Source organism: Marmota flaviventris, chromosome 10 (assembly GCF_047511675.1).
Source record: "Marmota flaviventris isolate mMarFla1 chromosome 10, mMarFla1.hap1, whole genome shotgun sequence".
In the NCBI taxonomy this organism is placed as follows: domain Eukaryota; kingdom Metazoa; phylum Chordata; class Mammalia; order Rodentia; family Sciuridae; genus Marmota; species Marmota flaviventris.
Window position 1 is genome coordinate 79,845,205 of NC_092507.1, and position 288,358 is coordinate 80,133,562.

The 288,358-nt window shown below is 39.4% G+C and overlaps 4 protein-coding genes across 5 annotated transcripts; all 4 read right to left on the reverse strand.

Moving 5' to 3' along the window:
• Positions 1–206: 206 nt before the first annotated feature.
• On the reverse strand, positions 207–10,880 carry Dnttip2 (deoxynucleotidyltransferase terminal interacting protein 2). The gene is made up of 7 exons (XM_027935214.2): positions 10,764–10,880; positions 8,127–9,730; positions 6,559–6,697; positions 4,697–4,792; positions 2,994–3,158; positions 1,379–1,488; positions 207–453 (listed from the first exon to the last, which is right to left on the reverse strand). Exons 1-7 carry the CDS (start codon positions 10,833–10,835, stop codon positions 360–362), a joined length of 2,280 nt encoding a protein of 759 aa, XP_027791015.2. The 5' UTR covers positions 10,836–10,880; the 3' UTR covers positions 207–359.
• A 2,619-nt stretch (positions 10,881–13,499) lies between these two features.
• Gclm (glutamate-cysteine ligase modifier subunit) lies at positions 13,500–35,614 on the reverse strand. Of its 2 annotated transcripts, XM_071618069.1 has the most exons (8): positions 35,083–35,614; positions 30,897–30,962; positions 26,859–26,943; positions 23,766–23,825; positions 22,553–22,755; positions 21,158–21,272; positions 16,867–16,933; positions 13,500–14,095 (listed from the first exon to the last, which is right to left on the reverse strand). In XM_071618069.1, the coding sequence occupies exons 1-8, from the start codon at positions 35,206–35,208 to the stop codon at positions 14,059–14,061; spliced, it is 759 nt and encodes a 252-aa protein (XP_071474170.1). In that variant the 5' UTR covers positions 35,209–35,614; the 3' UTR covers positions 13,500–14,058. The 2 variants fall into 2 exon arrangements, with proteins under 2 accessions (XP_071474170.1, XP_027790960.1); XM_027935159.2 differs by having other exon boundaries at positions 13,500–16,933; positions 35,083–35,610.
• On the reverse strand, positions 35,530–192,894 carry Abca4 (ATP binding cassette subfamily A member 4). Its single transcript, XM_071618614.1, has 50 exons — positions 192,823–192,894; positions 185,559–185,652; positions 184,202–184,343; positions 181,714–181,853; positions 179,883–180,010; positions 171,762–171,959; positions 158,848–158,937; positions 156,081–156,321; positions 154,898–155,037; positions 154,169–154,285; positions 146,187–146,384; positions 141,756–141,961; positions 141,147–141,323; positions 139,071–139,293; positions 135,644–135,865; positions 132,327–132,531; positions 128,751–128,816; positions 119,737–119,826; positions 117,828–118,002; positions 115,815–115,946; positions 114,650–114,789; positions 113,986–114,123; positions 112,699–112,892; positions 111,071–111,155; positions 108,126–108,331; positions 107,724–107,772; positions 102,861–103,102; positions 102,154–102,278; positions 101,615–101,713; positions 100,524–100,710; positions 97,877–97,971; positions 96,394–96,426; positions 94,778–94,883; positions 94,602–94,676; positions 94,172–94,341; positions 92,177–92,354; positions 87,979–88,094; positions 86,838–86,985; positions 83,884–84,007; positions 83,378–83,507; positions 80,182–80,302; positions 79,660–79,722; positions 79,079–79,185; positions 77,840–77,981; positions 74,414–74,548; positions 73,161–73,264; positions 72,992–73,084; positions 71,195–71,444; positions 69,576–69,665; positions 35,530–35,922 (listed from the first exon to the last, which is right to left on the reverse strand). Exons 1-50 carry the CDS (start codon positions 192,886–192,888, stop codon positions 35,530–35,532), a joined length of 7,188 nt encoding a protein of 2,395 aa, XP_071474715.1. The 5' UTR covers positions 192,889–192,894.
• Positions 192,895–216,649: 23,755 nt separating this feature from the next.
• LOC114092604 (rho GTPase-activating protein 29-like) lies at positions 216,650–273,378 on the reverse strand. Its single transcript, XM_071618615.1, is given in 23 exon segments — positions 216,650–217,515; positions 219,971–220,079; positions 220,210–220,421; positions 220,424–220,536; positions 221,902–222,134; positions 226,221–226,358; positions 226,626–226,814; positions 226,949–227,091; positions 228,466–228,564; positions 230,499–230,638; positions 231,172–231,329; positions 244,820–244,957; positions 245,841–246,029; positions 246,216–246,296; positions 246,453–246,563; positions 247,147–247,211; positions 248,379–248,516; positions 248,896–248,944; positions 251,893–251,965; positions 252,304–252,400; positions 257,554–257,688; positions 273,175–273,264; positions 273,267–273,378. Coding segments are annotated over 23 exon segments (3,678 nt in total).
• Between the last annotated feature and the right edge of the window lie 14,980 nt (positions 273,379–288,358).

Below are 288,358 nucleotides of genomic sequence, written 5' to 3' on the forward strand. Positions count from 1 at the left end.
ATCTTTGATCTCTTTAAAGTTTTTGAACATATTAGCAAACTTTGTACTTTCTAAATATCTGTAATTTTCTTTAAATAACCAAGCACTGGAAACTTAATAAAAATGTTAATTATCTTAAAATGGATGAGGTTCTTTTCCCCTTCAGCAGTCTAAGCCTGGATGGATCTTTTGTAGCCATACCTATTTTTATTTCAAGGGACATGTGATGGATTCTCTGTTAACCAACTTTATTTCCAAACAAAAATCCCTAAATAGAGCCAGTCTATATAAATATGATGGTTACATGATGGTGTTAGTTTTTAAAACACATTTAACAAATAAAGAGGTGACATAAAAGATTGTGGTACGGTTGGTGAGTCTTAATTGCGGAATTTCTTCTTCTTACGGAACTTTTTTCCTGCTGCATTTGCTGCTTTTTCAGCCATGATCTCTGAGTACTTCCTTCGGTTATATCTGGAAAGAAAAAACAAACCCAGGTTTTCTAAAGAATAACACATCAGATATTAATAGTTAATATAACATTATGTAAGGGGTTTTAAATCTCAAGATTTTTTGCACTTTTCCTATTTATCAGTAAGTTGCCATCACATGTCAGGAGCCACACTGAGAACTAAGGATAGAGCAGCGGACAGACAGCTATAGCCTCTGCCCTCACACAACTTGCTAAAGACCCATGACAATGTTAAACACAGGACATAAATGGAGATAAAAATGCAAAAAGGACAAGTAAAACAAAAGTTTACACTTATCTGAAAAAACAAATATGACTGGTACATATTTCCTAGAACTTTAGAAAACATACTAATGGTTTTCAAAGTATGATCTGAAGACCCCTTCAACAGATCCATTCAGTAAAGACTATTTTTTACAAGAATACTAAGGCAGTAATTGTCCTTTGCCCTCATTCTCTCCTGAGTATACAGTAGAGTTTCCTAGATGCTACATGATGTGTGGTATATGCAGAAACAGATGTGAGGCTCTGTCTTTTTTGTTTTGAGTACCAGGGATCAAACCCAGGAGGGCACTTAACCACTGAGCCACATCCCCAGTCCTTTTTTATTTTTTTATTTTGAGACAGGGTCTAAGTTACTTAGGGCCTTGCTAAGTTGCTGAGTCTGGCCTTGAACTTGTGATCCTCCTACCTCAGCCTCCCAAGTCCCTGGGGTTATAGGGATATGATTGTCTTTAATTATGCCAGATATTAAAGAGATTTGCACTAAATTGCTTTTGTTATTTTCATGAAAGTATATACTCATGTTTATATATGAAGGTTATTTTAAATGAGTTAATATTTTATAATTAACTGAAATTTTATAGATTTCTGCATATTTTAAAGAAATGCATAGATATTACAAGATGAAATATAAAAATTCATTACCTTCTGAATTCAGAATCAGCCAGCAGTTCTTCCACAATAGTTCTTTTCCTTTGCTTCTTGGGAATTCGTGAATGGTAGAAATCAGCTGGATTGTCAACAATGGTTCCAACCTATGAACAATTGAATGAAATAAGTCATACAAAACCTGATTAAGTCATACAGTGCCTAAATGCCACTGTTTATTCCATATTTCAGTGTAGTTTGAACAAAGTATATTTACAAAAAGGAGTGTAAATCACGAGCTTATCTTATAACAGTATTAAAGTTTATCTTGACATTTTTTTAAGCTAAAATAAATCACCTATGAGCACAGTGATGTTACTAATGACAGAGTATATAGTAGATCCAAAATTTCTTTTATATACATAGTACTAAACAGTACAGTTAAATTCACAATGAATAACAAAAAGAGAAAAGTAGAAGTTAATAAACTGTTCGTTTTCCAATTCAAATACAAGTTCTATATACAGACCTACCTGATCTCCTAGACTATCATAAATACTGCCTTAGTAACTGCTCTGCATTTGTTCATTCAACTGACTAAAATTACAGAATGCCTACTGTGTGCCAGGCACTGTGATAGGTTGAGGAAACAAAAACAAACATCTAGTCCTTAGCAAGGTTCCAGTTTTAAAGAATATCAAAACAGAAAACTGAAGAATTAAAGCATAACATAATAGACACTGAACCAAATATTATAGAAGCTTTGAACACTGAGTGACAAATTCTGACCAAAAGGAAGAAAAGAAGACAAAGGGATGTCATTTTAGCTTGGATTTGTATAGGTAGAATTAAATACTGGTATGTACACATTCTGAGAAAGGGACTGAGTAGCTGAGCTTGTGTGAGCTTAAGAGGGTTATGACAAAAAGAAGAGTTGGTGAACTGGTTTGGGTGCAGATTATAAAGAACCAAATAAAAGGGTCACAAAAACTTCTTAGCAGAGTTCTAAAATGAACAAAAATTTTTTTTGTTGTACTGGGGAAGGAACCCAGGAGTGCTCTACCATTGAGCTACATCCCCAACCCTTTTTACTTTGACTCAAGGTCTTGCTAAGTTGCACAGGCTGGCTTTGAACTTGCAATTCTTCTGCTTCAGCCTACCAAGTTGCTGGGATTACAGGTATGTGCCAAGCTTAAAGAATACATGTATAACTGGCTACATTTGGAAGATGGATTGTAAGACAGAGCAAAACTTGGGAGACCAAAGACTATTATATAATCCTGATGAGTGACAAAAAGTAATCAAGAATGAAAACTTCAAGGATAAATCAATTGGAGTTTCATCTGAGAATGCTTTGAAAACCAAATTTTTAATGATTTTTCAGAATTTGCTGGGGGAATTTGCTCCGTCATGCATGGTCTCTTGCTCTTAAGCTAGAATTCTTTATACACTTATGTTAACCCTTAAATTTATTAAGTTCCATTTAGAAAGTTAACCTGGAAATCCACCTATCATATTTAACAACGTCTCTCTACCTGGGAACCCAATACAAGATGGTTGTTATCTGAATTATGTTTAGGACATTATCTGGCCTAAGCAGATATGGTCCAAATGTCAGATATACACATTATAAACATTCTATGGACTATACCAGTATTCTGTTTGTTCATACCTGGAAATACTTAGGGAAGCCATCTCTATCATTTTTCTTGTAGAATCTTTTTGGGTCCATGCTTGCTCTCATCTTCAGTGCTCTGAGATCATTTTTCAGTTCATCTGTCAATTCTGGAGCTTTCATACCAAACCAGCCATCACCTGCTGTTTTTTGTCGCTCTTTCTAAAGTTGAAATTTCAAAAATAAACATTATAACTTTAAATAAAACTATGAGTATGTTCATTTCCCCTAAAATTTTACAAACAGAAAACTTTGTGAATAGAAAAGTTTCTTTATAGAAAGCATTCATCTCCAGAATCACCTTTATAAAAGGAATTAAGTAAAATCAGAAAAAAGAGACTTTTTATATATTTATTTTTTTTAGGAAATCAGGCATTGCATTACCTGAGTCAGAAATGAATCCTCCTTAAAATCTATTTTTTATCTCAGCAAGTAACTGATGACTTGCTGGGAGAATCACACACCTTCAATTTTTTTTTTGTTGTTTTAAAGATAGAGAGAGAGAGAGAGGTTTTTAATATTTATTTATTTTTTTTAGTTTTTGGTGAACACAACATTGTTATTTTATTTTTATGTGGTGCTGAGGATCGAACCCAGCGCCCTGTGCATGCCAGGCGAGTGCGATACCGCTTGAGCCACATCCCCAGCACCCACACCTTCAATTTTTATTTAAAATAATCCTTGTAAGTGACAATACATAAAAACATTTTCATGTCTGGAGCTTATGTGTAAATGTTAATCCTTCCCCACTTTTTTGGGGAAATACAGGGGATTATACCCAGGGTCAAGCACTGAGCTAGATCCCCAGCACTTTTTATTTTCAGACAGAGTCTCACTAAGTTGCTCAGGCTAGCCTCAAACTTGGAATTTTCCTCTCAGCCTCCCAAATAGCTGGATTAAAGGCAGATGCCATCATAACAAAATGTTAACATCAGTGTCTCAGAGAGCCACTCACTGCAAACTAGTCCAGAAATTTGTATGATTTCTAAAATAAAAGAAAAATTCTATTCTTTTGAAAATTCCTAGTAATTAATCAGTTTTGTTTCATTCATACAACAAATATTCATATGGTGCCTATAATCTGTCAAGGTACCCCATATTAGTGACATTACTGGTGTCCCATCCTCAAAGTTCCCTAGGGAACTTTTATGCTTATTAGTTTCCTTTAAAAGTGCAACAGAGAGCTTCTAGCCTTTGGTAAAACATTATCTAAAAACTAGGAGAAGCTGAGTGCACTGGCACACGTCTGTAATCCTAGTGACTCGAGAGGCTGAGGCAGGAGGATCTCAAGCTCAAATTCAGCCTCAGCAACTTAGCGAGACCCTGTCACTAATAAAATATGGAAAAGGGCTGTGGCTTGGTGATTATTAAGTACCCTTGGGTTCAAACCTTGGTATCCCCCACCGCCACCCTCAAAAGCTAATAGATATAGACAGTGAACCTATATGTTGGCTACTACTGTCCTTAAGGTATATTTTTAAAAAGCTATATCTGTGTATACCACTGTAGCTGCAGAGATATTGTAAATTAATATTAAATGTGTCTATGAAATGTTATTTTATGGCCCTCAGATATCAAAATAATTTAAAATATATATATATACACATACACACCTAGGTTTAACTTTAATTGTACAAACATGTTATATAATCTGAAGGTACAAACACACAAGCATTCTAAGTTAAAGTCACTGTACTTACCCTGCGTTTTTTCTGAAGTTGACGTTTTGATTCACTATATGGTGGGACACCATAGTTTTTTTCAAAATCAGGTGTAATGATGGCTTTCTGCAGAAGCTATAAAAATACAAAATTGTATTTTCACATAATTTTGCAACATTTTGAACTTATATTTTAAAATTTTGTGCCATCAAATTTGTTAATCTGTTCCTAAAAATCTGTATTTTTTGTTACTTGCTTAGGATAATTAAAATATTATCATAAAACAATGTAATTAAAAAGGAGCTACAGGGTAGTTAGTATGTTTCTCAGTGTAAGAAAGTAAAAGTGATCCTTAGCCCTCAAATTTTTTTTACAGGAATATAGCTCAAGCATTAATTTGGCAATGCCATTTGAAATTACTGATTCAGAAATTACTAATAGTCAATTACCTAATTTGGGTCCAGGCTTACAATTTTGGGCTGGTACGGTAGCATTCTAGGCTTTTCCATCATTCAGAAAGAAATTACAACAATTACTTAACAGCTAAGAGCTTGATATATGTTAAAGCCTATAATAGGGTCTAGGACAGTAGTTCTCAAATGGAGAAACTGGCAATGTTACATTTTTGGTAGTAAAGGGAAAGAGAATGCTACTAGCATCTAGTGGGTAGAAGTCAGAGATGTGGCTAACAATCCTACAATACACAATAGATCATCCCACAACAAAGAATCATGCAGCTCAAAACAGCAACAGTGCTGAGATTAAGAAACCTTGCTTACAAATGTATGGAAGATGATATGTCATGAGCTTTGTAATGTTTTGAACAACCAATAAAAAAAAAAAAAGAAAACTTGCTTAAACAACTCAGATCTGTACTGGGTGTTACAGATGCACAGAGGTAAAAATAAGGACTGGGGGAATCCAAGTATGTTTCCCATGGCTGTGAACTCTGTATTGGTTTGGAAAGAGCAGAAAATTTCAGTAGTCTTCAATGGCAAAAACAAAGCATTTTGAAGGCTCTGAGAAACCTCTGAAAGACTTAACCAAGAGAATACTTAAGCAGATTTGTGATTTTACAAAAAGAAATCTAAAAGTTTTCAGGATGACTTAAAGAACAAAAAGAAAGCGAGACCAATAAGGAGATTGCTAGAGTATCTCAGGTGAGAAATAAAGGTCTGTACTACTTGTTGATGGGCTCAAAAAGAAGGAAGGCACCACTGCAAGGGCCTGGTGATTAAATGCAAAAGGGAAAGAGACTTTGGTGTTATTAATCAGCACACAGAATACAAAAGGAGAAGCTAGTTTAGGCCAGGAAGAGAAAGAGAAGAATTAGTGAAGTCAAGTGCCTGAGTGCATTGAAATGAACAGATACCTACACTCAAAAGTCTGAAGTTAAAAGAAGCATCAAGGCTAGAAAATACAGATTTAGAAGAAAGCAGTGCAAGTTGTTGGCCAAAGCTAAAGGTTTAGGTAAGATTATCTTAATAATAATTCCTTCTAAAATTGTATGTCTAATCTTTGTTTGTAAATAAGCATTCCCCCTACCCCCAGCCCAAGGTGAGGGCAGCAGGCTAGGACAGTAGTTCTCAAATGGAGAAACTGGCAATTTTTAACATTTTTCCAAACAGTTAAGAAATAAAAATATAACAAGAAACAAAACACTCTGGGATTGTAACTGGTGGATGCAAGAAAAGAAATACTGATCTTAAATTTACTTTTCAAGCATCACCTTTTATAGGTGGGATTTTGTCTTAAAAAGAAATGACTCTTCTAGCGAGATGGGAAAATAGAACTGATTAGGCCAAAGTGGTTTTACCATGGGAAAATTGGTCTTTTACCAAGAACTAAGCATTTCTAGAAATGACACTTCTAAAACAAGGCAGACATTTCAAATAATTTACCTCATTTTTCTTCTTCTCCTTGATCTGTGTTAGGGTTCTCTTGTTAGACTGTAGTTTGTCTGCGTTGATATTAATATACACACCACCCAACTGCTTGATACTCAGACCAGGATCTATGCTGCTACTTGTCAATTTCAGACTGAAAGAGAAATGATCACTTAAAGATGAAGTAATTACATTTTAAATCTAGTACATCCAATTTTAGGATGAACAATTAAAAATGCTTTTTGGGAACACATCCAAACTTATTCCCCAAATTTTTAAAAAAAGTATTAGGCCATCAGTAGAGTGCAGCAGTATTGAAAGTTCAGGGCTAGCCCCAGCAACTTAGTGAGAACGTCTCAAAATATAAAGAGGCTGGGAATGTAGATCAGCTGTAAAGTGCCTCTGGGTTCGATCTCCTGTATGGAAGTGGGAGGAAAAAGGATTAGGCTATATAATATGCCAATATATTTCATAGAGATTAGATAAGGAAGAATTACAGAAAAAGGAGGAGGAAATATTCCTACCAATTCAACTTAACTTCATATAAAGGCAAAGAGTTAGTTAATAAATGTACATATTGAGAAAAGGCCTTCTACTCTGAACTTCCAAGTTATAAAAACCTAGAATTCTTCCCTCAGTAACTAAAGATATCTGGTACTGAGTATGAAATGGTAATAAACATCTATTTCACAAGAGCTTTTTAAAAGTTAAATGTCATGCCTCAAACCTACCAATTAGAATCTTCTGCATCTTGTCTGGGCTATATTTATATGAAGAGGATTTCTACTTTATATGATCAGAGGGTTCTTATAGGTAAGTACACTTGGACTTAAAGTCATTTTCTTTCCTGATTATTCATATAAAATGAGTGTTCAAAACATAATCAGTCTGTGCTGTAAAGTGAAGTCATTCTATTGCAGTATCTTGGCAGCAATTCTCAACCCCGAATGTATATCAGAACTAATATGGGGGAAGACTGTGGTTTTTTAAAAAAACTAAACATGCCTAAGCCTGATGTCATTGCCTGACTTGGTTGGTTTATAGCAAAGCCTATGCATCTGTTAATATACACAGCCCTAGAAGGCTGCTGGCATTTCTAGTGGATAACACTACCACCAGCCTATGATCAGGAAAAAAAATAAGTTTAAAACAGGAATATAGAAACTAAAGAAATAACCCCAAACATTAGACCCTTTTAGTGGATAATGGATGGGACTAGAGATGATTATTTTTCTCATACTTTTCTATATTTTTCAATTTCTTTACAATGGACATGTAAGGAGAAAAAAAGTAACTTTTTTTCCTCCCCTTTATATTGCTCACAAAATAAAATCACAGAAAAATCTTAACAGATGAGTTCTAATATATCATCAAAAGGAACACTTAGTCACTGAGAGAAGTATGTCTGTCAAAGGTACTCACAAAGATGAGAGAAATGCTAGATAGAAAAGCACTTCCATAATGAACTAAAGGCAGTAATTTTCTCAATTCCATGTTTTCTAATATTGCATATTTCTATGGTAAATTAATCATCTGACAAATACATCAACATCTACTTTTAAAACATAAGGGTAAAAACTTACAGTTTAGATTTTGTGTTATTCAGTAAGTCGTCTTCATCACTACACTCATCATCTTCATTTCTGTCATTATCTGATAGTTCTTCACTGTTTTCATCATCTTCCTCCCCCTCCTCTTTTTCTTCTTCAATGGAAACTTCACTTGCTTTGTCTTCCTCTTCCAAATAAAATTTTTTCTCAGCACTCAATCCAGGAGTTGTATCAATTACAAACAGTGCATTTTTGCATGATGTATTTCCAGAGTCTTCACTTAACGACTCATTTTGGCCACTATTTTCAACAAAACACAGAGTGTCCTCTTCACTTTCACAGTTTTCAGACTGCTGGCTTTCATCACTGCTAAGAACTAATAAAACAGAATCACTCACCTCCTGAGAAGTGTTGAGTTCAGACTTGCAGAGTTTGGTATCACATTCTAGGTTTTCACTCATTTTGCTGTTGTCTTCACTGACATCTATTCTAGCAGACTCTTCATTATCATCACTGAACTTTGTTATGTCACTTGTTTTTATGGTACTATTTATCTCTTCACTCCATCTGTTCACTTCCACAACTGCAAATGTTTTTGCTAATGATTTCATTATAGTCTCACAGTTCAGATCTGATTGTTCTGATGTGGTTTTCTTTTGGGGAGTCGAAAGTTTCTGGGTCACTAATGGTTGAAGACTCCTCTCCTGAAGTTCAGAAGGACTCAGCTGAGAACCTTTCCCATTAATTTCTTTTCCCTCATCTATTATTTCATTGTCCTCTTCAAGAGAGATTGTTTCTCTAAGAGATGCAACATTGGTCTGTTTTTCCTCACTTACATTAAGATGTTGATGTTTTTGCACTGTTAGTACTTTGTCTGAATTTCTGTGGAATGGATCATCATTAAAGTCATTATAAATTTCATTATTACAGAAATTTGGTTTATTTGTCTGAGAAGGAAATCCTGCTGGTAACTGAGAATCCTGAATGGTATCTGCATCCTTTGAATTCACAGGCGTATCTATGATTCGGTTTTCATTTCCTGGTACAATCTTTGTATCTTTCTTCTCAGTTTCTAGCTTTAATTTCCTATACACATTTCTGGTTTTTCTCTTAGGTGTAATTTCAGAGATTGAACTGTAGGAACACGACTCAGTATCAGCTTTAGTTTCTGCATTTGATTGTTGGCTTATATCTCTTACTTCAGATTTAGCCTTACTTCTGATTCTTCTTGCTACTTCTGTGGAAGTAACAACTCTAGAAACACCTGAAGCATGAGATTCTGCTTCAGAGACAACCTCTTCAGTAAGAGGCTCATTTATTGGAGTTATTATCTGCCTTTTCCTAATAGGAGTCACTGGGGTGAGTGGAATTATGATCTGCCTTCTCCTAGTTATTCTTAGAATAGGCTCCTGGACCTCAGACACAGATGAATAATTTGACTCTTCTTCAGAGTTCTCTTCATCAGTAGATGGTTTAGTTATCTTTGCTTGTGAGTCTGCAGCTCCGCTCTTCCTCTTTTTGCTTTTAGGAGTTCTAGGGACTGAATTTTTTTCCCCAGCAGTTTGCAGTGATTCAATAATACTTTGGCCATCAGATCCACATTCCTTCCTGTTTTCTGGAATCCCTTCAGCACAACTCTGCAACCCAAAGAAAATAAGTTATAATTTAGGCAGGGTTGGGACAAGGGCAAAGCAAATAAGGCACTTCCTTGCAGGAGCAAAATTTAGGAGGGCACTATAAAAACCCAATAGGCAGCTGGGGCTGTAGCTTAGTGGTAAAGCGATTGACTCACATGTGTGCGATCCTCAACACCACATAAAAATAAAGAAAGATACTGTGTGTTCATATCCAACTTAAAAAAAAAAAAATATATATATATATATATATATATATATATTTAAAAAACACCCAGTAGGCAAAATTTCACAAAAAGCAAAACCCATGATTTAAAAAAAAAAAAGCTAAATGCTAGATCTGACCCTTTATTTGCCTTATGTGCCTCACCTGGACCTGGATCTGACTTTGCAAAGAAAAAAAAATAGCTGAATAAAGAAAAAATTTTCTCCAAAGAAAAATAAGCATTTCGATCCATACATAAGGGACGAGAGGAAGTACTCTCAGCAAAGAGGTATTTAGGTACACACTAGTGAACTAGTCGCTGCCCTTGCTTTGACAGACTGAAGAGAATTGCCGCTCAGTTCCCTTCGCTGCAGGAAACGAAGAATGTGGCAGGCGAGAGCCACCAGGCGGCGCCACCACAACCTCTACACGTCATTGGAGTTGGGTGATGGGCCACTGCCAGCCTCCCCTGGTGAAAAGGATGTCCTTTTCTCCAGTCCCACTAAATGATTTTTGCGCACCGTGACTGAAATTAGTCTTCCTTGATACAGTGGCGTTAACAATCTTAAAAGGTTTAATCTCTGTGTCTGCATGAAGTCGCTGAACAACACAAGGGAAGTTAACTAACCTTTTCCTTAACTACTAAAACTGCCTTAAAAGACCGTGGTGAGGACTAACCAGTTCACATGACAGGGCAGGAGCAGAGCCTTGGTTTACCGCAGCACTGTGAAAGCTCGTGCCTTCTCCAGCGGCCCTTCGCGCCGCCCCACCTGCCTAAGCGCTACTCTGTGGAGCGGAGAGGAGAAACAGAGGAGACTTGGGATCTCCTACCTTCTGCTGGGAACTTTCAGGCGATGTATCTTGGATCCTGGCCCGGGAACGTGCAGACCGGGTGACCACCATTTTCCCGGCTCCCCGGCATCCACCGCGGCTTCCCTCCGCCCTGCGGCCCGGAAACGCGTCAGAGAAGTGCCTCATTTGTTTTCCCAGATGATCCCGGAACTCGCGAGATCTCTTACTTGGCCTTTGCCCCGGGCTCTGGCCGGGCTTTGGCCGGGTTCTGGCCATGTTGGGATTTCCAAGCTCGGGTTTTAGTGTTCTCTTTACGCCCCTGGAAGACAGATCAGCCTTTTGCTGGCTCTCCCCGAGGACGCGACATCTGCAATGACAAGAGGGCCTTTGTCTCCCTTTTTACAGGAACGAGTTGGAAGATCGCATCATTTACCTAATTTTCCATTCGTTCAGTAATTACAAAGGTCTTTATGTCGCCAAGAGTGTGGCCAAAGGAAGATGTTTGCCTTATTTGTACTTTTTTTTCAGTAATGTACTTATGTGTTGTGATGTTAATTATAAATAAAGACATGGCTGGGACGAGGATATCCCAGAAACTGGGAGACTAGTTAGGAAGCTATATAAAAAGTGATGTGGTGCTTCAGGATTGGGAATAAGCAGAAAAGAATATGAAAGAAATTGTAAAGGAGAGGGATAAAAGTTTTTGTTTGTCTTTCTTTTAATATTAAGGGTAGAGAACTAGAATTATGTTAGAGATGGTACAAAGGGATTGAGGAAGTAAACGGGAGTTATTGTTGTAGGGGAGAAAAAATGCTTTATTAAAATCTATTCTCCGTGGTCCACTTCTTTATAATAGAAAACCACGGTTTCCTTAAAAGTCACAGCACACACATTTCAGTGAATAATATATTGCCTCCCAGCTAAATTGCTCCCTTTCCGCCTCCCTTGAAGACAAGTATGCTAACCGAGTTTTGGTCAATATAAATTAAATATCTAGTTCTTTAGGGTCCGTTTTAGAGGAGAACCTTCCTGACTTCTTAAATACTTTTTTTTTTTTTTTTTTTTTTTAAATTCCTGCAGAGTTGTGTTCACTAGTTTTTATCTAGCAGCAATTCCGTGCCCCGAGGACACAGCAAGGCTTCAGAGTTACTCTAAGAGTGAAAATGAAAAATCATGAGTTCCTGACAATTTGAGCCACCACATCAGCTCTCTCAACAGCTCTGGATTTCTTTCACGTGAAACAATTTGTCAATGTTCTGATTAATTTTTTATTGGAAGGCTTTGCAGCCAGTTTTAATTTTCTTCTTTCCTATAATTCCATACACATAAAATGAAATTTCCAAGGAAATCCATATTTTCACCAGCAAGAGTATATATCCTGGGGCTGGGATTGTGGCTCAGTGGTAGGGTGCTTGCTTTAACGTGTGAGGCACTGGGTTCCATTCTCAGCACTGCATATAGATAAACAAAAAAAGTCCACTGACAACTAAAAGAAAATTTTTAAAAAGAGTACATATCCTGGAATTTAATGGAATACTGTCTTCAAGATGCTAAGGAAAAATATCTGGGAATTTAGAATTTTACAATGTCAAATGACTATTGATGATTGAGTAAAAATAAAGACGTTTTCAGACAAACAGGATCTACAGAGTTTACTGCCCAAAGACCTTTGGTGAAAGAATTGCCAAGAACATTTTTAAAAAGTGAACTTGGAGGAATAGAATACAAGAATCAACAGTGAGCAAAGAAATGGGGAGAAGAGCTGAATCATAAGCTATACTTATCATAAAACCATCTTAATATCAATCAACAGACACACCAAAATCATCTGTCACTTTACACATTTAGTTATTGCTAAGGAACCACTTTTGGGGCAGTGCAACTATATACAGTCATATTCTGATGTATTTAGGGGAGTTGGGCAACTTTTAGTCTCTAATCAAATATGACCTTCCCAACATTACCTACTCTTGTCCCAACAGGAGCAGTTCCCTTTCTGGTAATAAGCTTTTGAAGGTGTTCTCATTGAATTTGTGTTTACATATAAACTGCTTCATTATTCAGTAGAAGTATATTTAAAAACTAGGCAAACAGAGGCCTCTGCCCACAATGTCCACATCACACTATCTCCTCTGACCTACTCTAAAGCTAAGTTCTTTTTTTTTTTTTTTTAAAGAGAGAGTGAGAGAGAGAGAGAATTTTTTAATATTTATTTTTCAGTATTTGGCAGACACAACATCTTTGTTTGTATGTGGTGCTGAGGATCGAACCCGGGCCGCACGCATGCCAGGCGAGCGCGCCACCGCTTGAGCCACATCCCAGCCCCTAAAGCTAAGTTCTTTAGGAACATATTTCTGTACCTTATTTTGCAACCTAGCCTCACTTCATTCCACATGTCCCCCAATCCTTTTCACCACTTCTGTCATTAATCAATGCAGCCTTTTATTGCTTTTATTTATATACAGATCTCCTCCACTTGCCGGCGAATATACTGTATATACTCCTGGAAGAAAAAGGGTTGTCTTGGGGCTGGGGTTGTGGCTCAGTGGTACAGTGCTTGCCTCACATGTGTGTAGCACTGGGTTCAATTCTCAGCACCGCATATAAATAAATGAATAAAATAAAGGTCTGCCAACACTAAAAAATATTTTTAAAAAAGGGGTGTTCTTTTCATCTGTGTCTACCTGTAGCACCTTGCACAGTGCTTAGCACATAGAAGGCACTCAACAATCTATTGAATGAATGAAGCATGAATAGCTTTATATGACTTAGATATTAAAAATTACTCAATTTATTTTCAAATCATACTCAATTTAAATCCAAATAGTTCAAAATCAGTATACTGCCCCAAGATGCTCCAACTATTGAAACAACTCAATTTAAAAATATACAACTCACATTTTATTTTAGTTAAATTCATAATATAGGCAAAAGTAAAAATTATTATAAATATTTAGCTAACAGTGCTTTATATCTTGCTTTTATAGTACACTACAACAGACACATAAGAAAAAGAATTATCTAATTAAAACATTTTCCTAAGTATATCTCTAAAACCATAAAAATATTAATGTAAATCATGTTACATATATTTTAAAAATTAAACTGACATATCCCATCACCAAGTTTATGGGGAAAAGACAGGTACATGTGTTGGTACATTTGAAAGTTAACGATGAAAAAATAGGTTCAGAATCATAAGTTGATGTATTTGAGTATGCATACACAAAGAACACAAATGGTTTAAATTATTAAAATAGCTGCACATTTCTCAAAATGCACATTTGGCAGCAAGATGAATTGTTCACCAATATACAATACATATATCAGGTGCTTACATCCCCAAAGATTGAAGATACTGGGTGGAAAACCTAGAAAGAAAATGTTATAGAAAGAAAAAATGGGTCTTAGACCTATTATTACTGAAAACTGATACCCTTAGTTACTACTTACTAGTTCTGGTATAGAAAAGTTTGAATCATTCATGCAAAGTAGATAATAACTTTTTATTTTCCATTTTACACACAGTTGTCTAAGTCATTTTTGAGAACTGAAAAATTATTAGCTATTATTTATGATTCAAGTTTTAGCACTGACCACCCGTAAATGAATATTAATGTACTAGCACAATGTGGTTTTCAGAATTTATACCACATAAACAGATTTTATAAGACACTTAGGTCCTTCTGGTGTTTATGATTTCTTGGATGGGAATTTAATGTAGTATTATGGAGCAAATTCCAAGTTACAGTACATTATGTTAATTCAAGGCTCCAGGGTATTTTGGAAATGTAATAACAAGCTACAGTTTCTTTTGTACTTACTGGGAAAAAAACATATAAACTCTTTCTACCTTGGGTCACACGATTCACATCTCCCCTGAAAACATATCTGTTATGTACACTATTCCTAACTTAGCTTTCGGTTTTAAGTAGTTATTTGGTAGTATCATCACTTTTCATTTTATGGCTTTTAAAAGAGTAAAAATCTCTTTTAAAAAGGCACAGTGGCATGTGCCTGTATTCTCAGGGATTTGGGAAGCTGAGGCAGGAGGATTTTAAGTTTGAGGCCAGCCTCATCAACTTAGCAAGACCCTGTCTCAAAAAATAAAAAGGGGTGGGATATAGCTCAGGGTTTTTTTGTTGTTGTTGTTTGTTTGTTTTAAGGTTATTCAGCAACAAAAATTCAGAGTACAGAGTGAAACAACTCATTAAAAAATTCCATACATGATCCCCTTCACAAAATGAATCTACAATCTTGCTTCTTGGGGCGTAGGGCAGAGAAGAAAAAAGCTCCTGATGAAGCTTGGATATTATCAACAATGTTGTTCTTTTTTCCCTCCATTTTCAAAATAACCCTTTACACAATCCATTTTTATAAGTTATGGGTTTTAAAAAATGATAAATGTGTGATATTCAAGTTCCCCTTTAAAATACCTCAGCCAGCTTACTACACAAATTTAAAATAAAATGACCACTTAAAGATTTACACTATACGAAAAATGTATATTTTCAAATTAAGAAGTTAACTATATACTAATAATATTATACAATTAATATAAAAGCTAAAAGTCTTTAAGAAGTTCAAAGTCTAAACAAGTTTTAGCAGGTAAATCAGTTGATTTCATGTTATGATTCTAATGATTAATTTTTCTAACCAGAAAACCACAAAACCTTACTTAGGAAAAGATTCTATTGTTGAACATGGAACCATACTTCATTTCCCTAAGTTCAGAAAATTTGAGATGTAGAAAATTTCAAAGAATTTTTCAAACTATTTGGTTTACTGATATAAGTATATGGAATTAAGGAGAGCTATAGTATATATCAAAGGTAACAGCTTATTTAATTTGTAATTTTTTTGATTCTTAAACTCATGAGGAATTACACTAAATTACCATATAATCTTGATTATATTGTTCTGCTTTAAATTAATTAAATCTAGGCTGGGAGAGTGACTCAGTGGTAGATCATGTGCTCAGCATGTAAGGCCCTGGGTTCAATTCTCAACACCAAAATATCATAAAATAAAATAGTTAAGATCACATCTCAAACCAAGTTGTCTGAACAGACAATATTGGCCCTGAATTAAAGAATTTTTAAAAAGCATTTTCTGGCTTTAGTCCCTCCTAGTCCATTACTAATGGGGAATACATATCACACATTTTATTCAACTGAATCTTAATCCTTAGCTCTGTGCACCCCTCCACTCTCCAGAGCCTGTAGGGCCCAGCATGTGGTAAGTGTAATACTTAATGAATATTCTTGAATGAGGAGCAATATACCAAGGATGGATTAAGAATTACAAAGAATCTGGAGATAGTGAATGCTTTTACAAAGCTCCCAAACAATATTTTCAGTTTCTAGTTTCCTTTTCAGGTTTACTTTGGTTTGCCCTTTTAAATAATAGGAAGAGAAAATATGGCACAAGAATATACGGTTAAATCTCATAGCTAAACTACAAGCAAGAACACATAAATTTTTTTTTTAAGTTTCCATTCATATACTGAAGAATGAATTTTATTTACACCACTGGTAAATTCCAACTGCTCCAATTAATCTGACATATAATTATTTTACTAATGACAGGAAAAAAATATCTTCCAGTATTTTCATTTTAACAATTATAATAAAACTGCTTAGTTATACTATAGAGTAATAGGCAATTAATGATTTTTTTGGGAAATAAAAAATATGTATATACATTACCCTGATGTCTAGGCCAAAATATATCTAACAACAAATTTTCTTGATTTTTATTACTCATAAAAATAAAGGAAAAATATATTGCAAGTATTTTCTTTCTAGACAATTTCAATTAGAAAATAATAGTTTAATGAAAACAATACAGTGGTTCATGTGACTGGACTGATGGAGGCAAGAGAAGTAATCAAAAGTTGATAGACAACATTCTGTCAAATACAGCTAAAGAATATGTGCCTAAATGACACTATTTATAGGCAACAGATTGATTTTTATACATCTCAATTTTATCTTATATTCAAGGAAAACACAGGTAAATAATGACCCTAAGTTGTAGTTAAGAACCCCTTCTTTTGGCTTGCAAAATGTAGCCTTTGGACTTAATAATTCCTCTACTTTTCACAATGACAGAGTATCGCAGCAGCCACAGTGGTACCCACTCATGTGCTTGAATGTCAGGGATGCTTTCCTGAAGAGCTTCTTGGAAACTTGCTTCAGAGAGCAGTTCTAAAACAACAAACAAAACCCCAAAAAGTTAAATTTGAAGTCAGAAAACACATAACTATGTAGGTAAGCATTTAAACACAACAAAAGAAACATCCAAACTTAACTTATTCTTTCATGTGTGCTATGAATCTGAACCAGAATATTAAAAATAGCCAGGCAGTTCTTTTAAAAGTACCCATCTCTGTATCATAATTTCCGATGTGTAGAGTCTGGATGTTTTGTTTTATTTTTTAATATTTCCGGGGAATTCTAATGTACAGAGAACATACAAAAAAGTGAAAAGAAAAAAAAAAAAAGAGAAAGGTCACTCATAACCCTGCTAGCTGGAAATGATATACCATTTCTATTACCTTCAATTTCCTCACAACTTTTTTTCTGTGTACATATGTATTGGAAATTAAAAATGATTTACAGTGTAAGTGGAAAAATCATTTAAAAATCTTTGCCAAAGCTGGTCATGGTGGCACATGCTTGTAATCCCAGCAGCTCTGAAGGCTGAGGCAGGAGGATCACAAGTTCAAAGCCAGCCTCAGCAATGGTGTGGCACTAAGCAACTCAGTGAGACCCTGGCTCTAAATAAAATACAAAATAGGGCTGGGGATGTGGCCCAGTGGTTGAATACCTTGAGTTCAATCCTCGGTACCAAAAAAAAAAAAAAAAAAAATCTTTGCCAATAGTCATTTAATTTGCATTTTATTAATAAACTTATTATTTTCTTTTTCTTCTGGTTCTGGGGAACTCAGGGGCACTCCACCACCGAGCCACATCCCCAGGCCTATTTTGTATTTTATTTAGAGACAGAGTGTCTCACTGAGTTGCTTAGCGCCTTACTCTTGCTGGCTTTGAAACTGTGATCCTCCTGCCTCAGCTTCTGGAATTACAGGCATGCGCCACCACATCTGGCTCTAGGAACTTATTATTTTCATTTCAAGCTTATATCTAAACCCTCTACTATCTCATCCCATTCCTCTCCTAACTACCTGTCTTCCAGCCACACTAATTTCCTTGCTGTATCCTGAAAGCCTCAAGCACATTCACAAACTGGGGTCTCTGAGTCAGCTATTCCTCTTTCCAGAACACTTCTTATCTTAATAGAGGCCTCCCTGACTGTCCCATGTAAAAAACCACCTCAACTTAGACACTCTTTTTCTTCTTCAGCCAACTTTTCTTTAGAGCATATACCCCTACTTATAATTTTAATACTTATTTTCTTGTCTGTATCCTTCCATTAGAATAAGAATTCCATGAAGACTAGAATTTGTCTTAGTATTACATACCTATAGTACCTAAAACAGTGCTGAGTACATAGTAGGTGCTCAAATGTCTGTTGAATACAGATGGAAAGATCACAGGGGTCAGAAGCAACCATATAGATAAAGATGAAGTGACTATCTACACTGTATGATTTGGGAGTGCTAACAGATCCAACTACCCCAAATGAACTGCTGTTGACACTTCATATATAGTAAACTCTATATATAATAGTAAACTCTAAGTAAATGTTAGTATAATAGTAAATTCTAAGTAAATGTTAGCTATTTTCATGTTGTGGGCACTTTTCTGAGTATCTTCCATGTTTGAGCTCATTTAATCCATATAACCCTATGTGTTAGATACTATTATCTCCCTTTTGGGGGGGAAACTGAAACAGTGAGAGGTCACAGTTAGTAAGTAGTTTCCATTAATAAAATATAAATGTCTCCTGGGAAAAGTAACAATAATATGGAATTATGTATCAGATGTCTAATAAGAGAAGGACCCTGAGGGAATGAGGCATAACATAGATTTAATGGCAATGGGTGAAGTGGTAAAGCAAATAAAAGGGGGAAAGTTCCAAAGTCAGGATCACCTGCTTCACAATTTTACCCTAACTGTGGTTAAACTATTACTATAACTTTTAGGGTACAGGGTAGTGAAAAATAAACCCATCCCGAGGAATAAGGGTAATTTTAGAACACAGGTAGACTTCAGGGAACTTAAAAAACAGAATTGTATTTCAGATGGCAAACAGAGTTCAGTGTTTTATGATTTGGTTACTTAGAAAATCTGACACAAAATTAGAGAACTCTGCTACTCACTAACTGAACTATATACTTTCAAAATTAATTCAACTACATTAACTCTTTACAAGTAGTAAACAGAACAAATCAAGTGAAGAACTGCTTCAATATAGATCAGAAAGTCTAAAGATTCATTAATGGTATATGCAGGAACACCCTATAAATTTTAAGCAGATTTGGAATAAAAAAGATAACCATGTATCAAATTTTATCAGTAACACAAGAACATAAAAAAGATTAAATTAAATCTATCTCATGATGTATTTTGCCATACTAATGACAAATTAGCACACAACATTTAGTACATGAAGGGTGTATAGGTTAATCATCAGCTGTTGGCAACAACAACTATGATCAGTAACCCTTGAAAGCAAGGATCTAACAATGTATAGAAAGTTAAAGTTTAAATGGCTTATATTTCAGAATAAAGCAACACAACAATTCTTTGTTACTTTTCATCAAAGTGACTTTTTAAAAAAGATGTATTTGGGCTGTGGCTGTGGCTCATTGGTAGAGCGCTCACCTGGCACGTGGGAGGCACTAGGTTTGATCCTCAGCATCACATAAAAAAATAAAATAAAATAAAGGTATTGTAGGTGGCTACAACTAAAAAAATACATTAAAAAAAGAATGTATTTAACTTGTTTGTGAAAGTTTTATTGGAGTGAGCAGGCAAAGTCACTACAGTTACTCTGATATCATTTAAATGAAACAGATAACAAAGTAAAGTTTCAGACTGAAATACTACAATAATGATGTTTCAAATCAGAGATAGCAGTGTTTCAAAACAGGATAACAGACAAATTCTCCAATTTCATCTAGAACCTAGGTCCAGGTTCAAACTTCACCCTATGCCAGGTGAGTGACCTTGGCTACTTTCTTAAAACTTTGAGACTCTATGTACTCATCAATAAAATGTCTTGTTTTAGCTATGGTGAAGATTATAGATAATCTTTCTGAGGCACTTAGTATGATGCCTGGCAATCAAGGAACAGTAACTATTAAAACTCTTTTGATGAAACAGTCAAAAAATAAGAATGGGGCAGAATGTCTTAATAGGCTATCCACAAACATTCTAAAAGTGAACAATCAACCTACAATATTATCTTTTTAGACGTGGAAGTAAAGTTAAATGTTTTTCTAAGGGATCATCTGTGAAATATAATTTCGTCTAATACATAAATATATCTTTTTGTGGTGCTGGGGATTAACTCATGTATGCTAGACAAGTGCTATACTCCCAGTCCCTTCCTTCAATTTTTTTTGAACTAGAATCCCTGTAAAAATGTCACAGAGATTTACAACTTTCACAAATCATTAATTTGTAACCAAACATTTCTCACCTATACCAAAAATACTTGTTACAACTTCTATGTGAGATTTATCTTTGCAAGTTATGTTGAACATTCTCTTCCCAGTCTTTCTAGTTATCTTGTAAAATGTTGATAGAAAATTATTCTATAGGGGATATCGGTCAATAGTAGAGTACTTGCCTAGCATAGGTAAGACCCTGGCTTCAATCCTCAGTACCATACATAAACATACACACAAAATTATTCTTTGGAAGGTAGACAGGTCATTCTAATTAAATAATGTTTCTGATTAACACCAAACATATATGTCTTGGCAGTGATGATTAATAAAATATCTGATCAATTACCTATTCCAAGATACTACATTTTAAATTAAATTGTATCTGCCTCTTTTTCTAGAGAATTATATTAATTAAATGGCTCTCTGGTCCAATCTTTGCTGTACTAGACAAGACTTATATACTTTACTATTTAGAATGCCTTAAAAGATCTTTTCTTTGTAGTTTAATATTTATAAACCTCAATAAATCAGATGTTCAGGAAATGATCCCTTCACTTTTTCCCCCATTGGTATAAAAAAAAATAAAAGCATGTATGTTTTGAACTAACCATTAAGACTAGTTCCAGATAATATTTATCTAGAACTTTTATCATTGTACACATTTAAAATTAAATATTAACAAAATGCCTTTTTTTTAAAGCAGTGCTAGGGCCTAGGCCTAACCCCATGGGCCTGACACATGCTAGGCAAGTACTCTATCACTAAGCTACACCTCCAGCCCAACAACAAAGCGCCTTTGTAAGACAAAAGATAATGATCAATCTCTATAGATCAAAATTGTCAGTCTTACCTTTTGGATCATTATGAGTCAATAACTGTATGTCAAACTGTTTAGCAAATGCAGTTAAATCAGGTGGCATCACGCAGCAAGAAGCAAGATTAACTTGGTTACTATTTGGTTTTACCTAAAAGTGAAAATAAAATCATATCTTTACTAAATAAAATAATACAGAAAGTAGAACACAATAAGCAATAAAGGGGGCTGGGGTTGTGGCTTATCGGTAGAGCGCTCGTCTAGCATATGCGAGGCCCTGGGTTCAATCCTTAGCACCACATAAAAATAAATCAATAAAATAAAGGTATTTAAAAAAATAAGCAATAAAAGGGTTTAATTATAGAGTATAGGGAAAATCACATTTCACAGTGCTTAAAGTTTGTAAAATACTTTTACATGAATATCCTTATTCATATGTGCTTTTCCAAACCATGTCAGTGATAATAGGGAAAGGAAAAATAGCTCTAGGAGGAAAAAGCCAAAATAGAACTACACTATTAAAAAAATCTCTGCTAGAATCATTTAGTAATGTGATACATCTGCTTCGGAGACAAACATGATTTTAAGTTTGTCTCAACAACAGAAAAAATATGTCTTAAAGGTAGAGAATCAAATACAAGTAAATACATTTAATGTCAAAATATAAAATGTGGCTATTAATCAGCACATTTTGAAAGAGAAGAATTAGATAACTTCCAATAACTTCCCTGGTTAATTTCTATATAGATTCTGGATCATCCAAGACTCTCCAGAAGATTCTTGACCATGTCTAGCTACTAAATCTAAAGGAGAAGGTACAATAATTTATCCAGGGTTTTTCTGCCCACAAGAAACTGAAAGTTCTGAAAGAAGGCTGAATATTTGAATAGAGAATAAGAGAAATAGAGAAAATTATAAAAGAGTAAAAGGTTAAACAGTAACTTCCCTCACAATTTTGCAGGTAATTAGATGAAAGAGTAGGGATGATTAATTATTGACATATCAAGCTGTATAAACAGAGTCCTATACATCTTTAAGTAATAGTCAGCAAAATATTTGTTACATATAATATTCCCTTACTTAGGAAATTAGAGCCACAATCTCTCATTATATCTAAAGAAAAATGTAACATTTTCATCACATATGTAAAACTGAAAGAAACAGCATAATCAGCTTGCAATTAAAGCTTCAACACATATTTTCTAGTGTTTCTATCACTCGTTTTAAAAAGAATATTTAGTTCAAGTTGACATATATTCTAAAAACCCCAAACCCTCAAGGCTTTAGATAAAGCCTGCCTCAAAGCTCCCATACTTGGAGTAGGTACCATTTAGTAAGTGTGCATTATGTGCCTTGTGCTTAAAAGTAAGCAGCAAAGGCTAGAAACAGTAGATTCCTCCCCAGAGTGCACAGGATTTGGCCATCCTTTACCTGTGCCCACTGATAGAGCTGCTCCAACTGTGTTTTATCTAGATCCGAGGTACCTATAGCAACAATCTTCTTGCTTTGAACTAAGTTTTCTAATTCCTCCCAATAAGGCTGTAAATGCTCCAAGGAAAGATTAACTCCATCTTCAATAGGAGGTGACGCAATGATCACAGAATCCAGTTGTGCAACTCCAAGGACTGAACAGGCTGATGGGAAGAAAAACACAAAAAGGATCAATGTCTGCTACATAATAAAAACAAGAATTATTAATGTGCTCAAAATATCCCACTGAATTCTATTCATATCATTCACTAATTTTCCATATAACAGATTACTTCAGTTTACCTGTCATTTAGAATATTTCCATCTTCTGTATGCCATCTCTTTGTGGCATACCAGTGGGTTTCTCTGACCTGCTTTCTTTCTAGGGAGCTCAAAGCTACTATAGGCTCCTCTTTCTGGAGAACAGGCTTCCCTTTTGTTTTTCAGGCCCCAAGACTTTTTGGCGGTTTCCTTATCTTATCTTCATACAATTTTCTTCTCTAATTCTACCTGTTTACTAGTATCTCATATGGATGATCATAAGAATTATGACCTTATTCTGTGACTAGTAGTCACAGCAAGAATCAGCCTGAAACTGAAAACTAAGACTACCTTTACAAAGGTAGATAATTTCTTAATTTATATAAAAAGAACTTAAGAGCTTATTTTAAATGACTATATTCACTCTACACTTATATGAAAAGGCCAATTATTTAACTTTGCAACATATATAAATGCTGAAAGAATGCTTTTAAAGTATTTAATAACTGTAATACTATAATCATTTAACCAAGTGCCAAAAATAGACATAAGATACTTATTTTTAGTTGTTGTCTTTGATTTTAATATTTATAGTATAAAAGAGCTAATAACATGATTAAGGAGAATGTCTATACCTAAGCAACATTTATTAGTCAACATTTAATAATCAATAGTCAATAATTAGCTAATTAAGTCAGAATTAGCTATATCTTTTACAGTTTTCTTCTATATCAAAACATGAATATATATAAGTCAATATAATTCTATAGAGGCCTTAAGAAATTATCACTTTAAAAGGTAAAATTACAATTTGCACATGTCCTTTCTTCAGTCTAGATTTGAATCCAAGTTATAACTAATAAAACTAAAGTAATTTAAAGTTCACTATTAAGAAAGTTAAATTTTTGCTTACCCATGTCAATTGCATTCCTAGTTGATGATGAAGAATTTGATCCTACAATGAACAGTTTTGCTGAGTAAAAAAAACCAACAAACTGATTATTATATTTAGGTGTACGTCTTACTATGTAGTATTAACATGACAGATAATCCTTAATAATTTTTCGTTTCCTAGTCACATAATTTTATAGTTTTTAAGACATAAAAGTTTATATCCACTGTAACTTTTTAATTATATACTTAGTTGTGAAAAACTTATTGAAATTAAAAGCAATTATTAGAAGGCAGGTCAGACACAGGAGCTTATATTACTTAAAATATATATTTTTATGAATTAAAAATACAGCATATTACATCCAATAAACTATAATCTATAAAAAGACTAAATTAAAGCTGTTAAAATGACAAAATTGAAGGGAAAAATTCACAATTCTACCTTATCAATAGAATCCTTTTCATTTTCAGATACTACCAGCAGCTTTGGTCATATGAAGATATATTTTTTTCTACTTCTGTTGGTTTTCCTTTAGGTAATATTTTGAATAAATTTCTATGCATATTTAGTTATTTAAAAATTTTTATAATAGTAATATGCTTACTCTAGAAATGAAAACAATCTATAAAACTAGAAAGACCAAAGATAGCCAAGAATCTCATTACTCAAAGCAATTACTATTTATATTTTTGTGTACTCTGTGTTTAATGTACAATTTTAGATACTCGATTTTTATACATGAACATTATCTATAATTCTGATAGGGTATAGTTCATTAAATGAGTTCCTGCTTATTGAACATTTAGGTGAGTAATATTCCTGTAGTAGTTCCAGCTTTCTGTTATCACATAAAATACTAAAACAACCATCTTTGAACTCTTTGTTCAACTTTAATTTTTTAAAAATATTTTTAAAAAGTATTATTTTGGTTGTGAAGGGACTCAATATCCCTATTTATTTATTTTTATGTGGTGCTGAGGATCAAACCCAGTGTTTCACATGTGAGAGGCAAGCGCTCTATCACTGAGCTTCAGCCCCAGCCTCTTCGTTCCACTTTATACTGAATCATTTCCCAAGAATGAATTGTTAGAAATGTGATTCAGTCAAAAGATCTGATGTTTCCTGTTGAGTCTTATTCTATTTTACTTACTTTCTACTATAGAAAAGATGTGGCCCAGTTTACCAGAACACCAACACTGAAGAGTTTCTCCCCTAATAATATAGGATTCTCAACATGCAAAGTCTATGCAAATATTCCAAAATCTGAAAAACTGAAATCTGACACACTTTTGGTCTCAAGCATTTTGGATACTAGATCCCATAATTACACTCTATGAAAATCCTCTCCATCACTCTCCCTTGATTCATGAAATGGCCTCCTGTTTTTGAAAGATGAGGCATTTTTAGAGAGGTAGAAAGAAGAAAGTTCCTCATATGGGGAGGATTTTGATATCTATCAAATATTTCATGCCCTATAGGAACTGAGGACAACCTGTAAAAAATCCAAAATAAATCTACATCATGAATTATAATTAACGACACAAAGTATGATGTTTTTACTTCTATTCCTACACAAATAGCAATGTTAAATTAACAGAAAGAAATGGATTTTGGAGTTGGGCATACCTGAATGAACTCCTGGTTTAACCATTTACTCTATAACAACTTTCTTTTCTTTACATTCTTTTTTAAAAAGTAGGATCTTGATATGTTGCCCAGGCTGGTCTCAAACTCTTGGGTTCAAATAATCTTCCTGTCTCAGCCTTCCAAGTAGCTGGGACTGTAGGTACAACCCTCTATATCCAGTTGTATAATAACTTTCAAGTTATTCAATTTATTGACTATCTAGTACAATGAGAATAATAGATCTAACTTGTAGGTTTGATTTGATAATTATATAAGAAAATACAGCACTTAAGTGACAATTACAGTGCCTGGTATAAATCAAGACTCAATAAATAGTAGTCAGTATTATTAGAATCAAAAGACAATGCTCTATCTCATCATACGTGTGGATCTTAATAATAATAATACTTAGCAATGACCACAATAACATGGTAATTAAAAACAGATATATAGCATGCATTTTGTAGCAAGCACTATGCTATGTACTTTCTTAGTTATTTCATCCAATGTATACAGAAGCCTGTGAAATAACTGCATCGTTATTTTATGGATGAGGAAACTGAAGCTCAGATTAAATACTTTGTTAGACCACGATTATACTGGACAGTAATCTACAAACCCAAGAATCTCAATCTGGACTAGCTCGCTCAAGCTTTTTTTTTTTTTTTTAGAGAGAGAGAGAGAATTTTTTAATATTTATTTTTTAGTTTTTGGTGGACACAACATCTTTGTTTGTATGTGGTGCTAAGGATCGAACCTGGGCCGCACGCATTCCAGGCGAGCGTGCTACCGCTTGAGCCACATCCCCAGCCCCAAGCTCAAGCTTTTAATGACTATAAGCTAAGGACAGAACAGTACATTTAAATTTCTGGGATGTATTAGTCACTACAAATGTTGAATGGATATGTGTTTTCTTGTTGCCCAGACTTCTTTATACACTTTCTGGTGAAGTCAGTCATTATTTACTATCGTCCCCCAGGAAGGGAGGGTTTATGCTTTGGGTAGACACTGCTCCTAAGCCTTCCCTTTATCCTTTCCATTTCTTCCACCCTAATCTTTTTACTGATCTGAACACAGGTAAATTACATAAGAACATCATGAAGAACAGGAAGTCAAACTTATACTCTTGACTCCACTGAAGTAACCAGCACTGACTTCCAATAACTCCTTCTTAAGAGTTGACATTAAAGCTGGGAATAATCCCAGCAGCTGGGGAATAAAAAAGGGCTGGGGATGTGACTCAGTGGTTAACGCCCCTGGGTTAAATTCCTGGTACACCACCCCACCACCACCCCTGCCAAAAAAAAAAAAAAAGTTGACATTAACATTATGTTTAAAAAGGAATTTTTATATTTTCCACACTTAGTGATGAAAGTGCTCATGACCCACAGTAAAGGAAGGCTTATTCCCATACCTAACAAAAGCTTACTATCCCTTCCTTCCATTATATAATAAATTGAATTGTAAAGTTGTAAAGAACTTTACCAGAAACTTTCATTTCTTCTCTTTCATCAGGATTTATCTTTTCTACTGCATGAGATACAGTACACTCCAAGACATCTGGAAACTCCTAAAATGAACACAATATTTATAATGAATATAAAATTAGTGTTTCTGATTAATCATAAATTTTCCTATTGTTCATTAAACCCTTTAGAAGATAACCAGTAAGACAACAGGATTTTATTGGTGCGTTAAAATTACACATAATAGTGGGATTCATTTGTTACATACACACCTAATATAACAAGAACTTCCCATTTCTCTCCCCTATTTCCTCTCCCTAGTCTTCTTTCTCTACTCTGCTGGTTTCCCTTCTATTATCATGAGATTTCCCCAACTTTTCCCCTCCCTTTTCTCTTGAGTTACATGTGAGGGAAAACGTATAACCCTGCACTTTCTGAATTTGGCTTACTTCGTTTAATATGATGCTCTCAAGTTCCATCCATTTTCCTGTAAAAGACAAAATTTCATTCTTGTTTATGGCTGACTAAAACTACTTTTTTGGGGGTGGGGTATTGGGTATTGAACTCAGGGGCACTCCACCATTGAGTCACATCCCCAGCCCTATTTTGTATTTTATTTAGAGACAGGGTTTCACTGAGTTGCTTAACACATTGCTTTTGCTGAGGCTGGCTTTGAACTCGCAATCTTCCTGCCTCAGTTTCCCGAGCAGCATGGATTACAGGCATGTGCCACTGCACCCAGCTTACGTTTTTATATGTACATTTTCTTTATCCATTCATCCACTGACAGTTACCTTAGGTAATTGGTTCCATAATTTGGCTACTGTGAACTGGGCTGCTATAAACATGGTTATGCTATAACAGTACAGTATAGTGACTTTAATTCTTTAGGATAAACATTGAGAAATGGAATAGCCCTCTCAAGCATTTGTTATTACTGATATTTTTGATGGCTGCTATTCTAACTGGAGTAAGATAAAAATCTCAGTGTAGTTTTGATTTGCATTTCCCTAATTGCTAAGAATGTTGAACACTTTCTTAAACTGGTTGGCCATTTTTATTTTTCCTTTGAGAAGGAAAAATTTCACTTGCCTATTTATTGGTTGAATCTATGTGTATCTATGTTAAGTTTTTTTGAGTTCTTTATATCTTCTGGATATTAATCCTTTGTCAAAAGAGAAACTAGCAAAAATTTTCTCACATTTTATACATTCTCTCTTCATATTCTTGGTGCCTTTCCTGTGCAGAAGAGCTTTTTAATGTGATGTCATCAATTTATTAATTCTTGTTATTATTCCTTGAGCTTTAGGAGTCCCATTGAGGAAGTCACTGCTTATACTTTTATGTTGCAATGTTGATCCTACATTTTCTTACAGCAGTTGCAAAGTTTCTGGTCTAATTCACAGGCTTTTGATCCATTTTATATGGACTTTTGTGCAGGGTTGAGAGGGATCTAGTTTCATCAACGATTTTCCCAGCACCATTTGTTAAAAAGGCTGTTTTTTTCTCCAACGTACGGTTTTTAGTGCCTTTCTCAAGGATCAGTACCTTTGTGGGTTTGTCTCTGTGTCTTCTATTCCTTTCCACTGGCTTAGGTGTCTGTGTGTCAGTACAATGCAGTTTTTGTTACCAACCTTTGTAGTATAATTTGAAGTCAAGTATTGTGATGCCTCCGACATTTTTTTTTTGGCTCAGAATGGCTTAAGACAATAGGATTGTTTACTTGAGGTCTACATGGGCTTCTCAAAGGTTGTAGAGCCTGGACATAAAGATAAAATGCTATGTGTATGTGTGTATGTTTTCTGGAGAAAAGTATCTCATTTTCATTCAGTATTTAGAAGAATGCATGACCAAAACTTCTTTCTAAAAAAATAATCAAGCAGGAGAGGAGTACATGAGGAGTTAACAACCACTAGATATAATACATAAATTTTACTTAAAAAGAAACCAATGAGCTGGGCATGGTGGAGCACGCCTGTAATCTCAGAGGCATGGGAGGCTCAGGCAGGAGGACTGCAAGTTCAAAGCCAGCTTCAGCAAAAAAGCAAGGTGCCTCTGAGCTACCTGGCAAGACCATGTCTCTAAATAAAATACAAAAAAAAAAAAAAAAATTGGGTTGGGGATGTGGCTCAGTGATCAAGTGGCCCTGAGTTTAATCCCCAGTAGCTAAAAAAAGAAAAAAGAAACAAATGAAAAATCAACAATTCTTCTGAATATTATGTTAAAAACTTTACATGTTTTTAACAAAATGTTAAAAACTTTCTACAATCACAAACTTTAAAAAAACTTTTCTTAAAAAATTTTAATGTCATTCAAGTTAAACCTGTGAGGAATGTAGGTGATTTTTGAAAGTATTTTTTAGAGTAGTTTTAGATTCACAGAAATACTGAGCAGAAGATACAAAGATTTCTCATTTACCTCCTGCATCCACACATGTATTGCCTTCCCCATTATCAACATCCCCATCAGATGGTACATTTATTACACTTGATAAGCTTACACTGACACATCAAACGGGTTCACTCTTAGTATTAAGCATTCCATGGATTTGGGCAAATGTACAACAACAATGTATCCACCATTATGAGATTACTGCCATAAAAACCCTTTGTACTAAAGAAAAAAAATCTTCTGTGCTCCACTTATTCATCCCTCCCTTCCTTGTGAGCCCAGCAACCACTGATCTTCATACTATCTCCATGGTTTTGCTTTTTCTAGAACATTAAATAGGCGAGATTACACAGTATGTGGCCTTTTCACATTTGACTTTTTTTCACTTGGTTAATATGCATTTAAGATTCTTCCATGTCTTTTTGTGGCTTGACAGCAAAGAAACAATATTCTATTGTCTGGATATACCAAACTTTATGTACATCTACTGAAGGATGTTTGGTTGCTTCTAAATTTAGCAATTATGAATAAAGCTGCCATACATATATCTGTATGCAGAAATTTTCATGGACAAAAACTTTCAACTCCTTATGACAGACACCAAAGAGCAAAACTGCTGTATCACATGACAATAGTATGTTTAGTCTTGTAATCACAAACATTTTTTAAATAATTTTTTCCTTGACTGCAATTTTTTTTTTAAAAAGCATGGCCCATTCTAATGCATTAAAACGAATAATTTGTAAGGATAATGATAAAAATGTTAGTACATATCAGTAAGAAACATTCATTTACCAAACAAGATTTAACAAAACAGTGAGGCCTTTCCCATGATTGAAAAACACATTACAAAACCTAGTACATACCAAGAGTCCAGTTACAAGCCATGCATACATACGGTAAATGGTCATTTCAGAGAAGCAGAAATCAAAGACATTAATCAATATCTGCATAGTAGCTATAGGGTTATAAATCTGCACTATGCACAAGGGAACAAGTGTTTCCAGCACATGTCCTCTTTCACACTTTTAAAATGGTCTGGATTTAGGATGGTTACAGACAGGTACTTTTTTTTTTTTTAATATTTATTTTTTTTTTAGTTTTCGGCGGACACAACATCTTTGTTTGTATGTGGTGCTGAGGATCGAACCCGGGCCGCACGCATGCCAGGCGAGCGCACTACCGCTTGAGCCACATCCCCAGCCCCACAGACAGGTACTTTTTACATTAACATTTACAATAATAATCACATACTGACATTTAATGAAATATTGTTCCTTATTGTTTCACGATAGAAATTATTTCTAGGGACTATATCATTGAAGTGGATATCAGATATTCTAAGTAATCTACCAATCAAAGCTGCCTGATAATCATTCATCTACTAGACCAATATCAATAGGAACAAAGCACTGCTGGTGAGGAAACTAGTGGGAATTAAGCATGAGAATCCCATCATCTTGTCTAGGTTGAAGAGTTGCCTACAGAGTTCAGATTATGCTTAATTCAACTGAATCAGATTGCCATCTCAGCAACTCAGCCACAAAGGGTTTGATGGCTCATTGACTTTTTGACTTCTCTCCCCAAACTTAGGAAGTTAACTTCCTGCTTACTTCATTCACTTCCCTTTTGACCTGCAGGATTTCTGCAGTCACTTTCCACTTACCCTGACCAAATCTGGGCTGATTTGGGAACTCCACTCATTCAAGGTCTTTTGGATACAATCTCGAAGCTGCAAAAGGAATGCATTTTTAAACTGTTAATCAATCTCTATTCACTCCCCTTACATCTATAAACAAGAATGCATAGTTTGGTAAATTAAGCAGGGGAAAAAAAAAAGACATCAATAGGATTTATCATACAAACCCTTAATTCTATAGGTTTTTGTTTCCTTCAACAGATAAATTCAGACCTGTTTTTATTCTACTCTTAATTCTCAAACATTCTTAACCCAAAGCATTAGTCTAATTATTTTTACACTGTTTATGTACCAATAAAACTTTAAACTTACACACATTCATAAAGAAACAAAAAATGATTTCAAGAATAAGGTTATAAATAGAGGAACTTGGATTTAAGCCAGAGACACTAAAATTCTTATTAACCATTATGCTACATTCCTTGAAGACAAGCAACAGAATAAGTGTGGCCAGAGGAACTCCTACATCAGAATCCCTGTGGTGTTTATTAAAGACTCAAACTCTCGCTCAATCCTAGACCTGATGAACACTCTCCAAGTACAGCCAGGATTTCCATTTTAACAGGCATTCCAACTAATTACTATGTACCCTGAAGTCTGAGAATCAGAGGACAGCTGTACCTTAAAAAAGTCAACGTGCATAATAATGATAGTCCATGAGTCATTTCCTAACACCTCAGTACACATCTAACTTGTTTTCAATGTTTTTTTTTTTGGATAAACATTATTTATCCAATATGCTATCCACAAGAGCATGCTGTAAATTCATTAAGGAGTTTATTCCATTTATGTCTCTTATGTCAATGTGTTTCAAACTTACTTGACAGTAGCCCAAAGTAAGGTGTATATTCACTTAATGAGTGAAAGAAGACTTAGCTTCATATGAAGGAACAAAAAATTCACAAAACAATATTTATGGTCACTACATGCCAGTACTCTAGCGGCTTTTAGTCTTTTAATCAGAAAAAAATATGATGTTCTATGACTCACTAAACTAACACCAGCAGTTTGAAATCACCATCTTAAAAGATAACAAAGGTTACAGTACTTTACCTTCTTTAGGCAATCAACAAAAAAAGAAATGAGCAATGAGAGCAAGTCCCTGAACTGCAAAAGCACTTTCTGAACAGGGACAATAGAGAGTAAACTTCTAAACAATAATTGCTTATGATGAAAACTGACACAAGCACTTTACCACTTCTTAATATTAATAATCACAAGGGAAAACTGGTTATTAATTTAAGGGTATACAACCACTTATGTTAGGATTTACAACCCACAACAATAATTTATATGCTATCCATAATAACTTACTTAAATTTAAGTTACCAGGTCTATATCTTTAGGCAAAATTTATTTCTAACAAAATTGAGATCAGTAGATAAAAATTAGTATAATCTTTCCAGATAAATCAGTAACTGATGAGGAAGCAGGACTGATAAAGTCAACAATTTTATCAGGACTGCTTTGGTTCAAATTGTGGGAGAAGTCTAAGAAATTTTTCTTTGGAAGAATGATTCATTTACATACAAGACTTTCCTGATTAATTCTTCAATTCAGAAAGATAAGTATATTTTCAGAGTATTTACCCCTTTTCTGAAACCATCTCTTTAATTAATCTTGGTTTCTGCAAAGTTCAGGATAAACTGTAGCAAAGTCTAAAGTTATATAAGGAATTCATTGACTATATCACAAACTGAATGATTTTTAATCTTGTAAGTTACATGCTATCTATAGTGACTGAATATTAACCTTATACCTTTTTGTTTACTGCTTTCTTCATCATCACATATACAGTATCACTAAAGATAAATATGATCACAATGTAGTCTATATTAGATCTGGAATGGCTTAAGAATTTTAAAAATACCACAATTAAATTGATCAAATACTCAACAACAAAAAAAAGACAACACAATCTTATAAAGATTTATTTAAAAACAATATTTGAACCTAGTTTCAATATTCAGCACTGTCATAAATAAATAATTTTTAAATATTTGATTTCATAAAACACTAGTGAAACACAAAAATATGTGAAAAGATCAAAGAATCAAAAAAGCATTAGAACTTGAAAAGATCTTTTAAGAATTGAACACTCAACCAGCCCGGTGGTACATGCCTGTAATCCCAGAGGCTAGGGAGACTAAGACAGGAGGATCAAAGCCAACCTCTGCAAAAGTGAGGCACTAAGCAACTCAGTGAGACCCTGTCTCTAAATAAAATACAACAAAAATAGGGATGGGGATGTGGCTCAGTGGTTGAATGCTCCTGAGTTCAATCCCTGGTATTCCCCCCACCCCCCCAAAAAAGAACTGAATACTACCAGATGTATAAATTTTCAATAATGATTTTTTTTTCACTTTCTTTAATCTCTTCAATGAGGTTGAGCTGTTTCAAGTGGAACATCCCAATTTGGAGCTCTCTATGTAAAATTCTTTACATAGAAATAAAACATGCCTATCCTATTCTAATTAAACTGTTATAGTTTCCCTACAATATGCTGCTATTTCTTCAAGTTTTCCTCAAATATCCTAGGGTCTTTAGTTTTGTCCTACTCTGACAAGGCACCCTAAACAAAAAACTACAGACCAGAATTAATCTTCTGAACAATGTTTTTCAGAAAACGGCGTGCATCAGCGCACACTGTCCCAGTGTAATTCAGTGGTGGAGCCCTTGCATAGCATGTGTGAGACCCTGAGTTCCATTCCCAGCATTGTGTTAAAAAAAAATTAAAAACAGGATAGAAAAAAATTGAGATGGCTCAGTATACAAAGGTTAACATCTTTTTGTGAGATCTCTGTTTCAGATATATTGATACACACATATAAATATAAAATTATGAATGCATGAGTAAAATACATTTCTTACTATTTGGAGTAAACAACTTTGAAAGCCACTACTCTACGATGTGTTACAATGAGAGAAAATCTCACCCAATATTGTCAAAATACATGCAGAACTTTCAACTACATTGGTCATCAGTGCTGAAAGAAATTAAGGCTTTATGTACCAAATATAGAAATACTTATCTTTCAGAGAAAGAGTCAAAGTGGGTGGTTTAAACAAAGCTGGAACCCAAACACAGAATAGGGTAGGAATTCTGGTGCATATTAAAGTGACAACCAAGAGTTCTCACCTCCTGAAGGGTGCTGGTTCCCCACACACACCAACTGCTACTTCCCGTATGGTCTGTGGACAACAGCTCTCATATAAACATAGCTAAAACTGACTCTGAACAGCTGATAACGTCATAACCTGACAGTTTAGGCTACCGGTTCTTTTAATCAAGATTCTCGTTCTGATGGAACCAGGTTATTTGGAGCATTTTCATATATAATCTCTTAATTCTCACAACAACCTCATGAGGAAGGTAGCACCCAACTTCAAAACTACTTTCTAAAAGTCACACAGCTCCTAAAGTAATTGTTTATTATTCTTACGTTTAACCAACACATCATAATCGCACATATCCATTGGGAATTTTTCAAGTACTAAAATTATTCCGTGCCTCCAATTACCTGTGCAGTGAATGGATGACTACTCACTGGCTCAGGAACAATCAGCAACAAAGGGGTAACAAGTGCATACTTCCAGATTAACATCTGCCACCTCCAACTAACTGGTGATCAGTCTTCGGGAAAATAAAATGCGGCCGATAAACTTCCAGTAAGAAAAAAAGACATATCTACGCCCAAACCAAATTTGAGGGTTTCGTCATTTGCTTCACAGCAATAATATCAACATGACCAAAGTTAAGCGCATTGTGAATACTATCATTTACCAAAGGTTAATCTTTGGAATATTCCTTTCGAAAGGAAAGGATGGGGAAGGGAGCAAGAGATGGAGAGAGGCACCCAGCCACGTTCTGGCGCTCCCCGACTCCCCTGCCAGGGAGAGGGATCCAGTGCGTCTCAGAGTTCTGCTATCCGCCGTGACAGAGGCTGCACTCTGTGCAGTTGCACCTGCTGAGTTTTTAGGACGCTCGGTCCCAGGCGGCAGGTCCGGATGCGAGGTTGCACAGACCCCGGCCGCAGTCTGCCGCCCCGCCCCACCCGCCCCTCAGCGCCCAGGCGCGCCCTCCCGCACCTGCCCTGGCCCGCGGCCTGCCCCAGAACCTGGGTCTGCGCGGACGCTGCTCGCCGGCCCTCACCTCCTCGCTGTGCGTGGAAGGGCACTTCTTCCGCAGGCGGCCCCAGTTCAGCAGGTTCCCGGTCTGCAGGTGCAGGGTGCGGGCCCGCGCCAGGAGCGCCCCGGCCGCGCGGCTGTCGGTGCCCATGGAAGCGGCTGCCCGAGGAGCCAGGAGGTGACGGGGCGGGCGGGAAGGCGGCTATCTCGTAGGACGCGGTTCCCGAGGCCGCAGGGACGAGCGCGAGGCTTTTGACCCGCGTGGCGGGAGCCCGATGTGCGCTCCGGCTGGAGGAGGCCGGACGGCGGCGGAGCGGCGGCCCGGGAGGGAGGCGCTGAGGCTGCGGCTCCGGCTGCTGCGTCTCTGGCGTCTGCCGCCGCCGGCGGAGAGTTGACTCTAAACTGTGGAAGCTGTTTCCTGGAAGACAATGACTAAGCAGAAATCGTGGCGGAGAAAAGTGCTTCGTAACCGTTACTCGTCCCACGGCGGAGAGGGGCGGGGCGCGAACGGCTGCGGGACTCTGACCCCCGGGTGACTGGCCCCAGGCCTGCGGCGGGCGTGGCGGCGGGGCGGGCGGGCGGGCGCGCGGGCCCAGCTGCTGGCGGCACAGCGCGCGGCAGGGCTCCCTCTGGCGGCTTGAGGACTGTGCTCCCGACGTAGCCCGCGCCCTCTGCGGTCTACCGCTCGCCGGCGCGCTCCTCCACCAATGGAAGCCGCGCTGTTGGGTTCCTCACACGCCCCTTTAAAAGGACAGACAGATGAAGGGACCGTCCGCCCAGGCTTTGAAACAGCAGCTGGTTTTGGCTTTGGCGGGCAGGTTTTAATGCACAAGTGCCCTTTCTCTACTTTACCATCTTTAAGAACCTTCCCCCAAAATGCCAATTTTTCTTCATTACTTAAACGTCTGTTAACTTACCCTGGTATGGTGTGAAGTCAAAGAATAAGACTTACTCTTTGCCCTTGCAAAGCTTAAGTTGCCGAGATGAGGCCTAAGCATATTGTTACCAATATGTCCCCAATGCTGAAGTAACACCAGAGAAGCACGCTGAGGCAAGTTTGAGTGGAAAGTTGAAGCTTTATTAAAGGACAGCAGAAAAGACTTCTCCCTGGAGGAAGAAGGGGACCCAAGAGGTGGAATCCATGGAAGGGGGCGGTCTTCCCTCTTTTATAGCTAAGGTCTACATTCAGCTTTCCCGCATTCCTGTCGCATTCCTGTCCTTTGTTCTGTTATCTTGAAGTGAGGGATGTAGGCGGGAAGGCCCAAAGGGTGGGGGACAGGTGGGCTGAAGGAGTAATCTGGGCAGGAAGGGCTTTTGGATTCGCATTTCCTGGTTTGCTGGAAGCTGCTTCATTAACATTTCCTTGGGATGGGCTCCATCATCTTCTTACTCAATATCAGACCTGATTTACCTACTTAACCTATCTTTAAATCTGGCTTCAATATGATACATTAAATAGTATTATAAGAAGATCATAGGACAGTTAGTTTCTAGATGTGTTCACATTAAACGCAAATGGCTGAGTTGAGAGAAGGCTTTATCATTCATCCTGGTAGAGATGGTTGGGATGTGATTCTTTACTCCCGTTTTCATGTGATAAACTTGATATAACATCCGTTTCAAAATTTATTTAGCTTTCCTCAAGAAATCTTCAGTTGTTGGGGGAATCGGATATATTAAATGGCAAAATGAGATTGTCATGAGAACAAAATCTACTGAAAAGAGATGACCTCGACTTGGTAATTAGATAAGACTTAGGGCAGAGATGAAGAAGATGATATTCTAGAAGGTTAGCAATTTGAGCCTGATGTTGAGCAAATATTTGTTGGCCATATCAACAGAGGTAAGAGTTCATTGATGAGAAGGGTAATGCTAGAAGCAAGAACAAATATGGGCTTCTTTAGTGAATATAAGCATTTGATTCTTAGGCTGAATTTGCTGTGCTATCACATCTTGACTTTTTTAGTCTAGTACTTGGCTCATAACAAACATTCAGTAAGTGAGAACTCCTAATACTAATACCTCTATGTTTTCCCCTTACAGGTCAGTTCTCACAAGGTTGGTAAATTCATAACATGATTTCACAGCAAGCATCATATGAACTTTCTTGTGGTTCACAGCAATTCATTTAAGTAACTTGTTGAAAATCTCAGCTAACAGTAGATATAGGTCCTTCAACTTTAAACTCTTTACCCTTCCATATTACAAGTAATTTAAATTCTTGAATGTGTTTGTGCATGATTTATATGCTTTGAATGCCTGAACAGCTTTAATTTACCCATATTATACTTAATGATAGCCTTGCCATAACACCACGATTTTGGGGTGAGGAAGATTAGTTTATTCTGAGGATAAAATCAGGGAATAGAAATCAGAGGAACATCATTATATAGTTATTTTGAATGAGTCCTTTTTCTCCTGTCTAGGAAACAGGAGTAATGTTTAAAACACTTCCATCTTTGGGAATCATATAAATTTTGTGTTTAGGTATGTAAGGAAAAGAAGTAATGAAGGAAATAAAGAGAGAAGAGGCGGCTCAACAGTACCACAGGTTTATTGGGGACAAGTAATGGAGGGGCACCCAGTGGAGACTGAGACCCATCTTCTGCTTACAGCCTGGGGTAGTTATAGGGGCTTGAATGGAGTAGGGAGATTTTTGAGGTTAGGCCACTGCTAGCAGATTGTCAGGGAAGGTCCTTGTGGTTATCACCTCTATTCTTTGAGGTGATCACTGTTCCATGTTGAACCAGGTGTTTTCAGTATTTCAGTCCCAGATAACAATTTCCTTTCTTTGCATAATGATGGAGTATTGTCAGGGCTCACATTAGGCTGAAACAGTGACCACGAGGTGACTCTTATTCTAAGATGGAGGATATGTTTCAAAACGGCATTGCCTGTGTCAAGTCCTTCCTAATAAGATGCTTTAATTTTTTTTTTTTTTTGCAAATGCTATGTAATCATTGACCACTTTTTTTTTTTTAATTCTCCTTGACACATTATCTGCTACTACTCTTTATTCTCTCCTTTGAAAGAATTCTTGCTTTTCCTGGAATACACTCTACCAGCGTCCCAAAGTATTTGATCATAGAACACTTCTGAAATCCTGGTGTACTGTTAGAAGCCCAACAGGTTGTCAGGGAAGGGTCCTTGTTCTTTCATCTTTCTCTTAATAGTATTTCTCCTATGGTGCCTCTAGAAATTTGTATCTCCTATGCTTTTAGTTGTGAATAAATGTCTTCCTTAAAGATTCACCTAATACTAGATGATGAAAGAAATTACCATCAAATGCATTTGAAATTTGCTAATACTTGCTAATTCTGTACAGTTATGTTTAATATCTGACTAGTGTTAAATCAACTTTGGGATTTCTTTAAATTGTCTAATGTTGGTTTGAGGCAGAGAAATTTAAAACCAAGTCTAATCTGTCAGTACACAATAGAATGTGGAGAATTGGGTTCCATTTGACTGTCCCCAAATATGGTTTCATCTCAACATGCACACAGACTGAAGACAGAAAACATATTTGCCATTAAATGAAGAATTACCATCCTTCTTTTAGAGAAAACCTGAGGCTGCTGGGAAATCATGAGCCCAGAGTCCTAATAAGGCTGAAATAGTGAACGATAGAAGGACCTCTGGTAAGCCACGAACTTTCCTCGGTGTTGAAGTCTCACTTGTGGAGTGAAGGAACTAGAATGGGTGGTACTATCTCCCTATGGCTGGCTCATCTGCCAAAAAGAAGGACGTTTCTGAATAATTGGCAACTGAGAAAATGAAGTTGTTGAAGGTTTTATTATCATAAGAGTTGAAATTCAAAAATAAAATATAGTATAATATTTAGAGATACTATTTGTTTCTATTAGACGATATTGAGTTGAGATAGTCATATTTGCCTATTAATACTATTTCTGATGTTGAATCATCAAATGCAATTTGTTTAGTAGGAATTGAAGACTGGTAGCTGCCTATGCACCTGTGGGTTATCTTGGTTTTGAGGCAGGGGGATTATAAATCTACTTTTTAAGCTGATCTTTCAGGGGTTTCCTATGCTCACTATACTTTGAGAACCATTTTTTTGTTTGTTTGTTTGTTTTCTTTTTTGGTATCGGTGATTGAACTCAGGGGCACTTAACCACTGAGCCACATTCCAAGCCCTATTTTGTATTTTATTTAGAGACAGGGTCTCACTGAGTTGCTTAGCACCTCACTTTTGCTGAGACTGGCTTTGAATTCTTGATCCCCCTGCCTCAGCCTCCCAAGCTGCAGGGATTACAGGCATGCACCACCACATCCGTTTTGAGAATCATTGATTTTATATGTATATTTTCTCTGACATCTGACCTCAAAGACTCGATTTGTTAAGGGCCCCAATTATCCTGCCCAACATTTCTTCCTTAAAAAAAAAAAAATACACACACACACACACACACACACACATAGCACACCTGTAATCCCAGCTCTTCAGGAGGCTGAGGAGGGAGAATTGAGTTCAAGGCAGGCAGCCTGGGCAATTTAGTGAGACCCCATTAAAAAAAAAAAAAAAACTAAGCCAGGCCTGGTGGCAAGTGCCAGTAGTCCCAGTTTCTTGGGAGCCTGAGGATGGAAGATTGTTTGAACCCACAAGTTTAAGACCAGCCTGGGTAATAATATGGTGAGACCCTGACTCAAACCAAAACAACCCCCAAAACATTTTTTATTATAAATATGTAATTTTATTGCAGCACTTGTGGAATATGCAGAAACATAGAAAGAAGAAAAATCATCTCTACTACTCAGAGATAACTACTTTATCAAAATACATATTGTGGGATTGGGGTTGTCGTTCAGTGCTTGCCTGACAAATGTGAGGCACTGGGTTCGATCCTCAAAACCACATAAAATATAAAGTAAGGGCTGGGGATATAGCTCAGTTGGTAGAGTGCTTGCCTTGAATGCTGGGTTCAATCCCCAGCACTAAAAAAAAAAAGTATGTGTATACTTATAATAATATATATAATATTATTTAATATATATAATAAGATAAAAAAGTAAACAGATTAAATTCACCTTTAAAAAGTATATATTGTTACATGACTATTACTCATAGTGTCATAATAATTGCATATCTTCTTAACATCATAGCAGACATTTCCTCATATTATTAAAAACCTTTTAAGCATTAATAACATTTTTTTGAGACAGGAACTCATTCAATTGCCCAGACTGACCCTGGACTTTTGATCCTCCTGCCTCAGTCTTCCAAGCGGTGTGTGCCACCACACCAGGCTTTGTATTATAAACATTTTTAAACCGGCATTTTTCTTATGGCTATTCATCATAGAAAAATTAAATATACACAGAAACAGAAAGAAAATAAAATCCATAATCCACCATCCAAAATAAGATGTATATCTTTGTCTAAACTTTCTTTCTTTCTTTCTTTCTTTCCTTCCTTCCTTCCTTCTTTCTTTCCTTCCTTCCTTCTTTCTTTCCTTCCTTCCTTCTTTCTTTCCTTCCTTCCTTCCTTCCTTCCTTTCTTCCTTCCTTCCTTCCTTCCTTCCTTCCTTCCTTTCTTTCTTAAAATAAGGCCTGGCATGTGCTAGCAAGCACTCTGTTACTGAGCTAGCCCTCTAATCCCTGTTGTTGTTTAATCTATATTCTATCTATAATTGTCTTTATTTCCTTTAGTTCTTTTATTTATTTATTTATATATAACAGCGGAATATATTACAACTCTTATTACACATATAGAGCACAATTTTTCATATCTCAGTTGTATATACAGTATATTCACACAGTTCGTGTCTTCATACATGTACTTTGGATAATAATGATTATCATATTCCACCATCATTAATTACTCCATGCCCCCTCCCTTCCTTCAGTTCTTATTAGATTAAAATTAGGGGGTTAAATTGGCAATGCCTAGAGAATGGGGCTTGGACTTTGCCCTCAACCGCAGCAGTTCTGTCCTGGTGTATTTTGTTTGTTTGCACATCTTCATAATATTTAGTTTGGACAAAGGATTCGTCCGTCAAAACTTGTTTAAAAATCCTTGGCTTAAATAAATTATAACATTCTTTTCCTCTTATTAGCCCAGGAACCACAGTTCCTCATTTGTTAATAAGAAAGAAGTTTTGCTGGCCTCCTGAAAAGAATCATTACATACTAGGAAAATTTCTACCTCCTTAGTTTCCTTGAAATTTAATCATAGATCCAGCTGTTTCTCTGCAATGTCTTGACATGTAGAATTCAGTTTGTTTGTATTTCTATTTCTTCCTAAGTTTGTTCAGTTCATGCTGAGATTTGCTAGCTGATCATAAAACAGCTCTGTAGTGATGTCATCTTGGAGATTAGATGGTTGTACTATGAGGTTGGAGTCGGGTCCAAACTTGCCTTTTGGGAGTTTAGTGGAGAAAGGAGCACTGGCAGGTTTCATTTGAACATTCACCATTTAAAAACTGTTTGTTAAGAACAAATTAGGATGCATCTAAAATTTAGTGCATTTGAGCATAAAGAAGAAAAAAAGTATTAAGTACCCATTATGTATAATGGGCTGTGCTAGGGACAGATCTGGGAGAAAAACAAAGACTACACTGTCCTCTCTAAGGGAGTTTGGATCAGAAGTCTAAGAAATAATTAAATTAGCCTAACATTTAGAGGTTCATAAATGTTTGTTTCCTACTGAAAATAAAGAGAACTTATGAGCCATTTTGACCTTGCTGGAAATAAATTTAGTCAGACTTGCTGTTTGTGACCTGAATCTGGATTCTTTGTGGTTTATATATTAATGGTGCATTAGATAGAAGGCCAACAATAAATTCTGTAATAACTGTTACCTAGTTATGTTAGGTAACTTTTTAAATGAAGCAAACTGGCCAAAGAAAGGACACACTTTTGTCTACATACTTTGCAAGTGCTGTTCTCTTAATCTAGAACACTTTTCTTCCTGTCAGTGTATTCCCCTTTTCTGTGGTTAACCAATTTTTTTTTTTCTTCCATACTGGGGGTCAAACCCCAGGGCCTCCCACATGCTAGGCAAGTGCTCTACCAGTGAGCTACATCTAAAGTTACTTCCCTACCTTTTAAGTTTTGAGATAGGGTCTTGCTAAGTTGCCCAGACTGGCCTTGCCCTTGTGATTCCCCTGCCTCAGCCTCCCTAGTAGCTGGGTTTACAAGCATGTGTCATGGAGACCAGCTGGTTAACTGATTTTTAAAGTCCCTGTTTAGAGTGTGAATTTTTTGGAAAACACTTTTAAATCTGGGTTATACATCCCTCTTTTGTGTTTTCCTAAAACATCTTGCCATTAAATGAAGAATTACCATCCTTCTTTTAGAGAGAACCTGAGTCTGCTGGGAAATCATGAGCCCAGTCCTAATAAGGCTGAAATAGTGAACAACAGAAGGACCTCGGGTAAGCCATGAACTTTCCTTGGTGTTGAAGTCTCATTTGTGGAGTGAAGGAACTAGAATGGGTGGTACTATCTCCCTATGGCTGGAGCATAGGAAGCACTTTTACTTTACTGTATCGATCTATTCATTATGGCTGGAGAGAGCTGTGATATGAGGTGGGAGGCAGAGATTTGGGGAGAGACACAGACCCAGGGATGAGGGCCTGGGAGAAGAAAAAGCCCTGCTTTCTGAAGCTGGAGGCTGAGTACTGGGAGCTCAATGTTCTCATACAAGGAGCTGATGTCACAGCTGGACAGTCTGGTTGTGTCAGGACAACCTGGAATATATCTTGTTCTGAATCTGGAACTAGTCACCCAGATGACTTCAATTTTATGAGCAATATTATGTATTTTTTTTTAGTAAAAGCCTATTAAAAACAAAAACACAACTTGTCTCTTGATGCCAAAGATTGAAAAAGTTAAACTCTCAGTGTCATTTGAACAGTGGAATTTCCAGAGCACAAGGAAACAATGACTTCTTTTTGAAAGGATTTTGAGTCTACAGAGCTGTTGAAAAGGAAGCTTGCATGAGCCACCCAGTTTGGAATGCCCCAGGTGTGTGGAAGAAGTGGACTGACCACTTCCCACCTGTCGTGCGGCTGTCTCATCCTTAGAGCGGGGATCAGACTTTTATGAGAGCTGCTAAAATTCACAGGTGCCTCAGTAGCACTTATTTATACATGCCCACATGGACTTTACAGATCAGATATGTTGTAGCAGGGCAGTCATGAAGTCCATGCTTAGTCTTGTTCTGCTTTCTGAATATACCAAATTCCTTCCTGGCCCATAGGTTCTTTGCCTCTTTCCTTCCCTTGGGCCCCTTCAAATCCTCTCCCTCTCCCATTGAGCCTTCCCAAGTAACTCTGCTGCTCACTAATCACCCAGTTTGGGGAAATGTCAAGACATTCGTAATTTGTACTGAAGTGGTCAAGGTAGGACTATATGATGCCTCTGACATCAGCTTGTGAGGCCCTTCACCTGCTTCTGCCAATTTCCTGAGCTTGCCATACTTCATCTCACTTAATTTCTCTAAGCCATCAGTTTCCAAAATGTAAAAGAAGACTTGAGTAGAACCCCTGTGGTAAGGGGTGAGGCATTTACCAGAGAAATGGATGTAGCTGCTGGGCATAGTGCCTGACACACACCAGCCCTCCTAGGCCAGTTCTGCATAACAGAGTTTCAGAAGTCACCCTTTGCCCCTGGGTCTCATGGTGTTCCCCTTGTGATGCTGGCATTGGATGTGGCCTTGTTATACAATGAAGTTAGTAATCTAGTGTGTATGTCCTTCCATAATGGGGAGGATCCCTGCTGGGATACAGAATAGAATGTGCTAGAGCAGTTTAATCACGAACTTATTTATTAACCAAAGCAGGGAAAGTTTGGCCGAGACCCTAACTGGCATTTGGGCCCTTGGTCTTTATTTACCTTATTGCCTGCTTCCTCTTGGTCCTGTAGGTTTTTCTTAATGCAAGAAATGAAGCCAACCAAACATAATGATGAGGGCTGGCAGGGGTGGCTGGGGACCATCCTCCTCATTCCAGGTGTCATCCATTATCACATGTCCTAACAGCGCTCCTAGGTTCTTGGTACTGACTCCTCCTCCTTGGCCCCAGGAAGGCTGCAGGGATTTTTCATGAGATTAAAAAATTAACTATTCTGGCCAGGTGCAGTGGTGCACGCCTGTAATCACAGCGGCTTGGGAGGCTGAGGCAGGAGGATTTCGAGTTCAAAGCTAGCCTCAGCAAAAGTGAGGTGCTAAGCAACTCAATGAGACCTTGTCTCTAAATAAAATACAAAAGAGGGCTGGGGATGTGGCTCAGTGGCTGAGTGCCCCTGAATTCAATCCCTGGTACCCCCTTCCCAAAATGAACTATTCCAAAGGTTTCACTATAAGGAAACCAAAACTGATTAGGGCAGAGAAGTGGCATCTCAGTCAATACCTTGAATTTGGGCTGCCTGGTCTCTGAGCTTTACTGTCAGAGATGAAAGAAACAGCAATGTGAGCTGTGGGGATTCTTGGGCTTGTGTCTGCCACTGTGGTCAGAGATGGGCCAGTCTTTGCATGGGAATTTTTATTTTTACAATTGAGTTCTCAATTGTTCAAGCAAAAGTAACTGAACTATGAGGTGGTGGGTGGAGTGACATGAAAAAACCTGAATTCTGGGCTATGGGATCAGGATTTAGTCTTGATATAAGCCCAGTGACAATAGGGCATGGGAAAATTCTTTTGAAAACATAAGCCCCTTTGCTCTGGGCCAGGCATTCCCAGACTAAGAGTTGCTAACATTTGCTAGCCACTCACTGTGTACTAGGCAGGCCCTGTGCTGTGTTTGAAGCATTTTTTAACTTAGTCTCATAACAGCCCTTCAGGGTGGGTATTCTATTCCCACTCTACAGACTCAAAACTGAGATGCTGAGAGCTTGGTAACTGGCCCAAAGTCAAATAACTAGAAATCGGCAAAATTGGAACTTGAACCCAGGTCTGACTGATGTCAAGGTCTGTCCGTGTAGAATAGAGGAGAAAAGTCATCATGCTCCTCTTCTCCCCACTCAGTGAAATCATTGAAAACAGTTGTGTTCCATTTGCCATCATAGCATAGTTGACTGCCTTCCAACTCCAGTATCTGAGGAAGCAGCATGGATTTGCTTAGGAAGAATCTGAGAGGCAGGCTCCAGGTTGGGGACACAGCCCAGCAACATGGAATTGATTATGGCCTGATCTTCGTAGAAATAAGATACAAAAACAATACCTGTACTGTGGCAAATGGGGGTGGGGAAGCAAGCGTCCTCATCAATGGAAATGTACCTGCTCAGTCTCAATTTGCCTGTTTGTAGAAACCAACAACTGTAAAGGCCTTTGTTGAGACTTCTGCCCTGTGACCCAGAGGGAGAAAGTTTGTTTTGGGCAGGAATGTTTGGGTTGGGCTGTATCCAGGGCTGAGGTCAAGGTTGGGTACAACCCAGCCTATGTGCTTTTCAGATTGGTTGGCTTTTCTTTTACCTGCCCCCTCTCAGGGTTCTAGCCAGCATCTAACCTAACCCTTTAAAGGCTCCGGTAACATCCAGGCCTGCGAGATGGCAGAATGTGCTCAAAGTTGCAGTTTGGCATAGAGTGGGAGCTAGAACTGCAGTCCCCTGGTGCATTTCCTGTGCCTGCCAGGCCTTGTAACCCCTACTTGTTTCTGGCAAATTGACACATTGAGAGCTTTGGGTGAGGGAATCTGCATTCTCAGTGTCTTCTGCTGGCACTTTACTATTTTTGTGTTGAAGTTTCCAGGAAGAGAAATTTTAGAAGGTGTGGCTATTTTTTGCATTTTTGCCACCTTTTGTTCCCTGGGAACTGTGTGGCGCTTGTGGGTGAGCAAGTGAGAGTGCAGCCCATGGATGCTCTGTGCCTGACCTGATAAGGGTGCCTGAAGGGGTCAGCCAGACCAGCAGGTTACTCATTCAGCCAGTGTTAAGCTTTTTTTCCCAGAACTAGAGGCAACTGTGGTAAATACTACAGCTCTTGTGAACAAGAAGAGCCAACAGTCTGGTGGGGACACTGACACACAGTCAAGCAACTGTTCTACAGTGAGGCTTCTTCAGCTGGCCTCAGGGTGTTCTAGAAGCAGTGCTGATGGTATCTAACCCAGGGGTGCTCAGGGAGGATTCTACAGGGAATAGTTAGGCAGCTGGAAACCAAAAAATATGCTGTGGGACAGGTGTAGGTTGAGAAGCCCCAGATTAGAGAGCTCATCACACCTAGTTTAGTGCCTGGAGCAAGAGCTGGAAGAGGGGCACAGGATGGAGGGGAAAGCAGAGCCAGGTCATGTGTGTCTCAATGAAGACTCGGACATTTTCATGAGAGCAGCAGGGCCAGAGAGAGCAGGGCCTTGGTCCTATCTCTTTCTTTCAATCTAAGCATGTGAGAGACAAACTGAATCCAAAGTGAATCCACAAAGTCACAAAGTCTTTCTAAGAGCTCTGGGACCATGACCTCTAGGCCAGAGATAATAGCTAACCTTGGACCTTCACAGTGAACACCAAACCAGCTTTTGACCTCCTGCATGATTCAGTTTCAGAAACTGGAGCAAGGGAAGCTCTGGGGCATCCTTCTGCTCTGTACTTTATTCCCTGCCATAGGTTTGGACAGGAAGTAACTAGCCATGCTGTAGAGAAGGGTTCAGACCTTGAAAGCTAGTGCCATATCTTGTGTAGCTTTTAGTTTTTCTAAACAGGACTATCTTCTTCTAAGTTTTTATTATGAAAGTAATAAAAATTATTTAAAAGTTAAACAGCCCAGAAGTACATACAATAGAAAGAATTTCCTGCCTCCTCTCATAATCTCACTTTCCCTCCCACAAAACATTATCTTTTCAGATTCTAAAAGATATGTATATGTATACATTTCCTGTAGTACTGTCCTTCACCCAAGTAAAAATAGGCCCTCAGGATTCTCAAAATGTCCCCCAGTTTTTCCTGGAAGTCCCTAAGATGGTGCGTTAAGTGTCCACATGTCTATGTGTTGGATGTAGCTCCGCGTAGTGACTTCTCTGATTCTCTTCCCCCATCGTGTTCCCACTCCTGTGTTTCTGAGGTTCACAGAGCTTGGAGGAGTTCATGGAGGTCAAACACTAACACCATGCCCCAGGTGCTGTCTCCAGCTATCTTCTCCTCTCCAGGCTCTGGTAGGCAGAGTGAGATGTTGGGTTTCAGGCAGAAGTGGGGAGAGGGCCTCTCTTCATTGTGTGTGAGTAACCTTTGCCATCTGAGTCCCTCAGGCTGCTCTACTTAGATCCCGAGTCTCAGGGGGTCTCTACTGAATCTCCTTTCAGCTTCTGATAGATTGTCTCATCTGAAAAGCCCAATAGGATTATTTTGAAAGCTTCTGGATTATAATAGAAACCAAACAAATTGGTGTTCCTCCTATTCCTATTGTGTGCTTTAAGCCTTCTCTGCTTACAGTAGGAGGTTTCAGAGTCACAGCTTTTGCAACATGATTATTGAAGCAAGGGGCAGTCAGAATTCATAAGCTAAAATGGCAGTTTGAGAAGAAGAAGGACTCAACTTACCCTTCTGCATACACTCTCTGAGAGGAGCCAACCAGGTGCACCAGCGTTCTTCATGTGGCTGTGAAGACAAAGGGCAGCCCAGCTGGCTGAGTGTCTCTGTGTGTGTGTGAATACATTGATTTTCTGAAACTCATCTCAGCTACTTGCTGTCTGTAAGCTCATTCATATCTTTGATTGGGGTCTCTGATTGGGGTTTTCACGTGGAGGGCACTTGGGAAGGGTGAGGGTATGGCAGGAGGCCCCTGACCTTTGGTTCTGGTCTTGATGGTAGCAGTATCAATGTTCTAGGAGACATCCTAGGCGCGTACACCACATGAGCAGTAACTAGGGGTTTTTTGTTGTCATTTTTGCTTATACTAGCTAGAAATTCTTTATCATAAGACTGAGAAATAGCCATGTCTTCTGGGTAAAGATGCAAACCAGGTATCACAGGTATGATGGGCTGGAAAGAAAACGTGTTGGAAAGAATATGGGAGCTAGTGGAGACAGATATGGGTAAATCTCAATTCTGCCCTTTATCAGTTATATGATCTTGAATCTCTCTGAGCCCCAATGTAATCCTTTTAATTAGAATTAGGATATTGATGTCTAGAATAAATTGACATGAAATGCATTTCATCTGTGTGAACACTCCTGACATGTCTGTTCTTATTTTTGAAAAAGTAGGTGTATGATGGGCAAACATACCACTTTGATAACTAATTAAAGATTTGTTTTATTTAAAACCAATGTGTAGATCTTAATGTTCTCTGGTAATTTCAGGTTTCTTCATCCCAGCTCTAAATGGTTGACGACAACATTCACCAGTTGGGCATGAAGGTGCTTGGCCAGTTAACACTCAGCCAACCACTTAGCTCTTCCTTTCAAGAAGCTGTAATTATGCCATTGCTATATTTCTTTAGAATGGTACCCTTGATATCCATCTCTTCACACTTTCATCAAAACATTGAGAGCTGATTCCACTGACCATGGTGATTATATACCTGTAATCCCAGCACCTTGGGAGCCTAAGGCAGTATGATTACAAGTTTAAGGTCAGCCCTCAGCAACTGAGGGTCAACTTAATGAGACCCTGTCTCAAAAGTAAAAAAAGACATAATTTTTAAACAAAAGATTGGGGTTAACTGTGGTTGTAATTCAGTGGTAAAGCTGGGTTAAATCCTGAGTACCAAAAAAAAAAAAAAAAAAAATGGAAAAAACGTTGATTCTGAGAAACTTCTTTTTAATTATAAATATTTTTGATACCTGTGTTGAAACTTATCCTGCAACTAATGATATCATATTGGTATTTCTTAAATATTTTAGGCATCAACTACATACTCACAATGACATTAGATAACACACCAAAACTATGTTTAAATGTTCATGGCCTAGAAACTGACAGGTAGCTTGACATAGAAGGACCAAATGTAGGAATTAAATCATCTCCTATGGCTATTTACAGCATCTGAATATGAATATTTTCCCATTTTCTTCTCTAGATCTTCTGGTAACTACTGGATAGTCAACAGGCGTAATCTCAGCAAGTACCAGTCAGGATCCAGCTGGTGAAGGGGCAATCCTTTTAAGAATAAAAATTAAAAAATCAGAGAAGTAGTCAAGAAACAAATGGCCCCATCAGAGCAGCTGGTGAAGAGATGGCTCTGGATCTGAGGTGTTAACATATTGGTTAGAAGCTGAAAGGGAGTTCCAACCCATCCATGGGGAGGCCTCTTGCTCATTTTAGACCTGCTTATCTGAGTGTAGGAAGCCAGAAATACACTCAAAACATCCTTCTTGCCCAACTCTGAGATTGTAGAACGTGAAACAAAATGTCACTCTCTCTAGCATTGCCTGAATCAAGGAAAGATGAAACCTGCTGTGGAAGAGGCATGGTAAGAGGAGACAGGTGCTGGATACCCAAAGGGCTGAGACCTGGGGTGGATTTAGGTATGAGCAACAGGTAGGATAAGCATCACCAACCTTCTGTGCTATCAGCCAGCTCCAGTTGGCCTGAGTTTCTTAGCATTCTCAGAACCACTGGGTTGTAAGAAGGAAGTTTCTGCAAAAATCTAGCTTAATGGATTAGGCAGTTTTAAAAAATGAGTGTCAAGCTCTTAGTTAGAATGTCATTATTGTAGCCAACATAAAATAATAATCAATGTATTCTTCACCGTTGGCTGCAGGAAACAGGGCTACAATAATGAGTGGGTTCAGCCCTCTGAGGTGACATAATTGGCATTTCAATTAAATAGCTTCATGGACTATACCCAAATCCTCCCTGGGCTTCTGTTAACCAAGTGGGCACCGGTTCTGTCCTGCCAGGAGCTCCTGCAGCCCTAACTAAACTAGACAGGGATCTGATCCAAGCTCTATCCCCCAGTAGAGCCTGTGTCCTTCAGAACTTCAAGACCTTCAGTGGCTCTAGGGCCCCAAAGCTTACATTCATAATCCATACCATTCATTGCCCCTGCCTTTTGGGCTATACAATGCCCAAAGCCAAACAGTTTAGGACCACTCATTCATGGCCTCCCAAGGGCATCTCTTATTAGCAGACTCACTGTCAGAGTCAACTATGAGCCTTGAAGCCCCTGGGCAACAGAGGGTTACAGGATTATCAAAGGATTAGGGTGCTTTGCTGAGTGAGCACATGTGGGATACTTTCTGCCAGAGAGATTTTTCTGAAACAGATCTGATCCTTCTGCCCCTTTAGGGCTTCATATCTCCTACATCTGGGTTTGGAAAAGTGTTGCCCAGCCCTCCCCTCATCATACTCATGGTGGGGGGATACTAAAATGCAAATTCCTGAGTTCACTCCCTGACCTACTGAAACCAAATTTCTGCATTTAGGGTTTAGAAACCTAAAATTATAACAAACTCCCCCAGTGATTCTTAATGCTTACTAAAGTTTAAGAATCAAAGTACACCACAGGATACACCACAGCCTGCTTAGCCTGGAGTACAAGGCCTACCAGGATATGGCTCTGTCACTATCTTGTCTTCTTCCCTGGAAGAACCTACTTAGCCCAAGTGATTGTGGTCAGCAGGCTGAGTTACTCCATGCTGTATAGAATAGCAGTGCCCAGTCTGGAATCACTCCATTTTATAAAGCAGCAGTTTACCCTGAGTTACTCTGTTTTGAGTACAAGTACCAAGGCAGAGTGACTTGGTAACCTCTCTGGACAAATTGGTAACCACCAGCTGTTGGATATCCAGAATTTTCTGAAAAGAATAACCCTCAGCTGCACAGCACAATCATAAGGCATGAACTAATGAGCAAATTAATTGTGCTAATAAAAAATGACCATCTGTGAACTTAGTGAATTAAATCGGAGGCACACAGATGCATGGGCATCTCAAACACATACTAGGGAAACCAGGCCTGTGAGTTTATCAGACACACCAAACCATCAACTGATGCAACCCCCTCAATTGGAACACATAATAAGAAGGGCACCTAAGGCAGTGGTACATTGGCACACACTGTCCCCTTATCACAGTGAATGCTACAAACTTTCAACTCTTTAAAAAAAATAATTATTTGTTCTAATTAGGTCTATATGACAGAAGAAAGCATTTTGATTCATTGTACACAATTGAAGCACAACTTTTCATTTCTTTGGCTGTACCTGATGTAGTGTTATACCATACATGCAGTCTTACATGTACCTAGAGTAATGATGTCCATCACATTCCACCATCTTTCCTCTATCTATGTTCCCTCCCCTCTCTTTCCTCCCCTTTGCCCAATCACAGTTCCTCCATTTTTCCCATGCCCCCCCATTATGGATTGGCATCCAGTTATCAGAACATTTGGCTTTTGGTTTTTTGGGATTGGCTTACTGTGCTTAGCGTGATATTCTGCAATTCCATCCATTTATCTGCAAATGCCATGATTTTATTGTCTTTCAACACTGAGTAATATTTCATTGTGTATATATGCCACAGTTTCTATCAATTCATCTATTGAAGGGCATCTAGGTTGGTTATACAGTTTAGTTATTGTGAATTGAGCTGCTATAAACATTGATGTGGCTGTGTCCCTGTAGTATGCTGATTTTAAGTCCTTTGGGTATAGACTGAGGAGTGGGATAGCTGGGTCAAATGGTGGTTCCACTCCAAGAAATACTCCCAACTTTTTCCTGGGACTTTAGCTCAGCTCCATCTCCTTGCTTGTGTGGCCTACTTGAAATCTGCCTGCTGTGGGGACTTTCCCCTGAACAGCTCTGCATCCTGAGTCCTTAGGGCCCATTCTTAATTTTATCTGACCACGGGCAGTGATTCTTTTGCATTTTTTTTCAATTGCCTCATAATATTTGTTTATTTATTTATTTGCAGTTGGTTTGTTTGAATGAAGAGATACTACAAATGGTTTATATAATTTCATTTTCTTTTAGGTAGGCCTTTCCTCCCCCTACCTATGCCTTCTAAAAAACTGGGTCATATATCCTACAGAGTTTTCCACAGTTTAAAATTAGCTGACTCTTTTGCATTTTTATTTGCTCTCTGCCTTTTCTTGTGGTGCAAGCTCTTGAAGCCCTATGGTCACTGTTAGCTCTTTCTTAGCTTTTCAGTAAATTATATATCATTGTGTAAAGTTGATGTCTGAGTTGAGTGTCATAGATACTAGTAATTATACTGAAATGGAATAAAAGAACCTGTGATTGCCCTGCTCATGGATACCAAGTGAACCATGAGTATTTGGTGAACTAATAGCATTGAACATGATGTAGCATGTGAATTTATTTTTAGTCAATAAATTCTAACATTGTGGAAAGATACAAATGTGTTCTGTCTGTTTTAATGGTGAAGCTCACTCACAACACTGATGCACCTTTCAGAACTTGCCAGGTTGTCTCTGTCTCTCACTCCCATGCCACTCCTTGCTTAGAACACTCTCCTACTATATTACTCCTTTCTTCCCTCTCCCTTGCTATTCTTTTGTTCAAAAATTAGCTTAGTCACGTCTCCTTTGGGTTAGGCATGCCTCCTCAACTTGCCTCTTAGTGGTACAAACACTGAATCATGACTCTGGGTATTTGTCTTTCTCCACTGGACTGTAAGCCCCACAGAACAGGAACCATGTCTTGTGCTTGGTTCCCTAGTGCATGCTGTGCTTCTTGGCCCTCAGTTGGGGCTCAGAGACAGTAGGAAATAAAGTTCTTAAGTTAAAGATAGCAGAACTTTGAGTGCAGTTGATTTGAGTATGTGTCCTTAACAAAACCTGAATGAGAGTGCTCTTAAATTCTGACCTCAGAACAGGGATTACTAAAGAAGAATGAATCTGGGCTATGAGATTAACCATGTACATTTTAATGGAGATTAAATTAGGTGTAATAAATGGGACAAATTACAAATAGAGGTATAATCACAGGGTGGTCCTTTTCTAACTTCAAAAGCACACTGTGGGGAAAGGTGCTGGGGTCGGACTGAGGGGAATTTGGATGTGTGAGCTGCAGCTGGAAGTGGGGGCTGAAATAAAGAAAGTTATCTTGCCCCAGAACCTCCAAGGAAAGAGGAAGCAGGGGCCTGAGTCAGCACTGGCAGGTCAACCAAGGGTCAGTGCTGCCAAGATCGAGTAACCACAACAAGTCCTACAGGCAGTGATTGGAGTTGTGGCCACAAACGGCACCATCACTGAGGGTCAGGAGCCAGAAAAAACTGAGCCGAGCTGGGCTTTGTGGCTCAGGCCTGTAATCCTAGCGTCTTGGGAGGCAGAGGAAGGAGAATAGCAAGTTCAAAGCTAGCCTCAGAAACTTAGTGAGGCACTGTCTCAAAATAAAAAATAAAAGGGGCTGGAGATGTGGCTCAGTGGTTAAGCACCCCTGGGTTCAACAACAGCAGCAACCCAACAAAAACCAAAACTTGGCTGAGAGTGGTGAAGAATTTGGAAAGGCAGGGCTGGCACTGCTCTCCAGGAGATCTTCAGCCAGCTTGGAAGTCCTTGTCTAGGACTGTCCACTAAAAGGTAGCTGTGACTGAGGGATCCATAGCAACATAAATATGGGAGTGTGGCTGTCTGGGCCTGGGGCCCAGGACCCCGTTGATAAAATTCTTACCAACCTCCTTTGTGACTGTGATTGACAAAGGCCTCCTGTGGTTTTAAAGAAGACTACCACCCCTCTTTCTTCTCTTACTAACCATAAATGGCCCCTTCTTTAACTTTTGCTTTCTCAAAATGAAGTTAGAAGATGAAATGGTGGGCATGTGAGTTGGCATATTTGAAACTTTATCTAAAAGCTAGGAATCTTTTTCTGATGGAAGAACAGTGTCCCTAAATGCCCAACTCCTTTACTTTTACAGGCCTTTCAACCTTAACCAAACAAGAAGCCAGTGTCTGGCCTCCCTGTATGAACTGAGTTTGCTCCCAGAGGTCCAGGGAGTATCAGCGCCAGAGGGTTTATTCCCATGCCTCAGGCCTCATGTTTCTTTAGCTTTCTAAAGTTCTTCGTTTTATTTTTCCAGCTTGGTTTCTATCTGCCATTCTTTTCACCTCCAAAGATTAAACAAAACACATTTATTCATTGGACTTGTCATGGAACCCTGCTGGTGTGGTGAATGGTGAAGGCAATTGCCCTGTTCCTGCAGCCTCTGTCCTGAGTGCTGGGTGCTGCAGGGGGCAGGGGCGTCTCTGCTGGGGAGGTATGCACCTGCTTCCATGGAGGGGAACCCTAGCGGGCCACACCAGGGCTCTGTGCAGGTGGCTTCAGCATTATTTCAACCTTATTATCCCTCCTGCCCTGTGATCCCAAGGTTTGTTTTTCACTAGTGCAGTAATCACTGCCCAAGAGATGCCATTCCCTCCTTCTAGCTCTTTGGCTGTAAGTGTAGAAACACTGTGCCTTTGAGTAAAGAGTCTGACAAGTGTACACATGCAGCTCTGGCTTTTGTTCCATTCCTTTCTGCTTCTCTGGCTGCCCTTCTTCATTAAAAGGGAGTGAGGTGTGAACACGGGCTGAAGACAGGACTGGGCCATTAGGATTTGAGCCTGATCCTGGCTCTGGCATTGAGTTTCCCTCTTCCCCTAGGCTAGTTCCTGAAACACTCACTTTTTTATTGGCTCTACGAGTAGCTCAGGTTGTTTCTTGAGAACATGTTCAATATTGTCAAAAACACTAAATCTTTAAAATACCTTCTCAATGGTACAGCTGCATCCTTTGATGAATTCCAAATTCATTTCTGTCCCTCTCTGGTTTTGTAAGTTCCAGGGTTCAGGTATCCCAGTTAACCTCTACCCAAAGAGTTTCAAGTATCTGGACAACTTTTCATGGAAAAAAAAAGGAATATCAGTTATAGACATTCATTCATTATAGCTGTTTAAAAAATTCACAAGCAAATCCAAGTAGAATGTGGTTTTGAAAGCCAAGGCCCATTGCCAAAGGAAGATTGTGTGAGTGAGTTCCTGTTGTTGGTCATGTGCTGTGTTATGCAACATCTGATCCTTGATCCCTGGATGTTAGCCAGTGAGTAGCTGGTTAGATTTTGGGTCTAAAATGCCCTGGGAACTGTTTGTAACCTTGGTGGGAACCAGATGATTCTATGGAGTTATAATTCTGCTTTGTAAATAGTCATTTGTCCTGATCCATCTGACATAATCCAGCTGTTTTTCAGGTCTGGTAATCTTGCTTTCTGTGTCTCCTAGAGAAAGTATCCTGAATGGGTCAGTAAGGAGCCCATCCCAAGCTTGCAGGAAGGATTCCTGGTCCTCCTAACATCTGTATATCTAACAAGGTGTTTCCTATGCAAGGTTCCAGCTTGCTCTTTTGAGGAAATTTAACATACTAGACAGCTTAATGAAAAGAAAGACCATAGATAATTAAATTAATAAAATTTAATTGAGCCGAAAAAATTTCATGAATCAGTTAGCACTGAGGACCAAAAGCACTTCAGATAGCTCCACTCCACAATGTGGGCAGAGAATATTTACAGCCAGAAAGCAGAAGGGACACATAGGAATAGCCTGATTGGTTACAGTTAGCATTTGCCTAATTTGGACATGTTTTGTAAGTTTGCAGTCTCTGATTGGTGAAAAAGCTTGGCTGTTATGATTAGTGGAGACTCAGATACCTATTTCAAGAACCTGCTCTCAAATTAGGTTGCAGCAAGGTTGGGTTACAGCTTGCTACATATGAAGGCAGCTTTAGTCCATTTAATAACTCTCCCCTTTTGTTCAGGCTCTCAATCTTGAGAGATTGATCAAGACCCTGGGCACTGATACCACTTTCTATCACCATGATAATGGACTTATTTGTTCTCAGTGTGGCATACACAATTCACAATGGGTGACTCTTCATCTTTTTGTTATTCTAACCATAAGAAGATCATTTGATGAATAAAGGAAGCCTGTATATGAATATTTAAAAATTTCCAGAGTTTATGACACATGAGGGAGACTATTATGATGACTATCAGGGGGCAATACCAAGACACTGCATATTCCCCAACTATTAAGGAAGTACATTTCTTAATAGGAGTCTCCATGAATCAAACTAGTCAAATCAAACCATTCAAAGTTCAGGCAATAAAGATAGTTTAATGGACTTGAGTCTTATTGATCATAGCCTTTGGAACATGATAGCAATTGAGGACTATTCACTGGAAAGTTGCCTGATTTAAAAAGATATCCTTTTTTTTTTTTTCTATTTATCTTGGTAACACAAGTTGTAGCACCCTGGAGTCCCAGTAAATATAAACATAAAGATTTGGACACTTTGGAATAGCCAGGCTTATCCACCATTCAAGATGCCTGCAAACCAACTGGTGGCTACTCCCATGAACACATCTTGTGTTCCTTTATCCTTGGAAACTTCCTCAATGTATTTAGTGGTAGTGTTTAGAGAAGTGGCAGTATACTTTTTAAAAAAGTATAAGTAAAAAAGTCAGACACCTTTTAAATTAAGATTTCTGGAGCAGTAAAATCAGGGGAAAAATATGTACAGTACTCAGTTTCATTCAGCTTCTAACATGAGCATAGAGAGATCTAGAGTTGCAATATATCTTTCATTAAGAATTTTTGTTAAACATGAATGTTTTCCTCCATATTTCAGACAGTGGATTCTACTTTTCTGAACTCCTAGGAGACATGCTTGGCAAAAAATCCAAGATATCTCCCTAAAAGTTAGCTTCAAATTATACACAACCACCACCCACTACAACCAAGAGTGAGCCCCCCAGCAACCCCAGTGGAACATTTTCCAGGGAAGGAAACTAACTCATCTTCATCTATTTCAAGGTTGGTACTAATTTTGGTTATTCACAGCTTGGGCTTCTGATTTTGGAAGGAAGAGTCATGTATCATATATGACATTTCACTCAATGACAGACTACATATATGATAGTAGTCCCATAAGATTATAACTGGAGTTGAGAAAAAATCATACCATCTAGTGACATCATTGTGGCACAATGCATTACATGTTTGTGGTGATGTTGGCATAAATAATCCTGATGTACTGCCCATCATATAAAAGCATAGCAATACAATTATGTATAGATACAATACTTAATACTGATAATAAATTACTATATTATTCATTAATATATTTAGTATACAATACTTCTTATTTGTATTTATTTTTTATGGTGCTGGGGATCAGACTCAGGGCTTCTACCTCTGAGATACCTCCCCAGTCCCTTTATTGTGATTTTAGAGTGTTCTCTTTATTCTTTTAAACAGACTTTACTGTAAAACAGTATGTTCTGTTATACCTGCAGCAGCCTCATACATCTCGCATTTACTGTCTTGTGATTGCATCATTCTCTCTTATGCTTGATATAATCTACTGTTGTTTTATTCCATGACCCCTAAACATACAAAATCCTTTGCCAATATTACCAATAAAAGGCCAAATCAAGTGAGGGACCTGGAAATAAAATTAAAAGTGAGTAAGTACTATGAAAGTGGGAAATCAGTCATAGTTATTGTGTGCCAGTCAGTTATGTCCTGTTCCATCATCTTGAAGAACAACAACAAAGTGACAAATGCTTCATTGCAGGTATTGAGACTGCAATATGGTTTGTCTGGAATGTCCTCCCAAAGCTCATGCATTGAAGGTTTGGCCCCCAGTGAAGCAGTACTCAGAGGTGGGACCTTGGGGAAATGGTTTGGTCCTGAGGGCTTTGACCTCAACAATGGATTAATCCATTGATGGATTCATAGCTTCATGGGTTCTTAGGAGGTGGAAATTTAAGGAGGTGGAAATTTAAGGAGGTGGGGCCTAGTTGAAGGAAGTAGGTCACTTATAGCCAGCTTCTCTCTTCCCCTCTCTCTGCTTCCTGCTGCCATGAGGTGAGCAGCTTTGCTCTGCCTTCCCTTCTGTCATGATGTTCAGCCACACCACAGGTTTAGAAACAATGGAGCCAGTTGACCATGGACTGAAATCCCTGAAATCATGAGGCATAATAAGTATTTCCTCCTGTAAGTTGTTTTTCTCAGGTATTTTGTCACAGTGACAGAAAACTGACAAGCACAGAGACTCACAAAAATTCAAAAGGACCTATATCACTTACGAAGAAACTTCTCAGAACTGGATTAAAGACCAGACACAGACACATATCTCTTTCAGTACCACAATGATCATGGCCAGAACAAAATATTTATTTGCAATGTTGAAAGAAAGGCTGAATCTAACTATGCTGTTGAATTTACTCTTATCTCTGGGTGGCTTAAGTGATTTTTAAAAATCATTATTCATTACATAATGTGAAAGTGAACAATGAATCTTGAAGTGCGGATGTGGAGGCAGCTGAGGAATTTTTGAAACTCTGGATAAGCTAATTATAGAGAAAATTACTTTTCAGAGTAAATCTTTAAGGTCTAGTAAGAAATTTACTTTTTGTAGTCCCTTTATAACATACTGTAAGGGTACATAACTACATAGAGTGCAAAGAAACCTAAGTAAATGATCTTCAATGACATTTTACAGATAATTAATTGTAACTGCATAGGTAGTCTCCATGTCTTGAATACATGATCCCAGAAGCACAAGACAGCTTTTGCAAGCATCACTCTTTGGAGCAATTGGTATATTCATTGGAAAGGTCAGAGTACTCTTTCCAGTAAATGTAGAAAAGCAAATAGCAATTGTGTCTGGAATACCAAGGATGTGAATGATGAATGGGTGATAGAAGAAATCAGGAGAGAGATTAAGAAATTCTTAGAATCAAATGAGAATAGTGTCACAACATACCAGAATCTCTGGGACACTATGAAAGAAAGTTTGTAGTTATGAGTGCCTACACAAGGAAATCAGAAAGATCCCAAATCAACATTACTGGAATTGTTTCCTGATTCAGAGGCATTAGTCCCCAAAACAACAATTACTCTAGTGTCTTGCTAAAACATAACCTTTGCTAAAGCCAACCACAGATTATGGTCCCATGGATTCTCTAGTAAGGAGAGGGAAAGGGTTAGGACAGAAAGAAACAAGAAAGAAGAGGAGAAGAAGTGAGAAGAGAAGGAGGTGAAGGAGGAGGAGGAGGTTAAATAGATAATCATAGGGAAGTTGACTTGGATCAGTCCTAGGGAGTTCATTTAAATTGCATATCCTACTAGTTTCCACACTAAGATTCTGCATAAAAATGTACCAGAGCTATCCATGATATTCAGGTTCAGATTTATAGGCATGAGCTTCCGATTAATATGCCAATTAATATATCCTAGAGGTGCTGGTATGTTGTATCACTATTCTCACTAATGGTGATTTGCAATGGTAATAGGATAGCAGAAGGCAGTATCTACTTGGAGCCTGTTGTTGATAGAGTTACTGCTAGAAGAAACCCCTTATATTTATAATATGCAAAAAATCATGGAAAAAGTATAGCTACCTTCTGTATAATATGGAGCTCGAGTGAAAGCAAAAGCATGGCAGTTTGAGCTGACTTCAATTGGGGAAGTTTCCTTTTCTAGTAACTCATTTTGGGTTATAACACTGCCCTGTCTGGTATTTTGGAATAAGACCTGTCAGCAAATAGTATAAACCCAGGACTATTCAATGGAATCTCTTATAAATTAACACAAGGGGCAACTGTTCCTGAAACTACACTCACACAATAATAGCCTTCATCATCATGAGGCAGAGGTAGTACAAAGGTGGAGTTGAGCTGCAATGTGCATGGAGATTAGAGGGAGACAGGAGGAGAGTTCCATGAATTGCCAATTGCTAAAAAATGCTCAGTTTTGATTTAATAGACTTTCTACAGAATGCAAGGACTTGTAAATAAACTTAGTTTCCTAAGACTAGCTCAGATGGAACCTCTATTTGCTGCTGCTGCTGCTGCTTTTAAATAATTAGGACATTCTTTAGCTACTGGATCTAACAGTAAGTTATAATATGTGATGGACCTATGCTTTCCCCATACTCTTGGGTAAGAGCTCCTACTGCCTGACTGCATGTTCATGAACAAATGAGTAAAAGGTTTAGCATAATTTGGAAGTTCTAAATCTAGGCTCTATTGTAAGGCCAGTTTTACTTGGTTAAAAGCATGCCACGACTGTTTTCCCAAAGTGAAGCCTCTGGTATTGTAATTCTAGTGACCTCATACACTAGTGAGGACATTGAGAAAAAATTTAGGACCCAGGATCTGTAGTATCTTGCAAGTCCAAAAAGTCTTCTTAATTGCCTTTTGGTTGTAGGCCAGGAAAAACTTCTAATAGTTTTATTCTCTCTGGTGAAAGGAAATCTTTTCAACAGTCAGATCATGTCCTAAAGAGCAGATTTTTTTTTCCCTTGAAAATTGTAGTTTTCCACTGAAACCATGTTGCTTTTATGTGCCAGTTGTAATGGAATTTGTTTCGGACCACTCCTTATGGGAGAACATAGCAACCGATCATCTGCCTACTGAATTTGGGGAGGATTCAGAAGGGCTGCAGGGCTGCTAGTCCTCATGCAATGCCTGAGACAAATAAGAAAGGGCTTCAGCAAACCCTGTAGCATTACAGTCCAGGTTCACTGTTGACATTTCAGGACAGGCAGACAAAAACTGACTGTCTTTTCAACTAGAATACTAAAGAAAGCTAAATAAAGGTCTATGAACTATGAACCATTTTGAATCAACAGGCACATTGGACAATAAAGTATTTGGGTTTAGACCCATAGGAAACCTCAGTATCATAATTTTATTAATTATCAGAATTTCAACTTCACCCTTTTGGTTTTTCAACTTGTAGGACTGGAGTTCTATCGGGATGGGTACACAGATTTGTAAGTCCTTGTTTAGTTAAGTCCTTTACAATCAGTGAGAGTCCTTGGATTGCATTAGGGGTTAGTGGATATCAGGGCAATTTAGGCAAAGTTTTTGAATAATCAATTTGAACTCTAAATAGATGGAGGTTCCTTCTTTAACTTTTCCTATATCAGTCAAAGAAGAGGTCCATAAACATTCAGGTATTTTTGAAAGGTCAGGGATATTGTGGGCTTGAATTTCCATATAATTAATTTCTGCCAGTAGAGAGTATAACATTTCTGGTTCAGGGGAATGAAAACACTGTGATTATTTCTCTGAAGAGAATTTTATGTGCCTTTTAGTTTGTAAGTCTTGCCCTAGCAAGTTTACTGGAGCAGTATCACAAGGTAAAAGGTGTGTTTTTCTGAAAATGATCTCCATTCCTTTGAAGAGGTTAAGATATAGAAAACTCTTGAACTTGACTTGAAACCCCCCCACCATAGAAATGACCTTTTAGCTCTAAGAAATTTGTTGGCTTTTTAAAATGGGGCTCATGGTAGATAGGGTGGCACAGTACCCATCAGAGTTGTGCAGAATTTCCCATTTACTTTAATTTTAGTTTTTCCATGTTTATTTAAAGGTATTATGGTGAAATTTTTCCTGGAGAAACACTCAGAGCTGTTAATGCTGCTGATCATCTCATGGGCTCCCTCTCGTGGAGAAATAGTCTAGTCCAAAAGGAGGCGGCCCATTGGTGCACTGACGTTAAAGTGGACCATATTTCTTCCATCATCCTGGTTGTTTGCGAGGAGGATAAAAACTTTAAGATAAAGAGTTTCTTGTTCTAGGATCTCTTGGTTGTGGTTTAAAGACAAGAACCTCCCTTTAGTCTTGGCCCCTATATCTGTTACAATAGTAGAGATGGAGGCTTGTTATTCTTTTATTTTTTTCCCCCTGTTCTAGAGTCTTCTCAGAATGCTCAGCTAAGGTTGCAAATCAACGACATATGTGATTTCTGACCCAGGATCTTCACACATTCTAGGTCAGTTTGGTTTTTAACTAGGCTACTAAATTCAGGATGAAGTCCCAGTATAAGGATTATTACACATTTTAAATATGTAAAGTACTTAAATAGTCCCTGGTCATATAGTTAGTGTATTAGCAACCAATATACTGATTAAGAAAACCTTCTCATTACAACATAATGAAAACAATATCTACTGTTTTCTTCCCAAACTTTTTAAGTTTGGCTTCACGGAAGTGGCATTTACTCTTCCCTTTCCTCTTCTGTCCCCTTTCTTTCCTGAACAAATCCATTCCTAAGGCTGTTAGGTGGGGTAGACAGGGTGGGGCTAAGGAGAGCCTCTGTGGTCTTGAGCAGTCTGTAGGAGCCCAGGTGAGGTGAGTAGAAGGTCCATGTAGGAAGGTGGCCTGAGGTGGAAAGTCCCACCCCAGTCAGGGTGAGGAGTATGGTGGTATGGCCTGGAGTGGGGAGGCAGCCCAAGCAGGAGAGGAAACAGAATGGAGTGTCAATGGACATGGGAGAGGACAGGCCAGCCCACTTAGGAGCTGGAACATCACCCACGCAGAAATGATAAAGGGCAGTGATAAAAAGCAAGGAGAGAGGGAGAATTGGGAATGACCTTGTAGTGTGGGAAGCTGTGTCTCAGCAAATGGCAGAATGCAGGATGTGAAGGAGGAGGAAGAGGATTCTGAGGTCTTGAGCCTCTAGGACGGGGAGAAGAGCTATGCCTATAACTGAACAGGAAAATAATTGGTTTAGAATTTCAGAGACTGAGGACAATTGAAATAATGAAGTGTAAAGTTACTTTAGCATTCTGTAGTTCTCAAAGCTCATCATCTCTCTGGTGGTAAACATCACTGGATACTCCAAAAAAGGGTACTCCTCTTCAACATGGAGACTACAAATAAATGGGCTTTTCTGATTCTGCCCTGGTTTTCACCCAAGAACCCAAACTAAAAAATGAACCAACCTTCAGATCTTGCTATTTTGTTTCTATAGAGCTCCCTAGCTGAGGGAACCAGCATGGATATTCAGAGCCAGGTCCCTGACACCTGCTGGTTTAGGGAGGAACTGGTGCTGTGCCTATAAATTATCTTGCATGAAGCAAGGTGGTTGGGAGAGGCAGATAAAATCCTAGGCTGTCATACCTTCCTGCAGGTTGGCTGCCGCCAATTGTTATTGGTAGGGATTATCTTGTACGCTGGGGTGTCAGTCAAGATTGGAGATAAAAAATTAAAGATTCTAACTTGAAAATGGTTCCCATTCTCTGACCTTAGACTTACATCTACGGTCCCAGCTAGAGTTATTTCAAGTCCCAACTATATAACAGAATAAAGGGAACAAGTGGTATTGTGATTTCCTAAAAGGCACCTGAAGCTGTTTTTAGGTCCTTCTAATACATCCCTCTGTTTACTCCCTGGAAGGGTTGACACCCAATGATCTTCAGGCCATATCCAGCCTCCCCTGTTCCTTTATGTACTGTCTGTGACTGCTTCTGGGCCACAGGACCCAAGTTGAGTAGTTTTAAGTAGATACCATATAACCTAAAAAGTTGAAAATTTTCATTACATACGTTCTCTTATGAAAAGCCTGCTGACCCATTCACTAGCATGTTAACACCATGGCCAGGGTTGGCGGCACATGCCTGTAATCCCAGCTACTCAAGTAGGAGGCAGGAGGATCACAAGTTTTGAGATCAGCCTGGGTAATTTAGCGAGACCTTATCTCAAAATAAAATGTAAAAAGGGGCTAGGAATGTAACTAAGAGGTAGAATGCCTCTGGATTCAGTATGGGGGAAAAAAAAGAAAAAAAAAAAGATAGTCAAATCATGAAGACAAAGTCTGGTCTTGTTCACTGCTTCATTACCAGTATATGGAGTTTCTGGGCGCTCTTTGCTCCTCTTCTGCTGTTTCCTCTCCCCTATCCCTTCTCTCTTACTCCTTTGCTTCTCTGGTAGCTATAGGAGGATCAACTCAGTGGTCAGTATCATTCAAGACCAAAGAGACTACCAAGCTGTGCTGGAAACCAAGAACAACTCTGCGACTGAACAGCATGCCTGAAATGTTCTCTGGCCAGGTGCTGTCTCTGCAGAACTCTGTGAACGGAGTGTCCCCTGAAACTCACCACGATATAAGATCATGGGGTTTGACTACAATAGGCTGTGCTCCCTTGTGAAAGCTAACAGTATACAAAATCAATAGGAATACTCTAGTCTGAGCAAAGCTTGCCTCATGGAAGACCCACATTCAAGCCTTGATAAATATGGACACCTGTTCAGAAAGCTGAGCATGTGGCATGGTGAGCTATGGGGAAGACCCCAAGGAGAACACATATTTTGGGGATCCTCATACTATACCATCTCAGTAACTTATAAACCAAGTGAACCAACTACTAAATAATGAACTTCTTAATGACCTGGGATCAAATGTCAACTTCTTGGTTTCCTTGGAGTTCCACACTGGACGATGGTGGTGCAGAGTGGGCTGCCCCATGGCTCTCTCTCCTTTCCTTCCCTCTCCGGTTTTCACATGGGTTTCATGTGGCATGTGCAGACACCAGTCTGCATGATTGAGCTCAGCCTTGCTTCAGAAAGGGCTTGGAAGCAGGCTTTACACCATTTGGACAGAGAATTTCAAAGTTCTGGGGTCAGAGGTCATGTCTCCTGGTACCTGTGAACTCTGCCTGTGAGAGAAGCAGCTGGAAGAGGACCAGATTGGGTCCCGCAGGGAAGGCTGAATGACCAGTCAAGGAATCTAATTTTTCTAGGACTTTGTTTCATTATCAAGTAAAACAATGGAAACAAAACAATTATATGGATCTTAGATTTTGAATGCTGAGGTATTTTCTAGCTCTGTAAGCCTGCTTTTGTGAATCTGAATCTTCTCCTACCCATACTTTCCCAAATCTGATGATCATTTTGGACAAAATATGATAATTATCTTTTTACTTGTAAATATTAGGATTAATGAACTGTTATTCTCAGGACAACTGTTGAGGCCCTAAACCACCATACTGAGGAAACTTGAGCCTCAATCGTCTGGGTTCCTGAAACAGCCGTCCTTTAAGGCTAACACTCTCTGTTACCAGGGGAAATGTTCTCCTTTTCTCCACCATCTCACAATCCTGTTGGGGCAGAACTTCCTTCACAGGGGCTGCACTGCAAGTCCCCAAGCTTTCACAGAGACTCTTTCCTCCAAGCCCCGAGCTTTGCTGCCCCTGTTTTTTCTTCCTGTCTCTTAGGAAAGCTGGAATGACAGGCACACATGAAGCTCTCTGTGAGCTCTTTACTCACACTGAAAGAAGCTTCTCCTTTGATTACAGCTATTGGAAAACTTGAGCTCCCCAAAGAAGAACTGGAAACTTCAAAAATCTGAAAGCAAGTCATATGCCTGAAACATCTTTTATGTGGTATTGTTTTCTGAATTGACTCTCTCTATTTCTTCCCCTCCTTTTTATAAATCTTAATGAACCAAGATGGGGGGAATCTTTCAGTAGGTTAACTCATTTTCAGGGAGATTTAGGCTAACCTGCCAACTTGAATACTCCTCAAAAATAAGCACACTGGGTATAAGCACTACGAAGCCCAGCCACAGGTCCTAGAGGGAAGATTGTCTTGGTAGAGAAGTCAATTTGCTTTCCTCATCCACAGTCTTTTGAATGATTTGATTTAAAACTATCATTTTCTAGCTCCTGGTGAGCTTTTATGTGCCCCATGACCCATTCCCTCTGATACCACTGCATAGGACACACTTGTCTGCATGGTGGGTGTGGCCTGGTGTTGTATGAGGCCTTGACTTCTAAGTTTACAAAGACATGTCAGATTTCATCCAGCCACTGAGCCACTCCTACCTATCCATGCTCTTTTGTTTCCTGTCCTAATTATACCTGTGAGGTAGGCATTCAAATGTGCCGGGCAAACAGATGTGAAATGTGGGTTCAGATAATACCCACTGACAATGGACAGTGTTTACATGCATCACCAGATGGATGTCTTCTTCAAACCCTATAAAGATTTGACATGCAACATGGACACTAGTCCATTCACTTCTACCTGTGTTGCGGAAAGTGCTCCTGTGGCAATAACTCTCATGGAGGTTTATGGCACTATATGGAGCTGCACACTCCCACAGAAAATATCTGAAACCATTCTAGATGGTGCACACCAGGGAGGTCAGTGAATAGGATGATTTGTGATTAGACTGCATTTTATTTCTCCTTGAAAATGAAACTTAACTCACCATCCACACACCACACATACACAGAAGCAGATTCACTTGAAATAAGAGTGATATTGAGGCTAAAGGTATGGCAGGCTGGACTGGGATTCTACTCCCATGGTCTGGATGGAAAGGTTATTCTATTGTTTGGTGGGGTCAGTTTCACCCTCAGGTGTTGCAGGTGAGCTATCCCTCTGGTTTCCTTCTGAAAGAGCCTCCTCCTGAGTTCACTGTGCTCCTTGTATGTTTGTTTGCTGCTGTAGTGGATCAGTTTCTTTTGGATGACCACATGGGCAAAGGCTCCTGCAGTCCCGCGTTCCTTTCAGCCGTAGGGAAGAGCAGTGCTGAAGGATATCAGGCCTGTGGAAGGAGGTTAGATAGACTCTTATCATCGAAGTTTTCTGAAGAGCTGGAGTAGCTGCTTTTAGACATTACAAGTTCTTTGAAGGAAGCCCAGCTAAGGGAACTGTGGTTCTGTCAGATCACTGAGGCTATGGGCCATGTTTGTTTCTTCTTCTGTGAGGTGATTGTTCAGGGTTCCCAGCTCTTAAGATTCAGGGTGTCCATGTTCCTTATGCACACGCACACCCTGGAGTGCATGCAGGTTGCTATCTTAGAGGGAAGCCACATCCTCCTTGCTACCTCCAAAGGATGCTATGGTGTCTTTTGATTTTCTTTTTAGCCCAAGGAAGTAACCATGCCCTTACTGTCTTAAAAGCCAAGAAATCATAAGGCAGGTCAGGCTCAAGTCCAGAATTCCTTTGTCCACTTCCTACAGAGGTGGCTCCTAGGAAACATGAACATTAAATTTGGGGGATGGAGCATAGAGTGGGATTTGAGTTGGGGTTCAGGATATCAGGCTCCAGATCAAACTCAGGAACCAAGTCCATGCCCCTGGAGAAGAGGAGACAAAGTGACCTTTCTAACTGGAGATATTCTGTTTCTATTCATAAATTGTAGGTGGAATTCCTGAACCAATCCCTGCTACAGGTGTGGGAGAGTGTGGGAAGAGGGGCTAGAGGCAGGCCTTCCCAGTCCATTCAAAATGTGGTTTATTCAGTTTTCTGGATTAAAATCACCCATTCTCTTAAGGCAATGGCTACTGTTATTGTATTCAAGGTTCAGCATATGCTTTGAGGTGGTGCAATGAGGCATCAGGTACTTCTAAACAATGAAATTAGTTTCATAAGGAAACAAATGGATAAGATTGAAAGTGAGGCAGGGAAATTGCAACAGTGTGTGAAAATAAGGATCAGAAATTGATCTGAGTTGTTCCTGACTTTAGAAAGCACAGATGACCACATACTTAAAACCCATTTAGGATGTTTTTAAGTTGTCTGATCATCTGTCGCCTACTCATCTATCAAAACAATCCTCACCTATTTTTATAAAATAGATGGTTAAGATAACACAAAACCTAATTCCAAAAGATGTTTTCCAAGACTAAGTCCTCTGACAAACTTTAAAATGGTCTTGATAAGTAGGTCTCTAGACCTTGTGTAGGCCTTGCTCACAGCTGGGGACTGTGAGGCCAACAGCCTGCTGAACTTCCTGAAGCTCAGCTCTCCCATTTGTTCAGAAGCAAGCTGCAAAGCTTTTTTAGAATGCCTTGAGATAAATTACCCTTTTCTGTAGAGTACTTAAAAAAAAAGTATTTTAAAGTGGTGTAATATGAACAAGAATGTAATTAACTCTGTTTCATGACAGGTTTGTTTACATACAAAGGAATTGCTAACCTTTGTAAAGATAGTATGTCATAAATTAGAGATATTGTTTGAATTTAAAAATTTATTATAAAATAATAATAAATAATTTAACAAATATGTCACAGTAGATTTTCTAATATTTGTGAGCCAAAATATAAAAAATATAATTTAAAAATTATGTCTAATAAAGGGGAAAATTTGGAATTAATTGCTGTAGGTTACAGACTATCAGTGCCCCTGGCCTGGCCCAGAGGTGATGTATTGGCCCTTTAAGATGGAGTATGCCAATGGAGGCTGGGGGGGGGGGGAGCAGGGTGGACCCTGGAAGTTCTAGGAAACAATTTTGCTACCCAATTATGTATCTGTGTTATAAAAAGGATTCATAATTTTTTTGTACCTTTATTTTATTTATTGATTTTTATGTGGTGCTGAGGATCGAACCCAGGGCCTCGCCTTGCACATGCTAGATGAGCGCTCTACCGCTGAGTCCCAGCCCCAGCCCCAAAGGATTTATAATTGCAAGCTGATTTCAAAGAATCATTTTGACTAGTGTCAACAGCCACTACAAGATTTATAAGTGAGAAATGGTGACTAGAAATCAGCAAAACTAACCTTCCCTGAATAGGTGTCTTTGCCTGGCATTTTGGCGGGGGGGGTGGGGGGGTGGGGGGGGTGGGGCAACTCCACCTTGCTAAGTGGCCGTGAGACCTCTACTGGTCAAAAGGAAAGGGAAAGGGGCTGGGGTTGTGGCTCAGTGGTAGAGGGCTCACCTTACACGTGCGAGGCCCTGGGTTCGATTCTCAGCACCACATACAAACAAATAAATAAATAAAGGTCCATCAATAACTAATAAAAATATTAAAAAAAAAAAAGGAAAGGGAAACATTCATCACAAGCCCTGTTTTGGAAAGCAGTATCTCAGTCATTCACTAGATTTGTTTTTTCTTGCAATCAAGAAATTGGTTGGGAGGAATGAGAAATCTATGGAAAATTAAGATCTTGCATACTTCTGCTTTTTGGAAAATGCTTTGATTTGATTTGGTTTATTCTTCAGGTAAGTCAGGGGAGAAAGGCTGAGTCAACTCATCCCTTTAAAACCCCAGGCTTAAGTCAAGTCACCTGAGAACTGGCACTTCCATGCTTTCTCTAGCGATCTCTCCGTCTGAGGAATTTGGAGGGCAGGGTGTGCTTCTCACATGGGCACTGTGCCAAGGCAGGTACCTGGACATACCCAAGAGTTATTGCAGGCCAGGATCTACACCTTCTATTGCTTCTTCCTCTTTCATCTTGATACTTTTATAAAGAACAAAGAGCCCCCTTCCAACAACAGACATGGCCCTTGATCTAACTAAATGTGCCCACCATTGAAACAGATGCTGGTTCACTCCCTTCCTTTGAAATTCTAATGCATGACCAGACATAGATATCAAGTATCCTAATAGACAAAATGTTTTCATATTCTGTGCTATCTTCCATGCTTCTTATTTCTAAACAAAAACATGTGTGAAAGTTCTTCTAAAAAAATGCTCTCCCACTGGGGCATGGTGGTGCATGCCTGCAATTCCAGCAGCTGGGGAGGCTGAGGTAGGAGGATTTTCAAAGCCAGTCTCAGCAACTTAGTGATAGTGATACTTTAAGCAGCTTAGTGAAACCCTGTCTCAAAGAATAAAAAGAGCTGGGGATGTGGTACAGGGGTTAAGCACCCTTGGGTTAAATCCCTGGTATAACAACAACAACAATAATATGCTCCCCTATCCAAATGGTTTCCAGATTACAATAGGAACAACAAGACCTTCAGCGTAGAGTGGTGGGGATGTAGCAAGGATATGGTAGGGGCATGGTATGAGTGGAGCTCTTAGCAGGAGGTATGTGTGAGCCTTGGGTCACCTCAGGTACAGTGGGCCAACTGGGCCTGGGAGCCCAGGATCTGCCTCAAGCAGTACCTTGGCTTTTTGGCGGGCTCCAGCAGCTCGAGGATGCAAAGGAAGGTCATGAGGTTCCGTCTGCTGTTTATTAGCGAAGTTCACAAACACCTGGAGTCAAACGACGAGCAAGAGTAAGTAGATGTCTCCAGAAAAACAGCACCCTACACGACCCACCCAGTTAACTCTGTATTTTCCAATTATCATACAGCCCTACTGGGGTGACTGGTGTCCTAACTAGGGGAGGCTGGTACATGCACACAAACCCAGCCACTGGTGCCCTGGACAGAGCTTGCATCTGAGCCAAGCCAAGGAAGTTCCTGTTAGAGGTTTGAAAGGACTTTGGGTTCAGATGTTGGAGTAACCAAGGCAAGGCAATTTCTCAGATAGCACCTTCCTAATCTGTTAAAGAAGGAACTAAGAAAAGGTAGTTGACTTTTTTTCTGATCTTCATTCAGTGTACACAACTCCTGCCTAAGGAATCCAGTTTGGCCTTCACCTGCTCAAGGCTGATAAGAAGGTGCAGGTGAGCAGGTGAGCCAGCTCCTCTTCAAGGAGTAAAGGGTGACTTGCCTGTTTCTACTGTTTTGTTGAACTGTCTTTCAGGGTGTTTAGTAAAGAACAAAAGACATTTAAAAAACACTCAGAAAGAACCCAAATGTCCACTGATGAATGAATAGAAGGATAAGCAAAATGTGGCATTTAAACCCAATGGAATATTATTCAGTCTTAAAAAGGAAGGAAATTCTGACACATGCTACAACATGGATGGGCCATGAGGATATTATGCTTAGTGAAATAGGCCAGTCCCAAAAGGAAAAATTTTGCATGATTCCACTTGTGTGAAGTACACAGAATAGCCAGTTTCTTAGAGACAGAAAGAAGAATGATAGTTGCTAGGAGAAGCAGCAGAGTGGAGGAGGAAGAACAGTACAGTTTAATGGACACAGTTTCAGTTTTGCAAGCTGAAAAGAGTTTTGGAGATGGGTGGTGGTGATGGTAATTAACACTCCTGAACTTTACACTTAGAAATGGTTAAGTGGTAAATTATATATATTTTACACAAACACATATATATTTTTACCACAATAAAGAGTGTGATTACATTATAAAAATACAGATGGAACATGTTTATAAAAACTCACCAAAGTGGGGCTGGGGTTGTGGCTCAGTAGTAGAGTGCTCACCTAGCATGTGTGAAGCACTGGGTTCCATCCTCAGCACCATATTAAAAAATGAATAAATACAATAAAGGTACTATGTCCATCTACAACTAAAAAAAAAACTTTAAAAAAAATCACAAAAATGTACAATTAAAATAGGTGTGTTTTATTGTATGTAAATTACACATCACTAAAGTTGATTTGAAAAAAAAAGCCACCACCACACACAACAAGAAAGAAATAACATGTAAAAGAAGAACGATCTAAAAAAAAAATCAATGACATTGTTTGCTGATGAGTAACATTATTAGAAAACAATTTCTGATTTATCAAGATTTACCCTAATAGAGACAAAAGTGTGTTAAAAATCGGGAATGTCATGCCTGCCTCTTGTGTCAACTGCAGCCCATGTTGGCATTCTGGCCCAGTCTTTGCACAGTCTTCTCTCCTGTGCCTGGTGCCCTGGGGTGGACTTGCCTGATCCAGTGTAGTCTGTGTGACTGAGTACTCCTCGATGAACAGGCTGTCCTTGTGGGAGAGGAGCAGCTGGAAGATCCTGGCCAGGGAGGAGGAAGAGACCTGGAACTGGAGCATGTTGTAATGCCTCTCCCTCTGCACACTGCCAGGGAAGTTCCCCTGGAAGAACTGTTCCACGGGATTCAGGTCAGGAAGCAAGTCATCCTTTGGGGATTTGATTTTCATTGTGACAATGTAGCCATCTCCAAACCTAAGGGATGCACAGTGAAGTACAGGCCTGTCAGTGGGTGGGGGTCAAAGGCAATCACAAAATAAGGAGTAGACTCATCCTGCACACTGGGGTTAGGCCCATACCATTGGCCATCTGTGTGTGTTTAAAACTAGAAGAAAGAAATGTAGTAGTCCTTGGGGAAACCTTTTGGTACCAGTTTTTAAAGGTCTGAATGTGTGTGGTAAAGTGGCAAAGTTGTACTTTCTGAAGTCAAAGGTGGTTGTAGCCCTGTGGAGATCCCAGGCCCGCTGATAAAGACATGTGACCAGTGCATTCTGAATGGGGTGGCAAGGGCTGACTGGCCTTCAGGACACCAGCCAGGGGGAAGCAAAGGCCTGGGAAGATAGCACGCTTTCTCTAAGGAAGTTTCCAGAAACAGGGCCATTGGTGCTTCCTTCCTCCCTTCACCAGGTTGCTGGTTATCTTCACAGGGAGGATGAAGGATGGTCTACCAGAGAGTGTGCTGGTGGTCCTCTGGCATCTGTATATGGTTAGGTCAGGGTGTATGATGTACACTATCACTGTAAGGTCCCTCCTTGACCTAGGGCCATTCTCTATCCATCTTTCAGCTCCAGAGAATTGATGTCCCTCCACATGGGAAAATGCTTTCTCATCTCTTCAATCATCTCCTCAGTCATGGAGAATGAGAGGCAAAGGAGTATGGGGTCATCTCTCAGCAGTTGGGCACAAGGAATTGCTGACACAGATCTGACCTTACATGCTGATGTCCTCACTAATATCCAGCTTGGAGACTGTAATTACTCAAGAAATCAGGGTCAAATATCCATTTGCCAAATGTAGCTCATCTACTAGACCTTTCTCCCTAGACCTTTTCACTGAAATACACTTTCACTGATCCTTAAGATTAAGCACATCCGCATAGGTAAGGTAGATTCTGTGATGTCCCTTTTATCAACTAGCTGATGATTTTAGATTCTGGGCTCTTGATAAGTGTGTTAAATAAAATCCACAACTGTAAACCCACTCTTTCCCAGGTTAGAAGGCATGTCAGAATGCAAGGGAACCTGGCAATATAATGATAATCTTGTTTTAACTGGTTGTTAGTTTCAGCACACAAACTGTAAATAAGGAATTATTTACAACAATTTATGGGTACAGGATAATTCTAATCAAGACTACTGGCATTCTTAGTATCTTATGGTCATTTTTCAAACTTAAAAGCATATAATAGTCTAGAGAAGAAATCTGGTTTCCAAGTTGTTTGGTCTCCTAATCATTCTTATATTGGATGTGGCCTCTCATGATAAAGACCAGAGTGGACCTGTTAGGATAAGTGAGGTGACATTGAATCAGTGTTTTAACCACAAGCAATTAGCCCAATACAGAGGAACTTATCAGCACAATGCTTTCTGCATTTGCCTCGGGGGCACCAGGCCCAGCTACCACTAGCAGGTGGGATGAGAGGCAGCAGGATTCTCCCAAGCATCCATAGAGAACACAGGGCCTGATTCAACCCCACAAAAGGTAGCAAAAAGGAGCCACCCCCCCCACCCCAGCTTGCTTACTTGTACTTGAGGTGCTGAATGGTGCCCAGACACTGAAAGGTGCCCTTCACCATGATGGCCAGCCGGGTACACAGCGCCTCACACTCCTCCATGCTGTGGTACAGGAGAGAGGAGGTGAGGCAGTAGGCAGGGACTCCCACCCACCTTCCCCACCCTGGGCATCTCTTGCCTGTGAGAGGTGAGGACCACGGCTCTCCCTTCTCTGAGGATGCTCACGATGGTGTTCCACAGCATGCGTCGCGCCTGAGGATCCATTCCAGTGGTGGGCTCATCCTGTGGGGTGGGAGAGAGAGCGGGGCATGTGGACTTGGAGTTGGCCTTTTTGGGTCACTGCAGCCTCTGCCAGCTGACTCCCTTTGAGCAGCCTGGCTGAGAAGGATGAGCTGACAGATACTTTCTCAGAGGTTTCCCAGCTCAGCAAGATGGGAGAAGGGCACCTGGGTGCAGCACTTGGAAGGCTGGAGGTGAATCAGAGTAAAGAAACATGATGTACACCTCTAGATTCCTTCAACCTGAGAGTAGGTTACAGTTGATATAGGCAATGGTAGAATTATCTGTTGAGAGCCACAGCCGAGTCAGAATGACGCCTGGCATATTGCCAGAGGGAATGGTTGAAAGGTGATGCCAGCGAACCATTGAGATGATGATTTGAGTTAAGCTGTATATAATTGCTGTGATGCTGGATTGATTGAGTTGTATATGGACCCTGCTCCGGGAGTAGGGAGGCTCCGGGAATCTGCCTTGGAAATCTGCCCGGTGGAAGGAGTGTGTTCCCGAGTAGTGTGTGTGCAGTGCCGGTGAGAATTGGGGAATAAAGTAGTTGCTGTGGCTTTGTGGCGGCTCGGTTATTTGTGCCCAGCCAGACTGCGGCATTATCCTTTAAAAAGGCCAAAATAAACAAAACAAACAAACAAAAAAAACCCCACCAAAATGGACAACACAAAACTACAAGTGTGTAAGGAGAGGAAGATAACCCAGGTAACTCTTTGGCTCCCTCCATGTCCTGTGACCCATGCCCTCATGAACCTCAGACTGCAAGGTCTGGGGCCCTGGGCCTGCTCCAGCTCTGGGGAGAGTCATGGGAGCCTTGGATCCAGATCAACATGTCTGTCCACAGGTATCCCACACAGACCTCCTCATGCTGAAGTAATTTCCAACCAGACACCAACATTCCCCAGAGGGGACAGAACTTCCCCATGGTGAGCTGTGGCCCTGGAGAGACTTCCCAGCAATTCCTAATCAGACCATGCCTGAAAGCTGCAAACCAAACACTGGGCTGATGGCTCAAAAGGAACCATGCAGGGTGCAATCCAGATGAAAACAAATTGCCACAGGACCTGGGACACATTTCCCCGACCAGAGAGATGCTGACTTGCTTGGCTCTTAGGGTTGCCCCCCAACTTCCGGTTGCGATGCCCTCACCAGCAACACCAGTGGTGGGCAGCCGATGAGTGCCATGGCTGTGGAGAGCTTCCGCTTATTGCCCCCACTGTATGTGCCCACCAAACGATCAGCATAGAGAGACAGGCCCAGGCTCTGGATGCTCCAGTTTGCAACCTAAAGAAGAGAATGAAAACCCATCTGGAGAGGAGGAACATGGGCACACGGCAGACCTCCATAGTTCAAAGTTTCCCGTTCGCAGATCCCACCCGTCCAGGATGACAGACCCAGTTAGGGCTACCTGCTGGCTCCTGTCCTCTGGCACATGCTTCAGGAGCAGACAGAGTCTCCTTTCCACTCTGTACCTTTGATACCAGTGTGTCTTGGGCAGCTCAACACTCATCAAGGGAGTGAACTTAGGGAAATGAACTTAGGCCTTACAAAGATAGAGAGACCATTTCTTACCATGTCCTAGACTGTGGCTATTGGAAAAGGAAGAATCCTAAGGTCTCTTTGAGAAGATGGTGGGTCCAAGACCCACTGGTTCCACCCCTCAACAGAGTCACACCTAAAGTTTTGTGCAGTTAATGCATACTTACAGAGCACTCACTATGTCAGGCACTGTGCTAGGCACTAGAGAACAATGGTAAACACAACCATCATGCTGTGCTCACAGATGGGGAGCAAGGACAGACAATAGAAATTAAACAGAATGACAGCAGTGTTTTGAGGGAGTTCTACAGGGAACCATGATAGAGGTATATACACGTGCACATGATAGAGGTATATACACGTGCACATTTGCACAGAGGAAAAAACTAAGAAAGTTGATGGAGATGATCGCACCATGCTCTGCCTTCTGCATTTGTTGTACTCTGCCTGGTATGGATACTTCACTGATTTATCAATTGTCCCTCCTGCTAGACTATAAGCTCCATTTTTGAATTTTCACTTGCAAATAGTTTCAAACTTTTAAAAATGTGTAAAAATAAAAGAAATACAAAGAACATTCATCAGCTCCCCCTCTCTTTCTCATACAAACACACACACACACGCACGCACGCACGCACGCACACACACACACACACACACATACACACACACTTATTTTTCCTGACCTGTTTGAGGATAAGTCATGGACCTTCATTTCTAAGTACTTCCATGCATAATTCCTAAGAGTAGGGATATTCTCTTACACAATTGTAGTTTGGTTATCAAGGTCAGTAAATTAACACTGTCATGATATTTATCTAATCTACTTGTTCATAGTTCAGTTTTATCAACTGTCCCAGTAATGTTCTTCATGTCACCCCACTTCCCCACACCTTGCTTCAGCACATGATGCAGTCTATTGTCTGTAATTCACTCTTTATATCTCTTTAGCCTCCTGTTACAGGAACATTTCCACAGCCTTTCTTTGTCTGTATGTCTTTGATATTTTAAAAGAATATTTTTTAAAAATGGAATGTTCCTTCTTTGGAGTTTGTTTGATATTTCCTCATGATAAGATTCAGATTACACATTTCTAGTAAGGATTCCATATGAGTGAAGTTGTGTCCCTTGGGTATCCTGTTTGGGGCATGAGATGTCCACCTGTCTCTTGTAGATAACATTAATTTTGATCACTCAGTTAATATGTTGCCTAATTTTTCCATTATGAATTGCTCTCCACCCCTTGCAACCAAAAAGCTATCTGTGCAGGTGTTCTTTTAAAACATGTAAATATCCTCTCTCATAAAAAATTCCCCTAGATTTATTATCCATTGGTGATTTTTGTGCAATCTGGTCTTTAATATGGTCATTGCAAAGTCGTTTTCTGACTCCAGAACTTCTTCACACTAATCAGTTGGTGCTCAGCACTTGACTGTAAGCAAGATCCTTCCCTTCTCTTCTATTTATCTAACAGTATCAGACACAAATTCCTACTTTGCCCCCAGTGTTTTACAACCTATCATGATATTTCATTATTTTGATTTTCAGATTATTCCATATTTGTCTGTGGTGGTCCCTTCAGGATGGCTCCTATGTTCTTGTGACATGTCTCTTCATTTTGCTTCCTACTTTTAGCACAATAAGATGTTCCAGCTTTGGCATCAGTTACTTATTTGAAGAGTCGTGGTTCCCTTTAGAAGGGAATATTATAAAGATCAAAATCTTGGCAGAGTACACTCACAGCTATTAGGGTATTCTTCCTTCTTGGCTCTTTCAGAGGACAATAAACACATAACACACCAATATGCACAAGCATATATGTGTGTAAATGTGCACTATACATGAGCCTACCTATATACTTACATAAAAGCATGTAAGTATTTCATGAATTCACAGTGTTAACTCTAACTCCAATCCACCCCCACAGAGCTCCTTCTTGCTTTTCCCCTTTCTGTGTTTGTATTGTTACTTCTTCCATGGTGAGAATGTTGGCTCCAAAAACATCAACACATTTATCCATTTACTTAATCCTATATAACACATCTAAAATGGTTTCAGAATTGCTTTTTCTATGCCACTGTAAAAATCTAAAAAGAACTCAGAACTTGAAGTTCTTTGTCCTCACTGCACCCTGCCCAAGACTGAGAATAGCCGAATACTATGTTCGTCAGTTGTATTAGTTCTTCTCCCACATCTGTATGCTTATGATATTTATTTGAAATAAAATTGGGTTTAATTAGCTTCAGTTTATATGCAGTGCTTTTCCCTTCCATTTATACCTTCTTCTCATTCTTTTGATTTAGTTTTATATGTGAATATGTAGAATATTAACATCTGCCAGAAGCTAAAACTATAGAAAGAGATACCCCCAGAGGATTATTATCCCTTCCCTTCTTCCATCTTAACTCCCTCTTGTTCATCACCAAATCCATTCCCATTTTGTGTTCTATTTGTGAAGGTAAACAGACATTTAAATGATCTTTTATTTATTTTTTTACATAAAAGTAGCATTCTATTAGTTCTCTTTTGCATTTTGATTTTTTCCATTTAACAATATTAGAAATTACTCCCATCATTCACAGAGATCTTCCTTATTCTTTTTTTAAATAGCTGCACAAGATTTGTTGTGTGCATACCATAAATTCATCAACCAGTCTACTTTGCCTAAACATTTAGGTAATATCCAGTATTTTGCATTATAAATGCAATGAATAACCTGTACATATGCATTTTTTTTTTACTGTGGGATGTGTATTTTCAGGGTGAATTTTCAGAAGTATAACTGCTGGGTTGATAGGTAAGTGTACACATCTTTTTTGATATGAATGTAGGAATTTTTTTTTCCTACTTTGTTCAGTGCTCTATCCCTGGCTTCTAGATCATTACTTGGCATCCAATAGACACTATAGAGCATTTGTTGGAATGAATAAATGAATGGATAGTATGCTTTAGTTTCCCATCTCTAAATCAACATACTCCATGAAACAGGCTTATGGTTTGCCAAACTCTTATATGGCCACAACAAACCATTATTACCTTCTCAATTTCTTCTGCTGGTACACCCCGAAGCCGGGCATAAAGGTAGAGGTGTTCTCGGCCCGTGAGCAGGTCATCGACTGCATCAAACTGAGGACAGTAGCCCATATTTTGATGGACTTCAGAAATATTGGTTAAAATACTGCAAGAAGAAACAGCAATTGGTGAGTTTCCTACATAGAGAGAATGACTAGAGATCTGGGCTGGAAAGCTTCTCCCAGGGGGATAAGTAGGCTGACTCTTCTCCTTCCTGCTTTGCTTTAGCAATGCACACCAAATGCACACATTTGGAAATCAAAGCAGGGACCTAGCAAAGAGGCAAACATGTGAGAGGTCATCCGTTGTCCTGTCCCATAGAGGCAGGAAGTCTGTTTAAAATTGCAGAGGGCAGCATTTACCCTCTGGAAGCTGAGGACACAGGCCAGTTTTTCCTTTATACTCTTTGGTGTGGCAAAGCCAAGCATCAGCACACAGTCATTGCAGACCTAGGGCTCCCAAGAGTCCTTTAACAAGTCCCTATCTAGAAACAACCTGGAGAAAGGACACTTCATCATGGTAATTCTGAACTTGGGATCCAGGGGCTCCAGCAGGGTTATGAACATGCTTCAGGGTTCAGTAAATTCCCTGAAACTTTTTGCAAAAATGTGTGGAGAGAGGTCATGGGAGGTGCTGGTGTATTCTTTTGTATTTTTTAGTACCAGGGATTGAACTCAGGGGCACTCGAACACTGAGCCACATCCCCAGCCCTATTTTGTATTTTTATTTTAGATTTTATGAAACATTTTCACTAAGCAACTCACTGAGTTGCTTAGTGCCTTACTTTTGCTGAGGCTGGCTTTGAACTCTTGATCTGTCTCAGCCTCCCAAACTGCTGGGATTATAGGCATGCGCCACCACCCTGCTGGTGTAATCTTTTGTAGGAAGAGGGTGCAGGGTTTATTAGGTGCTCAAAAGTTAATGACCCCAGAGAAATGAAGGATCACTGACTTATTGCTTCCTAGAACTTTCTAAGAACCTGTGCTAATAGCACTCTTAACAATCACAATTCATTTCCATTTTTCAGTGGATCTCTCATGTACTTTTAGGACCATGCTCTCTGGGAGGCCCCTTCCTCTGCAATGATCTTTCTAGGTTACAGAGTCGTCCTGACATAGGGTCTGAAGATCACCTTCCCTATGTTGGATCAGGGATGTGGCCTGTGAGCTACACCCTGAGGCAGAAAGGGGCAGGGGCACTCACCTCTTGCCTGCTATAGTGGCATCGCCTGATGTCACTGTGGTGTCCCCTGTGAGCATCTTGAATGTGGTTGTTTTGCCTGCACCATTCACTCCCAGGAGACCAAAGCACTAGGAGAAAAAATAGAGCTGGCCTTGCACAGCAGAATAAGAGGGCCTGGAATGTCAGGCTCCAGTGTCGGTGTGTGATCTGGGGGAGGCATTTGAGACCTGGACTGCCAGTACAGAGGCTACTAGCCACATGTGGCTACTGACACAAAATACACCTAGTCCCAATGGACATTGGCCCTATGTGTAAAATACTCTGGATTTTAAAGGCTTAGAATGAAAAAATATGCAAAATAGCTCATCGATACTTTATATTAATTTCATGTTGAAATGATAACACTAGACATATTGAGCAAAATTAAAAATATTATTAAATTAGTTTTATATGCTTTTATTTTTTAATGTAATTATTAGAAACTTAAAATTCACATATGTGGCTCTTGTTAAATTCCTATTGGGTATCTCTGCTTCAGAGGGGAGGAGTCTTGCATATACTGATTTTCTGAAGCATTTTCATGTTGGTCTGCAGATACCTACCTCACCAGGTCGGATTCCAACACATAGCCTGTCCACTGCTGGGCTGGAGGAGCCTGAATAAACCTGCAAGATCCAGAGAAGCTGAGGTGAGGACTGAGACAGGGTTAGAGCAGGGAGAGCAAGAGCAAGCAGAGAAAGGTTAGTTTGGGAGAAAACCATCAATGCTCAAAGGTTATGGATTGACTTGGGTGTTCACAGAGCAGCTGTAAGCTCTGAGAATTGTGAAGCTGACCCATGCTGTGCAGAAATGGAATGGAGAAAGATCAGTGATGGTCAGCTGAAGGAGCTCTCACTGAGGTTCTGTATCAATATCCAAGGGGAATAGCAGGGTCAAAGCATGTACCTAGATGCTCTTGGAAGACAAGTTATAACACAGAGATGATGATGATGCCACATATTAGGAAAACAGAGTGCTTGAAGAAGCAGATCACTTGCTCTAGAGAAGGAACATGACAACGTTGTGCCATCTGAGGTCCAACTAGTAGCACCTCCTAAGCAACATGCCTATGCCTTTTTCTTTACCTTGGTGAGTTGATTTAGCCTTAAGATATCAGTTTTATCTCCACCACTAGTAATTCTTTGTCTCTCTTCAGCCACATCATCATCTTCATCAACAATAGGCTCCTTGGGGGGCTCAGCAATCCTAGGGGAAGGAAGAGGACAGGATTGGGCTGGGTGTGTGGAGTCCTTGGCACTGTGGTATTCACCTGACCTTTTCTCCAGTTCCCTCACTTCTGCTTCCCCTGGACTTCCATCCTCTAGGGCTTTTATTCTAAAAAGTGCTCCTAACAGGAGGTAGGCACAGACAGAGAGGTTGAATGTTCACATCCAGAGTCAGCTCCAGGATCCAGTTCATGCTGGACCTTTGGCAGGTCATGGACCTTTCTGAACCTTTCCTCCTCCAACCACAGGATGGAGAGAAGACTCTATCTCATACAGTTTAGTGAAGATTAGCTCAGCACAGTGCCTGGCACAGAGTAAAGACGCAGGACCTAGAAACTTATTACTAAGACATTTTTTCTATGTCAACAACTCAATGAAGCTTAGTTGCTGTCTACCAAGCTTTCTATGTTCTTCCACCCACTATGAAACTCAACCTCTTAAAAACTGCTGTCATCTGGTCATCCCATGCCACCAAACCTTCCATCATTCTCCATCAGCTATAGGCTAAAACCAGATTTCCCAGTTGGAATATCAGAGCCCTGTGCTCAGGCCCCCCAGCCCTTCCCACCTGAACATCTCTTGCACTCACTCTTCTATACTACTGGCGCCTGCCCCTGGTCCCTAGCTCATGCTGACCTTTGCTACCTTTCACATATTCTCTTTCTCCTGCTGTGCTAAAGGAATCCCCCCCATCCTTAAAGGCATAGCTTCTTCTCTGAAATTCTCCCTGACTACCAAGGGCTCTAGTCCCCCCATTTTTTTCGCTCACTGGCTATATCTAGCCCATCACCAAGTTTTGTCTAAAAAACTTCCTGCTATTTATCCAATCAACCTATTTTTCTCCATCTCCTGATGCCACCATTTCTATCCAGGTCACCATGGTTCTTGCCTGAGTACCAATATGGCCTTCTGTCTGGTCCCCCTGCTCTAAGTCCTGGTAAGATCACATCACTTCTCTGATTTAAACACCCCCCAGGGTTGTGTGTTGCCCTCAGGCTTGAGTCCCAAGTCATTAAGATGAGAGGGTATTTCATGACAGATCTGTGCCCCTCCAGATTCATCTCCTGTCCCACTTCACCTTTCACAGCTAATCTGAACTCCTACCATTCCATGCACCATTACTTTCTGGGGCTTCTGTATCTTTGTGTGGGCCCTATCCTTGACAAGAGCACCCTTCCTTTCTCCCCTCCCTGGCTCCTTCTTAATATGGGTGTGGCTGGAAACCAGAGGCTGTGACATGCCTTTTTGGTCCTCCTTAGGATCTAAGGCAGGCAGGACCCACTCAACTGTGCTGTCTTCAAAGTGTGATGGTAATGGCTTATTTGGCTGAATAACCCTCTTCTCCACCCCTTCTCACTCATCACAAAGGCCTTTAAAAGATGTGGCCAAAGGCTGGGCTGGGGCTCAGTGGCAGAGTGCTTGCCTAGCAAGCATGAGGCACTGGGTTCGATCCTTAGCACCACATACAAAAAATAAGCAAATAAAATAAAAGCATGCTGTCCATCTACAACTACAAAAAAAAAAAAAAAAAAAAAAAAAAAAAAAAAAGATGTGGCCAAAGCAGTAGAGAGGTCTTCAAGGGCTGAGGATCCCAAGAACAATTCTTCACACTGTGTCCTGTAAGTAGAACCAATTCCTGATCATGATTTATCAAAAGTGTTTGACCCATTATTTCTTTCAATCCTTATGACCCTGTGAGTAGAACAACAGATTAATTTGCAATGAATCAATTTCCTATGGGTCAAAACCTTAAAAAATACACAAAAGAGCAAGTCCAATGGCCGGGTATGGTGACACCAGTAATCCCAGTGACTTGGGAGGCTGAGGCAGGAGGATGGAGCCAGCCTTAGCTGGCTCAAACCCAGCATCAGCTACTTAGCAAGGCCCTAAGCAACTTAGTGAGATGCTATCTCTAATAAAATATAAAACAGGACTGGATATGTGGTTCAGTGGTTAGGCACCCTTGTACAAAAAATCAATCATCAATCCCTGATACCAAAAAAAAAAAAAAAAAAAAAGGCAAGTCCAAACTTGGAATCTTTATTTACATGTGACTAGAATTAGTCTGAGAGAGGAAATATTAAGAAACAAAACACTGGCCAGGTGTAGTGATACACTCCTGTAATCCTAGCAACTCAGGAGGCTAAGGCAGGAGGATGGTAAGTTTGAGGCCAGCCTCAGCAACATAGTGAGACCTTTCTCAAAATAAAAAAGAAAAGAACTGGGGAGGTAGCTCAATGATCAAGTGTCCCTGGGTTTAATCCCCAGTACAAAAAAAAAAAAAAAAAAAAAAAAAAAAGAGAGAGAGAGAAGAAAAAGAAACAAAACACTGTCAGGAAATTTTGTTAGGGAGGGCCCAGTGACTGCAAAGCCAGTAAAGGTCCGGATTACAGAGGAACCTGGGTTGCTGCTCAAAATGAGGTAGGAGCTGGCAAGGCCTGGGGGAAGAGCCTAGGGAAGATGGGCTGAGCTGGGTTGGGGCCCTGGTCAGTTGACCCAGCCATTGAGAAGTCCTGGTAAAGTTAGAGTTAGCAGCTATTATCCAGCATCCAGGGAGGGAAGGTGAATCATTGCCCCTCACCCTTCACAGGCTCCTGGCTGCACTCATGGGGCACGTAGCCCCTATATTACTCCCCATATTCTCTCTGTCCTATGGTAACCCCACTCAAATTTCTAATTAGCAAAAGGGTATACTTTGTGTTTTCTCAAAATTATTTCCTAGTTCTTTGGATGCTTTTTTAACCATTGTTATTTGCAATGCTATTGTCTAATTTCAAATGAGTATGTGGTAATTAAATGAGAAGATTAAAATAAAGAATTAAAACTAGTGACATCTATTTTAAATAGTTTAAAGTTGAGACTTGGCTTAAATTCTAATATGCCTATTTTAACCCATCTCTTCCTGTGTTATTTAGAATAAGCCGGGCCTTGAGAATGTAAAAAAAATCATCATGGAGTGGGACTCCTGAGGAAAGAAATGACCATATTAGTATGAATTTCAGTCCAAGACACACTGAGCTGCCCGCTGGAACCCCCAGGTGCAGCAAGGGCATACCATCTGGTGAAGAAGAAGTGTTTCTGGACGAGGAGGTTCAAGAGGAAGTACACCACCCCTTCTGCTGCCATGGCAATCAGGTTCTTCCCAATCAGGTCCCACTGGAATGGATTTGGGGAGTGCTCCTCACCTGGAGATTTGAGGCCACTGAACATCAATAGGGTTTGAGTCTGTGTCAGCTGCCCCAGGTACCCCCTAAAAACCTGGCTACAATAGGCCCAACTGGACCAGGCCTCATACAAGGGATTAAATAAGAGCCAAACATGAGTCTCATCTTGGCTTTCAAGTCAAAGAGGGAGAGAGTAAAAACCTGCCCTCTGCCCCTCCTGTGACTCCTGAGCCATGAGAACAGAGGCACCCTAATCCCTCCTGGGTGGCAGAATAAACCCAAGCCAACACAGTGCCTTTCCTCCCCAGCCCAGGGTACAGATATGATTGTATCCTGCAATCCTCTCTGCCTCAATGGATCCAGGACCTGTGTTCCATGGACCTTGAATGCCACCCACCAAACCGGGCATAGACGTCTGTCACAGCCTGACTCAGGGCCAGGTCAATGAGGCCCCGGCCCAGGCAGAAGTGGGGGAAGATAATGAGCAGCTTCCTCAGCATGGCGTTGAACCTGAGTAGCGTCTGAAACAGAAGGACAACTGTTAGATATAAGGGCTGACGCTGCCTACCCTGTCCTGAGCAGGTGGGCCGGGATGCCCTCTCAGGGTGGGAGCAGAGGAGGTCTGCAGGAAAAGGACTTCCAGCTAGACTGGCCACAGGAGGGACTGGTCAGGCAGGATACAGAGGGTTTGATGTAGACATCCTGAAGTACTTACCGGAGGTGCCTCAGGACTAGGCCACGGAAGTAATAATAAATTCGTGACTAATCAATGCCTGGGGCTCCTTGTGTCATTCTTGTGGGTAGGAACTGATACCTAGCCCAGCAGCGTTTTCTGAATATTTATTGTGCTCAGTGCTATGTGGGCACTGGGGCTAACTGTAAAGAACATGCACATTGCTTTCCTTAATTAACCCTCCATGACTCCATGGACTACAGCAATAATCCATGGAGAAGCAGCGGCCCTGATGCTGTCTCTTTGGGCAGCTCTTCTGAAGACTTTCTTTGCCATGGTGTGGGAGTCCTCCAAGATGCCTGTTGCCAGAAGATGCAGCAGCTGCTAGGAGTGTGACTGGGGTCTCCCTCCCTTTCTCTTCTCTTCTCTTCTCTTCTCCTCCTCCCTCCCTCCCCTCTCCCTCTCTCCTCCCTTTCTCTCCTTCTCCCCCTCTCTCTCTCCCTCTCTCTCCTCCCTCTCTTCCTCTGTACTGGGGATTGAATCTAGGGGCATTCTACCACTGAGCTATATCCCCAGACCTTTGTATTTTTTATTTTGAGACGTGTATGGACAGACTGACCTCAAACTTGGGATCTTCCTGCCTCAGATTCCCAAGTGACTAGAATTACATGCTTGTGCCACCAGGCCCAGTGGCATTTGCAATTTCTGACACCTATAGTTCTTAGCAGCAAAGGATGTTCTTTTCCCTTGTGCTCTCTGACAAGATCCCTACCCTTCTTTAGAGAGTCACTCAAGCAGTCCCCTCTCTCTTAGGCCTCCTCTGATTCCTGGGTTAACTATCCTTTCCTCTCTTACCACATTCCTGGGATTATTTCTTTTTTTAATGCACCTACTTTCTCCACTTAAATACCTTGGTTCCCTAAATACCTTGTACAGTGGTTAGCTCATTGTAGGTACTTTATGATTCATTAAATAGGCTAATACTATTCTACTTACTCCAGGCCTGATTCAAGTTGAAAATCCCCCATAAGATGCTTCTAATCCCTGCAGCCCAGCTCTCTGGCCCACTCTGATCTGTAGTCTTTTACATTTCTTGCTCCTTTGATGTTCTCTCGAACACTGTATTATGGACTACCATATATCATGGCTTTTGTCAGTTGCTAACTTTGATGTGCAGCTTGTTTCCTTGCTGGAACAGGAACTCCTGGGCATAGGATGAGTGAGTCACACTTGTTTCCATTCACATATCTGTCACATGGTGTTCACCTAGTAAATGCCTCCCAACTAAGCAATGATAGCAGCTACCCTAAGAGCCTCATGTGGGATACTGGAAATTTCTGTAGCATTTATTGATCAAGTAAGCAGCTTTTATGGGAAGAAGAGTGCTTAGTAAATGGCTAAGTGCTCAATATGTGGCTGAATATGACTGCAGGAGGGAGAATGTTCTGAGTTCCTTTTAGCTTGCTATTTAATTATTCTGAAATAACACACCCTCTTAAGACAGTGGGCTGTGAGCCTGTGGCAAAAACAGCTCTGATGAGCAGCATTTTCATCCACCAGGTATGTAGGCCCTCTTCTAGCTCTGTGTTCTTATCCATGTCCCTCTGGTCTGTGATCTGCCATATTTCTATTATTAATGGCACAGGTGGGTTAATTCCTGGCTCAGTAGCCACAGAAAACCTCACTAGGTCTGGGGGAAAGTGGCTCTTAGGAGGTCATGGGAGGTTAGCTTTGGGCCTCAGCACAGACTTACCCTCTGTTTTCCCAGCAAGGGCACAGTGCAGATATGCTGGCTGGTGCCCACCCCTTGGACTGTGAAGAATTCATGAGGAAAGGAAGGGCTATCAAAGTGCCTGAGGATACAGGGACACCAGCAAACCTGAATGCTCTGAGGACAGCCATGAAAGGACTCAGACAGAGCAAGTGGGAGTGTGGAGTAAAGGCAGCCTTGTAGCTACTGCCACTTCTTTTAGGATTCAGCTGGCCATTTCTTTCTGGAAGGGAAAGTCAGAGGGTATGGACAGGACAAGTGGACTTCGTAGCTCAAAACATTTGAGTCATTCAGGACCATGATTTCCTAATCCTGTCCTAGGGATTAACAGGTGCAGGATAGTACATGGTATATGTTATAATTTGCATAAGAAGTGGGAGAAAGAATATATATATATTTACTTTATGTCTCTAGAACACATTAGAAACTTGAATAAGGTTTCCTCTGGAGAAGGAAACTGGGTGAATCAGAAACAGGGGTAGAAAGGAGATTTTTTCATTATATGTCTTTTGTTCCTTTTACATTTTGAAATCACCTAAATGTGATACCTACCAGAGTCAGTGTGTGTGTGTGTGTGTAGGAAACCTAACAAACCTAACACTCACAGTCCCAGAGGAAACTTTCTTGAAAGGGATATGAAAATCTAAAAAGTCAGGGTCTTAGCAGTCATTTATAGCTTGCAGAATAGGCTTAGAAAATGCAACATTCAGAGCATGCAGATCAGCAAGAAGAAAGGCATGCTGGGAGGGAAAGAAGACAACAATGCTGGTCTAAGCACTGAGCATCTGCACATGCAGTGCTTGCCCATGGCTCTGCTTGGCCATTGCATACTCTCTAGTACGCAATATACTCTTAATCAAACAGTATACTCTTAATCAAATAAAGATGCCAAGAAAGTCACACTCACCCGGTTACTCTCAAATAATTCCAAGATGAAGGTGATGGCACTGCTGTTGATGCCGATGAATAGATTAGCACAAGACAAAGCCACATAGGCTGTGCTGGGGACGTCAAACAGGAAGGATGCTGGGTACATCATGGGAATGACCGCCCATCTGTGTGAAATGGCAATACCATGGGAAGTGTTCCAATTGTCATCCTATCAGCTGTACCTAGATAGGATGTACTCCCCTCATGTGTGAGGTGACACATTTGAATGGCCAGAGTCCCAGGGGGAAAATAAGAGATGCTCCATCCCTAAGTTCTATGCCTCATCTTTAAATGAAGATCATAAGGCCCATCCTGACCATCTCATGGGTCATGTGAGGAGCAAATAACAGTGGCTGTGTGTGTATTTTGTGAAACACAATATACAGGAGGGTTCTTCACCCTGCAGTGCTTCTGGCTCTAGTCTGGATCAGCAAAGCAAAGCTGAAGGTCCCCAGCAGCTCATCATCACAGTTCATAGTTCCCTGGCTTCTGAATTCCCCTTTTCCAAGAGACATGAATGGAAACCATTGCTCTGGTAAGATTTTACTGGCCCACATAGGAAGGGCAGGGATCATTATTTCCATTTTTCAGATAAGGAAACTGGGCCCCACATGGGTGGTTTACTTGTCCATAGTTACACCCACAGAAAGAGGTAGGCCTGGGATATAAAGTTGCATGATGGGCTCTACAACCAGCTGGACTTGAATCTCTGTCACCCTCTAGCCTGACTCAGGAGCAGCTTTCCAGCTGGAGTTTTCTATTATGTGAAAAGAACCCCTGGGCAGTACAGATGGAAGCATAGAGATGGGCAAAGTGGCCATAGATGACTCAGGGTTGTGGAGGAACTGGGGAGTGACCAATTCCCAGACTCCAGACAAGGCCACAGTGGGAGTGGAAGAAGAGTCAGACTATGTGGATCCCTTCCCAATGTCCCTAAATGGACTGGCCTTAGAAATACCTCTATTGGAAAAGTCAGAAACAGAAGCCAGATTCCTGATTAGCAGATGCAGACCCTGCTAGGGACTGGACACTAACCCTGTGCATCTACCACTGCTGGAAGTCCCACCCCACCCCTGGCTTCCCTTTGGTGCCATTAGTTAGGAGCCCAAATGACTTACCCATACAGCATGAGCAGAGCAATAAGGGCAGGAAGATTGCTTGGGGATGTGTAGGCTTTCTTCTGAAACCCCACAAAGATGCCTACCACCAGTCCTGCACTCACTGCATAATTCATCTTGAACAGAGAAGATAGCAAGTCATGAACAACTAGGACCTGTTTCATGGTCTGTACAATGAGGGATGGGACCAGGCTCCTCCAGATCTTAGGGTCTGGGGTTGACTTCATCTGTCTAAACAGTTCCTAGTCTTCCTGCTGTCTCCTTCCCCCAGGGACCTTCAGTCTATATCTATGAGATGAATTAATTGTAACATCCAACTGGATCTCTCACTCTTTCTAATTAGTCATGAAGCCCCACTGATGCTACTTTCTAAGCACATCTCTAGAATTCAGAAAAACTTAAAAAATAGTCATTGATCTCACAAAGCTCAAATAGATGATGACACCCTTTAAAAAAAATGCAGTCCTGAAGCCATTAGGTCAGGCACAGGAAGGTGGGCACTCGTGGTAGGGTTAGGTCTCAAACAGGATGAAAACTAGAGGAGGGTGAGGAGGGCACCCACAGAGGGTTCCAGGGAGAGTGCTTGAGCCCCAAGGGGAAGGAAGGTGTTCTTCCAGGGGGCTGAGCTGGTGTGGAGTATTAGAGCCAGGACTGAAGGAAGAGGAGCTCCACAGAGCAGCAAAAGCAGGGAGAGGGGGTATCCATGCAGGGAGGGGTGGTGGTAGAAATGGGGCACTTACTTGTTACTTACAGGTAATAAACTCTGATAGGTAAATGATTTGGGGTGATAAAAGCCAGTTTCTCACTCTTGGAGAAGGGAGTTATAAATGCAGAGACAGAAAACTAGAATGAGCCTCTGGTGTCGGACTGGAGCTAAAGGTTTTGGTGAGCATAGAGCTTAGTGTACAGAGACTGAGGAATACAGATGTAAGTATGTGGATGGCTGTGGACATATATAACGTATCTTCCCTGGGTCTATCTACTGAGAAGACCTGGTTCCAATGACACTTTAATGGCAGTGAACAAATCTGGCACTCAGATCTTGGTCTCTGAGGGCCACTTTCCCCTGAAATGAACCAGGGCCCTTTGGGGAGATGGTTGGTTCTGGGAAGGGGTGGCCGAAGGACAGGGTAAGCTTGGAGCATCTTGTGGTGCCAGGGAGCAGTGAAGTGCTCAAGGAGGATGTAGACATAGTGAAGAAGGCACAGAGGCCAGCTTGAAGGAGCTTTCCCTGCCACACTTGAGACAATCTTCATATTAAGCTAAGTAATGATGGTATGGAGTTATAATCCATCAATTAACACAGGACCCATGACTACATACAATTATATATAAATAAGTAAATGAACAAATGGAAAGTTTGACAACAAACAGGATATTTTCACATATTCAAAGTACTTCTCAAAATTTTTATCAATTATAAAGAGAAAGAGAATAGTTCTGACAGTGGAGAGTAGTTCTGACAGTAGACACCTTCTTAAGTGAAAAGGTAAACATCCTCAGTAATAGGACAACTTAAACCAGAAGCAAGCTGATAAGATGCAAAAAGAACCCAGCTTCCATTTCATGACACTGCTGCCTGGGACACTCTGCCTCACAGGGAAGGCTCAGGCAAACCCAGATTAAAAGATGTTCTGCAAAAGAAATGGCCTGTAATCTTCAAAAGGACTAAGACCACGAGTATTAAGGAAAAAAGAGAAACTAACTGTACCAGGCTAATGGAGACTAAAGAGACAGGACAACCAAATGCAAGGCAAAATTCTGAGCTAGGTCCTTGTCTAAAAAAGATGTCATTGGTGCAATTGGTAAAACTTGAGTGGGGTCCAAGAAACAGGTGGCAGTGGTGCCCCAGCACTGGTTTCCTGAAGTTGACAGTTGTGCAGTGGTTGAAGGGGGCAAGTCCTCATTTGCAGGAGATAAATACTGAAGATGCTGGGGTGTGTGTGTGTGTGTGTGTGTGTGTGTGTGTGTGTGTGTGTGTGTGTCAGAAAGAGAGAGAGAAGTGGGGGGAGAATCTTGTCAAGGAGTTGCTCCCAAATGACCCAGATAAAAGTTTTACACTGTACTTGATATTTTTACATAAGACTTACATTTCTTTTCAACATTTAAAAGAAAAGGAGATGACACATATAAAAAGATAGGAATTTAAAACACCACAGATGTGCTAAGTGACTGATATAAACAATAATTGTTCATTTGATGATGACCCCCAGGCGTGTTTTTTTTCTTTTTACCACTGGCTAATGAGGGTGATTCTGTTATCTGGCAGTTCAGCCAGGAAACCTGCCTGGATCTGCCCACATGAGAAGTAGGCAAATAATAAAAAAAGAAAAAGCAAATTTTATGCAACTCTTTTTTTTTTTCTGTTTGAATTTTATACAGCTTCTTCTCTCCAGCTTGATCAAACTGCATACAATTCATATTTACTTTTTCCATCATTTGCCTATTTCTTATGTGGGAAGGTGGCTAGATCCAGCCAGGTGGAATCCAGGAAGGCTCTCTGGCCTGGCTGCTGGTAACAGATTTCTGAAATTCAGCACTACAGATTCTGAGATTCAGATTCCAGGCCAGCTTTAAAATTCTAAAGCATCAGGAAGCCTGCCAACACCATACCCAGTGCACTATCTTCTCTCTTCTAACCCTTCAACAGATGGACTAGGGTCTACGTTGTCAGTATGGCTTCCACTCCAGATGGCCACTGTGTCCTTCTAGCTGTATCTTTCTATAGGCCGAGTCCTCTCTCTGTAGACACACACGCATAGGTCAACTCCAAGTGCAAATGGTATTCCTCATCTTTTAAAAGTGAAAATATATATATGTATATCTCAGCACTTTAATAAGTAGCTTCTCAGGGCAGGAGAGCCTGGATCCTTTCATGTTAAAATCTCAGGGCCACTGTAACCTCTGCCCAAAGAGAAGCCTGCAGCTTCTGAGTTCCTATGCGCTTGTGTTTTTTTCACGCAGATGGAAAAGAAAGGAAAGAATTTAAACACTACTGAAAATTTCTAGCTTTGAATGTTAAGTGAGAGCTGCTTAATTAGTTGAGTCAGATTAAAGAAATCATGTCTTCAGGAATCCTAATTTTCAGTATTATTGTCAAAAGCCACAGAGAGGGTCACTTGTACTGTCCTCTACAAGATGCTACTTCTGGCCTCTACCAGTTGATGTGTCATCTGGTGGAGCTCCCAGTGGTCTTAGGATGCTGAGATGAATCAAATGTGTCCTCATATTACTGAGGACACCCAGAAGAGATGAGTTGTTGTTTTCTGTCTCTCCTTTTTTTTGCTGTATTGGGGATTGAACTCGGGACCTTGTACATGCAAAGCAGGTGTTCTACAACTGGGCTACACCCCAGCCCCTGGTTGGTGTCACAATGATCCTTGCTATATTATAACTAGGCCTTTGCTACCAATAAGTTCTGACCATGTGGCCTGTCATAAAGTACCCCATTCTAATTCCTTCCTGTTCCCAGAAACCTTGGTTGTAAGCAATGTGGTAGTCCATTGTTGCTCTGATAATTTTTTCTTATTTTCCCTAAAGTGGTGGCTAATCTGATATAATGAAGGTCTGTCTGGTAACTTTGGGGAAGCAAAATAAAGCTCCTGGGTAGAGTTTCCAGATTTGCAAATAAAGATACCAAATGCTCAATAAGCTTGAATTTCAGATAAATGGCCACTAGTTTTTTTAGTATAAATATGTCCTATGCAATATTTAAAGTGGGATATACTTACACTAAAACTTTACTTATTGTTTGTTTGAAATTCAGATTTAACTGGGCATCCTATATTCATCTGGTGAACCTCTAAGGAAGTTCTACTTTGGAGTTTTTGGGAATGAGGTGGGATTTAAGAAGGAGATTTTGGGTGAAGAACCCCTTGGTCCATTCCCACATCCAAACTATTTTGGGGAAAGCCAGACTCCTGCCTGAAGTGCAGTGACTGGGTCAGAAAACCCCTTAGTGCAGGACACAGAGCCCTCAGTCCACAGTTGTGAATTTGTGATTCACAGCCTTCCTCAGCTCTGGGATCCAGTGCCTTTCTAAGATGATGTCAAGGGACAGTAGCACACAAAGCCATTAGCTGAGCACCTTCCAGCAGCCGGGACAGTGCAAGAACCCCTCCATGTAGTATCTCTTCTGTCAGAGCACACTTGAGTGCCACCTTGGGCCCAAGAAGGTGAGGGAAGGCCTGACACTTACAATGTCCCAGAGGAAGTTGGTCATCCAGTAGGTGATGGCACTCACTCCACTGACAAACTGGAGGTGCTTGGCTTTATTCATCCTTTCCTGAATCAAGTAGAGGACAAAGCTGGCTGGGACAAAGGACATGGCAAAAATCACACAGATGGCAACGACAGCATCCACTGATGTGGTCAGCCTGCAGCAGGACGAGAGATACAGGGAGAGAAAGGTGAGGAAACAGGAGCATAAACAGGAGAAGATGCATGACAGGCACTGGCAGTCCTTACCCAACCCAGGTAATGGCCTCCAGACTCCCAGTCCCCAGCCTGAAGCTTGTCATTCTCCTGAACTGTCTTAATCAGTCTGGGTCAAGGTTAAAGGGATATTTGTAGGCTGCCTTTCTGTTTCATGTGAGCATTTCTAGACAACCCCCCACCATTTTTTTTTTTGAGAGAGAGAGAGAGAGAGAGAGAGAGAATTTTTTAATTTTTTTTTTTTTTTAGTTTTTCGGTGGACACAACATCTTTATTTTTTTAATGTGGTGCTGAGGATCAAACCCAGTGCCACGCACATGCCAGGCCAGCACGCTACCGCTTGAGCCACATCCCCAGCCCAACCCTTCTTTTTATTATGTTTTTTTAAAAAAATTTTTTTTAGTTGTTGATAGACCTTTATTTATTTATACATGGTGCTGAGAATCGAACCCAGTGCCTCACACATGCCAGGCAAGTGTGCTACCGCTGAGCCACAGCCACAGCCCTTTATTATGTTTTAATACTATTTATGGTTATAGAAATCAAAATTTGTATTAATCTTATATACTACAAAACTCTTGTTAGCACAAATAATTTATGTGTATAATCTCTTGAGTTTTTATATGGACAGTTATATGGCTTTTTAACAAAAGAAATAAATTATTGTGTTCAATCACATTTTGGGGAAATGTTCATAATGTAAACAAGGCAAAAGAGAGCAGGCAAGCTATACAGGAGCTAGGCTCTATTCACCCTTTCCTGGACCAAATAGAAGGCATCTGGCTAAGGGGGTGAAACCCAGCCTGAACTTTATGTACAAGCCACAGTCCCTGTGCAGAGCTGTGCCCACCTGCAGAGAGGAGCATCTGTACACAAAGGCACCATGTGCCAAAATCACAACCTGACTGATAACAGCCCTATATACCACATAGAACCATGACCGGATGGGAGCTCAAAAATGCTTACAGGCAATACCTTAAATTAGGTAGGGTTATAGATGATAAGTTCTTAAAACTTTATTATCTAAATTTTATTTAATGAACATATATTATTTTATAATCACAGAAAACTATTCTTTCATAATCTATATTTGAACAGCTTGGCAGGAGGTATGGAAACTTGGGCTGAGTGAGAATTTAACATAGGACAGTTCAGAACCCAGGGAGTGTCCAGAGAAAGGCATCAAGGCCCAAGAATTAGCAGACACTCTGGGCATGTTCAGCAGTACTCAGGGTATACTGGGTAGTTAAATGAACTTCCCAGGAGAAGTGTGCACTAATAAAGACAGTCCCAGAAATTCCTCCTGCACATAGTTCTCAGAAAGAGCAAACAGGGCACAGTGCACAAGGTGGATGTTTTTACCAAGTGAAGCTGTGCCTCAGAGCCTAAGCTTGAACAAGACAGATATGTCGACAGCTCCAAAGTATGACCACCTGAGGGAATTAGCAGAGTCTTGGATGATCATGCCTGGGAGAGGAGAGGTTCACTGAGCCTTCTCAGCCTCTGGCAATCATTTTGCATGCTGGCAAGGAGAACATCTGGGTAGACTGCAGGAGCAACTTGTTATCAAAAGCCCAAAGGGAATGGAGTGAAATACAAGTCTACTTTCCAAATAAATATGGAGGAGAAAGCATGGCCAAGCAGTTTGGTCCATGAAGCATTTACATTGCCATCCAGCCCTGCCCTTCATGATTGTGAAAATCCAAAGAGTGGAGGAGGTGACCAAAAAGTTGTGAGGCTGGGGGCCATGGTGGCTTACACTGTGATCTCAGAGAGCTGCTCCTTTGTGAGGTTCAGTGGCTGGCTTATGACAGTGATTCCATGCTCCTCAGGATTCCTGTCCTTGTGCAGACTGGCCCGCAAGATGGCACTGTGGGCCACATTCAAAAAGCTGACCAGGGCATGCCAGCCTTTGTTGTTAAACCACACCTAGAGGGCAGAGGTGGCATTTGTTAGGCTGTGCCACAACCTGACACCCGAGACTGGCACTAACAAGGGCTGCTTAAAGCAGAATTAGCAACAGGAAAAAGAAAGTGAGGATGAGGCAGGGTTTGGCAGCTGGGAGACATTCCACAAGATTTCAGCAAGAGGAGGGATGGAATTTAATTATGCTGGAAAAACAACAATAAAATAACAGATTCACATCACATGATTTTCTACCTCTATGGCATATTACACAGGTCCAGTACCTTAATGTTGTCTTCAGTTTCAAGATATTTAAGGAAATCAGACATTTCTTTAGAGGCCTCTCTAGTGATAGGACCCTAGATAACCATAAAAAACAAGCAAGAGGGTTCTGTTTTATTTTGTTTGTCTGTGACACTCATGATAATTTCTATTTCAAATCTCCAATCTGTTTACATACCCCGCTCACGTTCATCATCTGGCCAAGTTCACTTAAAAAACCAACAAGATCTTCCCCAGTGATGAGGAGCACTGGGAGTTTTCCTCCAATGGAAATTCCTCCATATCTACAAGGCAACAAGGAATCCTCAGATCCATGCAAGGAACGTCATACCTCCTTGTGACTCTCCCAGCTTCTGTAGGAAAATGTGTACTTCAGGGGGTATTTTCTGGACTAGCAAGCAACACTGCTTCCCTTTTCAAACTAATGTTTTTGTTTCTGTTTTTTTTTTTTTTTTTTTTTTTTTGAGACAGGGTATCACTATGTTGTCGAGGCAGGCCTCTAACTCCCAGGCTCAAGACATCCTCCTGCCTCAGCATCCTGAATGCTCCACTGTGGGCGTGTATCATCACACCCAGTTATAAACCAACTGTTAGCTCTTCCCCATTGCTGCTCCAAGGTGAAGGCTGGATCTCACCCTTGATATAGGGCCCTTCTGAGGTTGGCTTCTGCTATTCTCCAACTTCAGCGCTCCTCAGAGCTTCCCTTGAGGGACATGTTCCAGCCATGCTGAATCTCTTTTAGAGCTCCAAAAGGTCTGGGTCTCCCTTGGGTCTCCCTGCCTTGCTTCCCAGGCTGTTTTCTTTTTCTGAGCATCTGGCCAATTCCAACTCGGCTTTTAACTCTCTCTCTTCCCTCTTTGATGTTTTCCTGACTGTCCTCCACCCCCACGTTTGTCCTTCATGTATTTGTGGTCCCACTGTATGCACTTTATCTAAATGGGGCCAAGCACTGCTGTTCCTGTCTTAATGCCTGTTAGCCCGCCACAACTTCGGCAGCACCCACCAGCCTGCCTCTTGCTAACTTCTTAACTGGGATCCTGGTCTTTGGCTCCATCCTCCATACTGCTCTAGTCTCAAGTGATCAAACTGAATTTGTCACTCTCTGGTTTAAAACTCTTCAATGGGTCAGACACAGTTGCACACACCTGTAATCCCAGAGGCTTGGGAGGCAGAGGCAGGAGGATTGTGAGTTCAAAGCCAGCCTCAGCAATTTAGTGAGGTGCTAAGCAACTCAGTGAGACCCTGTCTCTAATAAAATACAGAATACACCTAAGAATGTGGCTCAGTGGTCGAGTGCCCCTGAGTTCAATCCCTAGTACCTTCTACTCCAAAAAAAAAAAAAAAAAAAAAAGTCTTCAATTCAGGATAAAAGCCAAATTTGACAGAACAAAATAAATTCCCTGGTAAAGCAAAGCAGAGGAGGAAATCCTTATTTCTCAGGATCTAAAATTGCCCCTTCACTCCCACTTTCTGCTTCAGTGGAGGTATTCCAGTTCCCTCTAGTGGCATTTCTAAAAGTTGAATTTCACTTTATAGTCTAGAAGCTACCCAGGAAAGGCAGTCAACATCACCCTTGCACCCATTCCAGAGGCCTAGTCCCTGAGGGAGTGACAGCTCACTCCTAAATACTCCTTGAAGATTCTCCAAGTCTCTGGAACCACATGAGCCTCTAGGATGGTTCAGGAATGGGGTGAATTCTAGGGCTGAACTAGACCCTCTAAGACCTAAAATGAATAGACCAAGGGAAGTTCAGGCTTATAATCTGAGATTGTATTTCTTATAACAGTCTCTTACCTCTGTTCGTTGACCCAGAATTTGCTCTTTAAGCTGAAAGCCAAAATAAAAATCAAGCAATAACTATCATAAGTATGACAGTATTAATTTTCCTTCCCAAATAATCATTGGGATGTTTCAGTCTTTAGGACCATTTTAGCAATTTCTGATATCCAGTGTGGAAGCCACCCAGCCTGGAGGCCAAGTCTGGAAACACACAGAGAAAGGACTAATGTTTTTCGCCACTGGATCCCCCAGTCCCCCAGCATGCTGGACTTTCCAAATGGACACATAATCAGCTCACATGTCAGGCTGGTGTATCCAGTGTAGACCCAGAAAACATGGCAATGACCATGCCAGTGTGGAGTTAGGGCTATAGCCCTTACTGTTGTACCTGTACAAACGAGATCCCCTGCACACTTGGGGGAAATTCTGACTTTCCTCACTCAGAGGTAAGACCCTGACTTCCGACAATCAGAGGAAAACTGACAAGATGGGAAACAGGCAGACACCAACCCTAGACCTCAGAGTTCAGGCCCTTTTTCACTGTCATCAATCAGTGAGTAAAAAAAAAAAAAAAAAAAAATCTAAAATCCCATATTGCAAATGTGCTGTGGAGAGTGGCTGCTGCTTACTGCATTACTGAATCAACTCTGTGCACACTGCTGTTATTTCTGGGCTTGGATGGCATTCATTTTGCTAACTGTTGGCTTGGCCCTGCCCTCCCAGCAGCTGCTTTCACCATCTGTGGTGTGTTCTATCATTTGAGTGTAATTGTCCCTAGTTCAGGGCTCTGGTTGGGAAACCAACTGAAAATACTACTAAAATTAGATGCTATGTTTTATTTTACAGTCCAGACATGTGGGGACTGGCTCACAGTTCCTTAGGATCTCCTGTCAAGCCGTTGGCTCTGATAGGGGATGCTGAAGGCCTTCCATCCCAGAGGTGGGGCATGGTAAGAACAGCTGCAGAGCTGAGAGAACTAGATACGTACTGAAGGGTTCATGGGCGTTTTCAAGGGCAGTGATAACAGATGATAACCTAGAGTTGAAGTATGGCCACTGTAGCTAACCTGGTCACCCCTCTCCAGGGGCACTATCACTTTGGACCTAAGGTTGTCCTTTCTCCTTTTGCCTCTTACTTTTCCTTCCTGCTTCTCTTTTCTTCTTCTACCTCTTGACTTACACTCCCCTCTCCAAACTTTTCTCTGTTAACCAGTTAAAATACAAGGCTGCATAACTTAATAAATTCTGTGTTTCTGGTAATATTTTTAATAGTGCCTGGGTTAAACTTTGTTTGCTCTAAATATAAAAATGCAAAATGAAATGAATCTCACATGGTATTTTGCTTGTATATATTTCAGTTGCTTTTTCTCATGGATGAGGCCCTCATATTAGAAATCAGAAAACATTTCACTGCCATGGTTATAGGTAAAGTGTTCTGTCCCTAGTCAATATTGTCTATAGGGGCCCGGGGATGATAAGAATCAAAGGTCTCTTCTTACCTGTTTCTTATAAGAGCTGGATACGTTTTTACCAAGTAGTCGGAAATGTTCCTGTTTGTAAGGTTTTGTAGGATTTCAGTGCTGCGCTGTATTCTCTGAGGCAATGAGACTAACATTAATCACTTTGGAATTTGAGATCTTAAAAATTTGTGAAACTGCTGTTGTTCTCCAAAAATTATTTATGGATTCAGATGCTAAGGAAAATATTAGATAAAGCACTGAAGCTACCCTAGTTTCCATATCAATCATGGGCTAGTCACCTTTGATCCCTCTTCTTTTCCTCCAAACCATTGACAGGATAGGATGGCTTAAGCCATCTGCATCTCTCCATCTCCAATCTTGGCACCCTAGTCCAAGCTACCATCTAGACCTCACCTAGGTCTACACGGAAACTTCCATTCTGTCTCCATCCTTGGTCTTCCATGTTCCATTCTCCACTCAGCTTCCAGATCAAAATACAAGTCACACACTTTAGCCACCTTGCTTATCACTCGCCAATAAACCCTAAGGTCCAACCCAATCTCATTGTCAAGGCCCTATGGCCCCCTGTAATCTGGCCCTGCCCCCTCTCTGAACTCACCTGCCACCCTCCCTTTCCCACCCATTCTCAGGGGGCACCTCTCCCTCCTGTTATGGCTCTGCACTTGGTGGTTCACTCTGCCTGCAAATTCTCCCTGCAGAACTGCACACAGCTCACTCTCAGTCCACATTTGAGTTCTCACCACCACATAGGCTTGTGTTCGCTTCATAGTGCTCATCTCTGCCTGAGACTTCCTTTCTGATGGACTATTTACTTTTTCTGTTTTCCTTGGTATGATATCACTTCAGGGAGAACAGGGGCTTCCTCTGATTTGTTGGCTATTATGTTCCCAGTTTTCAGAGTAGTCTCTGACATACAGCTGTCACACAATAAATTTGTGACATGAATGAAAGAATTGGAATAGTGCCTTATAATTTACAAATGACTTTGAAAATACATCTAGGACTATAAGCTAGTTAGTTAATTTAAAATTTTTGGAGAATTCAAAAATGCACAAGTTTGGCCTCCAGGTGGCAATAATACTTCATATTCAGGTATGCATAGTATAGAGTTTATTGTGCTAACCAACTTGGTAGGCTGGTCACGAGCCTTGGGCAACAGCATTCATTCTATCCAGGGTGTGACCTAGGGTGAGCAGGTGTGGGGGTTGGGGGGCATTAAACCACCATCATTATGCACCATTCTTTCATTTTTTTCTTCACTTTCATCTCCCCCTTGCCGTTCCCATTTGACTTTCCCTCCTTGGTTCACTTTCTTCACTTTCCACTCTCTGATGGAGAACTAGCACCTACTGGATGCTTGCTGAGTGCCAGGCACCATGTTAAGTGCTCTACATACATGATCTCACTTAACCCTGACACTGTTATGAAAGAAGAATTCTTAATTTATAGACAGAGAAACCAAGGTTCAGAAGGTGGGCTAATATGCACTGGGTTGCAGAATGCTTAGGTGGTTGGCCTAGGATTGGAACCCATATCTGTCTGACTATAGTCCTGGCTCTTGCCACTTTACTGGCTGCTTCTCTGCTGTCGATGGTATCCAGGGGAAATGCTAAGCTTCCCTGGTGGAATCCAGGTTGGAACAATTGCTGATGCATGGGATGATTTATGATAATTATTGTTTTCTAAAAAGTATGTCAAATAAAACACTCCTACTTTATCTCCATGTACACTAGAAGTTAGGGAAGAGCATTCCCACCTCAGGACCCTTCCTTCTCTAACATTCTTTCACTGCTGCTGCTGGGTCCTGAGGTGGGAGTGCTCTATCCTTTCTCATTGGGAATGAACCATCCAGAACAAAGCCTCTAGCCCCAGTCTCCCTGGCTGCTGGGTTCTTCCCAGTGACATGTAAATGAAGATGTTATGTGGCAGCTTCTGAAGTTTTATTTGCACATTTTGCCCTCTTTTTCTTTATCCCTTCTTCTATTCTGCTATCTGGAAAGTAGAGTGCCATTTTGCCCAGGATTATGGTGGCCTACTTGGCATAGATGAGCAGCAGAACATCATGCGCCACCCACATGAATGTGCACATGGGACAGGCAAGAGTTGTGCCTTGTTTCACCCACTGTTAGTTTGGGGTTTTCATCACTTGAGCTGAACCTAATTCTAAGTAATTCTTTATGCACATTATTTCATTCAATCTTCATAATAATACTGCAAAATAAGTACAGTTTTCCTGCATTTCTAGGTGAGAAAAATGAAGGTTCTGAGAGGCCATGTAATGAATCCAGGCCTCCCTCACCCTCATGCCTGTGCTCTTCCCACTGTACCACACTGCCTCTTTGAGGATTGTTCATTTTTGATAAATCACGAGAGGGGCTGTCCAAGGTCATTCTCTGCGAGACAGCTAGGAGGCCATACTGGACTGAATAGGAGGTGTTTGGTAGGAAATGAAGCTTTGGGTTAGTGACTTCCTCTGGGTGGCATAGTGATAAGTTCATCTGGGAAAGACCTCTGAAGGACACAGGGATGCAGGCTTAGCCCCCTGATCTAGCCTTGCTCACTTAACAGTTTGAAATGTTATTTGGATAGAAGCTCAGGAGGTAATAAGCAACCCCCATCCCTGGGACTGCAGGCAGATGGGACCCTGGCTTCCCGTGCTGGGTACCTGTGGGGGTGGGAGCCCCCCGGCACCCTCGGGGCACTCAGGTAGCATGGTGAGCTTCTCTCTGGTGCTGCACTGGCAGGAGGGTGAGGGGTTGGCTGGTGTCCATTTTTGCTTCTGGAACAGGTGGGTGATGTTCGGGGACACTGAGGGAGTCTTCCAGGGGGTTGAATTGCCACACGGGTACTCCCTCATGGAAAGCAAGAAGATATTCCACAATCAGTTTCAACGGTTGATTTAAAAATCCCTAGAAAGGAGAAATAGTGCCCAACCCTCTCCTTTTCAGCCTTTCAACTCCTCTGAGCCATGCATTTTCTCTAGCTATTGAGAGATGGAACAAATTAAAGAGGAATTTTCCTTATTGAAGCTTTGAAAAAGACTAAATAAGAGAAGAAATTAAAATTACATTGAACCAGCTGGGCACGGTGGCACACGTCTGTAATCCCAGAGGCTAGGGAGGCTGAGATAGGAGGATTGGGAGTTCAAAGCCAGCCTCAGCAACGGCGAGATACTAAGTAACTCTGTGAGACCTTGTCTCTAAATAAAATACAAAGTGGGGCTGGGGATGTGGCTCAGAGGTTGAATGTCCCTAAGTTCAATCCCCAGTCCCCTCCTCCCACACCCCCCCCCCACACACAAATTACATTTGAACCTTTAGGATTTCTGGTGAATTTCAACTCACCCCTACAACTCCCTTCTCTATACTTAAAACAATAATTGAGAGCTGGCCATAGAAGTCATTAATGCCAGTTAGGGTTCAGTTATACAACAGCATATGCTCCATCTCCCTCCTGCCCCTGCTCAGGAGGCCTTTCAAATAAATTAAGGGGACTCATATATCAACTCAATATGGAATTTTTATATTGAGAAATACAGAGCTTTCCAATGTTGCAGGAGCTACCTGGGAGGTAGTGACTGCCCTTGCACACAAGTGCTAAAGAAGAGGCTGGGTAAGCACTGGTCTAAAACAGGGAAGTGGTCCACAAAATACGGAGCAGGGCGGAGGGTGTCCCTCCCATCCCTGCCAACCCAGACCCTACTGCCAGGCTCCCAGGGGAGATATGGTGTCAGGACAAGGGGGCAAAGGAACTCACAGAAGCCACTCTTCCTTCAGGCAGCGGTTGCCAAAACCTGGCTTGTTCAGGAGGACGTCTGCCAGTATCTCAAGGTGCTTGTTGCCAGGCTCATCCATGCTAGACAGAGTGAGAGAGGCTTACCTGGTGGTCACGTGACTGTGACAGAGTGGACAAAAGCAGCCCACATCCAATTCAAAGCATTTAGGGAATGGCTACTACATGCCAGGCATGTTCATAAAGCTCTGAATGCTGCCTAGGGATGGTTGTAGGTCTCCTGGGAATGGGGTGGGCTGCATGAATAAACCTAGAAGACCATCTACACCTCAAAAAGATGGCTCCTCTGCTCACTTTCCCCACTTTGCATTCTCTTTTCTTACTCTCTGTTTCTAGGCAATGGCAGTACATTAACTTTTTTTCTGAGGGAAACCCAAGGACCCCTGCTGTATTGGTGGAGATCTTAGGGAAGTGAGGAAGTCAGAGCCCTTCCAGGCAGCATGTAGCCTAGGAGCTCCACACTATGGAGGATAATGGTGACCTCTGGGAACAAGTTTGTGTACCTGAAGAAGGTATACTGCTGCCCATATATCCAGGGGTGGAGGGTCAAGGCAGGGTATTCACCAAAAGGAGGTACAATGATGGAAAGCACCAGAGCCAAGAACACAAAAGTGGCTGGGAGCACCATCTGTGGGAGAATACACATGGACACACAGCTGTGGTATAGAGATATAAATACAGCCTCATGGTCAGATCCTGATGGAAGATGGGATTCTGGGGGAACAAACAGGGTGTACAAAGACAGGATATGTAAAAGAAAACAGAATGTTCTTGTGGCCATCAAAGAATCTGAATATAGGCAATGCTCAACCAGAGGCTAAAGGTCAACTCAAAGAGCAAATCACATGACTTCCCATTCTTTGAAGCAGAATTTCTTTTTCTGAATGAAAAATAGGAAAAGAAAAATGAGGAGAATGACCTGCACATATATAGTGTCACTGTAAAAAGGAGTGAAAACATGACTTTGCCTTTCTCTGTAATAAAGAAGAGCAATATTAGCATATTCACTGCTATTTCATTTTCTTTGATGAGGGAGGTTCAGTTCTCATAAAGAAGGCTTTTATGGCTCTGAATCAAAAGAAAGGTTTGGCAGGGAGAAAGTGAAGTAGGCAGGATGTAAAGAGGGTGCTGCGGGCTGTGTTTGTACCCACGGGCCTGTTGGGTCCTGGGCAGAGTGAAAGAGCACAGCCGAAGAAGCCCTTGGGAATACCTGGGCCAGGAAGTCCTTGCGGCTGCGAGTGGCGTGGTGGAACCGCTTGATCAGCAGCGCCTGCACGTGCTGGAGGACTAGTCGCAGACCAGTGTTGAGTACTGTGCCCCTGTCTTGTGGCTCCAGGGGAGGCTGCACTGGGGAGCAGGTGCTGGAGCTCTGGGCAGCCTGCTGGGTCTTCTCACTAGGAACCAAACAGGGATGTCGCATGCTGGCATGTTCCCTTTTCGTCTGAGTGCCATCTGTTTGGGAGATCAAATTATTAATTTGGAAAGCCAGACAAGATCTGGACCTCATGTGCCATTTTTCTTGCAACATTGATTTCCCCTTCATTCTAGATCAGCAACAAAATACCAGACCAGGCAGATTAAAAATCTCTTTAAAAATCCATTTACAGTGCAGATTCTGAACAGGTAAAATTACCTGAAATTGCTTGAAAATTCTCTTTTATCATTAAAGAGAAGAAAATATCTCTGAATGCACTGACATAGAGATCTAAAACAACTTAGTACAAAAAAAAATAAGGTGCAGAATGATCTGTGTAATAAGTTCATGTTTATGTTAGAAAGTTCATGACATCTTAAGTATATGCACACATAACTACTGTCTAAAAGAATGCACACCATGTCAACAGAGGTACCACTGATACCACTGGGTCAGATGGGGGTGCGTGAGGAGGAGAATTTCAGCCTTTTGGGTATTTAAATTTTTAAACAACAAAATACATTCACTTATTACTTAAGGGAATATATTTTAAGTGTACTTAAAAATTAAATTAAATTACAGTCAACTTTAGGGAATAGACCGAGAAGGGGAATAGCTGGGTCAAATGGTGGCTCCATTCCCAGCTTTCCAAGAAATCTCCATACTGCTTTCCAAATTGGCTGCACCAATTTGCAGTCCCACCAGCAATGTACAAGTGTACCCTTTTCCCCACATCCTCGCCAGCACTTGTTGTTGTTTGACTTCATAATGGCTGCCAATCTAACTGGAGTGAGATGGTATCTTAGGGTGGTTTTGATTTGCATTTCTCTGACTGCTAGAGATGGTGAGCATTTTTTCATGTACTTGTTGATTGATTGTATGTCCTCCTCTGAGAAGTGTCTGTTCAGGTCCTTGGCCCATTTGTTGATTGGGTTGTTTGTTCTCTTATTGTCTAATTTTTTGAGTTCTTTGTATACTCTGGATATTAGGGCTCTATCTGAAGTGTGAGGAGTAAAGATTTGTTCCCAGGATGTAGGCTCTCTATTTACCTCTCTTATTGTTTCTTTTGCTGAGAAAAAACTTTTTAGTTTGAGTAAGTCCCATTTGTTGATTCTAGTTATTAACTTTTGTGCTATGGGTGTCCTATTGAGGAATTTGGAGCCCGACCCCACAGTATGTAGATCGTAGCCAACTTTTTCTTCTATCAGACGGCATGTCTCTGATTTGATATCAAACTCCTTGATCCATTTTGAATTAACTTTTGTGCATGGCGAGAGCATGCTACAGGGACACTGCTACATCGATGTTCATAGCAGCACAATTCACAATAGCAAGACTGTGGAACCAACCTAGATGCCCTTCAATAGATGAATGGATAAAAAAATGTGGCATTTATACACAATGGAGTATTACTCTGCATTAAAAAATGACAAAATCATAGAATTTACAGGGAAATGGATGGCATTAGAGCAGATTATGCTAAGTGAAGCTAGCCAATCCCTAAAAAACAAATGCCAAATGTCTTCTTTGATATAAGGAGAGTAACTAAGAACAGAGTAGGGTCGAAGAGCATGAGAAGAAGATTAACATTAAACAGGGATGAGAGGTGGGAGGGAAAGGGAGAGAGAAGGGAAATTGCATGGAAATGGAAGGAGACCCTCAGAGTTATACAAAAGTACATGCAAGAGGAAGTGAGGGGAAAGGGAAAAATAATACAAGGGGGACAAATGAATGTCAGTAGAGGGGGCAGAGAGAGAAGAGGGGAGGGGAGGGGAGGGGAGGGGGGATAGTAGAGGATAGGAAAGGCAGCAGAACACAACAGACACTAGTATGGCAATATGTAAATCAATGGATGTGTAACTGATGTGATTCTGCAATCTGTATATGGGGTAAAAATGGGAGCTCATAACCCACTTGAATCAAAGTGTGAAATATGATATATCAAGAACTATGTAATGTTTTGAACAGCCAACAATAAAAAATTAAAAAAAAAATTACAGTCAACTTCGTTCTTTCTGAATTTTTAGAGGGCACTGAGAAGTAGAGAAACCAGTGAAGTAGGAGTTAGCAGATCTGGGGGTGATCCTGATTCTTACAAGATGCATACATTTGGGGAAGTGACTCAATCTGTGTGAATCTATTTTCTCATTTGTGAAATGAAAATGAGAACATGTCATAAAATTGCTTTGAAGATTAAATGAGATAACACATGTAACTGTGCTTTATAAACCATGCAAGTTGCTATTTACTTTATAGTTCATAGTGACTAATTGCTATTTGTTTGCAAAACATCTGTTGTGGACATGGAGAGTCTATAGGACCACTGTTTGGTCCCCAGCTACTTTCTTAACAGCCTCAAGTTCTCCAGGACAAGGGCAATTGTAGATAGTTGGATCAGCCCAGTCATCCATTTGCCTAACATTCATGGGGGACCTATGAAGTACCAGGCCTGGGATGTGACAGCCCTAGTGACAAGAAGCCCCAGCCCTTACACGTAGAGAGGTGGGGGAAGTTCTGTAGGTTCACTGACCTCCAGGCATCAGAGTCTCAGTTCTGCATCCTCCTCTTCCTGACCTGGGCTCCCCAGATTTGATCTCTGCAGGGGTGGGATCCCTGTTGCTTCTCCCCTTTGCTGCCTGACTCATCTCAGTCCTCTGATGGCCCCAACCAGACTGGAGCCTACTATCCCCCATGCCCGCCCCCCTGCCCCCCACCAGAGCTGAAGGGCTCTGGACTTGTTCAGCTGGTTTCTGTTGCTCTCCAGTAGTCTCTGGCTCTGAACTACTCTTTCAGAAATGGCACTGACCTTTTGGTGTTTTGGGTTACTTCAGACTTTGGGGACAAGATCAGAAAATGTCATTTTCTAAAACTGAGCTAATCTAAAACAAATGTACTTTGCCATCTGAAAAGTGTGTGTGTAAGGGGGCAGCTAGTGAGAATAGAGAACTGAGGATTCTAGCTTTGAGAGTAAGACCCAGAAGCCTGTGTGTTTCTAGGAAGGTCACCCAACCTCTGTGAGCTCAGCTTCCCTGCCCTACCTGCCTCAGGAGATTGTGATAATAATCAAATAACACAGTGGATATTAGGTGCTTGTCAAGTATAAAGAGTGACTTGAGTCTGAGGTAAGAGGTGACTTGTAGATGCTGACATGAGAGTGTCGCTATCTTGATTAGAGATCACATGTGGTGCTAAGACTTGACATGCATTATCTCATTTAATTCTCTCTACTACTCTAAAGGATAGGTGCTAGTATTATCCTCATTTTGCAGATGGGGAAACTTAGGTACAAAGAGGCTAAGAACTTACCCAAAACTACTCAGTTAGCAAATTATGGAGCTCAGGTTTGATGTTTGGCCTGCTTCACTCTTAACCTCTACCCTTGACTGTCTCTTTGAAATATCCTAGTCTCTACTGACCAAACAGTTTTCAAATAGAATAATTATTAAAGAGGAGTATTCTGTGTAGATAAATGGCCCTAACTTCTCAACTCTGCATGACTTTTAACAAAAATTAGCATATTTGCATTCTGATCTTGGTTAATGTAAGTCTTTGTTTTGGGATAAATTGTATCAATTTCTGTATCCACAAGGCTCAAAGAAAACCTGGTGAACTGCTATTCTCCTCCCCATAGGACAGCCCCTCCCCACACACTGTGTCATGATGACCATCTCTTTGGGCCATGATATATGGCCTGGTACGTGTGGTCATAGTTCTAGGCAAAACTAGGATAAACACTTGGGATCACTTAGAAGTAAGTTGAAAACCATATTATCATACAAACTGGTACCAGAACTCCTACAGGGAAAAAACTCTGCATGGGAAAACACCATGATGTGCCACACTGGGTAGGAGAAGATAAGCAGTAGCACAGGTAGTCTCAGGAGCCCAAGGCAGCAAAGGAGAATTGCTGCCCATCTTTGCCTGTGAACAGGAGAGGGGGCCTAGCAAGAGAGCTCTAAAAGCCCAGGTGGATGCTTCTTGTTCTATCACAGGTGGTTTGTGTTGGGGCAGATGAGTCACCTCCCCTGCACTTCCATCTCTCCATCTTTCTCTACAGTAGAGCCTACTCCACCCACAATGCCTCTTGTGATCTCTGGGTTTGGTTAAAAATCATGAAAGGATTCCAGCCTTACACATGTGGAAGGGTATCCCAGAATTCACAGGAATTCTGGTCCCCACATATTCAAAGTCCATATGTCACCAACTGAGGGTTTGCAGTGATTTTGTCTTTATCTCTCAGGAACCAGAGGAATCTAGCTGGCATCTGGGTTGTATTAACAGTCACCATTATCTCAAAGGACTTTGCTAGCTGTCACTCATGCAACAAGAATGGATCAGAGACCTGGTGGATGAGAGATGAGAATGGCCACATGGCAGAACAAGAGGCTGAGGATGTAGAATAAGTCTGGAGAGAAAGTAACAATCTGACCTCCATGAGAACCCCGATTCATCTGGAATGTTCCTACCCAGGCCTAATTCAGTCTCTCATTCCTTTGTTATCTCAAGGCACCAAGAATACAAAATGCCTGTTATTTGGGGGTCAAACACTATAGAGGAGAATTTGTGTGTGTGGCTGTTTTGTGACTTTTCCTTTAGACTTTCAAGACAGAGTCTGGGTGTGGGGAAGAGAGTGGCAAGCCACATACCCCAATACCATACCAGCAAACAGAGGTCCTGAATCAGAATCTTCTGTGACCTTCAGAAAAATCTGTCAAGAAATAAAAGAGAATTTGGTAGGCATTCCTACTCTCAGAAAAATCTAACCAGGGTCCATTTTGTCAGGTATTGCTTCATAATGGGGAAAAAAATGCAATATGGTCTTGATTCAAGAACATAATCTATAAATGCAAAAATGCAAGCATACAGTGAGCACAACTACGTAAAATATGTATGCATGAGGACAGAAGCAGGAGGAAGTAAGCCAAAAATGAGGATAATTGCCATGCTTGGGTGGGGAATTATGCCTTTTTACTTCTATAAAACTTCACTATAGTGTTAGCCTTTCACAGACAACTGCCTCTTCTGGTACCTGACAGAAGCCAGCTGGAATATCTGTGTTACCTCTTCCAGGGGAGTGTCAGAAATGCCGAAACTGCTGAGCCCCAGGTCGGCCAGCGTCTCCTCCAGCTCCCTGAAAAGGCTGGCGTATGCTCTCTGCTTGAAATTCTTATTTGGAAGTAGGAAGATGAGTTCCTGACCAATGCATTCCACCAGCTTTGCCTCTGGAACATGGTGGCAAACCACATCCATCAGCTCGTTCACATCCCCTAGCACAAGAAAAAAGATTGAGGTCAACTCTATTCTCCAGAATCCAGAAGACTGTGAGACTGTGAGGTATTCCATTTTCTTCCACCTCCCATTTGAGAAAGGGGCATTTGGTGACTCAGTAGTGACTCTTTCAGAGGACTGACACTCATCAAGTCTGTTTTGAGCTAGTTGGCCTGCAGTGACTTCTGAGAGGAGAAAGGAGCTGGAAGTGAGCCTGTTCCCCACTGACTAGCCATACAGCCTCTGGGAGGTCATGCAATGTCCCTGTGCCAGTTTCCTCCTTTGTTCTATCAAATGTTCTGTCACCTCAAGCTGTGCTATATTGGAGAGGTCCTATCCTAATTTTATCATCTGTGAAAAGGGAGAAATAACAGTATCCACTTTGTTGTGAGGATTACATGAGATAATACACATAAAGTACTTGGAGTGGCATCCCCACCACCACTCCACCAGGTGACTGTTAGCTGCTATAGCGATCAGGACATCATCTCAGGGAAGAAAGCTCTTTGCTCATTCCATTTCACTGAAAATGTAAGAGTTAAGTCAGAGTTGCTTCCATTTTCCTGGTAGGACACAAGCTAGCTTACCCAAGCTTACCAAGCTTACCCAAGATGCATGCCTAGAACAGGTGACCAAAATGAGTGAGAAGCCCCCTTCCTAAATTACACACCCGTGCCTGACCTAACTCCTTGGAGGGCTGCATCATTTCCCTTGGGACTGCACATGCCTCTTCAAACAAAACAAAACTTAACACCCAGCTCTCAGGAATTTCAGGAAGCTGAGAAGCCACGGAGAGAGGCTGGGGTGGAGTGGGATGTGCAATGTGTAGCAGGGACTGTGGGCAAATGTCATTGAGAATTTACTTGATGCCCTTGTACAGTTGGAATTGATTTTTTTTTGCACAAGCATATGTTACTTTAAAATTAAAAACTAAATTTAAGTAACTTCAAAGCATGCACCTGAAGAGACAGTTCCCCAGCACATTGATAGGCAGGTCAAAGGAAAAGGGATTTTGGCAACTCAGAACGTGACTCTTTAGAAAGCAGTTCTCTTAGAGATTCAGGGTCACCAGGGGATTCTTTTCTTTCTTTGTTTTAAAGAGACCTTTTTGGAGGACTTTCATGGCTTTCAATCAAAACGTTTCTGCCTAGCTGGATTGAAAGTTTTATTTTATGTCAAATTTGCAAATCGGACTTGGTCATCTTTGGTTCTCGGGTCATTTCAGACAGAGGCTGGGTAGTTCTTTACATAAGGAAGCTGCTCTGCCCTAGTGGCTCTGTGGGGTCATGCTCAGTGTTCTCTTAGGAAGGAAATGGAACCTGAAGTCACTGGATTCCCAGGAACCATGTGCCAGCCTTTCAGAGGGAGCCCTACCAGCCAGCAGTGCTCTCAGCTCTGGCTGCGAGGTCCATGAGGGGGTATGTGGGTGGCAGGGGAGCCATCCAAGGAGCTACCTTGGGATTAAAAGTATCTCCCCTCCCTTATTTCGGGCACAACTTCTTACAGCACTTCCTACAATTCAAAGAATCCCTATTCTAGTCAAAGAAAGCCTTTACTGGGAAATAAAATAACAATTAAATACATCATCCTAGCCAGACAGGCCCTAGTTTCCAACTTGGATTTTTGGTGGTCCACAGTAACTAAAAATATTAGTATTAATTAAAATAAAATCAAATTCTTGACCAGCATTCTGAGGAGGAAGCTTCAGAAAGCTGGGATACCCTCAGCAAGGCAGGCAAGGCATGAGGAACAGTGACGTCACCCTAAACAGATGTTTTCTGTTCATCCCAGGCTCTGTCAGTGCAGAGTGTGGGGAGTAAATATTAGCAGTGGAACTCTGGGTATTTCCCCTCAAGTTATAAACATAGTATATAAGAATTGTCTGGCTTTCTTGTCTCATCAGATTTCACTTAGTAAATTCTGTAGGTTTAGAAAAAAATTATGCTAAATAGGAAACTTCATTAACCTGGGATAGTACATTAAATTTAATTTTGCTTCTACTTAGGATTTTAGGGTATGTGATATTCCATTTGCAGAGACTTCCCAAGGAAGGCATGGGAGGTGAGCATCAGTGAAGAATGGAAACAGTGTCCCAAGTTCTCTGGATCCTAGAGCTCAGATCCTAGGAGGTGAGGGATTGTGTATACAGTGATGGCCTCCACTGAATCTCTGGGGGTGAGGGAGAGTCCCTGAGAGCTTCAATGCACCCTCATTAAGGGGAGAATCTCTGGAAAATTGGGAAGCTAAGGGGAGAGTTAGAGTATAACAGGAGTGTGGGGCATCATGGAGACCGTCCATACAGGCCATCTCTTAGTGAAAGTTCACTGTAAGAGCTGTGCATCATTGTGGTTCCACCAGAGGGCGCTAGGTGCACCTTTACAAGAGGATCTCTCCAGACAGGAAGGAATATTCCCTGGAGCCTGGGTAGGAGGACCTCAGGAATGGAGGCTGCATATGGGAAAGGGCATAGAGTGAACATACGGAATTCCTCATTAAAGGGAGAGAGTGGTGCATGATTTTTAAATGCCATGGAGAATGGAGGAAAGAGGAGAAAGAAGCTAAAAAATAAAAAGATGAGCAATTGCATGACCTTGCCCCCACGCCCCCTTCCCAGCCCTCCAGAAGTACAAATGTTCTCTTTGCTCCCATTCTAGTACAACATGACAGGACACCCCCAGCAACACCAGGTGATGATCACTAGACTAAAATGGAAATACATAGCCTTCCCCAGCCCTTACCATCCAAGACTTGCTCTGGAGTTATCTCATCAATGTGGGTTGGACACTTGACAGAGAAATCCTTAGATGCACAGCTGCAGGTGCCCTACAATGGATGGACAGGAATGACTGACAAGGTACACATCACTTCAACAATAGCATCTCTCTGATGCCAAGAGCTGTCACCACCTGCTTGGTTTGTTTCTCACCACCAATTATGTTTTTTCCTGCACTGTTTAACCTACTAATTCACTGGAGCATTTTGAGGGTGTAGCCACTATATTTTACCTTGGAGAGTGTGTGAGTCAGGGAGAAGCAGAACCTCAAAGGATCTCTTTGGCTTATCATTAATCAAGTGACAGCTGTAGGTTCTGCTCACATTCTGTTCCTCCCTCCCCATGGACATGCACTGGTCTGTGGAAATCTACCCAAGACAGGAAGCCCACAGCAGCCAGACACTTTAACCACTGGCATAAATAATCCTACAATATAATGCTTGTGACAATTTGAATGTGAGCAATGTTTGTTCTCAAGAGCACATTCATGATAAATTATCTCATATATCTCCACTACATCCCTAAGAAGCAGAAGCAGAGATCATTAGTTGCATTTTCCACGTGGGAAAAATAACAGCAAAGAAGTAATTTGCCCATGATACAGTCTGTACACTTCCCAGCCCATTTCTGGATCAAGGTCTCCTAACATGCTAAGTGGTCTCTGCAGGTTATGCATTTTTTTCCCCTTCACAAATCTATTTATTTATTTATGGTACCAGGGATTGAAACCAGTAGTGCTCAAGCACTGAGTCACATCCCCAGTCCTTTTTTATGTTTTCATTTTTAGATAGAGTCACGCTAAGTTGCTCAGGGTCTCATCAAATTCCTGAGGCTAGCTTTGAATTTGCAATCCTCCTGCCTCAGCCTTCTGGGCTACTGGGATTACAGGCATGTGCCACCATGCCCAGATTGCTTCATCAATTTTAGGTTACAGTTCCCAATGAGAGTTTCCTTAGCTTTCATTTATTACTGGAATTCAGGTTTAATTAGGAAATGTGAATTTTGGGGATTAAAAAAGGAAGTTTCAGGGCTGGGGTAGTGGCTAAGGGTAGAGCACTTGCCTTGCAAGTATGAGGCACTGGGTTTGATCTTCAGCACCACATAAAAATAAATAAATAAAATAAAGGTATTGTGTTCATATACAACTAAAAAAAATTTTTTTTAAAAAAGGAAGCTTTAAACATCTACTATTTTTGGGAGGTGTGGGGCAGTCCCAGGGATTGAACCACAAGCCTTATACGTATTTGTCAAGTACTGTATCACTGAGCTACATCCCCAGCTCATAACTCTTCAAGCAGTTCAACTTTGCAGGATAAGATGCTTCCAGGTTGCATCTAACCACCTATCCACAGGTTGGGATATTGGTGCGAAATCATTTTAGTTTTTTAAAACTAGTTGTTTCATTTTGGGAGACACACCTCTGTAGGAGGGGGTTCAGGACGTAATTATCAAAATCTCCTGCAAATGGTCTCAGAAACAAAGAAGCTGGTTCTGACAGCTAGGGCTCCAGTGGGTAGAAATGTCTGGAGTGGCCGCCCCCTGCCCTGTGTTCCCTCTCACCCAGGATGGGCTCCTTCCCAGGAAGACATGTACCTCACAGCCACTTCTTTGACTCTGGATGTTTTTCATCTTGCGAACCAAGGTCAAGTAGAAGCCCTTGCCAAAGCAGTTCTTCAGGAAGAGTGGCGTGCCCGAGCAGTAGAGTCTTCCCTGGGAGATGATGGCAATACGGTCGCCAAGGAGGTCTGCCTCGTCCATGTGGTGAGTGGACATGATGATGGTTCTGCCTGCAGGGGGGTCAGGGCAGGGGAATCATTGGACAGTCCTTGGCCAGGGTGAAAATTGGGAGATAACAAATAAAAACAGGTACTAATTCCTCCAGGACATTAGAAATAATAATGATATCAACTGCACACCATAAAGCATTGTCACATACATATTTCTTCATCAGGCACAGGGCTTAATTCAAATAAATCACCATGCATGGGACACATTCATTACTGTCAGTCAGCATCTAAGTTCCATGTGTACATTCTCTGGATCATTAAGCATTGCACTGATAATCTTTGTAAAGAACACACACAAACACACTTTTCTTAATTGGAGATGATGTCATTAAAATAAAATAATAATGAGAATTTTAGGATGGCTTGTGGAAATACAACGCAAACAGAGGGTAGATCTTGAGTTCACACAGGGTTGAAACACACTGTCTCCCATCCCCAACTCGCCATGTACAGAGGATCAAACCCAGGGCGCTTAATCCCTGAGCCACATCCCCAGATGATTTTTTGTATTTCATTGAGACAGGGTCTCCCCAAGTTCCTTAGGGCTTCACTAAGTTGTTGAGGCTGGCTTTGAACTCATGGTCCTCCTGCCTCAACCTCCTGAGTCACTGGGATTATAGGTGTGTGCCACTGTGCCCAGCCACACTGTCATCTTAATGGGCACTCTGAGCCCTGCCTGCTGTCTCTTCTGAATTTGAGCCCTTTGGAAGGTGCCAGGACAGGGATGAACAGGTCCCATTCTGAGACATGTCCCTCTGCAGCACCCACCAGCACACTGCCCTGGCACCTGGTTCCCAGTGGTCACCTGACAGCTAGGGAGCTTATTTTTGTTTGTACAAGTCTCCTTCACTAGATGGGAATTTCATTTAGAGCTGCACCCAATGTTCCAGACAGAAGGACTAGAGGTTGAGATAGGTTTCTAGAATATTTGGGGAAGTAGGCTGCTACCAGTGACTCCATTTTTATTTATTAAAAATCTCAGGATTTTTAATAGGCTGTTAGTATACTCAGCTGCAAAACACCAGGGATGAGAGAGCAGGACCCACAGGGAAAGCCCCAGTGAGAGCACCAGGCACTGAGCAGTGGCTGTTACCCGAGCGATACTTCAGGAGCAGGTCCCAGATGGAGCGTCTGGAGTAGGGGTCCACCCCAGAGGTGGGCTCATCCAGGATGACCACCTTGGCATCTCCCACAAAAGCAAGTGCAACGGACAGCTTCCTCTGCATGCCACCTGGAGGCCCAGGAGGATGGGGGGTTACAGGGAGGATAAAGAGAAAAAAAAAGAAGAGAAAAAGCCCAGGAAGAGAAAAGGCCAGGGTTGATGCCAGCATATGGGGGCACCTTAAATCTGGCAGGGGTTTGATGCTGTCTCCTGAGAGGTCTAGAGAGAGTTCAGAACTCTACTGGAGTTGAGGGGAAGCCTTGTAAATGCAAAAAAGACCCTTACTGCTAAGAACCTGATCATTGGAAGACTTCTCTTCTCACACTTTAGTTCAAACATATAAACATCAGAACAAATAAAGTCCAGGCTGACTGCAAGACAGAATTCCATGTGGCAAATGATCCAAGGGCAGCTGCTCTTAGATTGTCAGAGTAGCTTCACAGAGTGTTCCAACTCTTAGGTGCTTTCCTGTTACAAGCACCCCACCCCCACTCCCACCCCAATTCCTCCAGTTTCTCCAACCCTGGCCTCCTAGGTGCACTGAGAAGCAATGGATGTGCCATCCTTGGCCCTGTCACCTTCCAACACCAAGCACCTGAAAGATCCTGTGCTTCTTCATTCCTCTTGTGGTGAAGGCCTGTATCCTCTAACATGGCTTCCATCCCCAGCTGGGCCTCCTCCCAGGACTTGCCTTTCAGCTGGGCATAGAAGAGGATGTGCTCAGCCACTGTGAGGCTACCAGGACAGAACAAGGAAAGCAATGGGCTCAGCAATTGACTTCTAGTAACTTATTTTTTATAGAAATAATTCAAGATGACCAACAACAACAAAAAAAATGCAACAATCAAAATGCTACAAGTTCACTGAGGTATTGTTCCTGATACAAATGCAAAACATACACCAGATCTGGCCTAAGTATCTATTAGAGAGCTTGGCTTAATAGTTCATCTTATAATGAAATATTATGTAAACATTGCAAATTAATTTATAAAGGAACATGTAATGACATGAAAAGATATTCATATCTTAGGTTAAAAAAAGCAATCACATTTCTAAAAAAGTCAGGTTACAAAATTATATGCATAGTTTTTTTCTTCTTTATAATTTCAAAGAATGTATATATGTCTATGCATGTGTAAGAGAATGTTTTGAAAAATTATACACCCAGGTGTTAACCATAGTTGTCTCTGCATGGTGAAATTACTTGTAATTTTTATTTTCTTCTATTTGTTTAGCTATCTTTTCTTACTTCTTCCCTCCCTTTCTTTCATATGACTATATCTAAATATATACTTATTTATATGCTTTCACACTATATCTAACAATATATAGATTTTTAGGTAAGAAATAAAATATATTTGAATTGAAAAAAATAAAAAAAAAGAGTGCTCCAAATGTTCTGAAAGTCAATCCTTAGTGCCCTGGTTTAGAAGAAGAAAAGGAACCAGGTTCTCCTCTCTTTGATCCCCAATGGGAAATACTTCAGGGCTGAGCAGGGGGCCCAGCCACTGTCATAAAGAAAAGAGTGTCACTCTTCTGAGGGGAGAGACCTCAACTCTGAACACCAAAGGCACAGTCCCATGTTCAGAGGGACAATTCTCAGTGCAAGCCAGACAAGAACCGTGAACAAAGGGGACATCAGCTAAGAGCATCACCACATGTACCCAGACCAGGCGCCCTGGGCGAGACTCTAGAGAACATATGTGCTGGGGCGGGAGTGAGGATGGGAGATGGAGGCATCTCACCCCTGTTTTTCTTACTGTTGGAACAGGATGTTGTGCTGTGGACACATGCCGAGGCTCTGACGGACTGCATCCAGGCTGGTTTCAATGTCCTTTCCTGCAATGAGCACAGTCCCTGATGTCGCCGGCAATAGACCTGTCAAGATGGACCTGCAGAATGCAGGAGCAGGGGTGGAAGAGATGGTCCTTAGGAACTTGCATTGGGAGAGCAGCCAGTGTGAGGGGGTCCTCACCAGGGTGAGGACTCTCATGGTTACTCCTGCTCATGTCTCTGAATCAAACTCAGGTTCATCATTAGCAGCAGGACCCAAAGTTTCCCATACAGAGACTAGCACCAGTGTGTACATCAAGGCCCTAATGCAGAGGAGCAGAGAACGAAGGCAAATGTGGCCCTCTGCTTCCCCTTATCCCCTGGAGCTCCCTGGCAAGCACTAGTGGACTTCGGGGATTCTCAGCCTCAGAACATTTACTTGCAGGCCTTGAGCTCCCCCAGCTCTAATTCAGCCCTCAGTCCCTGGTGCCAGAGGAGCTCAACAAAAGGTTTTCGGTGTATGGCTTGCTGCTCTGCGTTCTGGGTGAGCAGTTGCTGATATCGACAAGCTAAGGTGTCACCATTACAAGACCAGGAAGGCCTTAATGAGGTGAGAAGCTGGCACATCTAGGCATTCACTGTACCAGTTGATCAATTGACTGAAGCCAGATCACCACCAAAAATACCATTGTTGGAGCCAAAACACAAAAAGTCTAAAAGCAATGATGCATGTTTTTTTGTAAAGTGGGAAATAATGGCCCCCATGTGCTGAGGTGCCTGGTCTGGGTACATTAGAGTTAATACATCTGATGCACTTAGCACAGCACCAGCATTAAGAAAAACTAAAAAATATCATTACCATTTTTACTAAACACTGTTTCGACCCCAGGGGAAACTGTATTTCTGCAGCTGATGAAGTAATGTATTTTCCTGGGAGAAGTTCTGGGGTTCTGCCTGAATGATATGTCCAGCTCTCTGACCATATTAATTAATAAGAAAAGAAATCAGACGATTTATTGCCGCCACACCCAGCTCTGTTCCTGAGTTCTGATAAAATCTCAGGCTATCTGAATTTACACTTAGAAGCTGGAATCTCTGTCATTCAACCACTAGAGGAAAACAAAAGCAAATATAATGGCACCAGCCCCACATTCCATTCACACAGAACAGCCCAAGAGCACATTCCTGTGTAGGGTGTACACTTGCTATTCCTTCCTAGGCCTCTGCAAGAAGCCAAGGATTTAAGACTGCATATCACATGGGCTGTTGTCCTGAGAGGTCTGCATAGGAAAGCTTGGTGGCTGTGTTCTCCTCAGCAGATGGCACTTGGGCCACTTAGAGAAGTGTGAGGTTCATGCACAGCCCTGTGTCTTGCCTGGATTTGGCCTTCAGTTACCAGGCTGCTAGCCCAGGTCCATGTAGAGACTGTGTCCTTTGTACTTTCTCTAGAACTGGGACCAGCATTTATTGGGGGCCCCATGCTGATATTGAAACCTACCTAATAACTGGCAGGAAAAGGAATAATCCTTAAAAATAAGTCTTGCTCTACAGACCCGGGGCATGGGATGGCGAGGGCCATGACACTATTACTATCATGGATGATAATGATGCTGAAGAGACTGGGGAGAGGGGAGAGTACTCAAGGCTTTAGAAGCAAGAGGTGGTTTGTGGCAGCATGACCTGGCTCATGTCACCATGTAACCATTATACTCAGTGCTTCAGGAAAGTCCCCTAAACTCTTAGAATGTGCAGTTCCCTGACACACAAAGCAAGCACTAAACTAACTCTGTTTCCCTCTTGTTGCTTCTTAGGAAGATCAAATTAAAACCAAAATGTGAGTGAGCTTTGACTATTGAAATATCCTTTACAAATTCTCAGGGCCAGAAATATAAAGTGAATTTTGTCAGTAAAACTCAGTGAGAAAGAGTAGATTGCAGCTAACAGGGGAAGAACAAAGCCAAAAAATGGCAGGGTGGTGTGGCCTCTGCCAGAAAACTCACAAGGTGGTGGTTTTCCCTGCTCCATTGTGACCTAGGAAGGCGGTGATCTGGTTCTCATAGAAGGTAATGTTTAGACGGTCCACTGCTGGTCGGGTACCAGGCTCAAAGATCTTTACCAGATTCTTCACACATACCCCAGGAACCAGCCCTGGAAGCTCACGTTCAAAGAAGGAGTCTTGAGGAAAACAAACAACATGATATAAACCCAGTGCCTTAACATACACGCTCCTCACGGTTCTTTCTTCAGACCACTGTCTTCTGCCTATAATTTCCCTGCCCTACCCCAACCCCGTCCTTGCTTCAGCTATGACCTTTGTAAGGAAAAGCAGAATAACAATGAGATAATAGTACTGAACATTTATTTAGCACTTATTCTGCGCCAGGCACTGTTTCAAGTGCTTTCCATGAATTACTTCCTTTCACACTTAAAACAGCCAGCCCCTCCTGGTAGATATTATTAGGCTCATTTCTATAGGTGAGGAAACCCAAGACAGACATCAAGGTCACAGGGCTCAAAAGTGGCAGAGCTGGGATTTGAACCCAGAGCCCATGTTCATCCTAGAGCATCCATGGTCCATGCATACAGTTAGCCCTAAGCTCTGTCTTCAGTCCCAGACCCTTGTTTCCTGTGGTCTGTGGGATTCCTCATGGATTTCTGGTAGCAGCTCAGACTCCTCATATTCTTCCCCAGACAATGGTTTCCTTCAGACTTCCCCATGTCCATTCCTGGAGGCACCATTATCCCAGACAACCTTGGCTTGAGTCTTTGAGTCCACTTTGACCACAGCTGACTTCTTGCTCCTTGGAACTCCAGGATGGGCCACGCTTCCTCAGCACTGTCCCTCAAGCCTTGTCCTCCTTTCTATCCTCTCCAATGTAGACTTATCATGCTTTGCCCTTGTCCCTACCCACAGCCTCATTCTTCTTGGTTGGTGCAGGGTGTTTAACTCTATATAGCACACTTCACTGGTTGTCTGAATATTGTAGGTCTAGGCATTTGCTCTCTGCAAAATTAAAAACAACAACAACAAAAAAAAAACCCCTTGCTTCTTCTTTCTGTGCCTCCTGGCCTGGCCCGTAGGTGAGTTGGAACCAGTCTCCAGTCTCCCCAGCCCCCAGTCTCAGCCTTGTCATATACTCTGGGATGAGGGTCTTCCAGAGGCACTGTTGCCTGCAAAACAGCTCTGTGGGGGGAATTGCTGGCTTCTGACTTTAGCTTTGTGAAATGGTATCTGGGGTATGTGGAGGCTGGATCTTCTCTAGCAATATCAGGCCAAGTCAGAGGCTGTGTTCCTCTTTAAGCTCTAACATCCCCAGAGAAATGCACATGCTTAAGGTTGAAAATCCTTGGGAGAAACACAGAATTGATTCAGAGGGAAGATAGAGCAGCCAGAGCCAGGGACACAGACTAATGAACCTGGCCTTTTAGTCCAGAAAAGATTAGGTAACTTCCACTGTCAGGAAAGGCTTTTGATTGTTTGAATGAATGGGCTTCTAGATTTGTAAATCATGAAGTGCAGTAAGCTCCGCTAGACTCTTTCCCCTTCACAAAGAAGCATTTATTTTTGTCTTTCTTTATTGCTGATGTCTGCTTAAAGTCCCAGTGGCCCAAGTCATTGTTCTTGCTAAATCCTTGGAAGTCAGCATATTAATACAACTCACTTGAGATCTGCCTAACAAGGGCACAAACACACTACAGACTCGGGATTTGCTTTCTCCAGGAAATATGCGTTAATGTCTGGGCTGAACAATTCATTCCCCACACGTGCACCTGGACATGAGGTTCAACAGTGGTCAACAGAGGGAGTTGGTTTCCTGGGCTTCATTTCATCCATCCTGAGCTGTTTTGCTCTGGCCTTTAAAGGGTGCACAGCCTTTCCCTTGCTTCTGCTCTTTATTAGGGTTTTACCATTCTTTCCTCCTGGGTGGTCTGGATCCTCCATTTCCTCTGTTAGGGGTTCAGTCTTTTCCAGGGCCCTCTCTTCTCTGGTTGAACACCCTGCACCAACCAGAAGCCAGTGTTACTGTCCCAGTGAGAGCTGAGAATCAGCAGGGACAGGAAAGGAGGGGAGATGTAAGGGGAGCAAGTGAGTTTTCCACCACAACAGGAAAACAGTCCCCTTAGAAGGCTGAGCCAGTGCCCCTGTGAGACCAGCCCCTGCAGGCCCCCTGGTCTGTCCTACTGAAGAGCTCCAGCCTCAGCGTGCAATCTCTGCCAAGCCCAGGGGCGTTCTGGAATTGGAGTTTCAGAATTAGAGTTTCACCTCATCCTCTTGCTTTTTCTTTTTCAGTGGTGCTGAGGATGGAACCTGGGGCCTCAAGCATGCTAGGCAAGTGCTCTACTGCTACCCTGTCTCCCTCATCCTTTTAGTGTGCCAGGGAGGGCCTACAATGCCAGAAATGGATTTAAAAACCAAAACCAAAACCAAGATTGAATTTGGAATGGGTTAAATTTCTTTAGCCCACCACTGGTTGTTTTCATTACAATCCAAAACACGTCGATATCATGATGAACCTCTGGTAAAAGTCCATTCAAGTTGACAAGATGGGCGGCCAGCTTAAATTGAGAAACATCTCCTCTGAGAAATCCACCATAAGGGCATTCAAGTGTCTTAGGGTTAATGGTAGGTGGAGTCTGGTGGGGGTATAAACCTGGACAAATTGTGACATGTGGTATATACAAGACCACACACACACACACACACTTTTTTGGTGCCCAACGTGGGGCATTTGTAAATTTGGCATTTGTTCTCAAAGGGCGTCAGGAAATCCTGGAAGGGGAAGACAAGCAGAAAAGCTGGGCAAATTGAGAGGAAGCAGGAGAAGAGGAAGCCACTGCTGCCAGACCTCAGGACCCTGGCTTCAAGTGCAGATGGATGAGCGGTTTTCTAAATGCAGAAGCCACCAGGGCCCTGGCACAAGCCCTCTGTAGATCTGGAGGGGCAGGCAGGTGTGGGAGACCATCCTTGCACGTGACTGGGTCACACTCCCTGGCTAGGTGCTGAGGCGCTCAGTCGCAGAAATGTGGCAGAGCTTTCCCCACCCTTCTTGGGTCCGAGGGTCGGGGTCTCCTGCATGGGTGTGTCTTGCTATAGCCCCATGAGTGAAGCTACGCTCACCTGTTCCTTTATAATATAACCCCTTGCTCTGTTTAGGATAGAATCTTCCATGGAAGTGCCTTATATGTGTCCCCTTCTCTTAATGTGCCCTTGGGTGTGGCCTACCCAGGTGTTGGTCAACCTGCTGACACTGGACATAATGAAGATAGACTCAGCTCCCTGAAACCTGACCCCTTGCTTCATTTAAATAGCTTCTCCTCAATAAAAGGGGTCAGCACATGCTCTCGCTTTCTCTCTTCCTGCGGACCTTAAGGTCAGAGGAGCTGTCACAGCGACCCCAAACAAAAGGTATTTGTGTCTCTTGGGTGGTTATTTTGCGCAGCCCAGTCAGCCCAGTTTTACTGGAGTGACCCCTGAGCCTTTTAGTCGCGAAAACAGAAACCTGGCAATTGGTGCCCAACGTGGTGCGAAAGGTCTGTGTCCTTAAGCGGCTGTGACAAAAGTGACAAATGCTGGCTCCTAAGGGAAGTCCAATTTAAATATTAAAGAAAGTTAGTGAGTTTGGTAATTCTCTCCAGAAGTAAAGCATGCTTAGGATTGCAGAGTTTTGTGGGCAGAATTGTAGAAAGTAAGTGAATTAGACAAAAGGAAAATCTGTGACGTTAAAATTTTTAATATCGGGGTATAATTGTAGAGATTCTAAATTCAGATGATTAATGGGCTATATTGTTGAGTTAAGTCCTCTCCATGGAAAGAGCACTTTTATGGATTTTTTAAAATTGTTTTTGTAAATCTTTATAAAAATTTTTTTGTGGGGGGCTGGGATTGTGGCTCAGCAGTAGAGTGCTTGCCTAGCACGGGCGGGTGGGACCTGGGTTCAATCCTCAGCACCACATAAAAATAAAGACATTATGTTATGTCCATCTATACCCTAAAAAAAAAAAAAAAGATTTTTTGGCCTTTATGTTCTAGAAGTTTGCACTAGGAGAGTGAAAAAAAAAAGGGAAAAAATGTTGTGATGTTTACCTTGGGAGAAATAGTTTCAATTTTCTTTGTTTTTGTGAATACTCAGAAAGTTCGTACTGACCTCTTTGCTACATGATTGTCCTGTGCATCAGAATGGCTGTGACTCAGCCGCTGGGGAAGAGAGACTTTAGCTGCTGCTCCCTGCACTATGGGGTCCTAGCCCCTGAAGCCAGCAGTGCTTTTAACCCTTAAATGACTTGACCTGAATGCAGAATACAGACTAGCTTAAGATCTGATAACGCTGGCGTCTGCCACTAAAAAACCTTTGAAACACCCATGTGCCACAGAAAAAAGTGCAGGATGCGGGAATACACAGGCTGCAACCACAGGTTGCAGAGGCAAAGCAAGCTACTACCACTGAGGATCTTGGCCAGGCGGGGGAAAATGCAGACAAAAAAAACAAAACAAAATGCAATTGGCTAGGAAAACTTGGGGAACTTTTGCCCCGACAATGGGCAGCGGACTCCATGGTGTTTGTGTCACCATGGTAACTACGAGGTGCCTGGCCAGGGAAACTGGCTTCCTGATCCCACCTCCCACACCTTCGGGGGCTTCCGATTGGTTCTTCCACAGTCACTCAGACAGGACTTCTGGTCCCGCCTTCCAGCCGCTAACCTGTACTTACTGTTTCAGATTGCTACTGGAGCTACTCAGAGCCTGCATTTTTAAAATGCCCACCTGTAAATGCTAACGAAAGATATCTTTTTCAGAAAAAATTTAATTCCACAGGTTTCTATGTTGCAGCCCTAAATTTAAATTAGTTCTGAGTTAAATAACCAGACTTTTCTTATAGTTGTGTTACTAAATAATGTTCTATTGATGAGAGATATCAAACATGGTTCTTTGTATTTAACTTTTAATTTTGGAGGTTATGGGGATGCATTTGCTCGTCACAGGAACAAAAGCTGGCAATGTTCCTGTGATGACCAAAAAATCCTTATTCTCATTCCTAACTATAAAAAATAAATATGTATATACGAGGATCTTATTTCAATTACATCAAGTGACGTCACATAAAAGAGTGCACTCCTAGGTAAAAATAAGTTGAAATGGATCCAAGTATTTTAAAAACCACATGGTTACATAAAGTTAATACAATTATAAGTTATGTCCTTATTCTTAATATATATTTTTCTTGGCATTCAGATAACCTATATTTGTTAATCTATAAAATATTTAGCACATGTCTAATTGTTTAGTTTATATATATTTGCCTAATTGTTTTTCTTCAACAGAAAACCCATAATTTATGTTTTATACGTACATTTATCAGGTACTCTGCCTTTTAGAACAGATATTTAAGATAAATGTGTTTGCTCTAAATTTGCTTTTAAGTAAAAATACAATCTTCAAGTAGTTTATAATTTTCAAAGTTATTGTACAAACTCATAAAATGATAAACAAATATAATTCTGTCTACAAAATATCTAAGGATTTTGACTTAAATATTTTCTTGATATTTCTTATAAAAGTACAATAATTTATTTATAGATTCTAAGGTTTTCAAAAATTGTTCCAAAGTATAACCAGAAAAAAAATTCTAAAAGAAAAAAAAAAAAAGATGCTGCAACAAAAAGAAAACACACATTGGATCCTAAAGAAGAAAAAAATCATCTTTGGATAAAACAAGGTCTTTATATTCTAGATTTTAATGATAAAAGTATTTTCCTAAATAAGAAGATTTTTATATTATTACCTAAACAGATGATGTAAAAAGTTAGAACAATTAAAAAAGGGATTTATATATACTGGACTGACTATAAATTTTTAACTGATTAATTCAAGGATATTTCAGGCTATTTTCCTAATTTAACTATACTGATATGAGCTAAGATTTTGTCCATATTTTGTCATGATAAAACATTAAAATGTTAAGTTTATTTCTTTAAAAAAAGGTCTTTATTGCCTAATAATTCTTGCTGTTTAAGACAAAGGTTAATTTTGTTAAATAAATTCACATCGTTGATTAAACACTAAATAAATTAAACTGCTAACTTAGATCCCAATTTTGACAACTGTTCTTTAAGACTATATTTAATTGATTCTAAGACACAAAGACACTGTTGATTTTTACATATTTTGTTTGTTAGATAATTATAAAATTAAAAAAAAACATTTTATAAGACTCAAGTTCTCCAAATTAAAGTCATATGTTAATTTTGACCAATAAAGGTTACAAACTTTAAAAATTCATTAATATTATGTAAGTTCTCTGACTGAACCTATTATGTATAAAAATTCAGTAAGATTTATGTACTACTCCCTACCTAAAATATAACTACTCCCTACCTTAAAAAATAACCTTAATCATATTTTTTAAAGGCAATTAAGAGATACCTATTTAAAGGATAATATTCTAAAACATACAGATATTTTAAAACCTTCTCTCAAAAAGAGATTGAGGATTCTTTCTAAATTGTTAGGAAGGATCGACTAGTCTATATTGGGAAATTATAATAAGGAAAAGATAAATCTATTCTTCTCATTTAAATACTTGTACTATTTATTATCTATAACTTAAACTAATGATACTATGACTTATGCCAAGCCTTTACTCAATTTTATTAAATAAACAAAAGGGGGAATACAGGACTCCAGAGACGCACACTAGATTTTACAAATATTTTAAAGTTTTTTCTTAAATGGTAATATTGAGAGTCTTAATGCTACCTAACACGACTCAGTGAATTATATCAGATATCAAAGGAAAGTTTAAACCAGTCATCATGATAATGACTGAGAAACCTGGCTCAGGAAGGTAAATTTCCAGCTGTAGAGTTTACAACCATGCAGCTTCACGAGCTTGTCAGGTAAGTAAAAATTATGAAAAGACTTGTATGAACCCATTTCCCAGGTCCACCTTTAATGTGTCTTACAGTGTGGACTGGAAAGTCCACCCATAAAACTAGATTAATTGTCCTAACTGTAATGGTCAGTTATACCTATATATTGATTCTGTGGTAAACAGACTGACTGGAAGTATCTTTTGAGAAAAAGACAGTGCTGAAATAAAGGATCGTTCCACATCCACATGGATGGTGGCTATGGACCAGATGTAAGTAACACCAACTAAGGGCCAGTTATCTATGAGGGATCATGCCCTGAGTCTTAGCACAGCTCTCCTCTTCATCTATCTGTGTTTCTTGGCTTTGTCACAATATTATTGTTTGTCTGTCTATGGCCTTTCTCCTTTCTTCCTGAACACAGCCTCACCAGCCCAGTGCTGTGAGCTGGGGCCTCCATGGAGAAGAAACCTGAGTTTGTTGATCCTAAGGTAAATTCTGGTATGGAGACCACGGGGGCATTATCTATCAAGGAGACAGAGAGCCCTCTTGGGGACAATGCCTTGCACACTCCACATCACCCTGTTTGGCCCTGAAGAATGGCTGGTTAGTCAATGACAGGTAAGATTCCTCAAGGGAGGGACAACCTAAGACAGGCACAGTTGCAGAGCGGCCATCAGGAGAAAACTTGGGGGCCAACAGAGGTGAGGCACAGAATCTCACCCAGCCACACACTGGTGCAAAGGCCTAAGTCTTCACCCCTCTGAGAGAGGTCTCCTGCCCCCCATGACTGCTTTGCTCCCCACGTCCAGAGACCTAGTCAACAGTGACTGCCTGCTCATCACAGCAGAAAACAACTGCAGCTATGGAAATGGGACATGTCTGGATGCTTTTCTCTTTCTTGGTTCCCATTTTTTCTATGCTTTTTCCTTTTCCTTTCTTCTCTCATCAGGGTTCTCCTTTAGCAATACACTTAATAAAGGGGAGGAAATGTTGGAATAGCCTTAAGTTGTAACTAGCAGCTATGAACAGCTTGGAAGCTTGAGGAATCCACATTCTTCAGGCCTGACAGAAATACCTGTAGGATGGGGTGCTCTGCTCTAGCGAGCCGTCAATGAAACCACGTGCTCAGCATTTGTGGTACAGGGCCAAACTACCTTGACTCAGTAAGCCTCTTCCCTTAGGGACAAAGACTCTTCCAGATTGCTTTCCACCATGACAGCAATATTTAGAGTTTCCTCATAGTGTGGTTACATTAGGCAGAAGATGATTGGCTTATGGATATTATCTTGCTTATGTATGATTGACGGGCATGCCCCACTAGAACCCTATAACAGTTGTGTGCATTCCAAAAAGAAACTGAACTACTGGACATCGACTTGAGGTTTGTCACCAGCCAGTTATCACCAGCTCCCATGACTGAGGTAGCCAAAGTAGCCGAACAACAAATTGACCACACCAGTGACAAAAACGTATGCTAGACAGCAGATAAAAAACCCAAGCCAGCCAATTATGCTGGACTTTAGTGACTAAGACTACATTTACCTATATGGACAATTGTTGGGAAGATTATTAAAATAGATTTTCCAAACGTATTTATATTACTGACAGACCTAATTAACTCCTTAAATGTGAGAGTTAAGAGAAAAAATGATAAATAACCTGTAGCCTATAAGAATACAACTTATTGTGTCATTAGTTATTGCCGGCTAATATTTCAGAGCTATAATATGCTGAAGTTAATATTCAGGCTTTCAAACAGGTGTATGTCAATTAACCAGACCTAGGCAAACTGCTGGTCTCATAATCCCTGAAATGACTACTTTAAATATTATTCCTTGTTTATTCAATTGCAGCCTTTGTGGCTATGTCTTAAAACTTACAATGTATGGATTTTCTTAATGTTGACTTAAATTACTTCCAAACTCCTTCATGGTCAGATAAGTGCTGATGGAAGGATGAGAACTAAGTAATTATGTTCTAGAAGACAATGTAATAAATAATGTGAGTGAGCCCTTTGCTCTATGGTTTATGGAGAGACAAATAAATAATGTGAGTGAGCCCTTTGCTCTGTGGTTTATGGAGAGGCCTAAATGCCATGGCAATGAAGATGTCTGTTACTATGGCCAAACACAATGCATCCCAATAAAATAGGAAAAACATTAAAAATCTTCTGATGAGTGTTTGGTGAAGTAATAATAATCCAGATTATTGTGTTGATTGTGTTATGAAGATGATATGTTTTCTACTAATTGTGTTATGAAGATGATATGTTTTTTACTAATTCCTTTTGTTTTTCAATAGCAGATCGTGATGACCTTGGACCAAGAGTCAAGTGACTGAAAGATAGAATTTCCCAGTGGCAGGGGCCTGATGGTCAGGGATGTGCTCCCTTCAGTATTTGTAGCCTTGCTTCCTGAAGGATTTTTCAATCTATTCCCTGCAACTCCCATGGTCACTTTACTAGATGGCAGACTGCACTAATGGGTAATAGCAAGGGGAAACATCCTTCTGAATAGTTGAGCCATTGGGGTGGGGTCCTTGCCAGGAGAACTATTCAAGCTCCAGATTTTTTTCCCCAGTGACCAGTGGGGATTTGTGCAAGATACTAATACATCCTGGACTCCATTTCTTCAGTTGTGAAAGGAAGGGATAATGTGGAGAAACTTAGCTATTTTCTGGTTTTAGACAGTGTTAGATATCTAAGTCAGTCTAGTCCATGAGACAACTAAAAAATATTTGACTTCTGTCAGCAAAAATGTATGCGATTCACTTTTGAGGAAGCATATTTGTCTTCAGATATTTTTCTTGAGAGGCAGAGTATCTCTTGGGATTGGAGAAAGAGAGAGGGGAATAAAGCCAAGTCCTGATATTCATGGACACTAAATATATTCCAGAAACACACTCCTGTGTTGAAAATTCTCCCTTATTATGGATTATAACTTTATTGTAGTAGAAATGTAAAGGTTAATAGATAGACAAGATGCATAAAACAATATAATGGGAAAATACTGGGCTGTCAAAATTTGGACCATTGGAAAGAAAGAAAGAAACAAACAAAGTACACCAAAAAACTCACCAGGCCTTTTAATGTTCCTAGACAATTCCCTAGAGACAGCAAATATTGATCTTAGTGCTTCAAGGGTAATCCTGGTCTAGGCCCAATAAAGTGAAGGGCAGGTAGGTGAGCAACAGATTGGAAAGTATTTCCTTTGCTTCCAGAAACTCCAAATCTAGGGAAACTGTAGCACATAGCTGTAGAATTTTTTAGCCTTCTCAAAAACTCCAAAAGAGGCTGTGCTTTTCTGTACTTCTAGAACTTTCTCCAGGCTTCTCTTTTGTTCAGGATTAAAGTTAAATTTTATCTCAGGTCCATCATGGGCAAATGCCCTTTTAGCCTTCTTTCCCAACTGTAAGAAAGATCAACACTAGGAGAGCCTGGAAGTGTTTGCCTTGGAGATTGACAGCTCTGCCTCTGCCTTTGATGAGTTCTCAATTTGGAAGAATGAATTAATTTATATTTTGGAAATGTGGAGAGGAATCAGAAAGCAGAAGGGAGGCAGCAAAGGACAAATGTAGAGGTCCCTCCATGATTCCCTGGATCTCTGCTTTAAGCTGAGAAGTTGGAAAAGTTATTTGAACCCTGAAATGGTATGGCCTTCTTATAATAGGGCATTTAATCCACTGGAATGAACTTGTTTGCCAATTCTCAGTCACTGGCCCAGTGACACAAAGGTGGGCTCCCAGAGGCTGTGTTTCTAGGAGGTGGTAGAGATGGCTTAGCAGGAATCTCACCCTTGACAAAAAGGCTCATTTTTGACAACCCACGTACATCCCACATTAGCACAAGGAGCCAGTGTCAACAATTAAGGGTTTTTTTGTTGGGCTGGGGGTGTAGCTCAGTGGCAGGAGCACTTGCCTAGCATGTGTGAAGCACTGGGTTTGATTCTCAGCACCACATATAACTAAGTAAAACAAAGGTCCATTGACAACTAAAAAAAAAAAAATTTAAAAAAGAGTTTTTTTTTTTTTGTTTTAATTTTTAAACAACTCACCTTCACCACCAAGCCAGTAAGACTCCTGTAGAAAGAAATACCAAGGAAGTGGGGTTCCATGGTCCCCTGAAAACAGAAAAGCAAATAAGAAACCTAAGTTAACTGCTATCTCACCCTACCACAGTTCTATAAGATCTAGAATGTATCTGTCTCCACCTCAAATTATAACTACAGATATTTATAGTTTGCAAGCCATTATATAGCTATCCACAGGCTACCAGAAAGATTACTGCTTTCAACATGTTGTAATGCAAAAGGTCATGTTCTTTGGGTGTTACTAGCAACACTAATAGTGATGGTCTTGGCTGATATCAGTTTTCCAAGAAAACATTTTATTGAAGAATTGAGTCATATCAGCAGTTACCAGATAGCAGAAATGATGATAATCACTAACACTTGTTGGATACTTTCTCTGCATCAGGCCTTGCTATAAGCACTTTCAGTGTGTGAAATAATTTAATCCTCAAAACAATCCTAGAACATAGGTAGTAATATTATTCTTGTGGATACAGAAAATGAGGCTCTCTGAGTTTGAGCCATCTGCCCCAGGTCACAGGTAATTAAGCAGAAATGCAAGAATTCCAACACAGGCAATCTGGTTCTAACATCACTGTTTCAAGCCCTCGTTCTACTGGATCCAGCTGGGGTTCAAGGAAAAGACTCCCAAATTTCTAGTCCAGTGTTTTTTGCAACTTTTGCTCCCTACAAAATATTGGTTTTGTAAGAACACTGTCCTTGCTTTTTAAATAGTTGTTGTGGGTCATGATTTTCCCCCCACTGAACTGTAAGTTCCTCAGGGCAGGCCTGGGTCTATCTTTGCCACCCCTTAATTCCCAGAACCTGCTGGAACTCACACAAAGGTGCTGTATAGTAAATAGTTGTTTGCAAAACAAACTATTTAGCTTGGCTAAAACCAAGCTCTTGAATTATGCAGAATTTCAAAGTACATCTCCTTCTACCAGCACAGGAGATATAAGAAACAGATGATCAAGTTCAAGATCTTGCTTGGGTCACTGCCAGGGGTTGAACTGTCTCCCTCTCCAAAAGACAAGTTGGAGTCAGTGGTATTATATATAATATCTTGGTCTTAGTCCTTAATTCCTGTGCAGGGCACAGGGCTCCTAAAACCCTTGACATTTCCTGAGTGATAGGAGTGTCTTCTGTTATTTATGGACCCCTTTTCTCAATGTACCCCAGTTATTTTTAATGAGGTGACTCATTCAGGGTGGGGCAGGATGAAAACTGGTTATCAGAAAGAACAAATTTGTGAAGTGACAAACTTTTAGCCCCAATCTCTGACTTGTGGGGAGAAAGAGCTCTGCAGATTGAGGTAAAAATTCTTGATTAGGACTTGGAGAGCATCCAGGTTGGCAAGAACATTTTGGTGCAGGGAGGGTTTTGGGCACAGAGAAGACATGGAACCCCCCACCCCCACCCCACTGTGGCCTTATGCATCTCTTCTATTGGCTGTTCCTGAGTTTAATGCTCTATAAAAGTTGTCATTGAAATTAGGACACTGTGGCAAAATGTGGCTATCCTGGTATTGCCTTTGCCCCTGATGTCTGGATTGAGGGAACTCTTGTGAACTGAGCCTGTGGCATCTTTGTTAATTCTGGATACTGTTAGAACTGGGTTGAATGGTTAGTGTCAGAGAATTGGTTGGTGTCTGAAAAAAAAAAAAAAACAAAAAAAAAAAAACCACATTTGGTGTCAGAGCAGTGTTGAAATAAAGACACCAAATTCCAACCCCATATATCTCAGAAAATGACGTCATGTGGAAATGGGTTATTGCAGATGTGTTCAGTTAAATTGAATGAGGTCACACTGGAGTAGGGTGGGCCCCCATCTAATATGACCGGTTTATAAGTAGATAGCCAAGTAAAGGCAGACATACCATGTGAAAATGGAAGACTCAAGTGATGTATCTCTGTGCAAGAAGAGGCAGAGTACTGAAAAACCTGCAGAAGCTCATTTCAGGCAAGGAAAGATCCTTCACTTACAGGTTTTGGAGGGAACATGGCTGTGTTTTGGTTTTGGACAGTAAGATGCCAATTTCTATTGTCTTAAGCCACCCATTTTTTTTTTTTTTAGTGATGTATTCTCTTTTTTTTTGAGAGAGAGAGAGAGAGACAGAGAGAGAGAGAGAGAGAGAGGGAATTTTTTTTTAATATTTATTTTTTAGTTTTCGGCGGACACAACATCTTTGTTTTGTATGTGGTGCTGAGGATCGAACCCGGGCCGCACGCATGCCAGGCGAGCGCGCTACCACTTGAGCCACATCCCCAGCCCCTTAAGCCACCCATTTTTGTATTTTAGTATGATAGCTCTAGGAAACGAATATACATCCAAGCCCAGGCCTCTGGACTCAGCCTAGCCATCTTTCTCCCATTGAAGTTTGCTGCCTACTTATTTTTGCCAACAAAGGCTGCTTTGAGATGATCTGAGAATCATGAGCTTGTCTCTCCCCAGGGACCAGAACCCACCTCACCCTCCCCTACCTGCTCTTGGTCACAGCATCAGACCCAGCTACCATAGCACAAGGAAGATATTCTCAAGGTATAGGAAATGCTAATTTGAAGGAAAATCTGATTTAATATAAAACTGTGGAAATATACAATTTTGTTTCAGGAGCTGATTTTTCATGCTACAGATTAATTAGATATTTATTCAGTGTCAGGCACTACTAAGTATCAGGCACTATTCTGGGCACAAGTACTGTCACAGAGATCAAAACAGATCAAGTGCCTGCTTTCATGGGCTTAAATTCTAAGTGTAGAGAGTCAAATATGATATGTCAAGATCATTGTAATGTTTTGAGCAACTAATAAAAAAATTTAAAAAAAGATATCATATCAGGTGGTGATAATCATTTCCCAAAATAAAGTAGAATATGGGGAGGTAGGCACAGAAGGAATGTTGTTTATATAGTGATAGATATCATTAGTCTGGAAAGATCCTTGTAATGAGGAGACATCTGAACAGAGACCTGAACAAAATGAGGAAATGAGCCTGCAGGTATGAGGGAGAGAGAGAAACATCTCCTGGCATTGAGAAGAGCAGGTGCAAAGGCCTGCAGAAGAAGTATACTTAGGGTGGGACCATTCAAGGGAGGCTAATGCATCTGGAGAAGAGAAACATGAGGGAGAAGGGAAGGACAGGAGATGAGAAAGATAACTAGAGCCAGATAATAAGCATGGGCTAGGTCAGAGTTGGGACATTGGGTTTTACTCTGAAATGAGAGAAAAGCCACTGGAGGGATGTGAACAGAGAGGGTTGACACCATCTGACCCAGATTCTGAAAAGTTCTATCTGAACACAATGGTAGGAGTTAATGGTGGAAGAAGGAGGTTTGGACTGAGACAGTGGTGACATGAAACAGATTCTGGATCTATTTCTAAAGTAGAGCCAACCAAATTTGCTGGTGTATCTTTGGCTTCTAGATTTAAGTTTTAAATGCTGGTTCTGGAACCCAAATTCAAAGATCTAAGAAGACATAAAATTTAAACTAGATGGTTGAGTGAGATCTGGGAATCTGAAGAACACAATCACCTTTATCCTAGGGAGGGAGACACCCACCTGGAAACACCTGGTCAAGGTACCAGGCAAGCAAGCCATATATAGCAGCATCAAGGAGCATCATCTTCATGGACAGCAGGAAACTATACCCATCCCCTTCCACGGGACTGTTCCCAATGTTGTTCCACTGCAGCCCCAGGCCTTGCTCTTCAAAGCGAACCAGGTACTCAGTGCCAAACCCAAATGCCACAGGGGACAGCAGGCTCTGCAGTGGGGTAAACAGGACGGAAAAGACAAGCAGAGGGTCTTTTACCCAACCCACCAGCACCCAGAAGCCCGCATACAGGGAGGAGTGCCAAAAGAGGGTTCATGCTGTGTCTGAATGTTAGGCCAGTCAGGGAGGGGTTACGGTGGTTTTCCCATAGGTGAGAATTCTGGGGATGCTTCTCAGGCCTCAGAGACCCCTGCCCAATATCCACTGGGCCATGCTCATCTGTTCAATGGAACATAGTCATGTTGTAGTGCAATGGGGAGACAAAGAAATGTCACACAGCATAACACACCACAGAACCAATAGCTCTCATGTTCTTCCCTATCTGTTCCTCCTTTCCTTTCTGTTTTGGAGGAAACCCACATGGTTCTGGGTAGAACAAAGATGTTAACTTGAGCTGTGTTATGACAATCCCACTGGAAGAGTCTGTAGTGGCACCCCCCCCCTCCACAGAAAATCTTAATTAAACTTCTCCAGAAATCTTCATCATAATTGATTTTAGGACTATCAGCAAACAAGTCTCTACAAAAGAGTTCAATATAGTTAAACTTCCTATTTTCCTGTTGTTCTATTTTATTTGGCCACTGGCCTGGAAGAGATCAGCATTCCAGGTGCTGAGTGCCACTTTTCCTAATTTTTCACAAACATTTATCCAGTATAGTAGTTTGTAAAAGTGTGTTTGCAAATGCAAAATGTGATTTAAAAAAAAAAAAGAGACAAATCCTTTAACAAGGCCTCTGGCCTTGAGCTGGAGCCTTACAAAGGTGCCTACATTTCTAAGATAAGTTACCCACTGGGCTCCATGGTAACAGCTGGCAGGCGCAGGAAAGAAAGGGGAGAAGAAGCTCTCCCCTCTCAGGCATTGTCCTTGAAGGATTAACTTGCCCAAAACAGTTAAAGAAAAAGCTGCTTTTAAATGAACTTCTGAGCCCCTCCACTTATACACTGGGTGTAAAGTTCTGAAACTACCTGAACTTGGGGTTCAGGGGATTAATTGATTACAGCAAAAGTTGTATGCTCTGAATCTGGCTGCAGCCAAATAAAACTGTTTCCTGCTGCCTTTGGTGCCCTGCCTTGTCTGTCCCCTATAAAAAGTCCACAAAGCCATCAGTTTCCTGGGGCAAGGAATGGTCTTGTGGCCTCCTGAGGCCTGTCAGATAGGTCAGAAAAGCCAGAGATTACATGGACATTTCCCATCTTCAGACTGAAGATTAGAATTTATTTAGGTTCTCTTGTAAGGGTAAAATAAATTGAAGTTAAAGCGTAAAAGTTAAAGGGTAAAAGACCGGGTGTTGTAAAGTTTCTAAGCTGCAAGGTCTGAGTTAAAATGTAAAGGATTAGGTATTGTTAGGTTTCTATGCTACCTGCAAAACCTGAAATTTCTGTAGCTGTTAAGACAATGCTTGGAACTGCCCAGTAAATATTTCCCCTGACTATTTGGTTGTTTAATAACTGAAGGGCTCTGTGTGGTCGCACGTAGGCATTGCAGGGCCTGGACCAATCAGTTTAAATGTAACCCCCTCCTTAGAAATGACCTATCACTCCCGCCTGACCTGTTCCCGCAAATGTATGTACTAATCAAGTCTAAGAATTGTTGCTTGACTTTCCCGCGGTGTATGATGATTTGTTCTGATGTATACAAAGCCCTCCGCCCTCCCCAAAAAGTGTACTTAAGCAGTGCTCAGCCCCTGCTCGGGGCTCCGGGCTGCTTTCCCTTCTTGAGTGGGCACGGAGACCCAGCATGCTGGTTCAATAAATCCCCTTCTGCCAATTGCATGAGTGGTCACTTGGTGATCTCTTTCTCCGACGCTTCGCTGGACCCTTACACTCTGACCAAAGAACAAGTCAACTGAACAGGTGAAATGTAGAAAAAAATATGAAGAGCAAGTTCCCCAGCCAAGTCCTCAATGGTGGTCCCTGCAAAGCATGTGCAGAAGAATTTGCTACCCCCCATTTGCTACCCCTCTGTGCTCAGAGGTCTCCCTGTAGTTTGGACGTCCTTGGAGAGATTTCAGGGTGTCTCTCTGCGAAAAGAAGAGATTCTCTAGCTCTATGTCTACATAAAGCACTTTAAAAAAAAATCTCAGCCCAGTTCTTGTCCACACAGTTGTCAAATCTATAACTTCCTATGGATCCACATTCCCAAGATGCTGGCTTGGCCTCAAAAATACTGTCTGACTAACTACTGCATACCAAAGCAGCTCAGCTTTGCCCTTAGGCTGATGCAGCATTTCTACCACTACACTGTGATCATTTTAGAAAATTGGGAGCTATATATAGCAGCAACTAACTGCTTATTTAACATGAGAAATAAAAGGCAGATGCCCTGGCAGCTCTGCAGCCAAATGAGTTTGTGTTATGAGAACAAGTTCTGCTAAAGAGAGGCAGGCAGTAGTCCTCTCTTGACTGACAGCACAGAGACAGTGAGATTCTGGAGGACAAGGAAAACTGCACCCTCCAGGACTGAGGCTGATTAGTCTGGGCTAATGAGAGGGTGGAAATGGCCCATTTTAAAACAATTAGAGAAAAGACCAGTGTTAGTTTGGGAATTCTGAACTAAGAGGTCTCTCAGGCAGTCAAAAGTCAATTTCAGGAGTCCTCTCTTGGCCAGAAAGCCTGACTGACTCTGGGGGTTCATTTCTGCACCAATTTTGCATGTACTGGGGAGCATGTCAAAGACACTTGTAGAACCAGTTTGATCCAAGTTCTTTTGGAGTAGGAAAAGCCCCTTTTAGATAATGAAAACATCTTTCTGAACAGTGAAGGATTAGCTCCCCCCTTTCTGATTCTTCTCAAACAGTAAGAAAAGGAAGGTGAGTGAAATGGTCACCTGGTTTTCCTCTCACTTGTAAATAAAGGGGACCATGGGCTGAACTGGCTTTTCATGGACTTTTAGGGCAGATTAATCAAGTAGGATTGGTGAAGAGGGACCGTTAGGGAGGTCATGGTGGCAATTACTGGTACTCTTGCCCCTGCACTTTGAGCTTTACATTAACCTTTTTAGTATTTGGAGCCAAAAGGTAAAGCAGACTTCCTCAGAGAGCAGGCTGGGCTGCTACAGACCCTCCAGAGGCAATACATGCCGGGGTGAGCCCCAGGCTCTCACCACAGCCTTCTTCAGCTCGGCGGTCATTCGGTCCTGCCAGGCAAAGCACAGGATATGCGGCAAATAGAGGGTGAAGTAGATGACGCCACTGCAGGCTGCTGCCAGGCTGGCCTTGGAGAAGAAGGTGCTGAGCAGGAAGCACTGCATGATTGTGGCAGTGGAGAAGGTCAACAGGAACAGGAAGATAATGAACGGATTGCTGTAATGTAGGATTCTTCCATGCTGAAACCAAAGAGATCTCGGGTCAGTAATTGCCACCCATGTCCAGGGTGCCATCCCATTCAGGGGTGACCTGTGTGCAGTGATGCCAAGGCCTCCAGAGCCTCCGCCCAGGAGGGGTCTCTCCCCTGTGCCTGTTTTTAGTGCCTACATTTCCACAACTCACCTTCTATTCTCGGAGTTCCTTAATCTCAAACATGCTATTTCCCTTGGGAGGGGTGCCACATTAGGCTGCCTCTCAGTCATGGGCAGTGCTACAGAAAATTAACTGAGAGATCATTAAGCTGAGCTGGCTCCAGTGTTTCGGATTCCTATATAAGCAAACCAATCCCAACTCCAAGTAAGGGTCACTTAATCAGAAATTGTCTAGGGACTTTAACCAATCGAATATTTTCTTTTTCTATGTCTTGCTTCCCCATCTCTTGAGTGGAGCCCTGATTCACTGAGGAATCACTGTTTGCTCAGATAAACTCTTAAAAATTTTAATGTGCTTAAGTTTATCACTTAGCAGCAATTATTATAGGTTAAGTAAGCAAATCCCAGGTGCAAAGGGGATGGTGTGGAAAAACGTGCTACAGCAAGGGAAGAAGACCTGGGTCAGGGTGCTTGAGGCACCAATAGCACCCTGGAGGAACTAAGTAGATGAGGACAGAGAGGGAGTGGGAAGCCCTCTCAAAACAAGCTTTGATATTTTTCTGGGGCCTGGCCTGCTGACTGGACCATTTGTACTTGTATCTGAGGTTTGCCAAAACCATATGTGAAATGTCAGTAATGAATCTAGATCACTTGGAAGTGGATGGGCCCTCCCCATTCATGACTATCATACAAATACTTTTCACAGAACTTGCTTGCAGTATTCAGTATCTTTCACATTGGTCATGTAGAAAACAGGAGAAATTAGCAACTCTCACTAAGTGAGTTACTGCCCAGTCACATTATAAGGCTAGATGTTTAAATGTACTAGACTTTCTTCACTGTTCTTCACTCTAGCAACCTATGATGAGTTTAACCCTTTGGATATAACTCCACAAATAGATGATCCTGTGCTTTTCTCAGGAATACAAATGTACAAATGGGTTCATCTCATAAATTAATTCTGGTCTATTTGTGGTGGTTCCATGAAGCCCTGGGTTCTTCTCAGTAGACAAGAGAGACCAATCAGCAGTATCTGTCATGAACATGGAAGAGTTGATTGGAACAGGTGTGCCTCTTACTGCTGTGGCCACCATTTCTCCTTCATGTCCTTAAGCCTACTGGGCACTAAAGGAAGAGATTGAAAAAAAGAGGTGTGTGTAGCAAAGGAAGGTGGAAGGGAGCTGTGCTTAATTAGAACAAATGTCTGAGGAAGTCTAAATAAAAATCAAAATTAGGACTCAACACCCCTGATTTTATATGTCAAAAGTACTCCACATCACACTAGAAAGCGCCACACCCTTTCTTTAATCACATGCAAAAGTAAGTCTATGGCTGAACATGCGGCTTTTGACTATAAGAACTTTAGGACAGTTGTTTCTGTTCTTAGAAGAATGAAATCAATTTCTTGTCCCAGCCCAAAGCAAAATCCCACAAACGCCCAGGCTGTGTAATTTCTCACTGACTTCAGCCAGGGATGTTTGGCCAACACTACTATTTCACTGGCTTTGACTTTTACCAATGACCACTGTTTTATGTTGTTGTTCCTAGCAGCTTGCATAACAATGGAACCTTCCATTGTCTTTGCTTCCAGCTTCTTTCCTGAGTTGTTGAGTTGGGGAGGAAGGAACAAGGGAAGATGGGAAAGTCATTTAAAAGAAAACCCTACTTTTGTAGAATGCTCAGCTTATCACTGGAGTAATATTCTGATTTTCACAAGGAGGAACCTTTGTGCTAGAAACTCTTCACGACCATTCTTTACCTCATGTCCTAGCTTTGAAATCCAAATAGTCCATTCTTAGGAAGGCAGTTCTCCATGTTAGTTATTAGCAACAAGTCAGGCAAAGCCTCACAGGTGTTCAGTCAGATGTTTACATATTGACTCCTTTAGTTCTTTTTTTTAATATTTATTTTTTTGGTTGTAGTTGGACATATACCTTTATTTTACTTATTTATTTTTTTATGTGGTGCTGAGCATCGAACCCAGGGCTTCGCAAGTGCTAGATGAGCACTCTCCCCTGAGCCACAACCCCAGCCCCTGACTCCTTTAGTTCTGAGAACACAAATTATCTAGGCACTGGGGAATAAGCAGACCCAAGGATGGGATAAAAGAAGTTGCTGACAAGTTGGTCCCCTCATCTCTGTAGTGCTCTGGTCCCATTTGCAAATTTAAAGCCACATCCAGGTGGAATCAGGTTGTTTGAGATTGACTTCTATCCACCTTAGCACTGGTTTTCATTCAACTTTAGCATTGGGTTTGGCCAAGGCCACAGCTCACTGGATTACAATGTAACACTATAAAACAAAATCCCTGAGATTTAGGAATTTTATTATAAAGAGAATGGACAGGATTCTTGTTTAAATAGATATGTTAGTTGGACGGGAAATATGATGGAACATTCTTGGATCAGGGAGATTCCAGGTATGGTCCAGTATGGGATGGGAGACACTCAACAAGTCTGTGGATCACTACACTATTGCATAGGACAGAGGAACACTCACTACAAGATGGTGAAGAATTTTTTTTTGAGCCACTACCCCAGTCCCCAAATACCATCCTTTAAAGCAGAGATGGTTTGATGATTTTATAGGGAGCACATTTTTAAAAAAATTTTGTGAAGCCATGAGTGTTATAGCCATGATGATGATTAATAAATAGTCCAGGGCCCTTGCACTAATACCACTGAAAGAGCATTTCACTTTCAGCTATAGCCAGTTGTTGGAATGATAATCTCAGGAAAAAAGTTCCTGAACTCATTCTATGTGTGCAAAGAGAACACCCTTTTGAACACATAATCACCCTGTGCTGGCTTCTCTTAATAGCAGCCTCTCCAGAGAGGCATGGAATGGGGCTGAAAAATCTGTGTAGTCAGGGGCAGGAAGGTGTCATGATACACTCCTTGAGGAAGGCTTTCTCTCTCTGAGAATCTTCTACCTTGGCTGAAAGGGCTGGGAAGCTGGATGTCATGCTGTACTTGGTAGCCAGATGACTAATAGGTGCAAGTTCATTAACAGGAGGAAAGGTATAAGGAATAAAACTGTTTACAAATTTCTAGGCCTTTTCCATTTGGCTTACCATGATGAATATCATCAGGAGAAAGATGCTCATGGACATGATAGAGAAGCTGTCCAGGAACCAGGTACACCAAATCACTGCATTGGAGACACCCTGGTTTTTCAAGGTTTCCTTCAGCCTCAACTCCTTTTCCAAAACGATGCCCTTTACAGTCATGGAGACGGAGTAGATCCATGCCAGCACCATGAAGATAGGGAAACAGCGGTTCAGGATGATCATAAAACTAAAGGAAGAGGAGAGAGGCAGAATAATAGAGTATCCTGTATCTGATGGAGATAGAGTAAATACTTGTCAAAGGAATAGAGTAAAAAGGAAGAAGAAAAAAATCTCCATTGGGCATTCAGTGGGCTGGATCCTTTAATACATTCCATATTTTTCCAGAAGCATTACTTTCTCTTTTGAGAAAGACAGTGGCTTTCTGGTTACCTGTAGATAAACAGTCTACAGGTAAATGGGTAAGTAAATCACATATATATGTCACATAATATAGGTCTAGATCTTCCCTATAAGGACTAATGTGAAAAGATTTGATGATGTAGGCTGTGATTGGAAGAGAGAGGTACATGTAAACTGGCAATGAAGACCAGGATGGTGGAGCACAACCAAGGGGAACTGAAGGAGGTGAGATGGACAATTGGGAAGTCAGTCAGCCCTGCACTATCTGCCTGAAAGGTTATATTCTGGTTTATCTTAGTTATGGGGAAAGAGGCATAAATATAACCAATCAGTGTGGCCTTTTTGGATGACAGTTGACCAATCAATAAATCAGTGATCCAATAGCCACTGATTCTACCAGCCATGCAGAGGTAGAGTAGATCCTTGAATATATACTCCAACAAGCAGGATAAATTTGCTATATTGGAATTATTTTCACGTTTCTCTGTGTGTAACATTCTAGAAAAGCCTTTGGGATTATTATTATCGAAAACTGTTGGGTGTTGACACAAGAAAGGCCTGATTCCAGGGTACACATGTTCACTTAAAACGGCCCCAGGGAGAGAATCATGCATTCATAAAGCATGCTCATTCAAGAATGGCCACCAGAGGACTTTCCCATACTGAATGACCCCAAACTCAATGTCACCCCACACTCACCCACTTTCCATTCTGATCCTAAATGTGGACCTGCGCTTTTGCCCTTGGCTCTACTTCCCATCTCTGCCTTTTGTCCAAACCCACACTAACTGCAGAACAGTCTCTGTTATCTCACTGGTTTTCCACAGAGCTATGGCTGAAGAACTGATTGGACTAGAATGTTGAGAGAGGGCTTCCTGTGTTCCATACTTGGCTTCTCCAGCTGGCAGTTTGACTCTTACTTTCTTCAAGGTTGTTCATGCTTCTCTCTTTCCTGAACCCCAGAGATACACACATCCACTCTGGTGAACTTCCCAATCTCCCTCCCCCAACCCTTGGAGTTGAATCCATAAACCAACTGTAGTTCTGTACTATTGTCCTGTAAATGTTTCTGACCCCATCTGCCAGGATCAGTGTGTCCTCCCATCTCCTCTCCAGCTTTTTCTCACTCTCTATCACCCTCTAATTCTATGTTCAGTAAAACAGTATAGATATGACAGGCCTGGGGATTGAGGGGGCCAGGGGAGGAGACCAACCCATCCAATGCATTCCTCCACATTTTCATTAAGCATACATTGTGGGAATGTTAATTATGGAAACAACTGCATTACTCTGAGGCTCCTAGGAGCCAGACCTACTTGCTATGCAGAATCCAAATCTGCTGATTTGGCAATCAGTGGGCAATCACACTGACAAGAACCCATCTAATATAGGTGGTGGGAAATTTAGATAGCCTTCATATCTCCTTCCCCAAACTCACTTCCAAGGCTTTAAGTTTCACCTTCTCTTTTGCACTTCTAATATCAGCTCTTTCCCTTCTTCCTTCACTTTCTCCTTTACCCCTGCCTGGAGCTGGGGGCCAGCTTAGTCACAGCTCTATTCTCTTTAATCTGGACCCAGTCCCCAGGGTTCTCTCTGGAGACACTGAATCTTTGGGAGCATGCACCCAACCCTAGAACCCACTAGCTTTTCAAGGAGGAGGATGGGCCGCCTGGGACTCACGAGTCATCTACGAAGCAGGGGTAAGGCATTTGCTGGAGATAGACTCCTACTGGAACTTCCACCTGGGCCTGACTCCTTGTGATCCCCTGCTCAACCATGTCCTGCAGATAGGCAAAGCCTCCCCAGATGTACCGGAAATCTTCCACAGGATCTGCCCTGGGGCCAGAATCCCAGTACCTAAGAAGACATAGGAGGGAGAAACAGAGGATGTGACTGGGAATGAGCAGCTTACCTACTCCCCATGCACAAGTGACTCAGGACTCACTCTCTGAATATCTTTCTCCTAAATGTTCCCAAACTATTCAGTTTTGCTTTCTAGGTCATAGTTTAAATCTCAAAGCTGTGAGCCACAGCAAGACTCTGTAATCACTTTTGTTCAAGGACTCTATTTTTTTTTTGTGGTGCTGGGGATTGAACCCAGGGCCTTGTACATGCAAGGCAAGCACTCTACCAACTGAGCTACATCCCCAACCCTCAAGGACTCAACTTTGAGCCGTACAAACATATCTTATTTTCTCTTGCATAACAATTGTATTTATTAGTAGACCGAGTCCAGCCTCAATCCCACTGACTTTGGAGGAGCCCACTGAACCCTGCCTGAAATGTTACCTGTCTTTGATCTTATTGGTTTTCTCCACCACATCTATATCCATCCGGATCTTGTACTTCACATGGGGTGGTAGGGAGCTGGTCCAGGGATACATGTCGGGGAATACCACAGCAGCCCAGAATCTGTTTTCCTCCAGCAGGGAGAGGGCTCTTTGGGTGAGCTGAATTTCATCATCATAGCTTTCAAACTTATCCAGGACCAGGCACTGCAGATAATCACAAGAGCCAATGGACTTTGAGGAGCATCAGCTGCAGAGACTCAAAAGACAAAGGATAAGATGCTGCCACAGGAAATGAGTGAAAGGCAAAGAGACCTATAAACTGAACGTTTTCTTAACTCTGGGTCTAGTGTTAATTTCTCAGTGTGTCTAAACATGGGGATTCCCAGGTGGCTTGCAAATGCTGACTTGCTCTTCTCCCTGAGGGTTGTACTGTCCAGCTGTTCAAGTTGTTAAAATATGCAAGTCCTCAGAATGACAAAAATATAGCTCTCACTCCCTAGCATGGGGAGGCAAGGGAGTAGGGACATAGTGCACACAGGCTGCTCAGAAGATCAGAAAAGCCTAATGATAAAAGAGTTTTAAAGAGAAAGAGAGAGATTGATTCTGAGCATTGAACCTTCCCAAGTCACTCCAAACACACAGGATTGACAGCTGAGCGATAAACCGGGAGGAGGAAAGAAAGAACAAACAGTGAAAATGATTTCACCTGAGAAATCATTTTCAATTACAGTTTGATGACAAGAAACACTAACAGAGGGGTTTCCCTCATATGTCTATTTTCTCCTCCTGGAAGAGGAAAAAAAATGCATCCACAAAAGAGCAAACCTCAGAATTTCTTTGAGTTTGACTGCGAGAGTTTGCTCACTTATACAGACTGTTAAAACATGTTTATTGTACTGGCATTGGTTTTTTCCCTAACCATTTGTTCCTATAATACTTTTGGGGTGCTAGTGTCCGTATTTCTTTCTTAGAATACACAAGAGGTCACATGGCCTTGTCGTGATGAATTTCTTCCTGAGAATATGCTATGAGCCAGACACTCTCTGATTACTGGACTCCATGGGATGTTCAGTACGGAGGGCCTCACCTTAAGGAAGGTATTTTAGCCCTTCTAGCAACTGAAAAGTATCTATTAAATCACTGTCACTTTCTATATAGACAAAAGGCTTAAAGATTTGAGCTTGGTTTCTATTCAATATCATAATCAGTGCCACCTTGATTTGAGTGACATCATTTTCAAAAGTGCATTTGCTTAATTTTCCTTAATAGATTATTTTTTCTTTTTTGGAACAGTCAGGGATACAGGAACAGAGGCTGGCATAGGAAGAAATGTTCAGTTTTCTTTAGTACAAGCTCAATTACTGAAAAAAGAGTCCCATGCCAGCCTTAATCTACCTATGCAGTGACACACTTGCTTCCCTGTCCTGGAGAGACCTTCAGAGTCACCAGGGAAGGATTTTCATGGCCTTTCTGCTACTGAGGGATCCTCAGGGTGGGGGTAGAGGGATTGCCAAGTTCCTCCAAACTTTCCAAAACATAAGAACAAAAGCAGAGCAATCCCGGGCAGATCACAGTGACTTTTTGCTTCTTCACCCAACTATCTTGTCTTTTTAGTTCCTTACCACCTCACTTTCCTCCTCCCTACCTCTAAGGTCAGAAAGATCAGAAACCACATTATCATACCTGCTGGAGTTCTTCCACCATCAAATTCCCTCTGAGGAATCCCTGGGGGAGGCCACTGACCTATGACCAGGTGGCCTTTACTCAGAGGCCCTGAGAATGTCCTGGTGGCAGGATATAATTAGCAGTTTTGTGATCTCATTTGTGGAAGGGGCTGATTTAGATGAGGTCTGTCTGATTGTATTTTGTTTAAAAGTTAACGTTTATTAATTACTTATTATATGACAGGCTTTGTCTCAATTAGCTCTTTTAATTCTCAAAACAAGCCTGCTGGTTAAGTACTATTAATATCCCCATTTTATAGAGATGGAACCTGAGGAAAAAGTAGTAGAAATTTGAGCCCAGGGAACATCAGGGTCTGGAGACTGAATTCTTAACTATTTGAGTAATCAATATTTATTAAGTATCTGTTGGGTGCCTGGTGCTACATTAAGCATAAGCTACCTGTTTTTATTTTTTTGAAAGCAATCCTTCAAGAAAATAAGACCTTTATATCAAGACACAAATAATCAAGTCAAAAAAAGTTAAGATGTATTCATTATAGGACCTCATGAAAACATTGTGAGAACGACTGAACTCTATTTTGCAAGAATAAAGGAATGGAGCCCCCTGTTTAGTCCTGCCTGGATCATAGCAGTTTGTGAATGGTGGTGGGCCTGGCTAGGGGTGTGGACTTAGCAGGTAGAGGCACTTTAAGAGGAGAGTGATGTCAATTAATTATGCCCAGGAATGCCAAGACTCCACAGATCTAACAGCTGTGTAAATATAGAGATTAGCAGGCCTCTTCCCAGGGCATTCTGAGTCAGTCAATTTAGGCTGGTGCCTAGGAATGTGTTTTATGAAAAACACTCAAGGTCACTCTTGTTTTCAGATAACTTGAGAATGGCTTTGTAATTCTCTAAACTTTGATGCGGCTGCTGCCATGTTCGGCACCTTTTGAGAAGTCACCTATGAAGTGTGTGCTAACACTTCCAGGGTCATGGAGAGGGAGGATCATATCCCTAGGGAACTCTTAGTGGCTGCAGGGCAGCAGGGAGTCCTCAAAGGCACCCAGGAAAGCACAGCCAGGTTCCTCCTCAGTAGGCAGTCTTCCTCAGGACCCACACATCTGAGATAGGAGGGTTGCTGGTTCCAGAGACTCTCAGTTCATTTCCTCCTTTATGGCTTAAACATCTACCTTCTGATGGTTTTAGATGACACCAGGCCCCAGAGCTCATTGGTGGCAAGATCAGGCCTTAGATGGAGATATTCCCTGGAGATGTGAAGCTGAGAATTTGAAAATGACTCTAACTGAATTGGACAGGGGTCTGAAAGGTGTGAAGAGAGAGCCACAGAGTAAATGAAAGAGGAGTAAATGACTAAACCTATGTTAAAGCAGAAGGGACATTTGAGGACTGAGACTCAAAGAATGAACGAGTAGATGGAGAAAAGGGAAGAAGTCCCTTCAGGTTTTATTAGTTTTAGCGGTTTTTCTACCTCATTTTTCTTCTTTTCGTGAAACACCCTCACCCAGTTTATGGTAATCCTGTTCTTAGTAATGCTCCCCATGGTGGACATATAACCCAGGCCTCCTACTTGGAGTATACTCACCTGAGGGGGACAGGGATAGTTATGGGAACCTGGCCAGAAGGGGAGTTCTCTGGGTACTGTTTATGCTGTGGGGAAGCCATTCCCTCTTTCTGTGGAATTTTTGGTGTAAGAATGACCATTGAGGACTTCCAGAAGCTGAGCCACCTCCAATGGAGAGGCACTGGCCAAGTGCTTTGGGAATTGCATCATTAAGATTTTAAATGAGGGAGTGATGCAAGCAGATGTGCATCTGGAATGTAGCTCTGGTGTCAGTGTGAAGAAATGCTTGAGCCAGCAGAGACAGGACTCTGGAGTCCAGGGCAGCCATGGGCTAGCACAGAGACAACAAGGCTTCTAATCCTCAGAGATCCCAGAAAACAGAGACAGAATTGAGAGATATTTAGGAGGTGGAGGAGACAAAGCTCAGGCGACACTGAAGCCAGGTACAATCAGATTTGGATTCTGCTCCACACTCCTAAAAGCTTTGGGATCTTATTCAACATCCTTAGCCTTCAGCTTCTGCATCTGTAAACTGGAAGTGATAATGCAGGGCACTTTATGGAGCCATGAGGATTCTAGGAGGCTGCTATAGGCAAAAGCATGAAGCACAGTGTTCAGCACGGAGTAACACTCAAGAAAAGACTGCTCTCAGGTGGAGATGAAGAAGGAAGAAAATTAAGTGTAATTCTAAAATACTGAGCTTGAGAATTTGAGCAAATGTTGATGATGCTAATCAGGACAGGAAATGCAGAAGGACAGGTTTGATAGGGAGGGAGGTGAGTTTGTTTCTTTAACTTGTTGAGTCTGATATGCTTGTAGAATGGTGGGGAAGAAGCTGCCCTCAAGCAGCTAGCCTCAGGACTTTAGGTTTGGTGGACCCTGGTCAATAGATGGACAGTGCAGCCATGGTAGACAGGACAGATACAAGGGAGGAAGAGCCAGTCAAGGAGTCACAGAGCACTTAGGAAGCAGGAGATATGAAAAGGAAATCTTTTTAAGTGTGGAGAAGGTATTAGATAGAGGTCAGCATCTGTTAAGCCATGAGAATTCTTGTTTCTTTACTAAGGGAAATGAAAGCCTAAACCCAAGACCACTTGACTGGTTAAGGGATCTCTGGTTCCACTCATAGGGCTGTCTTCAAGGGGCTCCCTGAGGCCCTCAGGTGGCCTGTTTCACTTACCTCCAGGTACTGATTAACCAGACGGAGGGAACGGTCAGTGATATTAAATATGTCTCTCCAGTCAAAGTTGGTCATGCCATCAGCCCGATTCTCCGGAGGACCCTTATAGAGGAAGTTTAGCAGGACCTCAGCAGTGATACCTTCTTCACCAACATGTCTATTCAAAAAGTCTTTTACAGTTGGGTGTTCCAGGGTGTCCTTGGGAAGAACAAATACAGTCATAGAAATTCTGTAGGATATTTGGACTTCTTCTTGTATCACCTCTAAATTTTAATGATTTGGGATGGAGACTATAAGCCTCCCTAAAAATCTAGTTACAAGGTCCCATGACCCAACAGATGCTGTCCTCTAATTAATTACAAGATATACCTATTTCTATCCCATTTTCCCCAAACACATGGACCCCTACAATAGAGAGATTACACATGTTGGGTGCAGACGTAGGAGGTAGAGAATGTAAAATGATATAGATTTTACTTTTTAATTTTAATATTTAAAATTATTTATTTATTTTGATGCTAGGGATTGAACCCAGGGTTGCTTTACCACTGAGCTACCTCCCCAGCCCTTTTTTGTTTCTGACCCAGGGTCTCTCCAAATCACTGAGGCTGTCCTCAAATGTGTGATCCTTCTGCCTCAGCCTCCAGAGTTGCTGGAATTACAGGTGTGTACCCAACTATACCCAGCTTTCCTTTTTAATTTTTCATGGGTTTTTTTTTGGTTATCTTTTTTTTTTTTTTAATCTTTGCTATATAGAACTCCTTTTTCTTTTCTTTCTTTCTTTCTTTTCTTTTCTTTTTTTTTTTTTGGTTGCTATTGTTTGTTTGTTTTTGAAACAGGGTCTCACTATGTTGCCCAAGCTGGCCTTAAATTCCCAGTCTTTTTTTTTTTTTTTTTTTTCCGGTTTTCTTTTTTTTTTAATTTTTTATTGTTGGCTGTTCAAAACATTACATAGTTCTTGATATATCATATTTCACAATTTGATTCAAGTGGGTTATGAGCTCCCATTTTTACCCCATATACAGATTGCAGAATCACATCAGTTACACATCCATTGATTTACATATTGCCATACTCGTGTCTGTTGTGTTCTGCTGCCTTTCCTATCCTCTACTATCCCCCCTCCCCTCCCCTCCCCTCCCCTCTTCTCTCTCTGCCCCCTCTACTGACATTCGTTTGTCCCCCTTGTATTATTTTTCCCCTTCCCCTCACTTCCTCTTGTATGTACTTTTGTATAACTCTGAGGGTCTCCTTCCATTTCCATGCAATTTCCCTTCTCTCTCCCTTTCCCTCCCACCTCTCATCCCTGTTTAATGTTAATCTTCTTCTCATGCTCTTCGACCCTACTCTGTTCTTAGTTACTCTCCTTATATCAAAGAAGACATTTGGCATTTGTTTTTTAGGGATTGGCTAGCTTCACTTAGCATAATCTGCTCTAATGCCATCCATTTCCCTGTAAATTCTATGATTTTGTCATTTTTTAATGCAGAGTAATACTCCATTGTGTATAAATGCCACATTTTTTTTATCCATTCATCCATTGAAGGGCATCTAGGTTGGTTCCACAGTCTAGCTATTGTTAATTGTGCTGCTATGAACATCGATGTAGCAGTGTCCCTGTAGCATGCTCTTTTTAGGTCTTTAGGGAATAGACCGAGAAGGGGAATAGCTGGGTCAAATGGTGGCTCCATTCCCAGCTTTCCAAGAAATCTCCATACTGCTTTCCAAATTGGCTGCACCAATTTGCAGTCCCACCAGCAATGTACAAGTGTACCCTTTTCCCCACATCCTCGCCAGCACTTGTTGTTGTTTGACTTCATAATGGCTGCCAATCTAACTGGAGTGAGATGGTATCTTAGGGTGGTTTTGATTTGCATTTCTCTGACTGCTAGAGATGGTGAGCATTTTTTCATGTACTTGTTGATTGATTGTATGTCCTCCTCTGAGAAGTGTCTGTTCAGGTCCTTGGCCCATTTGTTGATTGGGTTGTTTGTTCTCTTATTGTCTAATTTTTTGAGTTCTTTGTATACTCTGGATATTAGGGCTCTATCTGAAGTGTGAGGAGTAAAGATTTGTTCCCAGGATGTAGGCTCTCTATTTACCTCTCTTATTGTATCTTTGCTGAGAAAAAACTTTTTAGTTTGAGTAAGTCCCATTTGTTGATTCTAGTTATTAACTTTTGTGCTATGGGTGTCCTATTGAGGAATTTGGAGCCCGACCCCACAGTATGTAGATCGTAGCCAACTTTTTCTTCTATCAGACGGCGTGTCTCTGATTTGATATCAAGCTCCTTGATCCATTTTGAATTAACTTTTGTGCATGGCGAGAGAAAGGGATTCAGTTTCATTTTGTTGCATATGGATTTCCAGTTTTCCCAGCACCATTTGTTGAAGAGGCTATCCTTCCTCCATTGCATGCTTTTAGCCCCTTTATCAAATATAAGGTAGTTGTAGTTTTGTGGATTGGTTTCTGTGTCCTCTATTCTGTACCATTGGTCCACCCGCCTGTTTTGGTACCAGTACCATGCTGTTTTTGTTACTATTGCTCTGTAGTATAGTTTGAAGTCTGGTATCGCTATACCGCCTGATTCACATTTCCTGCTTAGCATTGTTTTTGCTATTCTGGGTCTTTTATTTTTCCATATGAATTTCATGATTGCTTTCTCTATTTCTACAAGAAATGCCGTTGGGATTTTGATTGGCATTGCATTAAACCTATAGAGAACTTTTGGTACTATCGCCATTTTGATGATGTTAGTTCTGCCTATCCATGAACAGGGTATATTTTTCCATCTTCTAAGATCTTCTTCTATTTCTCTCTTTAGGGTTCTGTAGTTTTCATTGTATAAGTCTTTCACCTCTTTTGTTAGGTTGATTCCCAAGTATTTTATTTTTTTTGAAGATATTGTGAATGGAGTGGTTGTCCTCATTTCCATTTCAGAGGATTTGTTGCTGATATACAGGAATGCCTTTGATTTATGCGTGTTGATTTTATATCCTGCCACTTTGCTGAATTCATTTATTAGCTCTAATAGTTTCTTTGTAGAGCCTTTTGGGTCTGCTAGGTATAGAATCATGTCACCTGCAAATAGTGATAATTTAAGTTCTTCTTTTCCTATTTTGATGCCTTTAATTTCTTTTGTCTGTCTAATTGCTCTGGCCAGTGTTTCGAGAACTATGTTGAACAGAAGTGGTGAGAGAGGGCATCCCTGTCTTGTTCCACATTTTAGAGGGAATGCCTTCAATTTTTCTCCATTCAGAATGATGCTAGCCTGAGGCTTAGCATAGATTGCTTTTACAATATTGAGGTATGTTCCTGTTATCCCTAGTTTTTCTAGAGTTTTGAACATAAAGGGATGCTGTACTTTGTCGAATGCTTTTTCCGCATCTATCGAGATGATCATATGGTTCTTATTTTTAAGTCTATTGATGTGGTGAATAACATTTATTGATTTCCGTATATTGAACCAGCCTTGCATCCCAGGGATGAATCCTACTTGATCATGGTGCACAATTTTTTTGATATGTTTTTGTATCCGAGTCGCCAGAATTTTATTGAGGATTTTTGCATCTAGGTTCATTAGAGATATTGGTCTGTAGTTTTCTTTCTTTGAAGTGTCTTTGTCTGGTTTAGGTATCAGGGTGATGTTGGCCTCGTAGAATGAATTTGGAAGTTCTCCCTCTTTTTCTATTTCCCGAAGTAGCTTGAAAAGTATTGGTATTAGTTCCTCTTTAAAGGTTTTGTAAAACTCTGCTGTATACCCATCCAGTCCTGGGCTTTTCTTAGTTTGTAGTCTTTTGATGGTTTCTTCTATTTCCTCAATTGATATTGGTCTGTTTAGGTTGTCTATATCCTCCTGACTCAATCTGGGCAGATCATATGACTTAAGAAATTTATCTATGCCTTCACTATCTTCTAATTTATTGGAGTATAAGGATTCAAAATAATTTTTGATTATCTTCTGTATTTCTGAAGTGTCTGTTGTGATATTGCCTCTTTCATCCCGTATGTTAGTGATTTGAGTTCTCTCTCTTCTTCTCTTCGCTAGCATGGCTAAGGGTCTGTCGATTTTGTTTATTTTTTCAAAGAACCAACTTTTAGTTTTGTCAATTTTTTCAATTGTTTCTTTTGTTTCGATTTCATTAATTTCAGCTCTGATTTTAATTATTTCTTGCCTTCTACTTCTTTTGCTGTTGTTTTGCTCTTCTTTTTCTAGGATTTTGAGATGAAGTATGAGATCATTTATTTGTTGGTTTTTTCTTTTTTTAAGGAATGAACTCCAAGCAATGAATTTTCCTCTTAGAACTGCTTTCAATGTGTCCCATAGATTCCGATATGTTGTGTCTGTGTTTTCATTAATCTCTAAGAATTTTTTAATTTCCTCCTTGATGTCTTCTATAACCCATTGATCATTCAGTAACCTATTGTTCATTCTCCAAGTGATGTATTCTTGTTCCTTCCTTCTTTTATCGTTGATTTTCAGTTCCATTCCATTATGATCAGATAGGATGCATGGTATTATCTCTACTCCTTTATATTGTCTAAGAGTTTCCCTGTGACATAATATATGATCTATTTTTGAGAAGGATCCATGTGCTGCTGAGAAAAAAGTGTAACTGCTTGATGTTGGGTGGTATATTCTATATATGTCAATTAAGTCTAGGTTATTAATTGTGTTATTGAGTTCTATAGTTTCCTTATTCAACTTTTGCTTGGAAGATCTGTCCAGTGGTGATAGAGGTGTGTTGAAATCTCCCATGATTATTGTATGGTGGTCTATTAGACTCTTGAACTTGAGAAGAGTTTGTTTGATGAACACAGCTGCACCATTGTTTGGGGCATATATATTTATGATTGTTATGTCTTGTTGGTGTATGGTTCCCTTGAGCAGTATGTAGTGTCCCTCTTTATCCCTTTTGATTAACTTTGGCTTGAAATCTATTTTATTTGATATGAGTATGGATACTCCTGCTTGTTTCCGAAGTCCATATGAGTGATATGATTTTTCCCAACCTTTCACCTTCAGCCTATGTATGTCTTTTCCTATCAAATGCGTCTCCTGTAGGCAGCATATTGTTGGGTCTTGTTTTGTGATCCATTCTACTAGCCTGTGTCTCTTGATTGGTGAGTTTGAGCCATTAACATTTAGGGTTATTATTGAGATATGGGTTGTTCTTCCAGCCATATTTGTTTATTTATGTTACTAAACATGGTTTGTTTTCCTCTTTGATTATTTTCCCCCCTTTACTGTCCTACCTCCCACTGTTGGTTTTCATTGTTATTTTCCATTTCCTCTTCCTGTAATGTTTTGCCAAGGATGTTTTGAAGAGATGGTTTTCTAGCTGCAAATTCTTTTAACTTTTGTTTATCGTGGAAGGTTTTAATTTCATCTTCCATCCTGAAGCTTAATTTCGCTGGAAACACAATTCTTGGTTGGAACCCATTTTCTTTCAGTGTTTGAAATATGTTATTCCAGGATCTTCTAGCTTTCAGAGTCTGTGTTGAAAGATCAGCTGTTATCCTGATTGGCTTACCCCTAAATGTGATCTGCTTCCTTTCTCTTGTAGCTTTTAAAATTCTCTCCTTATTCTGTATGTTGGGCATCTTCATTATAATGTGTCTAGGTGTGGGTCTCTTATGATTTTGCACATTCGGCGTCCTGTAGGCTTCTAGGATTTGGGGTTCTGTCTCATTCTTCAAGTCTGGGAAGTTTTCTCGTATTATTTCATTGAATAGATTGCTCATTCCTTTGGTTTGAAACTCTGTCCCTTCCTGTATCCCAATGACTCTTAAATTTGGTCTCTTGATGTTATCCCATATTTCTTGGATGTTCTGCTCATGGTTTCTTAACAGTCTTGCTGAGCTGTCTATGTTCTTTTCAAGTTGAAATACTTTATCTTCATTGTCTGATGTTCTGTCTTCTAAGTGTTCTACTCTGCTGGTAGTATTCTCCATTGAGTTTTTAAGTTGGTTTATTGCTTCCTGCATTTCTAGGATTTCTGTTTGTTTGTTTTTTATAACCTCTATCTCCCTGTATAGTTGATCTTTTGCTTCTTGGATTTGTTTATGTAATTCATTGTTGAAGTGATCTTTCATTGTCTGATTTTGCTGTCTGATGTCTTCCTTGAGACTCCAGATCATCTGAAGCATGTATATCCTGAATTCTTTATCTGACATTCCATCTGCTGCAGCTATTACCTCTTCTAACGTTGAGTTGACCTGCATTGCTTGTGGTCCTTTCTTTCCTTGTCTCTTCATACTGTTCGCGTTCCTTTCTACTTGGTGAAACTGTTGTGCTATTGAATTTTCCCCCTATATATTTATATTGGTCTTGTATAGTTGCAAAGTCTCCCTCGCAGGCGCGGGCGGCGGCTCTGCCCCTCCTCCAATTGGGGCAATGTGCCTACCACGCCGGCAGGCCGCTGGGCCTGCTCTGCCGGTCGGTAGCAGGTCCGCCGACCTTGCAGGCGCGGGCGGCGGCTCTGTCCCTCTGCGGGCCGCTAGGCTTGTTCTGTCGGTGGTCGCAGTTCTGCCTACTTTGCAGGCGCAGGCAGCGGCACTGCCCCTCTGCAGGCCTCTGGGGCTGTACTGCCAGTGGGTCGCAGGTCCGCCTACCTTGCAGGCGCGGGGGGGGGGGCGGCTCTACCCTTCCTCAGGCCACTGGGCCTGTTCTGTCTCTCGGTTGCAGGTCTGGCCTGTTCTGATGGTGGTCACAGTTCCGTCTACCTTGCAGGCGCGAGGGGGAGGGGGCGGCTCTGCCTCTCAGCAGGCCGCTGCTCCTCTTCTGCCGGTGGGTCGCAGGCCCGCCTACCTTGCAGGAGTGATTGGAAGTTCTGCCCCTCCGCGGGCCACTGGGCCTTTTCTGTCGGTGGTCACAGTTCCCCTACCTGGCAGGCGCGGGGGGTGGGGGGCGGCTCTGCCCCTCAGCAGGCCGCTGGGCCTGCTCTGTGGGTGGTCACAGTTCCCTCTACTTTGCCGGCGCAGGGGGAGGGGGCGGCTCAGCCTCTCAGCAGGCCGCTGCTCCTCTTCTGCCGGTGGGTCGCAGGCCCGCCTACCTTGCAGGAGTGATTGGAAGCTCTGTCCCGCCGTGGGCCACTGGGCCTTTTCTGTCGGTGGTCACAGTTCCACCTACCTGGCAGGCACGGGGGGTGGGGGGGCGGCTCTGCCCCTCAGCAGGCCGCTGGGCCTGCTCTGTGCGTGGTCACAGTTCCCTCTACTTTGCCGGCGCAGGGGGAGGGGGCGGCTCTGCCTCTCAGCAGGCCGCTGCTCCTCTTCTGCCGGTGGGTTGCAGGCCCGCCTACCTTGCAGGAGTGATTGGAAGCTCTGTCCCGCCGCGGGCCACTGGGCCTTTTCTGTCGGTGGTCACAGTTCCACCTACCTGGCAGGCGCGGGGGGGGTGGGGGGCGGCTCTGCCCCTCAGCAGGCCGCTGGGCCTGCTCTGTGGGTGGTCACAGTTCCCTCTACTTTGCTGGCGCAGGGGGAGGGGGCGGCTCAGCCTCTCAGCAGGTCGCTGCTCCTCTTCTGCCGAAATTCCCAGTCTTCAGTGATCCTTCTCCCTTAGCTTTTCAGTAGCTGGCACTATAGGTGTGTTGCCACGCCCGACTATAGAATCCTTGTCTCTTGACTTTGCAAAGCCACAAATGGGATCAGACAAACACACTCAACCATTTTTGCGGTAACAGAGTTGGCCCCTTAGGGAGATGCCCATTCAAATCTGAGGCCTTCAGGTGAATTCATAAAAGCAAGAAACTCAGGAAGCCACAGTTCTTGTGGTACCTTTTAGATTTCCCCCCAGAACTCGAGAAACACAATTCCTATCTAAAGTCAGTGAATCCACTTGGCAATAGCTTCCAGAACTAGTGCCTCTGGGACCTGCTTATTGCATGTTTGATCTGGCTGCTCTAGGGTAACTCCTCTAGTGATTTCCTGTGAGAAGGAAACCGCCTCCCTCTTCTCCACCCTCTAGTGCAAGCCATCCTTACTCTGATCATAGTCATCTGTGTGCTGCTTTCAAAGAAATACCAGATCTGGGGTCCTACTTCCTCCCAGGCTTTGACCAGCTTCCTGAGACGTGCTAGTTCTTCAAAAGTTGAGTTGGCCTAAAACCAGATAGGGAAAGAGGCAAGAGTGAAGAGAAAAATGAGAAAGGACCTTTGGTATCTTTCTTGCCCTGTTGTAACCCTTAATGTTTGGGAAAGGTTTTCCATGGTAATGTTTCCGCCCCCCCCCCCCCCAATCTATTGATATTTCCTAGGACATGACAATTTCTCAGCCTTCCAGACTGACAGAATCTAATTTCTTAGTATCTCAGAGGTATATATAATATTGATGTCATTTTCTCAGAACCTCATTAAAACTATATTGGGACTCCTAGTGATCAAATACTCTTCCTTCCTATCTGTGATGTTTCCAGGAAGCCAGAATTCAGAGAATTGTGAATCTGTCCATTAGGGATGTAATTCAAGCATCAGGAAGGAAAACCTTATTGTAGGCTGCATAGGGAGTGAGGACCAGGCAGGGGCAGGGGAGCTGTATGTACATCTGATGGCTGTAGATGGGGGAGAAAATCCAGGATTCCACTAGCAAAAAACAAATACAGGACTCACTTGGAGGAGAGCCTGCAGATATATCCATCCCCTCCCCCTTCACACACACAGAGGCTTACACTGGAGGTCCGTGTATGAGACACAGGACCAGCTGTGGGATCTTACGTTCTTTAGTATCCTTTGCGCTGCAGGGGAGTCAGGAGTAAAGAGGATTTTTCCCATCAGTAAGGGCTTCGCTGCCCTCCAGGCTATTTTGGTTAAAGGGTTTGACTCCAGGCTCTGGATCAATGCATTACAAAAGGCGGCTGCCAGAAGAAAAGGAACAAATTTTTTTTTTTTTTTTAGAAAGTCCCTTTTTCTTATGACTAAACATGGACATTACTGCATCCAAATCACACGTGTCATTCAATTTCACCCTGGAGGATTTGACAAATAACCCAAATTAGTAGGCTGTACCCCCACCAAGAGGAAGCTCATTAGTTCCTAGCAAAATGCCACACTGCTTCTAGATAATGGACTCATCGGTGAAACAAAGGATAGGGCTTTCCCTGTAGTTTATTCTGTTAGAAGGAGGCCGCTGAGAATCCTGCTTGGGATTACTGCAAGGAGCAGAGGACAACCTCAGATGAAAGGGAAAGAAAGGCCAAACAGGTCCCCCTTGGAACCTCAGCTTTAGCCTCTATGATTTCCTTTCAATCAGCACCTTCCCTTCTTTGTTTTATGTAGCTATCTCAGGGCTCTTGTCTTTCAATTTTTAACTAAAGGGTCAACCATCTGCATTTCTTCCCCATTCCACTATGCTTTACCCTAGGAGACAATGATGATGATGATGATGATGATGATGATGATGATGATGATAATAATTATTATTAGTAGTAGTAGTAGTAGTAGTGGGGAAGGTGAGTTGCCATTGGAATGTATTTGAGTACCACACACACAGATTTTCATTGCTTTATGTTTGTAAAACAACAAAACCAAAAAATATCCCCAGCTAAGTTGACTTGCCAGGTCCCATTTGAGCTCAGCTTTTCTTTCAACTCTGGGTTGACTCCTCATTTATCATTCTCTCTTTCTCTAGAGCCTAACCCAAGTTCAGTTATATCAGTGGGAAATGTCCCCTTTGTTACCTTTCCAAGTGGGCCTCAGTGGATCATATCCAGAATATTTATTTATTTCTGAGCACCACTCTCTTTCTACAAGGGGAAGTAGACTTTCTGGGAAAAGTCTGTTTGCCCAATGCCACAAAACAACACCAAGGGAGAGTCAGTCCCAGGACTGGTTTCATTTGAAAGTGTTAAACCATCATCTTAACCAACATCATAGGCTGATTTGTGCACAAAAAACTTACTTGTTCCTTTGTCATAAGAATAGAGAGGATCTTTCCTGGTAGAGTCGATCCCTAGGAAGGCTTTGTAGTTATTGTCTTCATACCAGTTGAAGGAGAACACCCGAGAGCCCCCTCCCTCTGGGTACCCACACAGAAGGTCCGACAGGATGCTCATCAGCTGTGTGAAGGTCTGTGGACCGCCATTCTGCAGAAGAGGTCTGGTCACCCACAGCAGGTCTTGAACACTTGGCTGATGGATAAACTAGGGCAAGGGGAAGGCTCTGAGTATATTAAAGCAGCAAGAATCAAGACTTCCATATATATATTTGACTTTCACATTTAAAAGAAAAAATCTATATTGTCAGCTATCCAGCTGTGAAAATGAAGAACAAAACCTACTGCCATCGACTTAGGGACTGGGAGAAAAGGACGAACCTTAAAAAAAAAAAAATCAAAGAATGAGCATCAGATAACAACCCTCTCTGAAACTTTAATGGCATCTCATAAATCTTGGCTTTCCCTGGCCAGATAACAACCCTCTCTGAGGCTCTAATGGCCTTCCTTCATAAATTCTGATGTCAGGGCCAGCAAAAAATATGAACAAGCCTTTGTGTTATGCTTGTCATAATTTTGTTATTTGTAAGATCCTCTGTGTAACTTTCTGGGCTATAAAGCTTGGCTTCTAGAAAGCTTGGTGCTATTTTTGGCTCCCGTGGTTTCTTTTGGGAGAGGCAGCCCGGCCGGTTGAAATAATAAGCTTCCTTTAATTTTAATTAGGGTCAATGGTCTTTTCTTTGCATCGTGGTCTAACAAGATCATTTTAATATTTCCTCTCTATATATTTAGATGCCTAGAGAATATGTCCTTGGGGCAATGCAGAGATTATTTCACTGTAAACTAGTTCCTGGGTTCTTTCAACTACATGAGGATTACATGAGGATCCTCAATTACATGAGGATGCTGGGGGGAAATTGAGAAATAAAATAATGGGGAATGCTCCTATTCTAGAAAGACAAGGTCAGGGTGGATTTCTTTGGCTAAATAGTTTAGAATTTATTTCCCTAATTTGGAAAATTATTTTTTATTGGCTTAATTTTATCAAATGTGAACTCTTCCATTTACGTGAAATTTGTGATTTGTGATTTGTGTGTGTGTTTTAAGATTTGAGGAACTGGATTAAGTCTCCATTCTTGGAAGAACAACTTTTCAAATTCTGCAACAACTAAGAAGAGTTTGATGCCTTTTGTCCATGTAGGGGTCATTGCACTTGCTGGCCTTGTCCTTTGAAGGTAGATCTGGGATACTGAGAACTGCCAAAGTTGCCAATGCTTTGGTTCCCATGAGGCCATCTGGCTTTGCTTTAGGGGCAAATACAGAATTAAAAAAAATGCTGCTTTTATTCCCCAAACTCACCTTATTAGTTATTTTAAAAGGCACTTGGGAATTTAAAAAACCATTAGGACTCAATCAGGTAAGATGGAAAACATTCCCTTACTGCAATAAGTGGTGTTTCTCTGTTGTCCCTCTCTTTGTCCACATACCACACTTGCCATGTGAATTCCACACATGAGTCATGCCTATAATTACATACTATGCTTCAATAATAAAGTTAGAATCTCAAATTGCTTCAACAACAGTGAGTCTCATGACAATCTTGGAAGGGGTTATGTTGCTCATTTAACCAAAGCACTCAGAGATGAAGGGGGTGTTCTAAAGTCAAATGGTCTAATATTAATTAACATAAACCAGGCCATCTGCTTCAGCCTAATTCACAAAAGCTAAGACTTGCTATCTAGACAGGCAAAGAATCTTCGAAAATACCCACACAGAATTAAGAGTGTTGATATGCTTTGGGAAATTTTTTACATTCTCTGTCAACTTCAACTTTATTATATTGATATGAATTTTTCAAATGCTATGAAGGAAAGAATGTTAAAGACTCCCACAGCATCAGGTGGCCATCAGTAAAATGGGCCCATCTTCAACTCAGCCACAGTATTGCTCCTACTCTGCCCAAGTTGAGTTTAGTTTTATAAAAAACAGATTCTAACCTTGCAATTTTTCAAGTTGTCTGAGCCTAAGCCAGCTGGGAATACTGAAGAAAGAAAACCATGTTTCACAGTTTGCATTCTTTTATAATAATCATATCTGAGAATTGCTTATTTTATATCTCTCTTCCCTGTTGATGTATGTCCATGAGGCAACAACTGTGTTTGTCTATTCATCACTATATCTCCAGCATCAACCAACTACTGAGTGAAAGAATCAGGTGTTAATTAAAATGTGCACATATTTTATAAATAACACAAAAAGTCACTTATTTGGGGAATTAAATGAGTAGATATTGGTAAAGCACTTAGCAGTAGAGCTGATAAGCACCATATAAGGATCTGTTACTATATATATATATATATATATATATATATATATATATATATATATATATATTCATGTAGATCTTAAGATCATAAAAGAAAAATGGACCATCTCAGTACTGGAAAAACTTAGATTTAATGGTAAGTTCTCTGAGGATTTGTGCCAGACCAGGCAAATTACTTATTTCCGGAGGTATTTCTTTCCAGGTGGAGAATCATAAGGATGATTCTTTTCTTTTTACATACTACTTAGGAGCAGACAATTTAAGATATGAACAGATCCTCTGAAGTTGCTAGAGGAAAAGAATAAATGTATTTCACTTTGAACAGGAGTGAAGTGCCATTATTTGTCATACTAAGTATGTTAAAATTGCATAAAAAGAAATTAAAATTACCAGCATCAGGCTACTTACTCCTTGAATTCTTGGAGATAGATCAGATACTATTTTTCCCCAGGATCTCAGATTGATGCCTTGAGAATTGCTGTCTAGGAGTGTGGGAAGCTGTAATTAACAGGACAAAAAAAATTAAAATATGTATGTAGTTGTATATACATACATGCGTACTCTCTGATCCTCTGTGTGCTTATAAATGATTCCTTTCCCTCTTTCTGATTGCAGGAATTTTCTGCTTTCTGTTATGGTTTAGATGTGTTATGCCCCAATAGCTCATGTGTGAGACAATGCAAGAAGGTTCAGAGGAGAAATAATTGGATTACAAGAGTCTTGACCCAACCAATAAATTATTCCCCTGATAGGAATTAATTAAGTGGTAACTGAAGTGGCAGGGTGTGGCTGGAGGAAGTGGGCATTGAGGGCATGACTTTGGGCATATATTTGTATCTGGCAAATGGAGTCTTTCTCCCTCTCTGCTTTCTGATCATCATATGAGCTACTTCCCTCTGCCACACTCTACTACCATATTATTCAGCATCATCTCAAACCCCAAGGGATTTAGCCTGCTATCTATGGGTTAAGACCTTTGAAACTGTGAGTCCTCAAATAAACTTCTCTTCTACAGTTGTTCTGGTCAGATCTTTTATTCACAGCATTGAAAAAGCTGACCAAAACACTCTTGAAAATAGAATTCTTTAATTGAGAAAAATGACAGGCACTAGTTCCAAACTTCCCTGCTGAGATAGTCACTCATATTTTCATAATGACAATACACCCATGAAATAGTGAATACTGGTTTAGTGACACCAAGCAACACCAAGGAAAGCAGAACACAGCTGCTGGCATGTGAGGAAGGCTGCTGTGGAGACACCCACATCAACCTTAGGGCTTTATAGACATAGCCAGGTGCCTTCTTCAGTCACATTTTCCCTTCCCCCTTGTATTGCTTTCCTGTTGGTGTCCTTGGTTCAACACTATTCCATCATGGAAGATTCCACCAGGAACATCACTTTGCTTTGAAAGCTTCTGTTGGCTGGAATCAGAGAGAAGTCCCTTGCCAGTTCTCCAGGTGAAAACATTGTTCAGGTAACCCAAGCCCACTGGACAACTCAGACCTGTTTTTGCATTTTCCATTTTGATAGGGAAGGTGGAAGCCCTCAAATTTGCTGTCTCTAAGCCCCAGAGTCTGATGTGAACACCATTTTCTGAAAACCAAGTTCAAGTCCTGATGGACATTATTCTTCAGTTTCAGAACTGATTGAATCACCGATACCTTATGAGAGTATTTTAGGAAGCTGGGGGCAGTGGCGCACACCGGTAATCCAAGCAACTTGGGAGGCTGATGCAGGCGGATTGCCAAGTTCAAGGCCACCCTGGGCAACTTAGTGAGATCCTATCTCAAAATTAAAAATAAAAATGATTGGGGATATAACTCAGTGATAGAGTGCCCTTGGGTTCAGTACTGGGGGCAAGGGAAATTCTTTCAGAACTGAGTTCTTGAATTATCAAATTCAAGAGTGTGCCTTGAGTAGTAAAACCTTGGCTTGTAATTCTCATTCAAGTGTTGTAGACCACAAGCCACAAGCCTTGGCTTTTTATCTGCCAGTGAGGTTCTGTTGAATGATGGCGGCAGCACCAGTTGAGCTTGAAGCAAGGCTGAGAAACAGGTGGAATTAGGTATTGACCACCAGATCCTCATTTTTAGCCCTATATCTTGTCCCCTTTTCTCCCTGCTATAGGTGCAAGAGCCCTAGTATTCTCTCTGATCCTGAAACCATGAAATAAATTTAGGTACACTCAGCAGACATTAGCATTTCAGGCTTATTTTCTAACTATAAAATAAAAGAATTTGTTATGCATGAAAAATGTAAAACAGACCTGACAGGGGAGGAATATTCCAGAGGAAGCAGCTGCAAAGCTGCCATTGCTGCCACACCACTGAGAAGCATCTTTACCCTGAGCACAGGGCCTATGCATTGGTCTTGCCAGGACTTCTTTTTAAATTCCTTGAAAATACCTTCAGTGTATCTGGGAAGAGCACTTTAGATCCTATTTTTCCTGTAAGGGCTGAGTGAAGTGAGTAGGAAGGGACTAAGCAAACAGGTAAAAATATGTGATGATGGAAAGTTATCACAAGTCCTGGGGACCCTCTCTCCTGACTATCTTCCTAGATTATTAGATATATAAAAGGATGGAAGGGACCTATAAATATAGTGTCATGTGTGTTTTTTTCATTCTGATATGGACAATCCAGGTGTAATAATGGAGTAAGTGGACACGGACCACACACTGGACAACACTGAGGAATTATTAAATTTTGTTGGGTGTGATCCTAGCATTGCAGTTTTGTTAAGACAAATACGACCGTCTCTGCTAAAGATAATTACAAAGCATGTACTGGTGAAATGGTATGTTGTCTATGATTTATTGCAAAAAAGTTTAGGGGTTAAAAAAAAGGGAGAGAACCATCAAAATAAGAACTAAGCCAAATGTTGATAATACTTGATGCTGGGTGATGGGTACATGGGCTTCGTTATATCATTCACTCTATTTTTATACTTATTTCTAGAAATAAAATGTTCAGATAATAAGAAAAAAGTTTTCCCAGGCAAAAATAAATTATTGAATAAATGGATAATTTAATGAATAAATTATTGAATAAATGAATAAGTAAATACTTTCCCTATCTTACATATTTTTTCCTTCCCCACTAAGACTGCTTTTGTTAATTTCTCCTCTAGAATACTCCATCAGAATAACCGTCTTGGGGGCTGGGGTTGTGGCTCAGAGGCAGAATGCTTGCCTGGCATGTGTGAGGCACTGGGTTCAATTCAGAGCACCACATATAAATAAGTAAAATAAAGGTTCATTGACAACTAAAAAAATTTAAGGAAAAAAAAAAAGAATAACCTTCTTGCTGGTTCCCTTGCATCTAGTCTCCTTCCTTCCCATGTATCTTCCACATTGTAGACTGAGTTACCTAAGAGGCCTATCTAATTGTGCTACTTGCACTGATCAGAAATCTTCCATGGCTCTCTTCTTTCCCCAGGAGAGAAGGTCAGTAACAGTGCTGGATACACATGGCCTCTCTAGTCTTCTTGTACTGGGAATTAAACCCAGGGGTACTTAACCATTAAGCCACATCTTCAGCCCTTTTTGTTTTATTTTGAGTCAGGTCTTACTGAGTTGCTTAGGGCCTCACTAATTTTCTGGGGCTGGCTTTGAATTTGGGATCCTCCTGCCTTAGCCTCCCGAGCTGCTAGGATTGCAGACGTGCACCACTATGCCTGGCTCTCCAGCCCTCTTACCTGCCTCTCCTCCACTAGGCCAGACTTCTGCCTCTCCTCACATATCTGTCTTTTGCATATCCCTGGGTTCTGTACTCCATTTCCCTTCTTCCTTTGCCTGGCAGACTCCTATTCTTTCAAGTCTCATTCCTAACACAACTAACTATGGGAAAGACAGTTGTCCCCCAGGTAGCTTTAGATGTCTCTTTTCCATGTCTCTTTGCACCTTGTCCTATAGGTTCCCTGAAGGTGACTTGTTGATTTTCCTCCTTACTTTATTCAGCAGTGGTGATTATTCTTTTGTTTACCTCTCATCTGTCTCTCTTGCAAGACTCTAAGCCTCATGTAGAAAGGAACTGTGTCTGTGTGTTCGGCTCACAGTAGTTACTCAAATAATATGATAAATAAGTGAATGCTCTTATTAGAGCAAAAAACAAATTTATTATAATTGTTTTCATACCTGTAGTCTGTGAAATGGTATGTTTCTTAAGGACAAGAATCTTACTTTTTTAAAAAATAATTTTTACTTTTATTTTTTAGTTGTAGATGAACCTTTATTTTATTTATGTTTATGAGGTGCTAAGAATCAAACCCAGTGCCTCACACATTCTAGGCAAGCCCACTGAGTTACAAGCCCAGCCCAGGATTTTAAATTTTTATTTTTGTATTGCTTAAGTTTCTTATCCATCACATTTTTATGTAGCAGCTCAGGAGAAATTTGTGAATCATAAATCCCATATGCTAGGAGGTGGAATGAAGTTTGCCTTAGAGACTATGATACACTCACCTATGTCAGATTAAAGAAGTGTTCAGCAACATGTCTACTTTTAAGTTGCTTTTAAAGAAAGAGTAAATAAATTTTAGTATTTCATCTTTAAGTCAAACTCCCTTATGTTGATGTTCTATTATAAAGAGATATAGTGAAGAAGTAGTAATGACTTCCTGGAAGTTCATAATTATTCACTTTTAATAATTCAAGAGAATAATTAAATTATTGCCCAGGGCCTCACTAATTTTCTGGGGCTGGCTTTGAATTTGGGATCCTCCTGGCTTAGCCTCCCAAGCTACTAGGATTGCAGACGTGCACCAGGTAGTTCTGACTCTGATATGGAACACTTAGGCCTTTTTTTCATCTTTAAGATAACAAAAGTAATAGCTACTTACTTACATGAAGTACAGGGTATAGCTCGCCCTACTATCTGTCCTACTCTTTACCCAAGAGCAATCACTGTGAAAAATGTGGTGCAGATTGTTTCAGAAGCACCAGGCTCTTAACTTTATTATGCCTTTCTCCTGGTTGAGAGTTCCACAGACCTGCACATTTTGACCACAGTTAGTAACCATATTAACTTCCATGCTAGGGTCGGTAGAATACCCTGTCCCAGATGGTGTTCTTTCTTTCTCCAAAGACTACCTGCTCATTCCAGGAATATAAAATCAGCACTCTTTTTTTCCATTCCAGATGTTGTAACAACATCCTACAAATGGGATAGCCTACAAACTACAGAAGTCTGTTTCTTATGGTTCTGGAGACTAGGAAGTCCCGAAGTATGGTTCTGGCAGTTTTGGTGTCTGGTGAGGGCCTATTTTCTGGTTCTTTCTAGGTCTTATTGTGGTAGAAGAGGCAAGCTGGCTTTCTGGGGTCTCTTTTACTAGGATACTAATCCCAGTCCTGACCTCATTGCTTCCCAAAGGCCCAACCTCCTAATACCATCATCTTGGGGATGAGAATTCAACACAGGAATTTGGGGAGCACATTCAGACCACAGCAAGGCTTCTGCTGCATTTTCAGAGAGGAATCTAAGAGTTATCTAAGAGTCCTGAAAAATCAAAGACATTGCTATGGTTTGGATCTGGAATGTTCCCCAAAGATTTGAGTACTTGAAGGATTGGTCTCCAAAGTTGCAGTGTACAGAGGTGCGTTTTTAAGAAAATTATTGGGTCATGAAAGCTCTAATTTTATGATGGATTAATCCATCATTGCTCATGGACTATTGGGAGGTGGAGGAAACTGTAGGAAGTGAGACCTAGTTGGAGGATAGGTCACTGTAGATGTGACCTGCAAAGATTTTTCTTGCAGCTGGCCCACTCTCTCTTTCTCTCTGCTCCCAGTTACCATAAGCTGGGCAGGCCCTTCCACCATGATGTTCTGCCTCACTTCAGGCCCAAAGCAATTGAGCCAGCCAGCTCTGCACTGAAACCTCTGAAACTTTGCTTTAAAATAAATCTTTCCTTCTCTAAGTTGTTCCTGTCAGGTATTTTGGTCACAGCAATGAAAAGCAGACCACTGACATGAACCATAAGCAAGACCACAAGAATAAAGTTCTCATCTGTCTATTCCATAAATATTGCTCAGCACTGAGTGCCGAGGCTCTATCACTGTGAGAGATGGATGCCTGTTTACCCAATTCTGCTAAAGGTGATAATGCCTGGCTAAAAACTCTATTTCCCAGACTCCCTTGTGTACAGGTGGGCATGAGGCACAATTCTGATTAATACACTGTAACAGGATGGTGTGTTAAAGGTGTGCCCTCGCCTTCGCCCTGCCTGGAACATGGGATGGACTAGGAGAGGTGCAGCAGATAGTGTGAGAGCTCCAGGTACCTGAAGGAAATGCAGAGGAGCCTGGTTCCTGAGGAAGTCTCTGGAGCTTCCATGTCACTCCTGGGTTACCCACCACAGGACTGTGCTTGGAAATGGAAACAAAATTCATTTTTTCCAGTATTTTGTTTGAGCCGATTACACTTTTGAACTGATGTGATCACACATTTGACAAATACAAATTCAGTGTCTGCTGTGTGCAGGTGTTGGGGACATAGTAATGAACAAAACAAAAGCCTCTCTTCATGGAGCTTCACTTCAAGAACGTTGCTCATGTACCCTCAGCCTTCCCACCACTGGGACCACACTGCCAATATGCTCTTGCTTCTCAAATGGCAAAGAATCGTTTTCTAATCCCTTATCCCTCTGTAGCCACACTCTTCCTCCTCAACCTGTTCTTTCCACATTCCTTGGAAGCATAAGCCATACTTGGTGACTTCACTTCCTTAGCAACACCTCTCTATCCTTACCTTCACCATTCTACCAAGAGGCTTTAACAGAACCCCCAATTTCCTCCTGGGGTTTAAGTCCACTGAATATTTTTGCTTCTTTTTTTTGGTACTGGCAAATGAACCCAGGGGTACTTTACACTGGGCCACATCTCTAATCCTTTTTATTTTTGAGACAGGGTCTGCTAAATTGCTGAAGCTGGCCTCAAACTTGCGATCTTCCTGCCTCACCTGCCCTATTTTTGCTTTTAGTCTGTTGAGGCCTCTGCTTTTCTTGACACTTTTGATCACATTGCCATCTGTGACACTGTTCTTGACTGCTTTTTTTGCTCCTCCTTGGCCTTTCCTATGAACTCCTCTGCCTTCATCTTCCCACTATCAGCCAAGTTCCCTGAGGACCTGCAACCCTCACACTGCACTATCTCCCTACTTAAGAATGAGTAGTCTTATTACCTTTATTATTGAATCTGCCACCTTTTTATTGACAACTTCTAAACCTGCTCCTCCAGCCCAGACTTCTCCCCATAGCCTTGGCCTTATGTATCCACTGCCTGCTGGTCATTGGGATCCAACACATCCCATACTGATCACATTGTCTTTCCCAAACCAGTTTTCATTCCTGCTGGCACTAACTTCTTCCCAGAAGTCAGCACTGATTCTTCACCATCCCATCCCATTGCCCAAACCTCTAGCTTGGGAATCTAGGAGTTGGTGCTGGGTCTGAGTGTGGGGCAGATGAGCCCTCAGATTGCAAAGAGGGGAGCCAAGGGACATGTTAACGACTATGCTAGGAGGAAGTTGGACTCAATGACCACAGTCCAAAGAAGTTCTGCAGAGAAAAAAAAAAAAAGGTCCTATGTGGGAGACCAACCTCGCACATGACGGAGTTAACTCCCCTGCTGGGAGATGTAGCATCAGGCACCCATGCTGCTAGACTGCCCCGCTCTTCTAGGGTTCAAGTGACTGTGTCTTCGTGCCTGGGCATGTCTTCCTACAGCCCCATGGGTGGAGCTATGCTCACCTGTTCCTTTGTAATATTACCCCTTGCCCTGTTTAGGATAGAATGTTCCATGGAAGTGCCTTGTGTGTGTACCCTTCTCTTACTGTGCCCTTGGGTTGGCCTATCTAGATGTCAGTCAACCTGCTGACAGTGGACATCAGAAGACAGACTCAGCCCCCTGAAACTTGACCCCTTGCCTCATCTGAATAGCTTCTCCTCAATAAAAGGGGTCAGCGCATACTCTCTCTCTCTCTTTCTGCAGACCCTTAAGGTCAGAGGAGCCCTCACAGCGACCCCAAAGAAAAAGGTATTTGTGTCTCTTGTGTGGTTACTTTGTGAAGCCCAGTTATCCCAGTTTACCTGGAGCGACCCCTGAGCCTTTTAGTCGTGAACAGAAACCCAGCAGTCCTAAAGGATGGGAGGGCCAGGAGGGGCCAGGAATCCAGAGGCAGAGAAATAAAGGAATCATCACACTCATGTGTCCAAGCAGGTTGGACATTAAATCAGTCACAAGTTCCTGTTCTTTCAGTTACTCCCTCTTCTTTCTAAGTTTGTTGTCTGCCCTTCTCACTTGACTGTGAGCCAGAGACTGTTCATGACTATGTTTTGCCTGTGTGTACGTCTTTAACCCATCCTCTCTTTCACTGGGAGGGAACATCCTGAGTGCAAGGCCATGGGCACAATATAAGCTTAAAATTCTGTCCTACATCCAAGTCAGCATATTGGAAAGCACCAATGTCTCTATCTATTCACATCTCTTTTTATCAACATATTTGCATATACACACAGTTTTTTAAGGCTCCAAATATTGTTTTTGAAATTATATGGCATCCCATAACTCATTTAGTGAGTGAATCTGTTATGATTTCTCAGCAGTCATTATAAATACTTGGGAATGTGTGTAAAGTGGGAAAACCTGAATTATAAACTGAATTTTGAATTTCACATTTAATGAGTACCAAATTTAACAATAAAGTTAAGTAACATTACCTTTCTTAAACAATGTATTGTTCCCTAAAGCAAAGGAGGACAATAAAATACCATGTCCCTGGATGCTCTATTTTTCTTTCCCCAAATCTAGCCAAAATAAGGGAACAATGAGATCAAGCGTGGGATGGGAAGTCCAGATACATATTATCTTGGAGGACATTGGCTTTCTCTAGGCACACTGGGAACTGTAGAAGTTACTTTCTGCACGTACAACAGGACAGTTGCTCCCTGTGATGCTGTTCCTATAAGCAAACTAAGGAAGCTAATGCTGGTGATGTCACTGCTTCTGCCACTCAAGATACAAACCCCTTTCAGAGTGGGGACAGGCATGGAACTGAGGGCACTTTGGAAAGAATACATGTCACTCAACCAGTCACAGTGGACAGAACACTGTGAGTCATTGCTTGGCTATACATTGTGAGGGAATAGAAGCTGTTCACCTTTTGCCACTGAATTCTTCTTGGTGCAGTCACTGATCTCGTTAGCTTAACCTAATAAACCACAAGTCTCCCATACTGTCTCTGGGTACTTTTTTTTGGCTTTCCCACAACTTAGCACAACTGGACTGTGAATGAGATAAACATACAATTTGATATTTATTAAATTTAATTCTAAAGCTTTTTCTTTGTATTTTGGAGCCAATTTTTCTTTTAATTTCAAGTCTCAAACATTTTTTGTAGGTTTCTGCAAAGCTTATGGCCATAAGGCACTATACCTAATACTCTGGGACCAAGGGATTAAACAGCCACCCCCACCCATCCTCACTCCACCTCAACTGGCAAGAATCAACTTATCTGAAACCACTTCTCCTCATCCAGAAGGCCTTCCCTCATCACCCTCTGCTTCCTGCCTCCTTCCCCATGGATAAGGTGCTCCTCCTAGCTGCTCCTATAATTAATTCTTACCACATTTATTTATCACTTTTTTATCAGTTTGCTATTATTTTTTAATGTATCTGTCTTCCAGCTAAACTGTAGGCTCAGTAAGTGTAGGAATGGATTTATTTTGTTTTCATCTTCAGAGCATGTACACAGTAAGTCCTCAATGAATATGTGTTGTATTCATGAATAAATAAACAATGATCTAGTAGAAAAGAGACAGAATCTATTGAGATGAGAGCTTCCATGAGAAGTATCTCTACTAGGTGTGATGGTGTCTTTCAGGGAGGCAGCAGTCGGTTGCACCTAAGGACATGAAGGTGACATTTAAGCTGAGACAAACTGATAATTGTGAGGTGAGGGCAGTGTCTGTGGACTGAAGGGGAGAGCCAGGAATTCTAGGTGGAGAGAAAAATGTGAAGAGAGCCAACAAGAGAGTGAGACTAGAGAGAGCCAGATAAGAACAAGTCCAGGAATTAGGGGGAGAGTGGATGGGGGAGCGGGCACAGCTCAAGATGCATTTTTGTGTCTAGTTAACACTTCCTTTTTTTTTTTTTTTTTTTTTTGGTACCAGGGATTGAACCCAGGGGCAATTAAATTCTGGGCCACATCCCCAGCCTTTTTTATTTTTATTTTTAAAAATCTGAAATAGTCTCACTAGACTGCTTGCAGCCTTGCTAGGTTGCTGAGGCTGTCTTTGAACCTGTGATCTTCTTGCCTCAGCCTCCTGAGCCCCTGGGATTACAGGCATGTTCTATCACACACAGCTAATGCTTTCTTTTTGACCTTGTCAACTGTTTAATAATATTCATTAATCAAATATTTACTAAGCTCTAGCTATGTGCCTGGAACACTGGCTGCAATTGTCTTCCCAGTTCATTTCAGTGGAGATGGTAAATAATGAGAGTTTCATACTCACTCTTCATTTGAAATACCACTTACATCTCAGAAGGGTATCAAACCCCAAGAGCCTTCTACTTGTACTTGTTTACCAGTGTTCTGGCTGGGATTGCTACATATTATAAAATAACTTTCCCAGAGCTCTCTTCTCCTTTTAATTCCTTCCATTATTATCTATTTAAATTTATAAGAATTGTTCCTGCCAAAAGAGTCAAAAAAAAAAAAAAACACCAGAAGAGACTGCAAGTTCATTTAAATGACAATGTGGAAACATTTCTGGATAAAAGGCTATAGACCAAAATGGCAAATATCATCACCCCCCCCCCCCCAACTTCCTACACCAACAAGTTCTGTGAATTTTCCAAATAACAATCTTTCCTTGTCCCCACTGAGCTCAGTACTGCCAACCCAAGGTCAAGGTCTTATTAGACCTCTTATGGAAGATGGGATATACAAATAGGGCTGTGGAAGGCATAGTCTCCATCAACTGCAGTTGGTTTGAATAGTCCCTGAACCTTGATCTTGTATGAAGAAATTGATACGAGGCCCTCACAGGTAACAAGAGGATTTTTGTCTCCATGAAGCCTCTGTTTTGGTTCTTCAGAAACTAAAAAATGCCTCTTCTTTGGGGTTGTGTAATATTTTTTACATATGCAGAATAAATCATATAAGCTCCTAAAAAGTCTTGGCATTTGCTGATGCTTTGGATCAGATGCAACACCATCAGCACATAGAAAGAACATCTTAGGAGTTGAATTTTTTTGTTTGATTTACTTTCTCTGATTCAAAGATAATCTAAAAGCAGTATTAATTTCTAAGTTGAGGATATACCTAATACAAAGGTAATTAGGTAGCCTCAAGTTAAAAGTGTCTATATATGATGACATAGTTTCTGGAAGGTTCTAGAGCTGGGGATGGGTGGTTGTCTTGAAAACACCCAGACAAGAGGTAAAGAGCAGACAGCTGAAGACAGAGTGCTGGGCTGCTGGGTTAAGCTCTAGGCTGCTGCTGCAGGAAGCCCAGATTTATCCAGGAGGGAAGTTGTTGCTGGGCAACTGGGAGAATGTGGCTCTGAAGCATGTTTGTTGCAACCTGACAGTTGTTAAGCATCAGATGAGAAGAGAGGAAGCTGCCTCAGTAGTGATGGGGCAATCAGAAGGGGTGCCCTGAGTACTAGGAAATGCGTCATGAGTGGAGAATTCTGACTCAGTCACTGGGAGGGTGGGGGACATGCCCAAACTGTCTCTACTGGAGGAGGTCACTGAGACATGTTGTCTTCCCACTCTGGAGGAATAGTGTCTGAACCAGAGGGTGGGCTCTGTGGTATGTGTATAGACAAGTGATGGGACTCTTTTGGCTCAACAAGAAACTAGGCCTTTTTCTCTCCACAGGGTCTTCTGTCCTGGTATCTGTGGATGATGAAAGCAAAACTGAGCTTGGAATCTAGAGTCAGTTTAAGGTCACTCCATGAGAGAGACCACCCCCTAGTCTGAGAGGACCATAGAAAGGAGCCAAGGGGCCCTCAGGAAAGTGGGGACATTCTTGCTTTGATAAGAACAAAATGGTTTTGGTTTCAAAGTATTTTTCCATCTCTTCCCTAATGTGAATCTCGTACATGTGTAGAGCAGGTCTTATTGTCTCAATTTTACAAATGGGGGATGGAATCCCCTTTGAATGACAGCAAGTTAGCTGTCAGCCCAGAGCCAGGAAACAGTCTCCAGGCCACTGGCAAATGTTGGTGTGCCCCAGTGGGCTGTCCAGCACTCTGATCTCACTAAGGGTCCCATGCTCAGGGGGGATGCTGACAACTTTATAAAGAGAATTAAGGAAGACTCTGTAGCTATATTGAGACCTTTTAGGAAAAGATACATATTAATAGTAGGTAGTAAAGAAATTTTAATGCAGAAGCTCCTAACCTGCAGTTGGCTTCAGTGGCCTCTGTGTGTCCTGTGGGAACTTAACATTCCCTAAGAAAAGGGTCTAGCACTGGTGTCAGAGTATCTTTTTCTATAAATTTATAAAGTATTATACTTATATAGATGAATAATAGGGCTAAGAAAGGTTCAATATCTTGCCCACAACCACAGAAGTCAAACCAGGCCTTCTTCTTTCTTTTTTTTTTGGGGGGGGGGGTACCAGAGATTGAACTCAGGGGCACTCGACCACTGAGCCACATCCCCAGACTTTTTTGTATTTTACTTAGAGACAGGGTCTCACTGAGTTGCTTAGCACCTCACTAAATTGCTGAGGCTGCCTTTGAACTCAGAATCCTCCTACCTCAGCCTCCTGAGCTGCTGTGTGTTGCCACCATGCCCACTTTTTTTTTTTTGGTACCACAGACTGAACCCAGGAATACTTAACCACTGAGCCGTATCCCCAGCCATGGCAGGATCTTGTTAAGTTGCCTCACTACGTTGCTAAGGCTGGCTTTGAACTGGTGATCCTCCTGTCTCAGTCTCCTGAGTCGCTGAGATTACAGGTGTGCAACACCAAACCTGGCTTCTTTCTTAACCACATTGCTACAGGTGTTGGGGAGCACTCAGCCCACATTTGGAATAAACACACACCTAATGCTGAAGCTCCTATGACTCCTGGGTCACTAAGCCAATGTTCTAAAAATCATATTGGTCAAGATTTCTTGGGCCTCTGGAGCTTGGAGCTTCTTCCAGGCTTGTTCTGAACACTGAGTTCACACCTCCACCAGTGTCAATTCATGTTGGTGTGCCCCAGTGGGCTGCCCAGCACTCTGATCTCACTAAGGGTCCCATGCTCAGAGGGGATGCTGAGTCCCAGATGCTGCCTGTCCCAGGAATCACCCTTCCCTTACCACATGGAAGAGCTTGAAGAAGTCCACATTGGCATACAGAGTGTCTTCTATCCACTGTAGGGTGCCCTGGGAGAGGGAACACAGGGCGTCACGCACAGCCCATGCCCCATGACGCTGGCCAAATATGATGAAGCGCTCCAGGAGGGCTTCATTGCAGGCGATGTCCTTCAGCACCAGGTCTGGGACTCCGTGAGCAAACTGCAGGGGAGAGAGGCAACACTGAACTCTCCTGGTGGTAGGAAATCACTGCACCCCCCCACTCAAAGATGCCCACATTCTAATCAAAGGGACCAGTGAATATATTATATTCTAATACAAAGGGAATTAAGATTGCTGATGGATTAAGTTTGCTAATTAGCTACCTAACTAGATCAGCAGGTTATTTTGATTTATCTGGTTGGGTCCAATATAATCCTTGAAACATGGAAGGAGATAGAAGAAACAGTGTCAGAAGAATGTGAGATAGGTTTGGTGGGCCACTGCTGGCCTTGCAGATTGAGGGGGACCACAAGCCAAGGAACATGGACAGTGTCTAGATGCTGGAAAAGGTAAGAAAACAGATTTTCCTTTAGATGCCCGGTACAGGATGTAGACCTCCTGGTTCCTTGACCCTCATATTTCTCTCCTCCAGAAACATAAGAAAATATTTTGGTGTTGTTTTAAAACCACTAAATTTGTGGTGCTTTATTTCAGAAGCAATAGAAAATCCAGACATTCCCCCCCAAGCCTCACTTTACTAGAGAAATTTTTAAAATGTAAGAGATCCCCTTCTCTGCACATGATGCCAAGGTGCCATAGAGACCTCCCCCGAGGAGTCGTGAGAAGACACTTGTGGTGGTTCTCCCTAAATCTATCACATAAAAACACCAGATGCCCAGTGAAATTTGAATTTTGGGTGAATAATAAATAATTTTAGTGTAAGTGTGTCCCAAATAGGGTCTAAATGGAATGTAATTATGCTTGAGTTCTTTTTTTTTTAAATCATTTATCTGATTTAACTAGTTATCCATTTTTGGATCCGTGACCCCCAAGGCCTGTGTATCTCACAACCCCCACCATGGACAGTGACTCCTGAAACATCATGCCCATGTTGGCCTCCAGAGGCTAAAGGGCCAAGGGAAGGGCATCAACCATGGTCAGAGGCCTTGGCCACCCAGCACAGTGCCTGGCCTCTTGGAGTCCTGGATCCACTGCAGTGAACAAGACCTTGAGAGTCATGAACGAATAAGATTGTCTGGGCACTGCGTTCTCCTCATGGCTTCCAGTTACATGGTTCTCTGGCAGAGCAGGTCCAGCTTTGCCACCTGCTGCATAGGGACAGTCAGACCCCACCTGGAAAAGCCTGGTCCCTACACAAGGTACAAGTCACTGCTGATGGTGGATCAGCTCTGTACTCCCTCACCTAGTACAAGGCTGCGTGTGCCCACAGAGCCTTCCTGCTTTGCCCACACCCACCTCTCTCATCTCTAATTCTAGAGGCTAAAACATTCCAAGATGGAGGGTATCAATCAACTCATTTTGTCCAAGCCTCTCATATTCCCAAGGAGGAAGTGATGGAAGACGAATCAAGTGACTTGAGAAACTCACATAGCCAGCCAGGGAGAAAACTGGGACACCATGAAGGTCCCACTCATTGGTCACTCTCTCTCAATGCCCACTCACTGGCTTCTTACTGTGCAGCGACCAGAAGAGTGAATGGGATGAATAAGGCCAATTCCCGCCTATTAGAGGCTCTCCAACTAGCTATACAGGCATCTAAATAGCAGAAATGCCAGATTAAACACAGTGAAACCAGCACACAGAGGAGGGATAGTTAAGTAGAGCTAGGAAAGGCTGTTAGTGCTTATTAAATCTTCACTGTATCAGGTACTGTCAAAAGCCATACCTGGGTTGCAAGTGCGTCGCCACACATGGAAGCCTAGCGGATAGAAACATCTGGTGTCTGGGAAGGACCAGTGGATATTTCCTCTGGTCAATTGCTCAGGGACATTGTGAATTTCTATCAGGCTCTGCCATGGTCCACACAGCACCTGAGATGGGTGTGATGTGAGAAGATGCCAATCAACCTGCTGACTGCAAAACACCACAAAACAAGACTTGGTCCTTGAAACCTTATCCCTGGCTTTGATATAACCCCTTAAATAAACCACCTGAGCCATCTTTTCTATGTCTAGTTCCAGCACTCATGTGGACTAGATCTATGAGGAGCTTCGCTTTTGTAAATATATTTTGGCCATTTGTGTTTTGTTATTCACTAATTATTTGAGACTTTTAAGTTTTAGAGTGGCTTACATCCTCCTGAGCAGGAAGAAGAATCCCCCAAAGAGACACTGGCTGTGGCCCCGTTATGATGATGCTCAACATGGACCTGACCCAGGAATGAATTCAAAGTAAGCAGAGACTTGGTTAAATGGGGTCTGATCACCCACAGATTCAGAAGATAGAAATTAAGTTAAGCAACACCCACCTCAAAGAAATTGATGGTACACTGCAATCTAGAGCAGGGAGGTGGGAAAGTTCATTTTGATACCCTGATATAAAACCGAAGCAAATCTCTTCCAGAAAAGGTCTATCTACTCAAAATCCTTATGAAAACAGAAATGGAGGGGGGGGGGGGAGACGCATTTTCTTCTGCTTTCGGTAGTACTCTAACAATTTAAACTGAGCGGGCAAATTCCCCGCAGCACCTCCTACTGCATCCTTACAGACCGCTAAGATAGAGCAATCTAACTTAAAGGCGTAACCCAGCTGAACTCTAATCACGCAAATTTAGAATGCTGGGACTGACAGAAGGCTCTAACTGCGGATTCCAGCAAGGTCTGTAACCTACATGAGGTGGGCCAGCAGTGTCTCTGTCTCTTTGGTACCTGCAAAAAGGATGGCAACTCTAACTAACTTGGGTACCAAACACAACCTACTTTGATTTATCCTGTCCGGTGATTGGTCCATTGCTAGCTAAAGCCCACCTTTGGGTTGGAAATTATTTGCTGTGTGGGCCTGTCCACACACAGGAAGAAATCTATCCATAGTTGCAGAGACAGCTACTGCTCCCTGCCAACAACGTCTGCCTTCTGTCTGGGCTGGGCTGCTAACCCAAAGAGGAGACAAAACGCCGCCGCCGCCCACCAGTAGTGCTGAGGTTTGCAGCAAGGAGTCAGCAAAAGGCAGGGAGAACCAACCTAAAAAGCCTCGCGACTGTGCCGCAGAGGGGATACAGAGTCGGGAGGCGCAGGCAGACAAGCTGATGGCACCAAACAAAACAGGGCAAATAGCAATGTGAGCGGTGGCCGCGGAAGCCAGACGCATAACAGCGGCGGCAGCAACGGCATTGACCCGGAGGATGCTGAGGGTGGCCAGAAACACGGGAGCTTGCCCCTTCGTTGGCCGGGACAGCAATGGCGGCTCACCGGGCCCATGAAAAAGGCAGTCATAGCTTAGATAGCTCCCAGCCTGACAAAAGCCGCCGGTATTTTAACTTCAGATAGGCGAACATGGGAGGCACTCGAGGGGTGGGGACCCCAGAGCTTCAGGTAGAATTTCGGGTAACATGGGAAAATAGCTCTGGCCACGCGACCGCAGCATCATGGTGCACCCCTTCAAGCCCCGCCTCCTGGCCTTCCTCTGGCTTCCTCTTGGTCCCTCCCGCCCATCCCTAGGGCGGGACTTCCGCCCGCCCTCCAGCATTGCGGAACCTGTATCTCACAGCATTGCTATTTCTCACAAGCAAACACCCAGCTAGAAGTTTTTCTTTCGTTGACGAGGGATTTTCTTGACAGACAAAATGCAAGCCAACGAACTCCTGCGTCTTTAATAGTGGCCTTGTTCTTAATTCTTTCCGGAATGCTGAGTTGAATAAACTAATTTCTAATCCCATTAACCAGGTTTCTCCAAGAAACTTGATTTCCCATTCTCTCTACAGCTGTGCTATTAAGGAAGCGTTGCAAAAAATTATTACGTTTTCTCACACATTATTTTTTGTTTTCTCACATTTTTTTTCTTTTTTAGAGATACTAGAGGTAAATTTTGACCATTATGAGAACAAAAGCCGGCAATCTAAAATGTTTAATCTCAACGTTCTGATGATGGCCAAAATTTTTATTCTTATGATTTCTAAATATGTAAACACAATGATTAAATATGTATATGCACAAAAATTCTATTTTAACTTCATTAATGTCAAAGTTTGCATAGATAAAAAGAGTTCACTCATAATATTTAAACTAAAATAAAATGAATCCAAATACTTTTAAGTCACATGACTTAATAAGGTTCAATTTAAGGTGGCTGATTAAATTTAAAAAAGTATATCTTCACTTCTTAATACATATTTTTCCAGCTACTTAAGTAATCTATATAATCTTTAATTCATAGGGTAATTAACAGATGCCTATTTACTTCTAATAATTTTCCTTCCACAGGGAATACATAACTCATATTATTATATACAATTATCTGATGCCCTTCTTCAAAGAAAAATAATATTTAATTCATGGTAAATGTAATTCATTATATAAATGCCTATTTCAAAAGATACTTAGTAACTTACAAAGTTAAAATGCAAATATCAAGTAATCTTAACTCTAAACTATTGTTTAGGTTTTCATAAAGTGGTAAACATATAATTCTATGTACAAAGGTGTCCAAAAATTTTGGCTACATTTCCATTGAAATATTTTTTCTTATTAAAATATAATAATTTATCTAGATTCAAAGATTTACAGGAATTGTTTCAAAATGTAACCATAAAGAAGAAGTCTAGAAGGAAAGAAAGAAATGCTTCTACAGAGAGAAAAGAAAAATTGGAGAATCCTACAAGGAAGAAAGAAAACATCTCTGGGTAAAAAGTCTTTATGTTTGAAGGCTTTAATGATAGAAAGAAAAAGAATTTTCTCAATAGAGGAATCTTTGTATGATTATATACAGAAGGTCTAAATAGGTGATGTAGAATGAGTAAATAGAGAAAAGATTTGTGTGTGGCTAAATTGGTTATAAGTACATAAAACAATCAATTAAAAATATTTGAGGCTTTTCCCTAAGAGCAAATATTCATATGCTTATATAAACAAAAATTTTAACCTATACATTGAGATGACAAGAACTTCTTAAAGCATTAATCTACTCTCATTCCAATAGAATAATTACTTATGCCTAGTAAATTTTATTATTTAAAAAAGGACTAATTTTTAAGAAATTAAGATTCATACATTTTTGATTGAATGTTAATGTTTTCAAATACCATCTTGAGTTCTAAGTTTCAAACTTCTCTTTGAAAGCTAAAATTAATTAATTTAAAAACATCAATATAACTATAATAATTATTACTGATTCTTCTATATCAATTGTATCTCTGTTTCCTAAATATATCAATCCTTAAAATATAAGGTTTAAGAGAATATTTTACTAAAATATTGGTCTACAAACTAGTTTTTATAATGTTCTCTTACCAACTCATAATAATAACAAAATAATTAAAAATCTAATCATATGAATTATTCTTCTATAATTATATAAAGTAAAACTTATGTATTATTACACTGAGAAGTAAGCTTAGCTATATTTTTAAAAGACAGTTGAGAGACACTAGCTTATTTAAAGGGTAACATAATGTTTAAAAATATTTTAACATCTGCTCTCAAGAAGGGATTAAATATTCTCTTAAATTTGTCCATTTCATATTTTGGATAGTTTATATTGACTCAAAGAATTACATACCAAAGTTTATAGACTGATATTCAAATGAAAAACTAAAATTAATTTCAAGATTAAAACATTTTATGTTACAAAAATTAAGTATACATAAGAATCTCTTAGGGTTCTACTGTTCATAGTTAACTGCTGTTGGCATCTAATTCATAGCCTTCTAAACTGTTTTCTATACACATAGATATTCATATTTTATATAAATATAGGATCATATTAGTATTTTCAAAATTTATAAAATCATATACACTGTATATATGTATATATATATGTATATGTATACATAAAGATTGTTTTTGCGTAAGTCCCTTGAGATGTCATTGCTGGGTCAATGCCATGTAAAATTTTAAAATTTTCTAAATAATCCACTAAATCATTGTCCTGAGCAATACTACCAATTTACTTTTACCCATCAATATTTAAAGTACTGATTCCCCATAATTAGATCATCATTAGATTTAATGATAATAATTTTTTTCCTGAATGGGGAAGTGAAAAGCTATTCACTGTTCTATTTTATTTTTCATTATTAGTAATAAATAAAATTTTTTTCTTATGTTCACTAAACATATATAATTCTTTTTTTTTTTTTTTTTTTAAAGCAATCCTCTTTAGGCTGACACCCAGAAGTATTGCCTTTTTTTTTTTTTTTTTTTAAGATAGAGGGGGAGAGAGAGAGAGAGAGAGAGAGAGAGAGAGAGAGAGAGAGAGAGAATTTTAATATTTATTTTTTAGTTATCGGCAGACACAACATCTTTGTTTGTATGTGGTGCTGAGGATCGAACCCAGGCCGCACGCATGCCAGGCAAGCGCGCTACCGCTTGAGCCACATCCCCAGCCCAACATATATAATTCTTATTCTAAAAAGATATCTATTTATGTCTTATATACCTTTATAGAGGCCAATCATACATTTGATAAAAATTAAGCTTCCATTTACTATAATACCTTTTGAACTCAATAATATTGGCTTTGACATGCCTAATAAGTAACTCTTGCCAATTTTTCCGGCCAACTAAAGACAGTAAGTCTCTTCTTGTACTATACGAGGCCTTTGTATACAGTTTAAGGCTAATGATACTCTGACTTATATCAAAAAATATAAAATATATTAGACATAGGAAATTATTAAAATGCATGAAACAAATTTGGAGAGGTATAGATCAGTAATGTGCTAGGACTGTAGAAGAGGTTGCCTGGTACTAGGAAGAGAGCAGCCCAGGAAAGCAGAGATTGGCCCTTCTGTGGCCATCATCAGATTCTGTACCATAGGAAGAGTGACCTCAGTCCACAGAAACTGCACTGCCCATTCTCAGCAGGAGCTGAAGATATTTCAGAGACTGCCTTCTCTTCAGGAGGGCTGCTCAAATATACCTTTCAGAATGTGCTTCCCTGACCATCCCTCTTAAACTTCTCCCTCCCATACCCCTTCTGTCCCCTCCCTACAGCTCCTGACAAGCTGGAGACACATGCCAGAGTCTCTGTGTCTGACTACCTCCTATCACCCCACTGGAATGTGAGCTTCTGAGCCAGGGGCTTTGCTTGCCTCCTTCACACTGTATTCTACGTCCCTACAACGGTCCCTAAATATTTAATTAGGGAATGAATAGACCTCCGTTTCCTTAGCCCCTACAGGGGAGGTTGAGCCTCAGGATGGCTTAGCTTCCTCCCAGTTATGAAAACCTGCTGAGCTTTAAATCTTGTGAGGTCATGTGTGCTTCAGATCTGGTCATCTCAATGACCCCCAGGTATTTTTCCAAATATAGGGCATCAGTCATGGATGCTGAATGTAAAAGTGATAAACCTAGCCTAATTCCCTCTTAAGATCAGGAGCCATCTTGCCACAAAGACATGAAAAGTTAATTTCGACTTTAGTATAAATTACTGCGATTTCTAAATTTGCTTGGAATACCTGCCCGTGCCTTGAACTCACCCATGCCCGGCTTTTTCTGACCAGATAACAACCCTCTCCAAAACTTTAGTGGCGCCTCATAAATTCTGGCTCTCCCTAGCCAGATAACGACCCTCTCTGAAGCCCCAATGATGCCTCATAAATTCTGATGTCGGGACCAGCTAAATTATTAACTAACTTTTGTGTTATGCTTGTCACAATTTTGTTATCTGTAAGTTCTCAACACCTACCCCCCCCCCCCCATTTGTGTAACTTTCTGTGCTATAAAGCTGTACTCCTAGAAGGCTGCAGGGTTGTCTTCTGTTCCCGTGGTTTTCGGGGAGAGAACAGCCCTGACCAGTTGGAATTATAAGCTTGCTTTAATTTGATTTCAATTGGAGTTGGTGGTCTTTTCTTTGCATTGTGGTCTAACAAAAGCAAGAAAGAATAGAAAAAGCAGAGGTCTCCCTTAGTAGGCATAGTGCTTACCCCTCCCCTCCAGAGACCACTGACCAAGGACACCCACTTACCTGTTCCACACGGACTTGGGAGTTGACCAGTAGGTGGACAACTGAGCTGGACAGGCCAATGTTTTTAATAAGAAATAGGGTCAGCGTCTCTTCATCTTTCAGGATATCCTGAATGCGTATTCCTCGTCCTGTGTATTAATGAGAAAAATAATAGGGTGTTGAAGGGGAGATGGGTCAAAAAAAGGAACATAGGTAGAGCTGGTGGGAAATGTTCTAACTTGGCACTCAGGATAATGCTCCATTCTTGGGTTCTCTGGGAGCAGCTGGAGGTCCAGCCTCTTGCCTGTGGTCATCACCAACACAGTCACAGTATCTACTGTGGAGGCAGCTGGACAGAGTTCAGTGGGAAGGCACAGAAGGTGGGGAAAGGTAGCCCAGGGTGGGTGTCAGATGCTTTGTGGGATTGGTGCAGACAGTGGCTCTCAACAGGGGATGAGGGGTGGAGGAGGTAGAGCTGGGCAATTTTGTCCCTGGGGAATATTTGGCAATATCTGTAGATAAATTTAGTTGTCACAGCTGGGACAGTGCTCATTCCACAATACATAGCACAATTCCTCTCCAAACAAAGAATTATCTGGCCCCCCAATTTTAATGGTGCTGAGGTTGAGAAATCCTGGTCTAGGATTGGAGGAGATAGGTCATTTGTCCATAGTGCAGTTGTCATGGGGTAGAGGACCCTTCTTGGAGTTTCTGTACTTTCAGCTCAGGCTCCAAGCTCAGGACACTGGTGTGGACAAAGGGGAATGGGGTATGACGGGCAAGAAAGGCTTCAAGTGGAAAGAGAAGAGGCAGCCTCTTGATACTGTTGTTGGGTTTTTGTTTGTTTCTTGTTTTCCACTGGGGAGTAGAGACCCCCCGAGGGAGCCCCTCCATCCCTCCTCCCTGTTGTTGCTTCCTACCTGGGTATCCAGCTCCTCCTCTCTTCCTGTACGACCTCTGTGTCTGCATGGTGGCCACAGCCTGGCCTCCCTGCCCTTTGCCTTTCCATCACCATGCACCTTTCTTCTGCTGCACTTGACCCACGGTCACCCTTGGGCTCGTATTCTCACCTATCCTGCCTGGCAGCCTTCACAATCTTAAAGTTGAATATTTCACTCTCTAATTATCAATCCTTTCATCTTGCTCATGTTCTCAGTCACTTAAAGAGGGTCATGGAATGCACCGAGACCTTTATTCCCTGATTCTCTATCCCCTTCCCTCAGCTCCTCTCAGTACTTGTGACTTCTCAAGGATCCTTCTGCAGCCTGGGCCTGGTGCATATAGTACAATCACTTTCTTCAACCTCCTTGCCTCCTTGACCTCCTCTGGTGCCTCTTCCCAAGCTCCATTACCCAGTTCTCCACCTGCCCTGGCTCAGGGCCTGGATGCCAAATATCACTGGGAAAATTGTACAATTGTACATTTTAATGTCGTGGTAAACATGTGGTCTGTGACCTCCACTGCTCCTCAGTGCTCCTTAGCATTGCCACAGTTTCTGGTTTGCTGTCACCCTGGGACTCCACACCTTACCATACTCAGCAAATCTCTCTTCCCCAGCGTCTAGCCCTTGATTCAACCTGTGTTTCTCAGAGCACCATCTCTCTCAGTGTTTTTCTTTTTGTCTCTGGATTCACATGGAATGGGACCCTTGGAGCCCTCCTGCCCAACTTCCTACCTTCTAGGCTGGTGCAGAGAAACAGGCATTTTCAACAAGGCAATTCTCATCAGCCTTTGCAGCCCATCTCTTCCTGCCTCCTCCAGTATCATTTTCTATCAAATTCCTCCCTTTCTCCTAGATGGGTGAGGCAGGTGTGAGGCCAGCAAACGTTGAGAACGCTGAAGCCCAGCTCACCTGCAATTCTTTCAGGGTGATTCCGCAGGGTGTCCATGAGCTGGGACAAGGTGCGGAGCTCTGTCCAAATCTGGCCAAAGTGCTGGCTTTCTGGTGCATTCATGAGGAGTTCTTGAAAATCTCGATACACTCTTGCCAAGCTGTAAGAACAAAACCTCATCAATAAAAAAATAACTGTCATTTTCATAATATTATTAATACCTTGTGCTATTTGTTAAAATAGGGTGCTTAGCTACTATGTTATGTCTATTTACCATACTGCCATGACAAAAGGAAAAAAGAGAATTTTTTTCTTTTTTCTTTTTACTCTCTTGCAAATGTAGGACAACAGATTGGGATAGTGAGTGATTTGTCCAGTTCTCCAGTTTGGGCAGGGCCAGGTAACTTGTTAACCCCATGCTATCTACATCACTTGTCCTGAGTAACTTTAAACTTGGTAAAGCTTTTTAGAATATTGATGTTGGTGAATATTACTGGAGGTTCTTCCAGCCTTCTCCCACTTCTCTGAGACCTACCCCATATCCATTTATGGGGGTAGGCTCTGACAGCCATGCTTCATCCACAAGGAACTCCCTGTATATGTGTGTACACATGCATACACACACACATACACACACCCCTTCACTAAGGCTGATTGGACAGGGAGAATAAAGTTGAGACAACCAAAGTTATTCCCAGGAACTTAAACAGGATTCAGGGTGCTCTTCTGATTGCTCAAGTTAAAATGCTGTGAACTGGGTGATTGGTACAGCCTGGCCTTCTAGGAGGAGGGGAGACTGGTCCATGGAGAGAGGTGTGTGGATGAACAGAGACAGATCGAGACGCTGGACCTCAAAGTTCAGTCTGGAAGAGCTGAAGAAGCAGCTCCTGACAGCTCTCCAGCTCTTGCCCCTCCTCTCCTGTGGCCTGCCTTTACCCTTGTCTTTGTGAGAAGGTCTAAATCATGTATCCAAATCATGTATTTCTTCTGGACCTTAAGCTGATTGGAATGGGTTCTGTGCCTTGCAAGTAAAAATACCTTGAATAAGTCATTATTTCATCTATAATGTGCATATGAAATGTGAATCCTGCTTTCCTGGTTCAAATGTCAAGAACAGGTGGAGTCGGGAGCCCCCTTCCCAACTCCTACCCCTCAGTCTTCCCCAGTAACTAACACACACACACACACACACACACACACACACACACACATGGCTAGGGCCAATCCCAATTAGGTGGAACTTAGTTGGAGGAAGTAGGTCACTGGGGATATGCCCTGGAAGGGTTTGTCTTCTCCCAGCCCCCACCCCCACCCCTTTGCTGCCACAACCTGGGAAGCTTCCCTCTACCATGTCCTTCCACCATGATGTTCCCCTTCACCTCAGGTCCAGAGCAATGGAACCAGTGGCCCATGGACTGAAACTTTACAAGCCAAAATAAACTTTTCCTCCTCCAACTTGTTTGTGTGGGGCTCTTTGGTTACAGTAATGAAAATTTGACTAAGGTATCTTCTAATAAAAAAACTGAAGTCACCAAATACCTCACTTTCCATCTGACCTGGTATGTATAGGAATAGGATCCAGCCCAATCCCCTGTAAGCTCTTGTAGGTGATCTTCAGATTTAACCTTTGCAAGGTGCAGCTCAAGGTCAAAACAGCAGATGGATGATGGTTCTGTCCATATTCCTGAGCCTCTGTGTATAGGTTATGCCCACATTATGTCCTACCAGTACTCTAAGAGGGAATTTCAAAGGTAAACTGTCATCCTAAGGGATTTGACTTGAAATTCAACCTCAGACCAGAAATTATTAACCTGGACTCCACAAGTTCCCTGAGCTCACACACACAATGTCTGTCGAGATTTGTGCTCCAATTGGCTCCAATTTCTGTGGGAGAGGACTTATCTATTTTCATCAGCTTTTTGGAAAGGTCTTTAGCCCCCAGTTTAAGAATCACTACCCTCAAGCCATATCCCAAGATCCTGCCTCTCAAAGGCACCAGTGGCAATTATAACAGAGGATTTGGAATTGGTCATTTCCCTCTAAGAAGTAAACTTCACCATGTAAGCCTGATTTCTTTTATCCTCACAAGAATCTGTGACATTTTTTCTTTAGCCCTTAGATGGCTAAGAAGGTTTTTAAAGGAACAGAGGGGTGTTGAGTTGACTGGGGTGAAAAGTGAGGGGAACCAAGTTTTTCTCACTCAGGGAGTCCACCCAAGAAGATGGATGAGCATGAGACAGTGAACGTGTCACAGCAAGGGATTGTCATCAGATCCCAGATCACATTTTGGGAATATAAGAACGAAGAAATCATGTCCATGTGGACTTTATTTGAATATTCTCCCCAAGTGCCCTGCCAGCTAGTAGAATGCTTCAGGAAAGAATCCTCCTGGGCCCTGAAAGGTCAGGGGTTCACCAATCCACGAGGCTTGCTTTCAGTACTACAGGCTCTGCGTGTGCAGGCACATGCATCTACTCCTGTGCATGCGGGGAACATCTTGGTACTTACATGGAGTTGTTGTAGTTTGACACAATTCCTGGAGATTCTCCTGGGGTGGGGCTTTGAAAACAAGGATTGTTCACATTGCAGAAAATCCCCTGGAGCCACGGCAACATTCCTGCTGAGGGCATTGCCTTGTTGGGAAAATGACCTTTGAAACAGGAAATGAAGACAAGAAGGATTTAGTTATGGAGACCAAGCAGGACACAGGCCCTAGGAGCAGGTCCTTTTGGGGAAAGAGCAGGGCCCCTCTGGTGCTCTGCTTTATTCATAGCTTAAGAAGCAGGAGCATTTAAACTAGGCCAGGCCTATGTGGGGTGCTGTAGCCAATCTGTTCTCTCAACCTCTGGTAGAGTGAAGAGACAGACAAATGTTGTCACAGAGGCATGGACAGAATTGTGGGGGACAGATCACTCTGTGGTAAGAGGTGTGCAGAGGTGTTAGCTCAAGGAGGCTCCACCAGGCTGCTGGTGCCTGAGGAGAGGAGGCCCCTGTCTTCCTTCTGCAACTGTGTATGGAGCACCTACCCCCCATACATACTGCAGTGTTGCAGAATAATGGCTCCTGGCTGGGTGAGGTGGGGAATTAAGAGTTTGCTGGACAGGAGGCTGACTGAGAGATGGAGGCTAGAAACTCATGAACAGAGGTCAAAGACCAGGACCAGGGGACCAAGCAGTTTCCAAAACTTTTCAGGCCTCCACATCAGAGGCATCTTCTCTCTTCAGAAGGTGCGAGCTTTCCAAGAGCATGATAGTACAGAAGGAGCCCCATCCACAAGGTTTATTAAAGGTCCCCAGATACATCAGGGATTCAAGAAATAATATTTTAGTAAGTATGATTATATAGCTTACCGTCACCTAATTTTTCTCTAGCATTATGTATAATATATCCCTGAATCAATTTTCTTTCATTGAAAAATATACTTAAATTAGGGAGGATAGGAAGGGCAACAGAATAGATTAGACAATATGATTGATGTATGTACATTCCATGTATGTATTATATGTCAAAATGCATTCTACTGTCATGTATGACTAAAAAAATAAATAAAAATTAAAAATAATAATAAACTTGTTTAAAAAAAAAGAAAAAGAAAAAGAAAAATATACTTAAATTGGTCTAAGTTAGAGAACTATCTGTAGCCTCTTCTCTTTTAAATGGGTAAGAGTTTAGGTATATGTTAAAAAAAAAGATTTGCACATTCTTTCCGTATTATGTATACATATTTGTTTAGAATGTGTAGGATTAAAAATTAGAATTTGTGTAAAGCTGATGGATCTATTTACTGGTACATCATGTGCCCCCACCCCCAAAACCTTCCTGAATGACAGGCCCTGCAGAGTCTCCCAGGATGCTCCAGGCTCACATTCGTGATGACTGTAGAGCGGGTTGGCATTCCTCAGCCAGATCAAGACCAGAAACAAAGATAAAGGCCACACGAGTTCCACCACAAAGCGAATCTGGAGAAACAAAACACAGAGAGAAAGACCAGTGGCACTAACATGTTCACTTCTTCTCGGCACTGTCTAGCTAGCTGTAGGACTTGGCTTGTGGTAGGGTATGTGCTGCATGCTTTTGCCAAGTGACAGACCACATAGACCACAGCGGTCCCATAAGATTATAATGGAGCTTCCAAATTCCCATTCCCACCTTTGTAACATTGTAGAGTGGCCCATTACTCACAAGTTTGTGGTGATGCTGGTGTAAACCAACCTACAGTGCTGCCAACTGCAGAAAAGTATAGCACATGTAACTATGTGCGGTACGTAATACTTCACAATGATAACAAATGACTATGTAAATGATTTATGTATTTATCACTATCCTTTTTTCATTATTTTAGAATGTACTCCTTTCATCCATTCATTTATTTCTGTACTCATTCAATCATTGTTTATTGCATGTGCAGGGTCTTGGGGTAGAATCGTTACCAAAAAGTTCCCTGCTCTCACACAAACTCCTGCCAAAAGGTGTCAAAATATTTCTGTTGAAAAAAATATGTTTTTTAGTTGTTGACAGACTGCAATGTCATTGTTTATTTATTTTTATGTGGTGCTGAGGATTGAGCCAATGCCTCACATGTACTAGGCACGTGCTCTACCACAGAAGCTCATTCTATCCATACTAAATGTTCTTTGTAAGACAGTGTGTGGAGTTGCAGCACCAGCTATCTCTTAGATCTCATGCTCACTGGTCTCGTGATTGTATTTCTGTTGTGCTTGATTTAATCTTGTGTTTAATCTTGTGTCCTTTGCCATGGCCTTAGGAGAAACAGACTACAACACACACACACACACACACACACACACACACCACTATCGAGCCATATAGCATAATAAGGACATACCATTGAGCTTTGTGTAATGACACTCTGGTGTTCACAGAATGATGAAATCTCCTAACGAGGCAGTTTCTAGTATGTGTCCCATTGTTAAATAATGTATAATTGCATTGACCTGAAGAACTTTCTTCTCTGTTTCTTGCTCCTATACTACCTCTACTTTGATTTATTATACAATCAGCTTTTTTTTTTGTATCTGGGATTGAACCCAGGTTGGGTTTAACCACTAAGCCACATCCCCAGCCATTTTTATATTTTATTTAGAGACAGGATCTCTCTGAGTTTTTCAGAGCCTTGCTAAGTTGCTGAGGCTGGCCTTGAACTCTTGATCCTCCTGTCTCAGCTTTCCAAGCTCTAGGATTACAAGCATGGTCCACCACACCTGGCCATGAAACAGCTTTTGTGTCCAGCTGGGTTTTACTCTGTGTCTAATTTGGAAAACAGCATTAACCCAAGACTGATTATAAAGGGTCATGGAGGTAATGGGCTTCAGTCTTTGCAGATGATGCTATATACATGGATGCAGATTTTGATTCAGTAGACCCCAGCAGATCTTGTATTTCTTGCAAGTTTTCAGGTAATTTGGTGCCACGGGTTATAAAGACTTTGTTTTAAGCTGTTATTCTGCAGATGAAGAAAGAAACTCAGAAAGGGCAGGTGATCTGCAGTGTCACATCAGCAGTGACAGCACAGGAGCCAAAATCCAGTCCCCTGCTCCCAGGGCCAGTGCTCTTTCTGCACTTCCTTGCAGATTGAACAAACTGCACCCCACAAAGGTGTGTACTGGCTTTTCGCCTTCCATTCTGGATCCTCCAGGTGGGGAGCAGTTTTAGCAAGATAGTAATGTGAGTGACACGTGCGAAGTATGAAACTAGAAGTTGTTTCTGGTGTCTTCACCAAGGAAATGAGACAACCATTCCAGATTCTCCACTTATGACTCCTCCTAAGACAATAGTTTGCAATGTTGGCTTTCTCCCAAGTGAGTTGTGCTGCCTTCCATGGAGCGACATCTTCCTGGGGATGGTCTGGAATGTTAAACACTGGTGATGATTTGGGAGTGTGAAGATCTAGGTTACAGCCACTTTCAGGCATGCTCAACCTCTGGGCCTCAGTTTTCTCATCTCCGGATTAGGACTATTTTGTCTTACAGTGTACACTGAGGATTAAGAGTAGATCATTCTGGGACCAAGTTTTATCCAGCCTCTTCTCTCAGCTACGAGATCTTGGGTAATCTGCTCAACTTCTCCAGGCCATGGGTCTCATTTAAAAAATGAGGGTGATAGGAGGACCTGCCACCCAAAGGAATTGTGATAATAAAATCAAGAGCCCAGCACAAGATAATCTTCAACAAATATAAACCATTGATCACTGCCTCATAGGATTGTCACAAGTGTCACAGGGTCACTGTAGGTGACAGCACATTGTAAAGACAGATGAGCAAGAAAACACAATTAAAATCGTTGGAACCTCTTAGGCCTGCCCTCCATGTCCATTCCAGTCTCCTCCCTTTCTCGATTTGGAACTGCACACTCGCCAGTTTGAAAACATGGAGCTTCCTGAGAAACAGACCACACACTGTCTCCTGGTCCTTACACAGAACAGGGCTTGCACAGAGGGAGGGATGAGTCCCAGTCTGCCTCCCTGTCTCATGGCTGAGATTTCGAAACCCACACTGTATAGTTCATCTCTCTATGATATGCTAGTCCCACCCTCTCTCCTCCACTCACTCAGGCTCTCCCATGTTTTTGAAGTGTCCTTTCTGTGCGAGGCATTGTGATTCAAAGTCCATCACAGTGGGAGGCAGATCAGAATCCACCTTCCTTCCTTGGCCTTAAGACTAGTACTGCTCTGCTTGGTTTCCTTTCCACATCTCTGAATTAGGGCTTCTGTTTCTGTCTGTAAGTCAAATAATCACCTTCATTAACCTAGATCAGCAGCTTTCAGGGTCCTACAGGCTGGAATCACATGGGGACCTCAGGTCATGCCCCATGGGACATCAGGATATTTTTTAAAACACCTCTCAGGTCATTTCAATATCCAGCCAACGCTGAGAACCACTGGTCTAGTGGTTGGTAATTTTTTTTTTTTTTAGTGGTTGGTAATTTTGAACAACATGGGTGGACTGGTCAGTGGGACTGTGCTGAGTGTGGGCGTGTGACTTGGAGGGGCTGCCCCTCACTTCCCTTCTGCACAAAGCCATTTCTTGCCCAGGCACAGGTCTGTTCTCACAGCAGCCTCTCCTCCCTCCTCCAGAATTGTGCTCTAACCCCACCCGAGAGCTGCATCCTTGATCTTGAAGCTCAACTGTGCACAGGCATACCCTAAGGAGGAATTCCACAGTGTAACTAAAAACGTGTTTTCAGAGCTGCTTGGACTCCCCCTCCCCTTCCCTTTAAACATGTTTGTAACTTTAATTAAACCCAGTCGAAGTTCAGAAGGGATCTGTGGAAATTATTTTGTTCTCTCTCTCTCTCTCTCTCTCTCTCTCTCTCTCTCTCTCTCTCTCTCTTTTACTGAATTGGTATTTCCTTGTCCTTTCTATGTGTGTGTGTGTGTGTGTATGTATGTGCGTGCGCATGTTCACACACAAGCACATGTTTTCCTCCACCTCCTCTCCTCCTCTGGGAACCATTCTATCTATTAGTAGGAGGACAGGTTTCTGGCAAGGGCAGAGTTTGGCTTGTTATTTTAACTTAGCCAGTTAGATTTACTTCCCTCCCTGTCTGTTTTCAATTTAAAAGTGGGTAGCCAGGGCTTGAAATAGCTGCACGGTTCCCCCTTCTGCACTGAGAACCCAGACAGGACTCAGCTTGGTCAAATACCACCCAGGACCTGGCTGCTGCACTGGGAGCTGACTGCCCAGCCTCCTGAATTTGTCACATTCTCTTCCCTTGACACTGATCCTCCTATTACCCCCAGACTTGAAGGCCACAACAGATGCCCAGGTCTGGAGTCCATGAAATGATGATCACCCTACTCCCATGAGCCCTCAGGTCTTCCCCTAATATCCTCCTGTCCTGACCTGGAAGGTAGGACCAGGTACAGACACCATGGAGCCCTAGGCTGTGAGCTCTCAGGGCCAAGAGACATAACTAGTCATCTTTATAAACCTTTCTGATGCTCTGCCTGGTCCACAGCCAGTATGGGCCATCGTGTGTGTGTCTCATGCAGTGGGAGCAATCTCATCATGCTGAAGCGTGAGCTGCTGGGGAAATCAGGTCTAGCCTCTCACCCAAGGTCTCCTCTGAGCTCCCAGAGCTCACCCGCACACCAGCTGGGGACTTCCTTCAACTCCATAGTTGCACTCAGGATTCTGCTTAGTAATTAAGCATGGGAACATCTTCCTGCCTGGCTCTGAATTCCATGAGGGCAGGGGCCATGCCCAGTTTACCTTGGTTCAGGGCCAGTATTAACTTACATTTATTGTTCTGGTGGATGATAAATGGTCTGCACTCATCTTGGTGATCTCTATGCCCTACCCATTAGATAGTGCTGGTTACAAGGGGACAGTGCAGTGAGATGGCCATGCCTGCTGTCCTGGAGTCATGGTTTGAATCCCAGGTCCAGCCAACCAGTAATCAATCCTTCCCTGAGGTCTCAATTGCCTCATTTGGACCCACAGGGAAAATCAAGCTCGCTCTCCTGGAACTGTTGTGAGGATTCAATAAAGCAATACGCTTAGTACTATGCCAGGTGCTTAGTAACACTTCTCAAAGATACAAGAAAAAAAAGAGTGTGGGGAGGAGGAGAACTAGGACCTGAAAATGATCTTCTTATACCCTGGGCATTGGGAGTGGAGGAATGGGAAAACTTGTTATCTGTTTTCACTTCTCATTCTTACTCTGCTCACAAAAGTAAACACTTAAAACCATGGAAGTTTAAGGAATTAAAAACTTTGGAGCCAAGTTATGGCCTGGTGTATTGTACTCTTCTTAGAGTCACCATTTTCTAGAGGCAGAAGTTTCTAGAAAAGCCAAAAGCTTTGGCAGGAGACACAGACCCCTCTCAGAGATAATGAATGTCTCCTTCTTACCCAGGAATCCTGGAAAATTCTGGAATATGGTAGCCAACTTGAGGCACACCAGAGATCTCTGTTTCCAGGACATTAGGATGGCATCAGATGACTTTCAACCCAGACCTATGTCCAGCCCTGAATGATGACCCTGAACCAAGGTTCCTGGCCTGCACGGCTCCATCCCCTTGGAGCACACTGTGGAGATTTCAGAACAGGAAGAGACCGACCAACAGCAGGGAAGGAGAGCAGAGATTGTGAGGGCACCTGGGCCAAACCCAGGGTCTGTAAGTAGGTTGTGCTTTGTAACCACAGTGTGCTTGCCAGAGCAATGGAATCATTGCAGGCCAGTGGCTACAGTCCTCTGGTTTGTTTTCTTTGAGCGCCACAAAGGGGACATTGAGAGTAAAATGAACTGAGAATCTTAATTCATTATGACTAAGAGAGAAAATGTGAAAAATGGCAGAGTGGATTTTCCATGGCAGTCTATAGACATATGCATCAGGTGGGCAGGGACTAGATGCTTTTATTTGCCATTGTATACTCAGCACGGGGCACCATGCCTGGGGACAATTATTTGTTGATGGAAAGAATAAGTGAAAATTGATGAATAAATTGAAAAATGAGTCTTGTTCACATTTTGTCAATATTTTCACTCAAGAAGGGAAGATTCTAGAAGAAATCAAGTTTCTGATCAAGTGTCTGGGTTCCTGGGGGCCACAAATAACTTCAAGGATAATTTGAAGTGACACCTACTTTGACAAAGGAAAACAGCCTGAGGATAACTATGTGTCCCCACCCCCACTGCCCCTGGCCTGTGTCTTGTGCGAGACACACACACAGGCCTCTGAACCATCTTGTGCATGGTTGGAGTGTGTCTCTCCCTGCTCCCCTTCCTGCTAGTTTATTGTCCTATATCTGGACACTCAGCAGGCGGGGATCCCTCAACCTGGGGGGCCTCAGAGACTCTGCAGCAGCCTCTGCACAAATCCTAATTTCAGCTCCACAGAATTTGGCCTTTGCTTCCATCTTACGGATCCCACTTTCTTCCCTCAGTCCTCAGTCCTCAGTCCCAGGAGGTAGCTGAGTCCTGCAATTCTACCTTCAGGATACCTCAGTTCTTTTACAACGCAGTTGCCAGCTTCTAGCTAAGCTAACACCTTTCCATATTCAGCTCTCTCTGACCAGACTCTGACAAGGTATTCACTTGGCCCATTTCTTCCCTAACATTCCCCCTGAACCCTTCCCCACCCCTATTCCCACAGTGAACTGAGGCTTGGGGCAGACACTGTTCCCTTCCTCCCTATGGCCAGTCTTCCTCCCATGGCTGACTGGCTCAGTCTTTCTAATCTCAGCTCTCTTCAGCCCTCCCTGCTCCCCTCCCTTGTCCCACTTATCAGCTCCTTAAGTCACTGGCAGGACTCTGCAAGGCTGTGGTAAAGTGCATTGTTTATAGTTACATACTCACTCCTCACCCCCTCCCAGATAAATTGCACTGAGGCCAGGTGCCATTTATACGTATGCTCTTGGAGTTCTCTGGTCTCCTGTGGCTCCTGGGATTTTGGCCAATGCTACTTCATATTGCTCTAGGTGTTAAAATATACTTCGGATTTCCCCAGCTACATAAAAGCCAGTCCAAGGGGTTAGTGTCTCATGCTTTTAGGTCCCTAGTACATCACAACCCCAAGTCTGCTAACAGAAGAGGCTCAGAATATATACTCATTGAATCTAAGACGCCACTAGTTGTAAGATGAACTGTCATTTTTCTGTACCACGAAGAAAGAAAAACATGTTTGGTTAAAGTAACTTGATTGTGAGCTGCCTCCCAGTTTTGGAATTGTCAAAATGTGAAAACCCGGTGTGCCTCCTGGAATCAATGGCTGGGGACCTAGTGGAGGGCATTCTTGTTTTCCTTTGATCTTGTTCTGCAGGGATTAGGGTTCTCCCTACTGTGTGGGGTGGATACTCCAGAAGATGGTGGACTGGGCTGACGAGTGTGAAAACCAGGGGAGTGGGGACAGGGATAGGCATTCAGTAGATTCATCTGTGTGTGTGTGGTAGGGGCATATTTTAATGTGGCCAGGGATAGAGCAGCATGTCATCCTGTGAAGGGCACAGGTCACAGGCTCACAGAGGAGTCACACAGATAAACACTGCTTCGGGGCTAAATGGCAACGCAGAACTCCTCACGCTCTCCTCCCCCCACTGCACCCCAAGCTTCCAATCTGTTCACTTGCTCCACACCTCACTTCTAGGACACAGACGGTAACACGTTACCTTTTGCCTTTTCCGCAGGGTCCAGTTCTTCCAGAGCAATAGTTGTATCTGTCTGGCGAAGCCCATGCTGGTGACCACCCAAGGACAAGGGGATGGCGTGGAGCAGAGGCTAACAGGTCAGGGTCAGGTTTTGGGTTAGTGACGGACATACATACCGCTCAGAGCACCTTCAGGCTGGTGTGTCCTTCTGTTGGTGATTAAAGGCTAGTTTTCCCCTTCAAACATAATCCCTTTTAATTCCACCTAAGCCCTTTGTTGGGGAGAGGAGGCAGATACCATGCTTGGTTCCTTTTTAGGAAGAGAAAATGAACACTAAAGACACACGTGATTGGGCACTGAGTGGGGACATTTGATGGGAACCAAGAGCCTTGGAGATGTCCTTCATCAGGGGCCTCTGGGATTCTGGAGGGGACCACCTCTGGATATATTTGGCCTTTAAGTTTGGGACAAGATCTCCTTGTGTAACTATAGGCTGGACATTTTTCTCTCAGCCCTAACATGAGATGGTATCCAGGGTTTGACTGCCCTTTTCAAGTCTCATCAATTCACTTGCCAGAGCCGAAGTGACTTCTTTCTTTCTTTTTTCTTTTCTTTTTTAAATATTTATTTTTTTAGGTGTAGTTGGACACAATACCTTTTTAAAATTTATTTATTTTTATGTGGTGCTGAGGATAGAACCTAAGCCCTCGCATATGCTAGGCGAGCGCTCTACTGCTGAGCTACAATTCCAGCCCCTTCTTTCTTTTTTAACCCTCATCTTTCTCATAGTGACTTTAGGCCAGCTGATTAATTAGTCATGGCTGCCCAGAGCCGTGTTGAAAAAATCCCTGGTCCCCTCCAGGCTCAGGCAGACAGAGTCCACAGTTGATTAGCAATGTCTGCACAGGTGTGGGTATGAGGAAGGGGGCCAGGTCTTGTCATTCTAGTGTGGCACAGAGGTTTTGGTGGATAGGTTCATCAGGTGGCTGGATACCTGATTTCAAGAGAACCCCAAACAGAAGCCTCCCAGGTACTTCCCCATGGACATTTTGTGTCTATCTCCTCAAATCTCAGGCTTTTTTTTCTGTAGACCCTTGAAACCTCAAAGGGATAAAAAGAACCACAGAATGCTGAACCATAGGTTGCTGAGTTCATGAAATTTGTGATCATGTTGTAAACATGGGACATGAACTTGGATAATTAAGGTGCATGTAACAGAAGTCATAAAGGCCTATGGGCTGTTGGGTGGGGCTTCTAGGGAGAGACAGATGGTTTCTGCTTAGGTTGTTTAAAAGGCTCCTTGGAAGTGGTGGCATTTAAAATACGCTTTGGTGAACTACAAAATAACATTTTATAGTAATATAGGATTTCCAAACTGTTTTTGTGTATTTTATTTTATCCTCACTACAATTTTGTGAAGCAGATATCTGTTCTGTTTCACTGATGAGAAATCTGAAGCCTGGTGAGATGAAGTACTGGGTGCAGGGTCACATATGATAACCTGAGTTCTTGAACAAATCAGTTGTTTAAAATCTCTGCAAAGCCTGGGAGACAGAAATAGCTTATTCTGCCAGGAAAATCAAAAGAAGTGAAGCATGGCTGGAGTGAAGGGGATGGAGGGAAGATGCTAGAAGAGGCTAGAAAGGGGGGAAAGGCTGAAAAGCATCATGATGTTGATGATGATGATCATGATTTATTCAACCAAGATTTAATGAGCATATCTGGCACTCCATATCTGGTCTGTGAGTGCCCCACAAGTGGAGGACAGGGCACCCCAAACAGCAGCAAGCTCTGTGCAGAACCAAGACCTTGCTGCATGTTAAAGAGTATGGGCTTTTTGCAGGAAGAGATGAAAGATTTTGACCCAAGACTAGTCAGTTTGCTCTGGCATCAGTGTAGGGGTACACGGGGTGGGGAGCACAGAACCGGAGCAATGGCACTGATAGCCATGATGGAGAGAAGGGGAGGGATTGGGGTGATGGGCAGGAAAGAGACACAGCATGCTGGCTGACATGTTAGAAGTGGGTGGTGAAGAAGGAGAAGCCAACTAGAAGGACTGGGGCTTGGGCACTGGCTGGCAAGACAAAGAAAGGAGACAGTGGTGCTCTAGAGGGAGGAGTGACAGAGGAGGGCCAGCAAGGGCTGGGGGAGGAAGTGTGGGAGAAGAGGGGTTTGCATCTGACATTTGAAGTCCCTACAATGACATCTGAGTGGAGAGATCCAGCAAGCAGCTGAGTTCTGGAGTTAGAACAAGCTTGTAGGATGGAGACAGATTTGGGAATCATCAGCATATAGGTGGAAGATGAAGCCCTGGGACTGATTGGCAGATCACCCAGGAAGGATGCTCAGAGAGTGTGTGAGGTCACATACAGCAGGCAGCTATGGATGGTGAAGGAATATGCTTCCTCCAAATTCCCAAAGGGAAGAAAAAAGTTGTAGCCATCAGATATTTGCTATGTAATGATGTTCTATCATAATTTATAAGTGGCCCACTTTTAACTGAGTTAGAAAAGAAAAAATTCAATGAGCAGTTTGTTATTATTCAATTTGCAAGTCTCTAATAGCATTATTCCAGCTAATTGGTGTTCATGCCTGAATAAAGTTTTGTTGATGTTGTTGCTTCCTCTTTCTTCATTATAAAATGTGCATAACACAAAATTCACTATTTCAACTATTTGAAGTATACAGTTAAGTAGAGTTAAGAGAATTCATATTGTATAATCAGCACAACCATGCATCCCCAGAGCTTTTTAAAATTTAGCTTACAATACTAAAACTCCACATCCATTAAACACTAAGTCCCCATTGCCACCTCCCTTCAGCCTCTGGAAATCATCATTCTACTTCCTGTTCCTGTGAATTTGACTATTTTAGGTACCTGATATAAGTAGGAGCTTAAAATGTTTGTCCTTTTATATCTGACTTATTTTAGTAATCATAATCTTTAAGGTTCATTCATGTTGTAGCATATTGTCTTAGTTCATTCAGGCTACTATAACAAAATACCACAAGCTGGATCTTTTAAACAGCAGAAATTTATTTCTCACAATTCTACATGCTGGGAAGTCTAGGATCAAGATGCTGGCAGATTCAATGTTGGGAAAGGCCCACTTTCTGGTTCATAGACAGTGTCTTCTAGTTGTGCACTCACATGATGGAAGGAGTAAGGGTTCTCTTTTATAAGGGCATTAATTCCACTAATGAGAGCTCTGCCCTAATGATCTGATCACTTCCCCAAAGTTCCACCTCTTAATACCATAGCTTTGGGGGTTAGGTTTCAACCTATGAATTTTAAGAGGTAATACATTCAAACACCCTTTCAAATTTCTTTCCTTTTTAAGGTCAGATTCTATTCCATTGTATGTGTATATCATTTTATTTATTCATTTATCCATCCATCGTCATTTTGGTTGTGTCCACCTTTCAACTCTTGCGAAAAATGCTGCTATGATCATGGGTGTGCACATGTTTGAGTCTCTGCTTTCAGTTCTTTTAGGCATACACCAGGAGTGGAATTATTGGATCAAATGGTATTTAACATCTTGGGGAATTAGCATACTGTGTGCCATAGCACCTGCACCATTTATATCTCTGTGCCATATGTACAGGTATTATAGTTTCTCCCTGTCTTGGCCAACACTTGTTCTGCTTTGTTTTTGTTTTGTTTTATAACAGCTATCCTTATGAGTGTGAAATGGCATCTCAGTGTGGTTTTGATTTGTATTTCTGTATGTTGAAGACACTCTTTCAATATTGTAGCTATATTTAGGTGTGATAATTCCCCTCTCCCTGGTAACCAGTTTAAAAATATTATGTCAAAATAAAATCTGCATTCTCAGTTTTCTCAAATATTTCTGAGAGTTTGTCTAGTTGGTCCAGGATGCTACTGATGATGCCTGTACAATTCATTCCTATTAGTTATTATTATTAACACTAGTTGACCTGAAACTCTCAGCTCATAATGCATAATACTTAGGGGGTAGATGAGCAAAGACTATTTAGGTATTTGGAGTCAAGTTAAAACCCACTGTGTTCAATCCTATAGAGCTCTCCACCTCAGAGTTTTAGACTTGGATGGATAATATTAATGCAAACACATATGCATGGGGATATGTAGTAAGAGAACCTTCTAGATCAAATACAATAGCCATAGATAAAATCAAGTATGGCATGAGAAACAAATGCATAGAAGAAAAAGCATGGGTGAGAAAAAGCAGGGACAGATTGTATTGCATCTGGTTGATGGGAGAATAAGCTCCACTGCTCATTTTTTAAAATTTTTATTAAAGGCTTAAACTCAGAAAACCTGGTTTTAATTTGAAAGGTAATGTTTAAACTCTTTCATTATTCTGATGTATTTAAAACCCTATAAAATTATACAGTGAAATTATCTAGAATGTATGCAATTTATACCAAAACTATACAACATGTCATTTTTTATCCCTGAGTTAGAATAACAAAGTCCTGTGTAAGACTGAATATATTGTCCAGGAAAAATGGAAGCGTAAGTAATATGCTCTGAACATGTATGAACACATATTTACAGCCATGTTGAAATGAATTCTGGATGGTTATGTATCAAGTGAAAAGAAGTCAAAGGTTTGCAGTCTGGTAAGGAGAGGTTCTCTGAAGGGCACTCTGTGGAATGCATTTCTCTTGGCAGTAGGTAGCTCTGCTGACTCAATTCAATTCTAAGCAGATTTCCTTAATCCTGGCCTCTAACTGGATCAGTGCAGTCTGATTTCAAGCATTATTATAGGACGTGCAGGGACAATGGTTATTGAAAGGGCTGTGACAAACCTTTCTCTGGGAGTTGATTTTCCTTTGGTCATGATCAGAAACCCCATTCACCTGAGTGGAAGAGTGTGAGGACCACCTCTATTTCAGGGGAGGGGACAAACTGAGGGCTGCTAGTGATTCTAGGATGATAAACATGCCAAAAACTCCCCTGTGGGGTTTTGGGTGTTGTTGTTGTTGTTGTTTTTTAATAGGCTGCTTAGGAAAAGTGCTTAATCAGCTTACTATATTCTTTGTACCAGTTCAGAAAGATTCTGCTGGGTAATTTGAGGACATGGTCTGGAAGAGAATTTTCAGAGTTGGGAGGATAAACATATTTTAAAATCAGAAGGTATAAACGACAGTGTGGTTATCCTTCACCTTCACCGAATCACATTCTTTTGTTGTTAGTAGTTTAGGTTTTTATGTTTACAATTATATTTCATAGTGATCATTTTCTCTCTTCCTTTCCAAGATCTTTACCTCTGCATCCTTTCTGGCTTATTTTTTAATTTTTTTTTTTTTGGTGTGGGGGATCAAACCCACGGCCTGCACATCTTTCTCTTGTTTCACTGTGTCGGGGGATAATCCTTGTGCAGCCTTAGATAGTAAACAGCAGGAGCAGCCGCATTCTTGTGGTGTTTCTCTTCATCAGGGCACCACCGTGTTGTTTACCCGATGACAATGATACAGTTGCCATCCCTCTGGTGAAGTGACACTAACAGATTTTATATGACAGGACCACCCAGGCATTCCTGGAATAAACTGCAGAGTTGACAAATGTAAGTGGCACCAGCCTGGCTGGGCCTAAAGTAGCTGCAGTACCTTTTTTCAGTAAATAAATGAATAAAGATTATCACAGGAGACACACCTCATCTGTCTCTGTATTTGTAAATTTTGAGATTTTCAAATGTCCTCACATCTTTGTAACTGAGTCTTTAAGTGACAAAGCCAGATGACTAGAGGAGACCTTGACCCTCAGAGTCTTTTAGTACCCACTACACAGAGTCTACCAGCCATGAACACTTCTGAGGGTCAGGGGCCCAGGGAACTCGACCCAGTTGCCCCTTCCTATGGGTCAGCTCTCTGCCCATTTGCAGTAGGTGACCTTCCAGACCAGTGATTTGCACAGAAGAGACAGCAGCTCCTTTTCTGTTTTCTAGACTCCAGAAATGGAGACATGTCTACAGGCTGAGGATTATAAATAGGGTGAGATGCCAAGATCCCCCCAAAGGCATGATTTCCCAACTCACTCCAGAGTATCCAGGTGTGTGGGGAAGGGAGAAAGGATGCTAGGCAAGAAGAGAGGAATGGCAGCAAGAAAGGACATTCCCACTGAGGTCTGCCAGTGAGGGAAACGAAGATATCAGTTAACCATGTAACTCCATCATATTCTCTAGCCAGGTTATCTTAACATGTTTAAAGGCATGTGAAAGTATTTTTTATTAGATCCAACATGGCGGCGGGCGGGGAGGCAGCGCTTTCAGTACCTCCTCAGAAACGGGGTCAGAGAGACGCATCGATACGCTTGGATTCTACCTGCTGAGAGGCTCCTGGCGAAATTCCACTGAAGAAAGACCGGCCGGCAATTGGTAGGATTTTTGGAGGTGACAGTTTGCCCCAGATAAGAGAATTTCTGCCACGCGGCGGCGCAGAGGTCCGGACCCACCAGCCACTGCCCACGCGACTCGGCAACCGCCCGCCTGCGGACCCCGCGACTGGGCGGCTAGCCCCCGAGGTGCGGCTCAGCAGGAGCAGCGCAGGGACTCTAGGAAGAGGTCTCTAGCCAGGCCTTCATGAAGTAGCGAACCGGGAGCTGAAACCAACCAGAGACAGACCAGTCCCACCCCTCCCTTCAGACACTCCGGCAAGGAGCTTGGGGCCCACCATAGCAGAGAGGTGACGTCACCGGAGTTCGGCCAATGGAATTCCTTCCCAGCGGAATCCACTTTAGCAGGTGTGTGACTCCCACCCCCTCCAGATACAAGCAGCCAGGAAACCTCGGGAATCTCCCTGGGGGCGTGTCTGTAGGGACACAGAGGGGATTCCCAATCCCCAACTCCCCTTACCACCAGCTGCGACACCCAAGGTCTTAGCTGCCAGTTTCTGGGGGCATGCCCACCAAAGGGGTCTGGAAAAATTAAACTGTTGGTCCCCAGATCACCACACCACAGCACTGGGGCTTAGATGAATGATGGAGAGAGTGCTCAGTCGTTTGGGAAATAGGACACGCGGTGGGGCTGCAAGTGTAACCAGATCTTTGGGGAACCACCTCCAGTGAACAGGACCTGGCTGGCTGGCTGGCAGGAGGAAGGGGGGAGGGGCCGGAGAAGTGAAACGGCTCTGGACTAACAGGATTGAGAGACTCCCAGGAGCCGCCTTATAGGGATTTCTATCGGCACATAGAGGGCAGAAGCTCGGCTAGGAGGGCACAGCTCCGCCTACTGGAAGAGAAGAAAATGGATCTCTAAGACTTCAATTTTTTTTTTCTTTTTTCTTTTTTTCTCTCTTTGTTCTTTTCTCCCCTTTTCCTTCTTTCTTTCTTTCCTGTTTCAAGTTTTATTGTTCTTTCCATTCTCCTCTAATCTATCTATCTCTCTCTCCTTCTTTCTTTTTAAGAGCACCTTCCTTCCCCTACCCCCCAACTTTCACCCCAAGCATTACGTCTTCCATTACGTGTAATTGTCTAAATGCAAATAGGTGAATGTCTCGAGGCTATCTATAGTGCTCCTAAATACCTAGCTACTACCAACACCCTGATCCAATCACCTGTTAGTATCCCCCTTCAGTAGAGCAATCTTCTAAAGTAGCCAAGACATACTAACCCTCATACCATCATAGCACCTAACCTAAACATAAAGTCCTAAGAACAGACAACAAATCACTATATGCATACAGAATCCGGAAGCCTTTTATGAATTGAATGAATCAGCTTTAAAGTATAATAAAGCCCAACATTTCTAGGCATAATCTCCCACCACAAAGGAGAGACAACAGAGATATACAAAACCAAAACAAATTTATAGGAGAAAGCAGAAACACAGCAGTCAAACAGAGCTGGAAAGTAACGTGAACAATGAAAAAACAAGGGAAAAAAGGATTACAAACAATGCAGGACAACTTAAATCTACAGGAGGATCTAGAGGCATCAGAAAAATGGACAGAGAAAGAACTCAAGGCATACCTAACTCAGATGGAACGGAATATTAGAGAAGACATGAGACAGCAAGTCCAAGCAATGAAAGTATATTTTGAAAATGAATTAAACAAACAAATTCAAATGGTAAAGAATGAGCTCTACCAGGAGATAGAGATTTAAAAAAAAAAATCAAACAGTAATCCTAGAAATGCAGGAAACCATAAACCAAATTAAAAACTCAAACAAGAATATTACAAATAGACTAGATCAAGTAGAAGTCAGAACATCAGATAATGAAGACAAAGTTTATCAACTTGAAAAGAATATAGTCAACACAGAAAGGATGCTTAAAACTCACGAGCAATCTATCCAAGAGATATGGGATGTCATAAAAAAAACAAACTTGAGAGTCATTGGGATAGAAGAAGGTATGGAGGTTCAAACCAAAGGAATGGAAAACCTATTAAATGAAATAATCCTAGAAAACTTCCCAGATATGAAAGATGGAATGGATTGCCAAATCCTGGAAGCCTACAGGACCCCAAACATTCAAAACCATAACAGACCAACTCCAAGACACATAATTATGAAGATATCCAACATACAGAACAAGGAGAGAATATTAAAAGCTACGAGAGAAAGGAGGCAGATTACATTCAGGGGTAAACCAATTAGGTTAACGGCTGATTTTTCATCACAGACGTTGAAAGCGAGAAGATCCTGGAACAACGTATTTCAAACGCTGAAAAATAATGGATTCCAACCAAGAATACTGTATCCAGCAAAATTAAGCTTCAGATTTGATAATGAAATTAAAATATTTCACGATAAACAAAAGTTAAAAGAATTCACAGCCAGAAAACCAGCATTGCAAGGCATTTTGAGCAAAATACTACAAGAAGAGGAATTGAAAAATAGCACCCAAAACTAACAGTGGGAGGTATCTCAGTAAAGGGGGAGAAAAATAACCAAAGAGGAAAAACTAGCCAAACTAAAATAAATAAATAAATAAACATGACTGGAAGTACAAACCATATTTCAATAGTAATCTTAAATGTTAATGGCTTAAATTCACCAATCAAGAGACATAGGCTAGTAACCTGGATTAAAAAAAACAGATCCAACAATATGCTGCCTTCAGGAGACTCATATGATAGGAAAAGACATACACAGGCTAAAGGTGAAAGGTTGGGAAAAAATCATACCACTCACATGGCCCTCGGAAGCAAACAGGAGTGGCCATACTCATATCAAATAAAATCAACTTCAAACCTAAGTTAATCAAAAGGGATAAAGAAGGACACTATATACTGTTAAAAGGAACCATCTACCAACAAGACATAACAATTATCAATATGTATGCACCAAATAATGGTGCTGCAACGTACATAAAACAAACTCTCCTCAAGTTCAAGAGTCAAATAGACCACAACACAATAATTATGGGTGACTTCAACACACTGCTCTCTCCATTAGACAGATCCTCCAGACAAAAGCTGAATAAAGAAACTATAGAACTTAATAACACAATCAATAACCTAGACTTAACCGACATATATAGAATATATCAACCATCATCAAGTGGATACACGTTCTTCTCAGCAGCACATGGATCCTACTCAAAGATAGACCATATACTATGCCATAGGGCAACTCTTAGTAAATATAAAGGTGTGGAGATAATACCATGCACCTTATCTGATCATAATGGAATGAAACTGGAAATCAATGATAAAAAAAGGAAAGAAAAATCCTGCATCACCTGGAAAATGAACAATATGTTACTGAATGATCAATGGGTTACAGAGGACATAAAGGAGGAAATCAAAAAATTCTTAGAGATAAATGACAATTCAGACACAACATACCGGAATCTATGGGACACAATGAAAGCAGTTTTAAGAGGGAAATTCATTTCCTGGAGTTCATTCCTCAAAAAAAGAAAAAACCAACAAATAAATGAACTCACACTTCATCTCAAAACCCTAGAAAAGGAAGAGCAAAACAACAGCAAATGTAGTAGAAGACAAGAAATAATTAAAATCAGAGTGGAAATCAACGAAATTGAAACAAAAAAAACCATTGAAAAAGTTGGAAAAACTAAAAGTTGGTTCTTTGAAAAAATAAATAAGATCGACAGACCCTTAGCCACGCTAATGAAGAGAAGAAGAGAGAGAATTCAAATTACTAACATACGGGATGAAAAAGGCAATATCACAACGGATACCACAGAAATACAGAAGATAATTAGAAAGTATTTTGAAACCCTATATTCCAATAAAATAGAAGATAGTGAAGATATCGATACATTTCTTAAGTCATATGATCTTCCCAGATTGAGTCAGGAAGACACACAGAATTTAAACAGACCAATAACAAAGGAAGAAATAGAAGAAGCCATCAAAAGACTACCAACCAAGAAAAGCCCTGGACTGGATGGGTATACAGCAGAGTTTTACAAAACCTTCAAAGAAGAATTAATACCAATACTTTTCAAGCTATTTCAAGAAATAGAAAAAAAGAAGGAGCTCTTCCAAATTCATTCTATGAGGCCAACATCACCCTGATCCTGAAACCAGACAAAGGCACTTCAAAGAAAGAAAACTACAGACCAATATCTCTAATGAACTTAGATGCAAAAATTCTCAATAAAATCCTGGCGAATCGAATACAAAAGCATATCAAAAAAATTGTGCACCATGATCAAGTAGGATTCATCCCTGGGATGCAAGGCTGGTTCAATATACAGAAATCAATAAATGTTATTCACCACATCAATAGACTTAAAGATAAGAACCATATGATCATCTCGATAGATGCGGAAAAAGCATTCGACAAAGTACAGCATCCCTTTATGTTCAAAACACTAGAAAAACTAGGGATAACAGGAACTTACCTCAACATTGTAAAAGCTATATATGCTAAGCCTCAGGCTAGCATCATTCTAAATGGAGAAAAACTGAAGGCATTCCCTCTAAAATCTGGAACAAGACAGGGATGCCCTCTCTCACCAGTTCTATTCAATTTAGTTCTTGAAATAGTAGCCAGAGCAATTAGACAGACAAAAGAAATTAAAGGCATAAAAATAGGAAAAGAAGAACTTAAATTATCACTATTTGCGGATGATATGATAATATATCTAACAGACCCAAAAGGGTCTACAAAGAAACTATTAGAGCTAATAAATGAATTCAGCAAAGTGGCAGGATATAAAATCAACACGCATAAATCAAAGGCATTCCTGTATATCAGCAACAAAACTTCTGAAATGGAAATGAGGAAAACCACTTCATTCACAATATCCTCAAAAACAATAAAATACTTGGGAATCAACCTAACAAAAGAGGTGAAAGATTTATACAATGAAAACTACAGAACCCTAAAGAGAGAGATAGAAGAATATCTTAGAAGATGGAAAAATATACCCTGTTCATGGATAGGCAGAACTAACTTTATCAAAATGGCGATATTACCCAAACTTCTCTATAGGTTTAATGAGATGCCAATCAAAATCCCAATGGCATTTCTTGTAGAAATAGATAAAGCAATCATGAAATTCATATGGAAAAACAAAAGACCCAGAATAGCAAAAGCAATTCTAAGCAGGAAGTGTGAATCTGGAGGTATAGCGATACCAGAGTTCAAACTGTACTACAAAGCAATAGTAACAAAAACAGCATGGTACTGGTACCAAAACAGGCAGGTGGACCAATGGTACAGAATAGAGGACACAGAGACCAATCCACAAAATTACAACTTTCTTATATTTGATAAAGGGGCTAAAAGCATGCAATGGAGGAAGGATAGCATCTTCAACAAATGGTGCTGGGAAAACTGGAAATCCATATGCAACAAAATGAAGCTGAATCCCTTTCTCTCGCCATGCACAAAAGTTAACTCAAAGTGGATCAAAGAGCTTGATATCAAATCAGAGACTCTGCGCCTGATAGAAGAAAAAGTTGGCTACGATCTACATATTGTGGGGTAGGGCTCCAAATTCCTCAATAGGACACCCATAGCACAAGAGTTAATAACAAGAATAAACAAATGGGACTTACTTAAACTAAAAAGTTTTTTCTCAGCAAGAGAAACAATAAGAGAGGTAAATAGGGAGCCTACATTCCTGGGAACAAATTTTTACCCCTCACACTTCAGATAGAGCCCTAATATCCAGAATATACAAAGAACTCAAAAAATTAAACAATAAGATAACAAATAACCCAGTCAACAAATGGGCCAAGGACCTGAACAGACACTTCTCAGAGGAGGACACACAATCAATCAACAAGTACATGAAAAAATGCTCACCATCTCTAGCAGTCAGAGAAATGCAAATCAAAACCACCCTAAGATACTTTCTCTTAAAGTTCTTATGTGAATGAAATGAGAGAATGTACATGGTATACATAATACCATGGAAGCTCAATAAATGTCAGCTACCATTATTTTCTCTTTAGGTTTCTATAAGTAATATGATTCTTTTATATTTCACAATGAGGAATAAAACCCAAGGCCTTGGGGCAAAAAGAAGAGTATTCATATCTGTAGTTTTTAGTGACATTAAGAACTATCATACAACTTCCTATAAAATATATTTCATCTCACAGCCAAAGGAAGTATGATTCAGAATGTTGAAAAGTGTATGGCTCTTGGACTTGAATAAAGTTTAAGTGACCACAAATTCAGAGGAGACATGAGTCCTTAAAATAGATTGTTTGCAAAAATTACACGTTAAGAAATACATACAGGGGCTGCGGTTATACCTCAGTGGTGGAGCACTTGCCTAGCAATGCAAAGTGCTGCGTTTCAGCCTCAGGACCATAAATAAATAAATAAATAAATAAATAAATAAATAAAATAAAGGTATTATGTCCAACTTCAACTGAGAAAAAAATAGAAATAGTTAAAAAAGAAGGAAATACATATAGGGGCTGCAGTTATAGCTCAGTGGCGGAGCACTTGCCTAGCATGGGTGAGGCACTGGGTTTGATCCTCAGCACCATATAAAAATAAATAAATAAAGGTATAAAAAATAACATTTAAAAAACACATACATATATAAAAAATACATATATATATATATATATATATATATATATATATATATATATATATATAACCAGCTATAAAATGGTCATGCAAAGCAATGTTCAGTGCATATACCGATATAGACATTTAGGCTATTTTGATTCATATTATATTCTATTTTAAACACATTAGTCAAAATCCAGAAGAGGGAATTCCTGTACGTAAAACAGATACTTTTTGGAAGAGCCAGTGAAGTATTTAGCTCCCAGTATGACATATTCATCAAGCTTGGGGGTCAGCACACTTTTTTTTTGTTGTTAGCAGAATAGATAGTAAATCCTTTAGGCTTTGCAGACTTGTGGGTCTCTGTCCCAACTACTCAACTCTGGTGTTATAGCAAGAAAGCAATTAGACAATTTATAAAATAAATGAGCATGATTGTGTTTTAATAAAATCTTATTTACATTGAACTGGGAGGCTGAGGCAGGAAGATGGTGAATTCAAAGCCAGCTTCAGCAAAAGCGAGGTGCTAAGCAATTCCTTGAGACTATGTCTCTAAATAAATAAAATACAAAATAGGGAGGGTGATGTGGCTCAGTGGTCAAATGCCCTTGAGTTCAATCTCCAGTACCATCCCCAACCCCCAGTGGGGAAAAAAAAAAAAAAAAAAAACAGGTGGCAGGCTGGATTTGGCCTGTACATTTTGTAGTTATTATAGTTATTTAAATATATCTATATCTCTCTATCTATATATCTATATCTATCTATATAATATATATTTATATATAGAGAGTCATGCATTGCATTCAGGATGTTTTGGTTAACAATGAAAACCTAACAGGAACCACTGAACTATTCAGAAACAAACTTAAGTCAATATAATCTCTGTACTATGTAACCATTTGTGCACTGCCAACAAATGAAGACAATTGTGTGAATATGAGTGTGTGTATATATATACATATATATATATATGTATATATATATATATATATATATATATATATATATATATATATCATGTCATTAATATTTACAAGTATTTAATGTTTAAATCTTTTATATAATTATGAAAATCTTAACACTATATTGGGTTCTTTCCTTTTGCTGCCACAGCCGCAGCCAGGAGGACGCTCAGGCTTCAGAAAAGGCTTGCCCCAGTGTCCTCTGCTGTGGCAAAAGGAAGGTCTGGTTGGACCTCAATGAAACCAATGAAATTGCCCATGCCAACTCTCATCAGCAGATCTGGAAGCTGACCAAAGATGGGCTGATCATCTGCAAACCAGTGACTGTCCATTCCTGGGCTCCATGCTGGAAAATACCTTGGCTCACCAGAGGTGCAGGCATGTGGGCGTAGGTGAGCGAAAGGGTACAGCTAATGCTCCAATGCCAGAGAAGGGCTCTGTATTTGTGGACAGAATTAATGCCCTTATATAAGAGGCTCCACACATCATTCACACCCCCCTTTGCCCTTTCTGCTCTCTGTCATCTGAAAAGGCAGCAACACGCAACATCTTAGAAACAGAGAGCTAGTATTCACCAGATATGCAATCTTCTGCCTCCTTGATCTAGAATCTCCCAGCTTCCAGAGCTGTGAGAAATTAATTTCTGTTGTTTATAAATGACCCAGTCCGTCTGTAGTATTTTGTTATAGCAGCAGAAATGAAGTAAGACAGTGGTCATCTAGTTTTTGCTTTGAATGTTTCCCTAATAACTGAGAAACCACAAGATCACAGGTTCTGCTTTAGAACTATTTTAATCGTAATATGGCTTCTTTGGGGAAAAATATGCCTATAATCCAAGTCTTTGGTCATATTTTCCCCCCAAAGTACAAACAGGTTCTTTAACTCTAATCCCTTTTCACTTCCAATGTTTGAGACTACTGTTATGTCTTCAAGTTTCCTCTTAGGTGAGGCATCTCTGTTTATCCTGTGACCTGGTTTCCAGATTATAGCCCCCCCCCCCTTTTTTTTTTACCTTGTCCAACTCTAGCTTCACTGTCCTCATTACCATATTCACAATAATTCACTAAAGTCCTGTAGTTCTTCAACATTTCTTGAACAAATCCTTAGTGTTCCACCACCACAGCTAATAGGTATATCTACATTCTTCTCAAATTATATGCTCAATTATTATTATATATTATATTTCAAATGTAGTCTTGATCTTCAGTGTGAATCCAAGGGATACTGATAAAATTGAGGAAAGTTGCCTAATGCTGAACATTTTATTTTATGAGAAATATTATCAGATAATAGCTTAGCCCAAATAAGATTGAGAATTTTTTTTTTTCTAAGAAATCTGCCTTTGGACTGGAGGTATAGCTCAGTGCTTGCCTAGCATGTTGGGGGCCCTGGCTTCAATCCCTAGCACTGTAATAATAATAATAATAATAATAATAATAATAATATTATTATTATTATTATTATTAAAATTACAAATCCCCTTTTAACATCAAACTCAGCTTCAAAGACAGGTGAGAAAGGAAAAGAACTATTCAGTGGATAACCAAAAGATTTGTAGCTAAGACAAACTATCCAGCTCCTTCATGCCAGAAAATGTTTGTCTTTGTCACATGAAATCTCACAGGATCCCAAATAATTTAGGAATTTCTTGAGATGGGGTCTTAATTCCTGGAACCAGCTAGAACCACTTCAGAGTCATTTAAATATTTAAGTCACATTTCCGGGGAGAACCTTGAATAGCACTTGTTAAAAAGAAGACAAGGGACTAAGTGGCCATTGACAATCAGTCTACAAACTTCAGTGTTGTAAGGAAAATTGTTTCTAACTTTAAATTCAAGGGATTTACTTAAATGAATACAGATTTTTTAGTATACAGCAGGTTAAAAAGAAAAAAAAAAGGGGGACTTGGAATTTGGGTTTCAGGCGAGTTAGATCCTATAGCACATTTCCCAAGTGCAGAGATGCTAGGAGGAAGAAATATACCCAGGAAGAATAGGGCTAGTTTAAGAGGGAAGAATGAATACTGTAAGAAATAATGTATAATATAGAGATGCTTCAGGTGCTATCTTCTCCTACTAGTTGTACAACCTGTGGCAAGTTAACTAAGCTGCTAAGAGTGAGTTCAAAACATCAATCCTCTTGAGGATCCTGAAACAGTCTATATCAAAGCATCTTAGAGCACATCTGTAAAATATTCACAAGAATAAATAGGACTGGGCTGAAAGTATACAACAATTTGGAAGAGAAATGATATCTTCATAATATTGAATCTTCTAACCCTCAAAATAGTATATTCTTCAATTTATTTAGTTCTTTAATTTATACCAAGAATATTTTTCATATTTCAGTGTAGAATCTTTTAATCTCTTCCCTACAATCTCTCCTTAGATTTCCTAGTTATTTGATGTTTTGATGTTATTTTAAATATTATCATTTCATAAATTTCATTCAGAAAATTTTCCAGATTATGTCTGTGAGAATCTCTTTAACTGCCTTCTATGTCCCTTTGACATATCTACATTTCTTTGGGGATTTCTTCTTCTTCTTCTTCTTCTTATTATTATTATTATTTTGTACATCAAAGTGTTACAAGGTCATCTTGTACTTTTCCCTTCCCCAGATCTAGATTAGACATTTTCAAAGGAATGCTGTTTCCTTAAAATGGAGAATGGTACATGGAAGCCAAGACAGTACATGGAGAAGGATTCATAGCTAATTGGGAAGTCACTCGTTTTAAGCCCTCTTGGTAGAGAAACTTGTACAGAAGTTTTAAAGCACTTTTAAAGCATTTTAAAATGCTCTTTTGAAAATGAGCATTTATAGAATTTTGAGTTTACTAGGGAAAGTTTAAAAATGAATGGTTACATCAATTTGCAGTCCCACCAGCAATGTATGAGTGTGCCTTTCCCCCACCCCCACATCCTTACCAACCTTATTGTTGTTTGTATGAAAAGACCAAAAAACTGTTCCTGATGGAAAGAGACCAAAGAGATAGACAACTAAATGTGCTATGTGATACTGGATTGAGATGCTTGAAGACAGCAGCATTATTGGGGCAATTAGCAAAATGTGAATTCAATCTGTGGATTAGATGTCATTATCATGTTAATCTCCAGAGTTCCATGGGTACACGATGGTTATAAAGGAGTGTCATTGTTTAAGTACACACTCAGGTGGTTACAGGTAATGGGGCATAAGTCTTTAATTTTCAAATGGTTCAAAAATATTTTGGTTGGGATTACATTGCAATAAAAAATGAAAGGTAAATGACCATCTTTACAATATTGAGGCTTCTAAATCCTGAAGTGCTCTAAAATTTTATCCATGGAGATCTATTATATCTCTTTATTTTTAAGTACTTCAATTTTTCATTTTATCATTAAAGAGATCTTTCTATAGACCTTAATGTCTGTTAGTTGCCTATTTCTTGGAATGCAACAGACTTCTACATACTGATTGTGAATGTAACTTTGCTAAACTACAGATATTAACTGAATTGTCTACATAACATAGTCATACCAACATGGTACATTAAAAGTAGTTTCCAAGTGTATTTTTTGTGCCAATACCATACTGTTTTTGTTAGTATTGCTCTGTGGTATAGTTTAAGGTCTGGTATTGTGATGCCTCCTGCTTCACTTTTCTTGCTAAGGATTTCTTTGGCTATTCTGGCTCTCTAATTTTTCCAAATAAAATTCATGATTGCTTTTTTTGGTATTTCTATGAAGAATGTTCTTGAGATTTTAATAGGAATTGCATTAAATCTGTATAACACTTTTGGTAGTACGGCCATTTTGACAATTCTACCTATCCAGGAGCATGGCCGATCTTTCCATCTTCTGAGGTTTTCTTCAATTTCTTTCTTTAGTGTTTTGTAGTTTCATTGTAGAGGTATTCACCTTTTTTGTTACATTGATTCCCAGTTTTTTTTTTTTTGAGGCTATTGTGAATGGGGTAGTTTCCCTAACTTCTCTTTCAATGGATTCATTGCTGATGTATAGGAATGCATTTGATTCGTAAGTGTTGATTTTATATCCTGCTACTTCACTGAATTAATTTATTAGTTCTAGAAGTTGTCTGGTGGAATTTTCTGGATCTTCTAGATATTGAATCATGTCATCAGCAAATAGTGATAGTTTGAATTCTTCTTTACCTATTTGTATCCCTTTAATTTCTTTCTTCTAATTGCTCTGGCTAGAGTTTCAAGGAAGATGTTAAATATAAGTGGTGAAAGAGGACATCCTTGTCTTATTTCAGCTTTTAGAGGGAATGCTTTCAATTTTTCTCCATTTAGAATGATGCTGGCATTGGGTATAGCTTTTACTATCCCTAGTTTTTCTGGTGTTTTGAACACAAAGTTGTGCTGTATTTTGTCAAATGCTTTTTCTGCGTTCTATTGAGATAATCATATGATTCTTGTTTTTAAGTCTATTAATATGATGGATTACATTTATTGATTTCCTTATATTGAACCAACCCCTGCATCCCTGGGATGAATTCCACTTGATCGTGGTGTACTATCTTTTAAAAATGTTTTTGCATGCAATTTGCCAGAATTTTATTGAGAATTTTTGCATCTATGTTTATCAGAGATATTGGTCTGAAGTTTTCTTTCCTTGATGTGTCTTTGGTTTTGGTATCAGGATGATGATAGACTCATAGAATGAATTTGGAAGTGTTCCCTCTTTTTCTATTTCATGGAATACTTTGGAAGAGTATTATGTTAATTCTTTTTTTTTTTCTTGTTTCTTGTTGGTAGGCTTTTTAAAAAAATATTTTTAGTTGTAAATAGACCTTTATTTTATTTATTTATATGCGGTGTTGAGAATTGAACCCAGTGTCTCACACATGCTGTGCAAGTGCTGTACCACTGAGTCACAACCCCAGCCTTGTTGGCAGCCCTGTTGGTAGGCTTTTGATGGCATTTTCTATTTCATTACTTGAAACTGATCTGTTTAAATTGTGTATGACCTCCTCATTCAGTTTGGGTAGGTCATATGTCTCTAGAAATTTGGTGATGTCTTCAGTATTTTCTATTTTATTGGAGTATAAAGCACCAAAATAGACTTGTAGACCAATGGTTCAGAATAGAGGACACAGAGACAAAACCAAATAAGTACGTTATCTCATACTAGACAAAGGTGCCAAAAACATTCACTGGAGAAAAGATAGCCTATTCAACAAATGGTGCTGGCAAAATTGGAAATCCATATGTAGCAAAATGAAATTAAATCTCTATCTCTCACCCTGCACAAAAATCAACAGAAAGTGGATCAGAGACTTAGGCACTAGAACAGAGACCCTGCACCTAATAGAAGAAAAAGTAGGCCCAAATATTCACCATGTGGGCCTAGGATCTGACTTCCTTAACAAGACCTCTAAAGCACAAGAAGTAAAATCAAGAATCAATAAATGGGATTAATTCAAATTAAAAAGCTCTTCTTAACAAAGAAAACAATAATGTGAAAAGAGAGCCTACAGATTGGGAGAAAATCTTACCACATGCACCTCTGATAAAGCATTAATCTCTAAGATATATAAAGAACTAAAAAAAAATAACACCAAAAAAATAATAACCCAATCAATAAATGAGCTAGTGAATAGAGACTTCACAGAAAAAATACAATCAATCAACAAATACATGAAAAAGTGTTCAACATCTCTAGCAATTAGAGAAAAGCAAATCAAAACTACACTAACATTCCATCTCACTCCAGTCAGAATGGTATTCACTAACCCAGATGCCCTTCAGTAGATGAATGGATAGGGAAACTTTGGTATACATACACAATGGAATATTACTCAGCATTAAAAGAGAATAAAATCATGGTGTTTGCAGGTAAATGAATGGAGTTGGAGAATATAATGGTAAGTGAAGCAAGCCAATTCCCAAAAAGCCAAAGGCCAAATGTTTTCTTTGATATGAGGATGCTGACTCATAATGGCAATAGTGTGGGGAGAGCATGGGAGGAATGGAGGAACTTTAGATAGGGCAAAGGGGAGGGTGGAGAAGGGAGGGGGCATTGGGGTAGGAAAGATGGTGGAATTAATTAGACATCATTACCCTAAGTACATGTATGAAGACACGAATGGTGTGAAAATACTTTGTGTACAACCAGTGACTTGAAAAATTGTGCTCTATACACGTAATATGAAATGAATTGTATTCTGCCATCATATATAACAAATTAGAATAAATAATTTAATAAAAAAAAGAATACAGGCAATAATAAATGTTGGCGAGGATGTGGGGAAAAAGGTACACTCATACATTGCTGGAGGGACTGCAAATTGGTACAACCATTATGGAAAGCAGTATGGAGATTCCTCAGAAAACTTGGAATGGAACCCCCATTTGACCCAGTTATCCCACTCCTCAGTTTATACCCAAATGACTTAAAATCAGCATACTATAGTAACATAGCCACATCGATATTTATAGCAACTCAATTCCTAATAGCTAAACTATGGAACCAACCTAGGTGTCCTTCAATAGATGAATGGATAAAGTAAATGTGCCATATATATGCAATGGGATATTATTCAGTTTTAAAGAAAAATGAAAGTATGGCATTTTCCAGAAAATGGATAAGGTAGAAAATATCATGCAAAGTGAAATAAATCGATCCCAGAAAATCAAAGGCAGAATTTTTTCTCTAATATGTGGATGCTAATTCACAACAAGCAGAGGGCACTAGAGAATAAAGTTACCCTAGATTAGGTGATTAGGTAGAAGGAAGTGAAAGGAGGAAAGGGGAGGGCATGTGAGGATAGGAATGATAGACAGACATTATTACTTCATATATATATATGAAGTAATAATGTATATATATACATACACACACACATATGACTGCATGACCAATGTGATTCTACAACATATACACTAAAAAAAAAAGAGAAATTGGGGCTGGGGTTGTGGCTCAGTGGTAGAGCGCTCGCTTAGCACTTGCAAGGCCCTGGGTTTGATCCTCAGCACCACATAAAAATAAATAAAGATATTGTGTCCATCTAAAAAATAAATATTAAAAAAAATGAGAACTTATATCCCATCAAAGTGCATAAATGCATTCTACTGTCATGTATAACTAATTAAAACAAGTAAAAAATTTTTTTAAAAATAGTTTAAAATACTCATAAACTCTAATTAAATTCTCAGCATGTAAACAGGCCCATGGAGGGAAAGTATAATCAACCCTCCACAAACAATTCTCATAAACTTGAACAATATACTTTGCACAAAGCTTTCTGGTGGCCTGGCAGCTCTAACAGGAATCTCCATGATGCCCTTTCCCCTTGCTCACATCTGTTTCCAAGTGTCCTAAGACAACTTTCCAATGAACAATTTCTACCACATTATTGGGTAGCAGGGCACTAAGTACTCTGGGTACTCTAGAAACAGCAACCCCTTCTCAGGAGACGCTTGCTTCAATGCCTCCAGGAAGCTGGAACATTCGGGCTGAAGGCTCCAAGCTGAACAAGATCCCAGGAGGCCCTAAAGGCAGAAAGGACATGACAGTGCCACTCTTACTTATGAGGTCTGTATGCTCTGACTGGGTGGTATCCACTTATTAAAACCGAAGGAGTTTAAAGTCTGTTTTATTACAGGATAATGAAGAGGTTCTAGAAATGGACACTTGAGCATAGTCACAGAACAATGTGAATATATTAGTGGCACTGAACTGTACACTTAAAAATGGTTCAAACGGCAAATTTAGTGTATTTTACAATAAAAAAATCTAAAGATGCTTTTTCTATTGTTCAGTGTTTTCTGCTCTTATTGAGTAATCACATCATTAAGAGCATTAAACAGCTGGTGCAGTGGCGCATGCTTGTAATCCCATTGGGAGGCTGAGGCAGAAGGATCTCGAGTTCAAAGCCAGCCTCAACAAAAGCAAGGTTCTAAGCAACTCAGTGAGACCCTGTCTCTAAATAAAATACAAATAGTGCTGGGGAACATGGCTCAGCGGCCGAGTGCCTCTGAGTTCAATCCCTGGTACCAAAAAAAAACCTCACTAGCCATCAAAATTTGACAGCCCTGTATTTGAGATTTGGTTGTGCTTCCTGCATCTGTGGAACCTAAAAGCATGCCACTTAGTTAAGCCTCAGTTTCCTCATCTGTAACACAGGAATAACAATATGCTCACTTACCTATTATAGGTTGCTGTGAAATATCAACTTGGTAGAGTTTTAGTATACCCGAAGGGACTCAACAAATATTAACTCATTTTCCTTTTAGGTTTTCATACCAATATGATTCTTGTACTCTGTGTAAGGAAGACTCAGAAAATCGGCTTTAGCATAAAAAGGCTGTTTATTCATTTCTCTTAGACCTTAATGTTACAGAGAACTATAAGACAACATGCCATAAAACACATTTCATATTATAGTCAAGTGATATATGAGCTCAAGTATTGCCCACTGAGTCAATGGTTAATAATCTTTTTTTTTTAAAGGGGAGGGAGGGAGGGAGGGAGGGAGGGAGGGAGAGAGAGAGAGAGAGAGAGAGAGAGAGAGAGAGAGAGAATTTTTTATATTTATTTTTCAGTTTTCGGTGGACACAGCATCTTTGTTTGTATGTGGTACTGAGGATTGAACCCGGGCCGCACGCATGCCAGGCGAGCGCGCTACCACTTGAGCCACATCCCCAGCCCCAATGGTTAATAATCTTAAAGTATCACATTCTAAGAGGCAACAATTTCAGAAAAGTCACAACAACTTCAAATACTTGAAACAACTTAAATATATTTAATGTGTGTGTATAAACCTATACATATAATTTTTTAAAATCAAGTATAACATAGCATACAAAAACACAAGACTAGTAATATAGGTCACACATACAATGAGGCTTACTGTACTCTCAGAATGAACTTAAATAAATTTTTGCTTAATTCTAATGAAATATACATTTTGAATAATTAGTCCAGGTAGAAAAGTACATGAAATGATTTATAAGTCAAAACATTTCATACGATAGAAATGGTTTTAGCAAAATCCACACAATATCAAGAGAAAATGCACTGGATTTAAAAATTTGGAACTGTCATAAAATAAAAATTTATATAGATGAAGCTAAGGGGTAAAAAACTATCTCAAATGTATTTACATCATCTAAAGCCAAATCAGATATAACTAAACTATATAATTTAAATTATAATTTTTATATATTATATATAACTTTATTATGCAATAGGAATAATATAATTACACTATGTTAAATAACATAAATTAATATAAATAATAATATTATATAAATATATTTATCTATTATATATTATTATATAATATATAATTATAAACTTTTTGGTATTTAAGTGCATTTTCTTCATACAATTTAACTGAATACCATGTTAAAAACAGACAATTAGAAGGCAATTAGATACAGATTTGCAAGCTTTGGGGCCATTATGTAAATATTAAAAATTTAAGTGAATTGCCAATTGAACAATAAAAGTTTATATACATACAAGAAACATACAATGGTCAAAGATTCACTATAACATTGTATGGGAAAAAACATATTCATACCCAATAAATATTTTTCAGGCACTTGCATTCAGAAACATTTTATAAATAAGCACTTAGTTTTGCTCCAAAATAAAGCCAATTTTCCCCTCCTGCACCTATTTGTTGAGAACTCTATTATACATTAGGGATGCATTTAAATGGATCACTTTATGGGGAAAATCATTTGAAATTTTAAAATTATGACACTTATTTTATGCACAACTTCAAAACCACAGAATTTAAGGACAATTTCAGTGAGGCACTACCATTCTATTCTATATGACTAGCAAACACCATACAAGAACAAAAGGCAAAATACACACTTTGGCAAGCCTATACAAAAGGGGTCCTGTCAAAACATTCTTTCATAAAACAAACACAATACCACAAAACAAAAACAACAAAATAACAAAAACTGAATTTTACAACCCTACACAAATTGTGGGATTTCATCATCAAGGTATTCAAACTGTTGCATTCGTTTTAGCCTGGGTCTCTGGCATGTTGGATTCACATCAGGCAGGACGTGTTCTTCAGAGTTCTCTTTAGGCTTACCACCTGGCTGCAAAGGACAAGCTGATGTGCTGTCTGCGTCTGGAACTGGTTTCTCCACTTGACTCAGGGGAGTATGAGCTGTGCTAGGAGGCGTGGATGCTGAGGGCGAAGCTGGTCTTTCCTCAGTCCCTCTGACGTTGCTGGGGGTATGTGGTTTGTAAAATGTTGTCCAGTGTAGGGGCTGTAGTGTTCTGGGAAGAGTGAGAGGGCAAGAATCGGAGGACCCTCTCTCTGACACCTCTCTTGCTGATCTGGCTGGCGTGTTGGGCTGTGTGGCACCGCTGGAATGGTCACCACTGATCCTGATGCTCATTGTCACTTTTTCCTGGAGTGCACTTGGCATAATCACTGCAGTCTTGGCAGTTAAGTTGTTTTGTTCACGTTGTTGTCCTCGAGTTTTGTGTGGAATCTGCTGATCAAAGACATTAAATTTGGAACATAGAGTAGTAAGGGTATCTTTTCTATTAAGTTCTTCAAAGGTAGGATTATTGCAAAACTTGTCTGAATTGACATTTCCCACATTTCTGCTGTTTTTCTCAGTAGGAAGGCTTGAAAGAAGTACTACATCTTCAGGCAAATTTATAGGCCTAATCTCGATCCTTGGTGTGTGCCTCTGCATATTGTTTGTTGCCACATCAGATTTCAGAATAAGTGGCTTAGTGGTTCCACAAATATCATCCATCTTTTGAAATGATGATTCAAGATCTTTGTTATCTGAAAAAAGAAAGATTTTTTTTTTAACTTGGTTAATAAGGGAGTGTGGTTAGTTATAAATGGGTACTCTCTCAAAACAACACAGACTTATATATTTTTTCCAGCATGATATTCTCAGTCATCTATACAGAAGAATTAAAAATTCATAAGCATTAAAGGTAAATTTTGAATTAAAGCATTACTTTTTAAAATTTAAATAAAAAATTTTGTAAATTTAGATAAACACAAAATTTACCTAAATCAATACAATAAATAGCCACAAAGCACATCACAGACTGGTTAAATAAAACCAAACAAAAAACACTTTCCTACGTAACTTGTTTTAATATATTATCCATGAATGAAGGTTTTCTGGGTTAAGACTATCCTGATTTCAACAGGCAGACACTGGTAACCTCAGAACACTAAAACTATTTTATATCCAACCAAAGGCATGTCCTGAATCCCAAGAACTTCGCCTGTCACTTCATCTGCTTTCCAGCTACATTCTGTCCATACTGAGGACACACACCAGAGAGGACGTGGATGCTCTCCCAGCTGATCAACTAATACATGGAAACATTGGTCAAATTAAGGTTGAAGAGTTGTCAAAATTGCCATTCTGCTACTGGTACTGGTGACTCCAGATTTACTTCCTTCTCTTTCTCCTCTAGTCTGGTCCCAAGATCCCTGTTTTCTTGCTTAGAACCCTAGCTCCTCACACTCTGTCTTTGCTGCTTTACCCCTTTGCTGGAAAGGTGCAGCCCTCCATCCAGGATCTTCCTCTCCCTGCTAAGAAACATAAGACAACTGTGCACCTTGGCTGGTCAAATGGCTTTGCCACTGGCCCTGTTCATAGCCCACTGCCCTTGTCCCTGCCACCTGGTCCTTCTCCCACATCCTTGGGCAGTGGTTTGCAGAAAGGTGCACACCAGCATCACTTGCAGGTCATCATCTCATCTGATGAGGCTGCTGGCCTCTCTTCCTTGGTTCCCATGCAGTGCTCCTATGATTTGCTGTCCTATGCCCTTCTCTACATTATAGAACACCCTATAAATATGAGCTAGCCATTGTGGTTGGATGGTAAAAACCAGAGCATTTTTACTGTCCTGCAGAACTTCTAGCATGATGAAGACTGCAGGCTCTGCAGCCTGGTGTCTGGATGGTGGCTCAGTTTCTGTTCCAGTTCTGCCCTGGCCAAGTCCATTGCACTAATCCTACCTGCCTTCCTCTGTCAAGAAAGATCCCTATATGGAGCTATGCTATCATGTGGTCTTTTTTTTTAAATATATATTTTTTTGGTTGTAGTTGGACACAATACCTTTATTTTGTTTTCATGTGATGCTGAGGATCGAACCCAGGGCCTTGCACATGCTAGGCAAGCACTCTACTGCTGAGCCACCACCCCAACCCATATCATGTGGTCTTAAATGATCTAATAAGGAAAAGGCTTAGAATTACCTGGTATGTAATAAAAACTTAAAAATATTTAAAAAATATTTATTGTTATTACTATGCCAAACTGGGAATCCAATTTCATTGGACAGTGAAACAAGTTTAGATTTAGAAATAAGACAGAACTAAGTTCAAATCCTGAATGAACAATAATTTAGGCACATGACCCTTGACATAATTAACGTTCCTCAGACTGTTAGTTATGGCTTAAATGAGGCTAATGTTCATAGCACAGAACTGCAAATAGGATCACATCAGATAAATGGAATCAGTGTGTCCAGTACTACTTTTAGCAGGTAGGTAATTGACTCCCTTTGTTTTCAGACTTTCTCAGGCTACACTCATTGATATTTAATTTTATACAAATTTAACATATGTGGCTATATTAAAAAAAGTTGGAATTAAGCTCTACTAAAGCAGTAACAAATGGAAGGTTTTCAACTGCCTTAATAGAAACCACTCACTGAAATAAAATTATCAGAGAAAAACAATGAATTAAAAGAATCACAGCCAAGGAAAAAGAAGACATGAATGCTTAATGTATTAGGTAGCCCATGGGTAAAAGTATGTCAAAAAACTTTAGGAGTCTCTTTTTTTGAATTTGAGAAGTCCAGTGTATTTCTGCCTTAACTTTTTTTTTTAAATATTTATTTAGTTGTAGACGAACACACGGTATCTTTATTTCATTTTATGTGGTGCTGAGGATAGAATCTGGTGCCTTACACATGTAAGGCAAGTGCTTTATTTCTGAACTACAGCCCCAGCCCTCTACCTTGACTTTAATTGATGAGAAGAAGTAAAAATGAAAACAAATTTCAGAAGGAGAACAAAAAAACATTTATGAATTCCAAGATATCTTTTTACAAAAAAGAAACAAAAAATGATATTCATTTATATTACATTCATTAACTTTCTCAATGGCTAGCAAAGTTAACTAATAAAACTTTAAAATTTGAACTTCCCTCAACTTCATTCACCTTGGATTTTAATTGTGGCTTATATGTTTGTATATTTTCAAACTTTACAAATATTTTACATGACCACTCACCAATAAGACATGCATCACATTTTTCCAATGTATTTTGCTTGCATTCTGATTCCTCAAATGATGTAGCTGATTTAAAATTTTCACTTTCACCATTTGCAGTGTGGCTATCCTATTGATGCAAGAGAATATTTAAACTAAAAAAACAAAACACACCTCAAAATAAATAGTTCAAAGAGTGTTGACTTATTAACACAAACATCACAAAGTTCTAATGCAATTCTATAATGGTTGAAACTCACTTCCTTTGAAGAAAAATATAGTGACTTCATGGAACGTTGTATCTCTCTTTCTTTTGGTGATATCATAAGTTTTGAAGGACAGCTTTGATTAAGCTGAGGTGCAACAACATCTGTATTACATGTAACATCTTGTAGCTGAAGGGACCCATTGAAGATCTCCTGTGAGTGAGTTATGAGGAACTCTACTAATCGTGTCTTATTTACATATTCAACAAGGTGGCGTTGGTGATGGGAACACCTGTGGGCCTTTGCTTCATGAGACAGGGTGCAAATATCACCCCCAAGTCTCTGGAGGTCATCTTGTTTTCTTCAGCATGGTCTACTACTCTGAAAAGAAGAACACACAAAGCTGTATGAGATTTGCCTATTAGAGGTCCTTAATGGTAGTTTACTATGAATTGAGAAAGGTAGAGGAAGCATGGGCTACAGAAGTCTACAGAAAGTTTGTCAAAGGTCAAGTTTGGTGGGTCTAGGTAAAGAATACATTTGTTTGATTACAATATTTACCACACACCAAACTGAGTTTCAGAGTAGTACATTAGTATAAAATTCACAGAAGTAGAAGGAATTACGACGTTTTAGCAGCAGAAGGAAAAAGAATACCCCTAAAAATTGCTCCTTCTTTGTATATGGTATGTACTTCTAGGTCCTTATATTGGAAACTGAAACATCACTGTCAATTTCTCTCTCACTGCCCACAGTTAGTTTTCTTTTTTAAAAAAAAATATTTAGTTGTAGAGATACAATATCTTTATTTATTTATTTATTTACTTTGATGCAGTGTTGAATATCAAACCCAGTGTCTCCCACATGCTAGACAAGCATTCTACCACTGAGCCACATTCCCAGCCCCCCACTAGCTAGTTTTCTAGTCTAGATGATTCTCTCTCCTGAACATTTCTTTGTTCTACTGCCACTCTTGATGTTCTGGCTTTATTTCAAGCACTCAAGGCTTTTTATTTCTATGACTCTTCAAAGAGATCTGAATTGTAGAAGGCATCTCCACCAACCCATTTTTCATATTGCTGTCAGAAAGATCTATCAGGCAAATCTGAGCATGTGAAATTCTGGACTCCAAGTTCTTTAGTGGGTACAGAAACAATATGGTCAACTCATCGACTGTAGGTAGGATTTTCTTATCAGGCCTGTAGATAGGGTAGCACAGTTCCTGCTTGCTATATTATAGTCTAACAAAATTATATTTTCCAAATGTAAAATGCTTTCTTGTGTCTCCATGTCTGTTACTATCTGCCCAGTAAGCTCTTCTGCACATTCTCTACCAAATCCCAATCAGTTCTTAAAATCTGACTCAAGGGCTTGCCTCCTCTGCTTTACCCTAACCCCAAACTTCCTCTGCATGTCTGCATGCTGTGCACAGCTACTAGAAAAAGGATGATGCTGTTTTGTGGTTATGTAAAGGTCTGTCCCCCATGATGATAATAAGCCCAGAAACAGCAGAAACCCTGTATTTCCATCCTGGTTTGCCCAGCTAGAGCCTGACACATAGGAGGCATCTGAGGGAACAGTGTTGGCTGCATGAACATATATTCAATGTCTCCCTTTTCCAACACAGAATAAAAACATTATAAAATTGAAACAATCATTTAAAAACAATACCACAACAATACAAATATACTTAATACTACTGCACTGTACAATTAAAAATGGTTAAGATGGTATAAAAATTCTTACTGCTTAAGATGTATGATAAGGTAATGAAGACTGTTAAAATTTGCTGTTGGCAATTGTCCTAGAAGGTCCTTGCTTTTTAGAAGAATTCGGCTTATTTCTAAACACATATTTGGGTATTTTTTGTCATTGGGATTATCCTTGTTGGTTTCTTGTTCTTCATTAGCATGTTGGATCTCTTTTGCAAGGTTCATAAATTCCTTGTACAATTGGAATAAAATCAATGGTTCTGGGAGCTAAAGAAATAAAATTACATTAAAATATCTTCTACTTTTTTGTTGAAGTCAACTATTAGTGAGAGTTACTCAAATGATTAAGCACGTTCCTTTAGATTAACAAAATTTAAAGTCAAAATATATTTATTTATTTTGCAGTACTGGGGATTGAACCTAGGACCTCAAGCATGCTAGGCAAGCACTTTACTATTGAGCTTCATCTCTGCCCATAAAACTATGTTTGCTAGAGATATGACTTATATAGCAAATCAAAATCTTCATCATAAATTGTATTTATGTTAAAACAAGTTAACAGATAATCAGTTAAACTCTAAACTTTAAATGAAGTTTAAACTTTAAGCTTCATGATGAGCTTTTAAAATTCTTGTCTATATCTTCAATATATTATATTCACATCTGTCCCCCAAATGGCATGATCTCCAGTTGTTTTATTGAAACAAACCTAGGATAATGTACAAAACAAATAAAATGAATTAGAAAAGGCACAGATTTTATTAGTAAAAAATATCAAAATGCTACAGGGCTCATGTTTTCATTGGGTCAGAATGAAGATCAGCACTAGATAATATGACCTATAAAAACATGCTTTCAACATCTTTCTAATCAAATTTTAAAACAGCCTGATTTTCCATGAGTAGATTAAAAGAAAAAGTTCCTCTAACAAATGTCCACTGCCATAATGAATTTCAATGTCTCTACTGATCTGTGATAGAAAATTCAGTGTACCTTTGGCTACCTGCTGGTCCTATATTATCTGTGGAAAGTTAGGATGTTGCCCTGTGATCAGTTTCTATCTTCACCACTTTGGGATCTGAAGCAAATCACTTAATCTCTTGGAGCTTTAGGTCAATGAGTCAAATAAAGGTTACTTTCTAACACTATTGCAAGAATTGAGCACAGTATCCCACATGAAAGTCTTGGACATACAAAATTCCTAAAGCAGAATGCAAGTTTATAGTACCGGACCCCATTAATCTCCTCTCCTTGAATATCTAAAAGAGATGAAGAATGACACATTATAAGACTTATAGTTATTCAAAGGTATAAACTTCTATTTCTCATTTGAAGGGTCTGTAAAATGTGATTACAGAGTTATCAATAGTTTTCTGGGCTAACATTATAGATCCAGCAATTTATACTTAATTTCTTTTCCTCCTGTAACCCCACTAATATACAGTAAGCCCATAAGGACTAGGAAAATAGAGAAAACAAAAAGCAATATTCACAAGTAGAAGAACAGATGAACAAATCCTAACTCAGCAGTTCCAAGAAAGCTGAACCCTTGTCACTCAACATAATTTTCAGAATCCTAAAGGGACTTGGACAATCAGTACCAGGTCCTATGATCTTGGGGTAGGGTGCAGGTGGGCCATTGGAGACAGGTGGGCCTGTCTTCACTCCATGTTCTTGAGCAACTTCTTCCCTAAAAATCTGGAAATGTTTTCTCTGGGCAATGTGATACAGAGGCTCTCTGAATGGGGGCAATGCCAAACATAAGAAACAGAGAGGTGGCTGTCTGAAAATGGGGATTTGTTGGCTGTATGCACACTGAATGCACAGATCCTGCAGTCATTGTTCCCATGCTAGCTCCTATAGTATTGGTACCATATCTCTAGGCAGGAAAACCCCTTTCCAGAGGGGATTAAATAAACCAGTCCAAGAGCAGGGAACTAGAAACATGTAAAAAGGCATATCCTAAATGGTCCACCTAGAACATTTTATAGGAAAGTTCAAAGTTTTTAAAAAGTCTTAATGTGTTCAAGAGCTTCCAAAGAAATTTCACTCAAATCAAGAGTGAGTCAGATTCTACACATTCTAGACACCATGAAAGACAAAAATCAAAATGAGTAGAGAAAGAACTAACTGAAGGTCTAAAATTATGCTATCAATATGCTGGCCACTAGTTATATTTGGTGAAAGAGTACTGGAGATGCAACTGATCTAAATTGAGATGTGTTCTAAAGGAAAAATAGATACCAGATTTCAAGGACTAAGAGCTCAAATATAAATAAATAAAGAAATAAATAAACTATCTCATAATTAAAAAATACTAATTAGATATTCAAAATGTTAAATAAAATATTAAAATTAACTTCACCTATTTTTTAAAAAAATTTATGTGGCTATAGTAAATCTAATATATGAGGGTCAATCGTATTTCTACAGAGGGTTAGAAGCTAAGTAAAGAAAAGAACCCTTACAAGGAAAATCTGTGAATATCCACTGGAAAATAGCATGATATAATCATTTAAAAAATGTTATCAAAGGAATAGAAAATCAGAATTCTTGAAAATTAAAATAAGATCTCTGGAATGAAGTAATGTACATTAGTCAAAAAGATAAAGTTGAGGAAATGTCTTAGAAAGTTATTGAAGAAAAAAAGAATAATAATAGAGGAAAGGTAAGGTAAGGGAACTAGCTTCAACCAAAAAGTACAAAAGACAGAGGAGGGAGGAAATGGGCAATAAAAATCAAGAAAAGTTCTAGGAACTAAAGCACTGACTACTGACAGAGCTCATGGAGTGGCCATAATAGTGGATGAAAATATGTCCACATCAATATACAATATTGTAAAATCTTAGGATGATGGAGGTCAGAGGAAGATTCTATTTGCTTTTAGAGACAAAACAATAGGCACATAAAGAGTTAGGAATGAAATAAGGAGGATTCACATTTTAAGAGAACAAAAACACCCATACCTTCATAATTCAGAGGAAAAAGAATTTCCAGCCTATAATACTAAAACTTCCATACTATTACACTACTCCATATCTATTAAGAGAGTAGAAAAGACATTTATGGATGAACACGTTTTCAAATATTCAATCCTACACTTCACTTTGCTTAAGGACAGACATAACAAAAACAGAATAACCCCAAAACAAGGAAAACAGGAGAGGTGTTCCATCACAAAAGAGAGGAGAGGAGAGTAATCTCAGGATGACAGTTAATAACCAAATTAAAAGGGATCTGTAAGAGAGCAAAAGAACTCCAGAGAAGGACAGATTAAGGATTATCAGCACTATTCTCTCTGTCATTATCTCTTCATTTTCACCCAAGGATAGAAGACCAGCTGGGTCTGACCTAAATCTCTTTGTACTTGGCTCACAACAATGTGTTGATTAAGTTCCTGTAACTCCTCTGTAAGCGGCTGCCTAAAGCCAGCAAGGTCACTTAATTCATTCCACAGATGTGTGTGTTTGTTCTGTGTGTGTGTGTGTGTGTGTGTGTGTGTGTGTGTGTGTGTGTGTTTGACTTACTCCTGCAAACTGCAGGTATAATAGTGAGCACAGAAAATGACAATATAGGACAGCCCACTCCCTGACCATATTCCTGCTGGATTTCTAGTACCTACTTTATGGGAAGAGTTATGCTTGATGCCCCAAACATGATGAACTTCATGGCCTTGCCTACTGACCTCCCCAAATAGCTACTTTGAAACATCACTGAAGGCAAAGCTACACTATGATCTAGATACTGTTCTACTTACTCAATATTCCTAACAGTGTGAACACTGACTTGTACTTAATAGTTACGTTTATGCTTTTAAGTCAGTATTATAAAACTTAAAGAAACAAAAACTTAATAAGTATTATTTATTCTTTTATGTTTAGGAAAATGTTTATCCCTTTTACATGATTAGGAGGACCTCCAAAGGTGGAGCTGGGAGGCTGCAACATGGAAGAGGTACCTGGAAGATTTGTACAAGGGATAGTAATATTCTATCTTCTTAAGCAGGGTGATGGGAAATAAATTTTATTTTATTATTATTATTATTATTCTTTAAACTGTATGTATATTTTATATACATTTTATGATCTGTACATCAATAATGAGAAAAACGTTAACATGGGAGGATCAGTGGAGTGGAGTTGGGGGAAGAAGGTAGGAAGAAGAGGGACTGAAGAAGAGTGAGTCAGATTCCACACATATATGAAATTGTCAGGATGAATCTAGCTACTATGTATATATATAATGCTCTAATAAAAAAAAGACATCGACAGTCAGTGCCAATGAAAACATATGAAATATAAAACATATTTTTGCTCTTTTTATTTGATGGTAGGTTTAGAATAAAAACTTTACCTGTTGAAGGTATAATTTTAAGACGTCACAAATGTTATTTGGATGAAATTCTGAAAGGTCTACCAAATGCATTCCATTCTCCAAAGCTTGAAACAGTTTTTTAGTTTTTGCTTTGTTTCCAATATCACGATAAATTCCCTTGAATAGAAAAAAAAATTATGCAAAATTCTACTTTACTACAAAGGACTAAATGTAGACATCTAAACATATTTGCTGTATCTACTTCAATTTTTATTAGTATTTTAGATGAAAAGTTAAAGTCAAATCAATTAACATTTTCCAAATAAATGTGAATAAATTTAGTTATTACAAACCGAGAGTACTGATTTTCTTAAAGTCTCCTTTTCATTAAAAGAAATCACACAGGCATTTATATTTTTAGAATTTTAAGAGTTAACAATATACCTGTAAACACAAGGCTCTCTTTTCAATCTCTGAGACACATATTTTGAGTATAAAAGGAATGCCATCTGGCTCCTTTTTTGCAACTTGTGTGAATTTTACTCCAAATAAGTATATTTTTCCCACAAGTTTCTGATGACCACAAATGATGACTAAGTTTTCCAAACACTGTTGATGACAAACAAGGAGACACTACAAGAAAATGACAGTTTAAAACTGATTAACTCATCTTAAAACTATTCACAACTAAGCAAACAACAGGCATACTAATAACAACAAAAATGAGTTACACATAAGGGGCTAATGTGATTCCAAAAATATCTTACCTCTTCACATTCAACACCTTGGAATACATTTACAATGCCTTCACAATCTCTGCATTCTGTGGGGAATCTCAATTTTCGGAACTTGTGAGTGATAGCTGCTTTTGACATCAATGGTTTCTTAAATGTTTCAAGGGAACTGGGTCCTTACAACAAAAATGTTATTGTATAGGAGGGTAAATTGACCAAAAAACAAAACAAAACAAAAACCAAACCTATATATCTATATCTATATCTATATATATATCATGATATTGTACTTGAAATAATTTTTAGACTTTGAGATTATTCATATATTACAAAAAGCTATTATTTTGAGTTTCTAACTTGAAAAAAGTATCCAATTTATAGATCTCTTTTATAAAACACATACTTTTATTCAACATTTTATCCATGAGTAAAAATCACCATCAAGCCCATAAAATAATTGGAAGATACTATGGCATAATGTTTTCTGAATCAGCAAATTTAAGCCAAGCACAATGGTGTATGCCTGTGATCCTAGCAACTTAGGAGGCTGAGGCAGGAGAATCACAAGTTTGAGGCCCACCTCAGCAACTTTAGTGAGACACTGTCTTGAAATAAAAAATGAAAAAGGCCAAGGATGGCATCTCAGTGATAGAGTGCCCCAGAGTTCAATCCCTAGTCCCAGGGGAAAAAATAATATTTATACTTGTATTAATATGCTCTTCACAGAGTTGGGAAGTATGTTCATAGGTGGAATATGAATGCTACAAATGCTTCAATGAAGAACAGCAACATGAGGTGAGTATGTTAGAAGTATTTACATTAAGGATAGATCTCTTCTTAATTCACTATAAAATTATAGGTAATACTAGCTAGTTATATTTTAATATTATATCAATATTCCACTAATTTGGGAAGTTATGCCAAGACAGGCATCTGCAGGTATCAAATGTACAAAATTATTTTGTATGAGTCTAATTTGAGTCATTAAGGTAACTGACTTGAATATCCTTCAGCACCCAAAACATTCCTTATTCTGAAGAAGTACACTGAATCTGCTCTTCCTGCTTGATTTCTTATACTCTTTCTTTAGAAGGAGATTTCTCAGACTTTCTCAGGCATGCTCCCTTTTAACAGTAAGTCATTGGATTTATGAAAGAAGACCATACCTAGCCTGCTATTTTAATACCATGCCAATACATTTTAGATCTACTAATTTTGTTGCTTTTTTTTTTTTTTTAATTTTTGGTGGTGCTGGGAACTGAACCTACTGAACTATGACCTTGTGCATGATAAGCAAATACTCTACCACTAAGCTATTATCCCTAACCCTGCTACTTATTTTTCTATTTGTGATTTAAATAACTGATTATTATGTTGTCAACTAATACTTGAACATAATTATTGGGATATATTTAAGTTACTGTGTGGCGCTTTTGTTTAGTACACAGCAAAGTAATGATTCTTTAAAGACACTATTTTTCTAACATCATGAGGTGCTACAACTTCAACCAATTTAATGGGTTTTCATTCAAGTGAATACAATACAATACCAGCTTCTGAAGGGGAAGGTGGCCCTCTTTCATCTAAATCATCTGCAGAAGACATGGTTCCACTGGATGGAGTTTGTGGAACTTTTTGATGAAAGTCTCCTAAAAGAAAATTGTTGCTACCATTACCTGGCTATTCATGATAAAATATTACAAATAGGGGGCTGGGACTGTGGCTCAGCGGTAGCACACTTGCCTTGCATGGGTGAGGCATTGGGTTCAATTCTCAGTACCACGTATAAATAAATAAAATAAAGATCTATCAACAACTAAGAGAAAAAGTATTAAAAAAGAATATTACAAATAGGAAATGACAATATTTTTGGAATTATACAAGTCATACTATTTTATTAGCTTCACTGGAAAATTTTGCTTGCTTTTTTATCTTTTTTAAAAAATATTTTATTAGTTGTTGATGGACCTTTATTTTTTTTTTTTCAGGTTTCTAGGGTTATAAAAAATAATTTATTTATTTTTTATTTTTTATTGTTGGCTGTTCAAAACATTACATAGTTCTTGATATATCATGTTTCACACTTTGATTCAAGTGGGTTATGAGCTCCCATTTTTACCCCATATACAGATTGCAGAATCACATCAGTTACACATCCATTGATTTACATATTGCCATACTAGTGTCTGTTGTGTTCTGCTGCCTTTCCTATCCTCTACTATCCCCCCTCCCCTCCCCTCCCCTCCCCTCTTCTCTCTCTGCCCCCTCTACTGACATTCATTTGTCCCCCTTGTATTATTTTTCCCTTTCCCCTCACTTCCTCTTGTATGTACTTTTGTATAACCCTGAGGGTCTCCTTCTATTTCCATGCAATTTCCCTTCTCTCTCCCTTTCCCTCCCACCTCTCATCCCTGTTTAATGTTAATCTTCTTCTCATGCTCTTCGACCCTACTCTGTTCTTAGTTACTCTCCTTATATCAAAGAAGACATTTGGCATTTGTTTTTTAGGGATTGGCTAGCTTCACTTAGCATAATCTGCTCTAATGCCATCCATTTCCCTGTAAATTCTATGATTTTGGATGGACCTTTATTTATTTATATGTGGTGCTGAGAATTGAGCCCAGTGCCTCATACATGCTAGGCAAGCGCTTTACCACTGAGCCACAACCTCAGCCCCTCCATTCTTATATTCTAGATAACAGGGAGTTCTGATGTTCATTCATTCCTGGGAAAAAAAGGAATTTAACTAAATCCATCTGACTTTTCCAAATAAATTTAAAATTAGGTCATATATTCCTATGAGAACTTACTGCCAACTTCTGATAGAAAGTATTAGAGGTTGTAAGCCTCACAAAGATAGGTAGTATCTGATATTCATGTTCTATATCTAATATCTGACAGTGGCTAGCAAAATAGTAAAGTTGTCATTAAATGTTTCCTAAGTTACAAATAAATGTATATAATCTAAGGCCTTCTAAAGTATACAAAAATCATTTGAACCCAATAATCCAATAGTAAAATTAAATTATGTTATTAGTAATTCAGGAGATAGGAGCCAGGAACAACAACCTAGGGATCTCTAGCCAGGAACTGAAACCACAAGTTCAAACTATGTCAAAGGACACTGCTGTGTATATATCAAAGCTGGTTTGGAAGCAGACTGACTAGCAGAGATTTACTCTGATGAAATTATAAACAGGTCTACAACTGAGTAAAAAATTCACCTTAACTCAAAATACTTAAAAAAAAAAAAAGGCCTTGGAATTTGATGAAGTCAAACCCTATAACATCCCCCAAGGGTCTAGGAGGAAGGCAGACAGCCAGAAAGGACTATAGCAGTCTTTGGTGGAAGAATGTGGAAGCAAGACTCTCTTGGGTTTAAATGTGACCTTCTCCTGCTAGCTATAAAACCTATGGTGAATTGTTCCAATTATGGACTTTAAGGCAGGCATGGTGGTTATAATTGGGACTAGGTCTCATACATAAAGCCTGATTTTCTAATTCCAGAGCTCTAGTTCATTTAATGATAAAATGAGCAATCTGTTCCTTCATAAACCTGTATTCTCTTCAGAGTGAAAAGTACCTGTTACGTCTGCATTCTTAGAGCATCTGTCCTCTTCTGTTTCATTACAATTGTCAGGAAGGTGCAAAACATCCTCTAAAGCATCAGCAGGGCCACATCTAGGCTTCTGGGAACTATTTGTTAATGGTTTATTTACATTCCTAAGAAAAAGCAAATAAAGCTCAGCACTAACAATATCTACTTTATACCACAGTCAGAAAAATTTGTTCATTTAATAAATGTACAGTAATTAACTGAATATTATGAACAAATTATTACATGGTTCAGCTTCTTAAAGGAGATATGGGTAAAACTTATTTTCACAGTTGAAACATGAACAGGAATAGCAATGGTATAGTTAGTAATTCACTTTACGGTTAAACTTTTCCAACATCACCTCAGTGGAAAATGTAGGTTAAATTTTGTGGACATTCAAAATGTGTATGTTTGTCCTTTGCCATTCCCAAAAGATTTTTATGTCTCACAGAACTGAAGTCTGTCAAAACGGAAAGCTTTACTCTCAAGTGAGTTACATCTATTCACTAAATGGACTAAGAAATGACAAAATAATACAAAAAAATCCAGAAATTTATAAAGCTAATTCTATGAATGTTAGAAAAGATACCTCTTTATAACAATCAGGAACTTAGGAAATGTCTTATATCTAGAAATCCATGTATATAGTAATTCTTACCCATCAACTTTTTCTTCTTCAGTTGAATTTGTAGCCTTCACAGATTCACTATATTCTTGGCCTGGATCATAAAGTTTGGCGCTATCACAGAGAGACTGTAAACTGTTTGCAAGGGAGGCAGCCTGCAAGTGCTGCATCTGGAAAAGGTTAACTGTTACCTATAGTCACCGATACAAAAGGCAGAAACAACTCATTATATACAGAATGCATTATAAATAAATGTAATTGATTTCAATGAATGCACCAATATAAAGGGCATAAAAGTAAAACAGCACTGAATACCTCTGTACACATGGTATACTGCCTAATATTACGAAAGATAAAGATTGTAAATAAAAAAGCAGTTTTAATCTAATATCTAGGAATGATCATTTCCTGCAAAACGGTCTTAAACTGTAAAGTGTAAAAGATACAACCTACTCCCCTGATGGTTCACAATCTGAGGATCCACAGCTCTGTACCCTGCTGGTTTGACCACACTGCTTACACTTACTTATATGACCGTGATCAAGTTATTGATAACCAGTGATTTGAAGAAAATTGACATTCGAATGAATCACCGGAGAGACCTTGTTCAAATGCAAAGTGTGGATTGAAACCCAAGATCCTGCATTCCTTACAGGCTCCCAAAGAAATGGCAATATGACTGTTTCAAAGACCTCATTTTTAGAGAAAAGGTTTTCTAGAATTTTGTTTCTGCATCAGTTAAAAAGGAGGTAAAAACAATTATATTTTACCCAATCTGACTACATGTGAATTAAATAACTTAATGTAGACAAATAGCTCAATACACTGGTATGTAAATACTTAATCTTAAATATCATCAACTATAGTTTGAGGTGAAGAAGATGTGTCAAAGGTAAATGGTTAACCTAAATGACTTACAAGGTAATTTCAAATCCTTGGATTTTATAATCCTATTCAATTATTTTATATTTCTGTAAGCTACAACATTAATTAATTAAAATTTGGTAAATTAATGAAACATAATTTTAAATACCCAAACATTTTAAATGTTTCTTATTCAGATGCAGTAATCTTACTATCCCTGGGCTACACTGAATTTGCTCAAAAACCCTGGGCAGAATGCACAAATCAGCTAAGAACTCCAAAAAGAAAATGGTAGTGGATAGAATGTAGCAAATAAATTACAATTCAACATATATTTTCCTTGCTCCCACCCCATCACATTTCCAGCCCATGCTTGGCCCCTATGCAAAAACAGTTTGAGATCCAGAAGTATACACAGGATATGGATAGAAAGAACTCCAAGAGAGATCCTCTCCAGTCTAAGAAACAAACAAACAAAAAACACATGGAATAGGAGATGTGACTAAAAGAGCAGGTGATAATCCTGGTTTCTTTGGTGGATTTGTTTCCTTTCCTGCCAGATGAATTGTGCTCCAAGGAGTGAGTGGATATGAAATTCCTCTTGTTTTCCTTTATTCTCCCCTTATTTAATGACTGAGAATTGATGCCTCTGGCTCCCTGGAGGACAGCAGAGTAGGCAGGTACATTTTAGTTTCCCAGTCAGAAGACTAGGAAGGGAGGCACACAGGAGCTGGAGAGAGAATCTAACTACATCAAATTCTGTTAAACTTAAAAAAAGAAAAAAGAATAAAAAAAGAAATGAATGTTCAATACAGGTTATAAACAGGATGAAAAGTCACAGAATGTATGCTGAAAATAGTTCAGATATCATCTAATGTTACTTGTCACACAAAGAACCAGGAAAATCTCGAAAGTTTCATCAACTCACAAGTGAAAAGACAGTGTACAGATATCAACACAGATGGTGCAATTATCAGATAAAAACTCTAAAGCAGCTATGATAACATGTTCAAGAAGTGAGGACAATCAATCTTGATACATGAACAGACAGAAGTCTTAGAAGAGAAATAGAAGATTCAAAAAAGAAACAAAAGGGAATTTTCCGATTACAAAATTTACTAAAGGATTGAATAGGAAAACGGAGTCAGTGAACCTGAAGACAAATCCATAGGACAATAAAGTTGCCCCTCAATTTATGATATACTTACTTCCTGATAAACTCACCCTAAGTTGAAGATGTATTTAAAACCCATTGTAAAGTTGAACAGGGTTAAGGCTGAGTCACAGTAAGTTGGGGACTGTAAAAACAATTAAAGGTAAAAAGATTGGGGGGGAAAAACAGGATCATTCAAACCTGTCAGAGCACTTGAGTCACCTGAGTTTAAGAGAAGAGAAAGAAAGTGCTACAAATGAAAATATTTGAAAACAAAACAAAACAACAACTAAAACCTTGTCGATATTTGCAAGGGTCAAACGTGTAGATTCAAGAAATTCAGTGAATCCAAAACAGGAAAAAGTCAGCAAACTCCATGCACAGATATATCTTAGCCAAACTGCTGAAAAGCAAACACAAAGAAGATCTAACCTTGGAAGTAGCCAAAGAAAAGCAACGTAAACCATATAAGGAACAATGATGCAAATGACTATGGATTTCTTCTAAGAAACCATGGAGGCCAGAGGCAGTGAAACAACATTTTTAAAGTGGTGGGGGAAGAAAAACAACAACCGAATTGTGTATTTAAAACTCAATGTACATTGTGTATAAATGCCACATTTTTTTAATCCATTCGTCTATTGAAGGGCATCTGGGTTGGTTCCACAGTCTTGCTATTGTGAATTGAGCTGCTATGAACATCGATGTAGCAGTGTCCCTGTAGCATGCTCTTTTTAGGTCTTTAGGGAATAGACCAAGAAGGGGAATAGCTGGGTCAAATGGTGGCTCCATTCCCAGCTTTCCAAGACATCTCCATACTGCTTTCCAAATTGGCTGCACCAATTTGCAGTCCCACCAGCAATGTACAAGTGTACCCTTTTCCCCACATCCTCGCCAGCACTTGTTGTTGTTTGACTTCATAATGGCTGCCAATCTTACTGGAGTGAGATGGTATCTTAGGGTGGTTTTGATTTGCATTTCTCTGACTGCTAGAGATGGTGAGCATTTTTTCATGTACTTGTTGATTGATTGTATGTCCTCCTCTGAGAAGTGTCTGTTCAGGTCCTTGGCCCATTTGTTGATTGGGTTGTTAGTTATCTTATTGTCTAATTTTTGGAGTTCTTTGTATACTCTGGATATTAGGGCTCTGTCTGAAGTGTGAGGAGTAAAGATTTGTTCCCAGGATGTAGGCTCTCTATTTACCTCTCTTATTGTTTCTTTAGCTGAGAAAAAACTTTTTAGTTTGAGTAAGTCCCATTTGTTGATTCTAGTTATTAACTTTTGTGCTATGGGTGTCCTATTGAGGAATTTGGAGCCCGACCCCACAGTATGTAGATCGTAGCCAACTTTTTCTTCTATCAGACGGCGTGTCTCTGATTATGCTGAGTGAAGCTAGCCAATCCCTAAAAAACAAATGCCAAATGTCTTCTTTGATATAAGGAGAGTAACTAAGAACAGAGTAGGGACGAAGAGCATGAGAAGAAGATTAACATTAAACAGAGATGAGAGGTGGGAGGGAAAGGGAGAGAAAAAGGAAATTGCATGGAAATGGAAGGAGACCCTCAGGGTTATACAAAAGAACATACAAGAGGAAATGAGGGGAGAGGGAAAAATAATACAAGGGGGAGAAATGAAGGTCAGTAGAGGGGGTAGAGAGAGAAGAGGGGTGGGGAGGGGAGGGGAGGGGGGATAGTAGAGGATAGGAAATGTAGCAGAATACAACAGACACTAGTATGGCAATATGTAAATCAATGGATGTGTAATTGATGTGATTCTGCAATCTGTATATGGGCTAAAAATGGGAGTTCATAACCCACTTGAAGAAAAGTGTGAAAGATGATATATCAAGAACTATGTAATGTTTTGAACAACCAACAATAAAAAAAAAAAAAAAAAAAAAAAAAAAAAAAAAAAAAACTCAATGTACAGTGAAAATGTTCTTTAGAATTAAGGACAACATGAAGGTATTCTTAGATAAAGGGTAATTTGAAAAATTGTGACCAGCAGACTGGCTATAAAAAGAAATGGTAAAGGAAGTTCTGTTTACAGAAGAAAAATGTTACCAGAGGGAAGATGGAACTGCAGGAATGAAAGGAAAATAAACAGAAATGGAAAATATATGGGCAAATATCATATATTACTTTCCTTCTCTATAATACATATGACTTTTAAGCAAAAATTTTAAGAGGGCCTGGTGAGGTCTCTCATGTATGAACACATATCAATCACAATCCTCAGTGGTTAAGGGGACTTGTATAGTAGCTAGGTTTCCACATTTACTTCAAGTGGTACAATATTAGTTCTCTGTGAACTGTGAAATATTAAATACACTTATGCTTCAGTATCCATTAGGGATGGTTTTAGGATACCCCTCAGATACCCAAATCTCAGATACTCAAGCCCCTTATATAAAACGGCACAGTATTTGTACAATAATCGATGCATACTCTCCCAAATACTTTAAATAAGATTCATAGATTACTTATAGTGTGTGATATGATGCAAACGCCATGTAAATTGTTGTTATACTATATTGTTTGGAGAATGATAGAAAGAAAATCTGTACACGTTCTATAGTACAGATGTGATGTGTTTTTTGTTGAATTCATGGATGTGGAATCCATGCGTGGAGGATCAACTGTATACACACACAAGCACACACACAAATACTGCAATTACTAGTATAACCAACTAAAATACATATGTGTACAATGAGATATAATATAAAAATCTAATATTTAAATTAAATAGACCAAATGTAGATGAGCATTTTAAATTAAAATATAATTCTGATAATAGATTAAATTAAATATATAATAGACAAAATGTAATTCCAGAAAATTATCAATTCAACCAAAAGAAGACAGTAAAAGGGAAGCAGATAAAGGAAATATAAGGTACGAACAGGAAAGAAATAAAATGGACCTACATATGAACATATATGCTACTTATATTCTATATAAGAAACTTGCTTTAAATACAATGATAAAGTTAAAAATAAAAAGAATGGAAGAAGAAGATATACCATGTTCAAAAGAAAATTGAAATAACTATCAATATTATATAAATTAGACTAAGCAAGGACTTTTACCAGGATAAATGGAGACATTTCATAAAGATAAAAGGACTGATTTATCAATATCATATAACAATTGTTAATGTGGAAGTAACTAACAACATAGCTCAAAATACATAAAAACTGAAGGAACTAAAAATACACAATATGATTGTGTCTGCAAACTCTTAGTAACTGATGAACATTTTTAAAAGTAACCAAGAATATATAAGAAATAAATTTCACTACAAACTAAGAGGAACTGACACTCATGAAACACTCCAGTAAACAATAGAATGCACATTTTTTCAAGTACACACATGGAATATTCATTATTAATCTTTTCAAAGAAACACCTTTTAGTTTCACTGATTTTTCTTTTCCTTTTTCAGTTTTATTGATTTTTCCGCTTTTTATTCTTTTGTTTGTTCTTGACTCAATCTTGAGTCATAAAACAAACCAAAACAAATTTAAAAGAACTGAAATCATACAAAGTATTTCTTCCACCATAATGAAATTAAACTGGAAATAATCAGTATCTAGAAAAATAATCTTCAAGTACTTGGAAAATTAAACAACAAACTTTACATTACCCCTATCTCAAAAATGAAGTCTTAAGGGAAAATAGAAAGTATTTTAAACTAAAAAAAATGAAATTATATTTCAAAACTTGTGAGATTTTTGAGTTAAACAATGATATAGGGAAATTTAAAGCGTTAAATATTTTTACTAGAAAAGCAGGAAGGTTTCAATAAACAATGTAACCTCCTATCTTTAAGAAACTTAAAACAAAAAGCAAACATGAAATAAAGAATAAAAAGCAGAAATCAATAAAACTGAAAAAAGAAAAATCAATGCAAATAATAATTATGCTTGAAAGCGATTTTTTGAAAATATAAATAAAATTTATAAACTTGGAGCCAGTTTGATCCGAGAGAAAACCTGCCAGTGCAAAGGAGGGGAGATAAGGAGTGGATATAAATGATCTACATCAGAAACAAAAGAGGAGAGATCACTACAACCTACACACATATCAAGAGGATGAGGAAACACTACAGACAACCCTAGCACCTAAGTTCAGCAATTTAAGATGATAGGCCTGGGGCTGGGATTGTAGCTCAGCAGTAGAGTGCTCGCCTAGCACTTGTAAGGCTCTGGGTTCGATCCTCAGCACCACATAAAAATAAATAAATAAAATAAAGGCATTGAGTCCAGCTACACCTAAAAAAAAAAAATTGAAAAAAAGAAGATGATAAGCCCAATTCCATATAAGTCACAGACTACCAAAATTTATCTAAGAAAAATTATTAACTTGCATAGGATTTTATCAACAGAAGTTGAATATGTAGTAAAAAATCTTGCTAAAAAGAAAATCCCAAGCCCAGATACTTTCACCAGGGAATGCTACCAAACATCTAAACAGGAAATAACACATATTTAATATGTGAAAATAGAAAACAGAATAGGAGGGAACACTTCCCAATTCATTTTATGAAATGGGAATTACCCTAAACTAAAACCAAATGAAAAAGGAAAACAATGCACCTCAGAAAGAAGATTAATCTCAAGGACAAAACAAACAAAACAAATTACCCAAATGATAAATAGGCTAAGAAACTGAAAAGACACCTCACAGAAGAAATATAATTGATCAACAAATGTATGAAAAAATGTTCAACATCTCTAGCAATTAGAGAAATGTAAATCAAAACTACTCTAAAATGTTATCTCACTCTGGGCAGAATGGCAATTATGAAGAATACAAGCAACAATGTGGGCTAGTATTGTGGTTCAGTGGTAGAATGCTTGTCTCACATATATGAGGCAGTGGGTTCGATCCTCATCCCCACATAAATAAATAAAATGAATAAAATAAAAGTATTGTGTCCATATACAACTAAAAAAAAAGAATACAAGCAACAATAAATGTTGATGAGGATGTGGGAAAAAGGTACACATACACTTGGGTGAAGTAGTATGGAGATTCCTCAGAAAATGTGGAATGAAACCACCATTTGACCCAATTATCCCACTCCTCAGTTTGTACCCAAAGGACTTAAAATCAGCATACTACAGTGACACAGTCACACCCATGTTTATACCAGCTCAACTCACAATAGCTAAACTATGGAACCAACCCAGGTATCCTTTAACAGATGAATGGATAAAGAAACTGCAGTATATAATACACAATGGAATATTACTCAGTCTTTTAAATAAGAATGAAATGATGGCATTTGCTGGTAAGTGGATGGAGCTAGAAAATATCATGCTAAGTGAAATAAACCAATCCCCAAAAAACAAAGGCCAAATGTCTTCTCTGATATGTAATGCTAATTCACAATAAAAGGAGGGAGCTAGGGAAGAATAGAATTACTTTAGATTAGGTAGAGGGGATTGAAGGGAGGGGAGGGGATATGGGGTTAGAAAGAACAGCAGAATGAATTGGACATTATTACCCTTTGTGCATATATGATTATACGACTGGTGTGATTCTACATCAGGTAGAACCAGAAGAATGAGAAGCTATATCCATTTATATATAATGTGTCAAAATGTATTCTATGGTCTTGTATAACTAATTAGAACAAATTTTCAAAAAAGAAAAAAATATAGCAATATCTTTTACTATCTTTTAATATAACAAGATATTAGCAAACTGAATCTACCTATATATAAGAGGAACAAACAAGAGGAGCTAATCCCAGAATGCAAGGCCTGATCAACACTCCAATAACAATTGAATTTACCACATTAATGGGCTAGAGAAGACAGACCACATGATTACATCAAATAATATAGAAAATATTTTATACATTCCAACATTTATTCATGATAAAACTCTCAGCAAACTAGCAAAAAGAGAAATTCATTGATCAGATTGAAGGGTATCTTCAAATATTTATAGATATCACCATATTTAATGTTGAAAGATCTAAATATTTTTCCCCCTGATGGAGAATAAGACAAGGATGTGATCTCTTACCTCTCTTACTTGACAGTGGGACCCCATTCAACAGGGAGCCCCATCTAGTGCAATAAGAAAAAAAAATAAAAGAAATACACACAGGATGGGGCTGGGGATGTGGCTCAAGCGGTAGCGCGCTCGCCTGACATGCGTGCGGCCTGGGTTCGATCCTCAGCACCACATACAAAACAAAGATGTTGTGTCCACTGAAAACTAAAAAATAAATTCTCTCTCTCTCTCTCTCTCAAAAAAAAAAAAAAAAAGAAAAGAAAAGAAAGAAATACACACAGGAAAGGGAAATATAAAAACTGTTCTTATTTGCAGGTAATGTGACTTTCTATGTAGAAAACCCCAAGAATCGGGCTGGGGATATGGCTCAAGCAGTGGCGCGCTCTCCTGGCATGCGTGCGGCCTGGGTTCGATTCTCAGCACCACATACAAACAAAGATGTTGTGTCCGCCGATAACTAAAAAATAAATATCAAAAATTCTCTCTCTCTCTCTCTCTTAAAAAAAAAAAAAACCCAAGAATCTACACAAGCTCCTAAAACATGTGAATTTACCTAGGTTGTAAGGAATAAGAGCAATATAAAGAAATTAACTGTATTTCCAAATATTATTAAACAACTGGAACTTGAAAGTGTATCACATACATAGATTTAAATTTAACAAAACCTGGGCTGGGATTGTGGCTCAGCGGTAGAGCGCTCCCCTAGCACGGGCGGGGACCTGGGTTCGATCCTCAGCATCACATAAAAATAAAGGCATTGTGTTGTGTCCATCTACACATAAAAAATAAATATTTTTAAAAAATTTAACAAAACCTGAAAGAGATTTATATGTTGAAAACTACAAAATGCTGGTTTAAAAAAATCAATAACCTAAATAAATGGAAAAATATATAATGTTCATGGATTTAAAAAGATGCTACATCTATAATCAATTCTCTATAATATCATCTAACAATTAATACAACCTCAATAAAAATGTTAGTAAGATTTTTCTGTAGATAAACATAACTGGATTCTAACATTTTAATGGAAAATTAAAGGATTTTAAACATAAACAATTCTGCAAAAAGAATAAAAGTGGAAGACTCAAATTACCTAGTTTTAAAACTTGATATAAAGCAACTGAATCAAGATATTGGGGTTTTCTCAAAAGGATAAACAAATATTCCATTTGTTAATGCAATAAAATGGAGAATCCAGAAACAAATATAAACAAATGTGGTCCAGTGATTTTTAAAAATAGATGCAAGGCATTTTGAAGAAAATGGCACAGTGTTTTCAACCAATGGTATCAGAACAAGTGGACATCTATATTAACCGTGTCTTTTATTTTCTGTATTACATGATATTTTGATGTCTTAAAAAACACAAAACAATGCTAGCCAGGGAGAGACTGCCCCTTCTTGGGCTAGATAACTCTTAAAATAGCCCAGGGCTCAGCTGGGATCACATACTTCACATCAAACCAAGGAGTCCCAAATCTATAACCCTAGTCGACTCCCAAACTCTTACCTCAAGCCAACGATTTCCTCTGACCCTCTATCAACCCAAGGTCAGGTACCAAGCAACTAGAGATCATCCCTGTGTCCCGAAGCCCACTGGAATTATTCAAACTAGCCAGTTCTAAACTGTTACTTTGCTCATTTTGCCTCTCCTGAGGAAACCCCAATAAAGACGCTAACTCAACTTTCCTTTCACTCCTGCATCTGCCTGCCAAACTTGCTATGATAAGTCCCGTACTCTTCAGAAAATGTAAGCAATAAATTCTTCTAGGAATGGCATTGACCTCTCTTGTATTTGGTACAATATCACTTCCGTAAATTGAAATTCCACAGGTATAATTTTAATATAACATCTATATGCTAAAAATCAAACTTCAATCTATACCTCTTATGAAAATCAATAGGAAATCAATAGAGAAAAGGGACCAGGAGAAGGGAAGAGACAAGAGAAAAGGCAATTGGTAGGGAATGATATTGCCAAATTATTTTGTTATACTGTATGCATGTATGAGTATGAAACCACAAATCCCACCATATGTATAGTTATAAAAAAATGGAAAAAAGTAACTCAAAATGGATCATATATCTAAATGTAAAATTACACAATTTTGTCAGGCACCATGGTGCATGTCTCTAATCCCCTCAACTCAGGAGGCTCATACAGGAGGATCCTTGCAAGTTCATGTGTAGCCTTAGTAACTTAGTGAGATACTGTTTAAAAATAAAAGGACTGGGGGATGTAGCTCAGTGGTAAAGAGCCCCTGGGTTTAATCCATAATTCAAAAGTAAATAAATAAATAAATACGACAAATAAATAAAACTCTGATGAAGTATCTTTATTCTTAGATATAACATCAAAAACACGACCCATAAAAGAAGAAATAAGCTAGACTCCATCCAAATTAAAATCTTTTGCTCCATGAAAGACTTTACTAAAATTGTAAAAAGAAGCTGTGAATGGGAGAAGCTCAACAACAGAAAACAAACAACTCAATAAAAAATTAAATTAGATAGGAAAAGTACAGATTACAAATGAGCCTTTTAAACATTTTTAAAAATATCATCAGTCATTCTGGAAACACAAATTGAAGCCACAATTAGATAATACTACCCATCTGTTAGAATAGCTAAGACGTAAAAACAAGAAATGACAAATGTCAAGGACACAGAATAACTGGAATTCTCATGCACCACTGATTAAAACCACTCTGGAAAATAGTTTGGCAGTTTCTTATTGAGTTAAACATGCATTTAGCAATATTAACCAGTAAAACCCACTCCTAGATTACTTAAAATAATAAAAACATATTCAACAAAAGCCTGTAAATAAACATTCATATAGCTCTATGCATAATTGCCCCAAACTAGAAACAACACAAATATCCAACTTTTTTTTTTTGTAAATGGATAAACACTGTGGTGTAGTCATATAGTAGACTACTGTTCAACAACACAAAGAAACACGCCGTCTGATAGAAGAAAAAGTTGGCTACGATCTACGTACTGTGGGGTCGGGCTCCAAATTCCTCAATAGGACACCCATAGCACAAAAGTTAATAACTAGAATCAACAAATGGGACTTACTCAAACTAAAAAGTTTTTTCTCAGCAAAAGAAACAATAAGAGAGGTAAATAGAGAGCCTACATCCTGGGAACAAATCTTTACTCCTCACACTTCAGATAGAGCCCTAATATCCAGAGTATACAAAGAACTCAAAAAATTAGACAATAAGAGAACAAACAACTCAATCAACAAATGGGCCAAGGACCTGAACAGACACTTCTCAGAGGAGGACATACAATCAATCAACAAGTACATGAAAAAATGCTCACCATCTCTAGCAGTCAGAGAAATGCAAATCAAAACCACCCTAAGATACCATCTCACTCCAGTTAGATTGGCAGCCATTATGAAGTCAAACAACAACAAGTGCTGGCGAGGATGTGGGGAAAAGGGTACACTTGTACATTGCTGGTGGGACTGCAAATTGGTGCAGCCAATTTGGAAAGCAGTATGGAGATTTCTTGGAAAGCTGGGAATGGAGCCACCATTTGACCCAGCTATTCCCCTTCTCGGTCTATTCCCTAAAGACCTAAAAAGAGCATGCTACAGGGACACTGCTACATCGATGTTCATAGCAGCACAATTCACAATAGCTAGACTGTGGAACCAACCTAGATGCCCTTCAATAGATGAATGGATAAAAAAATGTGGCATTTATACACAATGGAGTATTACTCTGCATTAAAAAATGACAAAATCATAGAATTTACAGGGAAATGGATGGCATTAGAGCAGATTATGCTAAGTGAAGCTAGCCAATCCCTAAAAAACAAATGCCAAATGTCTTCTTTGATATAAGGAGAGTAACTAAGAACAGAGTAGGGTCGAAGAGCATGAGAAGATTAACATTAAACAGGGATGAGAGGTGGGAGGGAAAGGGAGAGAGAAGGGAAATTGCATGGAAATAGAAGGAGACCCTCAGGGTTATACAAAAGTACATACAAGAGGAAGTCAGGGGAAAGGGAAAAATAATACAAGGGGGACAAATGAATGTCAGTAGAGGGGGCAGAGAGAGAAGAGGGGAGGGGAGGGGAGGGGAGGGGGGATAGTAGAGGATAGGAAAGGCAGCAGAACACAACAGACACTAGTATGGCAATATGTAAATCAATGGATGTGTAACTGATGTGATTCTGCAATCTGTATATGGGGTAAAAATGGGAGCTCATAACCCACTTGAATCAAAGTGTGAAATATGATATATCAAGAACTATGTAATGTTTTGAACAGCCAACAATAAAAAATTAAAAAAAAAAGAAAAAAAAAAAAGAAATGGACTGTTGATACATGCATAACACTGAGGAATTTCAAAGGCATTAGGCTGTGTAAAAGAAGCCTGTTTCCAAAGGTTACCTACTATATGATTACATTTATATAACTTCTGGAAAAGACTGAAGTAATGAGATGAGAACACAATTGAACTTGCCAGGGGTTAGGACAAGATGGAGAGTTTGACTATAAAGGTGTAGCATGAAAGAACATTTTTTGTGTCACTGAGGATTGAACCCAGCAGGGTCTTGCACGTGCTAGGCAGGTATTCTGCCACTGAGCTACATACTCCCTGAGCCCATTTTTGTTTTAAACATTTTTCAGATGTTGATGGACCTGTATTTTATTCATTTATTTATATGTGGTACCAAGAATTGAACCCAGTGCCTCACACATGCTAGGCAAGTGCACTACCACTGATCCACAACCTCAGCCCCTGAGCCCATTTATTTTGAAATACATTCTCACTAAGTGCCCAGGATGGCCTCGGGCTTGGAGATCCTCCAGCCTCCACCTTCTGAGTAGCTGGAATGGCAGGTGTGTGCCACCATACCTGCCGCAACAGTATATACGTGTGTGTGTGTATGTGTGTGTGTGTGTGTGTTTTAAACTGGGGATTGAAGCCAGGAGTATTTTTATCACTAAATTACATCCCCAGGCTGGCCTTGAACTTGCTATCCTTCTGCTCCAGTGTCCTTGGAATTACAGGCACACACTACAGTGCCCAGCTAAAAGAATATTATTGAAGTGATGAAATTGTTCCAAATCTTGACTATGGTGATAGTTACACAAATTTATATGTGTGTTAAAACTTATAAACTACACCAAGAAGGTTTTGGATATGTAAATATTTTATAAAAAACATTTTAAAGAGGTAATGAAAACAAATGCAGGCTGAATGCTAGGTCTTCAAATATATCACTGGGTTTAATTTTAATATTTATTTTACTCAAATTTTGAAGACTAGATCTCTCTTCTGTCACTCAGCTGATAGAAGTTACAGGGTCAAATCAAATTTATCAATCAAGGCAAAAAGTGGCTTAGAAGCAATTTCAAATTTTCACAGTTCAGTTGAAACTAAGAGAATCATGAATCTAGGGGATGTAGAGGGGAGACAGATCAAAAATAAATCAAACTATGTCACTCATGAAAACTGAAAGCCAATCTTTAAACATGCTCTATTGCTCTCAGAATTTAAATCTCATAAGAATCAACTTATCAAGCATCCCTCTCCCTTCTACAGATAAGAAGGCTTTTTTCTCCTCTCTAGTCTTCAAAAATACTGCAGAAATCACTCACAGCTTTAAGGGTAAGATCACATTGGAAAACAAGTGTCCTGAGTTGTGTTAGAATTTCTCTTTTGGTGTTTTCTAGATCATTTCGTCTTTCTTCAACATTAGTTACACAAACTTTGTAGGGTTCATTTGCTTCTTCTACCTTCAGGAATATCATAAAAAAAAAATAACACTGATCATCAGAATTTATATTTTAGAATACATACTTATTTTAGAAAAGTTGAATTTAAATAACTAAAAAGTCTTTCATCATGAAAATTTGAAATAGTCTATCTATATTTTAAATGGAAAACTTCTAAATATAACAAATAGTAAACATTGTGGTGAGTGACTCAACTACTCAAGCACAAATTACAATTAGTATATTGTATGTCTATAAAGTAAACATTCTATTTAAAATACCGTTTTCTATATTTATTTACTGTTTATCTCACAGAATTTGTTTACCAAACTATTTCATAAATAATTCAAAATTTTAGTTTCTACTTGCTAGTATAATAATTCCAGGTACTGGAATTAGCACACATACAATATACACACTTGCTTAAAAGGTGAACTTTCTAAAAAATCAAGTAAAAAATATTAAACTGCTGCTTTAAAAGATACTTCTTTCACAAACAAAACTCCAAATTCTTAAGTCTCTTAGCATAGTCATTCTCAAAGTGTGGATCTCCACCAGCATCACCAGGGAACTTGGTAGAAATATGTGGTTTGGGGCTGGGTTTGTAGCTCTGTGGTAGAGTGCTTGCCTATCATGTGTGAGGCACTGGGTTTGATTCTCAGCACCACAAATAAACAAATAAAAGTATACTGACAACTAAAAAAATATTTAAAAAAAAAGAAAGAAAAAAAGAAATATGTTCTTTGGGTCTCACCCTTCATCCACTCAATCCCTAACTCTGAGGTGGGCCTAGCAGGCTGCTTGAATAAGCCTCTTCCATAATCCCAACACATATTACAAGTTTAAGAAGAAACCCTTTGCAGATTATTGCTAATTCAACTTCCAAATAACAAGAAAATATTACTTTCTGAAGTGCTTCCTCTTCCAACTTTCGCTTTTTTTCTAGTTGCTTGTTGGGATTTTTTGCTAATCCACCACATGAGCACTGATGCTCCTCCTCTGCACGAAACATGGAAGATTTTGCTTTTTCATATTCATCTTGATGTTGCATGCATAACAACATTGCCTTTTTGAGAGCAGTTTCTGTTTTGAGCTATACAGAAAACAGTATATTAAATATCGAATTTGAAAGAAAACCTACTATAAAAGTTTCTTTAGCATATTCAGGAAGATAGTTAAGCAGTATTTTAGAAAACTAGAGTAAGGTAAATGGTTATATAATATAGATGATTTTTAAATGTTCACAAACAGGTACATGAAACTCCAGTATAATACTAACCACTTTATTTTGTTCCTGTTTCCAAAGTTCCTTCATGTCTTTCCTTTGTTTTTCCATTTTTTTTATCCTCCCCAGTAGAGGCTGTTGAGGATATTTACAAACAAGAAAGAGAAAAAAAAGTTGTTTTGTAAGATATGCTGTTGTAAAAAAAGAATTGTACATTATATAAATAAATTAATGTTATTAATTAAATTAATTTTATTTTTATTTTAAATTATTTGATTAATTTAATTTTACCTGTACAAATTTGTTGGCTTGGAGAGCTGCATTTGTTTGTTGCAAAAGGTGACTATTATTTATGTCACTGAGGAGAGCATTGGTAAATAAAGACTGTAGTGGCATAAACTCCTAGAATTTAAAATTAAGAAATAAATTTTACAATAGAAATAGCACTAGAATTCCATTTGCACCCACTATTCTTCAAAAAGAGAAACTTGGGTTTAGATTGTTTTCTCCCAGAAAAATGACTATTCATGAACACAATTATGGGAAGAATACTAAAGAAAGTTAATTATAATTCTAAATTAGGAAATTGGCAGCCATTATAATAATAAATATGTGTATAAAGTTGTGAATTTCCTACTCCTTTTCATAATTAATGGCCATATAAATTTAAAAGAATTTTGTCAATAAAAAGACTAGCAATTAGGGCTGGGGTTGTGGCTCAGTGGCACAGTGCTTGTCTGGCACGTGAAAGGCACTGGGTTCAAATTCTCAGTACCACATATCAATAAATAAAATAAAGGTCCACTGACAACTAAAACAAATTTTAAAAAACAAATGAATAAAGTTCATTATTTAAAAAAAAAAGACTAGCAATTGAGTTCTTTCCTCTAGTACTTGAAATTTTCTGATTTTACAAGACACTATTTAGGAGCTCACCTGACTAGTCCTCTTATAATAGAACCCTAGAAATTCACAGAACACTTACCTCTAGGGCAATGTTAGTTCTAGTTGCTTCTGCCAACTTTACAAGATTTCTGGTGGATTCCATTTCTGAAAAGATTAAAGTAGGTATCAGAAGGCAAAAATTAATAAATCCCCCACCCCCATACTCCATTTGTAATTCTCCAATTGAAAGTGATTACAAGCTGGGAATGATGGCATATGCCTGTAATCCCTGAGGCAGAAGGAAGATTGTCAAGTTCAAAGCCAGCCTCAGTAATTAGGACCCTGCTTAATTAACTTAGCAAGATCCTTTTTCAAATTAAAAAATAAAAAGGGGCTGGGAATGTGCCTCAGTGGTTGAGTGCCTCTGGGTTCAATCCCTGGTGCCACCCCCCAGCCCCCAAAAAAAGGAAAAGAAAAAAGTGATCACATATACTAGTGTGCATCTTGATGAAAACGCAGTAATTCTTAATTTTAAGTGCTTGTCAGAATCAACTGGGAAACTTTTTCAAAATACACTTGACTGGACTTTACCTCTCTGAGAAATGAAACCTAGGCCTTTTTAAGGCTATTCAAGTGATTTTAATTAGCATTCCCTATTAAAAACAAACAACACAGTGGAAAGAGCACAGGCTTTGACAGATTCTATTTTCTTCCAGTTATGCTCTATGACCTTAAGTAAAACTGCTGTATGACCTTAAGAAAAATCACTTGTTTGTCTTATCTGTAAACGGGGCTAAGAATTCTTGTCTTCCCTATTTCCCAGGGTTTTGTAGGACTAAATGAGATAATGCATATGAAAACATTTTTTCAACTGTAAAACTATAGGTTAATATTAGCTGTTAAGATGTTTCTTCGAGCTGGGACTGTACCTCGGTGGTGGTAGCATATACTGTGCTTGCCCAGCCTGCATGATATGCTGGGTTAATCCCCAGCATGGGCTGGGGTTGGGGATGTTTCTTCTAAACTTTCACTGCCTTCTGCTGAAACATCTGTTGTTGTGTTTATCTCCTTTTACCATACTATCTGATTGTATTTCTTTTCACCCATTACAATATGACTTCTAGGTCTAATGGTTGATCCACCGTAAATGTTCAACAAGTACATTTGTATAAGAAAAGTCTATTTCGAGAAGAGAAAATGAATAATGACTTTATTTATTACAATGAAATAGCTAATCTGTAATCATAATACTTACAGTCTATAGAAAATGAATCATAAACAATTTAGTTCTTATACTCCAAAGTTAATCAGATGTTCCAAAAGACAACTCACCCAGGTTAAGCTTTTTTTCAACCCATGACACTATGTTCTTTGCATATTTTGACCAAGTTTTAGCATATGACAAGGCCAATTCAATAGAGTCAGTGTTTTTTAATAGCACATTGACTAATTCTACAGGAGAAAAATTTCCTGAAAATAAAAATATCAGCATAAGTATTTGTTAAATATGGTCTGTAGTAATTCTAAACAAAGCAGCATTCAGACAAAGGGCACAATTTAAACATAAAATGGTTTCAAGTTACAATATATTTTTTTCTTAATATGTATTTCTATTATTCAAGTTACAAGTCTTATATTCTTGATCAGTCTACATCATCAAATTATTTACCTATCAATTGGGATTTTCCTCTTAAGTTTTATACATAATACTTTATATATCATTTTGTACTAAAAATGAGTACATTAGGTACACTTGGTTACTAATCAAGAAGAGATTAAGTAATCCAGAACACTTCGTGAAAGAAACTACAAAATGTTTGACAAAACTTATAAGTACGTTGAGTATTACCTTTTCCATTGGATGACTCCACTGAGTCCACAGAAATGTTTTCTAAAGACTTTACAACATGGAAGAAAACAAATTTACGATTAGTACAGAAGACAACAAATCTCTGCTTCAGAAATTTTTCACTCCAATTTGTTACTTTGGCATAATTACTGCTAAAGAATTTCAAGTATTTAAAACCTTTCAAAGGGCCTGAGAAGTCTGTTTAAATACCAGAACACTTTCTAAGAATTACTTTTACCACAGTAGTTTTTAAGATCCAAGAATGAACAATCACATTGTTTAATAACAGCATTAGTTAACATGCATGAATCTACGCAAACTTTATTTATTTATTTATTTTTTTTGAGAGAGAATTTTAATATTTATTTTTTAGTTCTCGGTGGACACAACATCTTTGTTTGTATGTGGTGCTGAGGATCGAACCCGGGCCGCACGCATGCCAGGTGAGCGCGCTACCGCTTGAGCCACATCCCCAGCCCCTACGCAAAACTTTAAATTCTGCATATCCCCCAAATATTAGGAAGTCCAAGAAGTGATGTAAATATATTGCTATCTAAATAGAAGATATAGATCTGCCTTGTCCAGCCATCTTTTACCATTTTATTATATGATAAGCATATCCTTGAAAGTTTATTGGACAGCTGAGCACAGAACTTTCTGTAAAGATGCAAAAGTTTTGTATATGTAATATCCTTTATGGTAGTTATTAACTACACTGTAGCTACTTACTTGAACATTTTAAAGGTATCTAACATGACTAAGAAGCAAATTTTTACTTTTATTCAATTATTAATTAAATTTAAAGAACTAGATGTGACTAGTGGCTACCATATTAGCAGGGCTAGAAAACTACATCTATCAAAATTGTTAAATTTTTTTAATATTTATTTTTTAGTTGTAGTTGGACACAATACCTTTAGTTATTTATTTATTTTTATGTGGTGCTGAGGATCAAACCCAGGGCCTCGTACATGCTAGGTGAGCACTATACCACTGAGCCACAACTCCAGCCCCCAAATCATTAAATCTTAAACAAATTTGATCTTCTTGGTTGGGTAATATAAGGTATGTAGGGATTCAATGCAAAAGGGATCAAAAAGACCTGGGTTCTCAAGTCTAGCTCCATTATTCGCTCCATGACATGGGATTACACATTTAAACTCACCTAACTTTAGTTTGCCCTTCTATAAAAAAGGGATAAGAACACTATATTCATAAGGCTGTTTTAAGAATTAAGATGATGTAATGTTATTAGCACAGCAGAGGGTACATAGTAAGCACTATTAAAATGAATTGTGGCTATTATTTTTAAAGTGTATTTTTCAAAAACCTTCATCAAACAATGTAATTTTATTATTAGGATTATATCATCATGAGTTTTTTAATCTTAATCTCTAGGGAAAATTAAAACTTCCAAAAAGGAAAGACAAGGCACAAAATTTTTAAAAAAGGGGAAAAGTAAATTCCTAATAAAGGTCATATTGTATGTGTCCACATTAGAGAAGCAGGAATAGGAAATATGATTCATACCTAAAATTTAAGTTGTTCAGAGCTTTGCTACATACATAAAATGTTTTATTTTCTGAAGAATCAGTAACAATTTTAAAAGGTAAAATTGAGGAAGAAACATGTATAACAGTAAAATACTTGACAATTTTAAGACTCTTCCTTATTCTCCATTTATCAATGGATGATTTTAGAAACATTCCTAATCATGTTTGCAATACGTGTACCAAGTGCCTTAAGCATTTATGTTCATATTTTGTATCATCAAGAAAGATATTAAGGTTTTCTTTTTGGGGGCTGGGGGTACCAGAGATTGAACCTTGGGGTACTTAAGCACTGAGGCACATCCCTAACCCTTTTCTGTATTTTATTTAGAGACAGGGTCTCACTGAGTTGCTTAGGGCCTTGGTAAATTGCTGAGGCTGGCTTTGAACTCCTAGTCTTCCTGCCTCAGCCTCACAAACCATTGGGATTACAGGCATACACCACCTTGCCTTATTGTTTATTTTATTTTGAGACAGGGTCTTACTAAGGCTGAGGCTGGCTTTGAACTTGCACTCCTCCTGCCTCAGCCTCTGAACTGCTAGGATTATAGGCATGCACCACCACACCAGCTTAAGTTTTTATATTATTTTGATATAATACAAGTACCTGGTACATTTGTTGAAATCCTTTTTGGATCTGATCAATCCTCTTTTTTGTTGTAGTACCAGGGCTTAAACCCTGGGGTGCTTAACCACTGAGCCACAGCTCCAGCCATTTTTCAAAAAAATTTTGAGATAGAGTCTCACTAAGTTGCTTAGGGTCTTGTTAATGGATCAGATCATTCTTAACAGGAATTATCAACACATGTCCCTGAGGGAGTATGTTTAAATATCTTTCATTAAGTAAAAAAAATAATCAGTCAACTGAAAATATTCCATATTATAGATCTTTAAGAAAACATTCTCCATACATTCCTCATGTTTTAATATTCCAAATATATTTATTTATTTTTTCCAATTAGAAATCATAACCCCAATCCTATGACAAAAGTATAGAGATGCTAGTTGGGAGAATTAAGACCTACAGAGATAACAAGTGTCCTGGCCAAAAAAAAAAAAAAAAAAAGTATGATATGTGAGCTTACCACCTTCCTCACTTTTCCCAGTTTTCTTTCCCCTCCACCCCTCAAGTTTCATCAGTCTCTCTCAAGATCTATGTCAAAATCAGTAGGGAAAAAAGGTTAAAAAAATCCTTTCTAAAATTTTAGGCTTTATACCATACGTTATAAATTATCAGGCATGCTCTTTTAATGGTTCAGTCCACTTAAAAAGTATTACCAAATTATTGCTCTAGAAACTGATCATATTCTCACATTTTTAATGAATTGGTCTGGTTTTCTTACCATAATACGGTAATTTATAAACTTAACAATGAAGGAGTAATTCTAAGATTAGGAAATACTTGGTTAAAAACATTAAAGGATTCACTCTGACACAAACAGCCTACCTTATTTTCCTGAGAAACAGGCAGTTGTAACAATGCGTCATTGCCCACATCTTCCATAAGGAAGTTTGTAAAGCTATCCAGGGAGGTTAAGGAAAAGAAAAGAATATCATTATGCTTCTTTGTCATAGGCTTTACAATCATGTTATCGAGGACAATCTGTTTTAAGTAAGAACCTGATGAAAAACTCCTAGAAATCTATTCACATGAATCAGTCATTTGCAAATGGATGTTGCTTCTAAATAGCTATAAAGACACCTCCAAATACATTAAATAGAGCAACACAGGATGTGTCTTTTTCAGAGTTGTGATAATAAGTCACTACAGTTAATACTTCAGTTTCTATGGATTGTACATGCAATATACTGGAACACACTTAGGCTGAGTACCTTTAAATGACAGTCCTCTACTTACATATTCCTAAAGGTAAATGCCAATGTTTCAGTTGAAGAATACACTTCTCGGAATAGATCGTTTTTGTTGTCTTCATTAACTTCTGTGAAATTCACAGCTACAAGGAATGGTTGCTTACAATAAATGAGGGAGAAAATATTTGGAACTAGATTCACACAAAATCATTTAATCCTTTAAAATCTGACCATTATTTCATTAAAAGATTCAGAAATTGAAAGGGATAATATACAAAATCAATCAGATGTCCAGGTATTCACTCCGGAAATCATAAAAAAATCAGTTTGCATGAAAGTAGTTGGTATTCTAAACTCCCTAACTCTATGCTTTAAATATTTTTGACACATATAAAAAATGACTTAATGTGAAATCAATCTGTCTTAAAGTCAGAGTCCATTACACCAGACCTCTTCATGAAGAGTGTTCTGTATTGAGCTGGGGTTGTGGCTCAGTGGTAGAACACTTGCCTAGCATGTGTGAGGCTCTGGGTTTGATCCTCAGCATCACATAAAAAAAATAAAATAAAGGTATTGTGTCCACCTACAATTAAAAATATTTTAAAAAGAGTGTTTTGTGCTATTTTCTCTTGCTTACTGCTTTCTGGGGTTAAAGACACTGTGGCTCAATGAAATCAACAGGAAGCACATATTTACTATGAGCCACCAATAACTGAAATTTTATACACATTTAAATCTATATAAAACCTATAACAAAACATATCACATTTTTTAAAAATTCTGTGCTTTAGAGAATTTAAATTCCTATTTTTTCATAGTTTTATTGCTCATGATAGGCTCTGGGTCCCTGAGATCTATGTTAATTGACATAGATCTGTCATTTATTTATTTATTATTGATTAAAAAAATAATAAATGACTGTGGAATGCATTACAATTCTTATTACACATATATAGCACAATTTTTCATATCTCCAATTCATATCTTCATACATGTACTTTAGATAATGATGTCTATCACATTCCACCATCCTTGCTAATCCCCTGGCCCCTTTCTTTCCGTCCCACCCCTTTGCCCTCTCTAGAATTCATCTATTCCTCCCATGCTACCCCACTCCCTATCCCACTATGAGTCGGCCTCCTTATATCAGAGAAAACACTCAGCATTTGTTTTTTTGGGATTGGCTAACTTTACTTAGCATTATCTTCTCCAGTGCCATCCATTTACCTGCAAATGCCATGATTTTGTTCTCTTTTATTGCTGAGTAATATTCCATTGTGTATATATGCCACTTTTTTTTTTTTATCCATTCATCCACTGAAGGGCATCTAGGTTGGCTCCACAGTTTAGCTACTGTGAATTGTGCTGCTACAAACATTGATGTGGCTGTGTCCTTGTAATATGCTGTTTTTAAGTCTTTTGGGTGTCTTTTGTTTATAAAGAAACATTTTGCCCTTTGTTAATGCAAATTATGAAACAACAAAATGAGTTTTAACTTCTGTATGCACTCTTGATAAAAGCTCGAATACAATTTACTAAGACAAACTCTGAAGGTGGAATTGGATTTTCTCTTTTTAAGTTAATAAACCATGCTACTCAGACTGGTAATAAGGAGGAAATGGTTTTGTGTATCCTATCCTCTCTAGCATCCATACCAGTAAGGTGCAGGTAGACAAACCATGTGGAGAAGAAGCCATCCTCTGTTTTACCAATCGTTTTAAATCTTGGATGGAGAGTTTTAAAAACAAAGTCAGCTCCATCACCAAAGATTCAGATTTGAAGTCTCTAAATAAAATATAAAAAAGGTCTGGGGATCTGGCTCAGTGGTTAAACACCCCTGGGTTCAATCCTTGGTACAAAAAAAAAAATTTCTGGAGTAAGGCACAGATATTTTTTTCAAAAGCTCTCTCAGGTGATTCTAAATAGGCAAATAGAGTTGGAAAGCAAGGACTCTTAGACTGGGATGAATTAACCTCAAGTCTATAAACTCCATGAAATTACAATCAGATTTTACATGTATAAACCTTTGTAGATTTGTGGGGGGTGAGGGGGGATCCACACATTTCATTATATTCTTCTAAATATCCCTAATACAAACAAAAAGGAAAACTTCACAATCAGTGCAAGCAATTTAAAAAATATTCTAAAAACTTCTGTTCGGGCCAAGAAACTGGTTATAATTAAGCCTGAAACAACTGGAAAAAAACCTGTATAAAATTTAAGAAACAACATTTTTCAAGACACTGGATTATCTGGCAATAAAGAACAGTAGTCCCTGACAGACAAGAAACACCATGGTAAGCTTACAACTGCCCCACTTTATTGCCTAATATTATACAATGTAGATTCTCAAGCAAAGGAAATTACAGGGGGTGGGGCAGGGGGGACACAGATGGACATGATTTTATAATTATGAAGGAGTCAGGTCATCAAGAAGACCTAACAATTCTATACATTTATGTATCCAATAAACAGAGTTTCAAAATGCATGAAGCAAAAACTGATAGAGCTGCAACAAGAAATAGACAAACTCATAGTGATAGCAGAGATTTCAATAGCCCTCCCTGCAACTGACAGAACACACAGATGGAAAATGAGTAAGGGTAGGAAGATCTGAATGATACTATCAACCACCTTGATAAGACAGACAATTATAGAGCACTCCAACTACTGACAGCAAACACATGTTCTTTTCAAATGAATGTTTACCAACACAGGCCATATTATGGGCCATAAAACATGTCTCACACTGAGTTTGAAAGTATTCATATCAGACAAAACACATTCTGTGACTACCTGGAATTAAATCAGGAATAAATAATAGAAGATCTCTGTGAAATTCCCAAATATCAGAAAATTAAATATCAAACTTCCGAAAAACCCATGTGTCAAAGAAGAAGAGAAATTAGAAAGTATTTTGAACTAAATGAAAACAAAAACAAAACATCAAAATTTGTGAAAGAGGAGGTGGAGAATTATAAGGGGAGTAAACATTACCATGTCTATGATGATATTTACACAGAAATATGCATTTGTCAGAATTTAATGAGACCCACATGTAGAGGCTTGTATATGTGTAATATATCTCTGGAAAGATGAAAAAAAAAAAAAAGCAGTAGTAGTTATTACTTATCTAGGGAAAGATATGGGTAGGCAAAGAGGCTGAAATAAAAAAAATGTTCACTGGTGAACACCCTCTCCTACAATTTGTATTTACTTGTGTGAATGAACTGCATAATGAAAGAATCAAGTTTGAAGAACAGAAAGAAAACATGAAACTTCTATAGTCTTGGAGGTATAATTATAATATAATGATTGCCTTTATAAATGAAGGGCAAAATACTGAACATGAAAAACCTAAATAAAACCTCCTTTTCATTTATATTACAATTAACAATCCCATGTAACGACAGTCATCATGGGAAATAATATTCAAAAGATTACTTGACCTCAATAATAGCAAACAAGGGCACTATTAAAATTGACCTAAATAAATGAAAATACTAAATACAGCATAAATTCCTGAGTTCTGAAAATGTCTTTATCTGCAAATTTGAAAAATGCATCTGATGGGTAAGAACTCCAAATAAGTCAATTGCTTAGGTCACTGCTGTTTTTTAAAATGTAATCAGGGGGTTAAGACTAAATGACCTAAATGACCTTCAAACTTTTACAGCTTTTTTTTATCCTACAGGAGTTTTTCTTAATATTTCTCTCTAAAATAAGCATAACAAAAATATATATTTACAGATTTTTGCAAAGACTGAAATATGCAAAGCACTTAGATTGCTTGGCACAGGGTAGACATTAAAAAAATGGTTTTCACCTATACCTTGCCTTTCTGGGTTTTCAAAACTAAATTATCATTAAATCAAAGCATTAAATAAGCTCTTATCTCCATTTTGCAGATCACTGAATATTTTTCATTTACAATATCAATATATTTTTAGGGTGCTTCAACATTAGGAGTAGAGACAAAGAGGAAGGTCTTATTTAAAAACACGTAAGCCTACCCCAAAGAACAGTTTTTTAAAGTTTTCTAGTCTCACAATTCTTGCTGAAAGAGTAAATTTCACAAGTAATCTTCCCCTTTTAAGTTTCACCCAACGCAAAAGTAAACCAGTAACAATCCCAACAACAGTCATCGTGGGAAATGATATTCAAAAGATTACTTGACCTCAAAGACATAAAAAAATCTCTAAGGCAACTGAGATCTCTCTCTCTCTCTCTCTCTCTAATTGACTCCTTCTGGAATGTGGACACCAACTACAAGGCACCTCTTCCCCAGGACATACTGACTGCACACAGTAGCCACTGACAACAATTGAACTAGGTTGCTATTTCCAAGCATGGAAATTTTACTATCTATAGACACAAATTTTCCTGAGTCAAATGGCACTTGTAAACAATCCATTTAAAACAAATTTGGTTATTAGGCATATTTTTAAAAGCCACAAGAGAAGCTACCCACTTTCCCCACTTAAAATTGTCTACCACCCATACATCAATTCCCAAGTCCACACCTTCAACTCCAAACTTCTCCATAACCCCTAATATGTTCAACTTGTCTTGTTTTTGTTAATTGACATCCATCCCCTCTAGACAACAATCAACAACCTACCACTACCACATCCCAGTGTCTGCCTTAAATCAGACCTTCAATCCTTATCTTGCCCATTACTTCTAACAATCTCCTAACTGACCTAAATACTTCCTTCACTCTCAATTCTTATATGTTGCAGCCCAGAATAATTTTAACAATTTTGAGTGGTAAGTCATTTAACTGGAAAGTCTCAATTCTTGACTGTGTTAGCATACATATGCTATGAGTGTACACATACACAAACACACACACACACAATAAACTTTTCATACAATTTTCATTTTCAAATCTTATAAGCCTTGTTCTCCACTTGGTTCCTTTTACAAACTGGAATTGCTACAACTGAACATTTTTAAACACCACTTGTTCTAACATAACAAAGATACTTGTACACTAATTAACTACCTCAAAATATCATGAACTCATTCATAAAGTTCAAATTTTAAGTATAAGTTGTATAGTTCAAGTTAGTAGTTTTACAGTGTTCATTGTCAAGTAAAGTTTTCACTTTTAAGAGAAGGAAAGCTGTAGGTGTGACTTACTGGAGGTATTTAAATATCCAAGTACACATAACTCTTTATTGCTAAACCTCATACAAATGCCATCAGAGGAAATGGTTATACATTATGAAACAAAATGTCTCACTGGAGCCTTTTTGCCCACAGCTACCCACTTTTAATATATCATCCTTACCTTTCACTTTTCTAGTAAGCATTTCTGCAGCATTTTGAAGATAGACAGAATTGAGGTTCTGATGCTTACTCATTACAGACTTTAAAACATGGAGAAGCTCATCCAGACGTATAAGAATAAATTGTTTAAAACAGTCTTAAAAAAGGAAAAAAAATTGTTTCCAAAGAAAAGTTCTGAAAAATCTAAGCTACAAAAGATCACATGAAACACATTTCAAGTGAAAGGCATTAGAAAGCATCCCACAATTGTTGCCTACTACACATTCACTTTTAATTCTACTCTTGCAGTTATGTTGCCTTCAGAAAATTCTTAGTCATTTTAATTCATTAAGGGTTTCAAAGACTTTCACAATTATGGTCAATTTACCACTACCTTTTCAGTTTTCTCAGTCTACATATGCTCTCCAGAATTTCCCTCAAAAAATCATATAAGGTATTTCCTGTCTTACAGTTTTTACTATCATATATATAATATATGTGATAAGTACATTAAGAGTCCTAAAAAGTTTGATGTTTACATAACTAATGTTTTAAAAATACATGTTCAGTTTCTACATTAGAGTTAATTCTTACCATTGAGGAATTATCAGTTATTGGGAACAGTAACTCTGAGGCTATATGTAAGGACCATCATTTGACCTGCATATTTAAAAAATTCAATATAAATTACATATGATCTAATGCATTGATATTTTAATGAAGTTTTGTGTTGTTTAGAAAAATTTAATTAGTTGCTAATGATGAAAAATTAGGTGACCATTTTAAATTTTCCAGATTTCTGCCTACTCTAAAAAAAAAACAAGATTGTATTATACCAGGCCTTCTATCTTCCTCAGCAGCTGGAGCAAAGCAGTGCTACCCTCTTAGATGTGCACATTTCCCAGGACCCACTAGTCTAATCCTAGCCTCCTGTGCTATACCACCCCTGCCAGAGGGATGCAGATAAGAGTTTTATAACCCCCCCAAAGTAAGTGACCATATAATTTTCCCAAACCAAAATACTTTAGTGAGTAAAAGGAGGATGCTCTTCATAATCATGCTAGCATAACAGGCATGTTCTGGATTATCATCCCAGGCAAACCAGTATGTATTATCAACCTACCTTTAGGACTCTGAAATAATAAATCTTCAGAAGTTTGAAAAGATAATCATCTTAAACATAGTATTATGCTATAAATCTCCTTTCCTTGACCTTACATAGCAACAGCATTTAATAATGGTTAATATTTACTAAATCTCAGTATGGGTAGACACTCTTAAAATGCTTAAAAGATATATTTTCCCATTTAATGTTCATGATTTTGTTAGCTGTAAACCCTGAAATTCTCCACTGTACAGATGAGAGAAATGAAGCTCATATACATTTACCAAGTTATTAAACTGTGGAGCCAGAATTTATAAAGTTAGCACACATAATTCCAGAATCCATGCTCTTAATGTTATTTATAATGCCTCCCTACTGAAATAGTTCAGCTTCAAAACCAAAAAAAAAAAAAAATTAAATGTGGTGTTATAATTAAACATATATTCTTGTTTTCAGAAATGTTGGAAGATAATTATTAAACAAATTATTCCATTTATTAACAGTACTATCAAGAGTGAAATAAATGTGTAGAACAAGAGGAGCAAGGGGTGGAGGTGCCAGGAAGACGAGATAAAGAGCTGGGTATATCAGGGCAAAGAGTATTCAGAGGGAAGCAACAGAGTGGTCCATAGAGTGCTAGAAGCAAGAGAGAAAACAGTGCCTTCCAGGAAAAAATCTGATTCATTCATCTATCAAATTTTATTGACGGGGAAAATAAAAAAAACAGGAGATCAAATACTAGCCTAATTAACTCTGGAACTAAGTATATTAAATGAGTAAGACTAATGGCAAAGGAAATACTGTACTACAACTGAAAAAGTTTTTTCAATGGTAAATTGGATTTACAACTGACATCATTACAGATGTACACTGGACATAAACATGTGAATAAATGGATAACATGGTAGAAGCCAGACATCTCACTGTTACAGAGTGGAATTTAGAAATAAAGAGGGAGAGGAGAATATAATAATCCAGGTAGTGATGAATTAAAGTTGGAACCTTCAGGAAGAACTGATGTTTGGCTTGCTATAAATGGTTACATATAGAAATATTTATGGATATGTGTGTATGAACATGTGGATCAGCACAGACATATGTATTTCTTTGCTGTCAGCTAAGAGGGTCTAAACAAATGACACCCCAGTAGCAATAAGCATACCTAGCACACAGATCTTGGTTCCTGAACCATTTGCCAATAAAAGACATCAGAACTCCTTTGAGAAATGACTAATTCTAGGACAGGGGCAGGAAATATACAAGCTGAATCAAAAGCATCATGTAGTTCCAGAAGGTAAGGAAGAGGGAGAGAAGGAGGAGGAGAGAGCAGGGAAAAGTATTATAGAACAAAATCTATCAAATTTGCTATGTCCGTGTATGAAAATACCACAGTGAATCCTGATTTTATACACACACACACACACATATAATTAAAATGTACTAATTGAAATAATAAAAAGATTAGTAGAGTCAGCAGATCAGGGGGAGAAGGGGAAGGAAAAGGAGGATACTGAAAAGGTTCCCTCTGTCCAAAGCTGGAACATTGGAGCGATAAACAGTATCGATGTTGTACCTAAAGTATAAAATAAATATCCATATGTTCATATTGGTATAAATGACTGAATAAATTAATAAATGGAGAAAACAAACCTTTTGTGTAAAAGAATACTAACTACTTTATGTAGATAACTTTGCCCTCATAGAGGTATGATAGTGATTTCTTCCAAAAAAGTAACATACGCATAGGAGGATAAAAGCAGTAATTTTACTCTGTAGAAGTTGACAAACACCACATAAGACAGTTGCTCAAGGTCAACAACAACAATGTTAAGTCATGTTGGTAGCAAGTACCCTTGAGATAATGTGATGAAAAAAAAAAAAAACACTTTAAATCTGTAATCTCTCCCCCAATGTTTCACAACCTCAGTCTAATCATGAGAACATCAGAAAATTCTAACCAAAGGCATGCTACACAATATCTAGGCAGTACTCCTTGAAACTTTTCTCACCAAAAATGAGAAATTTAAGAGACAGGGAGAACTTAAGGAGACATGACCATTAAATGTATTATAACAGGATCCTGGAAGACAAAAGGACATTTGGGGGTGGGAGGACATTTGGGGAAATCTAGAAAATTTGAATAAACTATGAACTTTGTTCAATAAAAAGGTAGCATTATTGTTGGTTACTGTCAAAATTGGTTCATTAATTCTTATAAAGATAAGGCAAACTGGACATAGGATTATATGAGAACTCCATATACTGTCTCAATTTTTCTGTGTATCTAAAACTGTTCTAAAAAACAAAGTCTGTTTTAAAAATAAAATACAAGCCAGTCAAACATTTTAGGAATTTTATGTACAGCTGGCATTTCCCCACAAACCTAATTTTAAAAAATCATTTATAATTTTTAATCCTTAGGAGAAATATGAATATCCAGCTTAATGAGCTATATTAATTAAATAAACAATGGTTTGGTAATTGTGGGTGTTAAGTTTACTTAGTTAAGCCAATATAGCACAGTGGTTAAAAAGGAGAGCCTTAAAAACCAGACTCCCTGACTTCAAATTCTACCTCCATGGCTGAGAAACTTGGGCAAGTTACTTAATCTCTCTGTGCCTACTTTCCTCACCTATAAAGAGAAGACAAAGAGGGTCACTTCATAGAGTTGTTACATTAAATGAATTAAAATACATAAAGCACTTAGAACAGTTGCTGGAACATAGTAAGCCCTCTATCAACATTTGCAGTTCCTATTATCTTAAGCAACAGAAGATATAGGTTATAAAGGTTGGCTTTGAAATAGAATCCAGTAGCACTGAAATAAAACAAACTTCTGGGAAAATAGTACAACTTGATAGTTTTAAGGAAAAACTGTAAAATCATAGTTTTGTACAACCTAGTCCCTTCTTTATATTATAAAACTAGTCTATGCTAATATTTCTGGCTACTTACCAAAACCAAGGTTGAGTGATGATCATCACAGAGAATTGTACTGGATTCTTTTTGAAACCTAATCTATGGTAGTGCAATAGTATAGATGCTAAATATTCCCCAAAGGCCCACACTGGTTCTCAGCATGGCACTACTGGAAGGTGGTGGAATCTTTAGAAGGAAAGGCCTGCGTCCTGGGGGATAGATACATCCTTAAGACTGTGGGATCACAGTCCATCCCCTTTCTCCTCTCCTCTCCTCTTTTGTTCTGTAGCTCGACTTGTTCTACCATGCACTCCCACAACCATGTGCTGCCTCTCCACAGGCCCCAAACCATGGGGGTGTTAAATGATAATGGACTGTGAACAAAAATAAACTTTTCTTTATAAATTATCTTCTGGACTTTGTTATAATGACCCAAAGCTGATTAATAGTCTTCAAAGAGAAAACAGTCATTTCTAATATTCCCAATAAAATCAACAGATATTAATATACTTGAGAAATACTCAAGAATATGTTTTTTTAAATTTTGAAATCTCAGGACAAAAGAGCTTGATTTTTAAATGATTGTTAACCACCACCACTAATATTAAAAATTAGAATAGGATATTAAGGAAGAACTACAAAATACTAATGACCTAAATGTCTAAATAAACCAGGGTCATAAATTCTGGCCTTCTCAGAGTCAAGGAAATCAAATATATAGACACCAATATATTTTAAAATTATTAAACACCCTTAAATTGTCTCAGTTTTAATCTCTAATATAGTAGGTAATATGTAATAGATACAAAATACACAAACGAAAACTCTTTGGGATCCTCAGTAATTTTTTTAACAGTTGTCATGAGAATGTCTGATAAAAGTTTTCTTAAAAATTACTGCAAAACACTTCAATAACTGTCCGCAAAAAATACCAAATTCCCTTTTTCCTACAAGAAGTGTTTATAAAAAGATATTGAAGTTGTTCCAAAACAACTTACTAATAAACAGTAACTGAGTTATTTAGAAACCTGTTTCTGAAAGACTAACAAATTGCATTATAAAATAAAAAATCCCAAATTCCTATGATTAAACATATTTCTGAAGCCTATATAAATCAATGGTAATGAATATATCAATTAAATAAAATGTTAATCACAGATTCATAAACTTTTCTATATATTTGGGCAGAAGGGTCGACTACTAGCGTGTCAGTATACAATATACCCTGGTAATACTTCACCTGGGACTTCATAAATTAGCAAGCCCTTAGCCATTTGTGCCATAAAAAGTTAAAAAACAAAAGGTTCTGTTTTTACCAAATGTTCTTTTCCCCACAGAATAAAGCTACCTCAAATTATCTTTAAAGAAGCAAGATGTCTCCAACTAAAAATGTCTTTTTTAAAAAAAAAGTTTAAGCACCTCATTCATCAACACTAAATATCTCCTGCCCTGTCACCACAAAACAAAACAAAATAGTCACACAATGAGTAAAGCAAGAGCAGTAACTGTTCTTTCCCAATAATGAATAAAATGGCTGCTTAGTGTTAGAAGACAAAAGACTTTAAGAAATCTTGATTCCAATCCTTGATCTACCACTGCCTTGAAATGATCATATATAAAACTCTTGGCTTCTCTGATCTCAGATTCATAAACAGTAAGAGAGAATTGATAAGAATATCTGTTTTACCTTATAACGTTGTTGTGAATATGAAATAAATTAATAGAAATGAAATTGCTTATATTCTTAATATATAAATAATGATTATTACTAGTAAATCTGAAAGCCATTCAAACTACGTATCCTTGAAAACAAATGTGCCTCAGGTACACTCAGTAACAAACAAATAGGTAAACCTCAATGTTTTAGTTAATGAAAAAGAGACATTCAAGTTCCAATATCATTTTATATGTGAAATCTTAATAAATTACTTGGAAATAAAATTGTCATTAAGCATATATTTTATAAAAATACTTCTATGCCTGTCAGTTTTTAAAGTCATAGTTGCCACATTGCAAGTGTAATTAATTAAGTGTAATTAATTAAGTGTAATTAATTGCAAGTTTAATTAATACTACACAAAGGTATAAGGATGGCCTTAGGCCTGAGCCTAAGCAATTTCATTTTAAAACTCCAGTTTGAAACCTTCAGTCTCACCAGGCACACCTATGGAGCCCTCCAGTATGGCCCTCAGGTACAAACAAGTCACTTCTCCCTACCCTGACAAACTCTGAGTGAAGTCTCTGGCATGCTGCCCGCACTCTGGTAAGAGTGAGAAGCAACAAAATCAGTGTGGGGACCACCAGACTAGATGCTTTAACCCCAGGGTAAATGATGGCACTGAGAGACCCAGTGGCAGCTAATAGGGATTGAAAGGGGTGGTCAGAAGCCCCAAAATTTAGTATAAATTTTTCCCCCTCAGTGCCAGCCAACACTGATGCCCTAATGCTGGAGAGCCTGATGAGAACCTGGACTGACATCCCAACTCTTCTCATCTGCCTGATCCTCTGCTTTCAAACTCTACAGCAGCCTCTGGACTCTGGTGAGAAAAGGACTTCTCCCTATGACCGCCTCCTCAGCCGGCTGTCAGCTCCACCCCAGGAGAAGCCTGCCTTGATTCCTGATCTGGTCACCACAGTCTGAGTGAATGTGCATCTGCTGGACTTACAGCCTACGGCTTGAGACTTTTGATCTGACACTTGAGCTTAGCATGCAGAGGGAATGTCTGTCATGAGCCTGTCATGATTAAGTGTGTTTTCAGTGCTTAGAATTAATCTAGAATTTTTTGCTGCAAATTGATTGTCTATTGAAATGCCCAGCATTAAGGATTGTAATTTTCTTAATTAAGAACCTATAGAATGAAATTGTATTGAGTGATTTGAGTGAATAAAGCACTGAAAAGGGCAAAAGAGCATGGTCATTCTTTATTTCTCCCCCTCAACTGCATAAGCTGCACATTTTGCCCATCACGACAAAAGGTATTATAGATGTGAATATAATGAAATTCAACCAAAGTCTTAACATCAATCATCTAGAACAGTAAAAATATTCCAATGTTTATCTACTACCCCTGTAATATGGTAACCGTTTAATTACTGCTTTGCCTATTTGTGTCATTTATTTTCTGCTTCATTCAGCATATCAAGTGAAAACAGATCAGCCAACTCTATTTGTCTGGTTCTCATGCATTAATACAATACCACATTGTTTATATTGCAAACATTTCATGGAAATATTTAAGTAAACAAAATGAAAAAAATTGTGTTTTCTTTTATTAAAAAATACTGACAATAATTTTAAAATCAGTCTTGTTAATTCAGCTTAATCTAACTAGGAGAGCAATGAAAAGAATAAGGAGGGGGAAAAGCATCAGAACTTACTGCTAGGAAGCGCCTATTTTTTCCTGTAATAATTTTTGAATTTATAGGAAATGAAACCTGAAGCACAGAAGCTTTATCTAGTTACCTGGGGACTGTAAATACAGTTTTCTGGGGAAAAAAATTTACCTAACTTACCCTGGAGTGGGGCAGAGTTAGTTAATCTACAAGACAAGTAATTGAAAGTGCAAATTTTAGCAGAATCTCTCATAACAGAACATTTAATGGCATTAAGCTTTTCATTTCATTCCTACTGTTAAATTAAAAATTGCTTTAGAAAGTTCCAACTGTAGTTTTGTAAAATCTAGGATCTAGAATTCATCAGAAGTTATCACTTATAAAATAAGTTATGGTTTTACAAAATAAGCCTTTAAAGTTAGAAAGCACTTTTAAAAACCCATGAACTTAATTAGTTTATCTGAAATGGATGAGATTTTTATCTCCTTTTCTTACCTATTTAAAAGGCAAACCCAAAACAAACAACAAAACAGAAAAATAAGGCACCATAATTACAGTGGCCAATTTTCACTAAAATTCATTTTAAAATAGCATTACACAATCAAAATGAAAACCATTAAGAAGTATGAGACTGGTGTTCTCCTTCCTACATTTTATAATGGCACTTATTAATACTTCCAAGCACTGAGGTATTTTCCACTATTCCTTCAAGCCTAATTAAAATGACTTGCACCTTTAAAATTCAGAGATTTTTTTTTTTAAATCCCTTGAATGACACTCCACCTGGAAATGGTAAGGTATGTCCCAAAGGTATACTTCTAAACTACTGAAAACCTAGAAGAATCTTTATAAATCTGTTATTTGAAATTCAGAACACATTATTCCTCAGGGAGCAACCATAAACCTGAACTAGTACTTGCACAGCACAAATAATTAAATATATACTTACATCAGGTGTTAAATGCTACTGTTGAGGCTAGACTTAGATAAGTAGCTTTGTGATTGGTTTATGGTCATATTTTCATTTACCCAAATGAGTTATAGAAATGATCATTCTGGACCTAAAAATCTAAAATGAAAAACTTTTTGAGTACCATGGCAGTAGAAAATAATTAAACACAAAGTATATATGCCTAAGTGAATACCTTCAGTACTTTAATATAAGACACAGATTTACCCCGGTAATTATTCATAATGTACCTAATGACACTGGATAGAGATATGAAACTTCAAATTCTGTATCTGCTACATGTATAAGACTACAGAGCAATCTCACCTTGCACATAAGTAGTGGAAAGAGAATTACCAAAATATTTATCCTATTATCAAAGTAAGAATAGAGTAATTTCATAGTTTTTAGATATCTCACAGATAGCTATCATGTACTACTGAGCATGTAAAAGGTGGCTACTGCAACTGAAGAGTTAAGTTTTTACTTTAATTAAATTTAAACAGTCATGTATATCCAATGGCTACATATCAGCATAAATTTAGATAATCCCCATGGAGTACAGAATTAGCTAGTGAAATAATGAAAACAGAGCAGTGCTTTTATGAGTGCCTGCCATGTAAAGCAGGTGCAATAACCTGGATAGAATATACCATTCTGTATTAATAATCTCTGGGGCTCCAAATAAGTTCATTATTTATCAGCAATAAGAAGTTGACAAAAATCCTCTAATCTTAGTTATACATACACATCACTCGTGAAATGTGGCTAAAAATACTTGCCTTTATGGGAATTGAATAAATTTCTTTGCATAGCAAAGTATTCTGTAAAATAAAAAGTACCATGTACAAATATAAAACTTGAGTATCCCTTATCTAAAATGTTTGGAACCAGAAATATTTTAGATTTTGGAATATTTGCATAGACTTTACCAATTCAGCATGAAACCAGTCTGAAAATCCAGAATGCTCTAAAATCAGAAACTTTTTTCCTACTGCCATGGTACTAAAAAAAAAGTTTTTTACTTTAGATTTTTGGGTCAGGAATGATCATTTCTATAACTCATTTGAGTAAATGAAAATATGACCATAAACCAATCACAAAGCTACTTATCTAAGTCTAGCCTCAACAGTAGCATTTAACACCTGAAGCAACAGTCAAGTGACTTTTTGTATTACTGCCTCATTACAATTAAAGTATACATTTAAAAGGGTATTCTGATTAGACCAAAAGGTGACTTGTATATCCACATTGTTTATTCTTTTTTTTTCGAGGGAGAATTTTTTAATATTTATTTTTTAGTTTTTTGGGGACACAACATCTTTGTTTGTATGTGGTGCTGAAGATCGAACCCGGGCCACATGCATGCCAGGCAAGCGCGCTACCGCTTGAGCCACATCCCTAGCCCCCACATTGTTTATTCTTAAAGGCTAACTTTTCAGTTTTTTTTTTTTTTTTAGTTGTAGATAGACACAATACCTTTATTTATCTTTATGGGTCACTGAGGATGGAACCCAGTGCATCACAAGTGCAAGGTGAGTGCTCTACCAATGGGCCATGACCCCAACCCCACTTTTCAGTTTTTTAAGAGCTAACAGACGTGAATTAAAAGGTAATAAATAATGCCCAAAATTTTGAAGGCAAAAGACAAAGTATTGGCCAAATCATTGACAAGGTTCCTTCACACCAAAAGGGAACAGCGAGGGTCTGGGGCTGTACCTTAGTGGTAAAGCTCTTGCCTAGCATGCGTTAGGCACTGGGTTCCATCCTCCACACCACATAAAAATGAATACATAAAATAAAGGTAATGTGTCCATCCACAACTAAAAAAGATTTTAAAAAATAATAAAAAGAGAGAGACGGAGAGAACAGTGAAACAGCTCTTTGCTGTCTGGCCACATTTTAGTCCAGGAATAGTTCTCAATCCACATGGTTCATGTCTATAGAAATGTATGTAATAATACTACCTCAAAGAGTTACAGCATTGTAAACATTTTAACTGTTTGCCTGAAGATTATATCTAATGTGATCCTTATAATAACTCTGTTAAGTAAATAAGAAATAGTCTGATACTCCAAGAAGCTGAAAATCACACTCAAACACAAGCATGTTATTATATAGCATTCTCTTCATCTTTTATAATGGGGTTCATTTATATGTTTATATATACTTCCTTACTTAAGGAAAACAAAACAAAAAGGTTCCAGCCACTCAAATTAACTAAATACTAATTTTCAGATTTGGATAACAACCTTCCAAAGACAGGTAAAACAAATTCTTATTAAATTCAAAATTCATACTGATGAAGGATACATGTATCTTTTAAAACATGATTGAAAAACCAAGCATTAAAATCAATCTCATTAGTATGAGAGTGAGTTTTCAAAACAATTATTTTTCTGGGTTTTTAAAAATTAATTTACAGGGGCTGAGATTGTGGCTCAGGGGCAGAGCGCTCGCCTAGCACGGGCGGGACCAGGGTTCAATCCTCAGCACCACATGAAAATAAAGGCATTGTGTTGTGTCCATCTATACCTAAAAAAATAAATATTAAGAAAAAATTAATTTATAAGCTTTTCAATTATTAGTGACGCATCTGTTATTTAAGTTAAAGTACCAGCATGCTTATTAATAAAAGGATAATATCCACACAAATTTTTAAACTTAAATTTCAGTAAATAAATTTATTTCCCTTTCTTTCCTTTAATCTGAAAGGGAGTCTCCTTCTGTATCTTATTATCATTTTTCTATTTTCTCACTGAGAATTGGCTTCCAATCCTCTTCTTTCCTATTCTCTGAATTATCTACTCACAAATTAAAACTCATAATTTTTTTTTTTTTTTTTGCCAATAAGGAGTGGTTCGACTTGTTTTTAAATTACCACCATTTAAAATCTGGTAAACAAGGAGTATCTATGTAAAATGAAGATTTTAAAGGGTATAAAACTCTTAAGGAAAATAAACAACAAACAGAAATCCTACCTAAAAATCTTATTGATATTATTGAAAATGTATTTCCATTGATATATTAAATAACATCATGTTTTGCCCTAAATTCAGGTAAATGATTTGTCAGTGAATACATCATTTTAAATTTCACCTTAAAAATTAAAAAAGTAATGAACAAAATTTACTGTATGCAAACTTAAAAATAAATTTTAAATAATTAAGCCAGTTAAGAACAAATCTTTATTACAAAACTATGCTCCTTTAAATAAAGGGCAGATGTATCATTTCACTATGGATTTTGTTACCAGTATAATATTTAATATATTTAGAATATTTTCCATAACAAGTTACCTTTCCACAATTTAATCATCCATTTTAGACTTCAAAATCAACCTACTGAAACTTCTTTCTAATAATATTTACATACTCTGGAGCCAGGTGCAGTGACATGCCTGTAATCCCCAAGGAGCCCAGGTAAGAGGATCTCAAGTTCAAACCTAACCTTAGCAACCGAGCGAGACCCTAGGCAACTTAGTGAGATCCTATCTCAAAATAAATTAAAAAAAGGAGTGGAGTGGAGGGCACTGGGAATGTGGCTCAGTGATTAAGTGCTCCCAGATTCAATCTCTGGTACCCCCTATCAGTGACAAACCGTCAGTAAGGGAAATGAGGAAAACTACCCCCATTCCCAATAGCCCCCAAAAATCAAAAACAAAAACAAAAATACCTTGGGAATCAATTTAACTAAAGAGGTGAAAGATCTATATAATGAAAATTATAAAACCCTAAAGAAAGAAATCAAAGACTTTAGAATATGGAAAGATCTACCTTGCTCTTGGATACACAGAATTAATATTATCAAAATGACCATACTTCCAAAAGCACTATACAGATTTAATGCAATTCCGATCAAAATTCCAATGACATTCATCATAGAATTAGAAAAAGCAATCATGAAATTCATCTGGAAAAATAAGAGACTCAGAATAGCTAAAGCAATCCTTAGCAGGAAGAGTGAAGTGGGTAGATCATTATACCAGAAATTAAACTATACTACAGAGCTATAGTAAAAAAAAAAAAAAAAAAAAAAAAAAACAGCATGGATTAGCAGCAAAACAGACATGTAGATCAATGGTACAGAATAGAGGTCACAGAGACTAACCCACAAAATTACAATTATCTTATATTAGACAAAAGTGCTAAGAACATGCATTGGAGAAAAGATAGCCTCTTTAACAAATGGTGCTGGGAAAACAGGAAATCCATATGCAACAAAATTTTCACCATGAACAAAACTCAACTCAAAATGGATCAAGGACTTAGGAATACAACCAGAGACCCTGCTTCTAACAGAAGAAAAAGTAGGCCCTAATCTCCATCATGTGGGGTTAGACCCCAACTTCCTTAATAAGACTCCTATAGCACAAGAATTGAAAATCAAGAATCAATAAATGGGATGAATTCAAACTAAAAAGTTTCTTCTCAGCAAAAGAAACAATCTGTGAAGTGAATAGAGAGCCTACATTTTGGGAGCAAATCTTTACCCCTCACACATCAGATACAGAACTAATCACTAGGGTATATAAAGAACTCAAAAAGCTAAACACCAAAAAATAAACAAACAAATACATAAATAACCCAATCAATAATTGGGCCAAGGACCTGAAGAGACACTTCTCAGAAGATGATTTTACAATCAACAAATACATGAAAAAATGTTCATCATCACTAGGAATTAGAGAAATGCAAATCAAAACCACTCTTAAGATTTCATCTTACTCCAGTCAAAATGGCAGCTATTATGCATACAAACAACAATAAGTGTTGGCAAGGATGTGGGGAAAAAGGTACTCTTATACACTGCTGGTGGGACTGCAACTGGTGCAGCCAATATGGAAAGCAGTATGGAGATTTCTTGGAAAACTGGGAATGGAACTATTTAACCCAGCTGTCCCTCTCCTTGTTCTATACCCAAAGGACTTAAAAACAGCATACTACAGGGACACAGCCACATCAATGTTTATAGCAGCACAATTCACAATAGCTAAACTGTGGAACCAACCTAGATGCCCTTCAGTAGATGAATGGATAAAAAAAATGTGGCATATATACACAATGGAATATTACTCAGCAATAAAATAGAATAATATCATGGCATTTGCAGGATATGGATAGAGTTAGAGAAGATAATGCTAAGTGAAGTTAGCCAATCCCAAAATCAAAATGCCGAAGGTTTTCTTTAATATAAGGAGGCTGATTCATAGTGGGATAGGGAGAGAGAGCATGGGAGAAATAGATGAACTCTAGATAGGGCAGAGGGGTTGGAGGGGAAGGGAGGGGGCATGGGGTAATTAATGATGGTGGAATGTGATGATCATTATTATCCGAAGTACAGGTATGAATTACGAATTGGTGTGAATATACTATGTATACAACCAAAGATATGAAAAATTATGCTCTATATATGTAATAAGAATTGTAATACATTCTGCTGTCATATTAAAAAAATACTAAGCTGCAAAAAAAAAAAAAGAATCACCAATAATGAAAAGATCATTATAGTGGTTTAATGGATTTGAATGACTGTATAGTGAATGTTTTTTAATATTCCCTGAAATATGTAAGTAATTTCAGTGTTACCATTTGGAGGCACCTATATGAAAATTCTATTCACCAGATTTAAAAACTGGGGGATATAATAAAATTGAAGGATACTGTGTGAATGAAAAAAATCAATTGCAATGTAACAGGGCTTGTTCATAACTATGCATTTTAATATTCAATTCTTAAATGCTAAACAAACAAAAATATTTAAAATCCCTATATATTATATATATACACACATGTGTATACATATATGTTATATGGAAAAAAATATATATATATTAACATAGACTTGTGACTGCTGCTTTAAGGAAAATTCAAACACTAAAATTTGAGGCTTTGGGACTAGGGAGGTTGTTCAGTGGTAGAGTACTTGCCTTGCATGCATGAGGCCCTGGGTTCGAGCCTCAATGCCCAGAAAAAAATAATCATTTTTTTCTCTTTTGGAGGCTTCAATTCTAGTTCAGTTATTTTGGGAACTTCAACTTGAAGGTTGAATAATTTGGTTAGAAATAGACTCTTAAATTTAGTGTAAGCATGAGATGTATTTTTAGATTCTGGTTTTCAAAGTGCACATCAGAAAACAACCATTAAAAAATTATATATATATATATATATATATATATATATATATATATATATATATATATATATATATACCATTCCCTGGAAAGAGGGGCAGTTTATTTCCTGTCCTCTTGAATATGCACAAAATGTGTACCTAGTTTTAACCAAAGGAATACAGCAGAAATCTCTCTCTCTCTCTCTCTCTCTCTCTCTCTCTCTCACACACACACACACACACACACAGAGATTTGTTGAAATCTCACAAATTTCTATGAAGGCCGAGGAAGGGCCTTATTGTATAAATGCAATGAAAGTGAAGTATAAACATTATGAACATGAAAATGAACTGCTCCTCATCACAAAAGAACAGGAGCTGTCTCTTAACTATTAATTATCACTGACATCAAATTTGGATAGTAAAGAAACACTGAAAGTTAAAAGACTTAGATACTAAGGTGAAGTCAGGGATATATAATTCTTTACTTCAGGATAAACAAATCCCATTATCTATTTCTGACTAGACAAATTCTGTGATTGTCCCTTAATGTAAGAAGAGGTTACCAATCAGCAAAACAGAATTAAGTCTGAATATTGGGGGAAAAAAATTCATTCAAATACAGTCATTTTAAATTTGGCAACAATATAGAAAACTGAATTAAGGACAAAGCATCAACAATCTACATTGTAAACATCAGTTTGCTTATTAAAGACCAATCAATGTGTGCTGTACTGCCTATAACAAGAAAGTCTAGATTCCAATGGTCTTAAATTGCACTGGACAAACTGATTGGAGCCAAAGACTTATTTTTCTTTTTTGGTACTCTTGTTTCTCCACCCTTACCAAAATTTTTATTTTGTGCTGCACTATTATTTATTTTTTAATTTTTCTCTTGCTCTTATTCATATTTTCCCCCATTGTTCTTTTTGGTGTATTATAGTTGGACAAAATGATGGGATTTGTAGTAACATATTCATACATGCACACAATATAACAATACAGTTTGGCCAATATCATTCTCCAACTGCCCAATTATTTGGCTACAAAATGGTTTACATTGTAATCATCAAACATTTAGGGAGGAAATTAGTCATAAAATAACTAAAGCAGAATAATAACCTGTTTCTACCATTGTGTACACACTTATCTGTAGGGAGGGTAGCATTTAAAATTTTACAACCTATCCAGTAAAAATGCGAAAAAGTAAATAGTGGACAAACCTGAAAGTATAGCGTCTTTGAAATACCGCAGCACATGGGTGAACTTGCTGATATCATTCACCACCTCCTTGATGTGGTCCTGATCAAAGTGGAGCTGGAACTTATGGACTGGAGCCCCACTTCAGAAGTTGTTACATCAGTAGAGAGTTGGCCTGATGTCCAAACATGTTTTTTCTTGGCCTTTTTCTTTTTCTGAGCAATCATACCTCACTTGATAATCAGAAAAACTGAAATCCTTAAGGGGGCAAGAAATAAACACAAAAAAGAGAAACACAAATACTACATAAGCCAGGGAAACATATTAGGTCTTCACAAATTGCCCACAGTCCACCTTAGTATTCTACTTTTAATTTGTAAAAACAAATGAATAGAACACTGTACTATGAAAAATAGCTTCCATTTACTAAGTGCATAATCCTCACAATGCCCAATATGCAAACTATCATTCTTTTCACTTCACAAGTGAGAAATCTGAGGTTTAGAGGTTAAAAAAATGTCTAGACTCTCAACTGATAAATGATGAAATTTGAGTTAAATCTAGATCTTCCCTAACTTCCTCAATTCCTAAGGTACAGAATATTTTTTAACTGTAAAAGTTGTTCAGAAACATCATTTAGTAGGTCACATTTTCCCTCTATTACATCACCTTCAAGAATAAAGATGAAATATGGACTCTGAAAAAAGAGATGTTTTTTAAAATCTTCCTCTATCATTTACTATATGCCCTTAGAAGCTGTTAATCATCTCTTCACTTTAGTATGCTTATTTATAAAATCAGAAAAACATCCTGACAACACCTACCTCAGAAGCTTATTTTACAGAATTAAATAAGACAGTAGTATGTAAGTATCCATTGAGCACATAAAAGTAGTTTAATTACAGTTATTTTTTCTAGTGATATATATACATGTACACATACACGCTGACATTCTGGGTTATTAAGTTTCATGAAGAACATTTTTTTGTTGAAAAATAGTTCTAAGGATGTCCCCTAATCTGATGTATCCTGACTGTACAAATAAATGTCATGTTATCAGAGAAATATTTCTGGTAATTTAACGATGGAATAGTGAAAAGGCAATGTTTAGAATTATAAAAAAAAAAAAGATTTGAATCCTGGCTCTAGTGTTTTCCAGATGTGTGACTTATACAATTCATACTCAGGTTTGTGAGAAGATTAAAAGGCATCACAAAATTTAGAAATTTTTGTGTTAAAACATCTAATCCTAGCCCACTGGGACTCAAGAGAATCTTGAGGAATTTGTTCTTCATCCTTATTTTAACTTTCCAGAATAAAATCCCCAACTATTTTAAATTTCTTGAAATCAAAAAAGGAAACAACTTGAGGAATTAGCCCAAGCATGATCATTAAAAGAGTTTTCAAATATTTTGTCTTAAATATTTGTATACTTTCAAAATGTAAAATGTCTAAGGACTCCTATGAATTCACAATACAAAGTTTTATGTAATGTTTTCATCATTTGTTAAAATACATTACTGTACCATGTACTATTACACCATGCCCAATTCCACTGATTTGGTTTCTCCCTGGGATTATAGTTCTCTAGTCTATCCCGTTCTATTTCTGCCTCTCTCACACTAGTGAATTGTCATTTCTTGCCTGAGCTACAGCATTAATTTCCTAATGATCGTTCCACAACCATTCTCGTCCCATTATAAATGTAGCGAGTAGACTTTTCAAACATAAATCTCATGGTGTCATTTCTCTGCTCAAACCTTCCAAAGGACAAGTGAAAAAATGTCGTACTCTGTGAGGCTCAAAGTGAGACGTGGTGGCTCTTGCCTGGTCCTGCAATGTTATCTGAAGTCACACTCGTGGCTCTCAACACTCCTGCCATAAACATCTCCTTTTCCTTCTAACAGTATTTGTGTACTTTCACCCACAGTATGAAACATCATGACCAGTATAGATACATTAGTATGTAATGCTGGTGTGTGGTATGTGTCAGATCTATTTGTCTTTCATAAAACAGATTCTAGCTAAGGATCTATGAGATATACTCAGATTTTTTTTCATTCTATTCCATTTTATTTTTATAAATGCTGGTTGCAACTCACTAAATTGTCTTTATACATGTAACAGGGGTCATGACATTATAGCTTAAAAAATACCTACTGTTCACATCAGGGTCCAGTCTACATGCAGATCCATTTGCCTGCAATATTCCTTCTTCTCCTTCACTGACTCACTCTGATCTTACCCAAAGATCACTTCCTCAGAGAAACTCTCCTGCACTACTCCCATGGCCCCATAATCACCATCACCTAACTAGAACAGAACCCCTAGAGATGATCTAGAGCATCCTACACTGTTCATCACTGCATTTACCACAGTCCAAATAGATAATTCAGATCTTACCATTTAGACTAGAATCTTAAGGAAATTAAGACCTTGTCTTGGTTGTTAATCCTTTTTCTCTGTTCACAGCACAGTGCTTTATAAGAGAAAGGATGAACTACTCAAACTATTTGCAGAATGAATAATGCATTTGCAGAAACAATGGACATAAATTAATAAAGTTACAACTGACTGTTACAGACACCAAAATAACCCTAGGTTTTTGTAATGCTTTTCAGAGAAATTTTTTTAAAAAAATCCATCTCTAAAATGTTATCTTTCAAAAAAACTACATGAAGATAAGCAAAGGCAAAATTACATAAAAGTGAACTAAAAGTTGTATTTCTATTATGTTCCTTCTGATTATAATAGAGAGACCCAATACTTTTTTTCAAAAAGAGAGTGAGAGAGAGAGAGAGAGAGAGAGAGAGAGAATTTAATATTTATTTATTTTTTTTTAGTTTTCGGTGGACACAATATCTTTGTTTGTATGTAGTGCTGAGGATCAAACCCGGGCCGCACGCATGCCAGGCGAGCGCGCTACCACTTGAGCCACATCCCCAGCCCAACCCAATACTTTTTAAGAGCTTTTCAAAAATTTTTATTATTAGTTGTTCAAAACATTACATAGCTCTTGACATATCATATTTCATACATTTGATTCAAGTGGGTTATGAACTCCCATTTTTACCCCATATACAGATTGCAGAATCGCATTGGTTACACATCCATGTTTTTACATACTGCCATACTAGTGTCTGTTGTATTCTGCTACCTTCCCTATCCTCTACTATCTCCCCTCCCCTCTCCTCCCCTCCCCTCCCATCTTCTCTCTCTACCCCATCTACTATAATTCATTTCTCTCCCTTGTTTTTTTTTCCTTTTCCCTCACTTCCTCTTATATGTAATTTTGTATAACAATGAGGGTCTCCTTCCATTTCCATGCAATTTCCCTTCTCTCTCCCTTTCCCTCCCACCTCTCGTCCCTGTTTAATGTTAATCTTCTTCTCATGTTCTTCCTCCCTGCTCTGTTCTTAGTTGCTCTCCTTATATCAAAGAAGACATTTGGCATTTGTTTTTTAGGGATTGGCTAGCTTCACTTAGCATAATCTGCTCTAATGCCATCCATTTCCCTGCAAATGCCATGATTTTGTCAATTTTTAGTGCTGAATAATACTCCATTGTGTATAAATGCCACATTTTTTTTATCCATTCATCTATTGAAGGGCATCTAGGTTGGTTTCACAGTCTAGCTATTGTGAATTGTGCTGCTATGAACATCGATGTAGCAGTATCCCTATAGTACACTCTTTTAAGGTCTTTAGGGAATAGTCCGAGAAGGGGACTAGCTGGGTCAAATGGTGGTTCCATTCCCAGCTTTCCAAGGAATCTCTATACTGCATTCCAAATTAGCCACACAAATTTGCAGTCCCACCAGTAATGTACAAGTGTACCCTTTTCCCCACATCCTCGCCAGCACTTGTTGTTGTTTGACTTCATAATGGATGCTAATCTTACTGGAGTGAGATGGTATCTTAGGGTGGTTTTGATTTGCATTTCTCTGAATGCTAGAGATGGTGAGCACTTTTTCATGTACTTGTTGATTGATTGTATACACAGACACAACATATCAGAATCTATGGGACACATTGAAAGCAGTTCTAAGAGCAAAATTCATTGCTTGGAGTTCATTCCTTAAAAAAATGAAAAAACCAACAAATAACAAAACCCTAGAAAAAGAAGAGCAAAACAACAGCAAAAGTAGTAGAAGGCAAGAAATAATTAAAATCAGCGCTGAAATCAATGAAATTGAAACAAAAGAAACAATTGAAAAAATTGACAAAACTAAAAGTTGGTTCTTTGAAAAAATAAATAAGATCGACAGACCCTTAGCCATGCTAATGAAGAGAAGAAGAGAGAGAACTCAAATTACTAGCATATGGGATGAAAAAGGCAATATCACAACAGACACTTCAGAAATACAGAAGATAATCAGAAATTATTTTGAATCTTTATACTCCAATAAAATAGAACATAGTGAAGGCATCGATAAATTTCTTAAGTCATATGATCTGCCCAGATTGAGTCAGGAGGATATACACAACCTAAACAGACCAATATCAATTGAGGAAATAGAAGAAGCCATCAAAAGACTACCAACTAAGAAAAGCCCAGGACCGGATGGGTATACAGCAGAATTTTACAAAACCTTTAAAGAAGAACTAATACCAATACTTTTCAAGCTATTTCAGGAAACAGAAAAAGAGGGAGAACTTCCAAATTCATTCTACGAGGCCAACATCACCCTGATTCCTAAACCAGACAAAGACACTTCAAAGAAAGAAAACTACAGACCAATATCTCTAATGAACATAGATGCAAAAATCCTCAATAAAATTCTGGCAAATCAGATACAGAAACATATCAAAAAGATCGTGCATCATGATCAAGTAGCATTCATCCCTGGGATGCAAGGCTGGTTCAATATACGGAAATCAATAAATGTTATTCACCACATCAATAAACTTAAAGAAAAGAACCATATGATCATCTTGATAGATGCAGAAAAAGCATTCGATAAAGTACAGCATCCCTTTATGTTCAAAACACTAGACAAACTAGGGATAACAGGAACATATCTCAATATTGTAAAAGCTATCTATGCGAAGCCTCAGGCTAGCATCATTCTTAACGGAGAAAAACTGCAGGCATTCCCTCTAAAATCTGGAACAAGACAGGGATGCCCTCTCTCACCACTTCTGTTCAACATAGTTCTCGAAACAGTGGCCGGAGCAATTAGACAGATGAAAGAAATTAAAGGCATAAAGATAGAAAAAGAAGAACTTAAATTATCACTATTTGCGGATGATGTGAGCCTATACCTAGCAGACCCAAAAGGTTCTACACCAAGAAACTTCTAGAGCTAGTAAATGAATTCAGCAAAGTGGCAGGATATAAAATCAACACGCATAAATCAAAGGCATTCCTGTATATCAGTGGCAAATCCTCTGAAATGGTAATGAGAACAACCACCCCATTCACAATATCCTCAAAAAAAAAAAAAAAATACTTGGGAATCAACCTAACAAAAGAGGTGAAAGAACTATACAACAAAAACTACAGAACCCTAAAGAGAGAAATAGAAGACCTTAGAAGGTGGAAAGATATACCTTGTTCATGGATAGGAAGAACTAACATCATCAAAATGGTGATATTACCAAAAGTACTCTATAAGTTTAATGCAATGCCAATCAAAATCCCAACGGCATTCCTTGCAGAAATAGAAAAATCAATCATGAAATTCATCTGGAAAAATAAAAGACCCAGAATAGCAAAAGCAATTCTAAACAGGAAGAGTGAAACTGGTGGTATAGTGATACCAGATTTTAAACTATACTACAGAGCAATAGTAACAAAAACAGCATGGTACTGGTACCAAAACAGGCGGGTGGACCAATGGTACAGAATAGAGGACACAGAGATCAATCCACAAAATTACAACTACCTTATATTAGACAAAGGTGCCAAAAGCATGCAATGGAGAAAGGATAGCATCTTCAACAAATGGTGCTGGGAAAACTGGAAATCCATATGCAACAAAATGAATCTGAATCCCTTTCTCTCGCCATGCACAAAAGTTAACTCAAAATGGATCAAGGAGCTTGATATCAAAACAGAGACTCTGTGTCTGATAGAAGAAAAAGTTGGCTCCAATCTACATATTGTGGGGTTGGGCTCCAAATTCCTTAATAGGACACCCATAGCACAAGAGTTAAAAACAGAATCAATAAATGGGACTTATTCAAACTAAAAAGTTTTTTCTCAGCAAGAGAAATAAGAGAGGTAAATAGGGAGCCTACATCCTGGGAACAAATTTTTACTCCTCACACTTCAGATAGAGCCCTAATATCCAGAGTATACAAAGAATTCAAAAAATTAAACAATAAGAAAACAAATAACCCAATCAATAAATGGGCCAAAGACCTGAACGGACACTTCTCAGAGGAGGACATACAATCAATCAACAAGTACATGAAAAATTTTTAATAGCTTTTAAAGTTCCTTTAGTCAATATTCTTTTGTTAATTCCAAATTATTTATTTATTATTTATTCTGATTTGTTATATATGACAATGAAATGTATTACAATTCATATTACATATATAGAGCACAATTTTCATATCTCTGATTGTACACAAAGTATATTCACACCATTAGTATCTTCATACCTGTACTTACGGTAATGATGTCCATCGCATTCCACCATCATTTCTAACCCCATGCCCCCTACCTTCCCCTCCCACTTCTTTGCCCTATCTAGAGTTCAGCTATTCTTCCCATGTTCCCCTTCCCTACCCTATTATGAAACAGCTTGATGCTGGCTGTTTTAATGAATCAGGTGGTTAGTATGTGCCCAATACTGTTAAAATACTTCATGAACTAGATTTCATGAAGTCTTTTAAAGTCATGTTTGTTGAGATATAATTTATATATGGTATAATTTGCCCTATTGAGTTTTGTAGTTAAATAAATTCTGAAAACACAAATATAAAAAATTATAACATATAAACATGGATATATAGAACTACAGTGAAGATACAGAATATGCTACCTTGTTCTCCTTTATGTCTCTTTTTAAACAAACAGAGAAATTAATTTTGATATATTTTCATTTAACCCAATAGATTACCAACATAATTTTCAAAGAAAATAACTGTTGGTAAGTTAGTTCATGTTCATTTTGTTTGTCCTAGTAATTCTTTGGAATCTAATGTCTACTGAACACGTCGCACACTTCAATTCAGACTAGACACATTTCAAATACTCAGTAGCCTCATGTAACCGTTGGCTGCCATATCGGCTCCTTTCTCCATCTTTAACCTTTTGGTGAGACACAGCTATAGGCTGCATGATAAGTCCCCTTGTTATGTAGTTTCTTGCTGAGTTCATTAAGAAAGGCACACCAAAGAGATAAATTTAGAATATACAAGAGTAGAGTGAAGTGTTTTATTTCTCCCTATAAGACTCTATTAGACTGTGAGTTGGTTTCTACATGCTTTTGGTGGGAATAACTTCAGTTACATCACCTTATCCTACAAGTTTTTCATAATGGCTTTCTCTTCTTTCATCTCCTATCTCTCCAAGTTTATGGAATGTAATGCTAAAACTTTTAAAAAAAATATTTGTGTAACTTTGTGAAGAGAAATGGAAAACAAAAAATTCAAAATAAACAAAAATATGAAAAATTAGATGATATTGTAGTTAAAATTTTTATGTGTCAATATTTATTCAAAAGGGTTGAAAGAGACATGAATTGTATTACTGGTCATTTTTGTTTATTTTTGGTATTTAGCTTTTCTTGGTTTCTCCCTTGGTTGGCTTTTCCTTTATTGTAGTTCTTCCTTTTGCAGATTTTCATTGTTGTTTTCATTTGTTCCTCATGGAATATTTTGCCAAGTAGTGCAGGCTTTCTTGTTGTAAATTCTTTTAGCTTTTGTTCGTCATGGAAGGTTTTTAGTTCATTGTCAAATTTGAAGCTTAATTTTGCTGGATATTAGATTCTTGGTTGGCATCCATTAACTTTTAGAGCTTGGTATATGTTGTTCCAGGATCTCCTGGCTTTGAGAGTCTGGGTTGAAAAATCTGCTGAGATCCGAATTGGTCTTCCCTTATAGGTAATCTGATTTTTCTCTCTTGTGGCCTTTAAAATTCTATCATTATTCTGAATGCCAGGCATTTTCATTATAATGTGTCTTGATGTAGATCTGTTGTAATTTTGTATATTTAGTGTCCTGAAGGCCTCTTGTATTTGATTTTCCAGCTCATTCTTCATGCTTGGGAATTTTTCTGCTATTATTTCATTGAAGAGATTGTACATTCCTTTGGTTTAAATCGCTGAACCTTCCTCTATCCCAATAAATCTTAAATTTGGTCTTTTGATGGCATCCCATAATTCTTGGATATTTTGTTCATGGTTTCTTACTATCTTCACTATAAGGTCAACTTTATTTTCAAGATTGTATATTTTGTCTTCATTGTCTGAGGTCCTGACTTCCACATGATCTAGTCTGTTGGTAATGCTATCTATTGAATTTTTTAATTGGCTTATTGTTTCTTTAATTTCAAGGATTTCCGTTTGTTTGTTTGTTTTTCAGTATCTCTATCTCTTTCTTGAAGCAATCTCTTGCAACCTGTATTTGTTCTCTTATCTCACTGTTGGAGTGATCAATTTTTGCCTGTATCTGCTCACTTAGGTTGTCTTTAATTCCCAAGTCATTTTAGTTATGTATATTCTGAACTCCTTCTCTGACATTTCATCTACTGTGCTATTTATGGATTCTACTGTTGTAGTATCTTGGTTTGTTTGGGGCACTTTCCTCCCTTGTTTTTTCACATTGTCTATGAGTCTTCCTCTCTTGCACTGTAGATCCGAGGTATTACAGCTTCTGCCCTATTGTCTTATAGTGTCCCTATAGGTTACCAATCCTTCACTTTTAAGAGAAAGATCAATATTACAGCACTCACTGTACCCAATGTGCAGCCATATGTCAGTTAGCTTCTATTTTTTACATTTACAGTTTTGTCCCTATAATCAGAAATGATGAGTTCAGTTATCTTCTACCATGTAGTCAATAGGTTTGTGTAATGGTTTACAGTTTCTAATGGTAGAAGCGGGGTCTGGGGGGTTTGATGAGATGTTTATGAGGTATGATATGAGAATATGGAGATATTAGATTATATGACAAGTGAGAGGGTAATCATAAGAAGTTGGCTGTTAGTAAGAGAAACAGTACTCCCTGAAGTTGACACTTAAATTACCCTTCCCTAATACTTCTAAAAACAGGTTAATTAGCTCCCACCCTCTTCCTTTAAAAGGAAGACTGTTGGGCTGGGAGTGTAGTTCAGTGGTAGAGTGCTTGCCTAGCATGCTTGAAGCCTGGTTCAATCTGCAGCATCACAAAAAATAAAATATAAAAAGGAAGATATAACATTTGAAAACTTTCTCGGCAACACACCCTGATGCATTCTTCAAGAAAAATAAAATTCTTATCTAGGGAGGCATTATTGCCAGATATCTGCTTTATGAACAAGGTGGCTCGCTCATTTACTTACCACCATAATAGTAAAGAAAATAAATAAAACACATACCACCTTCTACAAAAAGACCAGAATGTGCTCCCAACCTTCTTAACCCCCTTATTTCATTACACACATGAATGTGTCTTATGTGTGTGGTTTATTATCATGCTGGAAGTGAATGGGAAATTAAAAATACACAGCAAACAAAGTAGCCTTCAAAACTTCAAGGCAGAATCATCTAAGTTGGATCAGTGACTCCTGGTATACACTAGAGATAACCAGCAATTCTGCACAGGAAGGACCCTTTACCTTCTGTGCTAATTAAAGTTACTATTTACCTTCAAGCTCACATATAAATATCACTTCTTCCAAAATGCCTTTTCATTTCCTCCAGTGAAAATTATCATCCCTGTACTTTTCCATTGGGGATTCCTCATACTTCTATCAGGTAACCCACTTTATGCCTTGGGCTCTAGTTTTTGGTTATTGTATACTGCCACTCAATAAATGGAAAGGTTCTACAGGGACTCTATCTAGCATAAAGTGAGATCCTGCTAAATTTTCAGAGTGAATGCTGAATAAATTATCATGTACAGAAATCAAAATCTTTCCAGGATACCCTTTGGGAATCATCTTTGTTCAATGGTAGTACTAACCCACTGGGACCAAGAGCACTTTTAAAAGCCCACATTCCTAGGTCAAGGGCTTTCACAGCTGGGAGGTGAAGGTGCTGATAACTGAGATGGTTGTTCTATTTTATGGAGGTGGAGGGAGCTGCAGTGACCATACATTCACTGAATAGTGATTTCTTCATCTCAGCCAAAGTTTGATATCCTGCCAACTTGGGGACTGAAACTTTTCTATCTGGGCCTATCTTGCTTTCTTTAAATTCATTCTTAAAAGTCTTATCAAAATCATGAGACCAGAGCTATATGTATTGTAAACCTAATGAGGCTTAAATGTCACAGTTTCTCACTTGTACAGTTTTTAACAGTAAGGAAGCATTTTTAAGTAGGCAAACTGCCTAAAGAAATCACTGGGGAAAAAAAAGGATCTAAATCTCTAAGACATACATCTATAATGAGCTGTGATTTATTTACCTATCCTTAATACTCACCTTGCATCTAATTTTGAATTCTTTTTCGTGAAGAGAGAGACCCCTACTCCCAAACTCAATAAGGAGAAGTTAATCCAAAGAGGAAAAGGTAGACATAGAACAAAAAGCTGTCTGCTGTTTTGAAATGGTCTTGAAATGTTCACAAAACACCCAACACACCTCCCTTCCCCCAGAAGATCCAAAGAACTCAGTGGAAGTCAAAGATCCAAATGACTCAGTGTGGAACCCCATCCTTGGTCTCTAAGAGAGTGATAGTCGTGAAAATGAGATAAACCAGGCACCCATCTAACTCAAAACAAGGAGAGTCCTGGTCTACTTGGTTTCCACAGAAGCTGGGCTGCCTCTGGAAAAGGAGATTTTATCATTGACAGTGTCCTGGGACATCCAGGGCAACAAACTCACTGGGTCATGTTCTCCTTATAGCAGCTGCAATTTCCCAGCTTATCAATTCCAATTTTGCAAAGCACATGACTTACCCTAGGATCACAGTTGGGAAAAGGTGAAAGAAAACAGAAGGGACAGTAACAAGGGAAGGACAGAGAAGGATAACAATGCTAACCATGCAACAGAGGGGGCAGAAAGAAAGGGAAGAAGGGTGTCCCTGCACCTTTAGGCCCCCTTCCCCACCCAAAGTAGTAAACAACCACGGCCTAGACGAGGTTAAGTGTGTTAAGAAAAAGTAAATATGGAACACGGGATGTTAGTTTCTTTACCTAGGTACCAGTCACAGTGAAATTCCAGGAAACATCACCAAACTTCCAAAAAAGATCCCAATGGGAAAGATGGATGTGAAGATCCTCCCACTCATTGGGCTTATAGGTGTACAGCACTGCTTCCAGCTCACTTTTAAATTAAAAGGATTATTTTATTCATCTCCTCTGACTTGTGTTTAATTTTATATCAGGGAAATAAATGTTAAGCATGAAAATTGCATTACTGAAATAATAACTTTTCTGAAAGTCCAAAATTCTTGGTGTACAATAAATTTATAAAGTGCCTCTCCAAAAGAAAAACCATTTTGTATCTACTGCATAAGTCCAGCATCTTAAGTTATTCAACAGGTATCAGAAAAAATCCATCATTTAAAAGAAATTACTTGTGTTTTTTAGTATTTTATTATTGTCTCTAGTATTTTTCCTTCTCAAAAGGAAATTCACATCCTCTATAGTTTGCTTTTGAGTCACCCATTCTGTGTAGCCTTAGATTAAATATTCCTAAAATCTTGTTCACGTGTTCTCTTCAAAGTGTCTGGTTCTAGACTGAATGATCTTTAATCTGCAGTGGTGACATAAACCATATTGTTAATTTTGTAGTTTAGGTAATCTACTTTTCATACAGAACATGGGTTTGCTAGTAAAACATTTGACAAGGTCTGGAGATCTGGAGTTTTTGTTGTTTGGATATTTTTGTTGTTGTTTGTTTGTTTATTTGTTTGTTTGTTTTGGTTGTCTAAGGGAGTTCTACGGACAAGAGGCCAAGGATACTACTTAACAGCCTACATGCACAGGAGAGCCTCTATCCTTAACAAAGAATTATCAGCCCCAAATGGTTAACAGTGTCAAAAGGTTAAGAGACCTATTTTAAATCTAACTACTTTGTAAGCTTTAGGACAGAGAAACATGAAATTATGCCACATGATGCACCCAACAAAATGTGGACTGTGGGCCACTCTATTTGACAAACAACACATTTCTTCAACAAATTAAGCTGCAAGAAAACAGGTGGAACAACAAATCTCTAGATTTAAAAAAATCCTTAAAAGATATATCAAGTGCAAGAATTAATAAAACCAGGCTTACCCTTCCACTGTAGTCAACAATAGAAACCTGCACAAAATAAATGTTGTTTTCAAATACTGAAATACACACAGCACAGGATTGTAATTCCTGAGAGAGAGAATCATAAGTAAACGAGGGCAGCCTTACAATCTCCCCAACTTTCTGCTTAACTACAGACCAAAAACAGAAAGGGGGAAGCCAGGCAGAGTGTGCAGTCTTGCTAAGAGATAGAGATCATAGTTCCAGGAAACTGGGGTGGTTAGACACCATAGAACAGACACCAGAGAAGGAGAATGTGGAAGGAGGAAGGGATCCAGAGATTCACATAGGGAATTCCTTAATTCTCATGCTGAATATCAAGATATACACATGTGTAGGCCAAAACTCCAAAATGATGGGCAAAGAATTTTAAGGGGTCTATATCTGTACAATTCCCAGGTTCCCTGAAGACCTGGGAGATCTATGAGTTCTCATTTGCCAGTGCACAGTAACCCATTGAATACCTACCCAAGCGGAGATCTCAGAAAAACATGCCCTGTAGTACATCTAACCCAGCTGTGATGAAAACCACCCCAGTCAAGTTTCAAAACAAGCACATTTCTTTAAAAGGTGGTTTAAAACATGTACAGTAATGATGTGCTGTGGCATTCGAAACATATACACAAGTAAAATGCATGAAAATGGTGTAAAGAAGGAGAAAATGAAAATACACAGGAAGCTTCCTATATGTGAAATAGCACAGTATTATTCAAAGATATATTATAATAATTTAAAAACATAAGTTAAAATTTCCAGCAGTACAATTAATAAGTAAGCATAAATAGAATTTCAAAATCCTAATCCAAAGATAGCAGCACAAGAAAAAGAAGCCAATAGTAGATGGAACAAATGAGAAACAGCAAAGTGGCAGCCTTAAACCAAATCATGTCAATAATTAAATGCACTTTAAATTCCCCTATAAAAGGTAGATATTCTCAGATTGAGTAAAATAATAAGAACTGACTACCTCCTGCATATAAAAAATAGACTTGAAATATGAAGACACATGAAAGCAAAACAACAGAAAAAGATATGCCACACAAACACTAATCATAAGAAAGCTAAAGTGGCTCTGTTATATCAGATAATAAATTTTGCCAAGCATGAAAAGTAACATTTCATAATAATAAATGAGTCATTTCACCCTAAAGTCGTATGGATACTAAGAAGATATGCACCTAAAAATAGAGGTCCAGGATATATATAAGGCAAAATCTGACAGAAATATAAGGGAAAACAGAAGAATCCCAAATTTTTACTTCAAATAGTAACAATTCTCTCAGTAATTAAAACAAAAGTGACAAAAGATTATTAGGGATACAGAAGATTTAACAATACTATCCCTATTTGACCTGACAGACATTCACAGAAAATACTACCAAACAATGGCATTCTTTTCAAATGCATATGGAATGTTCACTAAAAGAGACCACATGGAGGACCATAAAACAAGTATTCATATATTTAAGAGGACTGAAATCAGTATATGTTCTTTGACCCAAACAAAATTAAATTAAAAATCAATAAATGAAAGATGCCTATGGAATCCACAAATATTTGGAAATTATAAAACATCCTTTAAATAATACATGGGTCAAATTCCCACAAGGGAAATTTTAAAATATTCTAAACTGAATGAAAAAAAAACACATTTCAAAATATGGAAATTTTTACAATAAAAACTATGGTTAGAGAAACATATAGTTTTAGATGCTTCATTTTAAAAAGGAAGAGTCTGGGGCTGGGGAAGGACCTCAGTGGTAAAGCACATGTGGCATGCTCAAGGACCTGGGTTCAGTCTCTAGTATGGCAAAAACAAACAAACAAACAATTTTTAAAAGGAAGGGCCTAAACCAGTAATTCCAAGCTTTCCAGAAAGTCTCTCTGCTCATCCCTGTTGGACAGCTGCATCTTCTTGTCTCATGCAGTGCTGCTACATCCCTGTGATATGGTAGTCAAGGTGTAAATAAATGGATGTGGCCATACTGGGCACCTCTCTACCAGGTCTGTTTTGAACTTTGGCAAAATGGATGTTGTTGCCAGAAGCGACCCCTTCATTGACCTCAATTGCATGCCTACCTGGTTCCAGTATGAATCCACTCATGGCAAGTTCAATGACACAGTCAAGGCTGAGAACAGGAAGCTTGTCATCAATGGAAAGTCCACCTCCATTTTCAAGACCAAGAACCTGCCAACATCAAATGGGTTGATGATGCTAAATATGTTGTAAATGTCTACTGTTATCTTCACTACCATGGAGAACCTAGAAAACAGAGAAAATTACATCCAAAGTAAAAAGAAATAACGATAAAGACATAAATCAATGTAACCAAAAAGCTAGTTGTTTGAAAAGATCAATTCAATTGATAAATATCTACCTAGATTGTATGCTTAGTCTTGTAATCACCAACATTTTTCAACAATTTTTTCCCTGAGTGCAATGTTCTAAAAAAAGCAACGGCCATTCTAATGCATTATAATGAATAATTTATAAGGATAATGATAAAAAATGTTATTATATATCAGTAAGAAACATTAATTTACATGACAAGATTTAACAAAGCAAACAGTGAGGCCTTTCCCATGATTCACAAGCACATTACATTACCTCGTACATACCAGGAATCCAGTTACAAGTCAGGCATACATAGGGTAAATGGTCATTTCAGAGAAGCAGAAATCAAAGACATTACTCAATGTCTGCATAGTAGCTATAGAGTTATAAATCTGCAGTATGCACAAGAGAACAAGTGTTTCCAGCACATGTTCTCTTTCACACTTTTAAAGGAGTTTGGGTGGTTACAGACAGGT

What these genes read in the sequence shown, in the direction of transcription:
- Abca4 (XM_071618614.1), bottom strand. Translation starts at nt 192,888, where the DNA reads ATGGGCTTCGCCAGACAGATACAACTATTGCTCTGGAAGAACTGGACC. An exon ending in CTGAAGGAAGAGTGGCTTCT is followed by an intron (nt 100,711 to 101,614) that starts GTGAGTTCCTTT and finishes GCTTTCCATGAG; the next exon opens with GGAGTACCCGTGTGGCAATT. An exon ending in TTGGAATCCGACCTGGTGAG is followed by an intron (nt 79,186 to 79,659) that starts GTAGGTATCTGC and finishes TTTTTCTCCTAG; the next exon opens with TGCTTTGGTCTCCTGGGAGT.
- Dnttip2 (XM_027935214.2), bottom strand. Translation starts at nt 10,835, where the DNA reads ATGGTGGTCACCCGGTCTGCACGTTCCCGGGCCAGGATCCAAGATACA. An exon ending in GCTTCCCTAAGTATTTCCAG is followed by an intron (nt 1,489 to 2,993) that starts GTATGAACAAAC and finishes AATTGTTCATAG; the next exon opens with GTTGGAACCATTGTTGACAA. An exon ending in GCTGATTCTGAATTCAGAAG is followed by an intron (nt 454 to 1,378) that starts GTAATGAATTTT and finishes TTTTCTTTCCAG; the next exon opens with ATATAACCGAAGGAAGTACT.
- Gclm (XM_027935159.2), bottom strand. Translation starts at nt 35,208, where the DNA reads ATGGGCACCGACAGCCGCGCGGCCGGGGCGCTCCTGGCGCGGGCCCGC. An exon ending in AGAAGAAATGAAAGTTTCTG is followed by an intron (nt 23,826 to 26,858) that starts GTAAAGTTCTTT and finishes TTTTTTACTCAG; the next exon opens with CAAAACTGTTCATTGTAGGA. An exon ending in AGCTCTATCAGTGGGCACAG is followed by an intron (nt 21,273 to 22,552) that starts GTAAAGGATGGC and finishes TTTCACTTTTAG; the next exon opens with GTAAAACCAAATAGTAACCA.